The following is a 288,358-nucleotide window of genomic DNA, read 5'->3' on the forward strand; positions in this document are numbered from 1 at the left end:
ATGCCTGTATCCAGTTATCTTGGGTTCGAATTCCATTCTCGATGATTATGGTCCTTGCCGTGCAGCACCATATACGTGCTGATGGCTCTCACCAAAACGGTAAACGTCTGATATATGCAACACTCTACACTTTCCTGGCCCACCATGGTATCCACTAGTTTCAGAGGGGTGTTACTCCCTCTGATACATGTTACTTAGCATTGTAATCAATTATGTTAGCAGCCCATGTACTGTGAAATTGTAAATTGAATGGCTTGACGTGAACATCGTTATATGGCATAAATCATGATAAATACACACGGTAAATTCACTCGCCCATGAAATTTCCATTATACAATCAAGATACCCGGCATAAAATACTGGTGACTGAAGTAAATATACCCTGTTGGCAATATTCCCGATAGCGACTTTACCTGGTATCAATGTCTGGCCTGTATCTAGTCTTTCTAGTTATACCAGCGCAAATGACACATATACTAGAAACTTATCCATCTCTTACTATCTGATGCAAGTAACATGTGTGGATGTTAACCCCAATGAAGTATGTCAAGTCCATACACTTTGTACAAAATCATAGACATCATATACGAAAAATACACAATAAAATGAGAGCAATTGCCCAGAGGTATTTTTCACTACTCAAAGATAAAACAATCACGTTGTAATGTAGCATATTTAAAGATGTTCCATCATCGAGTGTCGGTGATATATATGTTTTCACTAACAAATATTCGAATGCTGATACCGTCCCTAATGACTTAGACAAACGTTACTCGCGAACAAGACCGCCTCCGTGGTCTAATGGTAGAGCGTCCGCCCGGAGAGCGGAAGGTCCGGGGTTCGATCCCTGACCGCGTCATACCAAAAGACGTTAAAAGATGGTACTTGTTGTTACCCTGTCTGGCGCTCGGCATTAAGGGGCTAAAACAAGGACTGGTCGGCTCGGAGTCAGTATACTGTGTCTGAGTGGGGTATACGTGTTAAACTGCGGCATGGTATCTCAGTGAGCTAGCACTATAAATCGGCGTCCGGACTAGTACAAGCAGCCATACAAACACACACACGTACAGGCACGTCGCTATATAAGTGCAATAATCTTGGACGCGACGTTAAACCCAATTTCACCTCACCTCACCTCACCTCACCTCACCTCACCCTCGAACAGCTAACATACCGATGCATGTACATGCATCTGTTACGTTCAGTACTATCACTTCATCCGAAACTATATGACGATAGTGTATCCAATATATCGTCCTTCCGAATACTATTGGACGGACCAGCATGTCGACAATTCTGGTTGTGCAGAGCTATATTACCATGCACCTCACTGTCGCAGTAGCATATCCACAAGACACTATGTTAAGTGAACCGAACACCTGTTCTTATTTTTAAAAATGCGTTTAGTTTTAAACAAGATAATAATCAGGTCACGTGATAAGCCTACACCCGCCATGTGGCCACTTGTGCAGAAAGTTCTCTTGCGGAATAAGGCGACCAGAGAAGAGAAGGTTCGAGAGTTATTGACTATTGTTTGCAAACAATGCTTCAGAACGGTCGAGGTACTATCCCTTTAACATAGTAAGACAAAACAAATCTTTTCAACTATAATACAATTACAAAAACATTGCCGTACGTACAACCACGAACAATACGTGTCTACCCTGTCCATAAGATAAGTCAATGATGTATAGAGACAATGTCAAAGAAATCTTCCGAAATTGATGGAGTCGAGCTCCCTGTCCTATTCTCCTAAACCGACACCACACCAAAACTGCACATTCACCTAGGCATCTACCCACCGACACAGAAACATGCAAGGCTCAACAAAACGAGTATACGTTAATGTGTTCAAGGTTCAAGTGATGGACACGGTGAGCGCTTGTAAGGTGAACGAAGTTCTGAAGTCAGGTCAGTGGAGAGCAGGTACGTTTTTCACAGCACACCTAAATGAACATCCCTTTAAGAAACACAAGTAAAGCAACAAGAAACTTCACAATACACCGCAATTCGTCTTCCTGCGATTACCCAAAACTTAAAAATCGCCTACGTGCGAAGATACCACTCCAGGTCCGTAGTTCGTGTGCCCTACTCAGCGTTCATAACCTTGTAAAGGATGAGCCGCCGCCTTCCAAACGCACATATGTAGTCCCGGGTAGACAGGGGCGTTCTCCAGGTTGAGCTTACTGCTTTGTCATCTTGCTCTAAATAAACACGCTTCTGTTTAGTGGCCTGTGACTTTGAAGGCACAGCAGAAGAATAATGTGTTTAGCTTATGAAAAGCGCATCAGTAGAAACATTCAGGTTTTATACATAAACGGGTGTTGTAAAACATATCCTTCCTCCCAGCTAAGTTTACAACAGGGATGACAAGCAAACTGTTAAATATGCCGAGCGTGACGCCAGGGTATGTGAACAAGTTTGACGACTCAAAGTGCTTCTCCTTGTGTTGTCTGAAAGCTGGATGGTCGACATTTAGATTATGTGTCTAAGACATATTTTATTCACTGACAGAGTGAATTGTGTGATATACTGCAGGTTTAGTAAACTACGTCTTGTGATAACTGGTTTGACTGGTTCTTACCGCATGGCAGCCATTGTTGACACATACAATGACAACCTCCATGATTTCGCGAAAGAAAATTAGCAGAATCAGTCTAGATTAGACCCCACATGCCGTCCATCAACAGATCGTGGCTATTCTATCTCATCCGTCAACTGTGAACTCATGAGACAATAGTTCTTTCCAATCTTAGGTCTCTCTTTGGCTTCCTGTCTACATGTGTTCTCCGCCCATTACAATATTAACCGTCTGTTATTCGTCAGGTGGGCACAGGTGGCTCAGTCGTCTAAGGCGCCACGATTCGCTGTGCACAGTTGAGTCCCTTGGGCACGCCAGAAACCTATGATTGTGGGTTCGAATCCCGGTTTGCCCCGATTATGTTTCTAGGTTTGTCAGTACCATACCCATGCTCGTGGGTTTCACCGAAGTGATAAACGTCTGAGACTGCATCACTTACGGCTTTCCTCCCACATTACGCTGACACGCCGTGATATAACTGTAATACTGTTAAAAGCGGCGTTAAACCCAACTCACTGACACTTATTCGTCAGCTTCCTATGTTAATCTTTCTAATGTATGCAAACTATTGTTAGTGTTTATCCTCTACCTGCCATGTATATTCTGTACCATTTTCATAATTCAGTCTGGATTGACAAAGGTATAAGTATCTATACCGACACATCGCTATCACAGTGTGATACAGACGTTGCGTCCTCTCTATATATCCCGTTGGTGTCAGCTTTTTAAATGTAGTATGGAGTAACTTACTTTTTTCGAGTAAGTTGTTGGGTGGACAGATTTGTTTATGAGGTTGGTACTCACACTCTCCTGTGCCTCATCAGTACTGCTGCCTTGGGAGAAAAAAACATTCACGTTTTGTGACTGGTTTAAGTTTGGAAACATCATGGTATTTAGTAAAGCAAGGTTGTCCCTCGAACTATAATCCATCCCCATGTAGGGGAGCCTAAAGAACAACCATGATGATTAATGGATGTCGCGGAAATAAACCCACTTAATTATTAAACTGTTTTTCCTTATCCATTTAAAATTTATCCATATACTGTTAAATATTTTGAAAAGTTAATAAGTGAGTCGAGCGCAATAAAATGGACATATGATATCCTAATTATGAACACTCAACGATAAAAGCAGTGTTGATGTTTATGAGCATGTGATGCTTTGACGACAGTGCCAGACATGCCACACTGAATGACACGCCAAAACCTGGCTATTTTTTTAAAATAGATATTGTTCCAGAAACAAAAATTGAACAAATACTATGTCCCCAGACTTTCCCTTCAGGCATACATGGTTCGCTGGACATGATGTACGTCCTGAAGATTCATGTCACTAAAGTAATCCCAGCTCCCTTCGGACCCTCCTACCTACAGAATGGTACACGGTTCAACATGGCTCCAGGTAATTACACGCATGAAGATATACGCCGTTGTAATGATGTGAGGTGAAATTGGGTTCAACGTCGCGTCCAAGATTATTGCACTCATGGGCCAAAAACATGGACCAATAGAGAAGAGGAACCTGTTGAATGTTTTTTCAGAGTGGTGTCATTGCGTGATGTTGTCTTTGGTAGAATACACAAACTTGAAAAAAAGAAACAGAATTGGAATAAATCCATTCTGTCCAAGATAAATGTCATCCAAAGTCTGGCTACCCTCCATGACTTGTTTTGACTTTGCCAATGCGAGCAGAAATCCAAATTCATATGCATAAAGAAGCAGATCCATAAGAAGGGGAACACAATTAGTGCCCATGGGGATGCCTACTTCTTGCCTAAATGTCTTACCCCCAAATTAAACGTAGATGTTATCAAAGAGGAAGTCTAACATTCCACATATTGTTTTCTCAGTAAACTTCAGATGGCATTTGCTTTCATTTTTCACAAATTGTCCTGAACCTCTGAATATAGATATGTAACTGTATCTGTGTTCACCACGTTTTGAGTGAGTTTGGTTTCACGACGCTTTTAGCAATATTCCAGCAATATCACGGTGGGGGACACCAGAAATTGGCTTCACACATTGTACCCATGTCGGGAATCGAACCCGGGTCTTCGGCGTGACAAGCTAACATGTTATACATCTTTAAGTAAATGGTTGCATTACAATCTTTTCCATGTAAACGGACCTGTGTCTTCCCATACATTCTCAAATAACCGTGTTGAAAGAGGATGAAGGACAGCGTGTGATACAATGTTGATCCGTCTGTATGACTGGGGCATCAATGCGTCAGTTACACTGCCTACATACCCGCTTCATACCCTACTCACAGTGTGATGATGGTCACATGCAGACAGTACACACACCGAAACTGCCTGATGTTGAAAAGTCATGGCGTTTAGTCACTCGTTTTTCACGCATTTCATTGCAAAGTGTATGCGCTCATAGGCATTTAGCTGTATGTGTGCAGCAAGGCGAGGTATACGAGGAGATTATGTTGGTGTTTTAAGTGTTTGTGCAGTTTTCCAAGACGAATTGTATCTTCGTGTTACCTGTGCGCTGGTTATATTGCAACTTCTAGAGCGCGTAGAGCGCGAGGGCACGTTCCTAACTTTCTGTGGGCGTTTCAGGGACAAGTCACTGAACCACTTCATATGCTAAATTGAGATCAGGCGAGAGGTGAGGTGAAATGCGGTGTAACGTAGCTTTAAAGATATATTTTATTCGACGTAATAAGCGCCCAGGGCGCTCTCAAAATTTGAAATAGGGGGCGCTTATTAGAATATTATTTTGTCGAAAAATAACAGAGTTGAAAGATAAATTTCGTGGTTTACGCTGACAGCCTGAAATGTTTATATACGAGAGATATATTTATCCAGAATTTAATTGCCCATAATTAAGGGTTCATATAACACACGAGTGCATATTATACGCGAAGAAATAAAGTATTGTGTACATTGATCAATCGGAAAGGGTGCGAATTGGGATTGTTCACGAGCCAATATATCAGCAAATATCGCCGTGGGCGCTTATTAGAGCGGGGTGCTTATTACGTCGAATACGGTATATAGTGCTAGTCCACTGCGATACCATGCCGGAGTTTCTATCATGAATACCCTACTTATATTAGACACATTATATTGACTCCGAGCCAACCAGTCCTTGTTTTATCCCCTCAATGCCGAGCGCCAGACAGGGTGACAACAAGTACCATTATTTAGCGTCTTTTGGTATGACGCGGTCGGGGATCGAACCCCCGACATTCCACACCATGGGCAGACGCTGTAGATAATATACGGAGGCGGTTCTTTAGGCGAGGAATATAGCTTGCGGTTAGCCGACACGAGATATTCTGTAGCAATAAGGGAGATAACTCAATAGTAACCATACACGTCGCTGAAGACCTGTGGCTAGTCGACCTCCCTATTTGCCTCATATGAGGCTAGATATTGTTAATTTTTTTATCTTTCGGAATTAAATGGAGTTAATAGTAAAACCAAGTTTAGATAACGGCCAGCTTTAAATATTGGCTCATTTATAAAATATTGAGCCATGTTTCTCTTTCTTTTATGAAGTGCTGTTGCACGGACTTCTCATCCCACGTGGCTTGTCTCAGTTTTTGCGGTATTTTTTGGCGAACTCGTCGTTATAGAAAGTGATATTGACGGGCATGGGGTTGATGATATCTTGAATGCATTTGAGGAGACATCTACAAATGCAGAATTTGCCAAAAATACATTACAATTGTCTCCAAAAAGGTCAACACTGTGCGTGACCTATCACAGAACGATGTGATATTTTCAACAGTTGACCCCAGACAGGGCCTTAAAAACTTGAGTGCTCTTTCTTTGGCCCATGGCATTAAAAAAATATTGGTGATGCTGAATTAGTGAAAGAAACTTGAGAAAAGTGACTTGATGTTTGTGACTTCCGTGTCATGGGAAGTGTCCAAAAGACTCAAAGCAAGGGAGTCATTTACAATGTTGACTAGGATGAACATGTTAACATAGAGGAAATATTCCATCAACTTAAGGGTCAAAAGGTTATTGAGGCTTCACCTATCCTGCGAGTGAGTGAATAATTATTGCTTGACGCCCCATCAACAATCTTGCAGCTCCTCTCGGCGAGACAGTGTCTTATCTGTCATATGTAAACAATCCTAATAAAAGTGATGTGAAAATCACTAAAACCTCAGTAAAATATCAACTCTGACTGTTCAGATAATAATCTATATTTTATCACAGTGTTTGATTTCTTTTAAATATGCTAAAAATCAACTTTTTAAAAAATCCAAACAAGGTTTGAACGATCTCATTAAAGCGTTGTCTGATAAGTGTGTAATCAACACATTCAAGCAAAATGTGCTTCATAGTAATTGCATTATTGCAAGGGATTCAAGAAGGTGGCACTTCACCCTTCAACTAATAGGAATGTGTACAGTAACTCCGGCCAATGCTGCACGGCTGTAACACAACTTCATGATGGCGGTATAGACCAGAATGGGTGTGACCTACAATCAGTGGCTTGATGGCATGGGGCTTAGTCAAAACCTTGGTATTTCAACTTTGTTGCCAATGATCATTCGATATTGTCTGATGGAAGTTTTTACATCAGTTGAATTATTAGAGCAGCTTTTACCGAAGTATCTGCTTTACAGTTGTCAATGATGCCAACATGACTGGGTTATCAACAAAACGAAGCTTCTTTTTCAACTACAGCCAAATTAAAGTGACACTGTAAAATTCAGCTAAAAATGGATGATTGGATTTTCGATTTTTGATTGCCTGTAAACAGGAGACTATCAGAAATATTATAAGCTGATTTTGGAAAACTTTTCAATATATTGCAAAGCTAATAGTATAGCCTGAGCTTCTACCGTAAAAATCGAGCTTCCATCAGTTAGTCGTATGGACACAGTACAATGTTAGTAACAGCTGCAGCTGATACCTTCTCATCATCTTTTGATCTGTTTCTGTACATATTGGTATCAGAGGGATATTAGTTATTCAGTGCATAAAACTCCTGTTGATAAAATAATTAATTAGTTTCAGGTTTCTGTAGTTTCGCCAGTTCTTAATTAACATCAGGTTGTATAGATTGTCATGTGGGCATTCCTGGTACATTATTTACGGCAATAGCAGAAAGATGTAAATGTGCATCTGATGTGTGACTGCAGGCGAATACCAAGTGATACAGGGGTCGTCATACAAATGCTGATATGGAGGAGAGAACAAGTTCTTTAATGTTGGTTTTGAGGGATTGGAACGAAGAAAAAATTCATTCCATAGGGCTTTTGTTACAAATCGCGGTGAACACAGATACAGTTAGATATCTATATTCAGAGGTTCAGGACAATTCGTGAAAAATGAAAGCAAATGCCATCTGAAGTTTACTGAGAAAACAATATGTGAAACGCTGGACTTGCTCATTGATAACATCTATGTGATATTTTGAGGGAAGAGATTTAGGCAAAAAGAAGGCTTCCCCATGGGCTTGAATGGCGCTCCACTTCTTGCTGATCTACTTATTTATGAATATGAATCAGAATTTCTGCTCGGATTGGCAATGTCAAAACAAGGTATTTCGCCAAGAGGTTGAACTTGAGCTTCAGGTATATTGTTCAATGACCATAAAATAGCCCATTCCCACTGAATTGCCCATATGAACTAGAAATACAGGAAAACAGTAAGACCGCCTCATATATACTGAACAACAAAAGTTAATGCAAAGTTATGTTTTTTACCAAATCTGAAACAATTTCGGTTTGCAACAGATAAAAGACTCCTGTAATTTACAAATCAATAGCGTGTGTGTGTGATGCAAGCAACACATCTTCGTCTCATGGAATGGACCAGGCGTCACACAAAGTCCTGTGGGATATCTGTCCATAACTGCTGGAGCATGTTTCGAAGTTCCTGGAGTGTCTGTGGAACACGTGGTAGAACAACGGGGCCGATGATTTCGTCGCGGTAGCGCTGTCCATTCAGATTTCCCTCTACCACTATCAAACGGGTCCTCTGTCTTGTTGTTATCCCACCCCATACCATAACACTGCCGCCCCCGAACCGATCTTCTTCCATGACACAATGATTGACGTAACGTTCACCTCAACGTCGGTACACCCGAATCCGTCCATCGCTGTGGCTGAGGTGAAACGAGACTCGTCAGTGAATAGAACTTGTCCCCAATGCATGGCCGTCCAGCGTAGACGCTGTCTGCACCACTGTAGACGTGCTTGGCGGTGGTTTCCTGTCAAAATGGGACGTCTGGCGGGTCTTCTGGCGACAATCCCTGCACATCTGAGGCTGCGACGTACGGTTTGTGAAGATATTCGTCGAAGGCAAGGGCTGCTTCTTGCAGTCACTGTTGCTGGCTGTGTCCCACGCCGTGATATTGCTGGAATATTGCTAAAAGCGGCGTAAAACCATACTCACTCATTCATTAAGGGATTGTGGCCATTTCAGTCTCGCATAATTATGAATGGTTTGGGAAACTGGTCGAACAGATTATACAGGTCCCTGATTAGGGGAGCATGATGATTGAGGCATGTATAAGGTGAACAGAGTTATTGCAATATGTAAAGTTTTAAGCACTGCAACAGCTTGTAAAAGCTAGTACTTAGGGCAATATAGCGTATTAATCTGTGAGGGTTTTGGTATGGGGGCGGAATGGAGTATCAGTAAGTGGGCCTCTGTATTGTATTCTGAAAGGGGTACTTGGCCTCAGTTTCTGGTCCTTGAAGCAAAGGATAACATTTTTTATTCATGACCGAAAATTGGGCAAGATTTGGACGATCATCTGCATAAATAACCCATCTAAAATGTATTGCAGCTATGGACAAACACTTGACTTCGGGCAGGAGGATTTTGATCCTCGACCAATAAATGACCGATCAGAGCCCTCTGGAACATATGGCTAATTATGCAGCGCATGGTGGGAATGTCCTAAATATCTATACAACATGAAGCAGTAACTGGTCAATAGCATTACAAAGTTATGACATGATCAATGTTAGGTATTGATATACAATGTTTTGAAAATGATCTTGATATAGATTGTTCCACTTCCATGAAATCTATGAATATATACCAGTAAGATAATACACTCTGTATCAACATACATTCATTTTGGAATCATGATAATAATAGGCAACTTTCGACCTCCATAACCAGTCATAATACCAAATAAAAAAAAATTCAGAGAACTTATAAATAACTTTCGTAATTGCAGATAAATCACAATGCCTGTGTCTTTGAAACCCAAATTAAACTAGAGGCGCTTAACTTGCATTAAACTAGAGGTGCTTAACTTGCATTAAACTATAGGCGCTTAATTTGCCTTTAACTAGAGGCGCTTAACTTGCCTGAAACTAAACGCGCTTAACTTCTCTAAGATAGTGAAATATCTCAGGAGGTCTTTTAATGATGACATTATTTACATTGAATATGAAACCACATGAGTGAGAATCCTACATGGTCAGTGTAGTCCACACGAGAAAAGGCATGGGAACAACTTCCAATTTTAATCTTGTTTGCACCAGGGCAGACGCTTTTGAGAAAAAAAAGTAATATTGATTTAGTTAATACAATGTTTGCTCAATGACAGTATTAGCTTGTCGTAAGAGGTGACAATAGGATCGGATGGTCAGGCTCGCTGACTTGATTGATGCATGTCATCGTATCCTAATTGCGTGGATCGATGCTCATGTTGTCAATCAGTGGATTGTCTGGTCCAGACACGATTATTTACAGACTGACTTCATATAGCTAGAATATTACTGAGTGCGGCGTTAAACAACAAACACACACACAAAAAGAAATAGAGTTAACAATATCAATGTGCCTTCTTCACTTGTGTGAAGGCGTGTCTATCTAAAGTTGTCTTGCATAGTAGCTGCACTTCTTACTTTATTGCTTCTGTTATGTGTGAGTAAATCATAACACTTTAACAAATTAAAAGCAATGTTTGAACTGACATCGTATCATAATTTGGTAAATATTATTGTCGGGTCGTTTCCTGAATTCCTACTGACTACCCACTCCTAACACTGGATTCAATAGATCCGGGGTAGAATAGTTCTTCAGCAACCCATGCTTGTCGTAAAAGGCGACTATGCTTGCCGTAAAAGGCCACTAACGGGATCGGGTGGTCCGGCTCGCTGACTTGGTTGATGCATGTCATCGATCCCAATTGCGTGGATCGATGCTCATGATACCAATCACTGGATTGTCTGGTCTAGACTCGATTATTTACAGACTGCCGTCATATAGCTGGAAAATTGCTGGAAACAAACAAACAAACAAACTGGATTCAATATGAGTTCAAGTTTAATTTTTGATATTTGTATTTTGACAATTGCTTTAAGATTCTTATTTAAACTAATGAATGTACTTTTTCTATCAATAGGTTTGGCCATTTTGAAACAGACTGTACTTATAAGGACATAGACGGTTTCACAGTTGGTCGATTATTAGCTCTATAGGTAGTTTCATTCTAATATAATTAAGGGTAGATAGGTAGGGCTACCACATTATTACCTGGCCTGATTTAATCAACACCGATTGGATCATTCAAACTCTTGCCCTCTTTCTTATTTCAAATCTGTACTTCACATTCCCCCTTTGCACCAGCAGGTCTGGTGATTGGAGTACCTCAAGGGTAAGTGCCCTGTCATACTACAACGTTTTAGAATAACTTGCACCTAGCGTGTAAAAAACAGATAGTACGCTGTCACACGTCGAGCTTTTATCGGAAAAAAACATGATTTTGGCGTATCCCTAGCGTATACTTAACGAGTTCACCGTATAGTATCCGTAGAGCATCACTGACTTATACATAACTTAAAAGTATAAAAGCGTATTGCCAGCTTATGTCAAGCGTATGAGTGACGTATGACCAGGGGAAAGGTGCCGAAAACGGGCCCCGCGGTAGTATAACTAGTGGTGTACACCCATTCATAAAATTACCACGAAAAAGGAGAGCAGTCTAGATAAGTAACAGGTGAGAAACGAAACCGTATTTTTGCTCTTTGTGTTACTATTTTTCATATCATATAATTGCCCGCAGAGGGGTAGAAATCCTGGCTATTTCAGGAACTAATTTCGGTAAAATATGTATTGTTAGTGGTATAGGACAGAGCCCTGGTAGTCTAGCTAGCAGGAGTTATCTCCCCTACTGAAAGTGCCGCCATCTTGGATGCGCGAAGAGGGACATGCTGGGTAATGCGTGCGCATCCAAGATGACGTCACGTCCGTTTTCGGGAGGCGTGCGCCTCAAAAGATGGCGGCACGTCCGGTTCCGGGAGGCGTGCGCTTCAAAGAGGGCGAGGAGGAGAAACGCACGTAAAATCCTCACCTTCAAGCGCACGTAACATCCTCCACTGACGGTGAGGTGAGGTGAAATTGGGTTTAACGTCGCGTCCAAGATTATTGCACTTAAGTAGCGACGTGAATGTACGTTTGTGTGTTTGTGTGGCTGCTTGTACTAGTCCGGACTGATGCCGATTTATAGTGCTCACTGAGATACCATGCCGCAGTTTAACATGAATACCACACTCAGACACAGTATACTGACTCCGAGCCGACCAGTCCTTGCTTAAGCCCCTTAATGCCGAGCGCCAGACAGGGTAACAACAAGTACCATCTTTTAACGTCTTTTGGTATGACGCGGCCGGGGATCGAACCCCGGACCTTCCGCTCTCCTGGCGGACGCTCTACCACAAGACCACGGAGGCGGTCTCCTCCACTGAAGCAAGTAAGGCTATCATGAACATCAGGGTTGGCGGGCAGAGTGAGGAGGAGGTTGAGGAGAGAGGAGGAGGAGGAGTTTTTTTTCTGTGTTTGTTGATGAAACTGTTCTTTCGTTTGAACGTTTGTTTGACTGATTTCATAAATGATAGGAAGAATATTGTATATGTGAATGTAAGTACGAATGTGGTTTTAGCCTAAGCTGTTTTGATGCGTTCCATGCGTTTGTAATGATAGTAGCTATTTGATTTGTAGTTACTCCAGAAAATTGTTTACACAGATTTTAGTTACGCTTGGTTGTTCTGGTTTGGCGGAGCTAACGTCGTGTGCACCCTAGTGTCATACACCGGGTCGGAATAATGTTATTTTGTATTCTGGTATATGTTTATGTGATACTGGGTATCATATCTATTTAATCTGACATGCGTATTGCATGAAAACGTCTATGTCTGTACCATATCTATTTTGATTTGAATGTATGCGTTAATCAAGGAGTTATCGACCCTTGTTGTTAATTGTCATATAATCTGTCATTTTCATTTCACCCAATTTTTGTAATGGACTGTTTTGTGTAAGTGAGTTTGGTTTTACGCCGCTTTGAGCAATATTCCAGCAATATCACGGCGGGGGACACCAGAAATGGGCTTCACACATTGTATCCACGTCGGGATTCGAACCAGGGTCTTTTGCGTGACGAGCGAACGCTTTAACCACTAGGCTACCCGACCACCCCTGACCCTTGAAGCTTCAAGTTATGACTGTATTTATTGAATGATGTATTGTTTCAGAGAGTGTATCAGACACTGGGAATAAAACCTTATCACCCCGTAACCAGTGTATTGGACCTTTGTTCACACTAACACTAAAACACAATTTTGTCCTGGTTGAATGGAGAAAAGCATTCTGTGTTTATAACTATGTGAGTAAATGAGAGAGAGTCTCTGCCTCAGTTCTTGGCATAACATTTTTACTTGATAACGTCCTGTCACTCGTCCTCTATCTGATACTGAGCAGTACAGACCTTCACTGAATATAATTTCAGGAGGTCAATGATGTCCTTGTGTCCCTTGGCACAACTGATATATTCATCACAACCATCTTCTCCTCTGCCAAATGTGTTCAGGGATAAGAGGTGTTTCACTATGGATGGGTTACCTCCCTTACACGCCCAGATCACACAGTCCCTGTTGGATCCATCAGTGATTGAGAGGTCAGCCCCCGCTGATACAAGAAGATTGTAAATGTCATAGCGTCCTTCTTCAGCTGCCACCATGACTGGGGTTTGGTCTGAGCAGCCTCCTCTTCTGTTGATGTCAAATGTTCCCAAAGATAAAATGTCTTGCACAATAGCTAGGCTACAGCCCATGCATGCCAACATCAGACAGTCTCTGTTGTGAACGTCAGAAAGAGACAGATCAGCTCCCTGTGACACAAAAAGCTTATAAACATCCAAGTGTCCTCCTCCTGCTGCCATCATAACAGCAGTATGTTGCCTCCACCCGCCTCTTCTGTTGATGTCAAAGATGTTCAAGGATAAGAGATGTTTCACTGTGGATATGTTTCCTTGCATACTTGCAGCCATGAGACAATCTGTGCTGAATTTGTCAGCGAGTGACACATCAGCTCCCTCTGAAGCAAGAAGATGATAAACATCATAGTGTTCTTCTTCAATTGAAACCATCACTGGTGTTTGGTCTGAACATCCTCCTCTCTTGTTGATGTCAAATGTGTTCAGAGATAAGAGGTGTTTCGCAATAGAAAGATTGCCTCCCTTACATGCCAACATCAGACAGTTTCTGTTGTATCTGTCAACACGTGATAAGTCAGCTCCTCTCGATACAAGAAGATTAAAGACTTCAGAGTGACCCCATTCAGCTGCCATCAAAACTGGTGTTGTTTCTTGCCATCCCCCTCTTCTGTTTACATCAACTGTTTTCAAAGAGAGGAGATGTTTCACAATTGATATGTCCCCTCCTTCACAAGCCAACATCAAACAATCTCTGTTGTCATTGTCGATGAGCGACAGATCAGCACCCTTTGACACAAGAAGGTTATAAACACTACTCTGTCCCCCTGCAGCTGCCAACATAACCGACGTTTGTCCATTGTGTCCTTTTCTGTTGATGTCGGAGGTATTCAAAGATAAGAGATGTTTGACAATAGGGAGATTACCTCCACCACAGGCCAGCATCAGGCAGTCCCTGTTGTAGTCATCAGTATGAGACAGATCGGCTCCTTCTGATACAAGAAGATCGTAAACAGCATAGTGTCCTCCTTCAGCTGCCATCATCACAGGTGTTGTGGTCAAGAAACCTCCTTTCATATTCATGTCGGTTTGTGGAAATGAGATCAAATATTTCACAACTGATACATGACCATTTGCACATGCAATATGAAGACAGTTACAGTTACAATAATTGGTGACAGTGAGATCTGCCTTATGGGACACAAGACACTTCAGGATCTCACATTGCCCTGACTTCGCACTCATCATTGCTGGGGTGTTTTGCATTTTATCAGGCACTTCAATCATTTGTTGGAACTGCTCAATAACAACTCTGACGATATCATGGCTTCCATATTTACATGAAATATGAAGACAATTGTGGCCATGCCAGTCTCTCAGAGAGACGTCAGCTCCCTCTTTGAGTAGATAGTTGAACACATCCAACTGTCCTGTCTCAGCAGCAGCCATAAGCATGGTCCTTCCTCTCTTTGTCCTCCAGTTAACATCATATTTCCCATGTTGTTTGAGTACAGCAGTAATATGTTGAAGATGTTTTAGGTAACCATTTTGTATACTGCCTGTGATACTGTCATAGAAGTCAGTGAGTGCAGAATGTGAAATATTCCCATCCTTACTCATCAGTGATACCGAGCGTTCAAACAGTGAATGGTTAGTTGACAATGAAACCCAGTATAGAAAACATTCGCCTGAGTTCCTATCTTTTCTGTGAACAACACCTGGTAAGTCAGCCATGATCTGTGTCAAGAAGGAGGATGCTATTTGAGCACTTCTGAATACAGGGTGGCCTACTGTCCATCTGAAGCATCCTTCTCGGACACCCTCCACCAACCTGCTGATCACTAACGGGTGGAGACTGGAAGTGATGTAGATCATGTTTGTGACATCATCGGTGTGGGTTGTCTGTTGCCGGCTGTCCCTGCTCAGTCTAACTCTTTCATATAAGAACTGCAGCGAACAATGCTTCAGTAACAACACATCATTTAGATTTCCCAGGGCGCATGCTGCAGCATCGTGGATGGATGGATGAAAGAAGGAGGCTACATGATTCTCTACTGTACAGTAAGTGCCAGTAAAGTTGCAGATCTCCTTCGCAATGCCGGTACGAGTACAAAGTGATATTTCTTCCTTTACAACCTGAAGTAAATCTGTATATTTCATGTCTATCCCCAGTTTGAAGGCGACAAGGTCCAACTTCCCACCACACAGAACAAGGAGAACAAGAGCTGCCGATCTGCTGCTGCCTTCACGAACAATGGTGTCAAGGTCACCTCTCAGGTATGTCACAGGGTTCTGGAAGAAGTCAATACGACTGTGCATCTGGAAGACTGGGTTAGTGTAGTACAATTTGCAGATCAAAGGATATCCAAATATGCTGTCTTGTAACTCAGTAATGGTTTGCATGTCCTTGCTTGAGGCTTCGCACATCCGACTCCTGGAGCTGAATGATTGAATCATAGCCTTTTTTTCTTCTGTGGTCAGAAATGATCTTGTCAGATCAACAATGGCTTCAGGTTTGAAGATGTTTACTTTGAACTGATGCAGTCTTGCACTGCCCTCGTTCCAGTTGTAGCTTCTTGAGGTGAATATCAGAAGTATTTTTTGTCCTCTTGGTATCTTTTCATCAGTCGTCTTCTTGGCAACAGTTTCATTGTCCCTTGTTGAGCTCAATAAGGCGTCATTCAAGGTATTGAAAACGTTATGTAGTTTGTCCATATTGGCTGAAAATGTTACAGATCCAAAAATGTCATCAAATACAACTATCATGTGATTTTGTCTTTTGATAATTGTTTCAACAGCCAGCTTCTCAATATTTTCCACAAATAATATTTCATATTTCTTCTTGCGATATTTTTCACAGAGCATGAGGGCTGTGGTGGTTTTCCCATCTCCAGGAGCTCCACAGATTGCCACGTGGTGGTGCCTTTTCAGAAGTTCTTGGGCTTTGCTTAGAGCATGAGTCGCAATAAAACCATCCCTCAGTTCCTTGATCCTCATGCAAAGGCTTTCTGGCAACAAAAAGCACAATGTACTGATTCTTTTAACTCTTTAATAATTCATTGGTAAAGGTTTATATATGCAAACATAAATATATGTAGGTCTTAGATATCAGCAAATTGACGACACTATGTTGTAGACATTAAATTTCAAAGAGCTGAATGTTTGTGAAAGTAATCTACCTTGTGATAGACAACCATTTTGTCCATTGTGTCCAACAGCGATGTTAGAGGAGTTGGACAGGTCATACTGGGATACTGAACAGCCTGGAGCAGGAAAACAATGTTAGGGTAGTTGGACAGGTCATACTGGGATATTGCGCAGCCTGGAGCAGGGAAACAACGTTAGGGGAGTTGGAAATGTCATACTGGGGTACTGAACAACCTGGAGCAGGAGAACAACGTTAGAGGAGTTGTACAGGTCATACTGGGATACTGAACAACCTGGAGCAGGGAAACAACGTTAGATGAGTTGGACAGGTCATACTGGGATACTGAACAACCTGGAGGAGGAAAACAACGTCACAGGACTTGGACAGTTCATACTGGGATCTGAACAACGTAGAGCAGGAACACAATGTCAGAGGAGTTGGACAGGTCATACTGGGATACTGAACAACCTCAAACATGAAAGCAACGTTAGAGGAGTTGGACAGGTCATACTGGGATACTGAACAACCTGAAGCAGGGAAACAACGTTAGAGGAGGTGGACAGGTCATACTGGGATACTGAACAACCTGAAGCAGGGAAACAACGTTAGGGGAGTTGGACAGGTCATACTGGGATACTGAACAACCTGAAGCAGGAAAGCAACGTTAGAGGAGTTGGACAGGTCATACTGGGATACTGAACAACCTGAAGCAGGAAAGCAACGTTAGAGGAGTTGGACAGGTCATACTGGGATACTGAACAACCTGAAGCAGGGAAACAACGTTAGAGAAGTTGGACAGGTCATACTGGGATACTGAACAACCTGGAGTAGGGAAACAACGTTAGAGGAGTTGGACAGGTCATACTGGGATACTGAACAACCTGAAGCAGGAAAGCAACGTTAGAGGAGTTGGACAGGTCATACTGGGATACTGAACAACCTGGAGCAGGGAAACAACGTTAGATGAGTTGGACAGGTCATACTGGGATACTGAACAACCTGGAGGAGGAAAACAACGTCACAGGACTTGGACAGTTCATACTGGGATCTGAACAACGTAGAGCAGGAACACAATGTCAGAGGAGTTGGACAGGTCATACTGGGATACTGAACAACCTCAAACATGAAAGCAACGTTAGAGGAGTTGGACAGGTCATACTGGGATACTGAACAACCTGAAGCAGGGAAACAACGTTAGAGGAGGTGGACAGGTCATACTGGGATACTGAACAACCTGAAGCAGGGAAACAACGTTAGGGGAGTTGGACAGGTCATACTGGGATACTGAACAACCTGAAGCAGGGAAACAACGTTAGAGAAGCTGGACAGGTCATACTAGGGTATGGAACAACCTGGAGAAGGGAAACAACGTTAGAGGAGTTGGACAGGTCATATAGGGATACTGAACAACCTGGAGCAGTAAAAAAACGTTAGAGAAGGTGGACAGGTCATACTGAGATACTGAACAACCTGGAGGAGGAAAACAACGTCACAGGACTTGGACAGTTCATACTGGGATCTAAACAACGTAGAGCAGGAACACAATGTCAGAGGAGTTGGACAGGTCATACTGGGATACTGAACAACATGAAGCAGGGAAACAACGTTAGGGGAGTTGGATAGGTCATACTGGGATACTGAACAACCTGAAGCAGGAAAGCAACGTTAGAGGAGTTGGACAGGTCATACTGGGATACTGAACACCCTGAAGCAGGAAAGCAACGTTAGAGAAGTTGGACAGGTCATACTGGGATACTGAACAACCTGAAGCAGGGAAACAACGTTAGAGAAGCTGGACAGGTCATACTGGGATACTGAACAACCTGGAGAAGGGAAACAACGTTAGAGGAGTTGGACAGGTCATATAGGGATACTGAACAACCTGGAGCAGTAAAAAAACGTTAGAGAAGGTGGACAGGTCATACTGAGATACTGAACAACCTGGAGGAGGAAAACAACGTCACAGGACTTGGACAGTTCATACTGGGATCTAAACAACGTAGAGCAGGAACACAATGTCAGAGGAGTTGGACAGGTCATACTGGGGTATTCAACTACCTGGAGCAGAAAACAACGTTAGAGGAGTTGAACAGGTCATACAGGGATACTGAACAACCTCAAACAGGGAACAACGTTAGAGGAGTTGGACAGGTCATACTGGGATACTTAACAGCCTGGAGCAGGAAAACAATGTTAGGGTAGTTGGACACGTCATACTGGGATACTGCGCAGCCTGGAGAAGAAAAACAACGTTAGGGGAGTTGGACGGGTCATACTAGGGTATCGACCAACCTGGAGCAGGAAAACAACGTGAGAGGAGTTGGACAGGTCATACTGGGATACTGCACAGCCTGGAGCAGGAAAACAATGTTAGAGGAGTTGGACAAGTCATACTGGGATACTGAACAACCTGAAGCAGGAAACAACGTTAGAGGAGTTGGACAGGTCATACTGTGATACTGAACAACATGAAGCAGGGAAACAACGTTAGATGAGTTGGACAGGTCATACTGGGATACTGAACAACCTGGAGCAGGGAAACAACGTTAGAGGAGTTGGACAGGTCATACTGGGGTATTGAACAACCTGGAGGAGGAAAACAACGTTAGAGGAGTTGGACAGTTCATACTGGGATACTGAACAACCTGGAGCAGAGAAACAACGTTAGAGAAGGTGGACGGGTCATACTGGGATACTGAACAACCTGGATCAGGAAAACAACATCAGAGGAGTTGGACAGGTCACACTGGGTTATTGAACAACCTGGAGCAGAGAAACAACGTTAGAGGAGGTGGACAGGTCATACTGGGATACTGAACAACCTGGAGCAGGAAAACAACATCAGTGGAGTTTGACAGGTCACACTGGGTTACTGAACAACCTGGAGCAGAGAAACAACGTTAGAGGAGTTGGACAGGTCATACTGGGATACTGAACAACCTGGATCAGGAAAACAACATCAGAGGAGTTGGACAGGTCACACTGGGTTACTGAACAACCTGGAGCAGAGAAACAACGTTAGAGGAGGTGGACAGGTCATACTGGGATACTGAACAAACTGGAGGAGGAAAACAACGTCAGAGGAGTTGGACAGGTCACACTGGGTTACTGAACAACCTCGAGCAGGGAAACAACCTTAGGGGAGTTGGACAAGTCATACTGGGATACTGAACAACCTGGATCAGGGAAACAACGTGCGAGGAGTTGGACAGGTCATACTGGGATACTGAACAATCTGAAACAGGGAAACAACGTTAGAGGAGTTGGACATGTCATACTGGGATACTGAACAACCTGGAGCAGGAAACAACGTTAGAGGAGTTGGACAGGTCATACAGGGATACTGAACAACCTGGACCTGGAAAACAGTGTTAGAGCAGTTGGACAAGTCATACTGGGATACTGAACAACCTGGAGCAGAGAAACAACGTTAGAGGAGGTGGACAGGTCATACTGGGATACTGAACAAGCTGGATCAGGAAAACAACGTTAGATGAGTTGGACAAGTCATACTGGGATACTGAACAACCTGGAGCAGGAAACAACGTTAGAGGAGTTGGACAGGTCTTACTGGGATACTGAACAACCTGGAGCAGGAAAACAACGTTAGATGAGTTGGACAAGTCATACTGGGATACTGAACAACCTGGAGCAGGAAACAACGTTAGAGGAGTTGGACAGGTCATACAGGGATACTGAACAACCTGTACCTGGAAAACAGCGTTAGAGCAGTTGGACAAGTCATACTGGGATACTGAACAACCTGGAGCAGAGAAACAACGTTAGAGGAGGTGGACAGGTCATACTGGGATACTGAACAACCTGGATCAGGAAAACAACATCAGAGGAGTTGGACAGGTCACACTGGGTTACTGAACAACCTGGAGCAGAGAAACAACGTTAGAGGAGGTGGACAGGTCATACTGGGATACTGAACAACCTGGAGCAGGAAAACAACATCAGAGGAGTTGGACAGGTCACACTGGGTTACTGAACAACCTGGAGCAGAGAAACAACGTTAGAGGAGGTGGACAGGTCATACTGGGATACTGAACAACCTGGAGCAGGAAACAACGTTAGAGGGGGTAGACAGGTCATACTGGGATACTGAACAACCTGGAGCAGGAAACAACGTTAAAGGACATGTCGTATTAAACAAATTGGAAAAAAGGAAAACATGTATCTTTTATGTATATATAAAGTAATTGTGCGGTTTGGGGTCTTTTTGTCTTGAGGGTAATCTTACCTATGTACTGGTGGGTTGTTATTGAGACGGATTGTCCCTGCTTACTTCCCTCTGTTGGTAGTTTAAGGGGAGGCCAAGTTAGAGACTCGTGGGTTGTTTTTGCTGCAGAGATATCCATTCTTCAAGCAATCATTCTGTGAAAGAACACAAGCGAAAAGAAATCAAACATTGCCGCGTTTATCCTTATCAACACTGATTAAGTAAGGTCAAGCTGTGATAGCAGGGGCTCTACTACTCTAAATCAGAACAGTGCAGATCGAGAGATATCTGCAGGATGTGAATGGATAATATTTTGTAAGGTTTTTATGTCTTTTAAATGTACATCCATCCAGTTATTAAAACTGACCATATTTTTCTATATTTAGCACTGTCTCTTTCAACATGATGATTTATGCTGAATGTGACCACAGCTATTTCCAAGTAGGTGACATTTGGTGCGGAACTGGGGTTTGATGTGTTTAGCTTCCTGTACTCAAAAAGGAGTGGCTAAGCTAGTCATTTTTTTTATTTTTTTATTGCTGCTCTACGGCCAAACTATGCACACCTGTACAGGTAAGAGCTGTTGAATGCTTAATTATTTGAAAACATTGAATTGATAACGCAACTAGGATATTACTTATGTGCAGCCGCACTTTTGAATGCTATAGTATGTACGGTATATTATGTTATACTTTATGATTGTGATTGATTGAGGGATTGATTGCTAAATATGTAACAAATGTCACCTCAACACACAACCGCAGCTTTTCATTTTTCATAATGATCTGCCCCTGCAACATTACTATGCATTTTATCATTTAAAAGATATAACTACTGTGTTTTGAAATTTGCTGTAGTCCCATTGAGGAGTAGAAACCTTATTTGACCTTATGTCAAATCTTTACTGTGGTTGACGGAGATGGCAATGAATATGGACCACAAGAAGGTTTGTAAACAACATGTTGTCATGAATAAAGATTTTCACACAATTTTTATAATGTTATATGTTACATTCATTGTCGGTTGTTTCAATGAGGAAAGTGTTTGTTCCGAGTCTGTTCGCCTTCGAACATGTCCCTAACAGTTTCATAAACATGATTTGTGTGCACAGTTTATGCCTTCGTGAAGTCTTGTAATCTCATGATCGAAGCAGTCAGAATAATGGCCTAGACGATCACATTGTCGCTAAAATCATCCGATATCAAACGACCATATTTCCGCTATTAGACACAAGGCCCTGGCCGTCTATTAATTTGGCGAGAGCCGCATTCGTCACCACTCGACTCTTTCCGTAACCTGCAAGAAGACTCGTCCCCCCTATCGAGTTGGTCACGAATGCGAGAGCAGCTGACTCGGCGTGTATCAGAGACATGCCCTGTATAAGAGACCGAGCGTCTAATAGAGGAAATATCAACACGCCATTCGTGACCAACTCGTGTTATTCCTGGACAAGCCGAATAGCGACTCGTGCCCCTCTCGTGGCCATTTTTGCAACCGGGTTCCGTCTTAGCGCAAACGGGCATACCTAAAACAATTGTCAGCTCGTTGCGCAATGGTTCACATATATTTCCCCATATATTATTTATATTTCAGATGCAATTAAAAGCACATCAGGACATGCGAAATTATACAGTATGATTGAACACATGTAACTGTGTCTTGGGTATACTTTTAGATGCAAGACATATGTAAAATCAAAAATTATTTCTGAGGGATTCTTTGACGAAGAACCTGAAATCATGCGCGCATTCTGATTGGTTTGTCGTATTTTCGCACATAACATTCATCGATAGGGGGACGAGTCTTCTTGCAGGTTACGGAAAGGGGCGAGTGGTGACGAATGATCAACACGCTTGACAGTTCCTGTGAGTGATCGATCGGCAGCCATTTTATAATTAATCAATATGTAGGCTATTGGTGTATTCATACGCACCTTTTTGTGTGAAAAGGCTTAATAAAAATAAAAAGGGTTTCCGAAGCAAAAGGAAACCTCTTTTTAACAGATCAGAATCAAGAATTCTTCAATGTCACGGCAAGATTTTATTTCAGGTTTACAATCACAAGCAATGCGGTAAAACACAATAAACACAATAAAGAAAATATCTTCTGCTGATAATTATTATTTTGTGGTGTGTACTAACTACTAATTCGGGGCGGTCAGGTAGCCTAGTGGTTAAAGCGTTCGCTCGTCACGCCGAAGACCCGGGTTCGAATCCCGACATGGGTACAATGTGTGAAGCCCATTTCTGGTGTCCCTCGCCGTTATATTGCTGGAATATTGCTAAAAGCGGCGTAAAACCGCACTCACTCACTCACTCACTCACTCACTCCAGTGTTTGTTCGGCTTAAAAACAGTCTGTTTCATACTGAGTAACAGTTGCTGTGAATTGTAATAAAAAATCACTGGTCGACATAATATTGAAGTATATATCACGTCTATGTAAGCCATCAGCTATTAATTTACCCTAGAAGTTACATTTCGCCGCAGTGTCTAATAAATCACAATCATCACAAAGCATTAATAAACACGATTATTGACATCTCCCCGTTGTAAATGACATACAGGAAGATTTTGAACAATATAATTCGCAGTCATTGGCAGTTTTCCAAGAAACCTCTCCCGGCTGATCGAATGCCAAGTTTGAAAGAGAGATGAAAGCTGAACCAGGAAACGGTATCTCTGAACGTTGCATTGTTATAGAATGACCCACAACTTACTTCCGTGAGGAAATTACAAGTCATTAATCATGTGTTATCTGGAGAGGTTAGGGAAATGTTTTATTTACATTTCTACTTACGGCATGATGCCCACAAGCTATCATGCGTAGTTCTTGTAACTTGAACTATATTACTCAAAATGTGCGTCAAATTATGTGCTTTTGTTGCAATAGCCAAAGCCAATGTAGCGTGAAGACATGCTTTTTGAACAAAACTCCATTACCGTGAATGCCTTACAATGACATAAGGGGGCACGGGTGGCCCAGTCGTCTAAGGCGCCGCGATTCGCTGTGCAGAGTTGCGTCCCTTGGGCACGCCAGGAACCTATGACTGTGGGTTCGTATCCCGGTTTGCCCCGATTATGTTTCTAGGTTTGTCAGCACCATACCCGTGCTCGTGGGTTTCACCGAAGTGGTAAACGTCTGAGACCTGCACCACTTCGGGCTTTCCTCCCACATTAAGCTGACACTTTTAACAGTATTCCAGTTATATCGCGGCGTGTCAGCTTAATGTGGGAGGAAAGCCCGAAGTGATGCAGGTCTCAGATGTTTACCCCTTCGATGAAACCCACGAGCACGGGTATGGTGCTGACAAACTTAGAAACATAATCGGGATTCGAACCCACAATCATAGGTTTCTGGCGTGCCCAAGGGACGCAACTTTGCATAGTGAATCGCGGCGCTTTGGACGACTGGGCCACCCGTGCCCCCGTCTTTATTGAAGGGTCGACTGGGAACGTGGGGTGTCAAATATGAACATATGCCAACAAGCGTCAATAGGTCTGCGTATGTTGACAATGTGGTTAACAGTTGAAAAACATGCTGTTCCTGCCTTTGTAGCATATATTGGATGCTTTCCTGAAACTGGAAAAAGGACGAGGACTTAAGAACAATGAAAAGTGCAGAGTTTAAGATGATGGAAAAAGCTACCAAAGGCTCACGCCTGAACACAACCAATGGTTCAGCTCATGCACGTGCAATACATGACATGTAACAGTCAATGTGGGTATAAACTTGTTCATTCCAACTGAATTGCACTCTTGGAAGTTGAAAATGCGACCATCTATCGCTCAGTATCTGCGCCGACATGGGTACAATGTGTGAAGCCCATTTCTGGTGTCCCCCGCCGTGATATTGCTGGAATATTGCTAAAAGCGGCGTAAAATCATACTCACTCACTCACTCACTCACTCAGTATCTGCGTGACCCCTCAATAATGAGAGCCTGGGAGGTCTCTCAGATCAAGCAAGCTGCCAGTCCCTACTCTCTGTGCCTAGTGTTAGAACGGCGACTTTTTAAGGTCAGAGTTTCGCCAAAGTTGCCCCTGAGCTATGGAATAGGCTGCCATTGGATATCAGGAACATTGACAGTCCTACTTTGTTCCGATCAAAACTCAAAACCTATCTTTTCACCAAATCTTTCTTGGAGTATTGAGGCTTTGTGTTTTCCTAGCAGTGTAATGTCTCTTTTTTGTGTAGACTCAAATGAAGCGCTTTTGAGCAGTTCTTCGAACTGGATACCAGCGCTATAAAAATCTGTAGTTATTAATGACAGGGGGCATACATAAGGAAAACAGCGAAATAGAAATATCTTACCTAATACGGGCCTCATCTGCTCCAATACAAACTCCATGTGACGCTGGCGCAAGATTAAAGCTGTATCAGTGAGCAGGATGTGTGTAACGGGGAAAGCGAAGTGTGGGCGGGGCTTGTGATCATGTGATCGTCAGAACAGCCTCTCTTTCATGTGGAGTCGCACGATTAAAGCGAAATCACAGCAGTTGCACTTGCATGAACTAGATTAAGGAAATTATACAATGTAGAATCACTGCACTGTTTGTATGTAGGTTGAACTAGTTTTAAAATAACGGTATATATATATCTTCCCTTACAACAGCAACATAGAACGGCTAATAATAACACGTCCCATTTTAATTCTGGAAACCCAATAGTCCAGAAACTCTACGGTCTTTGCCCAGTCTCGGTCAAAGGTATTTACAAAATGAAACATGCTGTTTTCATGGGAACATACCAAGGAAGAAAAAATGAAAAAATAATTGTTCAAAAACTCAATATTTACACTATGGGTAGGCCCATGGGCAGCCCCATCGGCGATAATTTGTTCCTTTACTCAAAACTCATGTTTTTGGTCACTAATGGTACACCCTACTGCGACAGAGTGAAGCTTTCGTTTATCAATTCAAAATGGCCGCTGTAATAGCAAGTTTAATACAGGTCACAAATCGTCTTGAACTACTTGTTAGAACAGCTCAAAGCATGTTTACCTGATCCTTCCTTTCGATCATTAGGCTTGATGAAATACAGAAATAACCTAATTGATGACCCTTAAATGTAATGCCACACAACTCCCCAAATGTTGTAACCTCCAGGGACACGACGCTGCTAGACAACAGTTGCGCGAGATAATAAGGACCAATAAGGAAATGAAAAAGTGACATACAAGACCATGACACAAGGGAAATACTTGCGCGAGATTACAATTAGATAAAAAAGCGATCATCACATTTGAGATCAATATATTATATTTTATCATATAATGGGAAGATTTCTCGGCAGGATAAAGCCAACGGATAAAAATGATATCCGTTGGGGTAATATGCGGATAGAGATGCAAATATCAAAGGTCAAGTACGGACTACTTTCAGTGCAGTGCAAACATGGCGTCGCCCTCGTCATTCGGAGATCGAGAGAATTAACCATCGGGAATCTGGATAAACTACAAGGATAATTGCTATCATTATCAAAAGGACAGTCTAACATGCGGAATTTATCATATAATGGGTAGGTTTCTCGGCAGGATAAAGCCAACGGATAAAAACGATGTCCGTTGGGGTCATATGCGGATAGAGATGCAAATATCAAAGGTCAATTAGGGACTACTTTCATTGTTTATAAACAAACATGGCGTCGCCCTTGTCATTCGGCGATCGAGCCAGAATTAACCATCGGGAATCTGGATAAACTACAGAGATAATTGCTATCATTATCAAAAGAACAGTCTAATATACTGCAAATCAGTGTCTAACTGTGACGTAGCGAAGGCATTTTATAAGTTTTGGCAACTTTGGAGAAACAATTTTGCGAGGGCACGAGGCCTGGCCAAGCGGGATCAGCAGCCACATCTGTGCTTGTGACTTGCGCCTTGAAACCTTTTCCACAAATATAAATAGTTTGATTTGGCCGAAATATGTTTGAATTGTTTCCTTGTTTCGTTTTGTCGCTGTGTATACATCTGACTGCACTTCTTAACGTTATGACAGGACAGGCCGACTGTCAACAGCGTCTGAACGTGGCCGTGACGTCTCATAGACTTGGGTTAGACAAAGGGCAGTTATTCTTGCGGACAGACCGATGGATTGCCGCGAAAGGCAAGTAAAAACAATTGTAGCTTTGCGTATATGTTGCTTCGCCACTGTATAAGAAACAAATTTCAGTTGGAACTAAATTAGTCACTGTCCGACTGACACCATTCGTGACCAACTCGTGTTGTTCCGGGACAAGCCGAATAGCGACTCGTGCCCCTCTCGTGGCCATTTTTGCGACCGGGTTCCGTCTTAGCGCAAACGGGCAAACCAAAAATAAATTGTCAACTCGTTGCGTAATGGTTCACATATATTTCCCCATATATTATATATATTTCAGAAGCAATTTAAAGCACATCTCAACATGCGGAATTATACAGTATGATTGAACACATTAAACTGTGCCTTGGGTATATTTTTAGATGCAAGACACATGCATCAAAAATTATTTCTGAGGGATTCATTGACGAAGAACCTGAAATCATATGCGCATTCTGATTGGTTTGTCGTATTTTCGCACATAACATTCCATTCGTGACCAACTCGTGTTATTCCGGGACAAGCCGAATAGCGACTCGTGCCCCTCTCATGGCCATTTTTGCGATCGGGTTCCGTCTTAGCGCAAACGGGCAAACCAAAAATCATTGTCAACTCGTTGCTAATGGTTCACATATATTTCCCCATATATTATATATATTTCAGGTGCAATTTAAAGCACATCTTGACATGCGGAATTATACAGTATGATTGAACACATTTAACTGTGCCTTGGGTATATTTTTAGATGCAAGACATATGTAAAATCAAAAATTACTTCTGAGGGATTCTTTGACGAAGAACCTGAAATCATGCGCGCATTCTGATTGGTTTGTTGTATTTTCGCACATAACATTCATCGATAGGGGGACGAGTCTTCTTGCAGGTTACGGAAAGAGGCGAGTGGTGACGAATGGGCTGGCACTATGAAATCGGACTCACACACACGTATGCATGTCGCTATTTAAGTGCAATAATCTGCGACGTGACGTTAAGTTCCATTTCACCTGGCACAGTGTTTCCCAGGAATATTTGTATTGGCATTAGCCGGACTAGGACACGTGCATGCACGTCGCTATAAAAGTGTAATAATCTTGGACGCGACGTTAAAACCTTTTTCACCTCACCTATTCCAAAAGTGCAATTTTTTTAAGCGACTGGAGTGAGTACTGTTTTACGCCGCTTTTAGCAATATTCCAGCAATATCACGGCGGTTGACACCAGAAATGGGCCTCACACATTGAACCCATGTCGGGAATCGAACCCGGGTCTTCGGCGTGACGAGCGAACGCTTTAACCACTAGGCTACCCGACCACTCCGTAAGCGACTGGAGCGTGTACGCGTCGGAAGTCATGTTCGCCTAAAAATCTGTCGCTTAGCACATGCGAACCAAGGGCAGATAAGTATTTTCTAATAGTCCCTATTGTCACGAACTACATACATATAAAACATACATCTGTACGATCTTCACAATGCTGCAGCGCCTGTGTTACACACGTGTCAGCTTGCATGGGTTTATAAAGTACATGGCATCACTACACTGTTGGTGGATTCCCGGAGAATCCGTATTTCTTCCTTAGCGTTCTCCCACATGGCTGTGGATTATGACAACACAAGCTGGAACATTTGATTGACAATGAAAGACAGAGCTCCAGGGTCAACTGACATCGACTGACATTGTGTACATTAAGCGGTGAAATCCATCGCTGAATGTGGTAAGAGTGAGTGAGTGAGTATTTTTTTACGCCGCTTTTAGCAATATTCCAGCAATATCACGGCGGTTGACACCAGAAATGGGCGTCACACATTGTACCCATGTCGGGAATCGAACCCGGGTCTTCGGCGTGACGAGCGAACGCTTTAACCACCAGGCTCCCCGCCCGCCCCTATCCCTTAAAACATGAATACTCCGGTAAACAACCCAATCTGCCCTAGGTGGCGGTATAAGGTAGCAATCAGATTTCCATCTCATCCTACCGGGTACCCATTCACTGCTGGGTAAACTGAGGCATATTTTGATCAAAGTCACTTGCCCACGGAGACACCACATGTTTGTTTGTTTGTTGTTTAACGCCGCACTCAGCAATATTCCAGCTAAACTGACGTCCAAAAGAAACTTTACCAGAGTTTAAAATCACTCTTGCTCAAAAACAACAAAACATACATGCATGAAGTAAAGTGTATTGAGAAGATCAATATATCAACATAATCAACACTGAAAATAACAATCATACCGCGACCGAGAATGACGTCAGAGTCCCCCAAAGTTTGGTGTGGTACAAAACTCGAGCTTTCATGGACAATAGGCAGAGTACATAAACAATCGCTCACGTTCAATAACAAGTCATTAGTAGCGTGTGTGACCACCAAATGCCTAAATACACGCACGCAAAAACTCTTCGACGCACCGAAAAAGTCAGTCGTCTGATGAGGTCACGTGGGATTTGACGCCATTCTTCTTGGAGGGCCAAGATCAGTTCTTGCCGGTTGGCTGGAGAGTGTGGTCGCTGTCGAACACGACGATCCATCAAGTCACAGATGTGTTCTATGGGGGACATTTCGGGTGAGGGTGCAGGCCACGGCAGGACGTTGACGTTGTTGGCTGCGAGGAAGTTAGTGACAATTCTGGCTGTATGGGCTCTAGCGTTGTCATGCTGATAAATGACACCACGTGACTGCTGTTGGAGAAATGGTAGGACAACTGGACGTAGAATGTTATCCATGTAACGCTGAGCTGTCAAGTTTCCGTCAACGATGTCTTCCATCAGCCCTAAACATACAGAATCGACTTTCGTCAATGAAGACAACCCTCTGCCAGTCACGTCGTTGCCAACGTCGTACAGTCCGGGCCCACTCAATCGCAGACGACGATGTTTCGCTGTCAACAGCTGTCCTCTGTATGGTCTAAAAGCCCTGATTCCATGAGCTCTGAGTCTCCCGGCCACTGTCTGTCGACTAACCCTGTGACCTAAGGCATTTGTCGCCGATGACGTCACTGTCAGGAAGCGATTTCGGAGGTGCCAGGTACGCAAGTACCGGTCATCATGGGGCGTGGTCACCCTGGGTCTGGCTGTTCTTGGCCTGTCAGCGGTCCGCCCTGTCTGTCTGTAACGTTGCATCAAGTTGGTAACGGCAACACGGGAGCAACCGAAGGTTCGTGCAATATGGGCGTGGGTGGCTCCCATCTGCACCATACCCAAGGCTCGTTCACGTTGTTGGACTGTGAGTCGTGGCATTTCTTTTGTGGGTTTTTTTTAACACTGTGGATGTCTGACTTGCCGTTGCAATCGTTTTATACCCTTACCCGCACGTGCATTTGCAGTTGTCTGTGGTGCACGTGTTTTTCACTTTTTCGCGTGTTATCTCGCAAACATGTAACAGACGATTAACATTTTCTGCATACACTATTGTTGTATTTAGGTTATGTGTTTTAGATAGACTTCATCGGAAAAAAAATTATACTTTGTCTGAAATTTATATTTTCAGTTGGTAAAGTTTCTTTTGGACGTCAGTTTATATGACGGCGGTCTCTAAATAATCGAGTCTGGACCAGGCAGACGAGTGATTGACATCATGAGCATCGATCATTCATGAGCATTGTATTACGTTTATTCAAGCTGGATATCTATATTAACTACCAATATATACACAAAGAAAAATGTTAAGCACACCATATCATATTTCATTATTGTTGAGTCCCAATATTTGTAACAGAAATCCCATGTCATGATTTTTGCCATTTGTCATGGTTCAGAAATAGGGGTGTGCTTAATTTTTTTCTTTGTGTATATGAACATTGATGTATCACCAGGGGACAATATCATTCCCGCGGTTGTCTGAATAAAGGCCTTCCAACTCTATCGTGATGCTTGTGTTATAGTGCACACCATTTCAATACTTTTATTTAAAATTGTGCAAACCATTTTAATACTATTATTTAACATTTCATTTATCTAAATACCTAACTGGTTCAATATGTTTCCATGTGCACCGAAAATCTATGCCCTTTGTCTGTTAAATATATTCAGCAAGATATTAACAAAGGTTCCTGTGACATTGAAAACGTTTTTCTCACTTGTTGGTATCTATAAACACCATGTTTACTGATACGCTTCATGTTTACCCGGACGACGGATTTATGAATACAAACTATTTTTAGAAGTTTAACAAGTGATATCGTGAGTTTCTGAACACAACTATACTGAACAACAAAGGTTCCTATGACATTGAATAAGATATAATGTAAAGTTACGTTTTTTACCAAATCTGAAACAATTTCGGTTTGCAACAGATAAAAGACTCCTGTAAGTTTTCAAATGGTTTCATTTGCCATACTGACTCCAGAAAATGCGGGATTTCATAAAAAAAACATGAACATGCCAAAATGTAAATTTACAAATCAATGGCGTGTGTGCCCACCTCTGGTTGCGATGCAAGCAACACATCTTCGCATCATGGAATGGAAAGGCGTCGCACAAAGTCCTGTGGGATATCTGTCCATATCTCATATCGGCGTGTCCCCTCTTATCATAAGCCCCTCCGGGCAGGACCCTTAATCTCCAGCGCTCTTTATAAATTTCAATTAACACCCCCTAACGTCGCCGGATCTTACGTCTATACATGCACGTGGGACAATGACCTTGCCACACGTTACGTTATACCTCGCTCTACAAAACCCGACTGACATGGTCAGTCAGGGAGACAGCCAGAAGGTAAGTGACAGAACGGTTCTCCCGACCCGGGAACATTGGCCACTTGGTCCGGTGTGCGTTTTGTCACGTTCTTATCAACATGTACCCTTTTCGACTTATTCCAAACCATCAACAATAAACATGGCTGCTGTCGTCTTAAACTTCACCCCTGAGTTTTGTCCTCCGTCATCACCCTGAGCTACCATCCAAGGGCCGAAACATACGCCCTTGGACAGATGTGATATGTTTCTGAATACCCGTAATTGATCCGTAGGCGTCTAACAATCAATCGCTTGTCTAATGTATTCCCAAGGAATGGTTAGAATAATTGCAATGGCATGCTTTAGCAAATGGTGCTAATAGTCAATATGTGAAGTGAAGTATCGACTGACATTGTGTACATTAAGCGGTGAGATCCATCGCTGAATGTGTTAAGAGTGAGTGAGTGAGTATTGTTTTACGCCACTTTTTGCAATATTCCAGCAATATCACGGCGGGTGACACCAGAAATGGGTTTCACACATTGTACCCATGTCGGGAATCGAACCCGGGTCTTCGGCGTGACGAGCGAACGTTTTAACAACTGGGCCACCCGACCGCCCCTATGTGTTCAGAGTAACTTCTCATATAAGCTGTGACACCATTGTTGTGTAGAATAAAACAATCCACCTTTTGATAGAATGTTTCTCCCACCATACTTCTGTCGAGCATCATTGTATTCATGTAGTTCTTTTGGTATTGTTTATTTTCTTCTTTTAAGTGAAGTAACTCCATCTGTAGTTATTAATGAGCTCATGGGCGGTCGGGTAGCCTAGTGGTTAAAGCGTTCGCTCGTCACGCTGAAGACCCGGGTTCGATTCCCGACAAGGGTACAATGTGTGAAGCTCATTTCTGGTGTCCCCCGGCGTGATATTGCTGGAATATTGCTAAAAGCGGCGTAAAACCATACTCAGTCAGTCAGTCAGTCAGTAATGAGCTTATTATAACGCTATATCGTCCATTTAAAAAAAATACTTCCACACTTGACCTCCAAATGGAAACCGGAAACCTAACAAGGAAATAGCAGTAATACTGTTTCTTGAAATTACACACTTGCGTGAAAACATCCAGCTGTAAAACCCAGCTATCTCCATCTTCCTGAGGCAAGAGAGTTAACTGATCATGACTCTTTCCTTGGGAAGATGAGTTATCTCACACATATACAGGTTCTTGGGAACACGTTCACGGTCGGGAAGATGAGCTATCTCACACATATACAGATTCTTGGAAACACGTTAACGGCGTGGTGAAAAATGTCAAGGGAATGGTTATGACCGGCTTAAAGTCTTGTTCAGTGTAACATCGTGTTCTGTTTGTTTGTTTGTTTGTTTGTTTGTTTTATGTTTGTTTATTTGCTTGTGTGATTGTTCTATATGACGTCGGTTTGTAACTCATCGGATCTGGATTAGACAATCCAGTGATTGACATCAAGAGCATCGATCGACGGAATGTCTGATACGAAGACATGCATCAACCACGTCAGCGAGCCTGACCACCCAATCCCGTTAGTCGCCTCTTACGACAAGCATGGGTTGCTGATGATCGTGTTCGACAATGACAGAAATAATTCTTTGGTATTAAATAAAATATAAGTGTACAAATCAGTATAGAATATACAGTAGAGAAGGGGACTTGAGATCTGAGAGGACAACTCGACTATACACAATACGTGAGTGAGTGAGTGATTGTGGTTTTACGCCGCTTTTAGCAATATTCCAGCAATATCACGTCGGGGGACACCAGAAATGGGCTTCACACATTGTGCCCACGTAGGGCATCGAACCCGGGTGTTCAGCTAGACGAGCGAACGCTTTAACCACTAGGCTACCCCACCGCCCCATACACAATTAGGATAGGATAGTGCATAGATAAAACGGACTGATTTGCATTGCAGACCTTTGGCAAATTATTTTCAACTAATTTGTATGTTAATGTGCTACAGATTCAAATATGCTCAGACCGCCTCCGTGGTCTAGTGGTAGAGCGTCTGCCCGGAGAGCGGAAGGTCCGGGGTTCGATCCCCGACCGCGTCATTCCAAAAGACGTTAAAAGATGGTACTTGTTGTTACCCTGTCGTGCGCTCGGCATTAAAGGGCTAAAACAAGGACTGGTCGGATCGGAATCACACACATACATACACGTACATGCACGTCGCTATATAAGTGCAATAATCTTGGACGCGACGTTAAAACCAATTTCACCTCACCTCACCTCAAATATTCTCGACTAGAATAAGAGTTATTGAGTCTGATTCTAATCAATATTCCAGCAATATCACGGCGGGGGACACCAAAGAAATGGGCTTCACATATACCCAAATGGGGGTTAAAACCGGGGCATCGGCGTCACCAGCGAACTCTTTTAACTACTAAAATACGCTGCCGCCCAAACTAGAAAATAAGGTGAGGTGAAATCTAACAATATTTTTATTGTGTATAATTCTAAGAACACTACCTCTATTACACCATCGCCATAAATTCCTGATAAATAAGTTTTCAACATTCCTGATTAGTAAATTGTCAACAGACGCCCTCTTCACTGCCAATATACCTAATAGTTGTGAGGAAAACCTATCCCTCGCAGGAAACGCAACTGCACATGCGCAGGGCGGGAACGCTTCACTTCTTTCAACACATAACCTAATCAGAGATTGACCAATCAGAGAGCAGAAATACTAACCCCACATGGTCCGTACACCGTCAGTAAAAATCCAAGATGGCCTCACATATTTCACATGAAAACTCTGGTACTGAAATTCGTTATTTGACACTGTTTTGTGTTTTACTATCATTAGTTGTGATGTGAAAGGACATTAATCTGTGTTTTAGATCACGTTCGTGACTTTATTGATAAAGATCATAGTTACAATTGTCAACAAGTTTTGCCCTGAAAGGTTGAAGAGTAGTCTCCCTTTGACCCTTAACGTCAACGAACGGTTGTAAGTGTCAAGTTTAGATAGATACCACAGAGTGCTAACTTTTCGGCATAATAAATTCGAGGCGTGAGCCGGGCCCAATATTTTTCTGCTAACCTAATAAGACACCGTATACGGCAACTAAAGACACAATAACTATTAATATCTGATCTCTCAACTGTTTTTAGTGTTGCCACTTGCCACTTTTACTTAACGCTGGCGGTGGTCGGGTAGCCTAGTTGTTAAAGAGTTCGCTTGTCACGCCGAAGACCCGGGTTCGATTCCCGATATGGGTACAATGTGTAAAGCCCATTTCTGGTGTCCCCCGCCGTGATATTGCTGGAATATTGCTAAAAGCAGTGTAAAACCATACTCACTCTCTCACTTAAGGCTTGTATCGTGTACTTCCTATGACCAAGTGGGCCGAATGGGGATGAGTGGTTTTGGGCCGTAAAATCCGGAAAGGATCTGAACGATTCTTATTTCCATTCTTGAATAATTTCGTGGAAATGTCAATAGCGTGTAATTTTGATACACGAGCCGCAGTGGCCATGGCTAGGAGAAAATCAGTTTTCCTGGAAACTAATAGTAATGTCGCACTACTCATGGGCTCATAAGGTGGTTTCATCAATGCTGTCAATACTATAGATAGATTCTGTTTTTGAAATATACGTGGTGTTTTAATGTCTTCCAGTGCAAAGGACTTCCTGAGTCGATTCAGTACTGGGAGCGTACCCATAGACAGGTCGTCGTGTTGTATCACTGCATTCGTGACCAACTCGTGTTATTCCGGGACAAGCCGAATAGCGACTCGTGCCCCATTCGTCACCACTCGCCCCTTTCCGTAACCTGCAAGAAGACTCGTCCCCCTATCGATGAATGTTATGTGCGAAAATACGACAAACCAATCAGAATGTGCGCATGATTTCAGGTTCTTCGTCAAAGAAACCCTCAGAAATAATTTTTGATTTTACATTATGTCTTGCATCTAAAAATATACCCAAGGCACAGTTAAATGTGTTCAATCATACTGTATAATTCCGCATGTCAAGATGTGCTTTAAATTGCATCTGAAATATATATAATATATGGGGAAATATATGTGAACCATTACGCGACGAGTTGACAATTATTTTTGGTTTGCCCGTTTGCGCTAAGACGGAACCCGGTCGCAAAAATGGCCACGAGAGGGGCACGAGTCGCTATTCGGCTTGTCCCGGAATAACACGAGTTGGTCACGAATGCTCGTGCCCCTCTCGTGGCCATTTTGGCGACCGTCGCGTAATGGTTCACATATATTTCCTCATATATTATATATATTTCAGATGCATTTCAAAGCACATCTGGACATGCTGAATTATACAGTATGATTGAACACATTTAACTGTCCCTTGGGTATATTTTTAGATGCAAGACGTATGTAAAATCAAAAATTATTTCTGAGGGATTCTTTGACGAAGAACCTGAAATCATGCGCGCATTCTGATTGTTTTGTCGTATTTTCGCATATAACATTCATCGACAGGAGAAAGAGTCTTCTTGCAGGTTACGGAAAGAGGCGAGTGGTGACGAATGGTATCACTGATGCCAGGGCAGATCTGTAGCCTTCGGGAGTGCCATGTCTGAATTCCTTGTCGTTTCTGAGGTATAGCAAGAATTCGGCAACTACAGGTATCGTCATCTCCAGGTCTAATAAATCTCTTCTCCTTCTCCACTCGACGAACTTGCCCCATCTATTGGTGTTTAGGACAGAAGATGCTGGTCTCCGTGAGCGTGCCACTCTTTGTGCAGCCTATTTAGATAAACCGGCGGCTTGCATCTAAGTGGAAATAAATTCAAAGAGGGAAGGCTGTCGAAGCGGACGTAAAATATGTCTGATTACAATGTCTCAGCAGATCGTGACGAACCGTGAGTATCAGAGGTTCTTCCAGAAGGAGGAGTAGTAACCTTGGAAACCAAGCTCTGTTTGGCTAGCCGGGGCTATTAGAATTATGACGCAGTCTGTCTCTTCCATTTACCTCAGAATTCTGTTAAGGAGAGTACAAGGGGAGTATGCATAAGCGAACATTCCCTCCCAGTCCATGGGTAGGGCGTCAAACGGAAGAGCCAGCGGGTCTGTACTGGGCTGTCGTAGACAGGCAGTTTGTTGTTGAGGCAGGTGGCGAAGGGATGTAGGTTTGGGCATTCGTCACCACTCGCCTCTTTCCGTAACCTGCAAGACGACTCGTCCCCCTATCGATGAATGTTATGTGCGAAAATACGACAAACATATCAGAATGCGCGTATGATTTCAAGTTCTTCGTCAAAGAATCCCTCACGAATAATTTTTGAATTCACATATATCTTGCATCTAAAAATATACCAAAGACACAGTTAAATGTGTTTTATCATACTGTATAATTCCGCATGTCCAGATGTGCTTTAAATTGCATCTGAAATATATATAATATATGGGGAAAATGTGTGAACCATTACGCAACGAGTTGACAATTGTTTTAGGTATGCCCGTTTGCGCTAAGACCGAACCCGGTCGCTAAAATGGCCACGATAGAGGCACGAGTCGCTTTTCGGCTTGTCCCGGAATAACACGAGTTGGTCACGAATGAGGTTTGGGGTGTCCAATAGTGAGGCTATCCACAAGAATATTTCGGGATGTAGTGACCATTCCGTGGGTACGATCTTGCTCTTCCGGGATAGGTGATCTTCACGGATATTCAACTTGCCCGGCCAGGGATTCGTCTTGGTTCGATCCTTCAACTCAATGAGTCTAAGGCAGATATATACGTGTAGCCTCCTTCAACAAAGGCTGAGACTTTGTGCCTCCCTGTGCTGTATGTAAGCAATCTTTATTGAAGAGTAGTACAGATAATTTAGCCATGCTTCTAGAGCTAGATATATCGCTCTCATTTCTAGGCAGTTGATGTGCAACTCCTTTCCTTGGGTGGACTATTTTCCCTGTGCGGTAATGTCGTCCATGTGAGATCCCCCTTCCCTCTCCTGATGCGTCCGTGTGGAGTTAATGGAGTGAGTGAGTGAGTTGGGTTTAACGCCGCTTTTAACAGTATTCCAGTTATATCACGGCGGGTCAGCTTAATGTGGGAGGAAAGCCCGAAGTGATGCAGGTGAAGTTTACCACTTCGGTGAAACCCACGAGCACAGGTATAGTGCTGACAAACCTAGAAACATAATCGGGGCGAACCGGGATTCGAACCCACAATCATCCGTTTCTGGCGTGCCCAAGGGACCCCAACTCTGCACAGCGAATCGCGGCACCTTAGACGACTGGACCACCCGTGCCCCCCACAGGTAGTATGTAGTTCAATGAACCTGACTACACGAATATTCCGGTATTTTAATTGGATATATGTTATTGGAAAATGTTGGTGGCCTGATATTCGACAAACGGTGTGTCAAAACGCAGCCATTGTCGATTTACAATGTCCTAAACGGCATTGTTTTCACACTTGTTCAAAAATGTCATGGAGGAAAACAGTAAAGCAAAATGCACGTGCAAGTTATGACATTCGTAACTACTGGTAGTTGCTATAAAAAGGCAAGCATAAGCCAATAATTTGTCATTCATTTGTCAACATTTTTCAAGTTCGAAAATGCCGAGACTCCGCGCTGCCAATCGAAACATCGCCCTAGGACGTATCCAAAGAGGGGAATCGCAGTCTTCTATTGCACGCAACTTCAACGTCCACCACAGCGCCACTTGCCGACTTTGTTACCCATACACACAGTTCAATTCCGCTGCAGACCGTCCGAGAACCGGCCGACTAAGAGTTACCACCCCTGCACAGGATCGCTACATTGGACTGTTCCACCGACGTCATCGCAATGCTACAGCTACGGAGACTGCAGGACGCATCCCAGGTTTGAGGAGGATATCGGACCAGACTGTCAGGAACCATCTTCGCGAGGCTAGAATCCGTCCAAGAAGACCAGTTATAGTCCCTGTTTTGCAACAGATCCATCGACAGCTACGCTTGCGTTGGTGCAATACCTTACAGCCTTGGAATTTGAGACACTGGAGACAAGTGTGGTTTAGCGATGAATCACGATTTCTTCTTCACCGGCAAGATGGAAGACTTTCAAGACAACGTGTTTATCGTCGTCGAAATGAGCGTTTTTCCCCACATTGTGTACGTAAATTCGACAGTGTCGGCGTCGGTAGCGTCATGGTGTGTGGGCCCATATCCTACATCACGAGATCTGACTTGGTTGTGGTTCAGGGACATTTGACAGCAAATCGCTACATGAATCAAATTCTTCAACCTCACCTTCTTCCAACCATTGACCGCCAGAGGGAGCTGTTTCAACAGGACAACGCTCCACCGCACACAGCTCGTGTCACGGTAGACTACCTTCATAATGCCAACATCAACGCCTTGCCCTGGCCGTCGAGATCTCCAGATCTCAACCCAATCGAACATCTCTGGGATGAACTCGATCGACGTATACGTCAACGTCAGCACACGCCGCAGACACTCCCACAACTGGCCAAAGCGTTACAAGCAGAATGGCGCAGAATTCCGCAGGACAGAATTCGAGCACTTATCCAGTCAGTGCCGAGGAGATGCAGAGCCGTGATTGCTGCCCGGGGCGGTCACACGAGATACTGAGTTTAGCGCCACCTTGTGGCCTCATGTGACATGACAATGAACAGTTTTCAATGCCTTTGTACAACGACAACATGTGACTATCGGGCTCCAAAATTTCATATTTTTACCTATGACATTAAATTATACATATCGACTTTATAAGGTACAATAAATTTACTAAAAATCTACCTGTGCGTTTCGTTTTTGGAGAGTGTATGTTCCAACCAGCTGTGAATAAAGCCGACCTCCCTGATGGCATCTCTATGGGGGAATCTCAGGGAAGACTGAGTCTGATGTTATGTGCCGATGAAGAATTCAGAGATGTTTCGATTTTCTTGATGGCGTCATCAATGTACGACGAAAAGAGAAGGGGTATGACATTCTGCAGATTTTCTGACAGGTATCTAGCATGTTCTAACAAAGGTTTGGTAGGCCGTCTTTCCTTATCAACTGGTCTTAAAGTCTGAATATATTCTTGATACTGTGATACATGCCTCCCCAACAAAGGTACTTACAGACACAAGTGCATACTTATAATTGGTTTCAAAATGATTTTATATGCAATCAAAATTAGGTAGGTCTATTCACAAAGCATAGTAAAGCTTATTCAATAACAGAAGTGTAAGACATTTCCTCACACAATTCTCAACACCAGCTTTTGAACTAACATATACTGATGATTACAATGAGTTAAAGTCAATGTCGGACTATTATTCTGGGAAAGGGGGGTAGATTTGTGACTTCCCAGAATCTACCCAGGTATACTTTGAAGGGGGAGGGGGGGGGGGGGGGGGGGGGGGGGTGCGTAATCTCGGTCATCTGAACTGTGGCTCGAGGAGCGGGAAACACATGATAAGTGACACATGTCACATCCACTTCGCTGTCCCCGCCCGTATAACTGAACTATGTAACGGTATGCAATAGAGCACGCTTAGGAGAACAATCATGATGTGCACGAGATTTCTTGTCAACTCGTCCATGATCACATTGGTGACTAGATGGAGATTGGTGTGTATTCCTGTGCTCACTGCGTTGCGATGTCCGTGATTCACGATCAACCTTATGATGTGTGTGGTAGGGAGCGGATCTATCAGACTCTCGATCTTTTTATAACTCCCCCACTGTCCCCATAATATGCTGATTCAGCCTGACTGCTCGAGTGTTCCTGTGAGACGATGCCCTGTCATGTTCAGCCTTAGATCTATTTTGAATCTCGTGTTGTGAGACAGATTCTGTTAGATGCGAAATTTCATGAGACATTGATTGCATGCGTTTATCAATCATCGGAGTTGTTATCATTTCCGTGAACTCAGTTAAGTTGAAGAGGAAACATGTCATAGGAAGATCAGTTGCTTCTTCCAAGCCTAGATAGTCTGCCTTACCAGATGTTCCCGGATGCACGTGACTGGCTACGTTAAAACCGGATGTGTACATCCGTCCCTTAACTATATTGGGAGAGTGAGGTGAGCAGCCTGATCTCTCCTCAGATGAGACGGCCTCCCCCGTGACACTCGCTTGTCACCCGAGTGATTCTGAATGATGGATGTCACAACGAACTGAATCACTTTCCCTTTCTCAGGAGCAGATAATGTAAGTGAGTGAGTATGGTTTTATGCCGCTTTTAGCAATATTCCAGCAATATCACGGTGGGGGACACCACAAAAGGGCTTCACACATTGTACCCATGTTGGGAATCAAACTCGGGTCTTCGACGTGACGAGCGAACGCTTTAACCACTAGGCTACCCGACCGCCCCAGATAATATAAAGTCTTATATTACATGCATATGTGCTACATGGGAGTGCGTCATTATAAGCCGCTTTTTGCAATATTCCAGCAATATCACGGCATGGGACACCAGAAATGGGCATCACACATTGTACCCATGTGTGGAATCGAACCCAGATCTTTGGTGTGACAAGTGAACGCTTCAACCACAAGGCTACCCCACCACCCCTGCTACATGCATTTGTTCAGTGTGCACTATGGGTTTGTGCAGACATCCTGTACCTTGTGGATATTTTTAGGTCTCTGTTATTCATTGCCTTTTTTCACATAGAAATAACACAACTCCTCATGAAAATACTGATATCTTTATTTAGACAAACCTCATACACTCCTGTAGGTTGTGTTGACAAGCCGATCTAATAGCAACAAATTATGCAGGTCATTTGACTAACAAGAACATGATCCATCTATTCATAGAAGAGAGAGCAGGATTTGCAGATCACAGTGATAACAGCTGTTTGATAAGACCAAGCTTGGATGATGAAGGATACCATATCAATGGTACATAATGGATGTTGTACCACCCTTGTACCACTGCAGGTAAATAATGTACCATCCGTGGTACAAGAAGGGTATACATCTGCAGTAAAGGATGTAAAACCATCCCTGATAGAAAGAGGATGAGGGTTCATCGTCTTCAGTCCTGCAACAGCCGTCAACTACTCAATTATAGTACAGGCATGCACTACATTATAAGAGGAGTAGCCTATAGTCTCAGTGCCTGGACACATTGTGTAGGCTAACCAGTAACCCATTCTACCATCCACTACTGTGATGCACACTGATCTACAGCCCCATCTAATGCTTGACATGAGTACACTCAGGAAGCTATTCGCACCTTGAGACAATGAATACATCTACATACTGGCTTACTCTGTAATCAACAATGGCTAGCATTCCTAAGCACACATCACGATATGTATTCATAGACACAATTTAAGATGAAGTCCTGGTAAATAAACATGTCTCACAAAATATCTCATTTTTCTCAGTAACATCAAGTGAATGTACAGAAATCTACCCTTCAGAATCAACGGGGAAGCATGCAAGTCTGGTTACCTACATAGTCTTTAATCAGTTGGAGCAAAATAGGGATTTATATAGGATCACAGACAGGACGACTACAGTGAGTTTGTCACTGTGAACTATACATGTATAACACTTGGTTGATGCAGTAGTGGTAGCTCCTGTACTGTTTCTAGACAAGAGAAGACACTTCATGTACCTGTAACAGACATGGCTTTCAAGCTGTCAGGGTTACAAGAAACAAAGTCGAGGTCTGCCTACTCTTACAGATATCAATTATCCTTTGGGTTCACAAACCTCTCCGACCTTTGTGCTATGTATTCCCATTGTGGGACTGAATAAGAAGGTAAACTATCATGGTCTACTATGATATTAACCAGGGCTGGGTCGATACACCAACTGTGCGATCCAGTACCTATCACGGTACTTGAATGTGCTCCTATCCGTGGTGTGTTAGCCATTTTTTTGGACAGTATGTTCTAGGACCTGGCACAATAATGATTTACAGTTGTCAGTGTCAAGTATGGAGCAATGGATGAAAATATTTATCAGAGTATCAAACCATTACTAATAATTACTGAAAACAAATAACAGATCCAACTACTCCATCCTTTCAAACATAGGAAACTGGACTTTTGTTTTCCAGCTAACTTATTACCTAAGAAGAATTGGTCTGAATACTGACAGTCATCTTAGTTTGTGCATCATGTCCAGTTGAGCAAATAAAACAAAAAGGCTAATTTCTTCACTTCGATGATGCTCATATTATTTCATCCACCAATGACACCGTCCCATCCAATAAAGACCATGATTGACATTATAAAAATCTTCAAATCAGTTATGCTAAAGATTTAGGCAAAAAGGTAAATTCTGAAAAGACAAAGGAATATGTAAAACCACATACATATAATAGCAACAAAAACAAACATGATATATTCCGTTAGAAAAGCAACAATTCAAATCACTGAAAAAAGAAACAAAACCACATGATAACATACCTAAGTTCAACCCTGAGTGGGCTGATATGGTTACTGTCATATATACAGAGGATTATAACAAAGTTCAAAGAAAACAAAACCCAACAGAAAACAAGGGCAATAGTCATTCTGTACCAGACTTCAGGTGAGACAAAAGAACACCTCAACCAAAAGACCAACCCTCTTGTTCAATCCACTTAAAGATCTCACTGTGAACTTTGAATTATTAAATTTCTTAGAGTGTGTGTATTTGTTGTTTAATGCCCCTTTCTCAGCAATATTTGGACTGAAATTAATTGAGGCTGGACGAGATGATCCAGTGATTGATACTGTGTGCATGATCCATGCCGTTGGGGTCTGTTGACATGCCATCAAACCAAGTCACCGAGCCTGATCACCTGATCCATTTGGTCGTCTCTTACAACCAGTTTATGCTTGTCGTAAAAGGCAACTCACAGGATCGGGTGGTCAGGCTCGCTGGCTTGGTTGATACATGTCATCGATCCCAATTGCGTGGATCGGTGTTCATGATATTAATCACTGGATTGTCTGGTCCAGTGTCGATTATTTACAGACCGCCGTCATATAGCTGGAATATTGCTGAGTGCAGCGTTAAACAACCAACCAACCAACTACAACCAGGTTGCTGGGTATCAATTCCAACCCGGAATCCCCTGTTTGGTTTAACGCAGATTTAAACAGTACTTCAGTCATATCACGACTGTCATATCAGAGATCACTCTGCCAGGCAAGCCTGAGGGGACAAGGGCAGATCCAGCATTCTTCAAAGGGAGGAGTCCAAACTATCAAAATCTTCTCTCAGACAATTTTACTCCCTACATCATACTACATTTGTTTTTTAAAGGGGGTTAGGTGCGGGACTCTGCATACGAGGGAGACAGGATTTTTTTCACTGTAGCGACACCCATAAAAACAGATATATGCTGACTAAACCATAGATCATATTTGACGTGAATCTTGTATTCAAACCCTCAACCACAAAATGCTGGCAACAAAGGGAGATAACTCAGCACAGCAACTTTTGGTGTCTTATTCAACTCTGCCTCCTATGCAGATACAGGTCATCTCTGACACAGGTCATGCCTGCCAATGAGAACGACCAAGCCTCCTGAAGCACCAGACATTATGTAGTGCTCGCTTCATAAAAATAATGCTCTACATTTGCATTTGCCCCAGACTGTAACATTCATCACAATACATTTTGCAATTTCATGGACACAAATCTGTATCACAAACGCATGCTCCTTGCAGATATCAGAATAAACTGACATTGGTTGAAGCAGACAGAAATTATTTGTTTCATTGATGATACTTTTAGCCTTCACATTGCAACCAGCAAACCTTGTTTGCATCAAGTTCTTGTTTGTATCAAGTTCTCGCTTGTGAAAAGTTCTCAACTGTTCATCTATCGTAGCCAATGCATAGCCATCATAACAGATAAAAAAAAGTTTTACTCTAATTATTGAACTTGAAAGATTACCCTACATTAAAGTCCCGTGCCATTTACCAGATAAAAGTAATAAATACCATTCACCATCTCCATATGATGTTAAAGTTACACCTCAAACAAACCCCAGCAAACGGAGCAAGACCATCATTGACTTGAAAGTAATTTATACATGAAGTACCCCATGGATTTAACAAGGTGAGTGAGTGAGTGAGTGAGTGATTGAGTGAGTGTTTAACGCCATACTCAGCAATATTCCAGCTATATGATGGAGGCCTGTAAATAATCCAGTCTGGACCAAACAATCCAGTGATGGACATCATGAGCATCGATCCAACAACCCTGACCATCTGATCCCATTAGTTGCCTCTTACAACAAGCATAGTCACCTAGTGAGTGAGTGAGTGAGTGAGTGAGTGAGTGAGTGAGTTGGGTTTAACGCCACTTTGAACAGTATTCCAGTCATATCACGGCGTGTCAGCTTAATGTGGGAGGAAAGACCCAAGTGATGCAGGTCTCAGACGTTTACCACTTCGGTGAAACCCACGCGCACAGGTATGGTGCTGACAAACCTAGAAACATAATCGGGACGAACCGGGATTCGAACCCACAATCATAGGTTTCTGGCGTGCCAAGGGACGCAACTCTGCACAGCGAATCGCGGCGCCTTAAACCGGTGCCCCCTAGTGAGTGGGTGAGTGAGTTGGGCTCAACACCTCTTTGAACAGTATTCCAGTTATATCACTCACTTCACCTCAAAGTGATGCAGGTCTCGGACGTTAAGCTCGAGTGTGGTGCTGAAAACATAATCGGGTGAACCAGGATTTGAACCCACAATTATAGGGTTCTGGTGCACCAAAGGGATGTAACTCAGCACAGCAAATTGCAGTGCCTTGCATGACTGGTAAGTCAGGCCTCTTACAACAAGCAAAGGTTGATTAAGGCCACTTCTAATATAGGTAATACCACACCATCATCTCCTTAAGCTTAACAAAAACATTCTTGTACAGACAAGCCTCGCTAAAAGCAAAGCAAATGCCTGTATTTGAGTGAAAGTATGTTTGTTTCATACCAATGCTTGCAGATACTTTTCATTTATCCTTAACACAAAATACTTTTTACCCTGGATATCAAAAGGCATTACTTAACATAATGCCCATATTTGTTATGGTATCAACAGATGTCTTCAAAGAATCCTGTCAGTCCCCAAAAAACTAATAAGAACGTCTTTCATCTATTTTTCATGTACTTGTAACAAGTAATGTCATTGGTCTTGAATTAAAGGAAAACAAAGTACATTAATAAGCAATAAATAATCCATCCAAACAACACAGTCAGTACAAGCTTGTCAACCTGGAGGTCTCTTAACTTCAGAATATGTACTCACCAACAAAGAAACGCGAATAACATATATGTTGGTTAATATATGTAGACTTACTCATATTCAAGAGATAGTAGATTGGTTTGATGCACAAACGAACATACTGGTATGTTGTGTGAACCGACGCTCATGAACGCATCACATGTGACGTCATGGATCCATGACTCGAGATGCAGCTTTTGGATTAGCATGTTAAGTTCGGAAATCACGGGCAGCATATCATGATAAGAATAAAGACACTTTGGTAACACTTGACTGATTGTTAGTTCTGTCATTAAGTGGTACACATTGGAAACATTTCTTTGTATTTGTAACATACATACTTCTCTATATGTTTTGTGTTTCTTTTGGCGGTGAGTATATTAAAAAAGCATTTTGGATAAAATAGTAAAATAATTTATTACAAATTCACTTCACACTAGGGACTCACTCCATCTGACCAAGGTTGCAATATATTGCCATTAGTTTGCTTTAAATATATTCATTATTTGGGCTGCCCTCTAACAATGTGATACACTACATTCGATAAGTGTTACCTATACCAGTGGAAAGAAAACAGGGACCTACAAGAAGGGTGAGAGATTTGGGTTCAAACTGCATCAAAGATGCTAAAACATGGTATTTGTTGTTACCCTGCCTGACACTCGACATTACAGGGACAGGCAAGGACTGCATTCGTGACCAACTTGTGTTATTCCGGGACAAGCCGAAAAGCGACTCATGCCCCTCTCATGGACATTTTGCGACCGGGTTCCGTCTTAGCACAAATGGGCATACCTAAAACAATTGTCAACTTATTGCGTAATGGTTCACATATATATTCCCCATATATTATATATATACTTCAGATGCAATTTAAAGCACATCTGGACATGCAGAATTATACAGTATGATTGAACACATGTAACTGTGTCTTGTGTATATTTTTAAATGCAAGACATGAGTAAAATCAAACATTATTTCTGAGGGATTCTTTGACAAAAAACTTGAAATCTGTTTGGTTTGTCGTATTTTCGCACATAACATTCATCGATAGGGGGACAAGTCTTCTTGGGGCTAGTGGTAATAAATGGCAAGGACTGGTCGACTTGGTGACAGTTTACTGTGTCTCGGTGGGTATTCATTTTAACTCAGGGATGGTCCGGATTAGTCCAAGCACACAATCACAGACAGACACATACACATCTCTATAAAAGTGAATTATATTGAATGCAACATTGAATCCCCATTTCACCCCACCCCGTGTGTGTACCCTTATTTCTCCCAGCAGTACATTCATGAGATGTATTATTGTACTCCCCACGTCACATGTTAATAACAAGGGGCAGGCAGGTAGCCTGGTGGTTAAAGCGTTCACTCCTCACGCCGAAGACCTGGGTTCGATTCCCGACATGGGTACAATGTGTGATGCCCATTTCTGGTGTCCTCCGCTGTGATATTGCTGGAATATTGCTAAAAGCGGCGTAAAACCGAACTCACTCATTCACTCACTCATGTTAATAACAAAAGGCCTACTCTACAATACACATATCACACCCGACAGATGGCTGCCCTACACTACAAACAAACCCTGTCATATATAGCAGTTAGATGACAGAGTTGCCTCCCTTGGTACTGGTCCCACAATTTGTCCATGCCAACGTCACTGTCTTCACAGCACTGGAAACATGGGCACTGATATGCACATATATCTTTACAGACAAAACATGAGAAAATGAATGGTGATGAAAGCACTTAAGCATGTTACTACGAAATCATTGATGCATATCAAAAGTACATAATTGTTTGGCATATATCATCGGTCAGATTTGTTACATGAAATTCATTGACAGCATGTGAGACTTGAACACAACAAAACTTTCAAACAAACATAAACATTAATGTCTTGACAAATTCATTACATCATAACTTCATCAATGCTAAATACGCTAATGAAAATTGTTTTTGTTAAAAAGTCATTTTTAAACTCCCATGTAACAAAACCCTCATACTGAGAGAAAAATATCTTAATGCAGGAGACATAGCTATAACTTGGTATAATTATTGCTGTTGACTGATTAACACACATGTAGAATTGACACGGACAGGTTCACGGACCTGTGAATGAAATTGTCCAGCGTCCAGAGAAATCCTGGAACATGGGTTCACCGCATGCAGCTCGTGTGTGAAGCTCAAACCAGTGTGTTGTTTCACGAAAGCCTCTGAGCACTACGTCCTCGCAACCTCGTAACCGCTACAACACAGTTTTCGACCCTCATAAGGATCTCCTTATGACAGTTTCATGAAAGCAACTTAACTACGTTGTAAAGTCAAATCTTAAACTAGGACTTTGGGCTGTCGTAGATTGAGGGTGATTTTATGACATTCTGTAAACTAAGAGGACTTTGTAAAACGGGCTTAAAATTTATGACGTGGTTTACGACGTGGTTTAGGAGGTCAAAGTGTTAAGAGGCTTTCATGAAATGGCACCCAGGTTTTCCCACACTCGTCCATTGTACAGGTACAAGAAGCTAGTCAGGTTTTCAAGGAAACACTACTCAGGTTTTCACATGGTCTATTGTACAGGTACAAGGAAACACTACTCAGGTTTTCACATGGTCTATCATAGAGGTACAAGGAAACATTAGTCAGGTCTTCACATGGTCTATTGTACAGATACAATGAAATACTAGTCAGGTTTTCACATGGTCTATCGTACAGGTACAATGAAACACTACTCAGGTTTTCACATGGTCTATCATACAGATACAAGGAAACACTAGTCAGGTTTTCAAAAAGGTCTATTGTACAGATACAAGGAAACACTACTCAGGTTTTCACATGGTCTATTGTACAGATACAAGGAAACACTACTCAGGTTTTCACATGGTCTATCATACAGATACAAGGAAACATTAGTCAGGTTTTCACATGGTCTATTGTACAGATACAATGAAATACTAGTCAGGTTTTCACTTGGGCTATCGTACAGGTACAAGGAAACACTACTCAGTTTTCACATGGTCTATCATAGAGGTACAGGCAAACACTAGTTAGGTTTTCACATGGTCTATTGTACAGGTACAAGGAAACACTACTCAGTTTTCACATGGTCTATCATAGAGGTACAGGCAAACACTAGTTAGGTTTTCACATGGTCTATTGTACAGGTACAAGGAAACACTACTCAGGTTTTCACATGGTCTATCGTACAGATACAAGGAAACACTACTCAGGTTTTCACATGGTCTATTGTACAGATACAATGAAATACTAGTCAGGTTTTCACATGGTCTATCGTACAGGTACAAGGAAACACTAGTCAGGTTTTCACATGGTCTATCGTACAGGTACAAGGAAACACTAGTCAGGTTTTGACATGGTCTATTGTACAGGTACAAGAAAAAAATAGTCGGGTCCAATGTATATGAAAACAAGTGAGTATGAAAAGCTAATATAAATATGAACAACTTTACTCTTTCACAAATTTTCTATTCAGAGAGTGAGTGAGAGAGCACTTTCCTAAAGGTAAAGTTAATCCGATTGTGCATCAGATTAGATTCATACTTGATGTTCTATGACAGCAGCTAGCTGCGTCCATGGGAAAGCAAGGGGCTGCTACACCATACAGGAAACGTACAAAATAAATTTATCAACATCTCAGATATATTATGCAAATAAATCTTCATTTTTGGATGACTTTAACTGTCACAGTTCTAATTTCCATCCAAGGGAGATCATGTGTCACATGTACTGTATACCTCTCAACTATCTGTCTTGTCCGCCAGGAACCAGGAAACAGCAGCACGTTATTCATTCCACGCTTCACGCTAACACCTGGTGTCTGAACAGATTTTCAGTGATCCATTCGTATAATTTCACCTGTTTTGGCCAGTGAAATCTGTTTTGTCAGAGAATCAAGACATTATTCACTGGTGTTGATGTTTTACATTCAGAAATGCTAACAACATACCTCTACTGTCTCAGTTCAACAAATTGCCAGGGTTAGAGTGTTTGAGTCCAGAAGAACCATCTGCCCTTCCATGTCAGCCAATATGGTCCCTGTGATCTCCACAACCTGGCCAATATTTTCACAGTCAATTCCTGGGTCCGAATCCCGGTTCGCCCCGATTATGTTTCTAGGTTTGTCAGCACCATACCCGTGCTCGTGGGTTTCACCGAAGTGGTAAACGTCTGAGACCTGCATCACTTCGGGCTTTCCTCCCACATTAAGCTGACACGCCGTGATATAACTGGAATACTGTTAAAAGCGGCGTTAAACCCAACTCACTCACTCACTCACAGTCAATTCCCATGAGCTCAATTTACCATCCACACTCTGGTCTAGAACACATATCACTAATTACCGTAAATCATGAAATTAATGTGAGCATGAAATTATTAAAAAATATGCAATTTTTTCCATGACAAGATACTCTCAACTCTCAATTATTGGAGTTCATAGTCGTGTCAGGTTCGCTGTACACAGATACAAAAAGGTAAAAAACATTCCAATCTCCCAATCAAAAATGTTCTTGATTTAGTGTTTCCACTAAGTACCGTGTCAAGTGTGGTTGGTTTGTTTACACATGTTGCAAATCTATCACGCTGTTCTGACCAACCGTGTATAATGGGATCTTAGTTCGAGGCAACTTTGTTAAATAATCTTATACTTACAAACAAAACAGTGTGCAACTTTATCCACTAAAAGTTCATAACACTGAACAGTACCAAACTTGATGCCAACAGTCAAGTTCTGGTTGTTTTTTCACAGACTGCTGTTCCCAGGGCCCCGTTCCACAAAGTGATCTTAGCTCCACAACTGTCGTAAGTCAGTGTTAAAGAATGGGAGTTACGATAGTCTTAGCGCTAAGATCACTTTGAGGAACTGGGCCCTATACAGTAACAGCAGTTATGATGAATACACCCTGCACTAACACGTGGAGCCTTCTACAGTCTTTGACATGACCTATCTCATTTGGAATACCCTGTCTTGATCACTATTGAAGAGGGTGAAGTTGAGTTTGTGAAGAGCATGAGGTATAGGAAACTGCTCAACACTGTACCATATCACAGCCGCCTTGGTGTTGTTGCTTGCTGACTAAGGTCTAAATTTCAAAGGTAGGGAAACACAATAGGCTAAATAAAAAAAAGAACTGGTTCTCTGGCAATAGTTTTTGAAAATATAGTGCAGGTGGGCGGTGTCTTTTTTTTTCTTTTTTTTGGGGGGTGTTGGGATGTTGTTCAAACTAGTATGTAACCAAATGAACAGTTGTGTAACCAAATAAAAAGTTGTGTACAATAAATCTTGGAAGGGCCTCCCTACCTTAATGTATTCCTTGATGAGTAAAATACTGGAGTACAGTATTTGACTACTGTTTGATTTGGAATATTTAAGGAATCATGGTTTTTTTAAAATGGAAATAAAAACGATTTTGTGATGTTGCGGGCTGTGCCTGAGAACCAAGATTATAATATTTTTAGCCTTAATTTCATCATGCATACTACACAAAAGAAGTCAAGCACCACCTGATCCTTTCAAGATACCAGAGTTAAAATCCCCCTGTGTCATTTCATAACAGACTATAGTTACATGAAAGAATCGGGTGGTCCTTTATAACTTCTTTTGATTATTTTTTAGGTTTGAGATCAGCAGTTACTAATTTGGTGATGCAATAATTTCATGATTTACGGTATCTGATCTACATACAAGACAGTGTACTCACAACAAACATCTCACCTATACCACACAATTAAGTACCATGATGTTTATTTCTACAAATGTGGTATACAAGTACTCTATACTGTGTTCAATTTCATAAACTTTTACACATTTTACTTATACTACCGTAAATACCATGGCAAACCAGAAGCCTCTTCAACAATAACGAAGACACTTATAAGGTAGTACACACATTACACTGATATATCATGTATGGCACTAAAACCTTCACTCCCACTTCAATAAAAAAGATACAATTACATCAGTGTTCCTTAAGGGAAGACATGCATCATATAGCTACAGACAAAAAGTAAAGACTATACAAAAAGTAAATATATAAATCATAATTTAAACTTCAACAAAAAAGAGGCGTGGCACTGGGATATGAATCTGAGCATGAGGATCCGATCAGTTTGACAATACTGACGGCTGTAAATAAAGGGACGCAACTGTGCAGGACGTGAACACTTCTAGATGGGAAAAAAACACAAGCGTTGCAGAATTGAAAAACTCTTTCAAAACATTTATAGGAAATTGAGCAACCTTTTACACAGAGGCGAGATTAATGTGGTTTAATGTCGCGTTTAAAATCATTGCACTTACATAGCGACATGCATGTAGGTGTGTGTGTGGCTGCTTGTACTAGTCTGGACTTACGCCGATGCTTATATAGTGCTAGCCCACTGAGACACCATGCTGCAGTTGAAAATGAATTTCCCACTCAGACACAGTATACTGCCTCTGCGCCGACCTGTCCTTGTTGTAGACCCTTAACGCAGGGTACCAAACAACAAGTACCATCTTTTAAAGTCTTTTGTAGGACGCGCCCGGGGATCAAACTCCCACTTGCACTCTCCTGGCAGAAGCTCTACTACTAGACCACAGAGGCGGACTTTAATGCAGAAAAATAAAGTGAATTCTGTTGCTCATCATGTGAGTAGCTGCACCACATCACCCCTTAATGCTGAACATCTGCCATGAGTCAAACCCAGGCCCTCGAGACAATGCCCTGAGCACTAGGCTATCCCATCGCCCTCGTGTGGAACAAGTGATGAGGGTGTTGAACATGTCACATTCCAGAAGAAGCCATGAGTCGCACCTAGGCCCTCGAGACAATGCCCTGAGCACTAGGCTATCCAGTCGCCCTCGTGTGGAACAAGTGATGAGGGTGTTGAACATGTCACACTCCAGAAGAAGCCATGAGTCGCACCTAGGCCCTCGAGACAATGCCCTGAGCACTAGGCTATCCCATCGCCCTCATGTGGAACAAGTGATGAGGGTGTTGAACATGTCACATTCCAGAAGAAGCCATGAGTCGCACCTAGGCCCTCGAGACAATGCCCTGAGCACTAGGCTATCCCATCGCCCTCGTGTGGAACAAGTGATGAGGGTGTTGAACATGTCACACTCCAGAAGAAGCCATGAGTCGCACCTAGGTCCTCGAGACAATGCCCTGAGCACTAGGCTATTTAGTCGCCCTCGTGTGGAACAAGTGATGAGGGTGTTGAACATGTCACACTCCAGAAAAAGCCATGAGTCGCACCTAGGCCCTTGAGACAATGCCCTGAGCACTAGGCTATCCAGTCGCCCTCGAGTGGAACAAGTGATGAGGGTGTTGAACATGTCACACTCCAGAAGAAGCCATGAGTCGAACCCTGGCCCTCGAGACAATGCCCTGAGCACTAGGCTATCCCATCGCCCTCGTGTGGAACAAGTGATGAGGGTGTTGAACATGTCACACTCCGGGAGAAGCCATGAGCTGGGTCTGGTGCTGACGAAACCAGGAACCATAATCAAGGTGAATCAGGGTTCAAACCCAACATGCCGAGGGCTGGAAATGCAGAGCTTTAACCATTGGACCATGACGATGAGCACCAAACAGTAGGATCTTCACGGAAACATCGCCATTACAGTAAGATAAAGCTGTCGTTATCCATACCTTGTGTCTACTTCGTCATCCGAAAACTTCTAAAAAATGCCTATCAAACAGTTCAAACTCTTCACCTTGCTTGAAAACGGTAGGATCCTCACCGAAACATCGCCATTACAGTAAAATAAAGCTGTCGTTATCCATACCTTGTGTCTACTTCGACATCCGAAAACTTCTAAAAAATGCCTATGAAACACTTCAAACTCTTCACCTTGCCGGACAACGATCTCTACCAAAACGTTGCCATACAGTAAAATAAAGAAGTCGTTATCCATAAACTGTCTCTACTTTGTCATCTGTCAACGTCTAAGTTATGCCTATCTAACACTTCAAACTCTTTTCCGTTAATAACAAAAGGACACAAGTGACAAAAGTTGCTCAATTCTCCTAACAAAATTTTGATAGTTTTCAATTCTGCAGTCACAAAATATTTCCAGGTTACTAAAACATGTTACACTACCTGACTGCCTACGTCTTCTACTGAGACTTGCATAGCTGTGAAGTGGAACATCCATTTGTCTCGTGGTTTGGACAATCTACCGGTGTATTAATCACAAGGGACAGGTCAAACAGCTACACTCATTACCACACACTAGCTAGTACTGATAACAAAGGTCACTAAGGCTAAAAAAATATATAATAGTCTTGCTTCTCAGGCACTGCCCACATCATCATAAAATCTGCTGCAAGGTTCGTTTTTATTTTCATTTTAAAAAACCCAACCCAAAACATTAAATATTCCGCGCCTCAAACACACGACCCCGAATATATGATACAATGCTTAAAAACAACATGATTTCCCCGAAATTATTGTAAACAAAATTTGGTGCCAAACTAGCTTGAACAACCTCCCAAAAAACACCACTGCCCGCCTGCAAAATAACTTCAAAAGCCATTGCCTGAGAACCAATTCTAGCCTATCGATGAAATGACATCACTACTGAAACAAGGATGTCATCAGACGATGAATGATGACATCCGGGTCATCACTCTGAACACTGAGAATACATCAACAGTGTATTGTTAGATATTAAACAGAATTGATCATAAATAGAATATATACAGTAAAGGCTAAATAGTATGCTCATCTCACATTGTAAATAGAAAACTTAAATATATTCTTATATTTTTCACCTCAAGAAGAAAAACATAGTATTTAGCCACGAATGAACTTTTACATTTTAATTTAATCCAATGGAATTAAAACATGACTTGTAAATGGGTCAGTGGAAATGTTTTCTAGCACATTTTTTTAAACAAGACTGGCCATTATAATAAAAATACAGTTTTCAATGCTTAATAACAATCAAATATCTCCTGATGGAGCAAAGTGTCGTGTCGACAGGCCCTTTGAAGATAACCAACATAGTCCAATAAGTCAGGCCTCCTATATACAGTTCCCACCTAACTATACCTTATTAGAGCGGGACGCTTATTACGTCGAATACGGTAAGCCAGTTTTTGAGGAAAGGCCAAGGAGGGCTTCAGTGGAACTGTTGCCAAACCAGGTACTGGATAAAGTGTCAAGGTAGTTCATGGTTCACAGATTACATGACTGATACTCCTGATAGGATATCTTACAGTCTCATTGTTGATATTCTGTACTAAAACCTACACAGGCAACTCTTCCACAAACCCATCTGCTGAGTGGGAGATAGACTATGGAATTGCTGCTTGAAGTAAAAAAACTAAAATATCTCAGTTGGGCTTCACAAATTGTTCATTGGCTGATGAAGCAGTGTCCTTGATGTGATGACAGACCACCCATGTGAATCGTATCTGTCGCAAAGATTTTGTTATTTCATTGCACTGTTAAATCAGCTATGCTACTCCCATTACAGATGCTGCGAATACCTGCAAACCATCTGATGCTGATGTTGAAAGATAAACCTGAATCATAGCAATCGTCCTCCACTACTGACTTCGGAATCTTCGGAACATTTTGGATGTCTCTCCTGAGTTCAGGAAAGCAGATATCAGGTGATCTATGACAGCTCGGATGAACAAATTCTGGACAAATCTTCTACATGGATACTTGACTACTTTAATGATACAGTGTTGTAATGTATTGTGATATGTACCTACCGATATGATACCAATATTTTATGTATGTAGCTAACGATGGGATACACTGGTAAGTATTGTACGTATCGTGATACGTACCTACTGATTACTGAATATGTGATTTCTATTATAACATACAGTAGTCTAAATCTCAAAACAGTCTGTGCCCCAAATCTTAACACTACTGACCCACAGTTCTGCCATTACGTCACATATATTTTATTATTTCAGAAAAACAAGGCCGGGCCCGAATCAGCCTTTTGATTAAAGGCACAGACTATTTCATATTTAATATACAGTGAAGCATCATCTTCTCGTACACATTGGTTAGTGTAATAACTATATCGCTTTAAATCGCTTTGAATATTTTGACATGACAATATGAGATGACAGTTTCAACAAGAATTTTCGCTGGGATTGACGAGCGGGGAAGTTTCACTGTTCTCTAAGCTGTAGATTGTAATGTTATCATAATGTAACCCTTATGGCAAATATCTGATATCTTCAGATTTTATCTTACAACTTCAGGTGTAATATCCACATGATCATAATCAGACACGCTGTGTAATCCCAGCTCAGACTCACAAGTTCAACCATCATCTAGACCTCATTCATACAAGACACACATAACTATGACGCTGTCGTGTGGCTTCGATGTCGTTTCTCGGAGGCCATGAGATCATCTTGTAGCAGTTTGAGAGTGGCAAACAGCGAATCCCGCTCACACGCCATGTTGACGATCTCCTCTTCCAGACGCGTCACCTTCTGCTGCAGCTGCAAGTTCTCCATCTCGTACGTATTCGATGGTTCCTCTCCCTTGCTGAGATCACGTTCAGATAGTTTCTGTTTCAATGCTTCATTTTCACTGGTGAGTTTCTCCATGAACTCCATGCCTGCTCTCAACTGGGCGAGGTGTTTGTCCGTTGTCTTCTGCAGCGCCTGGTACTCCTGTATTTGTCGACGCAGCTCCATGTTGTCCATCTGCACCTGTCGAAATTGTTCCAGGTGTAACACAGGAGTGGACGTTTCTTCTGATTCTCTGCCTGGCGATGTATCGGATATGTGAGATGGAGAGTTGCTTCCCTTGAGTGCTGATATTGGCTGAAGGGACTGCATTCCCAGGGGTGCTGACTCTATTGACCCTCCTGAAACACATTCGGACATAAGTCATGGAAATCATAAAACCGGAGAAAACATTTTTGCACCTTTTGATGTGCACAATTCGACAATCATACAACACAAAAGAGCTCTTTCACTTCTTTCCACGTGAATTATTCCCCAATTTTATTATGAGTGAGTGCGTTTGGTTTTACGCCGCTTTGAGCAATATTCAAGCAATATCACGGCGGGGGACACCAGAAATGGGCTTCACATATTGTACCAATGTCGGGATTCGACCCGTATCTTTGGCGTGACGAGCGAACGCTTTAACCACTAGGATACCCGACCGCCTCAATTATATTATGAAAGAGATTCATAAAACGGAATCGTACAATCGACTCTGCTTTATGCAAGGATTTCTATTGGATATGGAAAGGGTTTTGTCCCTTTATTCAAATAAACCTGGTTATATGCAGGGCACAGATCTGAAGACAATATTCTAGCTATAAGACGGCGGTTTGTAAATATTCGAGTCCGGACAGACAATCCAGTGATTGACAGCATGAACATCGATCCATGCAACTGTGATACGATGACATGCATCAACCAGTGAGTCTGACCACCCGATCCCGTTGGTCGCCTCTTACGACAAGCATAGTCGCCTTTTACGGAAAGCATGGGTTGCTGAAGGTTCTGCGCCAGATCTTCACAGGTCTGAGGGTTGGGTAATGGTGACAGTCACCTGATAAGTGGAAGACGCCATCTGACCCCCTCCTGATCGTCAGCTTGTGTATCTGCATGTCGATGGGCATCGCTCCTGGTGACACAGGGTTGCTGGATGGCCGGTCCTCCTGAGGAATGGATACGTAGCACACGTTACAAACATGGAACATCAGGAATACACAGGGCCACTGCTCTGCTATTCTGGGACCAGTGAAGATTTCTGACTAGTTGTCTTCTCCCCAGATCTACTTGTCTGAAATGAGTCGTTGACCAGCTGGATGACCAGTGGTGTTTACTAGGTGTGAAACGAAACATCAGTGCACTGGTGCATCATGAGCTTTCATGTGACGATACGATACACGATACCATTTTTTCTGTATCGATAAAAGACGATATACTTGCTGAAAAAAACTACTTACTAATCGTTTAATGATCTCTGACATTTTTGTCAGTCAGATAGAGCAAAATATGTTGTAGTTAGCATTTCAAAATCACTACAAAAAATAGCTGCTACAGTCAGGTTTTCCTTTTGAACCTGCTCTGAAATATTTGTTGTCCAGAAGTTTCCATGTGATTTGATGTAAATATGTGTAGCACGATACACATCGTATTGTGACCCATATATCGTAACCTTGCTGAATCGTTTCAACCCTAGTCTTTACACCTACTTAAGTTACTGTAAATCTTGAAATAAATAAGAGCTTGAATTAAATGCGAAAAATGTGAGTGGTCTTTGCTTGCATTACTTAACTTCGAATGGATGTCTCCAAAATGACAATCAATAATAACACTGCCTCACTGGATACTTATTCGGAAATACCAACTTGAATATAAACACAAACACGGTTTATTGAGCAGCAGTTGTAACAAGTATATAACAATGTCATCCAAAGAATAGGACTCACACAATGGGCAGTCACATTAATATTAAGTCGCATTTTTGGCTAGTGGTCAGCAATCACATTAATTTGGAAACACATTATTTTCAAGATTTACAGTATATAACATAAATCAGGGCTCAGGTTAAGAAACTTGATTTACCTGAGAGGTACTGAATGTGTTCAAAGATGGATGTTGTGTGAAAAGTGAGGGTTAGGCAGACACAATTTTTTTTAAAAATTACCCTCACTTGGTGTTTGTTTGTTTGTTTGTTTGTTTGTTTGTTGCGCATCAACCATGTCAGTGAGCATGACCACCCAATCCCGTTATTCACCTCTTACAACAAACATAGTCGTCTCTTACGGCAATCAGGGCTGCTGAAGATCTATTCTAACTCGGATCTTTAAGGGTCCTGAAAAACATAATGGCTATGGCTGACCTAAAGACGGGATGAGTTCCTAGTTGAATGACTGTTCAATCACAGACTATACACTCACCTCAAGAATGATGAGGAGGTTGTCGACGTCCACCAGCATCGGTATCGGCTCAGACGTCTTCTCATCCTCGATGAACTCTGATAGTGACATGAGACTGGACATTTTGAAACTGAGGCTGGAGTCATGGCTCCTCACAGTGAGAAGAGCTTTGTTTGGAGTTGTCGTTGTGTCGGCTCGATACTGCACGGTGTATGGAAACGTCTTCGGGTGACTCGGAGACAGGGTGTTGTCTTGAAAGAATCCTGCAGAAAAATAGATTTTGGTAGTTATCTAAAACTTATTCTTTAGAAATTATTGTTACCCAGTATAAAGCAACAACTTGGAGAATGGTAAGAGTCAGGGTTTCCTTTCACTAGTAAGAGCTAAGGAAAGATACAGGTGAGAGCCAAGGAAAGTTACAAGTAACGGCTAAGGTAAGGTACAAGTAATAGCCAAGGAAAGCTACAGGTAAAAGCCAAGGAAAGCTACAAGTAAGGGCCAAGGAAAGCTACAGGTAAGAGCCAAGAAAAGTACAGGTAAGAGCCAAGAAAAGTACAGGTAAGAGCCAAGAAAAGTACAGGTAAGAGCCAAAGAAAGTACAGGTAAGAGCCAAGAAAAGCTACAGGTAAGAGCCAAGAAAAGATACAAGTAAGAGCCAAGGAAAGCTACAGGTGAGAGCCAAGGAAAGCTACAGGTAAGAGCCAAAGAAAGTACAGATAAGAGCCAAGAAAAGCTACAGGTAAGAGCCAAGAAAAGCTACAAGTAAGAGCCAAGGAAAGCTACAGGTGAGAGCCAAGAAAAGCTACAGGTAAGAGCCAAGGAAAGCTACAGGTAAGAGCCAAGGAAAGCTACAGGTAAGAGCCAAAGAAAGTACAGGTAAGAGCCAAGAAAAGCTACAGGTAAGAGCCAAGAAAAGATACAAGTAAGAGCCAAGGAAAGCTACAGGTGAGAGCCAAGGAAAGTTACAAGTAACGGCTAAGGTAATTTACAAGTAATAGCCAAGGAAAGCTACAGGTAAAAGCCAAGGAAAGCTACAAGTAAAGGCCACGGAAAGCTAAGGTAAGAGCTAAGAAAACATGTAAGTATTAGCCAAGAAAAGCTACAGGTAAGAGCTATGAAAAGCCACAAGTAAGAACCAAGAAAACCTATAAGTAAGGGAAGTTCAAAACTCAACAAAATCTAAATCACCAAATGTGATTTACGGACAGCAAGAACAGAAATCAGCTAATAAACAGTTACATCTAATGTTTACCACTTCAGTGAAACCCATGAGCACGGGTATGGTGCTGACAAGCCTAGAAACATAATTGGGGCTCAACCGGTAAAACTTAAGGTGAGCTATGACTAGTGAGCTACAACATCAATAGCCTTGTGATAACAACTGTAATGTTAGCTGCAGATAGTAAGATCAATAGTGAGTTACAACATCAATAGCCTTGTGATAACAGATGTAAGGTGGGTTGCAGATAGTAAGATCAATAGTGAGTTACAACATCAATAGCCTTGTGATAACAACTGTAAGGTGAGCTGCAGATAGTAAGCTCAATACTCAGCTACAACATCAATAGCCTTGTGATAACAACTGTAAGGTGAGCTGCAGATAGTAAGATCAATAGTGAGTTACAACATCAATAGCCTTGTGATAACAACTGTAAGGTGAGCTGCAGATAGTAAGCTCAATACTCAGCTACAACATCAATAGCCTTGTGATAACAACTGTAAGGTGAGCTGCAGATAGTAAGATCAATAGTGAGCTACAACATCAATAGCCTTGTGATAACTGTAAGGTGAACTACAGGTGGCAAAAGACCACCGCCATCAGTACATACCTTTCTGACTGGAGAACTTTGTGTGAAAGTCCTCAGCGCTGATGTTGCCTGGTTGGCAGGTGAGGAGTTTCGACACCTGTGCCGCCACTGTCATCCCCTTGTCACTACTGGTCATCAACGCCTCCACCGTGTCCAGCTTGAACAGCACTATAGATATCTGTAAACAATGGAAAACAAAACAACCTTTAAGAGAATCTTGACTGACTGACTGACTGACTGACTGACTGACTGATTGATGTCACACTCAGCAATATTCCAACTATATGTTGGCTTTATATAAATAATCGAGTCTGGACCAGACAATCAAGTGATTGACATCATGAGCATCGATTCACGAAATTGGGATACGATGAAATGCATCAACCAAATCAGCGAGAATCTTAGAAACATAATGCAATGCACAGAGTGAATAAAGTTTCAGCTCAAACTTCGACATCCATAAACTCCTAAGAAATGCCTATCAAACAGTTCGAAGGTAATTTTGACGTAATAACTGATGTAATAAGAAAAGAAACTAATACATAAACATCCAGTGCTATCCAGTGCTAAAATAACTAACAGAGCCTCTTGTCACCAATGTAGCCAGAAGATAACCAACTCACAATCTCCTTTCCCCGTGTAGATGAGCTCTCTGCGTAGACGCTGGAGGAGTCATCAGCCACGTCGCTGTAGGTGTCAGTAGTGGATGCAGTGTCCGAGGGGGGATCATGACAGAATGCCGGCACCTCTGAATCCTCAAACGTCAGATGTTCAAACTCATCATCAGATGACATGTCTGTTTTTATTGACATTGTCTCAAGGTCATCCGAAACCGACAACATGTCATCGTCAGACTTTAGTTTCAGCTTGTCCGTGAAACTCGAAAAAGCAGATGAAACAGAAGAAAGTGCCTTCTTCATCTGTGGCTGTGTCTTTGTGTAACGTACTCCCGTGCTGCGTCGGCTGTCCATGCTAATGCCGGAATCCACGCCGTAGGAGCGAGAGGAGACGGTGGAGTCCTCATCATCATTGTTGGTGCCGGAGATGGCGAGGGCGGAGATGGCTGTCCGCTGCAGAGGTGGGGGCTGGGGGTTGCCTGAGGAAGACTTCCTCTCAAAGTCAGAGGTGCTTTCGGAGTGACTCAGCATCCCATTGGAGTGAGATTGGATGGTGGAGTCGCTCATGGACTTGGTGATCATCATGTTGGGACTGCTTGGGACGTCACTCGGCAGGTTCATGTCAGACTCTGGAATGTCAAAAAACAATTTGGAGGGATGAACACAATCAGAGCTGAAGCTTGATCTGAATAACAATAGGTCAGAAACCCAATAAAAGTGGGTTCCCACAATGAGTGTTCACTGCCTGTACTATTTTCAGGAAGTCTACACGAATCAAGAAACATTCCTAACTCACATTCCAGAAGAAAACATTTCATACATATCAAATTTGTGAACCCTATGCAAGCCAACACATATTCCATTAGATTGTCAAAGGTCCCACAAAGATATTTCCAGACCTCAAGCATTTCTGAGCAAGAAGGATGACCTAGCAACACATTTCTGATACCAAGTTTATCATTAATAAGTTACTTGACCTATAAGTATTCATCTGAAGCTGTGACTCCTGCGTCATATTTTTCGAACTTCAAATAAATATGAGTATGAGCAAATCCATAACAGAAGATGAATTTTTACAATATGTTAGTATTGTTTTTACGTACATCTATGAAAATCAGCTTGGGAAAAATACTTGCTCCTGGTCAAATATTAGAAAACCATTTCCTGTAAAACTCTAAATTTAGCTTTTTGACACATTTTATCCTAAAATATGCATATAGTGTTGTTATGAGTCGCAAACATTCAAATTGTTAAAATGAACAAAATAAAGTTCTCATTCATATGAACACATCAGATAACTTTCAAAACAATTTCTAAAAGTTTTGCTCAATTTTTAAATAATACAGATCCTGCATGCCAGAAAGGGCCCTGACTCTACCTCCTCCTTTCCAGAAATGGCACTGTACCTGTAAACTCAATGCGAGGGTAGTCTCCATAAGGATACTCTTTGCTGGCAGGCATGGTCAGATGGGACAGCTTGTCTAATGGAGAAACCGGGCTGGAGAAGTCGTCCGGGAAACACCGCTGGTTGATCAGACAGGGACACACAGCAGCAAACTCAATCTGGGGCAACACCAGGGGGACACACACACTCATAGAATCCCTGGATCCCAGACTTGAGAGGTCAGTGCTCATCTGGGTTTGGAATTTGGTAAAAGACTCGTTGAGACGCATAAGAAGAACATACTGAAGGTGATTCAGCTGAATTCGTAATTTGGCTCCGACAGATGCCACGACATGGCAGTCAGAATATTGCACATCTTCTTTTAAGTTATTGGCATTCACTTCTGGTTTTTCTTTGTCATTATCACAGATAGGTTGATCCTTAGTTGTCTCCCCTTCGTCACCTTTAGCTTGACCTTCATCATCAGAATCACAGCTGTAGTATTGTTTCAGGAGAAGCCTCTGAGGACGTTTGTCTCGATCTCCTTCATCAGGCCTGATTTCATTTACGTCTTTGTGACCACGATTGTTGGATTTGAAATCTTTAAAGGAGTCTTTGGCACAGTTGGATTTCTCTAGACTGTGTGGCTGACATATCCACAGGGCGAGAGGGAATGCTTCAACGAAGGGTTGTGGTCGACTCTTGGAGCTGAGGGACAAGAGGAACTCCAGCCACACCTGATCAATGAGGACACACCACATATCACATCCTGCATCACGCTTCAGAGTATTGGTGGACAACTCATGGACCGGAACAGATCCACCGAGTAACTCCGGGTTTGTCCATTCCATCAGCTTCTGTTTCACACCCTTATCAAAGTACTGGTTGTCTCTGCCATCAGCATGGGCACGGAAATGAGGTGGGATGGCAGTTGTGGAATTGTCCTTCGGGAACCCTTTGGACTGAAGGAGTTGCTCCTTCTGGTAGACGTCCAATATCTTAGCCAGGTCGGATCTCTCGGCCTTCAACTCAACACGGGTATTTGTGGCACATATCTTGGACATCTGGAGCTGGAGAAACTCGGGGCGCTCTGACTGACCTTCACCTCGGAACTCATTTGGAATGATGACCTGTAAACCAGGGCAGGGGTCACATTAGCTGGATGGGATTAGTGTGGGTGGAAATGTAACACAGTAATCTAATTATTCCCACAAAGTTTCAGTAGATTCCACTTATTACATATGGGCTTTCATGGACTAAATAATCCTGAAGAACAGTTTGCTAGACAAAGGGTAAGTGGTTAATGTAATGAGACACTAAGACTGTGACAGCAATAGTAAACATGAATTGACATCAACATTTCTCATAATCATAAACAGTGATACTTACAGGTGAGTGAGTGAGTGAGTATGGTTTTACGCCGCTTTCAGCAATATTTCAGCATTATCATGAAGGGGGACACCGGAAAAAGGGCTCTACACATTGTACCCAAGTCGGGAATCGAATCCGGGTCTTCGGTGTGACGAGTCAACACTATAACCACTAGGCTACCCCACTGTCCCTCCTTACAGGAGCATGGACGAACTGATTTAAGCAAACGGGTGTTAGGTTTGTCACATTTGTACACTAGTTTTCCATACAGACATTCTACAGAACAGCAAGGATTGGCTTCCTAGCATGAAGCAGTCAGTACTAGCAGTTGGATGGGTGGACAGATAGATGACTGACCCAGGACTCAAGCTCAATGGCAGCTGAAAAGTTTTCAGCGAAGAAAGTAAAGAACTAACGATCTTATCGAACCTTTGTTTTCCCTGACCCACATAATTCATAAATTACAAAGCTTTGATAGATTGTTTGTTTGTTGTTTAACGCCGCACTCAGCAATATTCCAGCTATATGACGGCGGTCTGTAAAATAATCGAGTCTGGACCAGACGATCCAGTGATTGACATCACGAGCATCAATCCATGCAATTGGGATCGATGACATGCATCAACCAAGTCAGTGAGCCTGACCACCCGATCCCGTTAGTCGCCTTTTACGACATGCATAGTCGCCTTTTGCAGCAAGCATAGGTTGCTTAGGACCTATTCTACCCCGGATCTTCACAGGTCAACTTTGATAGAGTACAGTTATAACTGCCTGACTGAAACAAGGGCTGCACATACCCGGGGCATGACGGCCTCCACCTTGATGTCCACATGTTCTTTCTTGGCAGAAGTCTGATCATCCAGTTCCTGCAAGTACCAGTACACCAGGCTAGAGGGAGGAGCATATGCTTCGGCCATGTCTTGCAACATTGCACCAATATTAGGCAAACCCAAAAAGGTCCTGTTTTATTATCAATTTTTAAGAAGAGCATGCACACCAAACACTATATATAACATGCTAACAGTGAAAGTGAATAGATTGTATTAACTTCATTTTCCCTCAACGACATCTTTTCAACATGTCAAGAACAAAATACAGGATCAATTGGGTTTTATATTTCTTGTTTGTTGTTCTGTTTCCCAAGATGTGGCTTGGCTCCATCCTTGTTGTGAGGAGTTGCCACTTGGTTATCCTTGATAGTAAGCTGACAGCTCATCAGTGGATGTTTTGATCTGGAACAGTGTACTTTGACCAGATGACCAATGAGGTTATCCCTATCATTAGCTATCAGGTTAGGGATGTGATCCATTGGACTTCTGATCAGGAAGAGGACAACTTGTCCATGTCATCAAAGAGGTCATCCCTATCATAAGCTATCAAGGTAAGGATGTCATACATTTAATTTCTGATCAGGAAGAGGACAACTTGTCCATGTCATCAAAGAGGTCATCCCTATCATAAGCTATCAAGGTAAGGATGTCATACATTTAATTTCTGATCAGGAAGAGGACAACTTGTCCATGTCATCAAAGAGGTCATCCCTATCATAAGCTATCAAGGTAAGGATGTCATACATTTAATTTCTGATCAGGAAGAGGACAACTTGTCCATGTCATCAAAGAGGCCATCCCTATCATAAGCTATCAAGGCAAGGATGTCATACATTTAATTTCTGATCAGGAAGAGGACACCTTGTCCATGTCATCAAAGAGGTCATCCCTATCATAAGTGAACAAGGAAAGAATGCCATCCAATGATCCTCTGGTCAGAAGAGGACCCTATGTTCAATAAGACTATCACTGACAGTTAATTGACAATGTAAATGATGTTCAATTCTTAATGTGAGCACATGCAGTCTCCTGAAACTAAAGTTGTGGCTGGGTGTCTTGGATTACACACAGGGCACTCCAATACTTTACAAGAATGGGTCCTAGAGGACCAGCTTACCAGATTCTGTGAGAGACTGAGCATGAAGTAGTTGGTCCAGAGCAGGGTTAGAAAGTCCAGGGTGAGCCTCACTGGGTTCAGCAGAATATACAGGTTGGCATGCGGAACTGAAACAGAAGGAGAACACATTACCTACAATTCATACATCATGCAATCCTATTTCACCCATTAATCCTGGAGGGGCGGTCGGGTAGCCTAGTGGTTAAAGCGTTGGATCGTCACGCCGAAGACCCGGGTTCGATTCCCGACATGGGTACAATGTGTGAAGCCCATTTCTGGTGTCCCCCGCCATGATATTGCTGGAATATTGCTAAAAGCGGCGTAAAACCATACTCATTCACTCACTCATTAATCCTGGAAATAACAAATCATGTGTAGTGTTATTAGGGCCAGGTTAGCTAACAATACTGTAGCTCATGCATGATTTTGTTAATTATGACGAATTGATGTATTGATGGCCAAATCAAGGACTGATGCCTTTCCTGGAAGATAAGGAGCGCTTGTACCCGGTCAATACTGCTGGATGTTTATTAATGGATGTAACACAACACAGTGAAGCAGCTTTGTTTGATTGTCCTTCACAGCTCCCAGTACACAGATTGTTATGGCAATTGTGGAGAGCTAGATCACTCCAGTAATTGTTTCGGAAAGTCATACTGAATGATGTACTTACACAATTGCCCTGAACTAATGGGCAGACGGACATGGGAAAACATTGACCCAAGTCTTGGAATTGTTCTGTAAACATCATGACCCAGGACAATATAACTTTGAATACCAACCAGGTCTCAATCTGTGACTAAAACGGCTGCCAATGTGACCTAAGTTTCAATTTGTGTACTGTCTATATTTCAGAGGTAGCCAAATGACTACCTTGAAAAATATCTTGTGGCTATCTTCTATTGCTACACATATGTAGACACAATTGTCTGTTACTAATTGTACTCGCAAACAACTCCTCATAAAGTCAACAATGAACCAAAATACATAAATATTAATTAAATAAGTATTTTATTTTAGTTGATAATTTATTGGATAAGCAGGGATATACCTTTATAATCTAGTAACATAAATTGCATCATTGTTAGAGTCACAAATAACAAAACTCAAGTAGTTTCCACAAATATACGATTCCAAGACTAGTGCTATGACTTGTACATATAATAGTTATTTGATAAACATAATTGCTTTTGGCTACCTACAATATTAGCTTGACATCTTGATTTTACCACTGGCTACCTGGAAAAAAATACTTGTAGCCATATGGCTACTTGGTAAATATTTAAACTTGGAGGCTTGCCAACTTGCCTGACTTAGGTGTTACTCTATTTGTAAATTAGGAAAAGACCAGTGAAGAACACCGAAACATATGTCACAGGACATTGTCTGAGACAGCTTGTGACAAGCCTCCATCATATTCTGAATCGACATGAAGTTCTTATTCACTGAGTATTCTAAAGATTGATTGAGTATGGTTTTACGCCACTTTTAGCAATTTTCCAGCAATATCACAGTGGGGGACACCAGAAATGGGCTTCACACATTGTACCCATGTCGGAAATCAAACCTGGGTCTGCGGTGTGACGAGCCAACGCCTTAACCACTAGGCTACCCACTGCACGTATTCTGAAGAATACTGCAATATGGAAGAAATCGAAGATATTTTCATATATTTCTCGGTCAAGGAGATATAGATATAACAATATAAAAGAATCCAGATTCATCAATACGAATGATCCACCTCTAATTGCTAATGGGTTCTCAAAGAGACATCAATGAAAAAAGTTTATTCTGGTCTGGGCGAGTGGGTCAAGGGGACATTCAACACGGAGTCCGCGGAGGAAATGACCAGAAACATGTTCCTGACACAACTGAATCAAAGGATGAGTATGGAAAGATGAAAGATTTTGTTGACGTCAGTGACAACGCTTGTGATGGAAGCCCTGTGCAGCAGGGCAAGACTTTCAGTTGCAGAACATCTACTGACACGGCCAGAAGCCAAGGTGAGACAATTTGTGTTGCTGTATTTGTTTGTTTGTTTTGTTTGTTGATTACTGCTGCACTCAGACAATAGTCCAGCTGGCAGTCTCTAAATAATCCAGTCTGGACCAGACAATCCAGTGATTGACATCATGAGCATCGATCCACGCAATTGGAATACATCAACCAAGTCAGTGAGCCTGACCATCCGATCCCGTTAGTTGCCTCTTTTGACAAGCATAGTCGCCTTTTACGGCAAGCATGGGATGCTTCTACCCATTATCTTCACGGGTTCCAAAATGCATTTGCATCATTATTGCACTGTTTTTGTAATCATCTGTATTGGTGCAGTCATATATCTGAACAGTTTTAAATTTAGAAAAAAAACTTTAAAGGTAACATCAAACCCATTTTCATGATGACCACACATGCTAACATTGTACCGTTTTTGTCCCATCAGTTACAACTGTTTTGATGTCAAGCATTGATACATCATAAAGTTTCAGTGATGTAACCCATCATCATATTCCATCCAGAAACAACATGAACTCTAACCCTCATATGAAACATTACTTATCATCTAAACATTTCAGTGAAATAGCTGAACCCTTCATTGAAATCCCTTCTGAAACAACTGGCCACCACTGTGAGGTGAGGTGAAACGGGGTTTAACGTCGCGTCCAAGATTATTGCACTTATATAGCGACGTGTGTGTGTGTGGCTGCTTGTACTAGTCCGGACTGATGCCGATTTATAGTGCTAGCCCACTGAGATACCATGTTGCAGTTTAACATGAATACCCCACTCAGACTCCAAGCCAACCTGTGCTTGTTTTAGCCCCTTAATGCTGAGCGCCAGACAGGGTAACAACAAGTACCATCTTTTAACGTCTTTTGGTATGACACGGCCGGGGATCGAACCCCGGACCTTCCACTCTCTGGGCGGACGCTCTACCACTAGACCACGGAGGTGGTGCCACCACTGTGAACTCATGACCAAACAACATGCAGTCATCTAAACATATCAGTGATGTTGCCTGACTCTTCATCATAAACCTACTGTCACTTTTGCCTTTTGTGTTGTCTATATCTTACTATCTCAGAATAACCTCTTGGGAGGTTTTACTTTTTCTAAGTAAGACCTCATCTCGGGGATGAGGTTTTACTTTTTCCTAGTAAGACCTTGTATGAGGTCCTCCTTTTTGTTTGTAAGACCTGCTGATTTGATTAGCAGATGGATTTGGATTTCAAACATGTTCTAAAATGGAAGAGAAGAATTGGAACTTTTCAATTATGACTTCTTTCAGTGGCATTTAGAAGTTGGTGTGATGAAGTAAGACAAGTTCTATGGATGAACAACTTCTTTATTACAATTATCTTAATCAGCTCTCTGTGTCCATCAATATTAGCTCTCTGTGTCCATCAATCAATTGACTGTATAAACATTGATGTTAATAAGTATATATACCTATGTTGTTTAGCACTATCCATCACTTGCTTGATAAAGGTGTTAGGATCTACACTGAAACGTCGCACTAATTGTAATAAAGAAGATGTTCATCCATAGAACTTGTCTTACTTTTTAATTATGTTTGACCGGAACTGAACCTGCAACCCCACCTATCATGTTCAGTTTTGTAACCCACTGTGTTCCACTGAGGCACCAGGGCAGGAGGAGAAAGAATGTTCTGTTTTAGATGTCATGACTTAGTTTTGTCTATGCTGCACGTGTTTCTTCTCTCACACACTTTGATTGCATTTCTTTTACACTGCGACACACTGTATTGTTTCACAACAAGACATTTCGATGTTTTCTTATTTTGTCTGTTATTTCTTGCATTTAGATGGTTTATAAGTGAGGTAAAGCACTCCTCCTCGGTTATGGTTGTGGAAGTAAGACATCCGCAATCTGGTATTGGTAATGTAAGTCCTCAGAGCTTTATGATTCCCTTCCAGTTCTAAACAAGATGGTCACCACAGCGAACTCGACCCTGACACAGGACACACTGTCAACTGGTCTTCGAGTGACACACTCAGTCTGCTCTCTCACCATTGCTGTCAGCGGGATCATAGGAAACAGTTTCACCATCTACAAACTGACGCGGAAGCGCGCGAAGCAGTTGACCTGTAACCTTTACCTCCTGAACCTCTGTATCAACAACCTTCTCAGCTCCTCCATCCTGCTGCCACTCCTCGCCGTCAACTCCTTCTTCAATGGATGGATATATGGCAACACCTTCTGTAAAGTCTTTGCCTATCTCATGTATGCCAACGTCTGTGCGGAGATCAACGCCCTCATCCTTCTGACCCTCAACCGCTACTTCAAGGTCGTGCACCCAGTGACCTACATGACCATCTATGACAACCGCCTAAACAATTCAGTGATGATAATTTTCAGCTGGACATTTTACTCCTTGCTCCTCATCCTCCCACTGGCTGAAATCTGGGGGCAGTTTGGTTACAACTTGGAAAAAAAATACTGTGCCGTTATCCGCAACGACAATTACGTTCTGTTCATGTGTGGAATCCTTCTGGTGACATCTGTTCCAATTATTTTCTGGAGTTATGCGTCAATATTTTACACCTACAAGAAATCCAAGCAGAAGATAGCTAATTTCAAGGAAGAGGCAGACGCCAAGTCGAAGGAGCAGACGCCAAGTGCAGCATTCTCCTCACAGGAAGTGAGGTTGTTGCGGATGATTGTGTTGATCCTTGGTTGCTTCATGTTGACATACATGCCTTATATGGTAATGACTGTCGCTGACCCTGCAATGACTGTGGCAGGTAGATGGGTTCATACGATTGCTACCTACTTGTCCTGGCTACATGTGGCACTTAACCCTTGTATATATACTCTGAGGAACCCAAGACAACCTTAAATTAAACCTAGTCCTTGGTGAACCTAGTGTCATAGCGACTGATTTACGACACCCAAGAACATTTAATTGCAAAGGCTCATTACCCTGGAGCTATGACATCTATATGCCTTGAAACACTTAATTGCTGTTATTTATATGATGCTAATCCTATTTGTTAATCCCCATTTTTGTGTATATCGACCCTCTGCCATCCTGCTGATGAATTACTGTTTACATTTATATTTATTACTTACAAAATGTCAGGTGACCTTGGCTATATAAGCCTTGGTCCAAAGAGAAAGGAGAAAAGAAAGGTCTTACCCTTAGCCTAGCTAGGGTTAGGCTGGGTGCTCCGGGGCACCTAGACAACAACCACTACCACTATGTGCTGACCTGGCACATAGTGTCTTTTGTATGTATATATCTACATGTATAAAGTAAAACTTGATATACCGCAAGCCATCGTCTCCAAGTTGTCACTTCTTACTGAGAACCGTATGTCGGCCCCTTGCATATTCGAGTATACAAATTATTCATTAATCAACGTCAGACCACAAGTGTTGTTACTAGTTTGAGACCAACTTGTTTGTTTGTTGTGTAATGCCGCACTCCGCAATATTCCATCCATATGACGGCGGTCGGTAACATAATTAATTCTGGACCAGACTTTCCAGTGATTGACATCATGAGCATTGATCCACGCAACTGGGATATGATGACATGCATCAACCAAGTTAGTAAGTCTAACCACCCGATCCTGTTAGTCGGCTCTTAGCTCAAGCATAGTCGCCTGTTATGGCAAGCATAGGTTGCTGAAGACCTATTCTACCCCAGATCTTCACGGTAGAGACACTTAGTATATTATTTGAGTCATATCAAGGTGTGCCACATTAATGTGCAAGAAAACCTGAAGTGACGTTTAATGCTTTGGTAACTCCACACACAGTCAAACAGACCAATAATCAGAGAATATGTGATTTTGTAAACCCAAACCAGCAGATCCTGGCACGGCAAAGGAAGGCAACTATGAAACTTGTACCCTAAGTCAAATAGTTATAATTATTCAAGCAAGTGGGATAAAGATCATTTGTGAAACAAATCTAGAAGGAATTGACTGTCTACTTAAATACACTTCTGGACATGAACATTAAGATCGTTTCAGAATTTGAATACTTACAGTAGAGACATAACTTGAAACATGACTTTATAAACCATGTGATTATAGCTGCTAAAAAAAGGTATATGTGTATCTCGAGCATCCAAGGAAAACACTTGTCTCTCAAAACGTTACTAAAATTATCAAGGATGTATCGATAAATTACATTGAAAATTTATTGCAATTAATATTGTAGTATTTGAAAGTTTGAATCAAAATGTCCCGCACAGTTATAACCAACAAAAAGCCTCCTGTTGTTACTTTGAATACCCTGTGTATACATTGTTTATACAAATGCCTATTACAATGAATTAAAAAAAAAAAAAAAAAAAAAAAGTCAGAAAAAGATTGAGTAGCTTCCCTCTCATTTCAGTAACTATTTCAACAATTGCGAAAATTCAATAAACAGAGAATTACTGAAATTTGGATTAGTTGATGAAGCTTTGTATTTTTAATTATATCTGTCAGAACCATCTCCATTTATGCAGCACAGCCCCCACAGTGTTCAGCAGCACATGGAATACATCCCAATATCCATGTGGACCAGCCATGGAACACATCTCAATAACCATGTGGACCAACCATGGAATACATCCCAATAACCATGTGGACCAGCCATGGAACACATCCCAATAACCATGTGGACCAGCCATGGAACACATCCCAATAATCATGTGGACCAGCCATGGAACACATCCCAATAACCATGTGGACCAGCCATGGAACACATCCCAATAATCATGTGGACCAGCCATGGAACACATCCCAATAACCATGTGGACCAACCAGGACTCACACAACCAATGATAGAACACTTGTCTGGTGTATGTTTAATCACCCTGTCCTCTGCAGCACTTGCTTCGTGGTGAGCAAGTTTTAAGTATTCGCTGTTTCCAAAATAAACTTAAAAAACGATACAATAAATCTGGGGGGTAATTTATTCCTTGACTTTGGTGTGTTCTGAATGCATTAAAATATATCTGAAAACCTTTTTAAAAGGTGAGACATTATTTGCATTTTTTACAATAAAATGGCAACATCTCCTGTCGAATGTTTTTTTTGTGGTGGCGATTAGTTCTAATTTCTAACCAATTATTCAGACAATATGCAACATCACAAAGACATAAAACATTTATGGGTAACTAGTTTATTGTTGCAACATTTCAGGGCTTGAGTCAATATGTACTTGCTGATATGTTGACAAAAGGCAGGATTAATGTAAAACAAATCAATATTACAAGGAAACCAACATGATTTATATAAACAGGATGGATGCCAATTAAGTACAATGAATTTTTTTTTGATGGGCTGGGTGTTACACATAACAACACAACAGAGTGTGTTTAAGTGCTTGTACATCATCCATGCTCGTTTCGTTTCTTAATAAGTGATTCACGTTTAGTTGATTAGTTTTAATTATAACTTGCATTTAGACCAAATTGTAAGTTTCATTGCTGAACACTGGGTGGGATGACAAAGAGCTGACTTAAGGAAAACAATAAGACAATCAACTTGACCATGAGTGGGAAATCATAGGTGATAGAACTGTTACAGTAGAGTTCATACTGGCTAGGTAGTGCCTTGGTCTATGGTAATGATTGGTTATACAACAGTAGAGTACATACTGGGTAGGTAAATGCCTTGGTCTCTGGTAACGATTGGTTATAGAACAGTAGAGTACACGCTTGGTAGATAAATGCCTTGGTCTCTGGTAATGATTGGTTATAGAACAGTAGAGTACATACTGGGTAGGTAGTGCCTTGGTCTCTGGTAATGATTGGTTATAGAACAGTAGAGTACACACTGGGTGGGTAAATGCCTTGGTCTCTGGTAACGATTGGTTATAGAACAGTAGAGCACACACTTGGTGGGGAAAAGCCTTGGTCTCTGGTAATGATTGGTTATAGAACAGTAGAGTACATACTGGGTTGGTAAATGCCTTGGTCTCTGGTAACGATTGGTTATAGAACAGTAGAGTACACACTGGGTAGGTGTAAATGCCTTGGTCTCTGGTAACGATTGGTTATTGAGCAGTAGATTACACACTGGGTAGGCAGTGCCTTGGTCTCTGGTAACGATTGGTTATAGAACAGTAGAGTACATACTGGGTAGGTAAATGCCTTGGTCTCTGGTAACGATTGGTTATAGAACAGTAGAGTACCCACTGGGTAGGTAAATGCTTTGGTCTCTGGTAATGATTGGTTATAGAACAGCAGAGTACACACTGGGTAGGTAAATGCCTTGGTCTCTGGTAATGATTGGTTATTGAACAGTAGAGTACCCACTGGGTAGGTAAATGCCTTGGTCTCTGGTAATGATTGGTTATAGAACAGCAGAGTACACACTGGGTAGGTAAATGCCTTGGTCTCTGGTAATGATTGGTTATTGAACAGTAGAGTACACACTGGGTAGGTAGTGCCTTGGTCTCTGGTAATGATTGGTTATAGAACAGTAGAGTACACACTGGGTGGGTAAATGCCTTGGTCTCTTGTAACGATTGGTTATAGAACAGTAGAGTACACACTGGGTAGGTAAATGCCTTGGTCTCTGGTAACGATTGGTTATAGAACAGTAGAGTACACACTGGGTAGGTAAATGCCTTGGTCTCTGGTAACGGCTCCATCAACCCAGACAACATGATGCAGGGTTCATAAACATCCCTCCAATTCCCATCTGCCATCAACAAGTCTCGCTAATGTTACAATAATGACACTTATTCTTCCAAGGAGCTACTCCTTCCACTGATGTGTCATATCTGAAGTGTATGATGAGGAACAGGTCTCTCTACTTGACAGACAAGCAACATTTACCTAATATGCCTGGAACTAAGAACCAACCTCACAGTGATAGAAACTAGCATTTCTGGTCTACTCATCTAAGTCCTTATCATGATGACATATAGCAATACCCTTAAAAATGGCAAATTTCTACCAGTCCTTATGATACCTCAACTATTTTGTCAGTTATATGGCTAGTGCCATTTTCTAACGCTGGGCACGTGTACCTGGCCATTAATAGCATTGATATGTCATAAATGTGGCTACCCATTATACATTTTATGAGGTTCAAGGTCACAGTCTAGATTATTTCACCTATATAGCACATGTATGCGGTTACTTGCACTAGTCCAAGCTTGAGGGTTTTACAGTGCTATCCAACTGAGATACCATGGCTGAGTTTCACATGGATATCTCAATCAGACAAAGTATACTGACTCCGAGACAACCATCCTTGTTTTATCCCTTTAATGCTGAAATTGGGAAACAACACGTACCATCAATTAAGTCTTAACGTGACTGAGTGTATTTATGTGTGCATGAGTGAGTGAGTGAGTTGGGTTTTCGCATGACATGCATCAACCAAGTCAGCGAGCCTGACAAACCGATCCTATTAGTCGCCTCTTATGACAAGCATAGTTGCCTTTTACGGCAAGCATGGGTTGCTGAAGACCTATTCTACCCAAGATCTTCATGGGTCTGAACAATAATTAAGTGGGTGAATGTTGCTTAAGGCCACAGTCAGTAATTATGTACAGCTCCATCACAATGGCCTCCGATTCAAAGATTCATGCCTTGATGATCTAGATAAAACACTGCAACCACTGTTCTCAATGAAGTTGACTTCTGTGACAAGCAAGAGGCTTATTCAACAAAGGAATCTCCAGCAGTGGCACAGATCATGCAGGATTCAGAACAAAAAACAACCCTTTGATCACAATGCCTTGGTTTCTGACAATCCAATTTCCCATGTCAAAAATTGTTTGTGTTGGAATACTGTAATTTGATGAAAGGTCCAAAGAAATTCCATCAAAACAATGCTCAGTTGGGAAACAGAGAAGCGACAAAGACTCTTCCATAATCATAATCATCATGTGTACATACATCACATTTTAAACTGAAAATCATATGCTCCTAACCAAAGCTTCTTTGGCTCACCTAGTTCAGGTGATAATCATTATCATTATATGAAATAATTTGATATGGAGATTAAAACATCCACCTTCTATGCTTGAAAAGCAGTGTCATATTTGTAGCTCAGAGTGAGTGAGTGAGTAAATATGGTTTTACGCCACTTTTAGCAATTATTCCAGCAATATCACGGCGGGGGACACCAGAAATGGGCTTCACACATTGTATCCATGTCGGGAATCGAACCCGGGTCTTCGGCGTGACGAGCGAACGCTTTAACCACTAGGCTACCCGACCGCCCCTGTAGCTCAGAAGTTGATACCCATTTAAGAGTGAGTGAATAATGTGATGATAGTTATTGAAATGAAACTGTATCAGGCCTGGAAGTGCAACCCAGTGGTTGACAGTGGAGCATGAAACTGAATATTTTGGGAACAATGAACACATTTAACCACACATCAAAACTTTGATCTTCATATGTAGTCAGGTACTATGTATGCATCCAAATACTATGTATATGCAGTAACTGAAGTTATCCACATAACTCACCAAAGATAAGGAAGTACTCTGCCATAGCACTGATAGAATGCACTCAGTAATGATCAAGTTGTGTGTCAGGGTATGGATGTGCTGGACGTAGTACACACATTCATTTTGTTTTCACATTTACACATTTCTGAGCAGAGAAGAATTGATCCCCTGTATCTGATGCAAAGCTGGGGGACCAGTAAGGGTTGCTGAAGACTATTTCTAAACTGGATCTTCACAGTGGACAAGCATGGGTTGCTGAAGGCCATTTCTAAACTGAATCTTCATGGGGAACAAGCATGGGTTGCTGAAGACCATTTCTCAACTGGATCTTAACTGAGAACAAGCATGGGTTGCTGAAGACCATTTCTAAACTGGATCTTCACGGTGGACAAGCATGGGTTGCTGAAGACCATTTCTAAACTGGATCTTCACGGTGGACAAGCATGGGTTGCTGAAGACCAATTCTAAACTGGATCTTCACGGTGGACAAGCATGGGTTGCTGAAGGTGATTTCTAACCTGGATCTTCACGGTGGACAAGCATGGGTTGCTGAAGACCATTTTCTCAACTGGATCTTAACGGGGAACAAGCATGGGTTGCTGAAGACCAATTCTAAACTGGATCTTCACGGGGGACAAGCATGGGTTGCTGAAGACCATTTCTAAACTGGATCTTCACGGGGGACAAGCATGGGTTGCTGAAGACCAATTCTAAACTGGATCTTCACGGGAGACAAGCATGGGTTGCTGAAGACCATTTCTAAACTGGATCTTCACGGGGGACAAGCATGGGTTGCTGAAGACCAATTCTAAACTGGATCTTCACGGTGGACAAGCATGGGTTGCTGAAGACCATTTCTAAACTGGATCTTCACGGTGGACAAGCATGGGTTGCTGAAGGTGATTTCTAACCTGGATCTTCACGGTGGACAAGCATGGGTTGCTGAAGACCATTTTCTCAACTGGATCTTAACGGGGAACAAGCATGGGTTGCTGAAGACCATTTTCTCAACTGGATCTTCATGGTGAACAAGCATGGGTTGCTGAAGACCATTTCTAAACTGGATCTTTACGGGAGACAAGCATGGGTTACTGAAGACCATTTCTAAATTGGATCTTCACGGAGGACAAGCATGGGTTGCTGAAGACCAATTCTAAACTGGATCTTCACAGTTGACAAGCATGGGTTGCTGAAGACCAATTCTAAACTGTATCTTCATGGAGGACAAGCATGGGTTGCTGACGACCAATTCTAACCTGGATCTTCATGGAGGACAAGCATGGGTTGCTGAAGACCATTTCTAACCTGGATCTTCACGGTGGACAAGCATGGGTTGCTGAAGACCATTTTCTCAACTGGATCTTAACGGGGAACAAGCATGGGTTGCTGAAGACCATTTTCTCAACTGGATCTTCATGGGGAACAAGCATGGGTTGCTGAAGACCAATTCTTACCCAGATCTTCACGGTGGACAAGCATGGGTTGCTGAAGACCATTTCTAAATTGGATCTTCATGGTGAACATTCATGGGTTGCTGAAGACCATTTCTAAACTGGATCTTCATTGAGGACAAGCATGGGTTGCTGAAGACCAATTCTAAACTGTATCTTCACGGTGGACAAGCATGGGTTGCTGAAGACCAATTCTAACCTGGATCTTCACGGTTGGCAAGCATGGGTTGCTGAAGGCCAATTCTAAACTGTATCTTCACGGTGGACAAGCATGGGTTGCTGAAGACCAATTCTAACCTGGATCTTCACGGTGGACAAGCATGGGTTGCTGAAGACCATTTCTAAACTGGATTTTCACGGGGGACAAGCATGGGTTGCTGAAGACCAATTCTTACCCTGATCTTCACGGTGGACAAGCATTGGTTGCTGAAGACCATTTCTAAACTGGATCTTAACGGGGAACAAGCATGGGTTGCTGAAGACTAATTCTTATGCGGATCTTCATGGGATGAAAAAAAAACAATGCTAAAGAGTAAAATCAGGGATGGATATTTTGACAACCATTTCTGCTTCATCTCAAGTCTTGACATGATGTAGCCACAGGGGGGACATTGTGACAAATTGATGTCAAGTGAAATATTTCCAGACAGACATTTTATTCGGTAGTAAAGGCCAAAAGGCCGTCAGAACAATTGAAGAGACAGAATAATTTGGGACAAAGTTGCAAGACATATTAAACTGATATAAAGCTGGTAATCAGTCAGTCTCTTGTGAACAACATTCGTGATCAATAATTGGAAACAATACTTGCCTACGTGACCACACTGCAGGGAGCATTATTACTTGAACGACTTTTCTCGATTGGTATTAAATAATGATAAATTGCAGTGGGGGAATGTTTCCTGATTGAGTTTCCCAAGCTAACACCTCATAAACACAAACAAAACCATCCACTAAGTTTTACCATTGTATTTTTTCTTGTTCTCTGATAATGACAATCTTAACACAAGTTAACATTTGAGATATGTTCCATGTCCCACACCAAAAAATCCATGAGGCATGTTGCATGAAAGAATTGTTAGACAGACAGCATATTAATTCAACAAACCTTTCAAACTTTCTAACTTTCCGTTAAAGTAAAATAATTTCCATCAAAAGTCATAGACACATTTAAAGGTGCATTAGCTATCATCTGTCCACATTAGAATCACAGAGTCTATAATGCCAACCGTTACAAATGTTTTCCTGAGGCTAAACACCCTATTTGAGGTGTAATTTGTGATTTTCAGTCTGCTATTAGCTATTACACCATATCAGTGATACTCTTTTGTAGAAATCCCATTAATTCAGTTGTATTACATTGATGTTGATGGAGTGTGTGCGAAAGGTATTATCACTCATCCTCTACCGTCTCTCTAATCACGATGTATGCCAGCAATTAAGAGGACACAAAATACTGTGCAGTTTTAAACACAGCGCCAATTTGATTGCCATTTCTGTATTTCAAGGTTTCAAGTTTCAGATTAATTTGATTATCAAAGAGCTCATATATATTTCATGTAAATCATCAATACATTTTTCCATCATTGACTGAAGAAGTCGGAGGATTAAATAATATTTTTTTTTTTAAAAATGACATCAGCTTAAAAGAATTTATCGCCATTGTCAGCTGGAGTTGAGAGTTTTTGCTTTCTCTCAGAAGACAAAGGGAGTTAATTCATCAAAGTCTGGGTATCAAGAAAAGGGACCGATTTATTTTGCAAGGATTTCCTCTTTGGCTTGTCAACTGGAAAATTTGGCAAAAAACTAATGAAATTACCAAAAATAACAATTGTGTGTCGTGAGTCGGCAGAAAAAAATATGTATATTTGGATTAAGATTTCTTCTAATTTTGAAGAAAATAAGGTCAGTGGATCCGTGATCCAACAAACATAAAAAGTGGTTTGATGTTCACCTACTTCGGATGTCACGTTATGAAGTCTCCCAAGTTGACAAGGCACACAATGTGAAACCATATTCTTAAATAAAAAAGAGTGAGTGAGTGAGTGAGTGAGTTGGGTTTAACGCCGCTTTTAACAGTATTCCAGTTATATTAAGGCATGTTAGCTTAATGTGGGAGGAAAGCCAGAAGTGATACAGGTTTCAGACGTTTACCACTTCGGTGAAACCCACGAGCACGGGTATGGTCCTGACAAACCTAGAAACATAATCGGGGCTAACCGGGATTCGAACCCACAATCATAGGTTTCTGGCGTGGCTAAGGGACGCAACTCTGCACAGCGAATCGCGGCGCCTTAGACAACTGCGCCCCCCGTGCCCCCCTCACCTCTTACAACATGAATAGGTTGCTGGGAAATGATATTCTAACGGCGGGGACCAAAGCTTGTATTTGGGTGTGACGAGTTGACGTATTGACCAACTAGGCTACCCAAACGCCAACAGATTAATCAGCACATGCTGTATATTTGTTTTGTTTGTTTGTTGTTTAACGCCACCCTCAGCTATATGACGGCGGTCTTTTGATAGTCGAATCCGAACCAGACAATCGAATCGGGGCGCCTAAGATGACTGGGCCACCAGTGCCCTCTAAATAAATAAGACCAATAAGTATTAAACCCTAACTCTGAAACACAAAACATCAACAGGGCTTATTATTTTCCAATAATTGAACCAACACAAACAGTTCCTTTGCTGAGGTAGTAGAGATATCATTGATCCTAACTAGATATCAAAACCATTTCACTATTGTCAGCCAAATAGCAACTGCCAGCAGTAGGAACCTATTACCGGTGGATAGTACCAGTTGTAGCAGGATCACTCGAGGTACATGGGGTTTTATGCGTCCCGCGTTATGTTTTATAAAACTTATAAACTTAGCATAAAACACCATGTACACCGAGTTATTCCGCTTCAACGAATTAATCTTACCGACATGCTTTAATATGACATTGTAAAAGAATTCAAACAAATTTAAAATTGATAGAAAACAGCTGAGGTTATCTTGCGCTATGTTACATGATTTTCATTGACTCGGAAAAAGCATGCAGCTTTTTGCTTGGAAGTGGGGTTAAAGGGATTTATTCTGTCTCTCAGTAATCCTTGTGCAGCCTGTATTGCTCCTGGCGGGGTATAAGAGATTTATTTATAGAGAGTTAGTGAGTATGGTTTTACGCCCCTTTTAGCAATATTCTATCAATATCACGTTGGGGGACACCAGAAATGGGCTTCACACATTGTATCCATGTCGGGAATCAAACCCGGGTCTATGGCGTGACGAGCGAACGCTTTAACCACTAGGCTACCAGACTGCCCAGATTTATTTATAACCTTCCAAGGCAGGTTACACTGTATTTTATCAAGATCACATGGACCAATCAGATCTCATCATTTTGACATGGAGGTATGATAACACCCATATCTTCCTCCTAATATAGAAGTGAAGTGGCAAGAAACGCCAGGTAAACATCTTATCCAGCAACACTGTTACATCAATAGCTACATTTATCAAGACAGGAGAAAGGAAGTGACACCAGCACTTTCCATGCACTAGGTGTGGTTTGCTGGGGTCACCATAGCCTTGCTCCAAGGCTGTACTGTATTTTGGTTTGGTTTGTTGTTTAACGCCGCACTCAGCAATGTTCCAGCTATATGACGGGGGTCTGTAAATAATCGAGTCGGGACCAGACAATCCAGTGATTGATAGCATGAGCATCGATCCACGAAATTGGGATTGATGACATGCATCAACCAAGTCAGCGAGCCTGACCACCCGATCCCGTTAGTTGCCTTTTACGGCAAGCATAGGTTGCTGAAGACCTATTCAACCCCGGAATCTTCACAGGTCGCTGCACTGTAAGATAAGTCCATAAGTGTGTAGTAATCCTAATTACGGATTTTCCCTATTTAAGTAGAGTAACATTTTATTCAAATTTAAACCCAGGGCTTAAAAAACGAAAATGATAGGAAGAATGAATATCCCATGTTGAAACAATACTCACAAATGGAATGAGACAGCAACACTTTAACATAAGACATGATTTTCTTTTTCAACTATGAAAATTGATACCTGTCAAAAAATTAACAACAAACCAATATCGTAGTAATGTGTGTCTGCCCTATGCATTTAAAATGTCTCACTGAATATCCAGAATATATATAGAAGCATGCTAAAATACATGTTAAAGAATATCCAGTATGGGAGATTGATCAAATTTTTCAATTTAATTAATCCCACTTGCTTAAAACCCTTTTTTTCATTTTTAGGCCCATAGGCTGAATAACAAGGGGGCTTAAAAATGTTTTGTTTGTTTGTTGCACTTAGCAATATTCCAGCTATACGACGGCAGTCTGTTAAAAAGATCGAGGGTGACCCATGCTTGCTGAAAAAGGCACTAAGCTTGTTGAATGAGGCCACTAACATAATCGGGTGGTCAGGCTTGCTGACTTGGTCGATGCATGTCATCGATCCCTATTGCGTGGATCGATGCTCATGATGTCAATCACTGGATTGTCGGGTCCAGACTTGATTATTTACAGACTGCTATCATAAAGCTGGAATATTGTTGAGTGCGGTGTTAAACAACAAACAAACAAACAAACAAACAAAGCCAATACAGATTCCTGTAGCGCACAACACAGCCCTAATGTCCAGCACTATGGCTTGTCCTGAAACACTGGTACATGATGACAGGGTCCAACAGTACAAAAGTCCACTTGTCAGTGATATGTACAATTGCGTAAGAACATTACATTTAGTTGTGGACCATGCGAAAATACATAAATTGCATGTGATTCTGTGACATTTGATTGGCTGACCAGGCAATATTTTATTTTAGGTTTCTGCAAGCCAAAAAAATATTTGGGCACGCCCACTAATGGAAGGGGCGGAGCTTCTGTTACATGATATGTGCTGAACGATGCCACAAATTTCTTACTTGCTACATTTTTTGGGGTGTTAATTATCAAATATGCAGCCTGTGAAGTTATGTGACATATTTATTTATAAGAATTGCCTTCAATTTGTTTTATGCATTTATTGAGTTATAAACATAAAAACCGACAAGCAGACTTTGCGTATGCCGATTTTTGCAGTGTGCACATTTGTTTTTTATGTAGATATCTCCATTAATGTAAAGAAAATTGGTGTCATTTCTTACATAAACATTAATTCACTGACCCTGCTGACGATGAATAAAATCATAAAACACAATATATGAATTTATCATTGCAAACCTCTCACATCTTCCATCTTGTTAGTTCAAAGCACAGGACCGTTTGGCAACATGCATACCTCATGGACCAAACCACCCTTAGAGGCTATGAACATGCATGAATTTTACGAAAAAGTTCAAAACAAATCAATTGAAACCCAAATAATGTGAAATAGACTAGGCGGCACAGTGAGATAATGAATGAGGTAAATGGACAGAAATGAGAAAGAGGGAGTGCACTTAATCATTTCTCTTTGAAATATTTCCACAATATCATTGGACGGAAGTGGTACATGAAGTGGGGGAATTTTGACTGGCGAGAAGGAAAAGTTACATTATTACCTTGTCAAAACACCAAAGAAATTTCATCTTCCAATTTCAAATTCCGGAACCCCAAAACTATTTTTGTTTGCTTGTTGTTTAACACCCCACACATGACTGACATCATGAGCATCAATCTCCCCAATTGGGATAAGATGACATGCATCAACCAAGTCACCGACACTGACCACCCGATCCCCGATCACCTCTTACGACAAGCATCGGTTGCTGAAGACCAATTCTAACCCAGATGTTCATGTTACAAAAACCCAATACTAACTAGTAAAAACTGGGATGGATATTTAGATCCTAACCGGGTACTCACTGTAGGTCTCAAGAGTTGGGAACAAGATGTCTGATTGGGAATTGTTTCACCGCAGCCCAGGCAGTAACTATTAATACATGTATCAAACAATCTGATCATGCGTACACGGAGGCGTTATCTTTACTCAGGCATATGCAGCAAGTCAAAAGGAATGGATATATCATCAGAAAGAAAGGCGAACATTAGTGACATGTAGTGTAACCGCTGAGCTATAGTGAGATTTTGTCACTAAACAATATATCACATGACCAACCACAGGTTCGGGTAGTCCTGTGGGTACCCGGGTCCTACTCAGGACCCACCCGACCCGAGTACCTGATTTACCCGCCCCAGCCCTAGGTTCTCATTCATCTCATGTCTTGACATGACAAAGCCACAAGGGACATTGGGATAAATAAATGGCAAGTGAAATATTTCCACAGACTGACATTTTATTCAGTAGTAAAGGCCAAATAGCCCTCAGAACAATTGAAGTGACAGAATAATTTGGGAAAAAGTTGCAAGACACATTAAACTGGGTTTTGTATAAAAAGAACATGATTCAAAAAGAAAACTAAAGAGTGAATATGATTAAAATTCTTCAAATGTGCTACAATGATCACATTGGGAGCTGTGTGACCTTTGACCTAACCTTATCAAAAACATATTTTGATTGTTATTGAATACGACCTGTCTCTAAAAATGACTGTCTGTAATCAAATTTGTTTCAATACTTAGTCGAAGCGTCACCCGAAAACATAAAACATCAACATTCATGAATAAAAACCACTGACGTCACATCATCCTAATGACAAGCATCACAGTCCCCTGTGAGTTGACCTATAGTCTACAGAGCGCTGATGAGTCATGTAATCCACACTGAAGGTGACTGTAGACCCCTCTCAGATATCACATCAGTTTTACAGTAGATTCCAGGAATTTTCATACTTCATGTACTGGTGAGTGAGTGAGTGAGTATGGTTTTACGCCACTTTTAGCACTATTCCAGCAATATCACGGCGGCGAACACCAGAAATGGACTTCACACATTGTACCCATGTTGGGAATCGAAACTGGGTCTTCGGCGTGACGAGTGAACGCTTTCACCACTAGGCTACCCGCCCGTCCCTACATATACTGGTGCGTGAGACCAAAGAACAAATAACATATTAATATCACCAGATATCTGAGGAAACGAGACAATCTGTTGGTGATGTGAAATGGGGTTTAATTCACATTCAATATTATTGCAAATATACTAGTCCAACCATATGCTTGTTTTATAGAACTAGCCCACAACATACCATGTCCCAGTTGAACATGAATACCCCACTCAGACACAGAAAACTGACTCCGAGCTGACCAATACTTGTTTTATCCCCTTAATGCCGAGCATCAGGCAGGGTAACAACAAGTACCATCTTTCAGCACCTTTTGGCATGATGTGGCTGGGGATCAAACCACAGACTTTTGGCTCTCAGGGAGAGGGTATTCAGAACATAGCAGACGGTCAATTCACTGGACCATGGAGGCGGTCACAAAATTTGAAATGTTGTCAGTTTCAATTCATCTCAGCCATTCGTCTCATACTAATATCCTTAAAAAAATCTTACAATTAAATTACTCAGAAACTCAAAGAGCTTCTGATGGCTTATACGTCACCCAATACTGCAGCTTCTTTGCAAATATTGTCAATTACGTGAATTCATAAATCACACCTAAGTCAATCCTAGTCTCTGGGGGGAGCTTAACAACTCTGCACATCACCAGACCATATAACATCATATCAACTCATCAGACACATCTAGCTACCTCAGAGATAATATGATTAAGTCCCAGTCTTTTCAGCACAAAGTCGTACCAGTAGATGTCAGTAAACTTTGATGGTCCACAAACACACCAATCATACAGCTTGTGACTATACAAAACCTACAATCAATAGACTGATCAAGAAAGATGAAACAACACTATAGTGACTGCCAATGTATCACGGAGGCCCCACCTAATGAAACCCTGGAATAATCAGGCTAGGAATGATGTTCCTCCTGCAAGTCCGGCTTGGAGTCTTTGAGTCCCCCTCCATCAGCACTCTGTGACACACTGCCCCAGGGAGCTTTGTAATTGCCGCATGATAAGAACCATACTACAGTATTGAATTCCACGAGAAAATTGAGTGAGTGACAGAGAGTCCATGTGGACTATCTCCACTGTCAGATATCAACACCAACCCCTTCAACATGACATATTGTTGCTCTCTTGTGGAAAGGAGGAAGAAAGGTTTTAATTTCTTTCCCTATTCATGGCATGATATTTAATCCCGGTTGATTGCTACATTCTGGCTTGTAATTCATGTCAGAATTTTTACATGAAACATCAGCCTTTTCCATTTCTTGAAGACATATGGAACTGGATAAAAACTGAACCTATATGTAATAAATTTAGTGATGTGACAGTCTCCAAAAAGATTTTTAAAGTTTGGAATTAGTCGGATGGTTTTGTGTTTCTATTAGCACTGTTCCAAGAATATTATGCTTCGGAAATAATTAATGAGAGTGGTTTTACACCTCTTTTAGCAATATTCCAGTAATATCACGGCAGGGGACACGAGAAATGGGCTTCACACTTTGAACCGTGTATGGAATCGAACCCGTGTTACTGAGCTACCCTTCAGCCCCTATTACACATGGGACAAAAACAAGACTTGACAGTCAGCTTAATCACATAGAAAGTGGACACCAAGTGATAGTTTTATGAGCCAACACTTTAAACATCAGGTGAGCTAAATGTCTTTTCAGAGCATGCTGTGTGTGTGTGTGTGTGTGTGTGTGTGTGTGTGTGTGTGTGTGTGTGTGTGTGTGTGTGTGTGTGTGTGTGTGTGTGTGTGAGTGTGTGTGCAAGGCGACTATGCTTTTTGTAAGAGGCGACTAACAGGATTGGGTGGTCAGGCTCGCTGGCTTTGTTGATGCATGTCACCGTATCCTCCCAATTGCGTGGATCGATGCTCATGATGTCGATCACTGGATTGTCTGGTCCAGCCTCGATTATTTACAGACCGCCGTCATATAGCTGGAATATAGTGCGGCGTTAAACAACAAACAAATACTTTCACGCATGCGTGCGTGTTGTAGGGTGGTGGCCTGTATGTAATAGACTCTGAACCACACTGTTCAGTGTTTGATATTGTGAGCAACAATCCATAACATCGGGACACACAATCAATTAAGTCACCCAGCTTGTACACCCAATCCATCAAAGATACAGATACCCACAACCAGCATAGGTTGCTGGGGACCTATTCTAACCCAGAATACCCCCGTCAGCATAGGTTGCTGGGGACCTATTCTAACCCAGAATACCCAAGACCAGCATAAGTTGCTGGGGACCTATTCTAACCCAGATACCCACAGGGAGACAAGCATACATCATTGGGGACCTGTTCTAACCCGGAATCCCCACAGGGAGACAAGCATACATCATTGGGGACCTGTTCTAACCCGGAATCCCCACAGGGAGACCAGCATACATCATTGGGGACCTGTTCTAACCCGGAATCCCCACAGGGAGACCAGCATACATCATTGGGGACCTGTTCTAACCCAGAATCCCCACAGGGAGACAAGCATACATCATCAGGGACCTATTTTAACCCGTAATCCCCACAGGGAGACAAGCATACATCATTGGGGACCTGTTCTAACCCAGAATCCCCACAGGGAGACAAGCATATATCATCGGGGACCTATTCTAACCCGTAATCCCCACAGGGAGACAAGCATACATCATTGGGGACGTATTTTAACCCGTAATCCCCACAGTGAGACCAGCACTGAGTGGGAACAGGCTGACTGGTCACCTGAAAGGACATGAGTCACATCTTACATTGTTTACCTATACTCTCTCTCATACTGCAAAGGAAACCAGAAAACTGCCCATGAGAAGACATCAGGCACTGAACAGAAGGGAAAACTTAAAATACTGTATCAAGTATCAAGCATACCAGGCTTGTTGGTATCCATAAAATAGGACTACAAATGCAACATCTCTAGATATCAAAGAACGCCATACAATTCCTGTTAAAGTTGTCAGATCTGGGTTAAAACATTAAAAGCCCTATTAAAGGTTTCAAAAAGTTCTGGAGGGCATTGATGCCATCCCTTGTGTTGACTTATACAGTATGTTCCTGTGTATTTTCAGATAAACTGACATGCCTTTGCATGTGTTTGTGACTGGTGGGGAAGGATATGCTCTTTTCAGAAAATCTGGCCTCTGACAGTAATTCATAAACATGTGTGTCTGATATAGTGAGACACATACTTTTAGCAGAGATCTATAATTATGGAAAGGGATGTTGCTTCTATTTAACCAAATAATCTCAAGAATAACATTGGAATAAACTTTTCTATGCTTCGATCACCAAATCTCCAGTGCCTTCAATTCTACCGCGACATTTGTCACCCCCCTCCCAATACTTCCACTACCCCCCCCCCGGGGAATGCTTCTTCCATCAATCACACGTTCACTAACAGGTGCTTCTGTGTTGCCAAGTAGCCCCAGATCAAATGCAGGGACCACTGTGTGGAGCTTCTCCATACATAACTCATCAGTTGAAAGACAGCACTGCGAGGAGCATGCAATGCTACAGAAAAACCATAAGCTTGTGGCGCCAGGCAGTTTGCAGATGCTGCACTAAAAGAATTGTTATGCAAATTTAATGACCAGAGTTGCAGCTAGTGAGAAAGTTGGAACAGTTGGATGACACTGAGGACAATACTGTGATACTGTGAGGATGTACTGTGACGCCGTATTACTGGGAGTAGAATGAATGTCCGCTGGACAGAACACAGGTAAGGTGGACCCAGTGGGGGGACATAACTGCCATATATATATATATATATATATATATATATATATATATATATATATATATATATATATATATATATATATATATGTATATGTATATATAAAAGAAAGTTATTTTATTAATACTTTCAAACCAAAATTAAATGGCCTGAAAAGATTGAATTATTTTATACAATTACATTGTACTGCCACTACAATACTTATTTCTGTCCTATCATCTTACGCCTGTCTTACTGTGACATCACAAAGTTATACTATGTTAGAGTGCACTGTGATGTCAAATCAGTGTAACGGTATAACTGTACTCTTGAAAATCACATGAGTGAAACCGGTTGAGTAAATTATCTTTGGACTTTTATATTTTATCTATATATATATATATATATATATATATATATATATATATATATATATATATATATGCCATTTGTCTCCATACCATGCGGTACAGATTAGTTATATTGCACAAACATAATATTTTTGTTTTATATACTCAGCAGTAGTAGAAATTGCCAATAGTCCTGTGGTCCTTGCCAAACTGCCCAATAGTTAAGGTATCACATGGACTAGTAGAAATGTGACATTATTAATGGTTTGGCTATATGTTATCATTATAAGGGCTAATGGACTAAAAATGTTAGTTTCTAATGTTCTAATGCAGATACAATGTATTACTTAGATATTTGATAGTGATCGCTAGTTTCATGGTGTTTACATATCATGCACATGTGTTTGTGATATAGCATGATATTTTCATTGACATACATGTCATTCAAATTGTCTTTGTTAACATGGATTTAATTTAGATCAGTGTTCCATTATGTCTTCTTTATTATAATTCATTATTGGGGCTGGCTGTTGATATAGATCATAGACACCGATAATCGCTAACTAAATATCGATCAATTATTGATAAATAGCAGGGTAGTAATTTTACACAAATATGTAAGAAAATCCCAAAAGAAATCAATATATTTCATGCTTATGGTGAGCAGTGACACATTAATGCATGGATTACTTTGTGAACTTTTGAAATAGAACAAAAACAGTGGCTTTCATTCTTCGACAAGTCTAGACCATTCTGGACCAGACAATCCAGTGATTGACATCATGAGCATCAATCCAAGCAATTGGGTTGGTTGGTTGGTTGTTTAATGCCGCACTTAGCAATATTCCAGCTATATGACGGCAGTCTGTAAATAATCGAGTCTGGACTAGACAATCCAGTGATTGACATCATTAGCATCGATCAAGGTGACAATTGGGATACGATGACATGGATCAACCAAGTCAGTGAGCCTGACCACCCGTTCTCCTTAGTCACCTCTCACAACAAGCACAGCCGCCTTTTACGGCAAGCATGGGTTGCTGAAGACCAATTCTACCCCGGATCTTCACAAGTCGTCTTCCTTAATTTCAATTCTTTGTCAGTTGACATGGTTGAATCACATGCTTCATTCTTTTTCATTTATTGCATGATTCCTTCATTCTTTCTATCTTTCAAAAAGAAATCATAGTCAAGTGACTTCATTTAGTCATATACTTCAACTAGTTTCATTTCTTTCATAATGACTCCTTCTTTCTTTAGTAACACATTTAGGAATATACTTCCTTGACAGAACATGCATGTCCATCAATAGGGAAATTGTTGCATTTCAATCTGACCTAGTGTACACTTGAAGCATCAACAAACGGCCCCCTCAAACTCAAACCTCATGTACACTTGTAGTGTCAGTGAACAACTGGCCACCTCAGACATACTGGGATCTACCATCCTCTGAGGTAAGCGTCACTGTAGCTTGTGTCCTTAACTCATGGTATATAACACAAGGGCCTGCTGTCCTCTGAGGTAAGCGTCACTGTAGCTTGTGTCCTTAACTCATGGTATATAACACCAGGAACTGCTGACTTCTGAGGTAAGCGTCACTGTAGCTTGTGTCATTAACTCATGGTATATAACACAAGAACCTGCTGTCCTTTGAGGTAAGCATCACTGTAGCTTGTGTCCTTAACTCATGGTATATAACACAAGGGCCTGCTGTCCTCTGAGGTAAGCGTCACTGTAGCTTGTGTCCTTAACTCATGGTATATAACACAAGGACCTGCTGTCCTCTGAGGTAAGCGTCACTGCAGCTTGTGTCTTTAACTCATGGTATATAACACAAGTACCTGCTGTCCTCTGAGGTAAGCTTCACTGTAGCTTGTGTCTTTAACTCATGGTATATAACACAAGGGCCTGCTGTCCTCTGAGGTAAGCGTCGCTGTAGCTTGTGTCTTTAACTCATGGTATATAACACAAGGGCCTGCTGTCCTCTGAGGTAAGCGTCACTGCAGCTTGTGTCTTTAACTCATGGTATATAACACAAGTACCTGCTGTCCTCTGAGGTAAGCTTCACTGTAGCTTGTGTCTTTAACTCATGGTACATAACACAAGGGCCTGCTGTCCTCTGAGGTAAGCGTCGCTGTAGCTTGTGTCTTTAACTCATGGTATATAACACAAGGACCTGCTGTCCTCTGAGGTAAGCGTCACTGTAGCTTGTGTCCTAAACTCATGGTATATAACACAAGGACCTGCTGTCCTCTGACGTAAGCGTCACTGTAGCTTGTGTCCTAAACTCATGGTATATAACACAAGGACCTGCTGACCACTGAGGTAAGAATCACTGTAGCTTGTATCCTAAACTCATGGTATATAACACAAGGACCTGCTGACCACTGAGGTAAGCGTCACTGTAGCTTGTGTCCTAAACTCATGGTATATAACACAAGGACCTTCTTTCCTCTGAGGTAAGCGTCACCGTAGCTTGTGTCCTAAACTAATGGTATATAACACAAGGACCTGCTGTCCTCTGAGGTAAGCGTCACTGTAGCTTGTGTCCTAAACTAATGGTATAATTACTTAAACCATTTTAATTTCAAGTTATAGTGAATGCTTGATACAATATGTGATCTGTAACATGTACAGCGTGGAACTTTTAGTCAAACTGAAACACAAAACATGCCAGAACTGGATATATCAGTCACAAAAACTACACACATCATGAGGATGACAGAACAAGTGATTTCTGAATAATTCAACTGGGGGCATCAATCACAATATCATCTGCAAAATACAAAGATTATCAACAAGTAAAGCCAACCTAAATCCAACCTAAACACAAAAGTTCCACAAGCATAACCAAAAGACATCCCCAACACTACACCTTGGTATAAACTTCTCCTTACCAACGGACATTGACACTTAGTATCATAATGGGCTATAACTAGGATTTCCTCCACCATTTCCTGTAAATCTATTGGGACATGGGGGGTCGAGTTGTCCAAGGCACCACAAGTCATTGTGCTGAATTGCATCTCTTGGGCAATCTATACTGAAACACTTTGAAAATGCATAAGTATTTGAAAAAATTGCCACGAAAACATATGAATTTGTTCTGTGTATGAGACATGAGAAGATAATCAGACAAGAATTTCATGTTGTCACTGTCAGCAAATATTTGCTGCCAAAATTATTTTCTTGTCCTTCAATTTAAAGTTGATTATGCGTTTTCAAAGCGTTTCGGTATATGCTTCAAATATATGGGTTCAAATGTAAGATCAGCCCTAATTGTGATTGATCATTTCTCAGCACCAAACCCAACTAATGGTTTTCACAAAAAAAGTAAACATCTACTGCCTCCATCACTGAAGGCTATCCTCCCACATCAAGCTGACACAGGCTGTAACTGAAATACTCCCACATCAAGCTGACACACGATATAACTGAAATACTCCCACATCAAGCTGACACATGATATAACTGAAATACTCACACATCAAGCTGACACAAGACATAACTGAAATACTCCCACATCAAACTGACATAAGATATACCGGTAATTGAAATACTCCCACATCAAGCTGACACAAGATATAACTGAAATACTCCCACATCAAACTGACACAAGATATAACTGAAATACTCCCATATCAAGCTGACACATGATATAACTGAAATACTCCCACATCAAGCTGACACAAGACATAACTGAAATACTCCCACATCAAACTGACATAAGATATACCGGTAATTGAAATACTCCCACATCAAGCTGACACAAGACATAACTGAAATACTCCCACATCAAACTGACACAAGATATAACTGAAATACACCCACACCAAACTGACACATGATATAACTGAAATACTCCCACATCAAGCTGACACATGATATAACCGAAATACTCCCACACTAAACTCACACAAGATATAACTGAAATACTCCCACATCAAGCTGACACAAGACATAACTGAAATACTCCCACATCAAACTGACACAAGATATACCGGTAACTGAAATACTCCCACATCAAGCTGACACAAGACATAACTGAAATACTCCCACATCAAGCTGACACGGGACATAACTGAAATACTCCCACATCAAACTGACACAAGATATACCGGTAACTGAAATACTCCCACATCAAGCTGACACGAGACATAACTGAAATACTCCCACATCAAACTGACACAAGATATAACTGAAATACTCCCACATCAAGCTGACACATGATATAACTGAAATACTCCCACATCAAACTGACACAAGATATACCGGTAACTGAAATACTCCCACATCAAGCTGACACATGATATAACTGAAATACTCCCACATCAAGCTGACACAAGACATAACTGAAATACTCCCACATCAAACTGACACAAGATATATCAGTAACTGAAATACTCCCACATCAAACTGATACAAGATATACCGGTAACTGAAATACTCCCACATCAAGCTGACACAAGACATAACTGAAATACTCCCACATCAAACTGACACAAGATATAACTGAAATACTCCCACATCAAGCTGACACATGATATAACTGAAATACTCCCACACCAAACTGACACATGATATAACTGAAATACTCCCACATCAAGCTGACACAAGACATAACTGAAATACTCCCACATCAAACTGACACAAGATATACCGGTAACTGAAATACTCCCACATCAAACTGATACAAGATATACCGGTAACTGAAATACTTCGACATCAAGCTGACACAAGACATAACTGAAATACTCCCACATCAAACTGACACAAGATATAACTGAAATACTCCCACATTAAGCTGACACATGATATAACTGAAATACTCCCACATCAAACTGACACAAGATATACCGGTAACTGAAATACTCCCACATCAAGCTGACACATGATATAACTGAAATACTCCCACATCAAGCTGACACAAGACATAACTGAAATACTCCCACATCAAACTGACACAAGATATACCAGTAACTGAAATACTCCCACATCAAACTGATACAAGATATACCGGTAACTGAAATACTCCCACATCAAGCTGACACAAGACATAACTGAAATACTCCCACATCAAACTGACACAAGATATAACTGAAATACTCCCACATCAAGCTGACACATGATATAACTGAAATACTCCCACACCAAACTGACACATGATATAACTGAAATACTCCCACATCAAGCTGACACAAGACATAACTGAAATACTCCCACATCAAACTGACACAAGATATACCGGTAACTGAAATACTCCCACATCAAACTGATACAAGATATACCGGTAACTGAAATACTTCGACATCAAGCTGACACAAGACATAACTGAAATACTCCCACATCAAACTGACACAAGATATAACTGAAATACTCCCACATCAAGCTGACACATGATATAACTGAAATACTCCCACACCAAACTGACACATGATATAACTGAAATACTCCCACATCAAGCTGACACATGATATAACTGAAATACTCCCACATCAAGCTCACACATGATATAACTGAAATACTCCCACATCAAACTGACACAAGACATAACTGAAATACTCCCACATCAAGCTGACACATGATTTATCTGAATACTGTTCACAGCAGTATTCAACCCAACCTATTCACTCCTAAAACACATCACACAAACACTAAAGGTTAAGGTAAAATGCTTTTACTGTTATTGTATACGTAAAGAGATTCTTTTGACAGCCGACACTTAGTATGTCCAACCTGAACCATGTGATCTATAATCTCCCATGGACCGAGCCACCATACCTGCTGAGAAGGAGACGTTGTTGTCATGCTGAACAACACAAGTCCATTAACTGGGGAATAACCCTTTGAATCTGTACTTGAGCAACTTATTAAAGTGATTTTCCAGTCTCCATCCCACTAGCACTAATTTCAGGAAAGTAACGTTTGATGGGACATTTTTGCCAGTTTAAAGTTTAAATGCAGGACACACTGACAGTTTCCTATACAAAGATCACATTCCATCACATAAAGTGCAGGGTTTCACATTATGAAGACATAAGCATCCATTACAAATACCGTATTCGACGTAATAAGCGCCCGGCTCTAATAAGCGCCCACGGCGATATTTGCTAATATATTGGCTAGTGAACAATCCCAATTGGCACCCTTCCCATTGATCAATGTACACAAGACTTATTTTTTCGCGTATAATATGCACTCGTGTGTTATATGCACCCTTAATTATGGGTAATTAAATTCTGGTAAAACATATCTGTCGTACATAAACATTTCAGGCTGTCAGCATAAACCATGAAATTTATCTTTCAACTCATTTTTTTTCACCAAAATAATATTCTAATAAGAGCCCCCTGTTTCTAATTTTGAGAGTGCCCTGGGCGCTTATTATGTCGAATACAGTAATGTACAGAATGGACACAGACAAAGGGATTTGGGAGTAGAACGGGTGGGGGAGGGGATCCTGGACTAGAAAGGATGAGGAGGGGGATCTTGGGGTAGAGTGGGGGGAATCTAGAATTTTCAAACCTCACCACACCTAAGGCCTCCTGTTTCCCTTAAAACATATATATACAGATGTCATTAATTGGCCTAGCCATGATCACTTTTTGACACAACAAACTCACCCATCGAACAGACAAATGTTAGACACTGAACTGATACTAACATGCCTTATACGAACATGCCTGCCATGTGGGTCCGTTTCCTGTTGGAGTTTGGAGTTTAAGCTGGACAAACTTCAGAGTGTAACTGATCACAGTTTGTCTGGGAGTTGGTTTCCCCTTCTGTAAAGCATCTAGTTATGTAGCTGGTATATACACAACATTCAAAAGAGTCTTTACATCCCCATGGTTACAACCATGGCAACACATTTCTGGATCCAGCTTGCATATGGGGGAAGTTTAGTTTTGAAGGGTAGTGTCTTCATGGTTTCATAATAGACGCAGGCTTATCAACGACAGTCCAGAAATGTTTTGGAACCTGTAGTTCTACCAAGACAACAGGCACACATTAAGGCAGCAGTGATTACATGATGCAAGGTAAGAGTGGCTAGTTTACGGTGTACATATGAGTTCTCAAAACACAATTGTGATCAACTAAAGTCCAATCAACTTGTGACAGTCAGGTGACAGGTTAGAAAGACAGATGGACAAACTGATGGAAAGACAGATGGATAGACCGAAGGTCAGACAGATGAACAAACTGATGGATAGACTGATGGACAGGCCAAAGGACAGAGAAATGAACACAGATGGATGGACAGACTGATGGATAGACAAATGTACAGACCAATGGATAGACAAATGTACAGACCAATGGATAGACAAATGTACAGACCAATGGATAGACAAATGTACAGACCAATGGATAGACAAATGGACAGACCAATGGATAGACAAATGGACAGACAAATGGATAGACAAATGGACAGACCAATGGATAGACAAATGTACAGACCAATGGATAGACAAATGGACAGACCAATGGATAGACAAATGGACAGACCAATGGGTAGACAAATGTACAGACCAATGGATAAACAAATGGACAGACCAATGGGTAGACAAATGTACAGACCAATGGATAGACAAATGGACAGACTCTTAGACAGAAAGATGGACAAACTGGTGGACCGACCAATGAACAGACAGATGGACAAACTGGTGGACCGACCAATGAACAGACAGATGGACAAACTGGTGGACAGACAGATGGACACAGATGGACAGACCCATGGACAGAAAGAACGATAGACCTATGAACAGACAGATGGGTAAGTTCGACCAAAGACATCAGCACACTTAGAAAACAGCTAAGATCAAGTAACAAGATGAGACAATTTTCATGTATACTTTTATCCCAGCAGCTTCTCATTCTAGCCATTCCCGCTGTCTCGGGAGACAACCGTCGAGCGTTTGGTCATCACAGGAAGTTAGGATTACCATAATGCTGAAAGTCCCACAGCTTGGGCAGTTCGGTCATACACCCTAGATGGTTTCCCTCTATCTCTCTGTATACATTTCCTAGTAGACTCCATGTCGTGTACCATGGCTATGGCTATGCAAGTGTAATGTAAGATGCGTCATGGGAGCAGTGTTGGCAAGACAAGAGCAGAGTCAGTTTGTTATTTCATAAGATGCACATCAAGAATTTTCTCCAAATGATTTTCGTGTGTGGATTAGATCTGTTATGAAGACTACATTCTTATCATTATAACATAGTCATGTGCACATTTATCTATATTTTAGACTTCCATCATTTGGATAAATCTTAATTTGCTGTTTTCATTCAAAACTTTCTCCTGTAAAATTGTCGCTAGGATTCCTTGTGACTGAAATACTTCAAACCACAGGTAAGTCGATCAGTAGTTACTCGATGTTTCGATAACAACAGTCTGTGAAAAATTCTACAGTTTTTAGCAGGCAAAAAGCATTTTTCTAGCATTTTATGACATTACATAGAAACACCACTTTGTTTCAAACCATTCTCATTGCTTCAGCGTGTTTTTTCCCCTAAATTAGTTCCTTAGCACAGCATGTGACAGAGCAGTGGCCAGGGACAACATAACACTTGCAATCACTGCTGGCAGTTTCATATCCCCTGGATGACTTTAGTCTCTACACTGACTGAATGTGCAGCCACTTCCATGGCATCTGCTGACTGAAGCGCTGCCTGGCCAAAACATCTGAAATCAGTATCCTGTGGGCAACCATAATGGCAGCACGATTTTGTCACATGGCAAACACAATATTTATCCAAAACCATAATCCCACACCGGCATACATGCCCAGAAAAAACACAATTTTTGCAAGTTTGTATTAGAAGCCAAATTGCCATTATAACTGAGAGTGCATGATATTTTCATTGCAAAATCAATTTCCTTTGGTTTCCATGTAATAACATGGAAAGAGAAAGTATTAAATATTTATGAAGGTAAATGCCTGTTCTTAGAGTGTTCTGACACTGTAATGTTCTCTGACTGGGTCGGCACGATTAAAGCTCTCAAACATTCCCCCACATGACGATACTTCATAGTGTCTAGTATACAAGTACCGTATATGACGTAATAAGCGCCCACAGTGATATTTGCTGACATATTGGCTAGTGAACAATCCCAGTTAGCACCCTTTCCGATTGATCAATGTACACAAGACTTATAACGTATAATACACACTCGTGTGTTATATGCACATAATATGGGCAATTAAATTCTGGAAAAATATATCTGTCTTTCATAAAAATTTCAGGCAGTCAGCATAAACCACAAAATTTATTTGCTGATATATTGGCTAGTGAACAATCCCAGTTAGCACCCTTTCCGATTGATCACTATACACAAGACTTATTTTTTCGCGTATAGAATGCACTTGTGTGTTATATGCACCCTTAATTATGGGTAATCAAATTCTGAAAAAATATATCTGTCGTACATAAACATTTCAGGCTGTCAGCATAAACCATGAAATTTATCCTTCAACTCAGTTTTTTTCACCAAAATAATATTCTAATAAGAGCCCCCTATTTCTAATTTTGAGAGCGCCCTGGGCACTTATTACGTCAAATACGGTATTTCATATTATAGTCTCGATCAAAGAGATCCCAAACCTACTGACTGAAGCAAGTGGTTGCCAGGGGGGGAAGTCGGACTGATTCATACACATCGTTTACTTTCATGTTGTTGTTACATGAGTGTTGTGTGATCGAGTGAAGTTATCGTATTACCTTCAATAAATGGGAATCTATTGTATGTTTGGGCATAATATACATGGTTGGATAGAACTTGTGATGTCAATGTTCATAAACAAAAACAGTTGAAAACTGTCATATCATGTACAAGGTGGGACAATTAGCATCTGTCAAGCCTCAGTGAGTGAGTGAGTGAGTGAGTAAGTGAGTGAGTGAGTGAGAGCGAGCGAGCGAGCGAGCATGGTTTTACGCCGCTTTTAGCAATATTTCAGCAATATCATTGCAGGGGTCACCAGAAATGGGCTCCACACATTGTACCCATGTCGGAAAACAAACCCTGTCTTCGGCGTGACAAGCCTCAGGAAATAAGTACTTGTTGAACCCAATTTCACATCCTTTCTCCTTTAATAACAGCTTTTTAAATTTTCTTAATTTTTAAGTTTATTTTTGTATTTTTTATTATTTTATTTTGTATTGATATTTTATTTTATTCTATTATTTTTGATATTATTATTTATAATTTTATAATTATATAATATATAATTTTATAATTATATAATATATAATTTTATAACATATAATTTATTTATTTATTTATTTATTTATTTATTTATTTATTTATTTATTTATTTATTTATTTATTTATTTATTTATTTATTTATTTATTTATTTATTTATTTATTTATTTATTCAATTCTAAATTGTTTTTGTGGGGGAGGGTTGATGTATGTTGGTGCATATGTCCAAAGAAACTAACGAGAGTGAAAAAGACATAAAGCCATAAGTACAAAGAAGATGATAAACATTCCTTCCTGTCACACTTCAACAGAGACGCTGTCCTACTATTGCACAATATTTGTTTCAGTGATTATGGAACAAATGATGACCAGATGACCTTATAAATGTACCAAACCCTCAAGTACCTTTCTCGTTCAAAATATCCATCACAGCCACCGCCATTATTCAATATCCACAGCTTCTCCATGGCAACACAGGCACACTGATTCTGATGGTCTACAATTTAAACATGAGGAATCTGCATGATAACAATGCCACAATGGAACCTGACTGCAGTTGCATACAGAACAGTGAAGTTGGCTCCATCCCTGTTATTGCCCACCTGGGATATACGACTCGTTATCTAGTAATATCTACCTTAGTCTCTATCACGCTGGGTATTAAACATCACATTCACAGGCAGTATATGACATATCAAATACTTCTGCATATAAAGCAAATTTCTCAGTAATCTCATCGGTGATGTTGACATAGTCCCATGGGACAGAATAACAGAAGCCATCAGTGGTATGCAACCATTTTCTTAATAACTGTCAGCGGCCTGGGTGGTTGTGTTAGTCTGTATGTTAGATTAATACACACAATAGATAGATCCAATTAGACAAGGAACTGATATGCTATTCTATATTATCACACAGTTGGGTGAATGTTCTCATGGATTGCTAAAAACTAGTACTACAGAAGGTAGGACGTTCATGCTTACATGAACTGATTGAAATCAGTACTACAGAAGGTAGGATGTTCTTGCTTACATAGACTGATTGAAATCAGTATTACAGAAGGTAGGACGTTCTTGCTTACATGAACTGATTGAAATCAAAATCAGTATTACAGAAGGTAGGACGTTCTTGCTTACATGAACTGATTGAAATCAGTATAACAGAAGGTAGGACAGTCATGCTTACATGGACTGAATGAAATCAGTATTACAGAAGGTAGCTAGGACGTTCTTGCTTACATGAACTGATTGAAATCAGTATAACAGAAGGTAGGACATTCTTGCTTACATGGACTGATTGAAGTCAGTATTACAGAAGGTAGGATGTTCTTGCTTACACGGACTGATTGAAATCAGTATAACAGAAGGTAGGACGTTCATGCTTACATGAACTGATTGAAATCAGTATTACAGAAGGTAGGACGTTCTTGCTTACATGGACTGATTGAAATGAGTATTAAAGAAGATAGTACGTTCTTGCTTACACAGACTGATTGAAATCTCTATTACAGAAGGTAGGACGTTCTTGCTTACATGGACTGATTGTAGTCAGTATTACAGAAGGTAGGACATTCTTGTTTACATGAACTGATTGAAATGAGTATGATAGAAGGTAGGACGTTCTTGCTTACATGAACTGATTGAAATGAGTATGACAGAAGGTAGGACGTTCTTGCTTACACTGACTGATTGAAATCAGTATTACAGAAGGTAGGACGTTCTTGCTTACATGGACTGATTGAAGTCAGTATTACAGAAGGTAGGACGTTCTTGCTTACACTGACTGATTGAAGTCATTATTTCAGAAGGTAGGACGTTCTTGCTTACATGGACTGATTGAAGTCAGTATTACAAAAGGTAGGACGTTCTTGCTTACACTGACTGATTGAAGTCAGTATTACAGAAGGTAGGACGTTCTTGCTTACACTGACTGATTGAAGTCAGTATTACCGAAGGTAGGACGTTCTTGCTTACACTGACTGATTGAAGTCAGTATTACAGAAGGTAGGACATTCTTGCTTACACTGACTGATTGAAGTCAGTATTACCGAAGGTAGGACGTTCTTGCTTACACTGACTGATTGAAGTCATTAATACAGAAGGTAGGACGTTCTTGCTTACATGGACTGATTGAAATCAGTATTACAGAAGGTAGGACGTTCTTGCTTACACTGACTGATTGAAGTCGGGATTACAGAAGGTAGGACGTTCTTGCTTACATGGACTGATTGAAGTCAGTATTACAGAAGGTAGGATGTTCTTGCTTACACTGACTGATTGAAGTCATTATTACAGAAGGTAGGACATTCTTGCTTACACTGACTGATTGAAGTCAGTATTACAGAAGGTAGGACATTCTTGCTTACATGGACTGATTGTAGTCAGTATTACAGAAGGTAGGACGTTCTTGCTTACACTGACTGATTGAAGTCATTATTACAGAAGGTAGGACGTTCTTGCTTACACTGACTGATTGAAGTCAGTATTACAGAAGGTAGGACGTTCTTGCTTACACTGACTGATTGAAATCAGTATTACAGAAGGTAGGACGTTCTTGCTTACACTGACTGATTGAAATCAGTATTACAGAAGGTAGGACATTCTTGCTTACATGGACTGATTGAAGTCAGTATTACAGAAGGTAGGACGTTCTTGCTTACACTGACTGATTGAAATCAGTATTACAGAAGGTAGGACGTTCTTGCTTACACTGAATGATTGAAATCAGTATTACAGAAGGTAGGACGTTCTTGCTTACATGGACTGATTGAAATCAGTATTACAGAAGGTAGGACGTTCTTGCTTACATGAACTGATTGAAATCAAAATCAGTATTACAGAAGGTAGGACGTTCTTGCTTACACTGACTGATTGAAGTCAGTATTACAGAAGGTAGGACGTTCTTGCTTACACTGACTGATTGAAATCAGTATTACAGAAGGTAGGACGTTCTTGCTTACACTGACTGATTGAAATCAGTATTACAGAAGGTAGGACGTTCTTGCTTACATGAACTGATTGAAATCAAAATCAGTATTACAGAAGGTAGGATGTTCTTGCTTACACTGACTGATTGAAGTCAGTATTACAGAAGGTAGGACGTTCTTGCTTACATGGACTGATTGAAGTCAGTATAACAGAAGGTAGGACGTTCTTGCTTACATGGACTGATTGAAATCAGTATTACAGAAGGTAGGTTGTTCTTGCTTACATGAACTGATTGAAATCAGTATTACAGAAGGTAGGACATTCTTGCTTACATGGACTGATTGAAATCAGTATTCTCCAATTATGCTAATGGAAGCTTCATAGAATGCGTTTTTCAGACATTTGACCTGACAAAGCCTGCTTGTGTCAACTTTCACCAACATGCTGTGTTTGTCATGCAGAGGTTGTCAATTAATGATGACAAATCCCAGGAAGATATTCTACAAGAAAGGCTAATTTCCATGCTAAACTGCATAGAATAAATTACCTTTGAGAGGCCCAGTGTGAGGCTGTCGCAGTGCATTCCCTGTTTACATCAGCTGAAGTAACCATGGGATATTCCAATATTCGTAGGCCCTACAGATGGTTGACATGTGAGATTAACATGCAAAGTGGATATTGTTTCCCCTGATGGAGGAGACATCAAGTCCGGGAAAATCTTGACAATAATATGACCCTTTTTTTGTTTCAGCTTCCACAAACTTTTGAGAAAAAATGGAAAAGGACACTGCCAGGAATTGGAGTTTAACAATGAAGGCTAACATGGTGAAGAGGATCCATCGTGCCATGACAGTCTGAACAGGCAGATCTAGGACTTGAGTTCTGGAGTTTAGCATTGGGCGTCATCAGTCGTTGGTACTTGGTTGTCTTTTGACCATGACCACTTCTTTCTAACAAGACATGATATGACAGAAAAAACTGTCTATAGCTCACCCATGAAGAGATCACCTGTTTAATGGCAATACACCTTTACTCAACAGATGTAATAACATCATATGAGGGGACTATTTTTTACATCAGCTGGTCATTCGAATGGATGTGTTGGAAGCACTGTGTTGTAGACAGGTAATCAACTCTTGAAACTTCATCCCTCCCTCTCAGTGGATATGTTTGAGATACACTTGTAATAATAAGTGGTATCTAACAGGGACTTTTTTGTAATCAATATTGATTATGTATGACAGAATTGAGTTAACCAATGATCTGAGTCAACAATGAAATGATGCTGCTTCTTCGTGGATCACGACTCTTCATCTGATTGTGACAGGACTGACAGACAAGGAGAATCCAACTTTCATCAACTGGATCTGCACCATGGATGAGGCCAACACGACAGACACTCAGGATGAAGTTCGCATGATCCAAAGTGTCTGCTCCTTTACCATCTCCATCCTAGGAATGCTGGGTAATTGTGTGGCCATCTACCAGATCGTGTCCCGCGGGCTGTACCAGCAAACCTGCAACGTGTACATACTCAACCTCAGCATCAACAACCTCCTGACGTGCGTCATCGTCCTCCCAGTCCTCGGCGCCAACAGCTTCTCTGATGGCTGGGTCATGGGCAGCTTCTTCTGCAGCTTCTTCCCCTACATCATGCACTCCCTAACCTGCATCGAGACCAGCGCTCTCATCCTCATCACCGTCAACCGCTACGTGTTGGTCGTGCATCCTGTGACGTACCGAATATATTACTCCAGCCGTCGCTTCAACGCCATGTTGCTGTCATTTCCGGTGATGTTCTTCCTGCTGCTGCAGCTCCTTCCCTTCACCGGGACGTGGGGCCACTTCACGTACCACAAGGACAAGCTGTACTGCACCTTCAGCCAAACTGATCGCGGCACTCGGACGTACATCGTGTTCCTATGCAGTCTCATCCTCGTCACCACCATTCCTGTCCTTGCCTACTGCTACTGTCGAATTCTATGGACATACGTCAAATCGAAGAAACGTTTGAACCACTCAAGTGGAACCCCGAAATCAGAAAATGACCAATCTTCAAAATGGCTGAGCTCGAAACAGGACATCCAGCTGATTCGCACTGTGGTAATAATCATGGTCTGCTATAGCGTCACTCATATACCCTTTCTCGTGGTCAACGTTGTAGATTCAGACTTCAAACAGATTGGTGTTGTGGCCTACACGTTTCTGACATACCTAGCTCTGTCACACACAGCTATTAACCCTGTTGTGTATGCCCTGCTCAACACACAGATCAACAGCAACCTGCGCTGTTGTCAGAGTCTCTGCCAGAAGCGTAACGAAATATCAGTACATTTACGGCAAACTGCTATATCCCCAAGCTAGTTACCAGTCAGCCAAACAGGTGACTGTCAAAGACGCTAATTCATTGGAACATCGACTGGCAATATCTAAATGTAAATTTAGAACATTAACTTCACTAACATTGCCCTTGTGCTATGTATGCAGGCTTGAGCAAGTGTTTACTACTTAAAACGCTGTGTCAGCAATCTTGCAGCTATTCAAGGTGACATGTATGCAGGCTTGAGCAAGTGTTTACTTCTTAAAACACTGTGTCAGCAATCTTGCAGCTATTCAAGGTGACATGTATGCAGGCTTGAGCGAGTGTTTACTTCTTAAAACACTGTGTCAGCAATCTTGCAGCTATTCAAGGTGACGTATGCAGGCTTGAGCAAGTGTTTACTTCTTAAAACACTGCGTCAGCAATCTTGCAGCTATTCAAGGTGACATGCATGCACGCTTGAGCAGGTGATCGTCAAAGAGGCTAATTCATTGGAACATCGACTAGCAATATCTACATATTTATGCTATTAAATGTGAATTTAGAACATTAACTTCACTCACATTGCCCTTGTGTTATGCATGCAGGCTTGAGCGAGTGTTTACTTCTTAAAACACTGTGTCAGGAATCTTGCAGCTATTCAAGGCGACATGCATGCAGGCTTATGCAAAAGTGATGCAAAAGAAGTGTTGTGATAGTGAATTCAGAGGATACAAGTGAGAGTGAATTGATTTTACCATTGTTTGAACATCATTCTAGTTATATTGCATTGTGTCAGCTTATTTCGGGAGGAAAGCCTAAACTGATGCTTGATGTAGACATTTGACAATTATGGTTATGGAACCCAAAAGCAAGGAAATGGTGCGGATGGACCAAGGATGATATTTGGGTGAACATGTGACACTCGGAAGGGGTCATAACTCTCATATTGGTCAGATGTGCTACAGATTAAACTACAGAGACTGGTGGAAGAGTGTCACTTGGAAGACTGGGATCCTGTCTATTGATACCGGTTCTCTGAAGATGAGGCAGAGTTCAGAATGTTGCGGCAAGTCAAAACATGTTTCCATGTTACTGATCTCTGAAATAACAGCCAAATTAGTTTGAGACATGTCATAATACATCCTGTGTCGGCAGTATCGGAATGTCTGAGTGAGTGTGTGAGTGAGTGAGTGAGTGAGTGAGTGAGTCATTGAGTGAGTGAGTGAGTGAGTGAGTGAGTGAGTGAGTGAGAGACACTGCCTTGTACAGCATTTCACTGCTGAAGCCTCATCCAGGAGGTGCGAGGTCATAATCTGGAATTCAAACCCACAAGAAGCAAGTCATGCCATGGCTAAGGGACTCAACTCTGCTGCTCCTTCGGCCACTGGGCCCCCTCTGCATACTGTTGCATGATGTAGTTCTTGTGATGTAATTTCGCATTTGCTCAAAAATAAAGTCTCAAAAATGTAATTGTTTGTAATGCATTATCTAGAACTGTTGATGAGTTATTTCACTTATAGGATTTTGTTTGCAATCATGTTTTCAACGCTACATGTCTGGTGTAAATGCTGACCACTAACTAAGTAAGTTAATGTGTTGCTGCAATGTGTCTTCAATATTCAAACATCATAGCAGCCCCAAAGAACTGAAGTTGGGCCAGCAGACTAGGGGTTGACAGCATGAGAAACAATCCAAGCCAATCACACATTGCAACCAGCTGACTCACAATGTACATGCTCCTACAAGGACCATTTGAAAGTAGGGACTTGTTCTCCCCTAGCATAACCACAGCAGATTTTAGCCTTATAAACTTCACGCTAGTCTGTTAGTCTGAGACAACTTAACTTAGTTGAGGACACAAAAAATCCAATGATGGCAGTTCTCTATGATATACTCCTCAATGACAAGTAGCATTTGAGGATTGTAATTCTGAACCAGTTTTCACTGTTTCAATTTTGCTGCAAATTCGAACTGAATAAAACTGACAGAAAATGTAAACATATCGAACATATTTGTCCGTTCAAGCAGGAGTAGAAATCAAATTTCCACCAGTCTTCTGGACTAATCTATGACTGGTATTTGTACATGACATCAGGTGAGGTGAAAGGTGAGGTGAAATGGGGTTTAACGTCGCGTCAGAGATTATTGCACTTATATAGCGACGTGGATGCACGTGTATGTGTGCGTATGTGTGGCTGCTTGTACTAGTCCGGACTGATGTCGATTTATAGTGCTAGCTCACTGAGATGCCATGCCTCAGTTTAACATGAATGCTCAACTCAGACACAGTATACTGACTCCGAGCCGACCAGTCCTTGTTTTAGCCCCTTAATGCCGAGTGCCAGTCAGGGTAAAAACAAGTACCATCTTTTAACGTCTTTTAGTACGACGCGGCTGGGGATCGAACCCCCGACCTTCCGCTCTCCGGGCAGACGCTCTTCCATTAGACCACGGAGGCGGTCACATGACATCAGGAGTGCTGTGGTCTTGAGTGAGTGAGTTGGGTTTAATACCCTTTGAACAGTATTCCTTTTATATCATGAGTGTCAACTTAATGTGGGAGGAGAGACTGAAGTGATGCACGTTTACCCCACAAGCAGGCGTATGGTGTTGACAAACATAGAAACATAACTGTGGCAAACCGGGATTTGAACCATGATCACAGAATTCTGTTGTTCCAAGTGACGCAACTCTGCACAGCAAATTGTGGCGTCTAAGATGACTGGGCCACCCCTGCTATGACCTTGACCAAACATAGAGCAGCACTCACCTGGAGACTCCAGCCCTTCAGGGAAGAAGTAGTCTGTGTACTCCAGATGAAGAACAGACATGTCTGCTGGCAGATGGAGAAGCTTCTTGTCCGACGCAAAGAACTTCGGGTGTCCTGTTCTCTTGTTGTCCGGTGTGGACACCATGTAGATTGTGAAATCCTCCAGCTTGACAACAACACAGCTCTCCAACAGACGGGTACTCTTCTTCGGACGATGGCTTGGGGACACTTGGGGCGACCTTGACCCTGCAACTTGAGGTGACCTTGACCCTGGAGCTGTAGGGCTGGGCATGGGTTTGGCTGGGGAGGGGAGTGGGGAGGGGTGTGGGGATGAGGATACATGTTGAGGGGAGGGAAAGGGGTGCTGGGGGGAGGGCTTCTGGGAATGAGTAGGGGACTGAATGTTGAAGGCTTTCCGAGCCTGCATCACCTCGTCGCGGAAGGAACTAAACAGCTGTAGTACCCAAGGGTTACGAGAGCCGACGTTGTCCATGTAGCGATGCCAATGCTTCCTTTCCCCACCTGGAACAAATAACAAACCATATATTACAAAACCATGGAATTAATCTTCAAAATATTCATCAGCAACTTATTTTGAATAAATATTGAAACATGTCTAAATAGGTTCATGCATAAATCAGAAACATCAAATAACTCCCCCCAAAAAACCTGCATTTCCCTGACCAAACAATTTTTTTTATAAAAGTGGAATTAAGAACAATTCTGAGTTGGATATTAGTATCAATGTTCACACATGTGAGTGGTTCACCTAGGTTTGTTTGTAAGTTCTTCAATGCCACACTCAGCGATATTCCAGCTATATGACGGCGGTCTGTAAAACCAGAAAATCGGGTCTGGACCAGACAATCCTGAAAGGGATGTCGCTGAGGCACCCCGTGGGGCAGAGAGGATCATAGCAAAGTTCAACGATCTAGTGCCATCATCAGTCCAGGTCTAGACACTAGAATCAGTGGCTTATGATTAATTATATTACATTAATTCTCGGAGCAGCACTGGGACATCTTTTCCCATAGTGAACATACCACTGACCTTTACGTCTCACTGTCATATCTTACAGTAATTTACATGCAATACAAAATGTCAGGACCATTTCCGAAAAAAATGAATATGAGAGGCAGAAGATAATATAAAGATGGCAATTCAAAGACAATATGTTGTGACTGCATGCTTCGACTGACAGGAAACCCTGATGTATATGACATTCAGACAAAGATGTAAGACGGTATGGTGATGGTGTACATGCAGTGCTTATTGCTGTGTACCCAACCTCCAGCTGGCCACAGAAGAGAGAGAGATAGAGAAAATGCAGTTTTGAGTGAGTGAGGGAGTTGGGTTTAACGCCGCTTTTAACATTATTCCAGTTATATCACGGCGTGTCAGCTTAATGTGGGAGGAAACCCTGAAGTGATGCAGGTCTCAGACGTTTACCACTTCGGTGAAACCCACGGGCACGGGTATGGTGCTGACAAACCTTGAAACATAATCAGGGCGAACCGGGATTCGAACCCACAATCATAGGTTTCTGGCTCGGCCAAGGGACGCAACTCTGCACTGCAAATCGCGGCGCCTTAGACGACCGTGCTCAGAAATGCAGTTTTGAAATATACTGAACAATTTGTTTTAGATATTTTGGGGATTATTATCATGAACTTGTGCGCTCAATCTTCATGACTACAAAATATCCCCCAAAATAACCCCTCACATTTTTGTTCAGTATCTATAACAATATGAAACAGCCTGAAAACAAGATCTTGAGGCCTGGAGCACACAAACCAGGTGCTGATGGGTCGAGAATCAAACCAGGTCACTTGGGATAAAGGTTCCAGCTGGGTTTTTCTGTTCCTGTGGTGCAGTCGGGTAGCCCAGTGGTTAAAGCGTTCGCTCGTCACACTGAAAACACAGGTTCGATTCCCAACATAGGTACAATGAGTGAAGCCCATTTCTGGTGTCCCCTGCTGTGATATTGCTGGAATATTGCTAAAAGTGGCGTAAAACCATACTCACTCACTCACTTCTGTTCCTGTCAATTACCAGTCGTTCTAGACAGCCATTGTGGCCAGCCGATACCCATTTGTACCATATCTATACCATGTGGTTCTAACGACCTGTTGGGACTGCACTGAGAGAAGCTTTCGTATAGCTGAACAATATACTACTCAAAACAAGGTAAGGTCCACCCTAATATTTCATATTATACCTGGGGGTCCAGGTGACCCTGTCATCTCAGGCTTTCCAGATTGCTGTGCAGAGTTGCATCCCTTGGTCATACCAGAAACCTATGATTGTGAGTTCGAACCCAGGTTCGCCCCGATTATGTTTCTAGGTTTGTCAGCATCACTTCAGGTTTTTGTTACAGGTGTGTCAGAGAGTGAAACCTGAAGTGAAACTGATACCATTCATTTGATGGTTTGTTTGTTTGTTTGTTTGTTTGTTTGTTTGTTGTTTTCACACTGCACTCAGCAATATTCAAGTTATATGATGGCAGTCTGTAGATAATCGAGTCAATCAGACATTCCATTCATGAGCATCAATCCATGCATTTAGGATATGATGACATACATCAACCAAATCAGTGAGTCTGACCATCTGATCCTGTAAGTTGCCTCTCACGACAAGCATAGCCACCTTTTACATCAAGCATGATTTGCTGAAGACCTGTTCTACCCTGAGTCTTCACGGGTCGATACTACACTAAGACATGCTCAATTTCTTCTTAAAAAATCGCAAATTTTAAAGTGATATAACCATGTTAACAGTGATATCACAATCTCCGATTTCTTATGTTTTAGAAAATAAAATATTTTACATCTCTTCACTGACTAGAGGATAAGTAAAATCCTTAATACATTACACAAATGCATCCAGTGTTCTTCAAACAGTAACAAGGTAAGAAAATCAGATAAGAAAAAGGAAGCTCCCTGTTTTTCCTCACAACACCAACAGATGTACATCTGGATTCTGTGAGTGTTGAGGTCCAAACCCAGACTGCATTATCTCAGCTGAGAAATTGCTTACAATTGTAGTCAAACTTGGACCAGGTAAACCCGTGTTAGCATGATATCAGGTTCAAACACAGCCTGTTTACACCGGCTAATAGCTGCAGCCTTGCCTTACAGCTCACTCTGGGCAGGTTGGGATAGCCTAGTGGTTAAAGCGTTCGCTTGTCACCTCAAAGGACTGGGTTCGATTCCCGACATGGGTGCAATTTGTGAAGCCCATTTCTGTGTATCTTGCCAACACCAAATTCACTCACACCATGTCAACTACTCTCAGCAGCCATGTTGCCACAAGAACCCCTTCTCTACAAGCATGGGGACCTATCTCACCAGTAGCCCAGGCTCAAAAAGAAGCAAAAAGAAATAAAAGAGATGGAAGCACCGGCAGCAGTGTTAGACTGGTGTGTGACAAAACCAGACAAACCAAGTCAGAGATCTAGACCAGGCATTTAGCAATACCATCACAGCAGAAGCAGAAAAAGGGACATAACTCTTCATGTCTTGCACAGCACACACACCCCAAGCTCTGAAGCAGAGTCCTTTTATGGCCTACAACCCTGCTGCATGGACTCTCTGTGACTCTTTCTACCAATAGCCATGAAACAGATAACTTTAGCAGAACCCCTCAGTTCTAGCCTCCTGTCTAAATCCCCCCACCACCATCTTTTTATTATTTTTCATTAAAAGTGATTTTTTCAGTAGTTGCTATAATCACAGAGAAAGCCAGTTAAACAAGACTAGACCAACAATTAGTCTATGAAATTTGTGACTACAAATTAATTCCTTGTTTTAAAAACTATAGTTTTCCACTAATGCTGATTGATATAGCAAGGTCGACTATCTATGTTTATAATCTAGACTCGTCTAGGAATCGAAAATTAAATAAAATGAAGATATTATAAGTCCTTAAGTATGAATGATTTCAATACTATGAAAACTCCGCCTTCGACGCGATTACACTTGTTAACCTTCGTGCAGAGAGCCATTAACCCTTCTACATGTGTAGTGAACCATTAACAATTGTACAGTAGCCGTTAGTCCTTGTATAGTGAGCCATTAACCCTAGTATAGTGATCTGTTAAACATTGTACAATAGCTGTTAACTCTTGTGGAGTGAGCCACTAATCCTTGTATAGAGAGTCATTAACCCGAGCATAGTCGTCTGTTAAACATTGTACAGTGAGCCGTTAACCCTTGCATATATTGAGCTATTAACTCTTGCAATGCCAACTCACCCCGAGTCATGATCAAATCACAGTCTGTAAAAACAAAACAACTCAAACATTTGAGAAGGTGGATCGTGAAAATGTGCAAGGTATCAAGTGACAAAGCAGTTTGTGATTGAGTAATGTCGTGATGAAGTAATGTGTTGAAAAAATGTGAACGCCATGTGACAAAACATGAACATGCATGATACAAAAGGAACACACTTCATGGTCAAGAATCAAACAATCAAAGTACATTTGATGATGTTCCACGCCCAATTCCCGCCCTCAATCATCTTCCACAGTCAAGGGCGTTAACTGACTATATGAGTCCAGTTTCCACCCTTGCTGAACTAGGCTTGACATGTTGGGGTTACACTTTGGCTGGACTAACGAGTCTATGCATAGTCCAATCTTTACATGCTTTTAATCAAGGTGCTTACGTGATTTGATGCACACGTAAGACCTGTTTTATTACAATAAAGATCTTTATTGTTGATCAGATCGTCTTGACTGGGTGCTGCCATTTTGTGTGAAGCAAATGCAAGTGATATCAGAGATGGAATCGTATTGGTCAATAGGAGGGACATAGAAGGGACGTAACAAGTAATAGCATATCATATACATGAATATCACCGATGTTTTGTTCAACAACAAAGATTAATGAGATACACAGGGACTGGCAGTCACATGAATTACTGGTCCAAAACTAGTACTGTCAAGTCTCGTTAATCGGACACTTGTTAATCCGACAATCGGCTTTATCCGAAACTAATGATGGGAACCGATTAAATCAGTGCTATTTAGACCTGTTAATCCTACAGTCTTGCACTCTGACTCCGACACACCTAATTTGCAACGAATTACCGAAATCACTCATTAATCAGTCTCGTTAATCCGACACAGTATTCAGCTTTATTACATGTTTGTATCGTTATCTATAGTGTAGTTGTCCGATTTTTTATCACGAACGTTGATACTGCTTAATTTCATTTATCCGACATACTCGTTAATCCGACATAATCATATGCAACCAACCATGTCGGACTTGACTTGTTACTACCGGTAAACGGGAACACTACATGCATGAGTTTGAATCATCAGGACAGAAATCATTGAGAGGACTATTCTTAAATCAGTTATCAACAATGAATCAAGCAAACATAAATGTGAACTGTGATAAAAGACTGCTGTGCCACTGAGTAAATGTGCAGCACATAGTATCAGAATATTTTCCTGTATTCCCGGTCATCCCAGGGCAGGTTGGGGTAGCCTAGTGGTAAAAGCGTTCGCTTGTCATGCCAAAGGACTGGGTTCGATTCCCCACATTGGTACAATGTGTGAAGCCGATTTCTTTTTAATCCGCTGTGATATTGCTGGAATATTGTTAAAAGCCACACAAATACAATGCAATGTTCCTGCCATATTCACTGGCCTGCATTAGCCCCTTAATGCCGAGCGCCAAACAGGGAAACAACAAGTACCATCTTTTAACGTCTTTTGGTATGACGCAGCCGGGGATCGAACCCCGGACCTTCTGCTCTCCGGGCTGACACTCTACCACTCTTCTGTTGGTTGGAAACGTAAGACTTCGTCCTTGGTCACTATTGATTTTTTCAGGTTAGTTAAAACAGGTATGGAGCTTATAGAAAGGTCTAAAATCGTATGTCATAATGATCATACAGAATTGAACTTATATACTCAGGGTTTATCTGGACATGTGGAGGCGGGGGCGTGGCCTAGTGGTCACTCACTCACTCACTCACACTTTGGACATGACAGTCATTCAAGTGAACATGACATTTTTTAGGCGCCATTGTTGATGGTCAAAACAAATTTACCAAAAGGGGATATTTGAAACATCGGGGGAAAATTTTGGTTTGGCTTTAAATTTAATCAAAGCCCTGTATTGTCCCAAGTGAATATCAATCATATATGGATGTATGGAGGAGCAGGGCAACTTGACACAGCAATAGCATCTGTTTGACTTGTTCAACTTTCTAAATGCACTTGTATGGTGACAATGATGAATAGATTTCAGTGACAGATGTACATGATCTGTCATTCAAACATGCATCCAGGTGGCAACTGCAGAAGTTGGTGTAGATTTTCAGTAAAAAATATGACAAATGAGCAATTAAGGTTCCGTATTAAAGGGCTTCTTATCCATGGATTGAACTGAACTGTCATGTCACAAAGTTAGATCACACAGCTGTACAACACACTAACATCACACAGCTGTATCTCACAGGTACATCACACAGCTGTACCACAGTAACATCACACAGCTGTACCACAGTAACATCACACAGCTGTACCACACAGTAACATCACACAGCTGTACCACACAGTAACATCACACAGCTGTACCACACAGGTACATCACACAGCTGTACCACACAGTAACATCACACAGCTGCACCACACAGTAACATCACACAGCTGTACCACACAGTAACATCACACAGCTGTACTACACAGTAACATCACACAGCTGTACCACACAGTAACATCACAAAGCTGTACCACACAGTAACATCACACAGCTGTACAACACAGTAACATCACAGCTGCACCACACAGTAAAATCACACAGCTGTACAACACAGTAACATCACAGCTGCACCACACAGTAACATCACACAGCTGTACCACACAGTAACATCACAGCTGCACCACACAGTAACATCACACAGTGGTACAACACAGTAACATCAAAGCTGCACCACACAGTAACATCACACAGCTGTACCACACAGTAACATCACAGCTGCACCACACAGTAACATCACACAGCTGTACCACACAGTAACATCACACAGCTGCACCACACAGTAACATCACACAGCTGTACCACACAGGTACATCACACAGCTGTACCACACAGTAACATCACACAGCTGCACCACACAGTAACATCACACAGCTGTACCACACAGTTACATCACACAGCTGTACCACACAGTAACATCACACAGCTGCACCACACAGTAACATCACACAGCTGTACCACACAGTAACATCACACAGCTGCACCACACAGTAGCATCACACAGCTGCACCACACAGTAGCATCACACAGCTGCACCACACAGTAGCATCACACAGCTGCACCACACAGTAACATCACACAGCTGTACCACACAGTAGCATCACACAGCTGCACCACACAGTAGCATCACACAGCTGCACCACACAGAAACATCACACAGCTGTACCACACAGTAACATCACACAGCTGTACCACACAGTAGCATCACACAGCTGCACCACACAGTAGCATCACACAGCTGCATCACACAGTAGCATCACACAGCTGCACCACACAGTAACATCACACAGCTGTACCACACAGTAACATCAGACAGCTGTCATATCCTTAAGTCATGTCACACAGCTGTAACATGGAGTCATCACCATGACATACAGCCATATCACACAGTCATATAGCACAGCTATAGAAGTCATATAGGACAGCTATAGGAGTCATATCACACAGCTGTAGAAGTCATACCACACAGCTGTAGAAGTCATACCACAGTGATATTGAAATGTTCTTTAAAACACAAAACAAAGAAATCATGAAGCAATAAAATGATAATTAGTGGAGGCCATTCTGTGATTGCCACATAAAACTTTGTCAGTGAATGAATAAAATAAGACTTTTCTATTCAGAGCTAAAAACAGATGAGAAAATTGCAAAAGGAATCATAATATTCCTGTACACGAGCCAGTCATGTGATGGCAGTAGGGACTTCAAAAAGGAAATCTACACTTTCATTATATAAAAATAGAAAAAGAAGAAGGATAAAGATAGCTGAGTTTAATGAGTGGGTGAACATTCAATATTCAAGCTGATATGACTGTAGCCTGTTAATAGTCCAGTCAGGGACAAGCAAACACAGTGAGAATAATAACTATCTGGTCTGGCCTCACACTCTGATTTTATCCAAAATGTTGTACACATTAAGTTTTATAAATAGTTAACTTTCACCAGAAATTCAGAAAAAAAGCAAAACACAAATGAATGAGAATTTAAGTAAAGGTTTAAGTAAAATGACACATTCTAAAAATTATCTATGCAGTTGGGCCTTCAGTCAAACTCCATAATCTCAATAGTGTTGTAGATGATACTTCGACCTGGACCCCGGTGAATATCAACATTCCTAGTGTCATAAAATATTAATTACCTGGTGTATAAGGCGAAACTAAACCTTTGCCAGTTCTTCTCCAGGGAAGGTTTTGACCTTCGACAGTACTTCCACAGGGGCAAAATAGCTTAAGCTAAACCTGGGAAAGAACTGCCCTGTGTGTGTGTGTGTGTGTGTGTGTGTGTGTGTGTGTGTGTGTGTGTGTGTGTGTGTGTGTGTGTGTGTGTGTGTGTGTGTGTGTGGGTGTTTGTGTGTGTGTGTGTGTGGGGGGGGGGGGGGGGGGGGGGGGGGTGTTTCTGACTGTAACCCCGCTTATATCTGACTGCCCTTCAGACTTCGACAAGCCTTCGCTGAACTATACCTTATTTTTCGACAGAGGGAAATGTTTTACCTGAACATGACATGATACTTGTATCTCAATACTAAAGCACCACTTTCACACCTCAAAATCCAAAGTGCATGGTGATCTCTGTGAACATGCTTAAAATAAACCGGCCAGACATCTGCAACACTGACCCAGCAGCTACGAAATCAAGCCATCAGTGTACAATATCGTAGAAGCTCAACGTGGATCTTGCAAACAAGGATGACTGAATCTAAGGAAAATATCCTTTTGGGAAAAACCTCAAAATCTGAAACTGATAAACCCGAGGGACATCTTTATGTCAACTTAAATACCTGTATCTCCTTAATTCTACCATGACAATTTAGAATCCTGCAGTGTATTCAGCTATATGACGGCGGTCTGTAAATAATCAAGTCTGGACCAGACAATCCAGTGATTGACATCATGAGCATCGCATTTGGGATCGATGACATGCATCAACCAAGTCAGCGAGCCTGATCACCGCCTCTTACACCAAGCATAGTCGCCTTTTACGGCAAACAGGGGTTGCCAAAGACCCCGAATCTTCACGGGTCTCCTGCATTGTAACTGGTCCACTAGGGATATTAACCGAAGACCCGGTAGCCTAGTGGTTAAAGCGTTCGCTCGTCACGCCGAAGACCCGGGTTCGATTCCTGACATGGGTACAATTGTGAAGCCCATTTGTGGCGTCCCCTGCCGTGATATTGCTGTAATATTGCTTAAAGCGGCTAAAGCCATACTCACTCACTCACTCTAACCAAAGACTTCACGTTTGTTGTCACTGTGCATGGTAGAAAGGAGATAAACAAAATGTGTTTTCAATGTGGAGATTTCAAACTTCAATTCTACACCTGTAAATTTGTCAAATTCAAAACCTCACACTATAGTGTTCGTCTTCAAATATATTTTACAGGTTTAGAAACTATTTTTGAAACCAATACAATAAAAACACAGTAGATTTATCATATGAACATGAAAATTTAAAAGATAATCCATGTTTGAGATAATTATTCAAACTCAAGGAAGCAGCATCTGTTTCTAAAACTCTTAGCTAAAAACAACAAGCAGAAAAATATATTCTTGATATAAAATTTAAAGTTAGTAAAAAAAATTAAAAAAAACAGGTAAAAAAACAGAGATGTAAGAAAACCCTTAATAACCGGTGTCTTACATTCATCGTCAGTGGGGTTCACTACAGGGAAGAACAATGCATACAGTTTAGAAAACCTGGCCAATCACATATCAACATGTTCATACTATCCATCAGTATACATATACACACACACTTCAATGATGAATATTATTGTTTAACAAAGTCCTCAGTAGGATATAACACTGTGTAATGATGATGATGATGATGATGATGATGATAATCTGTAATAATCTGCTGTGTACACAACCATGAAGAGTGGTCGACAGTGTGAACATCACTCTGACACACTGCAAAGTCTCATACTTATGGCGAAATTGCAAAGCGTGCACTTTCCACTGCCTCTATTCACTGTGATCTATGACTGTCGTTAGTTATAACATTCCTTAACACAGGCATTCAGTGGAGGTGCACGTGCTATGATCACTTTGTTAAAATACATCTTGGAAGGCAAAAAATGCTCATGAAATTACCAGGTTTGTTACTCACTGTAAGTCACTAACACTTGCAAGTTAAATTTCAGTTCAAATATTACCTCAATTCACACCATTGGCGTATTCAACGTAATAAACACCCCGCTCTAATAAGCGCCTACGGCTATATTTGCTAATATATTGGCTAGTAAACAATCCCAGTTAGCACCCTTCCAATCGATCAATGTACACAAAACATTTATCATTTATTCGTGTATAATACGCACTTGTGTGTTATATGCACCCTTAATTAAGGGCAATAAAATTCTAGAAAAATATATCTGTCATGTATCATATGCACAGACATTTCTTTTGTATCATTTCACGCTATCAGCATAAACCACGAAATTACGATCTTTCAACTCTTTCACCAAATTATATTCTAATAAGATCCCCCTGTTTCTAATTTTGATAGCGTCCTGGGCAGTCATTACGTTGAATATGGTATTTGGAAACATGTATAAGAATGTACACTCAGATCAAGGATGCATACATGTTTATGACATTCGGGAGATAAATCAGCTGTGTTCACTACACCTAGTAGACTAGTGATCTCTGACAATTTCATATGTTGATGATTAACATTGGGTGATTATTTGGCATAGAAATGACCTGAGATATTAACAGTACTTCTCTACTGTAACAGCAGTAGAATCTAACATTTTTAGTCCAAGAGTCCTAAAAGCAAAACTCTTAAAAATGGCAAATTTCTACTAGTCCTTACTAGTCCTTATGATACCCACTGGGCAGTTTGGCAAGGACTGCAGGACTAGTGTCAATTTTTAACGCTGTGGAATGTGACTACCAACAGCTTGTACATTAACTCTTTCAACACCAGTCAACCAGAAGTGTTTACTGCTGGGACACCGAGTTCCCAGAGACTCTTGTGTGATAGATGAAGCCAACATTTATCAAAGAAAATATCTGCTTGTAAAATATATTTGCTACTACATGTTATACACCATTTGAAAGGTCTGATCCTATGGTTTATAAATATCAAAGTTATGTTTTTCACATTATTTAAAATAATGCATTTACAACTTAATTAAGTTTGTTGGAAATGTAAAAAAAAAAATGTAAGCTAACACGTTGTTAACATCCGGATTAAGGACCAAGGAAGCGAAAACTTGACGAATTTCGGCAAATACAAGATTTCATAAAAGCCACTTACCTCTTTCTGTTTTATTGTTTACGTAATTGGAAAATCATTTTAAAAAGAATTATAAATAGTTTCTGTCATCACCCATTTCCCGATAACAGCGGCGCGAAGAAATACCCCCGTTTTCGAGGCTTCGTATGAATACCACGTTCGTCGAAGAATGGCATATGACACATAGCTGTAAAGCTTATTCCTTCATCCACACGCTCGTAACATCACCTGGTTTTTTTTCGTAGTTAAAACAAGCGATTTTTCTTTGGATTAAAATTGGTTTCTAATGACGCTTTCTTGCCGAAATCTGCTACACGTTTCATGATTGGTCAATTTTGAGCACGTGATCTAAGGCAGCCAATCAAATTACAGCTGTGATACCAAGCTCGTGTTTGATAAATTTCAGAAGTTGGTGAAAGATTTTTGTTAAATCGTGTTATTCTGAACGTTTTAAGCAGGAAATCACGACATATATAAAAAATATGGAACTTCGTGAATGTATCGTGCTAGGTTACGAGCTGTGACAAAGATTTTTCATGCATATATTTTTGCATTAAACATCGTGTCTGGCGTGTTCAAGGCGACGAAAGCCGAGATGTCATTTGACTTACATTACACGCGATCGCACGAAAAGATGGAAATAATAACTTAGATGTAAGTTTGATTACTTTTAGATATATTTTTGTTGATTTTATTTATTACTTTGTATAATATATTTAAAGATTTGTTTAAAACGTCTTTATTTTGCTCTTTGACATGTTCCATGTGGACTCGTTGTCGAAACGTGTGTCCGAGAATTTTATTTTCAATAACATTGCGGGAGTGAATAATTTTTTAATTTATCGATAAAAAATGATCAATTGAAATGGAATACGTATTTCAGACATTGTGAAATGTGATAGATTTAATAAATGAATGATATTACAGGTAGGTCCATAAAAATATATACTATTTTGACGTGACTACGGCTTGGCCGGAAAACCGGCCTACGGTGTCTGGGGACTCAATGCTTCTTGGCCGGAAAACCGGACTACTGTGTTGAAAGAGTTAACACTACTTCTATAGTTGAGTGGAATGTGTCTACCTGCAGGATGGAAGGGGTAGACGTCTACCGACAGCTTGTACATTAACAGTACTTCTATAGTTGAGTGGAATGTGTCTACCTGCAAGATGGAAGGGGTAGACATCTACCGACAGCTTGTACATTAACAGTACTTCTATAGTTGAGTGGAATGTGTCTACCTGCAGGATGGAAGGGGTAGACGTCTACCGACAGCTTGTACATTAACAGTACTTCTATAGTTGAGTGGAATGTGTCTACCTGCAGGATGGAAGGGGTAGACATCTACCGACAGCTTGTACATTAACAGTACTTCTATAGTTGAGTGGAATGTGTCTACCTGCAGGATGGAAGGGGTAGACATCTACCGACAGCTTGTACATTAACAGTATTTCTATAGTTGAGTGGAATGTGTCTACCTGCAGGATGGAAGGGGTAGACGTCTACCGACAGCTTGTACATTAACAGTACTTCTATAGTTGAGTGGAATGTGTCTACCTGCAGGATGGAAGGGGTAGACGTCTACCTACAGCTTGTACATTAACAGTACTTCTATAGTTGAGTGGAATGTGTCTACCTGCAGGATGGAAGGGGTAGACATCTACCGACAGCTTGTACACTAACAGTACTTCTATAGTTGAGTGGAATGTGTCTACCTGCAGGATGGAAGGGGTAGACGTCTACCTACAGCTTGTACATTAACAGTACTTCTATAGTTGAGTGGAATGTGTCTACCTGCAGGATGGAAGGGGTAGACATCTACCGACAGCTTGTACATTAACAGTACTTCTATAGTTGAGTGGAATGTGTCTACCTGCAGGATGGAAGGGGTAGACATCTACCGACAGCTTGTACATTAACAGTACTTCTATAGTTAAGTGGAATGTGTCTACCTGCAGGATGGAAGGGGTAGACATCTACCGACAGCTTGTACATTAACAGTACTTCTATAGTTAAGTGGAATGTGTCTACCTGCAGGATGGAAGGGGTAGACGTCTAAAGACAGCTTGTACATTAACAGTACTTCTATAGTTAAGTGGAATGTGTCTACCTGCAGGATGGAAGGGGTAGACGTCTACCGACAGCTTGTACATTGTGACCTGCATGGAGCCGCCCTCTGTCTTCCAGGTCTTCTCTCCCTCGAACCCTGAAACACATGACAGCAACCTTTGATAGCAACCTTAGACATCAACCTTAGACAGCAACCTTAGACATGTCCTCAGACAGCAATCTCAGACAGCAACCTTAGATAGAAACCTGAGACAGCAACCTAAGACAGCAACCTCAGACAGCAACCTTAGACATGTCCTCAGACAGCAATCTCAGACAGCAACCTCAGACAGCAACCTCAGACAGCAACCTTAGACACGACCTCAGACAGCATTCTCAGACAGCAATCTCAGACAACAACCTCAAACAGCAACCTTAGACAGCAACATCAGACGGCAGCTTCAAACAGCAACCTCAGACACTCAGACAGCAACCTAAGACAGCAACCTTAGACAGCAACCTCAGACAGCAACCTTAGACAGCAACCTCAGACAAAAATCTTAGACAACCTCAGACAGCAACCTCAGACAGCAACCTTACACAGCAACCTTAGCAACCTCAGACAGCAACCTTAGACAACCTCAGACAGCAACCATAGACAGCAACCTTAGCAATCTCAGACAGCAACCTTAGCAACCTCAAACAGCAACCTTAAAGAGCAACCTCAGACAGCAACCTTAGACAACAACCTCAGACAGCAACCAGACAGCAACCTTAGCAATCTCAGACATCAACCTTAGCAACCTCAGACAGCAACCTTAGACAGCAACCTCACAGCAACCTCATACACTCAGACAGCAACCTTAGACAGCAACCTCAGACAGCAACCTCAAACAGCAACCTTAGACAGCACCCTTAGACAGCAACCTTAGCAACCTCAGACAGCAACCTTAACAACCTCAGACAGCAACCTTAAACGTCAACCTTAGACAGCAACCTTAGACAGCAACCTCAGACAGCAACCTTAAACTGCAACCTTAGACAGCAACCTTAGACAGCATCCTCAGACAGCAACCTTAGACAACAACCTTAGCAACCTTAGACAGCAACCTTGGCAACCTTAGACAGCAACCTTAGACAGCAACCTCAGACAGCAACCTTAGCAACCTCAGACAGCAACCTCAGACAGCAACCTCAAACAGCAACCTTAGACAGCAGCCTCAGACAGCAACCTCAGACAGCAACCTTAGCAACCTCAAACAGCAACCTTAGCAACCTCAGACAGCAACCTCAGACAGCAACCTCAAACAGCAACCTTAGACAGCATCCTCAGACAGCAACCTTAAGCAACCTCAGACAGCAACCTTAGACAGAAACCTCAGACAGCAACTTTAGACAACAACCTTAGACAGCATTACAACAGTTCAAATATTGATTCGGTTGTAGGGCAGGTTCTTTCAGTCTGGTTTGACCATAGCATGTAACCACCTGGTCATTGTAACCACCTGCTCATTGTAGCCACCTGGTCAATGTAACCACCTCGTCAATGTCAATGCCTGGCCAATGTAAGTTCAGACTTTGCACAATGAATCCTCTTGCAAATGATGTGCACTTGAAAATAGCTTTCATGTAGTTCGAACAAAAATAAAATTTGGCAGACTCTTTTTAATGATTTCGTGAAATGACAAAAACAAAAGATCTTATCACTGCTTTTCGTGAGACATGGTGAAGAATATGTGTAAAAAAAGGCTTGCTGACTTGGTTGATCATCGTATTCCAATAGCATGGATTGATGTTCATGATGTCAAACACAGGATTGTCTGATCCAGACTTGATTATTTACAGATCGCCAGCATATAGCTAGAATATTGCTGAGTGCAGCGTTATACAACAAACAAACAAAACACAAAACAAACCTGATAACTTGCGGGCTGTTTCCAAATAAATATAGTCATTTTAGTCATAATACATTACATAGCAAGATATAAGTGTGATGTATATTACCTGTATCTACTGGTCTATCATCACAGAGATGCAGGTCGATACGGCTTGTTATCAAATGGTATGATGTCGATGCAACATCATACTTGGCAAATGCTGATCCCCTGGTTAGAGCTGTGGGCTGTTGTTGCTGCTGTTGTTGCTGTCGATATTGATCAGACTGAGTTCGGCTATGTCCTTGTTTCTACAGTGGAAAGAAACACATGTCAAGTCTCTTACACAATGTCAGAATAACACATGTCAAGTGCCTCGTATAACTAATAAAATTAAATATGTACAACATTGTTACTTAGAAAATCAAATATGCACTGCTCTAATCAAGTTCATTGATTTTGAGCATACATGCATCCATGTAGGCTCCTGGTTCATAGTGAGTGAGTGAGTTGGGTTTAACGCCGCTTTAAACAGTATTCCAGTTATATCATGGCGTGTCAGTTTAATGTGAGAGGAAAGCCCGAAGTGATGCAGTCTATGACGTTTAAACCCACGAGCATGGGTACGGTGCTGACAAACCTAGAAACATAATTGGGGTGAACCGGGATTCAAACCCACAATCTTAGGTTTATGGTGTGCCCAAGGGACGCAACTCTGCACAGCGAATCGTGGCGCCTTAGACGACTGGGCCACCCGTGCCCCCTGATTCCATAGACTTATTTAGGAAAGAAATACTACGCTAGAAGTCTTTAGCTGCTGATTATTTTAATCGGGTCCAGCATTCCAAGAGACAGTGTGATAACAAGCTGATGGGATATCACAGATAACGGTCAGTAGAGAGGGGTAGCCATTGTCTACAAACTTGTGGTCGGCCTTTAAAACAGGAGCTCAAAATGAGTAAGTGAGTATGGTTTTACGCCGCTTTTAGCAATATTCCAGCAATATCACAGCGAGGACACCAGGAATGGGCTTCACACCTTGTACCCATGTCGTGAATCGAACCCGTGTTTTCGGCGTGACGAGCGAACACTTTAACCGTGGGGCTACCCTACCGCCCAATCAAAATGACTCAAAGGTGTGGACAAAGTCCAAACCAATGGACACGTTACAAGAACAAGGTCTACTTTCCCCAGTGTCCCAGTAACCAGTACTTGTCACAATGGCTTGACACCTGTAACAAGAACAAGGTCTACTTTTCCCAGTGTCCCAGTAACCAGTACTTGTTACAATGGCTTGACACCTGTAACAAGAACAAGGTCTACTTTTCCCAGTGTCCCAGTAACCAGTACTTGTTACAATGGCTTGACACCTGTAACAAGAACAAGGTCTACTTTTCCCAGTGTCCCAGCAACCAGTACTTGTTACAATGGCTTGACACCTGTAACAAGAACAAGGTCTACTTTTCCCAGTGTCCCAGCAACCAGTACTTGTTACAATGGCTTGACACCTGTAACAAGAACAAGGTCTACTTTTCCCAGTGTCCCAGTAACCAGTACTTGTTACAATGGCTTGACACCTGTAACAAGAACAAGGTCTACTTTTCCCAGTGTCCCAGCAACCAGTACTTGTTACAATGGCTTGACACCTGTAACAAGAACAAGGTCTACTTTTCCCCGTGTCCCAGTAACCAGCACTTGTTACAATGGCTTGACACCTGTAACAAGAACAAGGTCTACTTTTCCCAGTGTCCCAGCAACCAGTACTTGTTACAATGGCTTGACACCTGTAACAAGAACAAGGTCTACTTTTCCCAGTGTCCCAGCAACCAGTACTTGTTACAATGGCTTGACACCTGTAACAAGAACAAGGTCTACTCTTCCCCGTGTCCCAGTAACCCGCACTTGTTACACTGGCTTGACACCTGTAACAAGAACAAGGTCTACTTTTCCCCGTGTCCCAGTAACCAGTACTTGTTACAATGGCTTGACACCTGTAACAAGAACAAGGTCTACTTTTCCCCGTGTCCCAGCAACCAGTACTTGTTACAATGGCTTGACACCTGTAACAAGAACAAGGTCTACTTTTCCCAGTGTCCCAGCAACCAGTACTTGTTACAATGGCTTGACACCTGTAACAAGAACAAGGTCTACTTTTCCCGGTGTCCCAGTAACCAGTACTTGTTACAATGGCTTGACACCTGTAACAAGAACAAGGTCTACTTTTCCCCGTGTCCCAGCAACCAGTACTTGGTACAATGGCTTGACACCTGTAACAAGAACAAGGTCTACTTTTCCCAGTGTCCCAGTAACCATCACTTGTTACAATGGCTTGACACCTGTAACAAGAACAAGGTCTATTTTTCCCAGTGTCCCAGTAACCAGTACTTGTCACAATGGCTTGACACCTGTAACAAGAACAAGGTCTATTTTTCCCAGTGTCCCAGTAACCAGTACTTGTCACAATGGCTTGACACCTGTAACATATGTAAGTGAGTGAATGATGTTTAACATCAAATCATCAATACTCCAGCTACATCACAGCTACCAGCAACATCTGTGGTGATTCCGGGTAAGTACCATATTTAACGCAATTAGCGCCGAGGGCGCTCGCAAAATTAGAAATAGAGGGCTCTTATTAGAATATAATTTTGGTGAGAAAAAAATCAGAGTTGAAAGATTGTTAATTTTGTGGTTGATGCTGACAGCCCGAAATTATACAAAAGAAAAGTCTGTGCGTATTGTACACGACAGATATATTTTCCAGAATTTAATCGCCCATAATTAAGGGTGCATATAACACACGAGTGCGTATTATACACGAATAAATAAGTCTTGTGTACATTGATCAATTGAAAGGGATGCTAATTGGGATTGTTCACTAGCCAATATAATAGCAAATATCACCGTAGGCGCTTGTTAGAGCTGGGCGCTTATATATAGGTATATAGGTGCCAGCAACTTGTCACAAGAGGCAACAAAATGGTCAGACAAGGTGGCTTGGTTGGATTTTGCAACAACTGTAGCCAGCAACACCATTGGGTCACATAGACTAACAATCAACCAAATAAACGAGTCTGACCACACAATGTCCATTTTAGTCAGCTCTTACAACAAACATGAGGTGCCAGAACCCTTCTGACCCCAAATCCCCACAAGGGCAAACACCAAAGATTGGTTCATGATACCCATAGACATCTAACCACCAGTCCCACATTTACCTGTAACTTCTCAGCAGCCAACTTTTTGCTCTGCTGAGCAGATCTCTCGATGACCTCTTTCAAGGAGTTGGAATACAAGATTGCGGCCTTCAGCTGCGACGCCGTCAACACCCACAGTATGTCATCCAGCAGCAACATCACCCGCGTTGATATGATGCTACAATCTGAGGACAGAGACGGAAGCGTTGACCAAACTACCAGATGTAGCTTTCAAATGGGCACCTAAAACCCATGGCCCGTTACACAAAGCCAACTTTGGTCAGTGGTGGAGTATGAGAGGCAAGGGAGATAACTGAACAAAGTCCTGTTTCCACCCTTGCCGAACTAGGCTGGAATTACGCAGTTATAATTTGGCTGGGCTAACAAGTCTGTGGATAGTACAGTCAAAATCACTTTCCGAACTCAACATCCTGTTCATCAACTGCCGTTCAGATTTCGGTCAAATGCCGGATTTGTAAAGCATGTGTACCTCCAACTCGGCGTCAACATTTATATTTTCCAAATCCTTTGCGAAAATAGACCTGTTTTATTACAATATAGATCTTGATTAACGATTTGGATAAAAGCAAATCCAAGAGATATGAGAGGTGGAATCTGATTGGTCAATAGGAGGACATAGAAGAGGTATAACCCGTAATAGCCACTGGTGGCGAAACGATCAAGCCCAGAAATTGCAGTCTAGTTCGGCAATGGTGGCAACTGGACTTTCACAGTCAGTTAACACTCTTGCCTTGGGAATATGAGTCATGTCAGCATAGTTCTAATTATTCGGTATCTTAGGCCCTGCATTTTATCAATTCCATACACAGAAAATAATTCAGTTTCTCAATCCTTTGCCAGAATCATCCTAAATTAAAGGCGACTAACGGAGATCGGGTGGTCAGGCTTGCTGATTTGGTTGATGCATGTCATTGATCCCAATTGCGTGGATCGATGCTCATGATATTAATCACTGGATTGTCTGGTCCCGACTCGATTATTTACAGACCGCAGTCATATAGCTGGAATATTGCTGAGTGCGGCGTTAAACAACAAACCAACCAACCTAAATTAGAGTTACACTGTATAAAATATGAGAGGAAAAGGTAGGTCTAGGGACCTGTTTGGCCGACAGAATCTGCATCACTTAAGAACTGAGCAAATAGTGAAAGAGAAAGAGACTTCCACTCAATAATTGTACATTTGGGACTAAAGACATGGGTCAAGATAGAATGTGTCACATAGCTGTCAACCCCTGGATGTCTTAATGAGTGAGAAGCCCGGGTGCTGGGGCTGCAAGCCCCGCTGGGTCCAGGGCTAAGCCCTGGTGGTGGTGGTGGTGGGAGGGGGCTAAGCCCTGGTGGTGGTGGTGGGAGGGGGCTAAGCCCTGGTGGTGGTGGTGGGAGGGGGCTAAGCCCTGGTGGTGGTGGTGGTGGGAGGGGGCTAAGCCCTGGTGGTGGGGTGGGAGGGGGCTAAGCCCTGGTGGTGGTGGTGGTGGGAGGGGGCTAAGCCCTGGTGGTGGTGGTGGGAGGGGGCTAAGCCCTGGTGGTGGTGGTGGGAGGGGGCTAAGTCCAGGTGGTGGTGGTGGGAGGGGGCTAAGCCCAGGTGGTGGTGGTGGGAGGGGGCTAAGCCCTGGTGGTGGTGGTGGGAGGGGGCTAAGCCCTGGTGGTGGTGGTGGGAGGGGGCTAAGCCCAGGTGGTGGTGGTGGGAGGGGGCTAAGCCCAGGTGGTGGTGGTGGGAGGGGGCTAAGCCCTGGTGGTGGTGGTGGGAGGGGGCTAAGCCCTGGTGGTGGTGGTGGGAGGGGGCTAAGCCCAGGTGGTGGTGGTGGGAGGGGGCTAAGCCCTGGTGGTGGTGGTGGGAGGGGGCTAAGCCCAGGTGGTGGTGGTGGGAGGGGGCTAAGCCCTGGTGGTGGTGGTGGGAGGGGGCTAAGCCCTGGTGGTGGTGGTGGGAGGGGGCTCAGCCCTGGTGGTGGTGGTGGGAGGGGGCTCAGCCCTGGTGGTGGTGGTGGTGGTGGGAGGGGGCTAAGCCCTGGTGGTGGTGGTGGGAGGGGGCTAAGCCCTGGTGGTGGTGGTGGGAGGGGGCTAAGCCCTGGTGGTGGTGGTGGGAGGGGGCTCAGCCCTGGTGGTGGTGGTGGTGGTGGGAGGGGGCTAAGCCCTGGTGGTGGTGGTGGGAGGGGGCTAAGCCCTGGTGGTGGTGGGGGGGAAGGCGAAAACCTCTCCCCTTGCGAAAACTGGTTTTGAATGATTTTAAGACCATTTTAATAGCCTTAGAGAGCATTTATTCTGAAAAATGATATTTTGATCTACATTTTATATGAATGCGTGAATTTCCCAACCTTGTGTGTGAGCGTCACATAAGTGATAAATGCGTGAGACTCACGCGAGATGCATGAGAGTTGACAGGTATGGTGTTAAAAGTACTGTTTCAGTAGGTTTTCAGGAGCCAGGGCACTGTAGCTCACACTGACATGTAGCCAACACTTGTTTATAAAGACAGAACAATAGTTACTGTCAGCCTTGCTATTTAAATATTTCCTGTATAAAAACCCAAACAAAAAGTATTACCGGTAACAAAGATGAGTGAGTAGCTAAATGTTCCATCATGTTTCCTAATCTGCAAGAGTGGATGTACTATTCCAGAACAGTGTTGCAATGAACAAATTTACTTTATACAAAGTTTCCACTCTGATCCTAAAATATTCTACCTTCTAACTAGAACACAGCATTTTCTAATGCCCTACATTGTATTTCAACTGTTTCACAAACACTTCAGTAAAATCCAAATGATTTGAACTAAATATGAGAAGAAGTTTAGAGACAAATATTCCTATTGAGATCATTTTAGAGGATAATAGTACATTTTGAGCAGAAATGGCTGAGCAGAACCCTGGTGAGTCAAGCCGTTTACAGAAATCCAAGCAGAAAGTAAGAATGCCAAAAGGTCCTAAATATTTCCTACTTGGGTCAAACCAACAAGTACGGACATGGTGCAGTCATTCCCATACCAAGGAACACAATCAGAGTGAATCTGGACTATAACTCCACAATCACTGCTGCATCCTGGCCGTAACTCTGTAACTCTACATCCAAACTAAAGGACAAAAGAAATTCTATTTCTGCCTGTACCACTTAGTTTCTTCTTCATGGTGATCCTGATCTTCGCCTGGTTGGCAAGGAGACGGAGCGGCGTGGATGCGAAGTCCTGTGGTATTTCAGACTCCATCGCGTTGGCCTCGACCTTCATGTTCTGCCACTCTATTTCCTTGAAGAGCAGGATTTCCCCGCCTTCAGCATCTCGGATGCGTGTCTGGCGCAGGTCCGATGATGGCTGCCAGTTGGGAGTCGTGCTCTGAACCCGGAGTCTCAGGAGCTGAAATGAGTGAAGATGTTTACGGTACAATAAAACTCCTTTCAATCCTTCATTTATGGACCCACAATAACTTAAATTTCAAAATATAAAAGAACAGGAGTAAAACTGATGCAAACCTAATCCTGAACATTGTCAGGCCAAAAAAAATCAAGTCGACTGTTCGGCAACACGACAGTCGTCACTTGTTTGTAAACATAACGGTCATTCGGTTGCGAGTTCAACTCCTAGCATGGTTGTGGTCATCTATCACTGTGGGGAGTTTTGATTGGTGGCAGGGATAGTATAGAGGCTCTGGGAACGGGATATCGCTGTGAGGAGTTTGTCAACTGCTATGTGAAGGGATCTTAAAATAGATCAAGTCGGCTTCTCAAGTTCCTTCCCAGCGTGTGACACCTTCGTTACACTCTCGGTAACATCGCTGTCACCAGTGTGGGCACGGCAATTACAAGAATCTTGAAATTTGCCCTCTAACCCCAAGATGACGCAAGATGATTCAAATCTTTCATATTGCCATTCACAAGATGTGCATTTCTGTGATATGATTTGACTGATCATTCAGTGCCAAAAACTAAAATGATAGATGAATAACAAAAGACTATGACATTGTTATCTATTTTCATTCATTTCCAAGACTGCCTACACTTTGGTCAATGGACAAGTTCATTTATAAGGAGCAAATTAGGGTCAAAGTTTTATACTACATCCTGACGGCAGAATGTCTCTAAAACAATGTCTTCTGAGAAAGGAGAGAGATATTAAGTCGTAAATAGGACATGTCCAGATGAACGACCCAAGGTGGAAGTACCATGTAGCTAGGGGTTGTTGGCCGGTTTCTTAAGACAGAAAGACCGAATATAATCACTCCAAAATGATATTTAATAAAAACAAACAACTTCAACATGAATGTGATTTCCTGAAGTTTGTACAAGGAAAAATCATGACTAAATTTGCAAGCTTAATGTAACGATTGAGAGAACCAGAATATATTTGTTTTTTACAAGTCATTAAGTTCAAATTACGGATGAACACAGTAATGTTGTTTCCTGTGATCCTTCACACGAGGGAGACTGACTATTGATCAACCCAGGAAGTCTTGCTAATTCAGTCCATATCTTACACAAGGTCCCTAGTAGCGGTACATAGCCATGGTGGGGGTCAATGGCCTCATCGACACAGCAGCCATACAGTGTGTATCTGTTGTATAGCCCCAGTGGAGCCTAATGAGGAAATAAACGATGAGTGGGAATTGTTTATCGTACAATAAAATACTGTCGGGAGAATAAACCATGAGGGGTGCATTGTACAATAAACAACAACCATGAGTCATTTATTTCTCACATAAGATATGAATATCATGTACAGCCTCTTTTAGGATGTTGAAAAAATTTACATGCTTTAAAAATATTTACCCAAATTTTTAATGATGACTCTCTAAATAGAATCTGACCTCAGAAATGTCGAAAAGTCCATTTTATGAACAGGAGGGTTATGTTTGGTATTTCCCACATATTCTCACGTCAATTATTTGTAGCTCTTCTCCTAATACAGATTGTCATATGTCTCCCACTTTTGGATGTGATTGCTCGGCCACTGTGTTTATCTGCGTACCCCAGCTACATCTATGGGGAACAACTTACTAGACACATCTCTCTCAAAAATTAAATGTCGTCCAATATATGTCATCAAGTTGCGGCGCATATTCAAATCACAGGAAATGACGTCAAGATAGAACAATGTTTTATCGTGAAATAAACCATGATTCGTTCTTCATTGCTCTATATGATTTATCGTATAACTATCTTATATATGATGACAACAGCAGATAAAGTTTGTTGTATATACACGATAGGGGTTGATGATAGACATAGGATAATTCACCAAATAACTGCAGAAAAGTCAGTGGAGTGCTTCATAAAAAAACTTGCTCACGTGCTCACTTCTTTATCAGCTGAACAAATACAACTTCAATCCTTATACTGACACATACATAAATCATAACAAAACAATCTATTTAAGCACCAAACTTTAACTATTTAAAGCAAATTTAAATTAACATGGAGAGTTGCTTTTCTCATAACGTCATTGGGAGTTATGTCCCTTGGACTTACAAATGTCATAAAATGTCTGCTATGGCAATGTCGATCACTTGAAATAAAACTAAAAGTAGCACCCAGTATTCCAGTTATATCGTGGCGTGTCAGTGATGCAGGTCTCTACCACTTCGGTGAAACCCACGAGCACGGGTATGGTGCTGACACACCTAGAAACATAATAGGGGCGAACCCGAATTTGAACCCAAAATCATAGATTCCTGGCGTGACCAAGGGACGCAACTCTGCACCGCTAATCGCAGCGCCTTAGACGACTGGGCCACCTGTGCCCCCCTTGAGACACACTAAGTTGAGACACACTAAGTTGAGACACACTAAGTTGAGAAGCACTAAGTTGAGACACACTCAGTTGAGACACACAAAGTTGAGACGCACTAAGTTGAGACGCACTAAGTTGAGACGCACTAAGTTGAGACACACTAAGTTGAGACGCACTAAGTTGAGACACACTAAGTTGAGACACACTAAGTTGAGACGCACTAAGTTGAGACGCACTAAGTTGAGACACATTAAGTTGAGACACACTAAGTTGAGAAGCACTATGTCAGGAGGAGCAGCTGATGGAGAGATTGCTGCTTGAGATGCGCGGTTGGATCTCCCGGTGTGTGGGGCTTAGTGATTTCTTTTGGAGATTAGAGCATTCTATATTTTTGACAACATTATCTTAAAAGGATCCAAGTGTGTTATAAGGTTCAAAACTTACATAATGGCTTGGTTTTGGGGGAATGTGCACAATCTGAGAGAAATTGTCATTTGATGATACGTCCCTATTTGACATTATTTTTAGACATTGAGGAATTCCCCTTAAGTAATTCTGTCAGACTATCTCTCCGCCCGATGGATGACATACTGACGTTCATCAGGAAATGAATGACAGTCAGCTTAGTTATATGTTCATCTTGGTGAGGTCTCCTGCTACTGTCACTACAACAGAATGTGGTCTGAAGGGAAAAACAAGAGTCTTCAAACACAGCCAAGTTACTGATAAAACAACAAAAGGGAAAACAAGAGATCAGTATTTTCATTTCAATACAAATGCTGAAACTATCAGTATAGTGTCACATGTGCAGATGTTAACTATTGATAGTCTAACTCGTCATCAATATATTGTCCTTGGTCCTGGAGAATTACAGTATTTAGAGAATTCAACCAATCATTACGCAAGTCATAACTGAATAGATTCATGACTGTCACTTATGTCAACACAATGCAGGTCATTAGAAACTCGCTAATGACATCCAGGATCAACAACTGGCTACAGTAGTGTCCCATTGATCAACACATCTCTTTGATAATCTATATTACTGGATGCCCTTCCAAACTCATCTGTTACAGCCTGAATGGCCATGTGGCTAGAAGCTAGGTGGTGTGAAGGTAAGCACACCTCTATCACACACACCAAGGATCTGATTCCTGGTTCAACACATCTGTTTGTTAATCCATCCTACTGGATACCCTTCCACCCTCATACATTAAGTCTTGTATATTTAACAGTGACCATGTCATTTAAAACTAGGGTGGTGTGATGGTAAGTGCACACCTCTGTCACACACACCATGGACCTGATTCCAGATTCAACACATCTGTGTGATAATTCATCCTACTGGATGGCCTAACACCCTCTTCCATTAAGTCTTGTATATTTAACAGTGACCATCTCACTGGAAACTAGGGTGGTGTGATGGTAAGTGCACGCCTGTCACACACACCGTGGGTTTAATTCCTGATTCAACACATCTGTGTGATAATCAGAACAGAACAGAATTTATTTCATGGCCATGAGGTCAATAGTACATATGATTGGATAATATTTGGAAAATTATGACAGCGCTTCAAGTTAGTTTGGTTTTGGAATTTCTAAGTTTAAATATTTTTTCAAGATAAGGAGCTGGCTGGAATAAACTGCTGTTGTCAGTTGTTGTGAGTAGAGATACAAACTTGTGCATGGTAGGGTATTCATAATAATACTGGGTCCACTATGTCGACCTTAACTTACTGAGGTGAGGTGAAATTGGGTTTAACGTCACGTCCAAGATTATTGCACTTATATAGCGACGTGCATGTACGTGTGTGTGTTTGTGTGGCTGCTTGTACTAGCCTGGACTGATGCTGATTTATAGTGCTAGCTCACTGAGATACCATGCCGCAGTTTAACATGAATACCCCACTCAGACACAGTATACTGACTCCAAGCTGACCAGTCCTTGTTTAAGCCCCTTAATGCTGAGCGCCAGACAGGGTAACAACAAGTACCATCTTTTAACGTCTTTTGGTATGACGCTGCCGGGGATAGAACCCCGGACCTTCCGCTCTCCGGGCGGACGCTCTACCACTAGACCACGGAGGCAGTCCTTAACTTAGTATAAGCTGGACATATAAATAGTGCAGGGTTGTTCATCATCAAAGTCTTCTTCACAGAAATTACATAGACTGTCAGCAAAGTCATGGTCACTAGACCTTCTATAGTTGCGTAGTTTAAAATCATTCAAATAACATCTAAATACTGTAAGAGCTCTTCTTAAAATTACGTTTCAATTGATGGCAGATATTTTTCAGGTTGTAGTAAGGATTTGTAGGTACAATATGATTCCTGCCTTTGGTGAATTAGATATACAATCTGGCCATTTTTTCTTAAACAAATCTCTTGTTCTTTGCTCAAGTGTGTAAACAAAAGCATCACAGTGTCTGACATCTTGCATCGACAACACATTACCAAAACCATAACTAAACAATGAATATCTCACAAATGCTACCCAAGTTTTATAACCTAATCCATCATATGTACACAGCAGGAATTAAGTGCTTTGGATATTTGCCTAGAGGCATAATAGCTTAATCCCATAATTGATTCCTCTCACAACACCATGTTCCTACATTCTTGCTCTTGCTCCAGTTCGCCTAATACTGCAGTGTTTGAAGATTTGCATCCTATTTTGAAAGTACATTTACAATATTTAGTATGCACAATTTTAACGTGTTTTCTTACTTCTATACACCATATTCCTCACCATATAGCAAAATAGGTAAATTGTTACAATCAGATATCTTAAAATACATACCAGCGTTTATGTCCAAATATGTCAACATCATCCTTTTAATAGGTACTTAGGCTTGTTTGCCTGTTTAGCTAAAGTAATACATGCTGGAGTAAATATATTTCTACATAAAATCAAAACACCAAGATATTGATAGTATGACACCACTTCAATCTGTTCACCATTAATTAAGCATTTTCATGGTATGATAAAGGTCCCACATATATAAATACCTTAACTTTACTCTTATTAATGTTTACTTTTTGTCCCCATCTACAGCAGTTTCCATGGAAACTAGTGGGTTTTTTTTGTATATTCATAAACGAATCAGCAAGTATTGACACATCTGACCAGCAGAAAAGAGTAAAAACATTTCATCATTATCACAATCAATGGAGATACCATGTGTGTCGTCACTCTTCATAACATGTCAATGGAAACTAGGCTGGTGAGATGGTAAGTGCATGCCTCTGTCACACACACCATGGGTTTGATTCCAGATTTCAACACATCTGTTTGTTAATCCATCCTACTGGATGCCCTAAGACCCTTATCCATTAAGTCTTGTATATTTAACACACCGTGGGTTTGATTTCTGACATAACCCAATTACAACAGTCATGAATATGTGCATTTAGACACTTCCTTGCATGGAGACTGATATAATGTTGCACAAATATATGGAAATCCTACATCATATACATAATCATCATAGACTAAACCTTTGCTGATACAGCACTTTTTTACGAAGGCCATACAGTTTTGGTCTTGATACACAACAGCAGCGAAAACACAGGGCTTCCTGCCCTGCCTACAGCAGCCAGTTAGCTATTACAACACAACTTTTACATAATTTGTTTTTTTGTTTATATATTTGTTGTTAAACGCTGCACTCAGCAATATTCTAGCTATGATGCTGGTCTGTAAATAATCGAGTCTGGATCAGACAATCCAGTGATTGACATCATGAGCATCCCCCACAATTGGGATATGATGACATGCATCAACCAAGTCAGCGAGTCTGACCACCCGATCCCATTAAGCGCCTTTTACGACAAGCATAGCCACCTTTAACGTCAAGCATGGGTTGCTGAAGACCTATCCTAACCCGGATCTTCACGGGTAACCTCTGCATAAGAATCTGATGCATCATAAAGTGTTTCAGCAAGCTAATTGATTTAGTTTTTAGCAATGTACCAGCAGTACAATGGCACAGGAAACCAGAAATGACCTTCACACATTGTGCCATGTTGGGAATCAAACCCAGACCTTAGGCATGATAAGTGAACACCTTAACCTCTGGGCTACGCCACCACCCCTTGGTTTGTTAGTGACTGTTCACCTAGATGTTAGTAGTCAGGCCAAATGTGTGCTGTGTCCTGCTTTCCCTCTCACACATCCACAGTCATGTATTAGTATTGATTAATCAATAAATTGGATGAAATCAATTTAGGCGAGTTGGCCATGGGAATTAATCCTGCGCATACAGCATTTAATCCTATTTTTCACCAATATTCACAAGCGAGTTGCTTTCATCTGTGTACATTTGCTAAATAATTACAAGGTAAAGCAGAGTGCTATTGTCGTTCTTCTCATCACAAGTCTTGGGCACAAAGTGAGTGAGTTTGGTTTTACGCCGCTTTTAGCAATATTCCAGCAATATAACGGCGGGGACCACAGAAATGGGCTTCACACATTGTACCCATGTCGGGATTCGAACCCGGGTCTTCCGCGTGACGAGCGAACGCTTTAACCACTAGGCTACCCGACCGCCCCCTTGGGCACAAAGTCTGCAACTGGTAACAGTGTAACACAGTGTTCTTCCAACTTTCTCAGATGCTATCATAGCCTGAATGGTGTTGGTTGGTTTGTTGTTTAATGCCACACTCAGCAATATTCCTGCTATATGACGGCAGTCTGTAAATAATCAAGTCTGGACCAGACAATCCAGTGATTGATATCATGAGCATCGATCCACGCAATTGGCATCGATGACATGCATCAACCAAGCCTGACCAACCGATCCTGGCTGTCGCCTTTTACAACAAGCATAGTCGCCTTTTACAGAATGCATGGGTTGCTGAAGACCTATTCTATCCCGGAATCGTCACAGGTACCAAAATGGTGTAACTTGGAAGGGTTCTCAGCCCCTTAAAGAAGTGAAAGTTTGTGGGTTTTTTTGCTTGCTTGTTGTTTAACATTGCACTCAGCAGTTTTCTAGCTTCCAAAAGATTATAATCGGATCTGTACCAGACAATCCAGTGATCGATATTGTGAACAACAATGAACCACCCGATACGGGTATGAGGACACACTGTCAACCCCATCCATTTGGTCACCTCTCAAGACCAGCATACGTTGCTTAGAGTCTAATCTAACCTCGATTCCCCACGGTGATGAAGCAATATTTAGCTATTAACAGAGTCTGGGACAAGCAAACCAATGGTTGACAGCATGAACAACTATCCCAAACAACAGGCATTGACACTGGGGAACAATTTTAGGGCCCGTATAATACTGAAATATAATCTGGCTGACCACAATTGCACCCATTTGTGGAACCCAATGTTCATCTGTATGCACTCCAATGCCTCACACCGATGGAAACTCTGATAACCCCCGAGCTTCCTCTGCTCGGGACCCGTGAAGATCCCGGGTAGAATAGGTCTTCAGCAACCCATTCTTGCCATAAAAGGTAACTATGCTTGTCTTAAGAGGCGACTAATGGGATCAGGTGGTCATGCTCGCTGACTTGGTTGATGCATGTCATCGCTCCCAATTGCGTGGAACGATGCTCATGACATCAATAATTGGACTGTTGTCCAAACATGATTATTTATAGACGACAATCATATAGCTGGAATATTGCTGAGTGTGGTGTTAAAACAAACATGATACTAAGCTTTTGGAACATAAGAGCAAGAGGCAACTAAACGGATTGGGTGGTGAGGCTCCTTGACTTGGTGGACTCCCTGTCATATGACCCTTATGGTGCAATGTTCCGAATATCTATGGAAGCTCAACACTGCCACCACTAAATCTTTGCCAACATCTTCCCAGAGGTCTTCAGAAAACTCAATCAAACTCAAACCAGGGTGATCTTAGCACTAAGGTGATCATAACTCCCATACCGTAATAGACTTATGAGTCGCAGCACTAAGGGTTTTTTGTACAACGGTACCCTGGCCATGTTCCAAACAGCAATCTTAGCACTAAGATCAACACCAATACTTCAGCATAGGGTTACAATAATCCTGCTAAGATCGCTTTATGCAATGGGGCTTGGGCTACCGACTCACACTCCAGCTTCCACCAGTCCTCAATCACATCAACTGCAAAATTCTTTCAAAATGCATGACCATTACAAAGCAATCAGAATTCACCGGCGCAGTTGCGCCTCTCTAATCTACACCTCTGTAGGGAAACTGAGGCAATGAAGACCCTTTCTTATCGCATGTTGGCTGTGGGATTCCTGAAAGTCTTCAATAACCTGTAATTGAATTGCATTGCTGCCGGGTCAATTACGTCTCATTGATTCAGCCTTACCTTGCTGAAAGACACTTCGGTGACGAGCTAGCTCAACGTATTGATCGGACTGACTTCAGAACAACTTTCTTGGCCAAAATTCCAATACAGGGTTCTACACATCCTAATTCCCTTTGCTTAGAGGCCATGTGAGCAATCAGATTTTGATTTGGTGGCCGATGCAAAACAATGGCTTACTATCAGTCCAGAGGACAAAGGGCTGCTTCTACAACACACTGCCAATATTTCAGCTCCAGAACTCCGTGCACAGATTCATTTGATAAGCTCCTCTCAGTAAACATTGGGCTAAAAATATCAAAGCAATTTGTTATCAGGAATGTGACCTTTGAAAATTTTGCTCATGTTGGAGTCAGGATTTAATTTTTCCTGTGCCCAAAAAAGCAGTTTCTCATTTTCAATATTGCCAATCCTAAAATTAGCAAGACTACAAAACAGTTAATACAATAAGTGAAAATATTCTATCTTGAACATTCTATCTATTTCCTTTCAACTCATATTTCAAATTGTTTTTTATTAAGGTACGAAACTTAAAAACTTTTGTTCAATTATTTTCCTGTGCTTCGAGAAGATAAATGGATCTGGCCTCATTACAGAGAAAAAACACTGCCTTGTGGTAGAGTCCTCAGATGCCGTGGTGCCTAAAAATATAGACTGATGGTTTGAGCCCCATACAGCATGTACAAAGGAAGCTGGGCTAGATCTGCAATCAATCTTCTTCTCTATATCACAACTGAGAACTAAATTTGGATAAATAGTCTTGTTAGCATGAAAATTGTGAAACACAAGTCAGAAAAAAAGTCCTCCTTATTCCATGACTGAAGCCAGAGAAGTGAAATCAATCTAACCGACTATTAGGATTTGTGCAGCTTGGAAGAACCGTACAGCATCTCCGTCCTCTAGGAAGCTAATTGGATGCCCTTCTAATGACAGGTTCACTTTGTACACGCTTCCTCTCACACTTGAAGGAAAATATCGGACATTTTTTTTCCATGAAAGTCTGTTTGACTATGATGCAAACTCTGATAAACAGTGAACCTGGTTAACACAAACATTATGTAGGATGATGTTAGTTGGTTGGTTGTTTAACGCCGCACTCAGCATTATTCCAGCTATATGACGGCGGTCTGTAAATAATAGAGTCTTGACTAGACAATCCAGTGATTAATATCATGAGCATCGATCCACGCAATTGGGATTAATGACATGCATCAACCATGTCAGCGAGCCTGACCACCCGATCCCGTTAGTCGCCTTTTACGACAAGCATAGTTGCCTTTTACGGCAAGCATGGGTTGCTGAAGACCTGTTCTACCCTGGATCTTCACGGGTTGACGATGTAAGTATATGATCTAGTCTTAGCAGGAGCTTCACTGAGAGTGCATGTTGTCTCACGACGCACTTAGCAACATTAAACATCGAGTCTCGATCAGACGTTCCAGGGATTGATAGTGTGTGCAATGTCATAGGGGTTTGATCACACGCTATCAACCCACTCATCTAACCTGACAACCTGATCAATTTGCTTGAGGCCTATTCTAACCTGGAGTGAGTGAGTATGGTTTTACGCCGCTTTTAGCAATATTCCAGCAATATCATGGCAGGGGACACCAGAAATGGGTTTGACACATTGTACCCATTTCGGGAATCGAACCCGGGTCTTCGGCGTGACGAGCGAACGCTTTAACCACTAGGCTACCCTTCTGTCCCTTCTAACCTGGAATCCCAACAGGTTCTTCATCTAGGGAGTGAAGGGATGAGTTTTATGCAAATTTTTGCAATATTCCAGCAATATCAAGGGGGGGGCAGAGAAGAAGGGAAGGGAGAGGGGACACCAGAAAAGTGCCTCACAGGGTGGGAATGGAACCCATGCCTTCAGCATGGCAAGCAGACACTTTATGCACAAGGCAATTCCTGAAGCTACACTTACAATTTGATCTCATATTGCCTTGAACTGTGGATAACTTCAGCCATATGTTGAAACCACAGACTGTCACCTGACATGGACCTTGCAGAAGTCCCGACACTATCATCTCCTACAGGCAGGCTCTCCACTTGTCTTTATCATTGGATATATCAATATATTCTTGATGGTCCTGACATCTTCGAGTTTACACGGTCTTACTGTATCAGCACTCCTATGGATTGAGTCTGGGATGTGATGAATGTTGAACTCAGTAAACATATAGGCATGATGCTGTGGAGGTCAGCATGACAGCAACAAGCTGGGAATGCTACTGTGTATGCATTCAAACAGAATATTGAATAGAGTGTGATGAAAGTGGAACCGAGCTTAAAATGAACTAGGTAACTACAGCAGGGGCTGGCTCATCCGCTGTAATATCGGCCAGGATGGCAAAATCAATAAATTAGAGAATGAATGAATTACTGCTGATTATCTGTCCTGAGATAATGAATTTGATAAAGCGAATAAAAGCAAACAGTAAAGCAGTGATTCTGAAGTGTTACGATAAATTACCCACTCCACTCTAATGAGGGGGCACCGATGGCCCAGTCATCTAAGGCACCGGTGGACCAATCATCTGGTGGAGCAGTCATCTAAGGCACCGGTGGACCAGTCGTCTAAGGCACTGGTGGACCTTATAGACCCAGCTGTCATGGAGACCACATAGACCCAGCTGTCATGGAGACCACATAGACCCAGCTGTCATGGTGACCACATAGACCCAGCTGTCATGGAGACCACATAGACCCAGCTGTCATGGAGACCACATAGACCCAGCTGTCATGGTGACCACATAGACCCAACTGTCATGGTGACCACATAGACCCAGCTGTCAGGGAGACCACATAGACCCAGCTGTCAGGGAGACCACATAGACCCATTTGGCATGGAGACCACATAGACCCGGCAGTCAAGGAGACCACACAGACCCATCTGTCAGGGAGACCACATAGATTTACAAAGCTGTCAAGGAGACCACATAGACCCAGCTGTCAGGGAGACCACATAGACCCAGCTGTCATGGTGACCACATAGACCCATTTGGCATGGAGACCACATAGACCCGGCAGTCAAGGAGACCACATAGACCCATCTGTCAGAGAGACCACATAGATCGACAAAGCTGTAAAGGAGACCATATAGACCCAGCTGTCAAGGAGACCACATAGACATAGCTGTCAGGGAGACCACATAGACCCAGCTGTAATGGAGACCTAATAGACCCAGCTGTCAAACACAAAAGAAGCTACAGATAAAGACTGTTTCCAGAACCACTCATCTTGTACAAATCTCTCCAATAAAGATGGAGAGCCTCACTAATGAGATCAAGTTGTCAGTGCAGCAAGATTAACCTAGAGGCCCAACTTGATGGTTACTCTACCACCGTGTTGCATCCAGGGGCAAGATGCGATACCCTGCCGGACACAACATAAGCTTCTCAAGGAAATATTGCACCAATTTAGTGGCAATAACGTTTCAGCTTGAGTGTCTCCTTTATCATAGTCTATTGATTTCTGCATCCACTGGGGTCAACTGACCTGTAGGTATCTGTCCTTGTGGCCTCTCCATCAACCTACATCATCAGCTCAACAAGGACGGGGCTTGCAGGAAATGGATAACATCAATGGTCATCAAATGGAAATAGAAGTACTTTGCTTTGGCAGATACCTAATCTGATTGCCAGTATCTATTTGACCACATCACAATCACATTCTGATACAGTAAGTCCAGGCTTTCAAACAATTGCATTCGCCTGGCATAGAAATTGAGAATGGACACAAATAATATGTACTTGTCCAATGGGACACAAACCTACGCCATTTTTTAATAATTAAAACTAGTTCCATTGTGGCATTTCTATTCTATAAAAATACAATTTAAGTATTATCTCAAATGTTCATTCTACCATTATCTCAATCCCTGACTCAAACGGTATCTCAAATAATGGTTCCCACATTATATCGATCGTCTGCTCTCCCATTATCTCGATCATTGGCTCTCCCATTATCTCAATCATTGGCTCTCACATTATCTCAATCATTGGCTCTCACATTATCTCAATCATTGGCTCTCACATTATCTCAATCATTGGCTCTCACATTATCTCAATCACTCGCTCTCACATTATCGCAACCATTGGCTCTCACATTATCTCAATCACTCGCTCTCACATTATCTCAATCACTCGCTCTCACATTATCTCAACCATTGGCTCTCACATTATCTCAATCACTTGCTCTCACATTATCTCAATCATTGGCTCTCACATTATCTCAATCATTGGCTCTCACATTATCTCAATCATTGGCTCTCACATTATATCAATCATTGGCTCTCACATTATCTCAATCATTGGCTCTCACATTATCTCAATCATTGGCTCTCACATTATATCAATCACTGGCTCTCTCATTATCTCAATCATTGGCTTTCACATTATGTCAATCATTGGCTCTCACATTATCTCAATCATTGGCTCTCACATTATCTCAATCATTGGCTCTCACATTATCTCAATCACTCGCTCTCACATTATCTCAACCATTGGCTCTCACATTATCTCAATCATTGGCTTTCACATTATCTCAATCATTGGCTCTCACATTATCTCAATCATTGGCTCTCACATTATCTCAATCACTCGCTCTCACATTATCTCAACCATTGGCTCTCACATTATCTCAATCATTGGCTCTCACATTATCTCAACCATTGGCTTTCACATTATCTCAATCATTGGCTCTCACATTATCTCAATCATTGGCTCTCACATTATCTCAATCATTGGCTCTCACATTATCTCAATCATTGGCTCTCACATTATCTCAATCATTGGCTCTCACATTATCTCAATCATTGGCTCTCTCATTATCTCAATCACTGGCTCTCACATTATCTCAATCATTGGCTCTCACATTATATCGATCACTGGCTCTCACATTATCTCAATCATTGGCTTTCACATTATCTCAATCATTGGCTCTCTCATTATCTCAATCACTGGCTCTCACATTATCTCAATCATTGGCTCTCACATTATATCGATCACTGGCTCTCACATTATCTCAATCATTGGCTCTCACATTATCTCAATCACTCGCTCTCACATTATCTCAACCATTGGCTCTCACATTATCTCAATCATTGGCTTTCACATTATCTCAACCATTGGCTTTCACATTATCTCAATCATTGGCTCTCACATTATCTCAATCATTGGCTCTCACATTATCTCAATCATTGGCTCTCACATTATCTCAATCATTGGCTCTCACATTATCTCAATCATTGGCTCTCTCATTATCTCAATCACTGGCTCTCACATTATCTCAATCATTGGCTCTCACATTATATCAATCACTTGCTCTCACACTATATCAATCACTTGCTCTCACATTACATCGATCACTTGCTCTCACATTATGTCAATCACTGGCTCTCACATTATGTCGATCACTTGCTCTCACATTATGTCAATCACTTGCTCTCACATTATCTCAATCATTGGCTCTCACATTATATCAATCACTGGCTCTCACATTATGTCAATCATTGGCTCTCACATTATATCAATCATTGGCTCTCACATTATCTCAATCATTGGCTCTCACATTATCTCAATCATTGGCTCTCACATTATATCAATCACTGGCTCTCACATTATGTCAATCATTGGCTCTCACATTATATCAATCATTGGCTCTCTCATTATCTCAATCATTGGCTCTCACAGTATCTCAATCGTTCCCACTTCCCATCCCTCAATCATTCCCTCTCTCATGACGTTACTGCAATCCCTCTCCTTTGCCGTCTTTCATTCACTCTTCCCATCACTAACTCATTCCTTAATTCACGGGAAAATGTAGTGTGTTCAATGGAAACCTTCCAACATAAGTGCTCCACTCTAGCCAGAACTGCTATCATTAACATGATTAAGATAAAGAGACATAATAATTCTTCCAAGCAAGGTCCTTAGCTCCCAGTCTCTCTAAGACTTCCTTATAAAGACACTGAAGGGCTACCTTTAATGCAAGTCCTTCATTTCCAAACCAATTGGCGCCAATGTGTACAGTGGAGATATTCTCCACAAAACCAATTTCATCATAAAAATTTAAGTCAGATCATGTGCTTATTGATTCAAAGTGAAAAGAAGAGGTTAACTTTGAACAGTTTCTGTTAAAGCACAGCACGACATTAATCTACAACGTAGTATTTGCCCGCAATAAACTCGTCATAAACCAGAAATAGAACACACCATGTAAATACCGTGCCAATACATATTGAAATGGCATGGTAATTATAATTCATATTTCCCAGGCCACTTCATGCTCACCAACAATCATAGTTTAAGCAGCTGTTCATGTCAATGTCTGCATATCTAACAGATTTTAATAGGACTGAAAACTGATGGAGTTTCAGAGGTTAAGTAAATACATAAGAACCATCTCTTCAGTCAAGATCTAACAGATCTCTGCAGAGACTCAGAACATGTCTCAAGGAAATTCACCTTGTTTCCATACATCCATCTCAAATAGCAGCATCTGTTAACCTGTTCCAAGTTATGTCTAACTGTCATGTCAGCCTGACTTGGCAAGGGAAGAAATGGCTGATTCTTTGATGTTTTCCTCTAAATTTCCTGTTTCCGTTTACTTCAATGGAATAATTGTTTAAAAGCTGACCCTTGATGGGAAGCCATATAAACTGATTATTGGAATTCTAATTATTTCCTTTGCTCTTGGTTACTGTGACGTTTAAGTCTTTCCCTGTTGTGGTATGGTGGCAGCAAACTATCCTGCCTTGTCTACCATTGTCATGAGAGAGGTGCAACTGTTATAAGTCTTTGTTAAAGGCAGGGTCAGACTTGGCTGTGTGGGGTGAGTGAGTGTGTTGGGATTAAACACAACAATCAGCATTATTTACTTTAATTTCCTTATTCATTTTCAATTTTCTCTGCACAATTCAGTCTTCTTACCTTTCTTACACTTTACACTTTTCTCTCAATCATTCACTCTTACATTCTCTCAATCATTCACTCTTACATTCTCTCAATCATTCACTCTTACATTTTCTCAATCATTCACTCTTACATTCTCTCAATCATTCACTCTTACATTCTCTCAACCATTCATTCTTACATTCTCTCAATCATTCACTCTTACATTTTCTCAATCATTCACTCTTACATTCTCTCAATCATTCACTCTTACATTCTCTCAACCATTCATTCTTACATTCTCTCATTCACTCTTACATTCTCTTATTCATTCACTATTCACTTACATTCTCTCAATCATTCACTATTCACTCTTACAATCTCTCATTCATTCACTCTTACATTCTCTTATTCATTCACTATTCACTTACAATCTCTCATTCATTCACTATTACATTCTCTCAAACATTTATTCTCTCAATCATTCTCTTACATTCTCTCAATCATTCACTCTTACATTTTCTCATTCACTCTTACATTCTCTCAATTATTCATTCCTACATTCTATCAATAATTCAGTTCCATTAGTCATTCACTCTTCCTCTCCTCAATCATTTTACTAATCTAGTCCTTCCTTTTTCTTTCCTCACTTTTCAGTTCTTAATTTATACACTTCTCTCTTCTCTCAATCATTCCCTATTTACCAAACTATGAGTGATGTCCCTTGTACCTCCAACATCACTGCATGGAGCGAGTTGGGTTCAAAGTACAAGTTTCAGTCATTCCACAGAGTTGAGGAGACCCAGCAGTGATGCCGGTCGTGGAATGTTCACCACTTTGGTCATTCCTTACATTCACAAATTCATCGCCTGGGACAACACTTTGAAACAGAGCTGTTATCCTTCTGATAATCAATCGGTCTAACAACCCAGGAGACCGACCTCAAGTGGCACAAAGGTCGTTTATTACCAGATCATAGTCATTGTTTCCTTGTGCTGTAACAATGTCATGTACATATTGGAAAACAAATATTATATCTAAACCTAACTTTAATTGTCAAGGGGTTTCTCATCCAAGGTTCATACAGATATGGAAAACTAAAATTCAAGGCCTTTTCTAGGCTTTTCAAGGCTTTTTAGGTGGGTTATTAGCCTCAGTCTGTCATTATTATTTTTCTAAATCCAGCATATTACATAACTTCTTTCAGAGGCATTTAGAGTGAGTGAGTGAGTGAGTATGGTTTTACGCCGCTTTTAGCAATATTCCAGCCATATCACGGCGGGGCACACCAGAAATGGGCTTCAGACATTGTTCCCATATCGGGAATCGAACCCAGGTCTTCGGCGTGACGAGCCAACACTTTAACCACTAGGCTACCCGACCGCCCCTAGAGGCATTTAGAAGTTGTTGTGATGAAGAAAAACACCTAACACCTTTTCATCACTATAAAGGTGTTAGGATCTACACCGAAACGTTGCACTAATTGTAATAAAGAAGTTGTTCATCCATAGAACTTGTCTTTCTTCAGCATATTACATAGTAGTCATAAGACCTAAAAAGCAGCATGCACATCACAAATTTTCAACAAGATTGATATTCACAAACAATAAATATAGTAAATTAATTCTGTCATCAGTACTTCCAGGGTACAGTGACACACAATCAACCAGGTCACTGAGCCTGCAACTTTATCTAATTTTGTGGCCTTTTATGACAAGCCATACAGTGACAGCATCTGTGTGTGGACTTACCTGTAACGAGGCGTGGAAGGCGCGGGACATCAGCTTCACCTCCACGGACTCCACATGGACAAATATCCCGTCTATCACCCGGTCCACAAAGCCGTACTTCCCGCCCGACCTGCACAAACACATCTGAGATACACACCCAGCTGGGCTACATGACCAGTATATACATTTGTTTTGTTTGTTTGTTGCTTAATGCCGCACTCAGCAATATTCTAGCTATATGACGGCAGTCTGTAAATAATCAAGTCTGGACCAGAAAATCCAGTGATTGATACCATTGATCCACGCAATTGGGACATGATGACATGTATCCATCAAGTCATTGATTCTGACCACCCGATCCTGTTAGTCGGCTGTTATGACAAGCATAGTCGCCTGTTGTTTGTTTGTTTGTTGTTTAACATCGCACTCAGCATTATTCAAGCTATATGACGGCGATTTGTAAATAATCAAGTCTGGACCAGACAATCCAGTGATTCACATCATGAGCATCGACCCACATAATTGGGACACGATGACATGCATCAACCATATCAGCGAGCCTGACCAACCGATCCCGTTAGTCGCCTTTTACGACAAGAATAGCTGCCTTTTACGGCAAGCATCGGTTGCTGAAGACCTATTCTATCCCGGATCTTCACGGGGCTAGTTGCCTGTTACTGTTACTCTAACAATAATGAACATAACTATCCACATGACTCTTAGACAGTGCTAGAAACTAACAGTTTTAGTCCACTAGTCCTTATAATGATAAAATAAACCTAAACCCTTCAAAAGGACAAAATAGAACTCGTACTTATTGGGCAGTTTGGGCAGTTTTGCAAGGACTTTAGGACTGGTGCCAACTTCTAAAGCTGTTACTAGCATGCTGGACTTCTCATAAAGTCAGTTCTAATGAACATGCTCAGAATCCAATCGATATACAACTCATGATAACTATCTGGATAGTGGGAATCATCCGTCAATCGTTGTGTTGATCGGTCTCAATGAGCATGACAACTCACCTATAGCTGGCCAGGTGGGCGGGGTTATTGGGTGGGCGTGGCGTCTCACATGTCTCTGCCTCCAGCTGCACCTTATCCAGCATCTAAAGCAAACAGTACATCAACAGTGAGTGAGTGAGTGAGTGAGTGAGTGTCACAGCTTAATATTACCTGGATTCTTGTCATAGCTTAATATTACCTGGAATTCTTGTTATAGCCAAATGTTACCTGGATTCTTGTTATAGCCAAATATTACCTGGATTCTTGTCATAGCTTAATATTCCCTGGATTCTTGTCATAGCTTAATATTCCCTGGAATTCTTGTTATAGCCAAATGTTACCTGGGTTCTTGTTATAGCCAAATATTACCTGGATTCTTGTCATAGCTGAATATTACCTGGATTCTTGTCATAGCTTAATATTACCTGGATTCTTGTTATAGCTTAATATTACCTGGAATTCTTGTTATAGCCAAATGTTACCTGGGTTCTTGTTATAGCCAAATATTACCTGGATTCTTGTCATAGCTGAATATTACCTGGATTCTTGTCACAGCTTAATATTACCTGGATTCTTGTTATAGCCAAATGTTACCTGCATTCTTGTTATAGCCAAATATTACCTGGATTTTCGTTACATCCAAATATTACCTGGATTCTTGTTAATAGCCAAATATTACCTGGATTCTTGTTATAGCTTAATATTATCTGGATTCTCGTTATATCCAAATATTACCTGGATTCTTGTTATATCCAAATATTACCTGGATTCTTGTCATTGCTTAAAATTACCTGGATTCTAATCATAGCCAAATATTACCTGGATTCTTGTCAGTGCTTAATATTACCTGGATTCTAATCATAGGAAAATATTACCTGGATTTTTGTCATGGCCAAATATAACCTGGATTCTAGTCATGGCCAAATATAACCTGGATTCTAGTCATAGCCAAATATTACCTGGATTCTAATCATAGCCAAATATTACCTGGATTCTTGTCAGTGCTTAATATTACCAGGATTCTAATCATAGCCAAATATTACCTGGATTTTTGTCATGGCCAAATATAACCTGGATTCTAGTCATGGCCAAATATAACCTGGATTCTAGTCATAGCCAAATATTACCTGGATTCTAATCATAGGAAAATATTACCTGGATTTTTGTCATGGCCAAATATAACCTGGATTCTAGTCATGGCCAAATATAACCTGGATTCTAGTCACAGCCAAATATTTCCTGGATTCTAATCATAGCCAAATATTACCTGGATTTTTGTCATGGCCAAATATAACCTGGATTCTAGTCATGGCCAAATATAACCTGGATTCTTAGTCATAGCCAAATATTACCTGGATTCTAGTCATGGACAAATATAACCTAGATTCTAGTCATGGCCAAATATTACCTGGATTCTAATCATAGCCAAATATTACCTGGATTCTAGTCATGGCCAAATATGCCTCAGTAGGCTTTGTACTACCCTCATAAGACAGACTGTACCAAACATAACTACATCTGGTTCTATCTTGACTCAAGACCCCCAAGAGGCTGGAAACGGTATCACAAACTTACCAAATAGATGGGCTGGGATTTCAACTTTGTCCATTGTATCTGCAACAGAGGAGACAACAGATGCACTGACACATACAGTGACAAACACACTGATTCTATACACTGACACAGCTCCAGAATTGTTTTTGAGCTACTGGAGAGGTGAGGTGAGGTGAGGTGAAATGGGGTTAAACATCGCGTCCAAGATTATTGCACTTAAATAGCGACGTGCATGTATGTGTGTGTGTTTGTGTGGCTGCTTGTACTATTCCGGACTGATGACGATTTATAGTGCTAGCTCACTGAGACACCATGCTGCAGTTTAACATGAATACCCCACTCAGACAAAGTATACTGACTCCGAGCCGACCAGTCCTTGTTTTAGTCCCTTCATGCCGAGCGCCAGACAGGGTAAAAAACAAGTACCATCTTTTAACATCTTTTGGTATGACGTGGCCGGGGATCGAACCCTGAGACCTTCCGCTCTTCGGCAGACTCTCTACCTCTAGACCACGGAGGCTGTCTTTTGAGCTACTGAGTATTTACACGTCATCATTCACATAGGGTACTTGATAGTTTTCTTTGGGTATTCAATATAAACTCCTGGGCTAAAAAATCAAGTGAGCTGGGTTTTGAACAGTATTCCCGTTACATCGCAGCGTGTCAGCTTGATGTGGGAGGAAAGCCCGAAGTGATGCAGGTCTCAGACGTTTACCACTTTGGTGAAACCCACGAGCACGGGTATGGTGCTGACAAACCTAGAAACATAATCGGGGCGAACCGGGATTCGAACCCACAATCATAGGTTTCTGGCTGTCCCAAATCTGTACAGCAAATTGTGGCACCTTAAAGGACTGGGCCACCCTTGACCCCTCCGGGCAAAAGAAAGTATACACCCATGTTTGATGATGGTTAAAAATGAACAAGAAAAGACTATTCAATGGTGATGTATTTGATACAGGTATTATAGTTCTCTGTTCGACCTAAGGCTGCACTGTTTCAACAACAGTTTTCAGCCAAGTAATGTTTTGACAACGTTCATAGATCTTATTTTCTTTTGCCCGGCTGTTTACTTCACTCCCAGGAATCCAGTCTACTGGGTATTTCTAAAATAATGAGGATACATTTTTTATAATAATTCCACTTAAAAACTGCTTCAGGTAGCATCTGATACTCTTCTGTCCGTTCCTATGCTGCCCTAAGTGTGTCACTGGCATAAGCTGACAACAGCAATACATGTCTGCTACAGTAAGCCAGATGTAGCACTCTTGTGCATTATTCATTGCAGTGGAGTTCATCTATATATAATGCCTGTATTCAATCAGTAAATAAGGATGTGTAGAGACATATAAGTAGGGTTTTACACAATGCAGAAATGTGCGTCCAGTACCACAAACATATAGAATGGACACAGAACATAACACATTTTGCATCCCAAGGGACGCATAATATCCATTGTACCAAATTCTTCACAAGAAATATAGGGTTCCTGTAATTCAAGTAATTATTTAATCTTACAGTACATTACACTACGCCATTTCGTTACTTTATAGGACCCTCATATTTCCTGTTAGAACCCTTGAAATTAGCAATTTGGGGTCTTCTGGATGCCAAGGTGTTGTAGGTCAAGGTAAAACCTTGATACAGGTATGCAAGCTGAAAAGGCTACACTGGGTAATTGTGCACAACTATCATTGGAAGAGGGGAGGTTGATGAGTGGTGGTGGTGGCGGGGATGGGGGGTGGGGTCTTGGAAGTGGGGGTGAGGGGGGTGGTTCAATCGAAGGTGGGAGGTGGGTGGTTCACTTGAAGGGGAGTAGGGTGGTTTACTGGAAGAGGGGAGGTGGGTGGTTCACTGCAAGGGGGCAGGTGGGTGGTTCTTTGGAAGGGGGGAGGTGGGCGGTTCACTGCAAGGGGGGAGGTGGGTGGTTCACTACAAGGGGGGAGGTGGGTGGTTCATTGGAAGGGGGGAGGTGGGTGGTTCACTGCAAGGGGGGAGGTGGGTGGTTCATTGGAAGGGGGGAGGTGGGTGGTTCACTGGAAGAGGGGAGGTTGATGAGTGGTGGTGGTTGGGGGGAGGTTGGTGGTTTATTGGAAGGGGAGTAGGGTGGTTCACTGGAAGGATTATAGAACTATAGGGTGTGTGACTATAGGACTATTGCCACTTTCTAACGCTGGTTTGGGTGAGCTAACAGGCTGACCTTGATGGAGACCTTGTTGCATGACGCGCGTGAGATCTTGAGCCAGGTGGGGAGGTCGAGCAGCTCGGTGATAATGTTCTCATCCAGTTCCAGGTTACACAGCTCACCTTCTCCCTTCAGCGTGCTCAGACTGATCTTGTCTGTTGACAGGTTCTTACAGAATCTGAAAAAAATCCATGAGTGAGTGAGTGAGGGAGAGAGGTTTAAACCCACCTTTATCATTATTCCAGTAATATCATGGCGGAGGTCTCCAGAGTGAGTGAGTGGGTATGGTTTTATGCCGCTTTTAGCAATATTAAAGCAATATCACAGCAGGGACACTGGAAAATGGGCTTCACACATTGTACTCATGTGGGAATTCAACCCGGGTCTTCCACACGACGAGCAAATGCTTTAACCACGATTGGCTGACAGGGTTAACCTCTTTGGTCATGTGGACAAGGCGTCCAACCTCTGATCAGAGGACTCGGACTCGGAAATTTTATGGCCACTACAATTGCACATAGTGTTTGTATTAATTCCAATTTATTAAAACATGTAAAGTATTCCGGTACTGAACACCCACAATGACAGTGTGTAGGCAATAATCATACACGATGTGATGTTCATGAATGCTGTCTGGCAACTGCACCAAAACATTATATCAAGCTCGGTGATTGGTCCATATTCCCTGTAGTATTTCAAGATGCATATATTCCATGACATTGGCAAAGGAGGACGGTCATGATGGACGAGGCATCGTTGGTCAAACGACAGGCTAGGATATTTTCATTCTTGTCTGGGTTAAAATTAGAATGGGTCCCCTGCAACATATGCTGGTCTTCAGAGGCAACCAATGGATCAGGCTCGGTGATAGTCATATAGCGGGAATATTGCCGAGTGCAGTATTAAGCAATACACAAACACAAGATAAATAAAAACAAGACTCCCTCTCGATATTGACTCAGACTACGAGACAACTGGCTGTGTCTATCCCTGTGTCACAAATGTCGTGAAAGACAAACACCATCCATTTTTTGTTCCAATCTCAAGCAAAAATATACGGTAATAATTATCAAATGGACAATGATACAAGATGGTGCGACACATTAATGGCAGCCACTGTATCACGTACCACTACCCCAAGGTACCACAGCTTCAATGAAGGTGGCATAGATCTCGCACAAATCAATGTCGAAGACAGTCCACAAACAGAAAATCATAAATAAGTCATAAAATAAATAACTGATTACATCTCTATGCTGGGGGTGAGATGTTAGTTCAGGGAGCTGAACTTTTGTAATGGGATTCTTACAAGTTTCTCGTGGAATGAAAACATCTCTCTGATCAGGGATAGAAGACTGGTTAGTGGACCCACAGTAAGATGTCGTGTCTGGATGAGAGTCTGGGAAGGTGGGAGAACTGCTTACAAGGAAAGACAGAGCTCCAGATAAGCTGTGTATCTGCGTAAAATACGCATCAGAAATGCAGAAATACGCAGTAAAATAAAATCCAACATTACAGATACGCTCCAAAAATAAAACTTGTGGGTATCATCAAAATATTGTGAAGAAACCCTGCGTATTCGTTTAGCAAATCAGCAACTTATTTTGAAATTAAAAACGGGCATTCCGTCAACCTTGCCAAACTCCACAATGACAGTTACATCATGATCATTTGCCATCACACTTTCTTGTGGAAGTATAGCGGTATTTTTTAGTCCCATAAAGCTCTCGAACCCACACGACACCAGTTTGCAGGGGCTAGATGAATAGTGTTTTTAAATATTGAACTTAAATACCCACATGTGTAAAAACTAGTGGATAACAGAAATGTGAATACCCAGATAGAATTACTGAAACCCAATGATTTTAAAATGCATGGGTAAAACACCCACAACACAAAAAGCTTATCTGGAGCTCTGAAAGAGGATCTTAATTTTTGTATACTGAGATGGGATACAGACCTAACACACAAACTCATAGAACAGGAACTGAAGAAGTCCTCAAAGTTACCGTAGGTCAAGATAAAATAAAGAAAGTGATTCCGTGGTATTTGACTGGCTAACCAAACAAAAAAAATTCTGCATTTATGTTTTCAGATCATTAGTGCATCAAGACCTCTGATCCCCCCACCTCTGTAACAAATGACTGGTCCCTATATGCTTTACAATGTCGGGACCCTTGAAGAACAGGACAACCCATGCTTGCCGTAAAAGCGACTATGCTTGTCGTAAGAGGCGACTAACGGGATCGGGTGGTCAGGCTCGCTGACTTGGTTGATGCATGTCATTGTATCCCAATTGCGGCGATCGATGCTCATGATGTCAATCACTGGATTGTCTTGTCAAGATTTGATTATTTAAAGACCGTTGTCATAAAGCTGTAATATAGCTGTAATATTGCTGCATGTTGTATCTAACAACAAAACAAAGAAAAAAACATAACTGCTTAGAAAAATCTGCGTAAGTTATCAATGATACTGAAACATGACATTCTCCACACTTGTTTAATGGTAAGGTACCAGGAGTTTGTTGAAACGTCAAAATCAAATGCACAAGCTGAAAAGGTGACACTGGTTAATACATTACATACTGGGTTGTTATCAAGGTTATACTGTTGGCTTATTAAATATTTCATGCATATTTGTATACAAGCCATCTAATTTAATTAGATCATGTGAGTTTTATGCAAACTTGCAGCTTCTCTGGAGGTCTGGCAGTGCAACATTCTGGGCATAAGGGCACCCAATCACTCATACTTTCGAACCACTTATTCAAGTTGCTCATTACAGTGAGTGAATATGATTTTACGCCTTTTTTAGCAATATTCCAACAATATCATGGCAGGGGTCACACCAATGCTTCATGCATTGTCAGGTCTTCAGTGTGACGAGCGAACGCTTTAATCACTAGGCTACCCAACTGCCGCTGGCCATTACAAGAGCTGAGAGCAGGCAAGAGTCCAAATGTCCTACCCGTGTACCCGACCCCTACTGCCTGACCTGGGTACCCGCTTTAGGTGTCCAGTGCTGGGTTCTACGAAATGTTTCTTTCAACTCTGTTTTTTTCACCAAAATAATATTCTAGTAAGATCCCCCTATTTCTTGTTTTGAGAGCACCCTGGGTGCTTATTACATTAAGTACGGTATATTTCTGGGACTACATGTTAGTCTTAGTGGAGGAGCCTGCGTAAGTTACCAGTTTACCCTGATCTGTATTTGTAACGTGACATACTTCACCAGTTTACCCTGATCTGTATTTGTAACATGACATACTTCACCAGTTTACCCTGATCTGTATTTGTAACATGACATACTTCACCAGTTTACCCTGATCTGTATTTGTAACATGACATACTTCACCAGTTTACCCTGATCTGTATTTGTAACCTGACATACTTTACCACTTTACCCTGATCTGTATTTGTAACATGACATACTTCACCAGTTTACCCTGATCTGTATTTGTAACATGACATACTTCACCAGTTTACCCTGATCTGTATTTGTAACATGACATACTTCACCACTTTACCCTGATCTGTATTTGTAACATGACATACTTCACCAGTTTACCCTGATCTGTATTTGAAACATGACATACTTTACCAGTTTACCCTGATCTGTATTTGTAACGTGACATACTTCACCAGTTTACCCTGATCTGTAGTTGTAACATGACATACTTCACCAGTTTACCCTGATCTGTATTTGTAACATGACATACTTCACCAGTTTACCCTGATCTGTATTTGTAACCTGACATACTTTACCACTTTACCCTGATCTGTATTTGTAACATGACATACTTCACCAGTTTACCCTGATCTGTATTTGTAACATGACATACTTCACCAGTTTACCCTGATCTGTATTTGAAACATGACATACTTTACCAGTTTACCCTGATCTGTATTTGTAACATGACATACTTCACCAGTTTACCCTGATCTGTATTTGTAACATGACATACTTCACCAGTTTACCCTGATCTGTATTTGTAACCTGACATACTTCACCAGTTTACCCTGATCTGTATTTGTAACATGACATACTTCACCAGTTTACCCTGATCTGTATTTGTAACATGACATACTTCACCAGTTTACCCTGATCTGTATTTGTAACATGACATACTTCACCACTTTACCCTGATCTGTATTTGTAACATGACATACTTCACCAGTTTACCCTGATCTGTATTTGAAACATGACATACTTTACCAGTTTACCCTGATCTGTATTTGTAACGTGACATACTTCACCAGTTTACCCTGATCTGTAGTTGTAACATGACATACTTCACCAGTTTACCCTGATCTGTATTTGTAACATGACATACTTCACCAGTTTACCCTGATCTGTATTTGTAACCTGACATACTTTACCACTTTACCCTGATCTGTATTTGTAACATGACATACTTCACCAGTTTACCCTGATCTGTATTTGTAACATGACATACTTCACCAGTTTACCCTGATCTGTATTTGAAACATGACATACTTTACCAGTTTACCCTGATCTGTATTTGTAACATGACATACTTCACCAGTTTACCCTGATCTGTATTTGTAACATGACATACTTCACCAGTTTACCCTGATCTGTATTTGAAACATGACATACTTTACCAGTTTACCCTGATCTGTATTTGTAACATGACATACTTCACTACTTTACCCCGATCTGTAGTTTTAACATGACATGCTTCACCACTTTACCCTGATCTGTATTTGTAACATGACATACTTCATCAGTTTACCCTGACCTGTATTTGTAACATGACATACTTCACCAGTTTACCCTGACCTGTATTTGTAACATGACATACTTCACCAGTTTACCCTGATCTGTATTTGTAACATGACATACTTCACCACTTTACCCTGATCTGTATTTGTAACATGACATACTTCACCAGTTTACCCTGATCTGTATTTGTAACATGACATACTTCACCAGTTTACCCTGATCTGTATTTGTAACCTGACATACTTTACCAGTTTACCCTGACCTGTAGTTTTAACATGACATACTTCACCAGTTTACCCTGATCTGTATTTGTAACATGACATACTTCACCAGTTTACCCTGATCTGTATTTGTAACCTGACATACTTCACCAGTTTACCCTGATCTGTATTTGTAACCTGACATACTTTACCAGTTTACCCTGACCTGTAGTTTTAACATGACATACTTCACCAGTTTACCCTGATCTGTATTTGTAACATGACATACTTCACCAGTTTACCCTGATCTGTAGTTGTAACATGACATACTTCACCAGTTTACCCTGACCTGTATTTGTAACATGACATACTTCACCTTTTTTACCCTGATTTGTATTTGTAACATGACATACTTCACCAGTTTACCCTGATCTGTATTTGTAACATGACATACTTTACCAGTTTACCCTGATCTGTATTTGTAACATGACATACTTTACCACTTTACCCTGATCTGTAGTTTTAACATGACATACTTCACCAGTTTACCCTGATTTGTATTTGTAACATGACATACTTCACCAGTTTACCCTGACCTGTATTTGTAACATGACATACTTCACCAGTTTACCCTGATCTGTATTTGTAACATGACATACTTCACCAGTTTACCCTGACCTGTATTTGTAACATGACATACTTCACCAGTTTACCCTGATCTGTATTTGTAACATGACATACTTCACCCCGATCTGTAGTTTTAACATGACATACTTCACCAGTTTACCCTGATCTGTATTTGTAACATGACATACTTCACCAGTTTACCCTGATCTGTATTTGTAACATGACATACTTCACCAGTTTACCCTGATCTGTATTTGTAACATGACATACTTCACCAGTTTACCCTGATCTGTATTTGTAACATGACATACTTCACCAGCTTTCATCTCTAACTATAGTCTGGAAGGTAATTTAAGGTACCGACGTTAACTACAATATCTGAAAAATTATCGGACCTACTCCGTGTCAAAGTTGGTATGAGATTATTTAACAGTCACACATAACTGGATATCACATTTAAAGACAATCGGTGCATGAATAAAAAATCTGTCTATTTAGCTGGTCAACTCGAAAGTTTGCACGGGAATCACGCACGCACGAATACGGTGTTAGCGTTGGGCGTCACAACGTGCGTGATTCCCGTGCACCCTTCAACTGTGTCATATGGCCCTGTGACGCAGGGGTAGCATTATGCAGATGGCTGTTTCAATGAATGCTCGTTCCACCCGTGACGAACAGGTCTAGTTGTTGATGAAATATAGTGATAGCTAAATAGACAGATTTTTTATTCATGCATTGTCTTTAAATGTAATATCCAGTTATGTATGACTGTTTAATAATCTCATACCAACTTTGACTGGAGTAGGTCTGATAGTTTTTCAGATATTGTAGTAAACGTGGGTACCTTAAATTGACTTCCAGACTATACATGTAGGTTTATGTGACAATATTTTTCACTTGGTATCATTCTTGACCATTTTTGAAAATTTGACTCTTTACGGTTTAACCTCATGAGAAAAATGTCAGAATTCATGCTCACAACATATGAGTTAACCACAACGTGTTTAGTCAAGCTCATCCTCTATGACTTCATTTGGAACTATTTCTTTAATAAATTTTGAACAACGGAATAAATTTTGTGTCCTTCACCTTTTCACCAGTCTCCTAAGTGCAACAATCTCCAACGCTTTGTTAAACCCCATTACACACCTGCTTTCCTGCCATACAAACAGCCTCAAGGTTTTCAGCTATAGCATTAGGACCCCCGCACATTTAATGTGTTATAGTAGGGCCGTGGACCTTGACTTCAGTTCTCATTTTCAAATACAACCTATCTCTTTGTTAAGATCTGTAAACCTGTAAAGTTTTGCACTTTGAAATATTTCAATAGGTTCAAGCTGTGTGCAGTCGCTGGTTGAATGATAACACACGGCTGGCTATTGAGACAGGAGCTGTGGTTGTTCTTGGTTATCATTGTGTAACTGTAGATCCACTGTCAGGTCATAAACATCCCATCTCACACCGATAGACGAGAGTGGATGGGTGAGGTGAGGTGAGGTGAGGTGAGGTGAAATGGGGTTTAACGTCACGTCTAAGATTATTGCACTTAGATAGCGACGTGCATGCACATGTATGTGGCTGCTTGTACTAGTCCGGACTGATGCCGATTTATAGTACTAGCTCACTGAGATACCATGCTGCAGTTTAACATGAATATCCCACTCAAACAAAGTACACTGACTCCGAGCTGACCAGTCCTTGTTTAGCCCCTTAATGCCAAGCGCCAGACAGGGTAACAACAAGAACCATTTTTTAACGTCTTTTGGTATGACGCGCCTGGGGATCGAACCCCGGACCTTCCGCTCTCCGGGTGGACGCTCTACCACGGAGTCAGTCGAGAGTGAAAAGAAAATTAAACTGTTTCTAATTGTCTATGCATTGGCTTCCAGGTAAGTGAGTGAGTGAGTGAGTGAGTGAGTATGGCTTAACACCGCTTTTAGCAATATTCCAGCAATATCACGACGGGGGACACCAGAAATGGGCATCACACATTGTACCCATGTCGGGAATCGAACCTGGGTCCTCAGCGTAACGAGCAAACACTTTAACCACTAGACTACCCAACCGCCCCCCCCCAAAACAGGATTCCTTTTAGAATGACGATTTCAGCGACTTTGACCTTGAACAAAACCTTACCACTTCAATGCCCCACCTTAGGAAGATATGTTGTCAATGGGTTTTTTGACTACAGTAAACACTTTTTGAGTTGTCATGAGGATATTTCATTTAGGAGCGTTATGACCTTGGAGCTAATTTGACCCTTGATCATGTTGATATCACTGGCATAAACGTCAGAAAATATATCACGTTCTACACATTGAAAGTAGGTCACTGTGACCTATTGTTATAAGATTGTCACTTGCAATACATATATATTTGAATTGGATAACCACATGCTTCAGATTAAAAATAAGCCAAAAGAATATTGGAAACATGATGTTATTTTCTTAATGCATAGCTCATTCATGACGTTTTCAAATCACAGCAAAACCCTATGGGTGATAAGTTCCAAGTTTTACTGACCAACAGTAAAGAATCAAATCTTCAGGGCACGACATTGAGGATGACCTTGATCCTTGACATGATGGACCAATGTCTCAAAAACTATTTTTATGGCAATAAAGGAGAGATATTTGATGTTATCCCTGAGGAGCCATCTGCCTGCGAAACATTGTACAAGTGTTTTGTGTTGTGAAATTAACTTAATTAACACCTCTGAGATGTCTACCTAATTAACACTGCAAGGTTACCAAGCAATCAGCTCAGAGACAGTAAATCTAACCTCTGACCTCTGGGAATGTAAATAATGAAAAGGAGTTACTACTAATTAGACAAGTGCCACTAATTAATGATATTTGACATTAATTACCAACTGTACCTGACACTGATTCCAGGGCTGAAAGTTGATCCGACCTTAGCATGTAATAATAATGATAATAATAATAATAAGAAGAAGAAGAAGAAGAAGAAGAAGAAGAAGAAGAAGAAGAAGAAGAAGAAGAAATGTATTTGTGTAGCGCAGCATTCACTGTGCATAAGTTCTCTGTGCGCTGCAACTTAAGAGTCAGTGAGAATATTTTTTTATATCAAAACTTCCCTTGACCTTGACCTTGAGAAATCTGCATGACCAATTAAGGACCACGCATTGCCTAACAAATCATCTGTTTCTACAGGGTGAAAGAATCGTAAACTGTATCAAAACAAGCCCTTCGATAAATATCCCTCACATGGTAGCAATACAAGTATTCCTTATCTTGGGCTACATCACGAGCTAGGATTAGCGAGACTTGGCTTGTACACGATCCCTGGAGAAAAACATCTTTCCATTTGAAGAGGTTCAAAATTAGAAGAAAGTCTTACTGCCCTGGGTACTTAGTGCAAATCAGCTGTCACCGAGTTGGAGCGTTCAGGTCAACAGGAAATCAATAGACGAGTGTGTGGACCTCCACCTGATACAGACTACAAGGCAAGGGAGGGTTCCAGGGAGACGGGGGTGGGGTTGTGTGATGTGGGTGGGGTTGTGTGACGCGGATGGGATTGTGTGATGCGGATGGGGTTGTGTGATGTGGGTGGGGTTGTGTGATGTGGGTGGGGTTGTATGATGTGGGTGGGGTTGTGTGAAGTGGGTGGGGTTGTGTGATGTGGGTGGGGTTGTGTGACGCGGATGGGGTTGTGTGATGTGGTGGGGTTGTATGATGTGGGTGGGGTTGTGTGAAGTGGGTGGGGTTGTATGATGTGGGTGGGGTTGTGTGAAGTGGGTGGGGTTGTATGATGTGGGTGGGGTTGTGTGACGTGGGTGGGGTTGTGTGACGCGGATGGGGTTGTGTGATGTGGGTGGGGTTGTATGATGTGGGTGGGGTTGTGTGAAGTGGGTGGGGTTGTATGATGTGGGTGGGGTTGTGTGAAGTGGGTGGGGTTGTGTGATGTGGGTGGGGTTGTGTGATGTGGGTGGGGTTGTGTGACGCGGATGGGGTTGTGTGATGTGGGTGGGGTTGTATGATGTGGGTGGGGTTGTGTGACGTGGGTGGGGTTGTATGACGTGGGTGGGGTTGTGTGACGTGGGTGGGGTTGTGTGATGTGGGTGGGGTTGTGTGATGTGGGTGGGGTTGTGTGACGCGGATGGGGTTGTGTGATGTCGGTGGGGTTGTGTGGCGTGGGTGGGGATGTGTGACGTGGGTGGGGATGTGTGACGTGGGTGGGGATGTGAGACGTGGGTGGAGCTGTGAGACGTGGGTGGGGATGTGAGACGTGGGTGGGGTTGTGTGACGTGGGTGGGGATGTGAGACGTGGGTGGAGCTGTGAGACGTGGGTGGGGATGTGAGACGTGGGTGGGGCTGTGAGATGTGGGTGGGGATGTGAGACGTGGGTGGGGGATGTGGATGTGGGTGAGGCTTTGAGACGTGGGTGGAGCTGTGAGACATGGGTGGGGCTGTGAGACATGGATGGGGCTTTGAGACATGAGTGGAGCTGTGAGACATGGGTGGAGCTGTGAGACATGGGTGGGGCTGTGAGACATGGGTGGGGCTGTGAGACATGGGTGGGGCTGTGAGACATGGGTGGGGCTGTGAGACATGGGTGTGGCTGTGAGACATGGGTGGAGCTGTGAGACGTGGGTGGGGTTTTGTGACCTGGGTAGGGTTGTGTGACGTGGGTGGAGATGTCAGACGTGGCCGGAGCTGTGAGACATGGGTAGAGTAGTGAGACATGGGTGGGGCTGTGAGACATGGGTAGAGTAGTGAGACATGGGTAGAGTAGTGAGACATGGGTAAAGTAGTGAGACATGGGTAGGGTAGTGAGACATGGGTGGGGCTGTGAGACATGGGTAGAGTAGTGAGACATGGGTGGGGCTGTGAGACCTGGGTGGGGCTGTGAGACATTGGTAGGGTAGTGAGACATGGGTAGAGTAGTGAGACATGGGTAGAGTAGTGAGACATGGGTGGGGCTGTGAGACCTGGGTGGGGCTGTGAGACATTGGTAGGGTAGTGAGACATGGGTAGAGTAGTGAGACATGGGTAGAGTAGTGAGACATGGGTGGGGCTGTGACACCTGGGTGGGGCTGTAAGACATGGGTAGGGCAGTGAGACATGGGTAGAGTAGTGAGACATGGGTGGGGCTGTGAGACATGGGTGGGGCTTTGAGACATGGGTAGGGCTGTGAGACATGGGTAGAGTAGTGAGACATGGGTAGAGTAGTGAGACATGGGTGGTACTGTGAGACATGGGTGGGGCTGTGAGACATTGGTAGGGTAGTGAGACATGGGTGGGGCTGTGAGACATGGGTGGGGCTGTGAGACCTGGGTGGGGCTGTGAGACCTGGGTGGGGCTGTGTGACATGGCTGGGGTTGTGAGACATGTTAGGAGATGGGAAGATAGATAGAGGTGTAGAAATGAGGAGGGCAAGGATTAAAGGGGTAGGTATAGGAAGATAAGGTAGGGTGTGGAGCTATATGTAGGGTTGGGAAACACAGGTTGGGTGATGAGTCTGATGACACATCTGAGCTGCAATGTTTCCAATTCTCTGAAGCTTGTTTGGCTAATAAAAATATTGAACACCAAGCACAAACTTCTTCAATGCTTCTGCAGTATGGATTGTGCCCAATCACTCCACACATCTCAATCACCTTTTCTGTGGAACCGCATGGCAGCCTCCTGTAACAACTTAACAAATCAACATTACTTAAAATCCTCAAAGCAAGTCGAGTTTTTAATAATTTGTCCCACATGATCAATTTGAGGATCAATGTCTTGAAGAAAACGTCCAGAAATCAATGGATGAAGCGACACCAGCTCAACATCCTGTCTGACGGAATAACAGATCATAGACTCGTAGGGTAATTGATGGAAAACAAACTACCTTCCGCTGACTTAGTCATATTGATGGATTGATTAACTGCAGTCTGTTGCAATCCATACTTTTGAAAATATTCAATGAATATTCTGCTCAATGAACAGAACATGAAGGATGGGGGACAAAGGCTTGCAGCTGACAACAGCGGAGCTGCAGCAATAACCCTTTGTCACACCTGATCAATGGAGGCAGCACCAGCAGATTACCACTATGTCTGGAGCAATTACTAGTGATTACAACTTACAGGAGAACTTAGTTTCCACCTCCAGCTACTTGCAAATGACTGCAGTAATTGTTTTTTCTTCTCTACAACTGCAGACTCCCTCCCCATGGTGATTCTTGAGAATAGGCCCCCAGTATCTCACTCTTTGATAGGTCCCCAACTTCTGCAGCTGCCAATGTTGGTCTTTAGAGGCGAGTAAAGGATCGGATGGTCAGGTTCGATGACTTGTTTGATTGCATGTCACCCTAACACAAGGGAGCTCATAACATCAATCACTGATTTGTCTGGGCCAGACTTGATTATTTCAGGCCGGCATCAAATTGCTGGGATATCTCCCAAACTGATGCCTGGCAGACTTTGTTTACATCTTGATCTGACTCATCAGCAGTAAAAACAGTGAATGAGGGGATGAGTTGGACAGTGTTCCAGTTATATCGCAGCGTGTCAGCTTAATGTGGGAGGAAAGCCCGAATTGATGCAGGTCTTAGACGTCTACAACATTGGTGAAACCCACGAGCACGGGTTTGGTGCTGACAAAACCAAGAAACATGATCGTGGCGAACCGGCACCCCAACCCACAACCATAGATCCTGTTGTGCCCAAGGGACGCAACTCTTCCTGAATTGCTGAACCTTAACAGCGTAAGAAATTGGCACTAGTCCTAAAGTCCATGCCAAACTGCCCAATAGTTAAGGTATCATAAATGCTAGTAGATATTTGCCATTTTTAAGGGGTTTGCTATATGTTATCATAATAAAGACTAGTGGATGAAACATGTCCCCCACCTGTGCCCCCAGCAGCCCAAACAAGATGAGGACTGTTACAATACTGATAACCATACAAGACATGTCTATCACGGCGTGTCAGCTTGTGAGAGAAAAGCCTGAAGTGATGCAGGTCTCAGACGTTTACCACTGGGGTGAAACCCACAAGCACGGGTATAGAGCTGACAAACCTAGAAACATAATCGGGGCAAACAAGGACCTGAGCCCACATGAACAGGTTCCTGGCCTGCCCAAGGTACACACCTCTGCACAGCTAATTGTGGAACCTCAGGTGACTGTGCCACCCGTGCCCCCAGCAGCCAAGACAGGATGAGGACTGTAACAATACAGATAACCATACAAGACATGTCTATCATGGCGTGTCAGCTTAATGTGGGAGAAAAGCCCGAAGTGATGTAGCTCTTAGACGTTTACCACTTCGGTGAAACCCACAAGCACGACTATAGAGCTGACAAACCAAGACAGGATGAGGACAGGGACAAGACACATACAAGACATGTCTCCACTCAGCAGCAGGTCAAGTACGTCCCGGGCAGGTGCAGATCACATTACGACCCAATGTAATACTGATACAATTCTGTTAACTCATCCTGGAGATGTGGAGGAGGAGTTAAATGCCCACAATGATCCCTGCCCGATCAGCATGCCAGCTTAAGACTCCTTTATTCCAGTCACATCCTCGGCCTTGGAAGGTGGCTCAGGAAGACTTGGATCAGACAATCTTGTCCCTAACCTTAACACTTCAGAATATTTATTAACTAACAAACCATAACACTTGTGTTGCTGTGACAATGACAAGGAGGACAGGCATATTTTTAGATCACTGCAACAATATCCAAGATTGAATATCTAAAGGTTCTTTTTGGACACTGACAGTAAAATTTCATTGTCAATCTGTATAAAATACTCAAAATAAGTGAGGTGAGGTGAAATTGGGTTTAAAGTCGCTTCCAAGATTATTGCACTTATAAAGCGACGTGCATGCACGTATATGTGTGTGGCTGCTTGTACTAGTCTGGACTGATGCCGATTTATAATGCTAGCTCACTGGGATACCATGCCGCAGTTTAACATGAATACCCCACTCAGACACAGTATACTGACTCCGAGCCGACCAGTCCTTGTTTTAGCTCCTTGATGCCGAGCGCCAGACAGGGTAACAACAAGTACAATCTTTTAACGTCTTTTTGTATGACGCGGCCAGGGATTGAACCCCGGACCTTTCCGCTCTCCGGGCGGACGCTCTATCACAAGACCACGGAGGCGGTCCTCATAATAGGTAAAAGGCCACCCGATTCTTTCACATGGCATGACAGATTCACTATAGTAATGTGAAAGAAATGTGTGTTGTTTAACTTGTTGTGAGTATGTAGCTGGCTCTTGTCAAGGCAAAACCAGTGGTTGATAGCATGAGCAGCAACCCTGCTTCAGGCAGACAACACACAAGTTACAGATCTTCCTTAGCAAGCTCAGGCGGTGGTGTAGCTTAGTGGTTAAGACGTTCGCTCGTCACGCCGAAGACCCAGGTTCGATTTCCAACATGGGTACAATGTGTGAAGCCCATTTCTGGTGTTCCCCGTCGTGATGTTGCTGGAATATTGCTAACAGTGGCGTAAAACCTTTCACTCTAATCAAGACAACTTGTTTATATGCAACAATTGCCCAAGTCTTTGGAGGTAATGTAGTAAGGTGAAATCGGGTTTAACGTTGCGTCCAAGATTATTGCTCTTATATATAGCGACGTGCATGCACGTGTGTGTGGCTGCTTGTACTAGTCCGGACTGATGCAAATTTATAGTGCTAGCTCACTGAAATACCTTGCCGCAGTTTAACATGAATACCCCACTCAGACAAAGTATATAGACTCCAGGCCGACAAGTCCTTGTTTTAGCCCTTTAATGCCAAGCGCCAGACAGGGTAACAACAAGTACCACCTTTTAACGTCATTTGGTATGACACGGCTGGGGATCGAAACCCGGACCTTCCGCTCTCCAGGCAGACACTCTACCACTAGACCACGGAGGCTGTCCAAGTCTTTGGATTGTACAAGTGCAGGTGCAGCAGTAACTGACAATAAATGAATCAACCATGCTCAACAATAGCATAGCACTAACAACAGATGAGAAAGGATTATTTGGATACATGTCTATTGAGAGGTAACCCTGCCTCAGCCATTGCCTGACAATGACAGCACCATGTTTATGCGTTTGCTACAGGACGATTGCCAGTTTCTATAACACTGCAACACCCCTGTCAAATTTCAACAAAAGTCTGAAGCATTCTAAAATGCTAACAAATAAACACATGAGTATCGTGGCAACAGATTCATATCATCACGGATCCATCATCAAATAGATTGGACATGATCATATATTCAATGATATTTATGCCATATATTGGTGTTTCATAGAATTTTAGTAATAAGTTGGTAGAATTCAATCATTTGTGAACATTACTGAATAAATATATCTTATTAGTATAATATCGTTCATTATGTTCATCATGTTTATTTACCATCCTGCAGAGAAATATCGGCAAAATGACATCCATGTGTGAAAAGCACAATGCAGCATCCATCATGTTCCCACCCAGAATACGATACTAGGGCTGGCTATCTATATGGATTATAGAGATCGATAATCGCTTACTAAATATCGATCAATTTTCGATAAATATTGGAGAGGTAACTTTAAGAAAATTTGTGAGAAAGTCTTGCTAGTGTGGACAATGCATTCCAGAGTTTGCGTTTGCAGCATCCCATATACAAAAATTATAACGCATTGAAAAAACCTGGGATGCAATAAAACAAACATAAACGCTTACCCCTATGTGTTTTTCATTTCGTAAAAGGTTTACTTTAAGACATAACTTATTGTTGTTCTGTTTTGAATTTCTCTGGCCTCCCAAAATCCCTGTGATACACACATGTAAAACAGACACTTAAAGATTTCAACCAGACACTTTATTTGTGATCAGAATGGCCTAAATACACCATTTCAGGTCCACATTTCAAAAATATCTTTGGGGGGGGGGACCCCATTATTGTGGAGACCAATGCAAACACTGCTGTTCATCGTGTTCATTATGTTCATCATGTTTATTATGTTCATCATGTTCATGAGGTGCATCATGTTCATCATGTTTATTATGTTCATCATGTTTATTATGTTCATCATGTTCATGAGGTGCATCATGTTCATAAGGTGCATCATGTTCATCATGTTTATTATGTTCATCATGTTTATTATGTTCATCATGTTCATGAGGTGCATCATGTTCATCATGTTTATTATGTTGATCATGTTTATTATGTTCATCATGTTCATGAGGTGCATCATGTTCATCATGTTTATTATGTTCATCATGTTCATGAGGTGCATCATGTTCATCATGTTTATTATGTTCATCATGTTTATTATGTTCATCATGTTTATTATGTTCATGTGCATCATGTTCATCATGTTTATTTACCATCCTGCAGGGAAATATCTGCAATACGACATCCATGTGAGAAACACACACTTCAGCATTCACCCACAGCGACATACATCAACAAAGACCACAGAGGCCTCCCATCTGTACATGACTACAATGGCTGCCCAGTGTGCACAACTGTTACTGTTGGTAAGTCCCGTGTTCCCGAGTGTTGCATGTTTATCTCCATCCCCAATAACCATGCATGAGCACCTATGTATGACTGGAACACCACGCTGGCGGAATATCATAAATCCATACATGAAATATATTAACTATAACCAAGTAATGTACACAATTCACCACACAAGAATTACTGTCACAAGCAATCAGGTTCATATCTGGCATTTAATGGAGGTAATTGTTTATCAATTTAGTGTCCCATGAAGATATTGGAGATATTCACAGTTACGGTATTGTTACATTTCATTGAATAAGAAATAATAAAATGAATAAAATGGATAAAATGAAAACATCCTGAGATGTATGGCTTTGCCTACCTATGAGAACTATTGTATAGTCATACCGTTCTAGTTATTGACAGCATAAAGTAGATCATTTGAGGGCCACATTGTACCAAGTTAACATGCTTGATACACAATAAGTTACCAAGCTGAAAAGAGCATGTTTGTGTAACACCACACTCAGCAGTATTCCAGCTATATGATGGCAGTCTGGACCCATCAAACCAGTGGTTGGTCCACACAATCTCATTGAACAAAGATTTTAGTTCTCACTGTCGCTAAACAATGATCTGAGGACGTCAGAATGACCTTTCATCCAACCAATCAAAGCGTCGCTTACCACATCATGAAAGTGACAGTTGGAATGTGTTTTCCAATCATGCATCCTCGAAAACGTTAATACGAGGTATTCCGTAAATTTTAATCTAGAACTGTGTCAACATATTTTTCAAGCGTAATCTGAAATGGAAGTCGCCAGGTTGAAACAAGTGCCTTAAAGCTCAAGAAAGCTGCTTTCTACATTGGCTGATGTCGACATCTTGTTAGTCATTTTAGTGGTCGGTCAAAGTTCGCCCAAGGTCGGTTTGAAACTATGGGCCCGACACAAAATATACCTGCCACGGGCCTATGGGCAGGTGCTTATTTTGAACACTGCTTCAGAGAAGTAGCTTCAGACCTCCACTAATACTGATTACACATAAATAACATCTACCGTATTCAACATAATAAGCGCCCAGGGCGCTCTCAAACTTAGAAATAGGGGGCTCTTATTAAAATAAAATTTTGTTGAAAAAAAAAAGAGTTAAAAGATCGTAAATTTCGTGGTTTATGCTGATACAAAAGAAAAGTCTGTGCATATTAGACACGACAGATATATTTTTCCAGAATGTAATTGTCCATGATATGGGGTGCATATAACACACGAGTGAGTATTATACACGGATAAATAAGTCTTGTGTACATTGATCACTTGGAAGAGGTGCTAATTGGGATTGTTCACTGGCCAATATATTAGCAAATAGCTGTGGACGCTAATTAGAGCTGAGCGCTTATTATGTCAAATACGGTATTATCAGACTCTGATATTGGCACTGAAGATGGAGTTTCAGGAAATGTTGGACACAAACAGGCCTCATGTTTCAGGGTTCAGTAATGATCCAGCTATCTGCTTACAAAACTTGCCAGGGGCCCGTCTGATATTATTTTTTATCCTTTGATAAATGCATGATAAAGAGCCTCTTAGGACAGAAGCCGTTGGCTATAGACACATTATCTCATAATAACAGCCACACAAAGATAGAAGTCATACACTCTCAAGCTGTTAACTAAACACATCGTGAAATGGGTATACATGGCGATTGAGTGAGGGGCTGGCTGACGAAACATTGTAACATTAGTTGTCAGACAACTATTACCAATAGCATCACCACAACTTGGGTCGCAGATTGTTTTCACTTGCTTTATGGATACGCCGATTGTAAATTTGTTGAAATGGAAATATTAAATTCAGAATTTGTTGGGGTTTTTTTTATCCTGCCGAAAAGGTGAAAGCACATTGCACAAACACATATTTTCTAAATAAGGACCCAATGAAGTTGACATATATAAATCATTGGAGTCAAAATAGAGTTTGTTGTTCTTGAAATTGATAGGATGCATAGATACACAACAGTACTGCTTGATTCGTCAGGTTTGCATTGCTTGTATATGGAAAGGGTTTTGTCGCTTTGTTTAAACCAACAGCTGTGTAAAACCATTTCTATTTTTTTATATCAGTTGACCTGTAGTGGAGGACAAAAAAAACAATTAGAATTAGGTAAGAATCAATATTTTTTACTTATCATGTGACTGTGATCGATACTTGTATCAAGAAGTAAAAAATCACAATCCACCAATGCACCAGTGTATTGTTCCACCACTAGCTGCACAGAGCAAGTACTAGTACTTTGAGCTAATCCCCTACCCCGTACCCCTGCCTCAAACCAAACCAAACCAAACCAAACGACAGCCTACACAAAACAGATCACACAACATTCATTTCAAGGAAAAGTAATATTCTTCAGTTTAAATTGATATTTCAGATTTTAATCAATAATTTTGTAAAAAGCTTTTATAACACTATGAGGATGAGCTGTAACAATGTCTCATTTACATTTTTCTCATATTCGATAGTTGAAAAAAGGGCTTAATAAATTCCCCATCACATCCCTGATCCTGCCTGGATCACAGTCACCCTGTCATCAGATGTCGGTTGTTAGTTTCAATAATAATGTCATTCTTTCTTATGTTAATTGTAGGATATTTGCCATTATTTTACTGACAAAAACATTTCCAGTAATTTGATAACTACAAAATTGGAGAGTTTATCTTATTTTCTCAAAAACATTTAAGCTTTTGTTCATCTGTCATCATTCTAATCATGCTAATATGACAAAACACACACAAGCATCAAATGACCAAGCCATTTGTAATTATTTTCTAAATTACATCATGAATTCTGCATTGAACTTGGTGATAGTGTATCAATGGCTGATATTGTAATATCATATCTATTTGTAAGTGTTTCATGTTTGGGATGTTGAGTAATATTCCAGCAACTGTTTTCGGCAGATTACACTAAGACTGGGATTGATCCAAATTGTCCATGTGGGATTCAAACCATGGCTGCCTGTAGAAGAAGCAAACGCTTTATCCACAACACTACACTCTGTCCTTTCAACTAACATGTATCAAACATGACATTATCATACTGAGTCTTCTGCAGATGCTTCAACTTCAAACAGGGTGGCCATTGATGAATAACAATGGAACATTAGAATAGTTCAACAGAACCAAAGAACAATGAAGAACAATGGAACAATAGAATAATTCAACAGAACCAAAGAACAATGAAGAACAATGGAGCAATAGAATATTTCAACAGAACCAAAGAACAACGAAGAACAATGGAACAACAGAATAATTCAACAGAACCAAAGAACAATGAAGAACAATGGAACAATAGAATAATTCAACAGAACCAAAGAACAATGAAGAACAATGGAACAATAGAATAATTCAACAGAACCAAAGAACAACAAAACAATGTAACAACAGAATAATTCAATAGAACCAAAGAACAATAGAACAACAGAATAATTCAACAGAACCAAAGAACTATGAAGAACAATTGAACAACAGAATAATTCAACAGAACCAAAGAACAATAGAATAATTCAACAGAACCAAAGAACAATGAAGAACAATGTAACAATAGAATAATTCAACAAAACCAAAGAACAATGAAGAACAATGGAACAAAAGAATAATTCAACAGAACCAAAGAACAATGTAACAATAGAATACTTCAACAGAACTAAACATTGCTAAAGAACTGAGACAATAGAATAAATTTATGGAACTTCAGAGAAGAGGGAAAATAGAATAATTCAACTGAACAAAACATTTCCAAAGAATAGTGAAACAATAGAATAAATAACAATAGAATAATTCAAAAGAAAAAAATATTAGAATAACTAAATGGAACTAAAGAAAAATCAGAGCTAACTACCCCGAGCCTCCCATTTGCCCTTCGTGCATTGCCTAGTGCCAGTCAGCGATAATTTGCTTCCAGTTGTCCATCAGTGCCAATTTGCTTAATCAGTGTTGGCCTCCATTTGTACATTGCTAATCACCCATCAGCGCCAATTAACTGGTGGCTTCCCTTGTTAATTGTCCACCTTTGTTATCTTGTCACTTTTGTTGTCCTTACAGGTACACATATATGTTGTCTCCCTCATAGCATTCATTCACCTGATGAAGAAGTAAGCATAAACTCTGAAACGTTGTGTTCCTCATTATAAAGAAGTTGACATCCATAAACTCTGTCCCTTATGTGTATCACATCTAAATGCCTTTCAAAGGCCTAAAGAACAGGGGAACAATAGAATAATTCAACGGAACAAACACACAAAGGAACAATACAACACAGGAACAGGGGGACTGTGGGACAATGAAACATGGAGACAGAGTTGCACGTCAGATATTTCTTATTGAGACGAGCCATTCTCAGCAGACTTAAAGGCTATTTATTATCTATTAACTACATTGGGTGCCATCGAGTAGGAGGCGGTCGGGTAGCCTAGTGGTTAAAGCGTTCGCTCGTCACCCCGGGTTTGATTCCTGACATGGGTACAATGTGCGAAGCCAATTTCTGGTGTCCCCCGCCGTGATATTGCTGGAATATTGCTAAAAGCGCCGAAAACCAAACTCACTCACTCCATCGAGTAGCAGGTTCTTATGAAAGTTGGCACTGTGATACACGATCTTCAATTAAACCGTTGCTATTGCACAGCAATAGAAACTAGTCGTTTTAGTCCACTAGTCCTTATAATGAAAACACAGCAAAATCCTTAAAAAGGGCAAATTTCTGCTCGTCTTTAGGATACCTTAACTATTTGGCAATCTGACAAGGACTAAAGGAATATAGGACCAGTGCCAATTTCTAGCACTGTTGCAGTATAATATAGAATTTGTTATCCACAAACTTTTTGTTGACTTTGTCACCCATCTACTTCTCAGAAATGCCTATCAATCAAAACTAAAACATCCTGATACTGATTGTCAAAATCATCTAGACATTATATTAACACAAACAAGCATTGTCACAGACATGATTGATGACATAGTCCAGATATATCTGCAGGAAATGTCCTTGAGTTTAACTGTGTACATCTCACGCATTTCGGGCTAAACAGTTATCACGCCAAGGGCACAGCCAAAATCATTGTGGTACTGTGACTTTAACAAGCTCCCGGTGGCTGAGGGACATACTCAAAATAGATATTTTTTAAACCCCAATGCCTTGTGGTGGTGTTCATTATAAGATGATAAATGTATTTTCAAAAAAACGACTAAACACATGACAAATTATGACATAACGAACAGAGTGATGAACAAATATTTCGAGGGTTTGAAAAATGAAAAGGGAATCGCTATTTCAATGAATAGGATTTGGTTTGCTTGTTGTTTAAAGCCACACTCCAGCAAGATTCCAGCTACGTGACGGTGGACTGTAATATCAAGTCTGGACCAGACAATCCTGTGATTGACATCATTGCATCGATCAACACAATTGGGATACGAGCAAGCCTGACCACCCGACCCTGTTAGTCGCCTCTTACGACAAGCTTGTGTTGCTGAAGACCAATTCCAACCCGGATCTTCACGGGTGGAAAGAATTGGAAGGATGAAGAATTATCTGAGTTTGAACATGGATCAATAGTTTCCTTCTTAATTCTAAAGGTGCACATAAACATCTTTGTGGGTGCACTGTGACACACGTGAAATATACCACTCAAAAGAACTTAAAGAACACACAATTTTTTCACATTACGACAATTAGTCTGTCATGTCATGCCATTAACCAGATGACAAAAAAACGAAAAACATGGTTTGATTTTAGGCTAATGTCCTAAATATAACCTCTCAGTCTTGAATAAAAACCCTCAACAAAATAAATAAAACAATATAAGAAAAGCATATTTTCGATCCTATTTACTGTCTACCTCAGGACAGTGTCTGAAATAATTTTATAACCCAACAAGAAAGTTGAATTTAAATGTATCCTTGCATACTGTGTTTTTGAAACTCCAAGAAGTGTTTCTGATTAAGCATCTTAACATCAATCCCAATACACTAAAATTAAGACTAGATTGACTAATTAAAGCGTAGTTACTTCCTTTCATCCACTGTTAATAATGGATAGCTGAAGACAGTGTGAGAAAAATTACGTCTTGATTCAGTTGAAATAATGCAAACAATTTCTTGCCAATCAACGTGGAGTAAGGATAAAACTGAATACATAAGTAATCAGCGTTCAGTAATTACCTGTTTTTTACCGGCAAAATTAGGCTTGGACCGGTAATTCATGTGACTGCCAGTCCCTATGGACCGGCAAATAAAGTACTTTTAAATCTTTGTTGTTGAACAAAACATTGGCAATAATCTTATAAGTACATTTTTAGAACAAAGTCAGCTTGTCTGTTACCATCAGGGTTTCCCCTTGTCTACTTCTAGGTTAAATATCCATTTGAAGCGACCTCGTCTGGAAATATTAAAAAAAAGAGAGAAAATTGTGACTGAAGTTTGTGTGAATGACGTACAGATCTAACAAAGTCACTTCAGAGATGACATCTTTGCACTGAACATGATGTTGAATGAATTAAAACCAAATAATTTTCATACATTTTTTTTATTTGTTGAAAGTTGGGACTGGCAAAAATTTGGGGGGACTGGTAATTTTTAGAGTTTTAAAAGCCAGCGGGAATACTGAAGTAGTCTTAAAATTATCTGCTAGACAAGTGGGCGGGTGGAGGAATATTTCATGCAGCCTGAGAGAAAAGTCACCAGCCACAGGCAGGCAGTTATTTTGGACAGTGCTTCAGGAATATCAAGGTTAATCTGTTTCACAAGGAAATAAATGGGTCTTTACCAACAATTTAGCTTAAGACATTGTTGTTCAGGATGAAATAAAATAAATTTCTTATCACATTATTTAAAATAAAACAAAATGCTATCTAAAAATCTCATGTATTAGGCTAAAAAAAATAATAGTCTTGGTTCTGAGGCACCACCCACATCTTCATAAACATGATAAAGTCTGCCAAACATTTTGTTTTTATTTCCATTTAAATTTTTTTAATTAATCCTAATACTTCAAAACAATGCGATCCAATATAGCACACAGTTACTTCCCTTTTCATGCAAATTGCTATACTGCACATCTCGTGTTATGGTCATGGCGGCAATAGGAGTTTGTATGCTTGTTTATGTAGGGAGGCCCTTTCCCAGGTTGATGGAACACAACTGTGTATTTGGTTACATACTAGTTTGAACAAGCAAAATAAAACAACAAACCACTGCCCGCCCCATTATATTTTCAAAAGTCATTACTTGAGAACCAATTCTTTCTTTTTTTTAAGCCTTATAAATAAACTTGTCAGTGCAGGTATGATCATCAATATTCCAACAATGATCTTTATCATCCAAAACTGGCTCCCACAGGAGATATTGCTTGGATTAGATCAAGCGATATCTACACTGTAGATATCGCTGCAATGAAAATACATCACAATGCTTTGCAGACCATTGTGATGTCACTGGTTACCGTGACGGCACAATCAAATGACATCACTAATGGCTCTGCTACTGAAGCTGTTAGCAGTACTTTTTACACTGAAGACACTGCTAATTACTGTCTACAAATTGAAAAAGTTGGAAGAATGATGTTGGATCATAAATAAAATCTCACCCTCGTGTCTTTTGATATCAAATATATCAACACACATTGATAAAAGTGGCAAAAATCCTCGGCAAGCCTCGGAATTTTTTCACTTTTGTCAACTCGTGTTGATATATTTGATATCAAAAGACACTCGGGTGAGATTCTCTATGTCTACAAATTGAAAAAGGTGGAAGAATGATGTTGAATGATAAATAAAATCTCACCCTCGTGTCTTCACTCGGGTGAGATTCTCTATTTACCAGCTTACTGTTGGAGTTCGAAAAAATGATAGGTTGTTGTCCAAGTAAAACACAGTTTTATGGTGTCTGACGCATATTTGTGGCCAAGTTGTCACAAGCACCTGCGGCCTATGATGGAAATCTCTCCCACTGTATATGTGCCGTAATAAGTTGATACAGATGCAAGCTCTTTATATTCAGTTCCAGAAACCATCACATTAACTCACATGGATACAGTTACACACAGGATCCAGAAGCACATACACCATGATACACAGCATTCAAAAACTACTTTTTCAACCTAGTGCCATTTCACAAAAATACAGCTAACAACATTTTTGGGGACTTTCTGGCAATTTTGAGTACCTAATGATAACAACAAATCTCTTGCTCTCGGGAATTTTCAACTTAGTTTTTTTCACATCCTTCGACAGAAATTGTCCTTAGAGGCAGATCAGTTGACATTCTCGCCTACATCGATGCATGGTTTCAGTCTCAAATTATCGAAGTCAGGGCTGTATTATTTAGTTACCAGTCCTACTACAAGAGAGTTTTGTTTGTTTGTTGTTTAACACCACACTAAGCAATATTTCAGCTATATGATGGTGGTCTGTAAATAGTCGAGTATGTACCAGACAATCCAGTGACTGACGTCATGAGCATTGATCCATGCAATTGGGATACGATGACATGTATCAATCAAATCAGCAAGCCCGACCACCCGATCCCGTTAGTCGCCTCTTACAACAAGTATAGTCGCCTTTTACGGCAAGCATGGGGAAGACCATTCCTACCCCGGATCTTCACGGGTTTCTAGCAAGTCTACAATTACAAAGATATTGACCAATACAAAAGATACCTACAAAACATTTATTTCCCCAGACATTTTCCCCTTATATACACTGACACATTTTGAACAATTCTGATAACATGTAGTAAGCCATTCTGGAAACCATAAACCATATTAAACTTAAGGCTACAAACGAATATCACACAAGGACCACACAACAGTGGTGCTGAAAGCAGCAATCCTGACAATAGATATCAAGCATTGTTGGATCATAGGTTTTCTGTCTTCCCGAGGCAAGAGAGTTAACTGACTATAAAAGTCCGGTTTAACACCCTTGCCGAACTAGGATGGTATTATGGAGTTACATTTTGGCTGGACTAACGAGTACAAACTACTAAGTTTTTATGTAAAAAGCTGGTTTTCACAGGTGTATAAAATAAATGAATACCAGAAGAACAAAAAAGTCAGTTGAAAATATTGACCATTTGTTGAAGAATAGCTCATTCCTTTTGACTGTGCAACTGATTTTGCATTTTCCCAGTCAAAGAAACAAAAATGATAATCTCATAGCACTCTGTGAACGTTTCATGTTTGCTCTACCTTACAGTCCTGATGAAGTAATTGGTAAGTTGCATCTTCTGTGTAATCCGCCTCAGTAGCAGTACTAACAGGATGACTTTAGACTCTTAGCATGCATTCATAAATGGTAGTTATTGAGGAAATATTATCTGTGATTAATGATTATCCAGTGTATTATTAATTAAAATCTCCCTTCCATTATGCTTGTTTGTTGTTTAACGCCTCACTCAGAAATATTCCAGCTATATGACGGCGATCTGTAAATAATCGAGTCTGGACCAGACAATCCAGAGATTGACATCATGAGTATCTATCAACGCAATTGGGATAGGATAATATGCATCAACCAAGTCTGCGAGCCTAACCACCAGATCCCGTTAGTCGCCTCTTACGACTAGCATAGTCCCCTTTTACAGCAAGCATCTGTTGCTGAAGACCTGTTCTACCCCGGATTTTCACAGTAAGAAAGATGTTTAACAAATTACTTCCTTAAAAATCGCCATGTGTGCGGAGTGTACAAAACTATCTTATTTTGCACCCGTTAGTTCATAATATAATAAAAGCATTATTTAAAACATATCAGCAAACAGTCTAGTTTCAATAAATCAGATAATATATCTAAAACCTGCAATCAATACATAATAGTTAAAAGTCTGAAAATGAACTTCGCGGAAAATGAGTGCGAATGTTTGATGCCATAGGGAGATTAACGTCATGGAGTGGAGAGATGATTATCAAGGATGACGTAATATATCCTTCTGGGATAAACAAACTTGTTGATGTTGGTCATCTGTCAGTCTAATATGCGCTAAAAAAACACATAGCTGCAGGTCTATTATCCAGGAGCAAAACATATTTTAATGTGGTATTATTGCGACTTAATTGTTTGTATATATAAAAGTATAATGGTATCACTCATTTTGCCCATTTTTGAACATAAAAACATAATGTTCCATTTTCAAAATTTGAAGGGCTATCATAACCTGTGTTGTACAGTTTATTGACCCACACCGACACTCATCAAACACTGGCATGGGACCTGGTACTTGGGAAACAAGCAATTTGGGGACAACGTTTTCACATGTTTCTGTTTTGGAAATTATAGTTTCCTTCCTGATGATAAGAGTGAGTGAGTGAGTGTGGTTTTACGCCGCGTTTAGCAATATTTCAGCAATATCAAGGCGGGGGACACCAGAAATGGGCTTCACACATTGTACCCATGTCGGGAATCGAACCCGGGTCTTCGGCATGGCGAGCGAATGCTTTAACCACTAGGCTACCCGACCGCCCCCCTGATGATAAGACCTATCTTTACAACAGACAAACAGCCACACTTGACAACCATGTCCCTGTAGACATCGGACACGCCCACACCTTTCTGACTCCTATTGCATTATGAGTCATATTAAATTACTTAATATTCTACACAACAATTGACCCATGTCTCCCCTGTTTCTTTTCAAATAATCACCATGTACGGTCCTCTTTACCCCATATCCCCCATATGGAGTTGATTTTTTAAATTCATGATTTTGTTTGAAATCACAATCAGATGTAGAGATGTCTGCTAATTCTAGTTTCGAATGACAACTTGTTTGACATATATCTGAGCACTTGTCACTGTGTTTCGGTCATGACTTCCGGGACACAGTCGCATTGTGGTGATTTTAAATGACTATCAAATGTAAATACTTACTTAGATAGATGTTTCAAAATTTGATTTTTCAATAAGGACGCCATCCCGAGTCATCTGCGACTTGCTACGTGTTCACACTCATTTTCGCTCGAAAGTCTCAGTTGCTATCGCCATGTCGTCTTCTAGCTGTCGCTGATAACACGCAAAACAAATTATATATTCCTTTTGAATAAATATATGTTCGTGTTACTTTTTAGTCATTTGTCAATCAATTTAGATTAAACAATACAAAACAAGACACACGGTGCATTGTTTGTCATATTAGCAAGCCTAGTTACGAATGTTAATGATGTATGCGGGCACCAAAGGGACGTAACTCTGATAAATGTCAATGACATTGGAAGTGCACATCTCAACAATAGGATCGATTCCATATGATCTCAGCTTTGACTTTCCGCGCAGTCTGTCAAAGACATTCTTGAAACCCACTTGCATGTGTTCCAGTAGGTTTGGAGCGAGAAGGGGAACATGTACTCCCGAGTTTCAGGATGTCTAAAAGATAGCATTCAATATGTATCAATTTTATTAAAAAATTAAAGATCCATCCAAATGTTTCAAAAATGTTTTATTCTGTTTATAACAAAATCCCCAAACCACCTATGTACATTAAGTGTCAAAAGATGTTACCATGGTATCAGTCCATCTGCGTTAAATATTACCAGGGTGCCAGCTAACTAGTCCGGCAATATGAAATGTTACCAGGGTGTCGGTCTCGTTCTACATGAAATGTTACCAGGGTGTCGGTCCGTCTACAGGAAATGTTTCAACGGTGTCAGTCCGTCTACATGAAATGTTACCAGGGTGTCGGTCTCGTTCTACATGAAATGTTTCAACGGTGTCAGTCCGTCAACATGAAATGTTACCAGGGTGTCGGTATCGTTCTACATGAAATGTTCCAACGGTGTCAGTCCGTCAACATGAAATGTTACCAGGGTGTCGGTCTCGTTCTACATGAAATGTTTCAACGGTGTCAGTCCGTCTACATGAAATGTTTCAACGGTGTCAGTCTGTCTACAGGAAATGTTACCATGCAGGGTGTCAGTCCTTACAGGAAATGTTACCAGTTTAAATTGCCAGTCCGTCTACAGGAAATGTTACCAGGGTGTCAGTCCTTCTACAGGAAATGTAACCAGTTTAAATGGCCAGTCCGTGTACATGAAATGTTACCAGGGTGTCGGTCTTGATCTACATGAAATGTTTCAACGGTGTCAGTCTGTCAACATGAAATGTTACCAGGGTGTCGGTCTCGTTCTACATGAAATGTTTCAACGGTGTCAGTCCGTCAACATGAAATGTTACCAGGGTGTCGGTCTCGTTCTACATGAAATGTTTCAACGGTGTCAGTCCGTCAACATGAAATTTTACCAGGGTGTCGGTCTTGTTCTACATGAAATGTTTCAACGGTGTAAGTCCGTCAACATGAAATGTTACCAGGGTGTCGGTCTCGTTCTACATGAAATGTTTCAACGGTGTCAGTCCGTCAACATGAAATGTTACCAGGGTGTCGGTCTTGATCTACATGAAATGTTTCAACGGTGTCAGTCTGTCTACAGGAAATGTTACCATGCAGGGTGTCAGTCCTTACAGGAAATGTTACCAGTTTAAATTGCCAGTCCGTCTACAGGAAATGTTACCAGGGTGTCAGTCCTTCTACAGGAAATGTAACCAGTTTAAATGGCCAGTCCGCCTACAGTAAATGTTACCAGTTTGCCAGTCCGTCTAAAGGAAATGTTACCAGTTTGCCAGTCCGTCTACAGGAAATGTTACCAGTTTGCCAGTCCGTCTACAGGAAATGTTACCAGGGTGTCAGTCCTTCTACAGGAAATGTAACCAGTTTAAATGGCCAGTCCGCCTACAGTAAATGTTACCAGTTTGCCAGTCCGTCTAAAGGAAATGTTACCAGTTTGCCAGTCCGTCTACAGGAAATGTTACCAGTTTGCCAGTCCGTCTACAGGAAATGTTACCAGTTTGCCAGTCCGTCTATAGGAAATGTTACCAGGGTGACAGAATAAGAGAATAGTTCAATAATTTACCTCACACAAGTTTGATTTAACTACGCAAGTTCATTCAAATACTGAAAAGCAAAATGAAACATTGGGATTTTACTGCCGCTTCATACATTCTAAGTTTGCTTTCGATTTCAAAGCCAAAGACGACCCTGGTGACCGCGTGTTGACCAAGGTACAGCCAAAGTAAGCATGGTTGACCAATATAAGCACGTGTTAACTGATTTACGTCATACTTCGGTTGACCTTGGTTGCCCACACCTACTGAGCCCCCGGGGTGCGGTACTCTGTTTTGTGACCTCCAAGTGACGTCATCTATCGTTAATCCTAATTCGTTTAACGCTGCTTTTAACAGTATTCCAGTTATATCACGGCGTGTCAGCTTAATGTGTGAGGAAAGCCCGAAGTGATGCAGGTCGCAGACGTTTACCACTTCGGTGAAACCCACGAGCACGGGTATGGAGCTGACAAACCCTAGAAACATAATCAGGGCGAACTGGAATTCGAACCCACAATCATAGGTTTCTGGCGTGTCCAAGGGACGCAACTCTGCATAGCAAATCGCGGCGCCTCAGACGACTGGGCCACTCGTGCCCCTTCATTTAGGGGTTCAACCATGAAGAATGACAATAATTGACTATGTATTGATAGTGTATATGTATTCTGATATGTGTCAGTGTAGTTCAACTTTCGATTACTGACACATTGTACATACGTTAGAATAAATTATGAGACTTTGCTAATGAATTTGTATATCTGTTTTACCTGTTAATTTGAATGTTCTTGTTTTAAATGCATTTAATGGAAAAGGTACAATGTACAAAAAATGTAATACTCATTAACCTCTCGTAGTTGTGTATCATAGCGGTACACATGGCTGCTGTGTTTCTCCGTCCCCTGAAAACCATCATTATATCTAACGTTGCAATTTATGCGTTTTATTTCGGATACTGCCCTTGGTTATGTAGGATAAAGCACGGCAAACGTACTTTAAGTTTAAAACCCGTATTCGCGGGAGAAAACCGAGTGTAATGGTTTTAAATATCCTAAAAAAAACGAGGACAAGTATTTTATCAAACTAATAAACCGAAAAAAAGAAACTAAAAACATTTATCAACATTTTTACTTTCCACGAACTTTAGGAAACGGACGTAAAATATCTGTTGCTAGCCTACAGTTCTGGAAAAAGACATTCTTTAAAGTATTGTGATTTATCAGCGCCTCTGTGGCCCAGTGGTACACTCACGGATACGAAAGTTGCGTGTTCGATCCTCGGGAATATAAAGAAAATATTTGTGAGTTCCGTGCAAATTGAAATACACACGCGTTCCCCCATTTCTTGCCCTTTTAAAATCCACCCAGATCGGATAACATTCATTCCTTGTTGAATTGCTACCACATGCCAAGATTGACAATAAATCAGCGACATCAAGCCCTTGGACGATTGCAAGCTGGATAACTGCCCGGCAAGTAGCCAATGCATTTCAAGTCCACCTAAGGACCATATACAGGCTCCAGCAACGATACCAGACCACCAACACTACCGATGATCGACCACGTAGTTGAAGACCAAGGGTCACCACCCGACGTCAGAATCGTCAGATTGTGCGACAGCATCTTCAAGATCGCTTTGTTTCTGCTGCAGAAACTGCGCGACGGACCATGTGGACACACCAGCGACACATTAGTACAGACACCGTGCATCGACAATTGACGAGCAGACACCTGTCACAGGCCACACCGAGGATCCATTATGACACCACGTCATCGCCGGGACCGTCTTCAGTGGGCAACACAGCACCAGCATTGGCGCCACCAGCAGTGGGGAAGAGTTCTCTTTTCAGACGAGAGCCGTTACTGTATCTCAACAGCAGATGGCAGAGAGTCTTGCGACGCCATGGGGAACGTTATTCGGATGCTTGAGTTGTTGACAGAGACTCGTGGGCTTGTCCGAGCATCATGGTGAGGGTTGGAATTAGTCTTGCGCAGAGGGTCGTCCCTTTGGTCTTCCAGAACATCGGTCCAGAGAGAGGCAATGGTGTCACAGCAGTTCGGTAAATTGATCAAGTCTTGAGACCACACGCCATACCTCATTTGGCACGTCGCCGCAACCACGAGTTTCAGCATGATAACGCCCGTGCCCACTCTGCGAGAGCAACAAGAGACTTCCTCCAGCAGAATAGCATCAGAACCATGCAGTTGACTGTCCTCAGTCCCGTTTTAAATCCCATTGAGCACCTGTGGGATGAGATTCAATGACGGCTGAATGACGCCCGACCAAGACCGACAACTGCAGCTGAACTGCATCAGGCGTTCCTCAGAGTGTTGGCTCAAGTGCCTATACCTTCATCAACCGCCTCATCCATTCCATGTATCGACGTTGCACGACGATCATCAATGTACATGGCGGACACACGAGATACTGACTTGTGATGCCATTTTCTGAGAGACTAGTGTTGTGTTTCACTTTAAGAACATTTGTCACTTTAATTTCAACCTTGATGATCAGTTTTGCCAACTTTCATCTTTTTATTATGTCTCAAAGTATGTTTACAGTGTTTGGACAAATAAGGTTTCTCATATATCTATCAATGTGACGTTTCTTTTGCGGTTCAGTATATATTTCGCTCGGCAATGTAAGTTACAAATAATATCAGTCTTCGGAAAGTTAATAGAACGAGAAATACAATGTATTTCATTTCAGTAGCCTGACATGTTTAAATAGCATCTCTGTGACAGCTGTGAAGCAAACGATTCTTATAAACGCAAAAGACATTTAACACACGTGATCATATATATGTTTCCCATTAGGAATTTGCATATTTGCGTATTTATGCGCATGCGTGTACATTTACTACTGTTCGCAAATGGCTACAGCCAGCTGCTTCTCATGATGTCTCTAAACATACAGAATACATTAATAGAGGTTGTCAAACAACTTTAGCTCCTTCCCCTCATGTCAAAGGTCACGTGGTTTGACAGACATATTGGATTTAAGGAGATTATCGCTTCCAAAGCTTTTAACATGAATTCCCCAATCAGACACAGTTTACTGACTCCGAGCCAAGCTATCATTGTTTTAAACCCTTAATGCCGACTGCCAGGCAGGGCAACAACAAAGTAGCATCTTTTAACGTATTTTGGTTTGATGTGGCCGGGTATCGAACCCCGGACCTTCCGTCCTCAAGGCGGACGTTCTACCACTAGACCATGGAGGAGATCTCGTTTCCTAAGCGTTAATCATGTGAATATCAATATTCATTCACCACCTCATCCATTACTTATTAGACTGTTGAAGACAGTCTCAAAATAATATTCAGTGGCAAACTCTACCTGTTCAGTCGGAAAATGTTTTGTTTCTATTTTACGTTTCACAAGAGCGTGGGCTTCAAGTAGCTAGGTGTGGTTTACGAGTTTTATAGCTATCTATTAGGATATGGTTCATGCTTAATTAAGTAGACATACATATATTAACATCACATTAACATATACTGAGGTGAGGTGAGGTGAGGTGAAATTGGGTTTAACGTCGCGTCCAAGATTATTGCACTTATATGGCGACGTGCATGTGTGTGGCTGCTTGTACTAGTCCGGACTGATGCCGATTTATTGTGCTAGCCCACTGAGATACCATGCCGCAGTTTAACATGAACACCCCACTCAGACACAGTATACTGACTCCGAGCCGACCAGTCCTTGTTTTAGCCCCTTAATGCCGAGCGCCAGACACGGTAACAACAAGTACCATCTTTTAAAGCGGTATGACGCGGCCGGGGATCGAACCCCGGACCTTCCGCTCTCCGGGCGGACGCTCTACCACTAGACCACGGAGGCGGTCTAACATATATCGGAAAATTATGGGAATGCGTAGCAACTGGGACGAATTGAGTGCGGTTTTCAAGAAATATTAAAATCTGATTCAGCAAAGTTAAAACATTGTGTAACCCAGGTACCTATATATGTGTTTGTTTAATTGTTTGTTTGTTGTTTAAAGCCGCACTCAGCAATAATCCAGCTATATGACGGCAGTCTGTAAATAATCGAGTCTGGGCCAGGCAATCCAGTCATTGACATCAGCCAAGTCAGCGACCCTGACCATCCGATCCCGTTAGTCGCGTCTTACGACAAGCATGGGTTGCTGAAGACCTCTTGAAAAGTCTGGCTACCTTGCCATCAGGAACGACGTCTCATCTTCCCGAGGCAAGGGAGCTAACTGACTATAAAAGTCGAGTTTACATCCTTGCCACACTAGGCTGGAATTATGGAGTTATATTTTGGCTGGACTAACGAGTCTAGGCATAGTCCATACAAAATCGCGTTACGAAATCAACATCCGGTTAGTAAACTGCCGTGCAGATTTCGGTCGATTGCAGGATTTGCAAAGCATGCGCACAGTCAAATTTGCGTCAACAGGTATTTTTCAAATCTTTTCATGTTTTGTGATCAACATACACTTGATGCACTTTTCGAAGTGAGACCCGTTTTGTTACAATATATATCTTGACTATCGACCCTATCGTCTTCAATGGGCGCTTCCATTTTGTTTGAAGCAACTGCAAGTGATATGAGAGGTGGAATCTGACTGGTCAATAGTAAGGACAAAGAAGGGACATAACTCTGATCGAACCCAGAAATTCCAGACAAGTTCGGCAAGGGTTGAAACTGGACTTTTAGTCAGTTGACTCCCTTGCATCGGGAAGATGCAACGTTTCGTCAGGGAGGCTGGTTGTGGCTTAACCTCGATAACGATCCTCGGCCCAGCACAATACAAGGGTTAGTGGTTTTCATCAAAAGATCGAGTAAAAGTCTCTGGGCACAAGAGTGTGGCAAAGCCCAGATTTCAAACGCTTTAACGCTTTAACGCTTTAACGCTTTAACCACTAGGCTTCCCCACCGCCCCTGTGAATATTATGTATTACTCAATTGAATTTATTTGTATTATTTTTATAAGATATACAAACGACTTAACGGAACACGGTATTACGCCATTATCTGCAAAGTCCAAGACAATGTTCCCTGTGCCAGGAACCGCTTCTTGCTGATTCGAATCCCGAATTCATCCTGAAAATGATCCTTGTTTTGTCAGCACCTTCGTCGTGGGCTTCACAAAAGTGGTACACGTCAGCGTACGATGTCCCTCGTGGTTCTCTACCACACTAGGCCTGCGGTCCACGCTTCCATACGACGCTAAACCCGACTCACTCACTCTTGAAGTCATCACTCATGTACACTATACAATACCAATGTCACCGACACAAATATGTTTTTCTTTGTGTCCCTAAAGGGTTTCCGTAGCTAAGAGTCGCAATATAAAAGTCCAGATGGTCATGATGGATTGGCATACCGTTCAATAGAAGACTGTATCTGCCACATCGGTATGCACTCGTAGGCTCCGGCACATTTGCAAACGAATCACCCAAACCAACAGACGACATTTGTGAAAAACGCATTAAGCAGATCGATACCTAAGCAGACGACACTGGTGGAATACACGAAATCAGCAGACGACACAGGTGGAATACACGAAATCAGCAGACGACACTTGTGGAATACACGAAATCAGCAGACGACACTGGTGGAGTCCGCCATGTCTGGTTCCGGGAGAGTAGCTGTTGTGACGGGAGGCAACAGAGGCATCGGACTCAGTCTGGTTCGTAATCTGTGTCAAACATTTGACGGGACTGTGTATCTCACAGCCAGGAATGTGGAACGGGGCAAGAAGGCTGTTCAAGATCTGAAGACACAAGGTTTCAATCCTCGCTTCCATCAATTGGATATCGACTCGAGAGACAGTATTTGTGATTTCGCCAAACATCTGAAGGAGATCCACGATGGAGTTGATGTAGTCATTGCCAACGGTGCCGTAAGTTACGAGAAGAACAGTCCCATCCCTTTAGCAGAGCAGTCGGAAGCCAACATCCGCATCAACAACATCGGCAACGCAAACCTGTACCAAGCCCTAGATCCACTTCTCAGACAAGATGGCCGCTATGTCATCGTGTCGAGTCGTTTCGGGCAATTGACCAACATCTCTGAGAAGCTTCGACCAAAGTTCCAAACTGACAATATGTCGATTGACCAACTAAACTGTGTCCTCAACGAATATGTGACATCAACCAAGGACGGGAGCTACAAGGACAAAGGGTGGCCTGATTGGCCAAACGTCATGTCCCAGGTGGGTCGTGTAGCTCTGACCAGAATCATTGTGCAGAACTTGAAGGATAACCCTCGTCGTCTGCTCGTGAACGCCTCCTGTCCCGGATGGACAGTCACTGACGCCGCAAGGTCATATCTGGACGAAAGAGGAATGTTTGGTGACGTGAAGGCAAAGAACCCAGATGAAGCAGCCGTCGACGTCGTTTGGTTGGCCACGTTGCCAGCTGGAACGACGTCGCCACATGGAGAGTTGGTCCAGTACAGAAAGAGTGTGTCCTATGAAGGGTAACATGCCACTTCCATAACCCAATGTCCTACACAAACTGTACAGCTAGCAGCGTGATGCTTGGAGTGAGTGAGTGAGTGAGTGAGTTGGGTTTAACGCCGCTTTTAACAGTATTCCAGTTATATCGCGGCGTGTCAGCTTAATGTGGGAGGAAAGCCCGAAGTGATGCAGGTCTCAGACGTTTACCACTTCGGTAAAACCCACGAGCACGGGTATGGTGCTGACAAACCTAGAAACATAATCAGGGCGAACCGGGATTCGAACCCACAAACATAGGTTTCTGGCGTGTCCAGGGGACGCAACTCTGCACAGCGAATCGCGGCGCCTTAGACGACTGGGCCACCCGTGCCCCCGTGATGCTTGGACATAAATATACCTTTACTATATATTTCCTTATCAGACACTCAGAACAGATGTGTATAACCTGGCTGTTTGCGAAACAATTTCATTCCAGCGACGGATGCAAAAAACAAATGGCCCGAAAAGGCTTCCGTACATTTCATTGATTTTTTAGGTATGTTTTAAAAACGCTGCTGGTGTTTCAATTGAAATAAATGAAACGGTATCGTGTTACGAGTATGCTTTTGTATTATAATGATTATTATGCTATCACCTGTTTTCGACAGGCTGTTAGCCATATGTCATAATCGGTAAAGGGTATGTTTGTTACGAGTTCCTACGTGTTTTCTGAAGTCTGTTGTTCGTGTTCTGATGGTTTTGTTGTTAGGCATGATACAGGAGCGGTCGGGTAGCCTAGTGGTTCAAGCGTTCGCTTGTCACGCCGAAGACCAGGGTTCGATTCCCGACATGGGTACAATGTGTGAAGCCCATTTGTGGTGTCCCCCGCCGTGATATTGCTGGAATATTGCAAAAAGCGGCGTAAAACCATACTCACTCACTCATGATACAGTTCGCACAAACTGCCGAATCGTTTTATTCAACCTGACGCCTGCTTTCCGCCATCTTACCTGTCGTAGATCCTGAGACAGGCCCTGCTTTGTCTTAATATAATTTTTGTCTTAAATTTTAAGATATCTTAGCGCTAAAAACACTTTGAGAATACGCTTAGCTAAGATATATTCTTTCGCTACAACGTAACGACAATCGCTAAGCTTTCTTTTGCTGCAACAGCTTTACGACAATCGTAGCATTAAGATAGCTTTGACAATACACTTAGCTCAGCTTTCTTTCCCTGCGACAGCTTTACGACAATCGTAACGCAGAGGTAGCTTCGAGAATGAATTCACTTAGTTACGTTTTCTTTCGCTGTGATAGCTTTACGACAATCGTAACGCAGAGATGACTTTGAGAATGAATTCACTCAGTTACGTTTTCTTACACTGCGACAGCTTTACGAAAATCGTAGCGCTAACATGACTGTGAGAAGCACTTAGCTGAGCTTTTTTTAGCTGCAACAGCTTTACAATCGTAGCGCTAACATAGCCTGGAGAATCCACTTAGCAAAGCTATCTTTTGCTGTGACAGCTTTACGGTAATCGTAGCGCGAAGATCGACAGGTGGTTAGCCTTGTACTCACAATTGAATGCCTGTAGTCCACGTTAACATACCTCCTGTACGCTACAAGCTACAATACAGGACCGTGCTATCAGTTGTACCTTCTACTAATACTAACAGTACACCTGGCTACACTCTGGGATCAGAAAGGGTGGCCCAGTCGTCTAAGGCGGCGCGATTCGCTGTGCAGAGGTGCCTCCCTTGGGCACGCCAGAAACCTATGATCGTGATTTCGAATCCCGGTTCGCCCCGATTATGTTCTCAGGTTTGTCAGCACCTAACCCGTGCTCGTGGGTTTTACCGAAGTGGTAAACGTCTGAGATCAACATCACCTCAGGCTTTCCTCCCACATTAAGCTGACACGCCGTGATATAACTGGAATACTATCAAAAGTGGCGTTAAACCCAACTCACTCACTCTTCAATTGTCCAGGCAAGAGTATGTGGAAGGGCAAGTTTTGTGACCTTTATAAAGCCACGCTCTGGTACCAGGTGAAGATCTGTGAAGTAAAACAAAAACACCAAATCCATGCATAATAATTTACAAACAAGGTATTTTTTTCATATTTGAAATATAAATTGTTTGATAGGCATTTCTAAGAAGTTGACGGATGACAAAGTAGACACAATTCATAGATATCATTAAAAGCATAATAAACAAGTTGTACTATACACCCTCGTGTGGTCATCTTCATGGACATCCTCTTGAGGACGCTGCGTCCTTTTCAAACGAAACACCGTGAAAACACGTAATTGCACATTGGATGGAATTATGTTCATCATTGATATTGTTGGTTTGTTGTTTAACGCTGCACTAAGCAATATTTCAGCTATATGACGGTGGTCTGTACATAATCGAGTCTGAATCAGACAATGCAGTAATTGATATCATGAGCATCGATCTACACAATTGGGATACGATGACATGCATCAGCCAAGTCAGCGAGCCTGACCACCCGATCCCGTTAGTCGCCTTTTACGACAAGCATAGTCGCCATTTCCGGCAAGCATGGGTTGCTGAAGACCTATTCTACCCCGGAATCTCCACTGGTCCCACATTGATATTATTGACACACATGCCCAGTACTATTACTCTGGAGGATTCGATATACGTTTTCAAATACAAACTGTCATTTCTATTTATTACTCTTCAATTAAATGAATAATTATGAGTTTCCTCACACAAATGTAGATGGAATGTGTTTTAACAAAACCACAAGCCCGAGTACAAAAGCCTGGTATTCATTTTGTTTTTACCTTTCCTTATTTTCAGTAAGGCAGTATTCGGTATAAATCGATTTACGAAAAGCGTCATTCAGTATTCGTAGGCTTCGCGTGCCCGCAGGAGTTCGCTGTCACTGTGACTCAGCAGTATTTATCTGAGATAACATTCCTTCAAGTGGATGGCGTTGTCGTTTAATTTGCTGTCGAGAATTCCATATCAGGACAACGCTGTATAAGGGGTCGTTTGCAACATAGCAATTGTGAAGATCGGCACTACTCACCAGAAGCAGACGACACTCGGAATACCTTATTTTGGCAGAAGAAACTTGTAGAATCCTCTAAACTACTCCAAATTGGCAGACGAGTCCTACACTGAACAGACGACACTGGTGAAATCCACGAAATCAGCAGACGACACTTGTGGCATCCACGAAAGCAGCAGACGACACTTGTAGCATCCACGAAATCAGCAGACGACACTTGTGGCATCCACGAAATCAGCAGACGACACTGGTGGAGTCCGCCATGTCTGGTTCCGGGAGAGTAGCTGTTGTGACGGGAGGCAACAGAGGCATCGGACTCGGTCTGGTTCGTAATCTGTGTCAAACATTTGACGGGACTGTGTATCTCACAGCCAGGAATGAGGAACGGGGCAAGAAGGCTGTTCAAGATCTGAAGACACAAGGTTTCAATCCTCGCTTCCATCAACTGGATATCGACTCGAGAGACAGTATTTCTGAATTCGCCAAATATCTGAAGGAGACCCACGGTGGAGTTGATGTAGTCATTGCCAACGGTGCCGTAAGTTACGAGAAGAACAGTCCCATCCCTTTAGCAGAGCAGTCGGAAGCCTACATCCGCATCAACAACATCGGCAACGCAAACCTGTACCAAGCCCTAGATCCACTTCTCAGACAAGATGGCCGCTACGTTATCGTGTCGAGTGGGTTCGGGCAATTGACCAACATCTCTGAGAAGCTTCGACCAAAGTTCCAAACTGACAATATGTCGATTGACCAACTAAACTGTGTCCTCAACGAATATGTGACATCTACCAAGGACGGGAGCTACAAGGACAAAGGGTGGCCAGTTTGGCCAAACGTCATTTCCAAGCTGGGTCTTGTTGCTCTAACCAGAATCATTGTGCAGAACTTGAAGGATAACCCTCGTCGTCTGCTCGTGAACGCCTCCTGTCCCGGATGGACAGTCACTGAGGCTACCAAGACGTATCTTGATGATAAGGGGATGGTTGGTGACGCGAAGGCAAAGAACCCAGATGAAGCTGCTGTCGACGTCGTTTGGTTGGCCACGTTGCCAGCTGGAACGACGTCACCAATGGGAGTGTTGGTCCAGTATAGAAAGGTCATGTCCTATGAAGGGTAGCCAGCCATGACGCACCTAGTTTGTAGACTGTTAGCTTCGGGCAATATCGCCTATAGGACGGATACTCTAGAAATTGAAATTTTCAGTGTCGTCACGTATATCAGGGACAATATAAGTCTCTTATACAGAGCCTCTGCTTGTATAATTCAGATCAGGCAGCCAGTACACGTGTGAAGAGCTCTGCTGACGTGTGCATGGCCGTGCGACTGCAGGTTTAGCCTTTATCTTCCATGAGTTTACTGTTCAGTGCTGTGTCTTATTTTTGTCACTGTTATTGCTGTACTGTGAAATACCATAAATTCAGACGGTTACCAAAGATGGTCCGGGTGGCGAAACCGAATAATCGTGTTTTGGTTCCTGTTTTCGAACTTTCTCCGTCGTTTTTTTATAATGGTTCGAGGAAAGCATGACATTTGTACAGACGCTCCATCAGGAACCACCCAGGAGGAAAGTGTTTGGAATAACGGTGTCCGAGCGGGGTTTCACTGTGTTCAGGAATGTGAATGTCCAACATATGCTTAGGTTTAAATTGAAAAGAAACTAGTGAGGTTGTTTCTCTCGTTTTCTATGTATTGTACTGTGTGCCTGATTCTGACTATGTCCTCGTCGGCGTGCACGTCGATGTACGAGGGGCACCTGGCCGGTCTGTATGTCGACGTACGAAGGGCACCTGATCGGTCAGTATGTCGATGTACGAAGGGCACCTGATCGGTCAGTATGTCGATGTACGAAGGGCACCTGGTCGGTCTGTATGTCGATGTACGAAGGGCACCTGATCGGTCAGTATGTCGATGTACGAAGGGCACCTGATCGGTCAGTATGTCGATGTACGAAGGGCACCTGATCGGTCAGTATGTCGATGTGCTAAGGGCACCTGGTCGTTTAACGTCGCGATCAAGATTATTGCACTTATATAGCGATGTGCATGCCCAGCTGAGATAACATGCGGCTGTTTAACTGGGACACCCCACTCAAACCCATATCCTGCCAACCAGTCCTTGGTTTATGCCCTTAATACCGAGCATCAGGTGCAGTAGCAACACATACCATGTATTAACGTCTTTAGTATGACGCGGACGGGGATCGAACCACGACCTTCTGCTCTCCGGGCAGATGCTCTATCCACTGGACCACGGAGGCAGTCCCCAGTATGCAAACACGGACAGCGAAAATACATCGTACTATGACTACCAATGGTTTATTGTCGTAAGACATATACAGTAAAGTACGGTTATAACGAACTCAAAGGGACCACTAATTTTAGTTCGTTATAACCGTAGTTCGTAATAAGCATATATACAGCATAACTACAGCAAATAGTCGGGACCAAAAGAGTAAGTTCGTTATATCCGTAAGTTCGTTATAAGCGTGTTCGTTATAACCGTAGTTTACAGTACTCTGTTATGTGATGATAGTTATACATGCAGTGATACACAGGTAAAGACAATGGCACACATTGATACATAACGGTACACAGTGGTACACAGTGGTACACAAGGGTACACAAGGGTACACAATGCGAACATCTTCGGATCACTTACAAATGGGCGACATGGACTTCAAAACACGAACAAACCGCCTCGTAATTTCTCAGACCGAATGTTGCACAGTTACCATGACAACTATACATATTAAAGACACTCGACACTCAGAATCTCAGCGTTTGCATACATTTTGTTTGATTGATTGTTTGTTGTTTAACGCCGCACTCAGCAAGTTCCAGCTATATGAAGGCGGTCTGTAAAAATATCGAGTCTGGACCAAACAATCTAGTGATTGATATGAGCATCGATCCACGCAATTGGGATACGATGACACGCATCAACCACGTCAGCGAGCCTGACCACCCGATCTCGTCAGTTGCCTCTTACGACAAGCGTGGTCGTGTTTTACGGCAAGCATGGGTTGCTGAAGACCTATTCTACCCCGGATCTTCACGAGTGGTTTCTATATCAAGTACCTTGAATTTCGGTACAGGCCATGTGACAACATTGTGTGATGGAGGCTCACTGCACAACGGGAATTCATTGCATAACGCGAATTCGCTATATTAAGGGAATCATGTGTGTATAGCAGGGGGATGACGGTAGTTCGCTGTATAACGGAAATTCGCTGTATTACGGGGGTTCCCTGCATAGCAGGAGAATGCTGTACAACGGGGATCCGTTTTATAACGGAACTTAATCTAAAACCGAATCTGCTGTACAAAACAACAAATCACCATAAAACGAGAGTCCAACACTATGTTACTGATAAAACAGTACCCCAAAAACTAAATACTGATCCTGAATTTGGTAAAAACAAGGATGACATTTCGAAATATGTAAAACAACGAACACATTTCTAAACAAAACATGAATGATACGATATCATCGAACAAACGTGCTGCAATGACATGGAAATAAATATTAACAACCATCAAAGGATGGAGTGTCACATGATCAGAGGATAAAATGGCTCATTAACCAGATGAATATTTGCCACAAAAACGTTGAAAGGGAGCACAAAAATGTTCTGACACACAAACCTATCCCAGTATATGACAGAAAAGATCCACAACTATAAATGAAAGTAGGAAACAAATGACCTTCCCACTCAGGGTTACTTCGAGACACTGGTGTACAATGTGACGACAGGAGCTACTAGAACTGTTACGTCACTAAAGAGGCTACGTAGCTCACCTGGTTACTTGAATATTTTTATCAATCTCATTAAAATCAGATTCCCTCGCATCCGCTAAACAAAGATCTGAGGACATCCCATTACAGGTCACGTCAGAACGACCTCTCGCGAATTTTGACCGTGCAATACATTTGCCTTAAAATGGCGATTTGCATTACAAACTGCGCTTTTTTAAATGCTTTGACAAAGTTCTCGAGTCAAAATTTGAAAACTGATCAAAAATATATTCTTGAAGATCTAATAGAATGGCTTATATTGTATGGCAGTACTTCCCACGGGCCTTTAATATTTCTTTCGTTCAAATGTTTGTCCCATTGAAGCAAGAGATAGACGATGATTTTGACGGAATCAGTCGTTCAGGCCGCACCTGTCGTTCGGAATACCCCGTGTTAACGTTTCCGAGGTTGCATGATTGGAAAACTCATTCCGACTGTCACCTTCCTCATCCGAAAAGAGACGCTCTGATTGGTCGAATGAAAGGTCGTTCTGACGTGACCCGTAATGGGGTGTCCGCTGATCTTTGTTTAAGGGTATCGACAACTAAGATCTGATTTTAATGAGATTGGTGAAATATGGAAGTTACGTCCAGTACATGAGACACTGCCTGTGACGTGTACAATATGCTTAACTACCAGTGAGTGGTTTCATGGTGCAATATCTATAAACGTTACAATGAAACATTATGCCCCGCTCGAAAAACCTTCACAACTGGTCAAAATATTTGCAAAATGAACATGCGCAACATTTACGTATGAACGGCATCGCTGATACGATTATCTCGCTCTCAACTTTATTCATCCAGTTTCAGAGGAGACGGAAACCAAATATGTGATTGCAAAATGTGACGTGTTTAACTGGATACAGATGTAGCCACGTTAGAAACTGGAGAGGAATTTTGTCAGCACCTTCAGTTTCCATTCCTTTGCTCATGAAGGCCCCACCACCGCTTCATGAAAACTGGGTTTTTCAACAAAGCGGAATCACAACAATAAATTGTTTTTCTAATAGGATCAGCCACGAAACAAGGGGAGGTAATACATACTTGTCATCATGCCATGTACTGATTTCGCGATGACACAATACATTTCCTATCAAAATCGGACCGGAAGTAAACGACCTTTTGGCTGGCATCACATTTCCCTCGCAATTCAGAATCATCAACCTTGTGCTCAAAATACCATACTCATGTGCTTAGAACCTAATAATAATAATATGCATGGAGGTATTTGTATCTATGAAAATATGTCTTTTGCAGTGTGCTTTTTTGCATCATTTTCTACACGTAGAACAAAGCAACAGTGTTAAAAAAAACGTGCACATATGAGAGCTAACGCTACTACATAGCAAATACATTGCCTTTCTCTCAATGTATCGCAATATGGCTGCAATATTGCCGATGCGATGTAAAATTGTAACTAAAGCACTCACTCATTCTTTCAAAGCACGCATAAACCAAATGTACGTGAAAACTACAGAACTGGAAAGTTATTACAAATCATAACAAATTTGAATAAAAATGAATAACTTATAGGATCAGTAGATCCAACAGTGAAAGAAGCAGTAACCCGAGGTCCATCTACATATTCCCCACATATCTCTCTACTGATGGGGACGTTTATATTTCCATGGTACACAAAACTGATTCTCTAGTATGTGAATTGTATATCTAAATAGAATCATATATCCCTATCAAATTTAAATAGAATGTAATCAGTAGATATTGGTGATCAGACAGTTATGGTTATGATAACCATAGCAACCGGATAAATAAAGCAACATAATTATTCAAGAAAAAACAACAACAACCGTTACAACAACCGTTACAACAACAGTTACAACAACCGTTACAACAACCGTTACAACAACCGTTACAACAACCGTTACAACAACAGTTACAACAACCGTTACAACAACAGTTACAACAACCGTTACAACAACAGTTACAACAACCGTTACAACAACCGTTACAACAAGTTACAACATCCGTTACAACAACAGTTACAACAACAGTTACAACAACCGTTACAACAAGTTACAACATCCGTTACAACAACCGTTACAACAACCGTTACAACAACAGTTACAACAACCGTTACAACAACAGTTACAACAACCGTTACAACAACAGTTACAACAACCGTTACAACAACCGTTACAACAAGTTACAACAACCGTTACAACAACAGTTACAACAACCGTTACAACAACCGTTACAACAAGTTACAACATCCGTTACAACAACAGTTACAACAACCGTTACAACAACAGTTACAACAACCGTTACAACAACCGTTACAACAACCGTTACAACAACAGTTACAACAACCGTTACAACAACCGTTACAACAACCGTTACAACAACCGTTACAACAAGTTACAACAACCGTTACAACAACAGTTACAACAACCGTTACAACAACCGTTACAACAACCGTTACAACAACAGTTACAACAACAGTTACAACAACCGTTACAACAACAGTTACAACAACAGTTACAACAACAGTTACAACAATCGTTACAACAACAGTTACAACAACAGTTACAACAACCGTAACAACAACCTATTAGAACAGATGTGTAAAGTATACGCAATGTTTCCCTAACCTGATGTAAATAAAAGCCTCCATAATCTCCTTAAGTGAAAATACTCTTTAACCGTTATCATTTCGTGGTGTGACATGGGGCATAACACCACATTCCAATATCAAACATGAGCGATTGTTCCGAAATGTGACTGAATGATGACAGCAATGTTCATGTTCAGGGTTGTGACACTATCGTTCTGTTCACATTGGCAATTTTACAACTCATTGTTTCACAAAAGGCTTTGAAAATGGGTAAGATGGATAACTACTCGTACACACAAACAGCATCCATTAACTCCTTGAACAATGTAAACTTTGAAAGAACTTCTAGTAAAACTGTAACAATTATGTTTGCATTGTACTTTACCTACAAAAGGGCCACCTAACTACGAGCAAAGAGCTACCTTCTACAATCCACACACAAGGCATAAGCGTCCCATCACACTAGATCCACATGGGACTACAAGGAAATGCTGTCGGGAATAAATCCGTGCAGAATGCATTAATATGACCTGTCTTATCAGTACCAATTTATCCCTCACATTATTTACAAATATCCACAAATAAATCGACAGGCAATTCCAAATACAACAGTAACTGCAATTGTATCCATACGCTGAAAAACCAGCTCAACAAACGTTTCTGTTGCCAGAAGGGCTAATGTCAGAAGGTGCAATTGTCCGGTTTTCGTTCAATACATTGTCTTCATGATGCAGTTACACCAAGAAAGGCAGCGGCTTCACATTGCGATCCCTTCCTTCCGGTTCCTTCGTCTCGTGCTGGTCGTACCGATGGACTTTCTTGCGATACAAGGGGAGCAACTCCACCATGCCGGCAGGATAATAGCCATAGCGTTTTGGCGCCAACTTGTGCGATCTCGTCCAGCCAAAGGAGAAGCCTTGATCATCCACTCCGTGTTTCTGTTTCACGATCTGACCTGGAATACATTGAGCATATGGTAATAACGCTCCATATGGCTAAACATTACCAAGTTTGTGTAGGTGTTTTGGGGATTGGGCATGTTGCTTTTGCGTCACTTCCGGGAAGGCAAAGCCAGGACAGTGTAATTGGAACTTTGCGACATACAAAACAATAAGCAGAAATTAAACTGTGGTCTTTGCCATTAAGGTTGGCATGTGTCTTATAACATCCTATTTTAAATATTTCTATGATAGAGTTATATAATAGAGTTAAAATGATATGTAAAATAGCTAAGTACAATTCCACAATCAAGGGTGATTTTGTATTATAGTTCAACAAGATGTCAGCGCCGAACACGTCCGAATTTTGTGGGGTTGCTATGGAGTTGGGCACCGTTCCACGAAGCGATCATAGCGCTACGAGTATCGTAAGCCAGTGTTAAAGTATGGGAGTTACGATCACCTTAGTGGTAAGATGGCTTTGTGGAACGAGGCCCTGCATCGGATTATTATCTTGAGCATTTCGGATAAATAAATAATTATCATTATTATTTTCAATCTCATTATGTCCATCGAAACACTTGACAGTGGAGTGCAGTTAAACGCAAGTATATCTTAACCCATTGATGTATTGAGTGGGTGAGTGAGTTGGGTTTAACGCCTCTTTGAACAGTATTCCAGTTATATTGCGGCGTGTCAGCTTAATGTGGGAGGAAAGCCCGAAGTGATGCAGGTCTCAGACGTTTATCACTTCGGTGAAACCCACGAGCACGGGTATGGTGCTGACAAACCTAGAAACATAATCGGGGCGAACCGGGATTCGAACCCACAGTCATAGGTTTCTGGCGTGCCCAGGGGACGCAACTCTGCACAGCGAATCGCGGCGCCTTAGACGACTGGGCCACCCGTGCCCCCCATTGATGTATTGCCATCGAGGAATTGCAAATCAAACGTACGATCAATTGGCACACACTCAGTTCTGATAGCGCAGAAAAGGATGTCCGCATTTGTTTGTTGTTTAACATCGCACGCAGCAAAACTCCTGGTATATGAGGTCAGACTGCAAATACTACAGTCTGGACCAGAAAATCCAGTGATCGACATAATGACCATCGATATACGCAATTGGGATACGATGAGATGCATCAACGAAGTCTGACCACTTAATCCCGTTAGTTGCCTCTTACGACAAGCATAGTCCCTTTTTACGGCAAGCATGGGTTGCTGAAGACCTATTCTACCTGGGATCTTCACGGGTCCCCTTTCATTATCATATACATGCCCTGGCTGCATACACAACCAAAGCTTCATTACGGAAGTGACATCATGGGCATTGGTTGCTGAACACCAATTAGAACCCGGATCCTCCCGGGGGTTCGGAAACTAACCTTGATCCAGACTGATCTCCTTGGCGTTTCTGGCCTGGTAAGCATGCAGGGCTCGAACACGGACATTCGACATGAGGCTGACCTCGTCGCTTTCACTGCTGCTGTCACAGCTGCTGGAGCTCTGACTGCCATTGCTGCAGCCGCTGCTGTTGAGGCTGTGGTCGTCCAGGTCGTCGGGGACGTCTTCGAGGTCATTCAAGCTTCTGAGGAGGTCACCGGGCGCCAGGGCAATGACTTGGGTCAGGGTGACCTCTTCGTCCTTCCTGAAGATCCTGCGGCGGAGCCCTGCTAAGATAGGTAGTACTACTCATTTAGAAGCCTGTACACTGGTTTATGTCAAAACTGGACTTCTCCTAATCCGAATTAGTCCTACGATAATAGGTGAGGAGTATGGGGTTTAACGTCGCGTCCAAGATTATTGCACTTATATAGCGACGTGCATGTACGTGTGTGTGTTGGTGGCTGTTTGTACTAGTCCGGACTGATGCCGATTTATAGTGCTCGCCCACTGAGATACCATGTTGCAGTTTAACATGAATACCCCACTCATACACAGTATACTGACTCCGAGCCGACTAGTCCTTGTTTTAGCCCCTTAATGGCGAGCGCCAGACAGGATAACAACAAGTAACATCTTTTAACGTCTATTGGTATGACGCGGCCGGGGATCGAACCCCGGACCTTACGCTCTCCCGGCTGACGCTCTACCACTAGGCCACGGAGGCGGTCCTCCTCCGATAATAAGTCAAAACAAAACGTTTTACACAGAACACTAAGAAGTTTTTCTAGATTAACATCTCTGTCAGCATAATGCTTATTGCAGGGATAAATGAAATCCAAATTCAGATTGATTTAGTTTATATTATCGATTGCTATAGATTGTATGTCCAAATGCGTTGAGTGAGTGAGGGTGCTAGTGAATGAATGAGTGGTGCATGTCGTATCCAGTAGTTACACAGCAACTGTAGCAGGCATGACAACTAGTGGTCGATAGTGTGAGCACCGCTGTTTAGGCCTACACGTCATAGGCTTGGTTTGTTTGTTGTTGATAGCCGCACTCGGCAATGGTCCTGCTATATGAAGGCGGTCTGCAAATAATCTAGTTTGGACCAGACAATCCAGAGATTGACATTATGAGCATCAATCTACGTAATTAGGATACGATGACATGCATCAGTCAAGTCAGCGATCCTGACCACCCGAACCCGTTAGTCGCCTCTTACGACAAGCATGAGATGCTGAAGACCATTTCTAACTGGGATCTTCAGGGGTCGATATAGGCCATCACACTGAAACACTGAAGGCCATTATTAGAAATACAATCACGGTAAAGACCATCAATTGATAGTAACAGCCACCAGTGAAACTATCTACCTTTCAGGTCATGAGAGTTTTGTTTTTTTATATTTTCATCTTACTCTGAAAACAATTGCCTTTAAAGCAGACTTAAAGTGTTGGTTCACTGGAATGAGATAAAAATAATATTATTTTCTCAGCTATTACAGCAGTCATCGCTAAATACATAATATAAACAATAATCCACTTTACCTTTCGCAATTGACGTCAGGCGGCGTTCTGGAACATAAACGTTAATACTTTTATGGTATATAATACTATATAGAAGTAGTATTCGGATCTTTACTAACATCACCTGAGTGAATGAGTGAGTGAGTATGGTTTGACGCCGCTTTTAGCAATATTCCAGCAATATTACGGCGGGGGACACCAGAAATAGGCTTCACACATTGTACCCATGTCGGGAATCGAACCCGGGTCTTCGGCGTGACAAGCGAACGCTTTAGCCACTAGGCTACCCGACCGCCCTAACATCACCTGAAGCCCAAGCAGGGATTATATATGCGTGCGTGCGTGCGTGCGTGCGTGCGTGCGTGCGTGTGAAATATAACGACAATTGTAATAGAGTAATATACTGAAAAGCAAAAGAAAGTATACACCCGAAAATTGGATTTGACCAAAATACTAAAAGGGTATAAAATCGTTACTTGGATGGAAACAGTCGCAGAAACAGTGCAAACTTAAGCTCCAAAACAATACCATTTTTCCCGTTTCAAATACATCACCATCCTATTTCGTATTTGTTGCATTTTAACCACCATAAAAAATATCCGGTTGTTTACATTTCACAAGTAACACTGTGATTAATTACTGAAAAGATCGGATGGTTTTTTGTTTGTTTGTTTGTTTGTTTGTTGTTTAATACCGCATAATGATCCTGCTCTTTGACGGCGGTCTGGAAATAGTCTGGTCCAGACAATCTAGTGATTGATATCATGAACATCGATCTACGCAATTAGGATGACAACTCGATACCATTAGTCGCCTCTGAAGGCACGCATTGGTTGCTGAAGAGCTATTCTAACACGGATCTTCACAGGACCTCCTCCGTGGTCTAGTGGTAGAGCGTCCGCCCGGAGAGCGGAAGTTCCGGGGTTCGATCCCCGGCCGCGTCATACCAAAAGACGTTAAAAGATGGTACTTGTTGTTACCCTGTCTGGCGCTCGGCATTAAGGGACTAAAGCAAGGACTGGTCGGCTCGGAGTCAGTATACTGTGTCTGAGTGGGGTATTCATGTTAAACTGCAACATGGTATCTCAGTGAGCTAGCACTATAAATCGGCATCAGTCCGGACTAGTACAAGCAGCCACACACACACACAAACAATACATGCACGTCGCTATATAAGTGCAATAATCTTGGACGCGACGTTAAACCCCATTTCACCTCACCTCACCGGATCTTCACAGATGTAAAGGCTGAGATAAATAGCTCCGTGTAATAGCTTGACTTTTCGTCTTTCTAGGCTTGGGTAAAACCGCTATCCCGTTAACTCTTACCTGCTGACGACATTGCGTCGTCTTCATCGTCGTCACTCTCGGCGCAGAAGTTGCGCACGTGGAAGGGTAGATGATGACGTGGTAGCTTTATCTTCTCCGGGGGCAGCACAAGTGACTCCACTGATTGTGAGCTTCCTGTTGGGCAATCATCGGTAAATTCAAACCATTTACGATTCTGAATGTCAGATCAATACATATACTATTGTTGACCAGGAATAGAGATTGCGGAGGTCACAGAGACGCGGTAGTCTACGATGGATACACAAAAGTACTCACGGAATTGGAAAAAACCTGTTTTTCTAAATTTAAAAATCGACACAAAGTGTTACGTCGCTGTTAATACGAAATAACAAAACAACTCGAAAAGTACTAGTCTGGATTTGCTAGTTTGATCTCAGTGAACAATACAAAATGTACTTTACACGAGGTAATTTGTCGTCACTTTCAACATTCAAAAATAAAACTAAGTCCAAATTGACATAGCAGAAACAGACTATAGGCATTATGCACCTGTTCTCACCTGTCGTCAAGGTGTCATAGGTCATGGACATTCACCTTGATCTACTTACACCTGGTTATGCCCTGTTTCACAATAGTCTGATTTATTCACATTTTTACACACTTTTACTTGTAAAAAGGCATAAACACCTTTGATACGCTGTATTTGTGCCAAGGCCCAGTTAGTACTAATTGAGTTGTTTGAATATTTACATATTTTGTATATTAACTGCATTTATTTAAATTCTGAGGTCGAAAAAACAGGGGTTTTTTTCAATTCCGTGAGTACTTTAGTATACAAAAGTGAGTGGATGATAAGGTTTTAACTCTGTCGCTATGCTACTGACAAGGCCAAGGTTCCTTATAGACACACCCACGGCCAAGGGACATAACTTTTCACAGCGAATTGCGGTGCCTTGGACCTATGTCCCTATACTTATGTGCATTTAAGATACGTCAAATACACACGTTTACGAAGAAATAAAGCCATTTTACTCTTGCAGAAACTGCTACATATCTTCATACCAAGAGTTCAAAGTTGGGTGTAACGTGACATTTCCAGGGCGCCAAAGTGTGCCGATGCCATACCATACCATACCTTACCGTGTCATACCTGACCGTGCCATACCTCAGCGTGTCATACCTGCCCATACAATACCTGACTGTGCCATACCTGACCGTGCCATACCTGTCCGTGTCATACCTGTCCGTGCCATACCTGTCCGTGTCATACCTGTCCGTGTCATACCTGCCCATACAATACCTGACTGTGTCATAGCTGACCGTGCCATACCTGTCCGTGTCATACCTGTCCGTGCCATACCTGTCCGTGCCATACCTGTCCCTGTCATACCTGTCCGTGTTATACCTGCCCGTGCCATACCTGTCCGTGTCATACCTGTCCGTGTCATACCTGACCGTACTATACCTGTCCGTGTCATACCTGTCCGTGTCATACCTTCCCATGCCATACCTTCCCTTTCATAAACATATAATCTTAAAAAAAATTAAAAATACATGTACTATATTTGAAAACTGACCGAAGCTCTTTGACACTGTTGGGATGGGGCTTCCAGCCTTGGCGAGCACGGAGTCGTTGGAGGAGGAGATGAATACGTTCATGGTGTCGATGCTAGGGCTAGGCTTCACCACTTGGTCCGGGGCCCCAGTTGTCTGTGTGGCGTATTTGCTGGCCCGGCCATGACCACCCGTCTCTCTGACGTATTCGCTGGCCCGGTCATGAACACCCGTCTCTGTGACGTATTCGCTGGCCCGGTCATGAACACCCGTCTCTGTGACGTATTCGCTGGCCCGGTCATTCCAAGCGGGATGGGTGGCGGTCAGGTCGTCCTGATTCGCAGCCCCAGCGGGATGTGTGCTTGTCAAGTCGTCCTTGCTCGCACCCCCAGCCGGGCGAGTGCTGGTCAAGTCGTCCCTGCTCGCACCCCTAGCCGGACGAGTGCTGGTCAAGTCGTCTTGACAAGCACCCCCAGTTGGACGTGTGAGGTACTCGCTGACCAGGTCTTCCGGACTCGCACACCTAGTCGACTGTGAAAGGTAATCATTGACTAGGTCTTCCTGTAGAGACTGGATCTTCAACAGGTGGGTCACACGTGCTATCTGGGAACCGCCACACCGAGACGTCTCCGGTATAGGCCTGAAATAATTTCGTCACCTCCATTATAAGAGGTTAGGTGAAATGGGCTTTAACGTACGCGTCCAAGATTATTGCACTTATATAGCGACGAACATGCACGTGTGGGTGTGTGGCTGCTTGTACTAGTCCGGACTGATGCCGATTTATAGTGCTGGCATACTGAGATACCATGCCGCAGTTTAACATGAATACTCCACTCAGACACAGAGCCGACCAGACCTTGTTTTAGCCCCTTAATGCCAAGCACCAGACAGGGTAACAACAAGTACCATATTTTAACGACTTTTGGTATGACGTGGCCGGGGATCGAACTCCGGACGCTCTACCACAAGACCACGGAGGCGGTCTTTTAATCAAGGTGCTCACTTGATTTGATGCATCTTGCAATGTAAGACCCGTTTTATCACAATATAGATCTTGATTATCGATCAGAACGTCCTGACTCGGCGCCACCATTTTGTGTGAAGCAAGCTCAAGCGATACGAGAGGTGGAATCTGCATGGTCCAGAGGCGAGGCGTAGAAGGGACATAACTGGTAATAGCCACTGGTGGCGCTACGATCGAGCCCAGTAATTCCAGCCTACTTCGGCAAGGGTGGAAAGTGGACTTTTAAAGTCAGTTAACTCCCTTGCCTCGGGAAGATGGGGTGACACCAGAAAATGGTACTACTGGCAAGCCATGATAAGTTGAGTTGTGACCGGACTATTAACCCCGCATGACTATGTATGAGGTCTGCCCACTGGCGCCTACCAATATGAAGGAAGGGGTAGCGGGTGGTCCCCGAAAAGTAGTACGACGGATATGTGTGTGTTCTGTCTCGGCTAACAAGGAGTTCTAAAGCGACTTCAACAGCACATAATAGGTCGTGCTGATGTGAGGTACCCGATGACTGTGAAAAGGTTGAAAACAACTGACCAGTATGTTTTTACTGAAGGGAATATATTTGTTGCAAATATATCATGTACGTGTGGTTGCAAATATCTTGTCGTGGGAAGGACAACCCTCTCACCCCACAATCGAGTCCTCCCGGACCGTGTTGATATTCTGCGGACAAACTGGAGACGGGGAGCTCGGCCGGAAGCGGCTGGTATCAGGATCGGGTGCGCGCGGACGAGTCCGAGGACCTTCACTTCCGGTCGATTGTTTTCCCTCTCTGTCCGTCAATCCATACACCAGGTCCTTCATGGAAAAGACGGAATGCTTGTAAGTTTTAACATTGTTGTCACAGTGTCGCTGAACCAAGTTTTCAAATGTAATTTTAACACAGTAATATCAATATATATGTAATTTTACGAGCGTGGATTTCTCTCAATCATTCGCCATGGGTGAGTCCCCCAGTCTGCCAATTCATAACTAACTCACCCTAGGTGAGTCTCACAATAACTGACTCCCCGTAGGTGAGTTTCTCAATCAATCTCCAACTCGGACCGTGAAGATCCGGGTAGGAATAGGTCTTCAGCAACCCATGCTTGTCGTAAGAGGCGACTATGCTTCAGTTGATGGTCTTTACCGTGATGGTATTTCTAATAATGGCCTTCAGTGAGATTGCCTTTTTCGACCCGTGAAGATCCAGGTCAGAATTGATCTTCAGATGCCCATGCTGTGGTAAGAGTAGACTAACGAAATCGGGTGGTCAGGCTCGCTGACTTGGTTGATGCATGTCATCGTATCCTAATTGCTTGGATCGATGCTCATGGTGTCACTCTCTGGATTGTCTGGTCCAGACTCGTCATATAGCTGGAATATTGCTGAGTGCGGCGTTAAACAATAAATAAAAAAACAAAACAAACGAACTCGGACAAGGTAAGTCTAGCAATCAATCAATAACTCGCCTTAGGCAGGCTTTCAATCACTAACTCACCCAAGCTGAGTTTCGTGATCATTGACTGGATCAACTGTCTCCAGTAGCGTGTCTCACCTGCAAGGTGAAGCGAGCAGCGCCATCCGCCATCACCACCTGCAGCACCTTTTCCCTCAGCACCGACAGCATCTTTTCCGACAGCGTTGTCTCGGGGACGGTCGACAACATAGCTCTACAGTCATCCAACGTCAGCTTCTTAGCTACCCTAATATAACATGTTAACATAATTCTACATCTAGACAACTAATAATTGTGATTATTTCGATGGATTAAAACATAAAAGACATCGGTTGACTTAGAAGCCGCGGAGGTTAGTATTTGAATAAAGTCCTTAAGATTCTGTTCGGTTACCGATTACGTCAAGAATCACGTTGAGCCATTTCTCGCACCTGCTTTCGGAAGTCTCGTGTTCAGCGAGAGTGAGTATGAACATCCGGGTTAGCTCCACGGTATCACACAGCCGGCGATGGGAGAACAGGTTCAAATCCGACTGGATGGTCTCAAGGGGCTAAAAAGACAGAAATGTCATGATCGACAGGGTGTTTGGGACATTTGCGAGAAACAGCTTCAACCATGTGCGCAATTACATTTCTAACGATAAATAATATGATTATATACATTCACACATTTTACAATAAGTCGACGCAGGTGTTATAAATAGTCCGACCAACCTATTCCAACGCAGGTCTTCATGGGTCGGAAAGAATGAGTCGATTCAGTTGATTCGATTATTTACAGACCGCCGTCATAAAGCTGGAAGTGCGGCGTTAAACATCAAAAAAACTTTCCGATTAACAACTAATTTAGTGTAGCCCAGTCGTCTAAGGCGCCGCGATTCGCTGTGCAGAGATGCGTTCCTTGGGCACGCCAGAAACCTATGATTGTGGGTTCGAATCCCGGTTCGCTCCGATTATGTTCCTTGGTTTGTCAGCACCAAACCCGTGCTCGTGGGTTTCACCGAAGTGGTAAACGTCTGAGACCTGCATCGCTTCGGGCTTTCCTCCCACATTAAGCTGACACGCCGTGACATAACTGGAATATTGTTAAAAACGGCGTTAAACCAAGCTCACTCACTCACTCACTCACTCACATACTTGTGTACGACGTCATCAGTCGCGTCTGTTCACTCACTCACTAATTATAAGCGAGTGAATGCATGTTGTTTTAGGCCAGCAGTATTCCTGCTACAACATGGGGGTCTGTACATTATCGTGTCTCTGACTGAACACCTACCTCCCTCTGAGCTTTGACAAAAGCTCGTAACTCGTTCTCTTGTTCTTTCAGCTGTGACTGTTGCACGTCCGAGTACCTCTGTAGATGGTACTGCCGGGATTCCAGCGTCTCCATCTTCCTCGCCGACAGGGGGCGTGGTGTGTTGCGGCGCCGCCTACCGTCCAACTTCTCATTCATATCACGTGACGCGGATAATGCATATTCATATTGCTGTGGAAAATAAAGCTCAGTTGAGACCAACACGATTCATTTTCTCGGTTTACCATTTTCTCGGTTTATAAGCCTTAAATTCACTCTCGTAACAAGGTATATTTTGAATGCAAATTTTGCCCCTTGGCACATTGTCCGTGAAAAGTCACGTGGAAAGTAGTCAAACCTAAAAAGAATAGATTTCATGTCTTCACATTCACATGTCTCTCAATCAGTGTGTGAAATATGCATTTGGACTTACAGACTTTAAAAACTGCAGGCCCTGACTAAACTCTTCAGGTCCTCATTAAAAAACTGCAGCTTATTGTGACAAATAAACAGACACGTGAAATATCTGCAGACCGTAAGGACCCATACACATTTTAAACTACGGTCCCGACGCGAGATCTACCTGTCACGAGCCATCGGGCAAGCGCTTATTTCAAACACTGCTCTCAATAACTCTCTTACAGTATGACACTTTTAACTGTCTGTGATACCATCACAACATGCATCAGATATTCGTAATTAGTCACGTAAGACAGTCCCGGTCGTGGTGCATAGAGCAAAGTTAAGAAGGCGAGTCACGGGGGGGGGGATTGGGGGGGGGGGGGGGGGAGGGGGGGTGGGGGGTGTTCAAAATTATTGAAGCGAACGTAAAATATTCCGAAAATCACACGTCATTGCTGCACGCTGGGCCATGTGTGAGATGTATTATTTCGGCAATAGCACATGGCAGTTAAACGTTTTTTCTCTTAATTTAAAAAAGATATATATATATATCTTACAGAGTAACCCCATGAGTCCAATGAGAACGTCTACACAGGGACAGCTCTCCAGTTCAATCTCCACTAAGTTTGCAAACTTAACAAATTTCAAATTCCAAGCTTCTGTGCATACTGTTAATTATGAAAGAGCGAATAAGCACTCACCGAATAAGCCGAAATAACTTTTTTTCCGCAACAACAGCGAGCCTGACCACCCGATCCCGTTAGTCGCCTCTTACGACAAGCTTAGTCGCCTTTTACGGCAAGCATGGGTTGCTGAAGACCTATTCTACACCGGATCTTCACGGGTCCCAACTGGACTGTTTCCTGTTTCAATGAGTTTGTTTATTGTTTATAATTTCTTATAGCTCCTGATTTAGAACAGAAACAAAGCCTTTCGGTTCTACTTCAGTTTCTTTTACCTCTCTAGCACAGACACCTTACCTTTTGTTATTTCATCAAATACCCTGAAACCTGTGATACCTGTACTGTATTTTCAAAACTACGACGTTGATGTTTAAGAAACCTGCTTGAGAAATGTATGTTTGCTGAAGACCAATTCTAACTCGGATATTCACGCAAAAGTCCAGTTCCAACTCTTGCCGAACTACGCTGGAATGTCTGGGCTCGATCGAAGCGCCAACAGTGGATATTACAAGTTATGTCCCCATTCGTCACCACTCGCCTCTTTCCGTAACCTGCAAGAAGACTCGTCCCCCTATCGATGAATGTTATGTGCGAAAATACGACAAACCAATCAGAATGCGCGCATGATTTCAGGTTCTTCGTCAAAGAATCCCTCAGAAATAATTTTTGATTTTACATATGTCTTGCATCTAAAAATATACCCAATGTGTTCTATCATACTGTATAATTCCGCATGTCAAGATGTGCTTTAAATTGCATCTGAAATATATATAATATATGGGGAAATATATGTGAACCATTACGCGACGAGTTGACAATTATTTTTGGTTTGCCCGTTTGCGCTAAGACGGAACCCGGTCGCAAAAATTGGCCACGAGAGGGGCACGAGTCGCTATTCGGCTTGTCCCGGAATAACACGAGTTGGTCACGAATGGTTATGTCCCTTCTATGTTCCCCCTGTTGACCAATCAGATCCCTCCTCTCATATCACTTGCATTTGCTTCAAACATAATGGCGGCGCCCAGTGAAAGACGTCCTGATCGATTTCGTTTGTTGTATATTCCGATTATGTCATATACACACTTAATGGAAAATGAAGCTTTTACCATGTATTTGTTTGTTTGTTGTTTAACGCCGCACTCAGCAGACAATCAAGTGATTGACATCATGAGCACCGATCCACGCAATTGGGATCGATGGCATGCATCAAACAAGTCAGCGAGCTTTTACCATGGTTCGTTAAACTGGACATTTGCTAGTCCGACAGGTAGATATCAAAGAGTATCAGGTCCTGTAGTGAAATTGTTCCGTGGACTATTTTCTCTACGATAATTTGACTCCAGTACATTTACACTGGCAATATGTATACTTGGCGGAAATACTTCCACGTGAGACAGATCATCGTTGCCATAGATTGCAGCGGATTAACTAGATTTTACTATATGAAGATGAACTAGATTTTACTATATGAAGATGAAATATCCAAGCAAAACTTTTAAAATGATACAAAATGGCCTAATCGTAAAACTGGTAATAACTGTTAATTTATTTGATTAACATCAAACCTGTTTCTTCCGTTGGACCTCCCTCTCAAGCTCCTGACGCCGGTTCACTTTCGCCTGGAACTGTAGCACTGCTGCCGAGTACACCCGGTTTGTGTCGGAGACCATGGTCCGCTCCTCCAAATCCCTGGGGATTGAGGCAGTTTATGCTGGTCATCAATGTGTCCATGTATGTCAATATGTCATCAATATGTCTTAGATTTATTATGAAAGTCTGGTATTTGTTGGGATATGCAAGTGTGCGAGTGAGTGGGATCTTTATATATTTTCTTACGAATAACTTCAATATTTTGCCTTTATTTGAACGAAGCGGATATACGCAGTGTTCACAAAGGGTTTTTTCAGTTATTAATTGTTTATCGTACAATAAAACACTGCGGGAGAATGAACCATGTGGGCGCAGTCCCGAGTGGTTTATTCTTCCTGCAGCGTTTTATTGTATTGGGAGTTGCGTCCCTTGGGCACGCCAGAAACCTATGATTGTGGGTTCGAATCCCGGTTCGCCCCGATTATGTTTCTAGGTTGGTCAGCACTATACCCGTACTCGTGGGTTTCACCGAAGTGGTAAACGTCTGAGACCTGCATCGCTTCGGGCTTTCCTCCCACATTAAGCTGACCCGCCGTGATATAACTGGAATGCTGTTAAAAGCGGCGTTAAACCCAACTCACTCACTATTGTACGATAAACAACGACCACGAGTCGTTTATTTCTTACATGAGCTATCAACATTACGTACAGCCTCTTTAAGGATGTTGATAAAATGTAGAAGCTTAAAGAGTATTTACTTAAACTTTGATAATAATGACTCCCTGAATATGATCCGACCTCGGAAATGTCGGACACGTCCATTTTACGAACAAGTGGTACAATTTTGTATTTCTGGCATACTCTCATAATCCGCACATCTGTACCTTTTCTCCTAATACCGATTGACAATATCATATCTCTCCCACTTTTGGATGCGAGTCATTCGCCCACCGCGATTATCTGCGTGGACCTCTCTGATAAAAAGAACTCCATTTCAACTTTCCAAAAAGTTTACATTGCCAAACAATGTTTTATCAGTTCTAGTTAAATCCGCTTTTTAAAAATTCAGAAATTATTTGAAACGGAATTTGGTATACCTGGGGCATTCAAGAAAACAATGAAAAGAATTTCAACTTTCTGAAGCACAAGACCAGATGTTTTAGATGTTCAAGATGCCTTGAGTCCCTTGGTGGGACTGTTCTTTTCTCTCGGCCCGGCAATAGTCGTCGTCGAGACCACACTTACTGCACTCGCTTCCGCAACTGGAGACAGGGCCCGTCTGCACGAAGGATGTCGTTGTACAACTTCTGATGAAGGCTCGCCTGCGCCTGCGCCTCACGTGCTGGAGTAACCAACAGGTTTTGCACTTCCGGTTGGAACGGAGATCCTGGATGGACGAGACATCACTCTTGATACATGTTGTACAGGGGTTCAAACATTTGGCGATGACAATACATTTGTAACGATGTCTACCAACTAGTTCTGTAGTTGGCTGGTTTGTTGTTTAACGCCGCACTCAGCAATGGATCGATGACATGCATCAACCAAGTCAGCGAGCCTGACCACCCGTTCCCGTTAGTCACCTTTTACGACAAGCATAGTCGCCTTTTACAGCAAACATGGGTTGCTGAAGACCTATTTTACCTCGGATCTTCACGGCTCTAGTTCTGTAGTATTTGTAATACAACGACGCATTTCTTGTGCGTATATTCATGATATAGTACCATGCATTCACCTGGCAGGGTACCCGGTAGGGTCCGAGTTAGAATTGGTCTTTAGCATAACATACTTGTCGTAAGAGGCGACTAACGGGATCGGGTGGTCAAGCTCGCTGATTTGGTTGATGCATGTCATCTTATCCCAATTGCGTGGGTCGATGCTCGTGATGTCTCCCACTGGTTGTTTGGTACAGACTCGATTATTTACAGACCGCTGTAATATAGCTGGAATATTGCTGAGTGCGGCGTTAAACAACAAACAAACACACAGAGACACCTGGCAGGGAACAAGGCCTGTCGTTTTCGCCACAAGCAGCAATGTTTCAGTTATAGACTCCGTCGTAGTGTTAACCTTACGGTACATTATTCACATAATTATACACATTAATTATCCGCCATCTGCACCTCGTCCCTCTTGCCATTGAAGGCTCCACTGCGAGTGTGTGTGCGTGCATGCGTGCGTGCGTGCGTGCGTGCGTGTGTGCGTGTGTTAAGTATGTGGCGCCACCTACCATCCTTGCTGACCCCCTGGACGAGCGCCCCCGCCCACTTCTCCAGACTGTTGATGTACGCCAGCTCCACCCTGCCCCTCTCCCACATCATCTCCTGCACGAACTGCTGGCATCTGGGGGAAGAGATGTAGACACTCAGTGGGGTGCGACGTCCGCAAACACCCTGATCAATTACCTTTATCTGGTCTTTTGTTATTGTAATGTATTCTTTGTTGCATATATACCGAAATGAAGAGCAGAAGTACTTAGATATAATGTCAAGTAACGAATTTAGACACTTCAACATGATAGAGATGCATCAGTCTCCACGGCCGAGGAAGTTCAATTGAGGCTTACCAACAGTTAGCCTATAGGGTTGCACCTGTTTGCCATATCACCTTGTTTGGGAACCAAGTAAAAGTGGAAGCTACTCCAGAGAAATATTATGACCCTTTTGGGCGTTTCATTTATTAACATTTATGAAACGCATTTAAAAACATTTAACACCAATGCAGAACTACAGATAATTAAGCAGCGTATTTGCGTAAAACACACCCACCCACCCACCCAAAAAAATAAAATAAAAATAAAAATTATAATAATGATAAATAAAAATAAAATAAATAATAAAATAAATAGATAAATAATAATAAGTAAATTAAAAAAACTAAAAATACTCAAAACCCAATTAATATCAATTAACTTGCGTACAGAAACGCATGCCTAAAATGAAAAACTCAAATGTATAAAAACAACACACGTAAATACCCAATGAAGCTTTTTCAGCATGCGTACAAAGGAGCTAATTTCCGGAGCACAATTACGAGCTAATTTATTTTCCGAGTCAACGCTATATGTACAGTATTTCCCTTTGTTTAAATCTTAAAATGTTCGCTAATTTTGGGAAAAACCCAATAGAGTGATGAATAGAGGAGTGAAACTTATTGCTTACGCAATAGAATAGAAGCCCTAGAGTAAAAACTCAATTACTTAAAAAGTTATCTGGAGCTCTGTCCATGCCCCCCCATAATACATAATACTTGTTTTGGGCTTAGAAATAGATATTGTTTCTACGAAACTTACGTCACAACACATTTATTCACTTGGTAAATTGTTGTTACAGATAATGCCTTGTCCTTGAGCATTGCAACAGATAATGGCCACAGATACCCCAACAGAACAAATGATAGCGAGAGGCATGACGTAGATCCATAGATGAAGCTTACAAATTTACACTTAGCACAAAGACAAAGAGGCACGTGATTCAATTCACATTTGTATGACTACAATTAATATGGGGCCATGGCCTTCTGGGAAGTATGCGATCGGCCAGCACGGGCAGCAGAAAGTGAGTGAGTGAGTTTGATTTTACGCCGCTTTTAGAATATATTCCAGCAATGTCACGGCGGGTTACACCAGAAATGGGCTACCCATTTCAGGAATCGAACCTGGGTTCTCGGCCTGACGAGCGAACGCTTTAACCACCAGGCTACCCGACCGCCCCAGGCAGCATTAAGCCTTTCATTACGTATGTTCGCGATGAGACGGTGCAATTATTCCAATGGAGAGATTTGGTAAACACTGGGAAAAGTTATGAATACACAATGCCATTTAGAAAGTGGTCAAATGTAACTGGGGGCACGGGTGGCCCAGTCGTCTATACCTATGGCGCCGCGATTCGCTGTTCAGAGTTGCGTCCCTTGGGCACGCCCGAAACCTATCATTGTTGGTTCGAATCCCGGTTCGCCCCGATTATGTTTTTAGGTTTGTCAGCACCATACCCGTTACTGAAGTGATAAACGTCTGAGACCTGCATCACTTCAGGCTTTCATCCCACATCAAGCTGACACGCCGTGATATAACTGGAATACTGTTAAGAGCGGCGTTAAACCCAACTCACTCACTCACTCAAATGGAACTAATGTTATACTTGGGATACCACTTTCGTAGTAAAGTACAGATTCTAGTACCATATGTGTTTGAGCCCCATCCGGGATTTGAACCCACACTGAAAGAGTCAGGCACTTAATCGTCAGCACACAAAGTCAGCGATCTGACGAATTAATGTATCTCAGCCTAAACACCGCCTAAACTCTCCATATCCATTGGTGTCTAAACATGTTTAGGATCGTGTTTAAAATCTAAACATGTTGATGAGACAATTAACATTTAGGTTCGTGTTTCGGATCTAAAAAAATGTATCGTTCACGTGAAATTGTATTCTATCCTGTGATGGTCTTTTCTCATGATATTAATACATTTGTCATCCTGAGGATTTATATATATTTGCTGTAGGGACATGCTTTATGAATTAGACTGCAACACTTCTTGTCAGTATTTGTCTGAATCGACACAAATTTGACTATAGAAAAAATAAATCAACATTGAATTGATACATTCCCCTTACTTTTTGGCGCTTTCGTGATGACGTATTGTTTCTTGGACCAGGAGCCAGATGAACTTGTCCGTCTCCTCCGCCATGGCGCCGCGGTGTCTGTGACGTCACTCTGACGTCACGTCATTGTTTACGTCAGAATTGACTCACTGTCGCAACACTTGTCACAGCCACGTTCGTGGTTATGATAAATCATCAATATTTATCAATCTAAATATTTAAACACATTGAGATTAAATAATGTTGCGCCGAGACTTTAGGGTAAGCAGAAAAGTTCATTAGGTTAAAACTCTATATCTAGATGAAAACTCATTTGGCACATCAAATATCATTACCAATAACGGAAAGAACCGAATATTCCCGAGCGGTTGTTGATTAGAGTGACCTCCCTTCGTGGTCACATGTTGATCAAAAGCTGTCTGCTTGCAGGAAATAATTTGCTAATTATCATGCAACCTTTATTGTCGACTGATTTGACCGCCAACTGCACGATATGAAGTGAAGTATACTTTTGATTGTTACTCTTGCATCTGAAAATGACAATCATTTCTTGATTTCTACGACGTGACGGAAGTTATCAACTTGTTATTTCGACATTTTTGACAAGCCGATCAGGCCAGCTGATTAGTGACCTCCGTTCTAAGATTGCGGGTCACAGGATAAGAATCGTGTCAATGTCACGTACGGTTCATCTCCAACTTTAGACCGATTTGCTGCCTGGCCTTGCCCAAAATGCAACAAATGAGAAACTGGGTAAGTTTTATTTCAATACATTATTCAGTGTATTCACAAATTTTAAAAATCGATATTGGTATTGTTGTTTTGATTACGTTAAACGGACATTAATTTCTTTGTTGATTCTTTAACGCCACACACAGCAATATTACAGTTATATGATGGCGGTCTTTAAATAATCAAGTCTGGATCAGACAATCCAGTGATTGACATCATGAGCATCGATCCAGACAGTTGGGACATGAACCATTCAAGTCAGTGACCAGTCTGACCACCCGATCCCATTAGTCGCCTCTTACGACAAGCGTAGTTGCATGGGTTGCTAAAGACCCATTCTGACCCGGATCTTCACAAGTAACTGACATTAATTATTATTGATGATAGTAATATTGTTGATGACATTTTATAAATCGTCATGAGTATTATAATTTCATATATTTCTGTGTTTATTAAACTGATAATAGGCATATCTGCGGCAAGTATTCAGCATGGTTGTTTTTGATGACTATGGGGCCATGTATTGTGGGATTCTGCATTTCTGGGTTAGAATAGGCCCCTAGAAACTAGGGCTGGGACGGGATACTTGTGATGGGTGTGTCCTGATGGAGAAGGACCATGTACCCACAGGACTACCCCCATGTACCCACAGGACTACCCCCATGTACCCACAGGACTACCCCCATGTACCCAAAGGACTACCCCCATGTACCCACAGGACTACTCCCATGTACCCACAGGACTACCCCCATGTACCCAAAGGACTACCCCCATGTACCCACAGGACTACTCCCATGTACCCACAGGACTACCCCCATGTACCCAAAAGACTACCCCCATGTACCCACAGGACTACCCCCATGTACCCACAGGACTACCCCCATGTACCCAAAGGACTACCCCCATGTACCCACAGGACTACCCCCATGTACCCAAAGGACTACCCCCATGTACCCAAAGGACTACCCCCATGTACACACAGGACTACTCCCATGTACCCACAGGACTACTCCCATGTACACACAGGACTACTCCCATGTACCCACAGGACTACTCCCATGTACACACAGGACTACCCCCATGTACACACAGGACTACCCCCATGTACACACAGGACTACCCCCATGTACACACAGGACTACCTCCATGTACCCACAGGACTACCCCCATGTACCCACAGGACTACCCCCATGTACCCACAGGAATACCCCCATGTACACACAGGACTACCCCCATGTACCCACAGGACTACCCCCATGTACACACAGGACTACCCCCATGTACACACAGGACTACCCCCAGGACTACCCCCATGTACACACAGGACTACCCCCAGGACTACCCCCATGTACACACAGGACTACCCCCATGTACACACAGGACTACCCCCATGTACCCCCAGGACTACCCCCATGTACACACAGGACAACCCCCAGGACTACCCCCATGTACACACAGGACTACCTCCTTGTACACACAGGACTACCTCCTTGTACACACAGGACTACCCCCATGTACACACAGGACTACCCCCATGTACACACAGGACTACCCCCATGTACACACAGGACTACCTCCTTGTACACACAGGACTACCCCCATGTACACACAGGACTACCCCCATGTACACACAGGACTACCTCCTTGTACACACAGGACTACCCCCATGTACCCCCAGGACTACCCCCATGTACACACAGGACTACCCCCATGTACACACAGGACTACCCCCAGGACTACCCCCATGTACACACAGGACTACCCCCATGTACCCACAGGACTACCCCCATGTACCCACAGGACTACCCCCATGTACACACAGGACTACCTCCTTGTACACACAGGACTACCCCCATGTACACACAGGACTACCTCCTTGTACACACAGGACTACCCCCATGTACCCACAGGACTACCCCCATGTACACACAGGACTACCTCCTTGTACACACAGGACTACCCCCATGTACACACAGGACTACCTCTTTGTACACACAGGACTACCCCCATGTACACACAGGACTACCTCCTTGTACACACAGGACTACCCCCATGTACACACAGGACTACCCCCATGTACACACAGGACTACCCCCATGTACACACAGGACTACCTCCTTGTACACACAGGACTATTCCCATGTACACACAGGACTACCCCCATGTACACTCAGGACTACCCCTATGTACCAACAGGACTACCTGGACCTGTAGTTTGTCTCAGATGTCATACATTGTTTAATAACAATAACAATAAAACTCCATGGTTACACTACAAGTCGCTAATGGTCAAAATTTCTTCAGACTTTTTATATTTTTGAGTGAAGATAAATCTTCACTCAACTTCAGTGTATTTAGGGTCAGATGGTTTTATATAAATATCTAAATAGTTTCTGCCAGCCCTTGGATTGTTTGACATTTTCTACCCAACTCTTGAGACCTACAGTGTGTATGCAGGTAGGGTTGGGTAATAGGGGGTCGGGTTCCCGGGTAGTAAATTTGGATGCATCCCAGCCCTACTAGTACTAGAAACCCATGCAAGACATATGCAAGAAACCTATGCTCTGTGACTTGGTTGATTGTTTAATCAGAGCTATAGATAAGCAGCGTATTTGCGTAAAATATCCCCCCAAAATATTCAAAACCCAATTACTTTCAATAAACTTACGTACAGAAACACATGCATTAAATGACAAACTCCAATGTAAAAAAGGAGCACATGTGAATACCGAATGAAATGTTTTCAGCATGCGTACAAAGAAGCTAATTTCCAATACTCATTTACTTTCCGAGTCAATCCTATGTATTTAGAACCGTTATATACCGGTACATATAAAACATTATTTCATTTTTTGTAAAATCTTAAAATGTTCACTCATTTTTGGAAAAACCCAATATAGGTATGAATTAATGAGTGGATAAATATTGGTTACCCAATGAAAAATGTACTAACCCAATTAAAATACAAACCTTGAGTAAAAACTCAATTGCTCCGGAGCACTGTTTAATCTAGGCCTGATAATTAACAGGTCGCCACGAAGTAGTGCATGGTGTAAAACAACAAACAAACTTTATGCGTGTCCATCTGGTGTCACACCAGTTCTCACAGATCTTATGTAATTTTACAATTTGTTTTTTCCACATTTTGATAGTCATTCTACTAAAATTGTAGTAATTACTGTGTTTTTCAATCTCATTAAAATCAGATCTTAGTTCTTGCCATTGCTAAACAAAGATCTGAGGATATCCCATTACGGGTCACGTCAGAACGACCTTTCATCCGACCAATCAAAGCGTCACTTACGAGATCATGAAAGTGACAGTCGGAATGCAACCTCGAACCGTAAACACGGTGTATCCCGAACGACAGTTACGTCCCGTAGGACTGATTCCGTCAAGTGTCTCTCGCTTCCATGGGATAAAGATTTGAACGGAGGAGGCATTGCACAGTGCGTGGGAAGCACTGCCATAAAATCGCAACCATATATTAATCATTCCGGAATGTTGGTTTGTTCAGTTTTCAAAATTTTAATTGAGAACTGTGTCAACATATTTTTCAAGCGTGGTCTGAAATGGAAGTCGCCAGGTTGAAATAAGTCCTGTAAAGTTCGAGAAAGCTGCTTTCTTATTGGCTGATATTGATGTCTTGTTATTCGTTTTAGTGGTCGGTCAAAGTTCGCGAAAGGTCGTTCTGACGTGACCCGTAAGGGGATGTCCTCAGATCTTTGTTTAGTGGCAGCGACAACTCAGATCTGATTTTAATGAGATTGTGTGTTTTTTAGTCATGGAGAATATATATGAATATTCAGATAGACTCGTAAAAATCTGTTTTACTGTTAGAAATTGCAATAATGTTACAAGTTGCAAGGAAACCTGGATGAGTCATATGGGATAGAATGTGTGTGTCTCTGTGTGTGTGTGTGTGTGTGTGTGTGTGAGTGTCTGTGTGTGGGTGTGTGGGTGTCTGTGTGTGGGTGTGTGGGTGTCTGTGTGTGGGTGTGTGGGTGTCTGTGTGTGTGTGTGTGAGTGTCTGTGTGTGGGTGTGTGGGTGTCAGAGGGAGTAGGAGGTGTACAAACATATTTAATAAATTTCATCAGTTCCCCACCGTGAAGAAAGTTGATCGTCTTATTGGTGTATCTTAATGACAAGATGTAGGCAACATTTCTACTTTGCAGATAGGATTGTTTCTCCTTGGGACAATCAACAATCTGCCGTATGTCATCGTCAACTCCGCCGCAAGTACCATTGCAGACAGGTAAGTTGGTAGCGATCACGTATGTCATCTGCGATTTCTGGGGTCCTGGGATAGAATAGGTCCCCAGCACTCTATTGAATGTCACACCATAGAGACCTGGGTTAGAATAGGTCCCCAGCACTCTATTGATTGTCACACTATAGGGACCCGGGTTAGAATAGGTCCCCAACACTCTATTGATTGTCACACCATAGAGACCTGGGTTAGAATAGGTCCCCAGCACTCTATTGATTGTCACACCATAGAGACCTGGGTTAGAGTAGGTCCCCAACACTCTATTGATTGTCACACCATAGAGACCCGGGTTAGAATAGGTCCCCAGCACTCTATTGATTATCACACCATAGAGACCCAGGTTAGAATAGGTCCTCAGGACTCTATTGATTGTCACACCATGGAGACCTGGGTTAGAATAGGTCCCCAGCACTCTTGATTGTCACACCATAGAGACCTGGGTTAGAATAGGTCCCCAACACTCTATTGATTGATTGTCACACCATAGAGACCAGGGTTAGAATAGATCTCCAGCACTCTATTAATTGTCACACCATAGAGACCTGGGTTAGAATAGGTCCTCAGCACTCTATTGACTGTCACACCATAGAGACACGGGTTAGAATAGGTCCCAGCACTCTTATTGAGCAGGACCCACGAGCACGTCTTAACAGCACCACTACAATGTAAATCACCCAGAGAGCGGAATGTCCGGGGTTCAATCCTCGGCCACATCATACCATAATAAGACAATAAAAGATGGTACTTATTGTTACCCTGTCTGGCGCTCGGCATTAAGGGGCTAAAACAAGGACTGGTCGGCTCGGAGTCCGTATACTGTGTCTAAGTGGGGTATTCATGTTAAACTGTGGCATGATATCTCAGTGGGCTAGCACTATAAATCGGCATCAGTCCAGACTAGCAGACACACACACACATACATGCACTTCGTTATAAGTGCAATAATCTTGGACACGACGTTAAACCACATTTCACCTCACCTATTCCTTTATATATACTGAGTGAGTGAGTGGGTATGGTTTTATGACGCTTTTAGCAATATTCCAGCAATAAACGGCAGGGGACACCAGAAATGGGCTTCACACATTGTGCCGATGTCGGGAATCGAACCCTGGTCTTTGGCGAGATGAGCGAACGCTTTAACCACTCGGCTACCCGACTGCCCCTTATATATACCGAGGGGCATGGGGTAGCCTAGTGGTTAAAGCAGTTGCTCGTCATACTAAAGATCCAGGTTTGAGTTCCACATGGGTACAATGTGTGAAGCCCATTCCTTGTGTCCCCTGCAGTGATATTGCTGGAATATTGCTAAAAGTGGCGTAAAACTATACTCACTCACATGTACTGAATTGACTCGGTTTCAGTTTTAATGAGACCAACTTTGTGGGCCTGGTGTTCGGAGCTAATGTGGCGCTGTCAGCGTTTGTCAAAGGTGTGTACATGTAGATTTGGACCCAAGAAAACCCGGGGTAGAATAGGGCTTCAGCAACCCATGCTTGCCGTAAAAGGCGTCGATGCTTGTTGTAAGAGGCGACTAACAGGATTTGGTGGTCAGGCTTGCTGACTTGGTTGATTCATGTCATTGTATCCCAATTGCGTAGATCGATGCTCATGATGTCAATCAATGGATTGTCTGGTCCGGACTCCATTATTTACAGACTGGCGTCATATAGCTGGAATATTGCTGAGTGCGGCGTTAAACAACAAACAAACAAACATGTAGATTGAAGGAGTGTATCTTGTGTGCCTTATGTTTGTCTGGAAAACCTAGCCCCTCAATGATCTTGTTGGGTTAGGCACCACTATACATTACAACAAACATGTAACTTGTAGAGGTGTCATTCATTGGAAATTCTACCATGAATTTGGAATTTACTCGATTCTGATTGGTCAATCAGAGGCTATTAAATCACAATAAACCCCCTCTGATTGAAACAGCTGGTTTGACGGCCGCATCACCGCGGAAGCTAATATTCATAGAATAGTACTATTTTCAGTCATTGTCGGTAGGCATATTTGAATAACTATATCTACAATTACCGGTTACAAAATGCACAGATGCGGTTACTACAATATTCAAAGGATGTGTGACAATACATTTCGTGCAGAAAAACACGACAGAAATCAACAAAGGGAATGTATTTACGTTTTGGAGACAGCAGAGAGCTTGAAATTTTGGCGCATTGCTATATACGACTGTGACGTCATATCTTTTGCTTCACAATGAGCGATATGACGTCATAATGGTGACGCGCGATGTAGAGCGAAAGCCTTACAAAGCTTGCTTTGTTTTCTTTAGGGATGCCCACCTCATGTTAGCTTACCAAGTTGCCGTGCTTATATGCTTTTAATGCCTGTCATATGTTCGAGTGAAGTATTACGGTGTAAACAAACTGCTTGAGTATATACAACACCATATTTTGTTCGGTGATTCTGTAATGCAGATTGATAACCCACTCAAAACACTGAACTCAACCCATGCCGCTTCACTCAGTATATTTGCTCACACCAAAGAGTTCGCATTTTTTTCAGTCATGGTAGAATGGAGATAAACATACTGTGTTTTCAATGTAGAGCTAGGTTACCTGTAGATTTAACCCCGCTAAATTTAACATTTGAAACCTCACGCTGCGCGTTCGGTTCCAAATTCAATTTAGCGGGGTTAAATCTACAGGTAACCTAGCTCTACATTGAAAACACAGTATGTTTATCTCCTAATTTTAGTATCGATATATCGACTCTATATATCGATATACTGATTAATGATAAAAAATAATCACTTTTTGTTTTTGTGTTTTGAGAAAAATTACATACAGGGTATGTAGCCGTACAATTCATCAAAAAGGCAACTATGCTTGTTGTAAGAGGCGACTAACGGGATTGGGTGGTCAGGTCGCTGACTTGGTTGATGCATATCATCGAATCCCAAATGTGTGTAAAGATGCTCATGATATCAATCACTTGATCTGGTCCAGACTCGATTATTTACAGACTGCCGTCATATAGCTGGAATATTGCTGAGTGCGGCGTTAAACAACAAACAAACAATCAATCAAATTACTGCTAAATAAGAACAAGGCTGATCCAAGGCATGTCTAATACATATGTATATGTTTCTGTGACAGTTGATTATTATTTAAGCATCGATTATCATAAATATGTTTAATTATGTATCGATATGATATCGATATTAAAATTTTATCGATAACTGTACATGGATATCACAATCTGGTGAGGTGAGGTGAAATGACACTTGTACAGCGACGTGTGTCCGTGTGTCCATGCGATGGTTTTAAAGTGCTTGTTTCATGGTGGTAGTCACAAGTCCCATCTCTCAATGCAGACGCTCCATCCACTCGACCCCACAGGCGCTTGTTAATCTGGAAATGTGTTAATCCTTACGATTTAGTAATCCTAGAGATTTATCTAGACGTTCTCAGAGGTTGATATTCAACCCCAAGTATGCAGCAGATGTCATTAAAAACTAATAAGGGACCAGTTCAAAAGTTTGATGTCTGTTAAAGAACTTAATTCCTTGATTTTAGGGGTGGGGGTAGGGTTGGGAGGAGTCCAAATTTACTACCCTACTAGGACCCGACCCTACTCGGGTCTCAAGAAATAGGTACAAATATCTAATTGGGAATAGTTTGAAGGTAGCCCAGGCAAAATGTATATAGATACACGTATAAAATTATCGGGCCATGCCTACGCTGAAGTTGACTGAAGTTTTATCTCTATTCATACATATAAAGTCAGAAGGAATGAGTTCATAGTCAGAAATAGGCGAAATACCAGATGTCATGGAAATTCAACATTTTCAGAATTATGTAAGTTTTATCGGGGGAAGGGGGTAGGTCTCAAAACTTAAGGAATTACATATTTTATCCGACATCAAACTTTTGAACTGGTCCCTAATTTGATAACCAGTATTTCACTGACAACATGACCATTAAAGAAAATGAGTTTTAATGCTTCGTTCTAAGTTTTGTATTATATAATGCAATATCAAAATACAATGTTAAAATACCTCCAAATTTTTGAATTAAACTTTTAAAAAATCCTGATTTTTAAACAAAATAACGATTTCTTCCCAATTTGCGTGCCAGGGGTACTTAGTTTAGAATCCTAGATAACTTGCTGACCACATACAGGCTAATAGGGCTTCAATGTACATGTCGTCCCCATCATTACTGTCAAACACTGGCAGCCATGATGGAGTGCTGCTCTGTTTTGCACCAAGTAATTGATCAGGAAATGTGGGGTTGATGATTTTCAATTTTTAAATACTTTTTTTTTTAAAATAAGGCAAGAATAATTACAATTTGTAGCAAAAGAAATTGAATATTGTCATTGCATGAAGTCACTACTGCTATTGCCGTTGTCAAAGTTGATGCATCTGTGTTGGCGGGTTTGAGAAATGATTAGAAATCTGTACTTTTGTTACTTTTTCGTATTAAGGATGTTGAAACAGAATGCTTTTAATATAAGAAATATCTGTGCTTTTTCCTGATCGACCTTTAACCATTTATAATTGAGCATTGATTTCTTTCTCAAACCGGTGATCGATCTTAGATTTCTAAAGGTCCTCAACACAAAATTTGAGTTAAGTTTCTTTAATTCGTTTACTTTCTTACCACCTGGCATACTATGCATGTTGTAACAGGTGACTATGCTTGTCGTAAGAGGCGATTAACGGGATGGGGTGTTCAGGCTTGCTGACTTGGTTGATGCATGTCATCATATCCCAATTGCATGGATCGATGCTCATGATATCAATCACTGGATTGTCTGGTCCAGACTCGATTATTTACAGACCGCCATCATTTAGCTGGAATATTGCTGAGTGCGGAGTTAAACAACAAACCAACCAACCTGGCATTCATAAGGATGGGTTTGAATCTGAAAATGGTTTGTGTGCACCAGACTCAAACTTTTTTTTCTGGAAGTTTCACATTCAGTCATGTCAGCCTTGGTTATTAATTATAATATATTTGAAATATTCTTTCAGTCTTTGATGTTATTTAGTTTTTCAGAATGAAATAAAAAAATGTGTGATATTTTAAATAATTTTATTTATCAATTGCAGGCCTCAACACATTTTTTCTTCTGAAGGTGCCGTTTAAGTACAGGTTTATGGTGAATGGATGCCTCATGCTGATTGGTAAGGCAACATTGTTGACATATTAAACCACTGATGTGAGTGAGGCGTGGAATCAGCTGATCATTTCTTCAAGGCATTTACCATTTTCATGCATTTTAGTACAGCGGCCAATTTCCCGAGGAGGGGAGTGAACTGACTGTAAAAGTCCAGTTTCCACCCTTGCCAAACTAGGCTGGAATTTCCAGGCTCGATCATAGTGCCACCAGTGGCTGTTACGAGAGTTATGTCCCTTCTATGTCCCTCCTATCGACCAATCAGATTCCACCTCTCATATCATTTGCATTTACATTGGCCCTCATACACCTTGTACACTTCATTCCATAACTTGCCTGAGATCACAGACCTTAGAATGATGGTCAAGCTCTGCTGAGATTCAAGTGCTTTATGTAATCATGGTATGTTTTGTAATCATGGTGTGTTTTGTAATCATGGTGTGTTTTGTAATCATGGTGTGTTTTGTAATCATGGTGTGTTTTGTTATCATGGTATGTTTTGTAATCATGGTGTGTTTTGTTATCATGGTATGTTTTGTAATCATTGTATGTTTTGTTATCATGGTGTGTTTTGTAATCATGGTACGTTTCTTAATCATGGTATGTTTTGTAATCATGGTATGTTTCGTAATCATGGTATGTTTTGTTATCATGGTATGTTTTGTAATCATGGTATGTTATGTAATCATGGTATGTTTTGTAATCATGGTATGTTTCGTAATCATGGTATGTTTTGTAATCATGGTATGTTTTGTAATCATGGTATGTTTCGTAATCATGGTATGTTTTGTAATCATGGTATGTTTTGTTATCATGGTATGTTTTGTAATCATGATGTTTTGTTACCAGGTTTGATTGGAGTGGCGTACTCCTTCAGCTTTGGATTTGCCCTAGCCTGCATCATGGTGTGTTTTGTAATCATGGTGTGTTTTGTAATCATGGTGTGTTTTGTTATCATGGTATGTTTTGTAATCATGGTGTGTTTTGTTATCATGGTATGTTTTGTAATCATGGTATGTTTTGTTATCATGGTGTGTTTTGTAATCATGGTACGTTTCTTAATCATGGTATGTTTTGTAATCATGGTATGTTTCGTAATCATGGTATGTTTCGTAATCATGGTATGTTTTGTTATCATGGTATGTTTTGTAATCATGGTATGTTATGTAATCATGGTATGTTTTGTAATCATGGTATGTTTCGTAATCATGGTATGTTTTGTAATCATGGTATGTTTTGTAATCATGGTATGTTTCGTAATCATGGTATGTTTTGTAATCATGGTATGTTTTGTTATCATGGTATGTTTTGTAATCATGATGTTTTGTTACCAGGTTTGATTGGAGTGGCGTACTCCTTCAGCTTTGGATTTGCCCTAGCCTGCATTGTGAGCATGCTTTGTTTGTTTGTTTGTTTGTTTGTTTGTTTGTTTGTTTGTTTGTTTAATGCATCACTCCGCAGTATTCCAGCTACTGTAAATCTGGAAAGTTTTGTGCCATGAAATTATTGTGAGTGGCTAACACTAGCCTTTACTGGGTTTGGAAAGTTTTGCCAGACCTTGTTGATGAAATTACAAAAGATAAAACAATTTTGGTACTGTATTTGAGTAGGAAGTGGTGTGTTGATAAGGTAACTCAGTAACACTGTAGTGTTAAACTATAGATGCATGTGTTTGTAGCAGGGCGGGGAGTCATCCCACAGATGACATCCTTACCTTGTCAGCTTGCTGACCGGGTTAATCTCTTTGGTCATGTGGACGAGGCGTCCGACCTCTGATCAGAAGGTCTGTGGTTCGAATCCCATCACGGAACCCGGAAATTTTATAGCTGCTACATGTTGTTGTTGACAAGGGAGGTAGGAGTATAACTAATGTTATATTTGGGATAACACTTTCTTAGTAAAGTACAGATTCTAGTACTTTTTTGGGTTGAGTCCCGTCCGGGATTCGAACCCACACCTGCCAGGGTGAGGCACCTAATCGCCAGCACACAAAGTCAGCGATCTAACCCTCTCAGCCACCGAGGCTTCCACAAAAATGGAAGTCCGACAACTGGTAGTCTAGATCACGCACTTTGAGTACCCCCCTGACAAGTGTAAATTGGCACGGCTCCCATGGCCGAGAGCTATGAATACACAATGCCATTTAGAAAGTGGTCAAATGTAACTAATGTTATATTTGGGATAACACTTTCTTAGTAAAGTACAGATTCTAGTACTTTTTTGGGTAGGAGTAGCTTGTTTATCTAACAGTAACTTTATGGGGAAAGTGTACGGTTGCGGAAGTCAGTTGCAGCTCAAGATGTTGATGGGGACATTGACATGTGGACACAGGAATTAGTTTTCTGAAACCAGTAGATTGTGGGACTCTGGCCACCTTTGATCAGGTGTTGAATGACAAGGAAACTGACTTGCATGGCTGGCAATGTCAGGACTAATCAGTGTCATGTAAATAACTTGTCCAGATGTGGCGGGATAGCGTACGTTCCTGATCAGCCTATTGACACTGAGTGACATCGTGTAGCAAAGGAAACAGGATATCTATTTGATCAATAGGGAAAGAAAAGAAAATAATTAGGCCTCCTTATGATTTTTATTTGTTGTTTGGCTGCAAAAACGATTGCAAGTGTGTGTCACTTGCACTTTTTGCAGTACTTTCCTGCTCACAGAACTTTCCAGATTTGTAGTACAATATGTTTTATATGATCCTGTAAAGAATTGATAATGCTGTATTCGACGTAAAAAGCGCCCTGCTCTAATAAGCGCCCACAGCGATATTTGCTAATATATTGGCTCGTGAACAATCCTAATTAGCACCCTTTCCGATTGATCAATGTACACAATACTTATTTATTCGCGTATAATATGCACTCGTGTGGTATGTGCACTCTTAATTAAGGGCAATTGAATTCTGGAAAAATATATCTCTCGTATATAAACATTTCAGGCTGTCAGCATAAACCATGAAATATATCTTTCAAATCTGTTTTCTTTTTGACAAAATAATATTCTAATAAGAGCCCCCTATTTCTAATTTTGAGAGCGCCCTGGGCGCTTATTACGATGAATACGGTATGTGAAAATTCTGCCAACACCGACAACTGTGTCACTCTTCATCTTGCAGGTAGTGGTGGGATCCAGTGCCGCCTTTGGGGAGAAGTACGTCATTCATCAGTACTCAATCATTTCTAGTGTGAAGTATACAGCTCCATTGGATTAACCCGGTCACATGACCGCAACACTGATGTTCTTAAGTGTATGAATGACACAATTTGACGTTCCTATGTTTTATTCTCAGGCCTGTATTCTTGAAATGACATAAATACGGACGGTCGATTTCCATATTTCTTGGGAAACTTCTGGAATTCCCTGGCGTGTATCAATACAGAAGCGTTGTTTCTGATTAGTCAGACTATTTTAGCATACAACGGATTAGTCAGAGAGTGTGATTGCATGCCTGTTCAAGGATATCTTCAGTTCAACCCATCCTAGTGAAAAAAAACAAAAATATTCACATCCAACCTAGTGCAGTGTCGGCTCAAGCAGTGTCGAGACTGACAGAGACAGTCTTTCTATTTATGAATTTACCTTAGTATGTATTTGACACATTTTTGCAGTCACCTTTCAATGATTGGCCAACAAAGATGACTAATAATCACCACAACTTCGGAAATCTCTCCCATCACATTTATTGTGTCGGCCATTTTGGCTTCGTGTGCTTGATGTAAATGTATTAAGACGCGCTGTCATTGCGACCGACTTACCGTGGTAGTTCTTAACAGTTATTTCTTATCTCATGATGATATTAATTGAATATATTTCTTGTAAACAAACTACAAAAGATGTCACTGTGAGTATATACACGCTCACGTCACCTCTGCTTACGCTCATGTCACCTCTGCTTTTGAGGAACTACGTCATTCTGCGATACAGCTGGTTGTTGTATGGCTGTCAGTGTAAACAAGAAATCACACATACTAGAGAAAACTGTGTATAGATCTTCATCCTTTGAGGTAAAAAAATAGTGATATAAAAAATGATATGAATTGGTTTTCTCTTTGTGTGAGTTTATTGGAATGAACCTTCATAGACTGAGGGCCAAACATTGTATGAACATCATCGCAAGCTCCCTTGTTCATTGTATGAACAGCATCGCAAGCTCCCTTGTTCATTGTATGAACATCATCGCTAGCTCCCATGTTCATTGTATGAACAGCATCGCAAGCTCCCTTGTTCATTGTATGAACATCATCGCAAGCTCCCATGTTCATTGTATGAACATCATCGCAAGCTCCCTTGTTCATTGTATGAACATCATCGCTAGCTCCCATGTTCATTGTATGAACATCATCGCAAGCTCCCTTGTTCATTGTATGAACATCATCGCAAGCTCCCTTGTTCATTGTATGAACATCATCGAAAGCTCCCTTGTTCATTGTATGAACATCATCGCTAGCTCCCATGTTCATTGTATGAACATCATCGCAAGCTCCCTTGTTCATTGTATGAACATCATCGCAAGCTCCCTTGTTCATTGTATGAACAGCATCGCAAGCTCCCTTGTTCATTGTATGAACATCATCGCAAGCTCCCTTGTTCATTGTATGAACATCATCGCAAGCTCCCATGTTCATTGTATGAACATCATCGCTAGCTCCCTTGTTCATTGTATGAACATCATCGCAAGCTCCCTTGTTCATTGTATGAACATCATCGCAAGCTCCCTTGTTCATTGTATGAACATCATCGCAAGCTCCCATGTTCATTGTATGAACATCATCGCTAGCTCCCATGTTCATTGTATGAACATCATCGCTAGCTCCCATGTTCATTGTATGAACATCATCGCAAGCTCCCTTGTTCATTGTATGAACATCATCGCAAGCTCCCATGTTCATTGTATGAACATCATCGCAAGCTCCCTTGTTCATTGTATGAACATCATCGCAAGCTCCCTTGTTCATTGTATGAACATCATCGCAAGCTCCCTTGTTCATTGTATGAACAGCATCGCAAGCTCCCTTGTTCATTGTATGAACATCATCGCAAGCTCCCTTGTTCATTGTATGAACATCATCGCAAGCTCCCTTGTTCATTGTATGAACATCATCGCAAGCTCCCTTGTTCATTGTATGAACATCATCGCAAGCTCCCTTGTTCATTGTATGAACATCATCGCAAGCTCCCTTGTTCATTGTATGAACATCATCGCAAGCTCCCTTGTTCATTGTATGAACATCATCGCTAGCTCCCTTGTTCATTGTATGAACATCATCGCAAGCTCCCTTGTTCATTGTATGAACATCATCGCAAGCTCCCTTGTTCATTGTATGAACATCATCGCAAGCTCCCATGTTCATTGTATGAACATCATCGCTAGCTCCCATGTTCATTGTATGAACATCATCGCAAGCTCCCTTGTTCATTGTATGAACATCATCGCAAGCTCCCTTGTTCATTGTATGAACATCATCGCAAGCTCCCTTGTTCATTGTATGAACATCATCGCAAGCTCCCATGTTCATTGTATGAACATCATCGCTAGCTCCCATGTTCATTGTATGAACATCATCGCTAGCTCCCATGTTCATTGTATGAACATCATCGCACGCTCCCTTGTTCATTGTATGAACATCATCGCTAGCTCCCATGTTCATTGTATGAACATCATCGCAAGCTCCCTTGTTCATTGTATGAACATCATCGCAAGCTCCCTTGTTCATTGTATGAACATCATCGCAAGCTCCCATGTTCATTGTATGAACATCATCGCTAGCTCCCTTGTTCATTGTATGAACATCATCGCAAGCTCCCATGTTCATTGTATGAACATCATCGCACGCTCCCTTGTTCATTGTATGAACATCATCGCACGCTCCCTTGTTCATTGTATGAACATCATCGCAAGCTCCCATGTTCATTGTATGAACATCATCGCTAGCTCCCATGTTCATTGTATGAACATCATTGCAAGCTCCCATGTTCATACAGTTAGGTCCTCACTCTATGAAGGTTCATACTCCAATGAACTCACACAAAGTGAAAGTCACTTAATGAAAAGAGTTAAAAGAGTTGATATTAAGAAAGCTTGTTGAGTTGGACATTAAATAGGAAAAGGTATAGAGTGCTCCCATGTCATGGTCGACTCTCACTGTTTGGATTCCCGGTGAAATTTGGACCCCAGCAACCTGTTCTGGTTGTAAGAGGTGACCACATGGATGGGGTGGTCACACGCAGTGACTCGCTCGTACCAAGACAGTGTGGCTCACTGACATCATCAGTCACTGGTTTGTCTGGCCCAGACGTGACTACCTACAGACTGGGGATCGGGTGGTCAGGCTCGCTGACTTGGTTGATGCATGTCATCGTATCTCAATTGCGTGGATTGATGCTCATGATATTCATCACTGGATTGTCTGATCCAGACTCGATTATTTACAGACTGCCGTCATACAGCTGGAATATTGCTGAGTGTGGCGTTAAACAACAAACCAACAACCAACCTATAGACTGCTGTCATGTCGCTTGAATAATGCTGATGCCAGCGCGAAGCACCAAACAAGCATTGCATTACCTCTATCCGTAGAACCAGAATGTCTGAAGGTTTGTATTAATGTGAAAATATTTTTGTTGTGTGGTGTGTGTTGCAGTGTGACCCTGGGCTTCCTGTCTCAGTTTCCCAGCAAACTCATCAACGCCTGGTCCAGCGGCACAGGCATGGCTGGTCTCCTGGGGTCTTCTGTGTACATCATATTTGGTGAGTGTGGAAGTCGTATTTGGTAAGTATGGGGAAACATATTTGGTTAGTGTTGGGAGTCGTATTTGGTAAGTGTGGGAGTCATATTTGGTTAGTGTGGGAGTCATATTTGGTTGGTATGGGAGTCATATTTGGTTAGTGTGGGAGTCATATTTGGTTAGTGTGGGAGTCATATTTGGTAAGTGTGGGAGTCATATTTGGTTGGTGTGGGGAGTCATATTTGGTAAATGTGGGAGTCATATTTGGTAAGTGTGGGAGTCATATTTGGTAAGTGTGGGAGTCATATTTGGTTAGCGTGGGAGTCATATTTGGTTAGTGTGGGGAGTCATATTTGGTTAGTGTGGGGAGGAGTCATATTTGGTTAGTGTGGGGAGTCATATTTGGTTGGTGTGGGAGTCATATTTGGTAAGTGTGGGAGTCATATTTGGTTGGTGTGGGAGTCATATTTGGTTGGTGTGGGAGTCATATTTGGTTGGTGTGGGAGACATATTTGGTTAGTGTGGGGAGTCATATTTGGTTAGTGTGGGGAGTCATATTTGGTTGGTATGGGAGTCATATTTGGTTAGTGTGGGAGTCATATTTGGTTAGTGTGGGAGTCATATTTGGTAAGTGTGGGAGTCATATTTGGTTGGTGTGGGGAGTCATATTTGGTAAATGTGGGAGTCATATTTGGTAAGTGTGGGAGTCATATTTGGTAAGTGTGGGAGTCATATTTGGTTAGCGTGGGAGTCATATTTGGTTAGTGTGGGGAGTCATATTTGGTTAGTGTGGGGAGGAGTCATATTTGGTTAGTGTGGGGAGTCATATTTGGTTGGTGTGGGAGTCATATTTGGTAAGTGTGGGAGTCATATTTGGTTGGTGTGGGAGTCATATTTGGTTGGTGTGGGAGTCATATTTGGTTGGTGTGGGAGACATATTTGGTTAGTGTGGGGAGTCATATTTGGTTAGTGTGGGGAGTCATATTTGGTTAGTGTGGGAGTCATATTTGGTAAGGGTGGGAGTCATATTTGGTTAGTGTGGGGAGTCACATTTGGTTAGTGTGGGGAGGAGTCATATTTGGTTAGTGTGGGAGTCATATTTGGTTGGTGTGGGAGTCATATTTGGTTGGTGTGGGAGTCATATTTGGTTGGTGTGGGAGACATATTTGGTTAGTGTGGGGAGTCATATTTGGTTAGTGTGGGGAGTCATATTTGGTTAGTGTGGGGAGTCATATTTGGTAAGTGTGGGAGTCATATTTGGTTAGTGTGGGGAGTCATATTTGGTTAGTGTGGGAGTCATATTTGGTTGGTGTGGGAGTCATATTTGGTTGGTGTGGGAGACATATTTGGTTAGTGTGGGGAGTCATATTTAGTTAGTGTGGGGAGTCATATTTGGTTAGTGTGGGAGTCATATTTGGTAAGTGTGGGAGTCATATTTGGTTAGTGTGGGGAGTCATATTTGGTTAGTGTGGAAGTCGTATTTGGTAAGTATGGGGAAACATATTTGGTTACTGTTGGGAGTCGTATTTGGTAAGTGTGGGAGTCATATTTGGTTAGTGTGGGAGTCATATTTGGTTGGTATGGGAGTCATATTTGGTTAGTGTGGGAGTCATATTTGGTTAGTGTGGGAGTCATATTTGGTAAGTTTGGGAGTCATATTTGGTTGGTGTGGGAGTCATATTTGGTTGGTGTGGGAGACATATTTGGTTAGTGTGGGGAGTCATATTTGGTTAGTGTGGGGAGTCATATTTGGTTAGTGTGGGAGTCATATTTGGTAAGGGTGGGAGTCATATTTGGTTAGTGTGGGGAGTCACATTTGGTTAGTGTGGGGAGGAGTCATATTTGGTTAGTGTGGGAGTCATATTTGGTTGGTGTGGGAGTCATATTTGGTTGGTGTTGGAGTCATATTTGGTTGGTGTGGGAGACATATTTGGTTAGTGTGGGGAGTCATATTTGGTTAGTGTGGGGAGTCATATTTGGTTAGTGTGGGAGTCATATTTGGTAAGTGTGGGAGTCATATTTGGTTAGTGTGGGGAGTCATATTTGGTTAGTGTGGGAGTCATATTTGGTTGGTGTGGGAGTCATATTTGGTTGGTGTGGGAGACATATTTGGTTAGTGTGGGGAGTCATATTTGGTTAGTGTGGGGAGTCATATTTGGTTAGTGTGGGAGTCATATTTGGTAAGTGTGGGAGTCATATTTGGTTAGTGTGGGAGTCATATTTGGTTAGTGTGGAAGTCGTTTTTGGTAAGTATGGGGAAACATATTTGGTTAGTGTTGGGAGTCGTATTTGGTTGGTGTGGGAGTCATATTTGGTTAGTGTGGGAGTCATATTTGGTTGGTATGGGAGTCATATTTGGTTAGTGTGGGAGTCATATTTGGTTAGTGTGGGAGTCATATTTGGTAAGTTTGGGAGTCATATTTGGTTGGTGTGGGGAGTCATATTTGGTAAATGTGGGAGTCATATTTGATAAGTGTGGGAGTCATATTTGGTAAGTGTGGGAGTCATATTTGGTTAGTGTGGGAGTCATATTTGGTTAGTGTGGGGAGTCATATTTGGTTAGTGTTTGAGTCATATTTGGTTAGTGTGGGGAGTCATATTTGGTTAGTGTGGGGAGGAGTCATATTTGGTTAGTGTGGGGAGTCATATTTGGTTAGTGTGGGAGTCATATTTGGTAAGTGTGGGAGTCATATTTGGTTGGTGTGGGAGTCATATTTGGTTGGTGTGGGAGTCATATTTGGTTGGTGTGGGAGACATATTTGGTTAGTGTGGGGAGTCATATTTGGTTAGTGTGGGGAGTCATATTTGGTTAGTGTGGGAGTCATATTTGGTAAGTGTGGGAGTCATATTTGGTAAGGGTGGGAGTCATATTTGGTTAGTGTGGGGAGTCATATTTGGTTAGTGTGGGGAGGAGTCATATTTGGTTAGTGTGGGAGTCATATTTGGTTGGTGTGGGAGTCATATTTGGTTGGTGTGGGAGACATATTTGGTTAGTGTGGGGAGTCATATTTGGTTAGTGTGGGGAGTCATATTTGGTTAGTGTGGGAGTCATATTTGGTTGGTGTGGGAGTCATATTTGGTTGGTGTGGGAGACATATTTGGTTAGTGTGGGGAGTCATATTTGGTTAGTGTGGGGAGTCATATTTGGTTAGTGTGGGAGTCATATTTGGTAAGTGTGGGAGTCATATTTGGTAAGTGTGGGAGTCATATTTGGTTAGTGTGGGAGTCATATTTGGTTAGTGTGGGGAGAGTGAGTGAATGCTTATTACCGGTAACAACAGTTTACAAGGAATTTGATGATTATTGAACAGCACGGCTAGACACATAATGTAATGTTACCCTGCTGTCCTGTTATTGTAGGCTGTACTGTGGGCAATGGCAGCGACAAGACCAGCAAGCTGCACACTCTCACAAAGTAAGTAGCTCTCACATCCCTTCTTGTATAACAGAGGCCAGTCAACAGATAGAGTCAAGTTGTTCATACTCCACTTCTGAACTCAAAAGTTATAAAGTTCAGTCAAACTGTTTTCTTGGATATATTGATTTCCCGGTTGTCTCAAACTCATTCCCATCAATAAAAAACAAGTTAAAACTTTCCCTGATTGAGTGCAACAATACGTCGAGAGTCACATGATGACTTGGTAATCATGTGATATGAACAAAATGTGCATGAATGTAGATGTGAAAATACTCTTTTTTGGGACGTGTGGTTATAGTGTTCTGTGACTGTTATGTTCCAGGTATGCGTTCCTCCTGACGACACAGGTCGTGTTGATCTACTGGGTGGCCTACTTCGTCATTGTCCGAGTTCCGACAAGCCCGGCATCAACTCTGTCTGTCAGTGAACCGGAACACGAGACAGTAGATGAGAAGACTCCAATAATACAACACTCTGAGACAGGTAACATGAGTTAACTCCGATAATACAACACTCTCAGACAGGTAACATGAGAAGACTCCGATAATACAACACTCTAAGACAGGTAACATGAGTTAACTCCGATAATACAACACTCTCAGACAGGTAACATGAGAAGACTCCGATAATACAACACTCTAAGACAGGTAACATGAGTTAACTCCGATAATACAACACTCTGAGACAGGTAACATGAGAAGACTCCGATAATACAACACTCTGAGACAGGTAACATGAGTTAACTCCTATAATACAACACCCTCAGACAGATAACATGAGTTAACTCCTATAATACAACACTCTCAGACAGGTAACATGAGTTAACTCTGATAATACAACACTCTCAGACAGGTAACATGAGTTAACTCCGATAATATACTGGTCAAATCTAATAAGGGAACAGTGAAAACTGCAGGGAAAGAAGGTTTACTGTCGGTACATTTGAAATGGCGCACATGCAAATTCATCTTTTCAGAATCAAATGTTGAGATGTCTTTTTGTGCATTGTTTCCAACGGGTATTTGGTAGACAAGGCTTTTTACTGAGTCTAAAACTAAGTGTTTCCTTATTCATTTCCATCAGTATACAGCACCCTCAGACAAAGAGACCAGCATAGGCTCGTGGGGCCCTATTCTAATCCAGAATTCCGATGGGGAGACCAGCATAGGTTGGTGGGGCCCTATCCTAACCCAGAATCCCCATTGGAAGACCAGCATAGTGTGCTAGGGCCCTATCCTAACCCAGAATCCCCATTGGAAGACCAGCACAGGGTGCTGGGGCCCTATCCTAACCCAGAATTCCCATGGGGAGACCAGCATAGGCTGCTGGTCCCCTGTTCTGACCCAGAATCCCTCTCACTCACTCACTCACTCACTTACTCAAATTACTCCTACAGAATGGAAGATGAATATATATTTGTACTTCATGAGAATAGGTATACATATTTGATGTTCTTGTAATGTTGGATATGAAAGACCAGAGTCATTTCTTGCCTCAGGGATGTTTTTAGCCATAACATCAAGATACAGGAGACAACAAGTTGGTCAGGGTTACTTTCACATATGGAAAAGATGAAGAAATGAAAAAATATACAGGATTCAGTTGTACAAAACAACCTTAGCACTACGACTGTTGTAAGTCTATGTTAAGGTATGGGAGTTACGATCACCTTAGCGCTAAGATCGCAACACGGATGCAATGCAGTGATCAATCTCATTATAATAAGATCTTAGTTTTGCTACCGCTCAACAAAGATCTGAGGACATCCCATTACGGGTCACGTCAGAACGACCTTTCGCAAATTTTGACCAAACATTGAAATTACCGACAAGAAATCGATATTAGCCAATCAGAAGGCAGCTTTCTCGAGCTTTACGACACTAGTTTCAAACTGGCGACTACGCTTCGAAACATATTTTGACGTATTCTCGATTAAAAAAATTAAAACTGATAAGAAGAATATTCTGGAATGGCTTATAGATGGCCTAGATTGTATGGATATAATCATAAAACCCGTAAATTTCGTTCGGTATACCCTCTGTTAAATATTTCGAGGCTGCATGATTAGAAAACACTCTCCGACTGTCACTTTCATGATCTGGTAAGCGACGCTTTGATTGGTTGGATGAAAGGTCGTTTTGACATGACCCTTAATGGGATGTCCTCAGATCTTTGTTTAGCGATAGCGAGAACTAAGATCTGATTTTAATGAGATTGCAACAGTAACCTGATTTAAAGTGTTTATGTATGACAGAATCTGAGGGGGAGACTGAGAGGTGTGACCCTCCCGTCCTGGAGGAGACTCCCCTGAGACGTATCTGGAGATGCTTGAAGCTGGTCAGCTGGATGGCAGGCAATGTAAGCTCTCGGGAAACAGGTGCCATAATTAAGTGAGAGCACGGGGACATTGTATCGGCTCGGCATGTAAAGCACCGACAACCTTTTCTTAACGACACTTCGCAGTTGGAAGTGCTGTAGGATGAAGTGACTGAGAGAAGGTGCTTTGCACTGCTGTGTGAGAAAATCAAAATGGCTTGTTCATCAGGGACCATTGATTTTCATTACTGATTTCGCTGGAGAAAGTTTCCATGGTTTAGACAGACGAGGTTTGAGTTATATTTGCAAATCATTCATTGATGATGACTTTGCCTGTATCATTAAGTGGTTTATCATGGTCCCAAAGGTGGGACATTTAGCATGGTGCTGCAACCATGGTGTACGGTACGTTCCACTGGAAGCTCTCAGTGTGGTTGTAGCTATCTTTCTGAAACGCAACATGCTACCTACTGCATTTAGAAACCTCCAGGAACGTCAACCTATTGTTCTCCAGTCGGGTTAAATCTCGTAAACAGGGACGTTGTAATGTCCCCGGTATTTTATATAATGTCCCGTGGATGTTATTGATACAACTTCTGATTAGGTTGTGACATAGCAATTTTTCTTTCTGAAATTTATTTTGCATTTGAAACAAAATGTAATGAAATGTAAAATCTGATGACAAATGTTTTCTTTATATTCCCGAGGATCGAACACACATCCTTCATAGTGAGTGTACCACTAGGCTACAGAGGCGCTGATAAATTACAGTGCTTTTAAGTATGTCTTTTTCAAGTACTGTACGCCAGCAACAGATATTTTACGCCTGTTTCCTAAGGTTCATGGAAAGTATGTTTGAAACAAAAAAATGTTGATACCCCGGTAAATGTTGTTTTAAGTTTCTTGTTTCGGTTAATAAGTTAGATAAAACACTTCCCCTTGTTTTTTTGTGATACTTATCCGCAGATGTTGGTTTTCAGTATCATTAAAACCCTCGGACGTGCTTTATCCCACATGTAGCATGGAGACAGAACACTGTCCTCAGTGTTTAATGTATGCACTGTGCGGGACAATGCTCACATATGATAGCTATAGGCATCCTCTGGAGAATACATGTCCTTAGTGCAAGGTATTTGTCACTAAGTTACAGAACATTTTTGAACTGAAGGAATTTTGTTATGTAGCTTGACAAAATGGGCTTAGAAAAATAAAAGAATTGGTTCTCAGGAAATGACTTTTGAAATATAGTGTGGGTGGGCAATGTTGTTTTGGGGTGTTTTTTTTGCCTGTTCAATCTAGAAATTAACTAAATAAACAGTTGTGTGCCATCAACCTGGGAAAGGTTCTCCCTACATAAACAAGCATACAGACTCCTGTTGCTGCCATGGCCATAAGATGAGAAGCGCAGTAAAGCAATGTGCATGTAAAGGGAAGTAACTGGATCACATTCTTTTTAAGTATAAAGATTTTTATTTTTTTGCAAAGGAAAATAAAAATGAAATGTGCGACGGATTTATTATCATGTGGGCGGTGCCTGAGAACCAAAAATATTATTTTTATTAGCCTTGCATATTTGAGTTTATGATTACAATTTTCTTCCCACAAAGAAATGTAATTTCAATATACGATTTTGTTAAGGATATTAATTTGGAGAATTGGGAAATACTTTATTTAGTTGGAATGAAGTTTTGAGTTCATGGTGAGCTTCTCTGTCCATCTCTACTTCAGTTGGCAGCTGTGTATGTGTTCGAGTACGTCGCCAGGGGATGCGCCGCCAAGGTCCGGCCCAAGTCCGAATACCACGTGGGTTGTCCTGAGCTGTATGCTGCGCTCCAGCTCTGTTATCAGGTGGGGATCCCCCAGACTTCCACCTACCCATAATCTGCAGTGGCACAGCAAGGATGTTATGATAAGGAGCTCAAACTGTGAGCTCTGGGTTGTTGTGGGGCGGGATGTTGCTACATTTTGATAACCCCGTGTATTGACCTCACTTTGTGTGAGGAGCATAGATGCAGGCTTGTATGTTTGTGTGGAGGTAGACCTTGCTTTGTGCTAGAAGCAATAATAATGTTGTGTTGAAGGCTGATGTGTTTGTGTCGAGGTCGACCTTGCTTTGTGCTAGAAGCAATAATAATGTTGTGTTGAAGGCCGATGTGTTTGTGTCGAGATCGACCTTGCTTTGTGTTGAAAGCAATAATAATGTTGTGTTGAAGGCCGATGTGTTTGTGTCGAGGTCGACCTTGCTTTTTGCTAGAAGCAATAATAATGTTGTGTTGAAGGCCGATGTGTTTGTGTCGAGGTCGACCTTGTTTTGTGTTGGAAGCAACAATAATGTTGTGTCGAAGGCCGATGTGTTTGTGTCGAGGTCGACCTTGCTTTGTGCTAGAAGCAATAATAATGTTGTGTTGAAGGCCAGTGTGTTTGTGTCAAGGTCGACCTTGCTTTGTGTTGGAAGAAATAATAATGTTGTGTTTAAGGCCGATGTGTTTGTGTCGAGGTAGACCTTGCTTTGTGCTAGAAGCAATAATAATGTTGTGTTGAAGGCCAGTGTGTTTGTGTCAAGGTCGACCTTGCTTTGTGTTGGAAGAAATGATAATGTTGTGTTGAAGGCCGTTGTGCTTGTGTCAAGGTAGACCTTGCTTTGTGCTAGAAGCAATAATAATGTGTTGAAGGCCGGGGTCGAATTTGCTGATGAGGAGAGATAATAAAAAAAACAAAAAAACATTGTTTCGGTTCATGTTACATGAACAATTCGTATAAACTCCACATGCTTCGCAGAAATCAGATCGTGCAATGAATTTCACATGCAGAAAATGGATCGTCAGTGTAGGCTAGGAGGGTTGTGTTGAAGGCTGATGTGTTTGTGTCCAGCTCAACCTTACTTTATGTACTCACCGCCAAAAGAAACGCAAATACCATATTAATATGGTTAATATATGAAGAACTGCTTATAATCAAGAGACATTAGATTGGTTCAATGCACAAATGAGCATACTGCTATGTTATGTGAAACGATGCTCATGAACGCATCACATGTGACGTCATAGATCCATGACACAACATGCACCATTTGTCTTGTGCAGGATTAGTGAGTGAGTGAGTGAGTTTGGTTTAGCGCTGCTTTTAACAGTATTCCAGGTGATTCCAGAATCGCGGCGCCTTAGACGACTGGGCCACCCATTCCCCCTGCAGGATTAGTGTGTAAAGTTAGGAAACCATATTGTGATAAGAAAAAAAGTCACTCTGTGGTGACACTTGACTGTTTGTTTTGTCATTAAGTGGTACACATTGGAACCATCTCTTCTTGACGTACACACTTCTCTATATGTTTCCATGGTTCTCGTTTCTTTTGGCGGTGAGTATATAAGAAGCAGCGATAATGTTGTGTTTGCAGGCCGGTGTGTTTGTGCCGAGGTCGACCTTGCTTTGTGCTATAAGCAGCGATAATGTTGTGTTTGCAGGCCGGTGTGTTTGTGCCGAGGTCGACCTTGCTTTGTGCTATAAGCAGCGATAATGTTGTGTTTGCAGGCCGGTGTGTTTGTGCCGAGGTCGACCTTGCTTTGTGCTATAAGCAGCGATAATGTTGTGTTTGCAGGCCGGTGTGTTTGTGCCGAGGTCGACGTTGCTTTGTGCTATAAGCAGCGATAATGTTGTGTTTGCAGGCCGGTGTGTTTGTGCCGAGGTCGACCTTGCTTTGTGCTATAAGCAGCGATAATGTTGTGTTTGCAGGCCGGTGTGTTTGTGCCGAGGTCGACCTTGCTTTGTGCTATAAGCAGCGATAATGTTGTGTTTGCAGGCCGGTGTGTTTGTGCCAAGGTCGACCTTGCTTTGTGCTATAAGCAGCGATAATGTTGTGTTTGCAGGCCGGTGTGTTTGTGCCGAGGTCGACCTTGCTTTGTGCTAGAAGCAATAATAATGTTGTGTTTGCAGGCCGGTGTGTTTGTGTCGAGGTCGTCCGTACAGCTGGTGCAGATACAAAGGGTGGAAGTACTATCAGGCTTACAATTCATCAACATGATCATCTGGATATTTGATGTGCACGTAAGTCTGTCTCATGATCCAACTGTATAACCATAATACATAAACTGTTTCCAGGCGTTTTTAGAACATGTGTTCCCCTTAACAGAAGTCATATCGCGGCACACTGTCTTTTGTCTGTCTGTCAAACAATTACATTTTTTACATACTTTGTGAAACAAGTGGAAACTTTGTATGGATGATCCAAGCAGTTCAGACTCTAAAGGTTTTAGACATGGCTGATTTGGCAGCCATTTTGGAATTTTTATTTTTGCCATCATGTCTCTGTTAGAATTTTCCATGAAGAATGTTGTATGGATAATAAGGGGGGACTAACGGGATCGGGTGGTCAGTCTCTTTGACTTGGTTGATGCATGTCATCGTATCCCAATTGCGTAGATCGATGCTCATGATGTCAATCACAGTATTGTCTGGTCCAGACTCGATTATTTACAGATCGCCGTCATATAACTGGAATATTGCTGAATGCGGCATTAAACAACAAACAACAAACAAAGAAACAAATGAACATCTACATGGTGAAAGTAGACACTCACGACACAAATCCCGTAGACTGCAGCAATGGTACACTTATTTGTTCACTTTAACAGTACAAGTTCCTGCCAGTGGCGGTGTTGCCAGCGTTCATGGTGTATGTTGGGTTGTTGGGCGGGGCCTCCTACGTCAACATCTTCTACATCCTGCTCCACAGCGACCGCTTCCCTGCCAAAGACAAGGAGCTGTGCATCAACCTCACGGCTCTGTTCATCACAATCGGTCTGTACAGCAAGGACTGAACTCTCCACCCCCACCCCCTTCACTGTGCCCTCATTGTTGTATTCGTTGCCCTCATATTTCCCCCCCCAGAACACATTTTGCAGGGAGTATTAACAAGGCCACTGTCAGGTCTATATCATCTTCCCGAGGCAAGAGAGTTAATTGACTATAAAGTCCAGTTTCCAACCTTGCCTAACTAGGCGGGTATTATGGAGTTACATTTTGGCTGGACTAACGAGTCTATGCATAGTCAAATCAAAATCGAACAACGAAAACGAAATCTGGTTTGTAAACTAATGTGCAGATTTCAGTCAATTGCAGTATTTGCAAAGCATGTGCACCAGCAACTCGTCAACAGATATTTTCTAAACCTTTTCATGTTTTTAATCAAGGCGCTCGCTTGATTTGATGTACCTTGCGATGTAAAACCCGTTTTATCACAATATAGATCTTGATGATCGATCAGATCGTCTTGACTGGGCGCCGCCATTTTTTGCAAACAAATGCATGTGATGGAATCGGATTGGTCCATAGGAGAGGCTCAGAAGAACATAACCCTTAATAGCCACTTTTCGGGCTACTGATCGAGCCCAGGAATTCCAGCCTAGTTCGGCAAGGGTGGAAACTGGACTTTTAAAAGTCAGTTGAGTTTTTTGCCTCGGGAAGATGGGTCTATACAGGTCCAGCAGAGAACTGGTGTCTTTTGATGGTTTGGGATTTTTCAAACGAATATTTGTTTGAGTTTCCATGGCAACAAGATTAATATATTGATTCACGACAAGTATTTACTGTTGCAGGGGTATAATGGCTGTCCTCTTGTGGTTGTATCTGTTGTCTTCATTGTTGTCGCGACAATGCTGATTGTTGTATTTGTAACCTTGAATCCTACAGCACATAGTGACGAGTTTCTGATAAAACTATTCATGCCCCTTTTTGTAAAATATTCCAGTTTGTAAATCTTTTTTTTAATTTTTTTTTTTTTCAATCTGAACACACAGTTCACTTATAAAAGTTACCCAATGGTTAATATAAAAACTTCACTTTCATGTTTCAGGAATATGCATCGGAACTGGCGTGGAGACAGCACTGTTCACAACACTGCTAAAGAACGACTAATGTTCACTGTTGGTCCCCGGATTTTTAACTGCGACATTTCTGACATCCTGTTTGGGGCGGGGCCAGTGTGGACCAGGTTGGTGCACTCACCGAGTCTGTACCACTCAGGGAGAAGTCAACATCCTCAGGAAGCCGTCCCTGTGTACATCATCCCCGTGTCATCACTGTCGTCATAGAAACGATGTGCATTACATTTTCTTGTTGGTGATATTTTCTAGAGTAAAGGCAATGTGCAATATATCATACAAGATTTATCACCGAGTTTAGTTCATTCTTTTAGCTCTTTATTTTGAGTACTTTTTAATTCATAAATGTTTCAAAAATATATATTTTGTAATAACACCAAAATGATGAAATATTTGTTGCTCTGTAACTTAATTTTACACTGTAACAGTTCATTATACACTTGTAACAAAATAAGTATTATCAGAACGGTGAATTTCCATATGTGCGTATTTAATGTATTTACAATATTTTTACAGCAAGAAATATACTTTCATTCCCACAAGACCAAAAAGGGACCATGCAACAAAATATAAGTGCAATAATCTTAGACACGACGTTGAACCCCATTTCACCTCGCCTCAATCTCATTAAAATCAGATCTTAGTTCTCACTACAGCTAAACAAAGATCTGAGGACATCCCATTACGGGTCACGTCAGACCGACCTTGCGGGAACTTTGACCGACCCATCAGAAGGCAACTCTCTCGTGCTTTACGGCGCTAATTTCAAATTGACGACTACGCTTCGAAACATATTTTGACAAATTCTCGATTACAAATTTGAAACCTGAACCAAAAAACAAACCATTCTGGAATGGCTAATAGACATAGGATTCGTCGTTAAACGGTTCGGAATACCCCATGTTCAAGTTTTCGAGGTTGCATGATTAGAAATCACATTCCGACCGTCATTTTCATAATCTGGTAAGCGACGCTCTGATTGGTCGGATGAAAGGCCGTTCTGACGTGACTCCTAATGGGATGTCTTCAGATCTTTGTTTAGCGGTAGCGAGAACTAAGGTCTGATTTTAATGAGATTGACCTCTACTCACCCATTTTGAGCGCAAATATTTGAAGCGGTCGTAAAATATGTCTGATCCCTGTGTATTGTAAACTGCAACACCGACGATGGAAGTGTTCCTTCTGAACGTTAAAATGATCAGTACCCAAGCACGGATACGGCTTGTGATCTGCATCCGCGGATGCCACTTCATGTAACATCATCACGTCCATGACACTGCATAACTCAAACAATTGAATGAACATGACACATGCAGATAACTGTAAGGTGAGCTAATAGTTCGTTTGACCCGTGAAGATCCAGGGTAGAACAGGTCTTCAGCAACCCATGCTTGCCGTGAAAGGCGACTATGCTTGTCGTAAGAGGCGACTAACGGGATCGGGTCGTAAGGCTCACTGACTTGGTTGATGTATGTTATTGTATCCGAATTGCATGGATCGATGCTTATGATGCCAATCACTGGATTGTCTGGTTCAGACTCGATTATTTACAGACCGCCGTCATATAGCTGGAATATTGCTGAGTGCGGCGTTAAACAACAAACAAACCAAACTAAAAGTTCGTTTAAATCACGAACGTCTGAATGTATGCAGTCTTGTGTTGAAAACAGGTCAGCGCTCAATTCACAGTGTTACCATGCCATTAACTCGGGGAGGCTCACGTTTTTATAGACTGAAATGTTTTTTACACGTTTCGTCCTTTTTCAAGAAACATTTAGAAGCACAAATGTCTTGATCAAAGGGAATCAACAGACCTTTGTCTTAGTCTTGAGGAATTAACCAAATCAATTTACATTACTGTTCTGTTTCCATCGACCTCATGAGACAGACATGAAATGGAAGCTGGTAGATATTTTCGTTTTCAATAAAGAATTTCTGTGTAATAACGTGCAATAATTATAAGAATGAGAATGAAATGATTGTTAGTTTTGTATTTTGAAATGGCTTGTTTATATCATAAAACTACTATAAAAATTGAAGCAAAGATGTCCTTGTATGTCTCGACGCCTAGATGTCATGCTGCTGGCACAATATTAACGCGAACATACCGACATCCAGCAAGTATCTACCTGTTCTACACGTGAAGGTCAGGGTTAGAGATGGTTGTCAGCAACCCATGCTTGTCGTCAGAGGCGACTCACGGGATCGGGTGGTCAGGCTCGCGGACTTGGTTGCCTTAAACTGTGACTGCTTGTCGTAAGAGGCGACTCACGGGATCGGGTGGTCAGGCTCGCTGACTTGGTTGATGCATGTCATCGTATCCCAATTGCATAGATCGAGGCTCATGATGTCAATCACTGGAATGTGTTGTCCAGATTAGATTATTTACAGACCGCCGTCATATAGCTGGAATATTGCTGAGTGCGTCGTTAAACAACAAAGAAACAAATTAATGAGAGCGTTACACAATGTGCGTAACCTGGCGACGAGGATATCTGTCAAAACACTATACTCTGTTTCATGTCGCTGGGTCGTAGCTTGTTCCCAACATGTTATTTTTTAATAGATGTTTGGATGGCAAATTCGTAACAAAGTTGTTATTTTGTTATGACCTACTGGAGGGCACCGATGGCTCAGTCGCCTAATGCGTGCAATTCACTGTGCAGAGTTGCGTCCCTTGACCAGAAACCTATGGTTGTGGGTTCGAATCCCGGTTCCTCCCGATTATGTTTTTAGATTTGTCAGCACCTTACCCGTGCTCGTGTTACACCAAAGTAGTAAACGTATCTGCATCACGTCAGGCTTTTCTCCCACATTAAGCTGACACGCCGTGATGAAACTGGAATACTGTTCAAAACGGCGTTAAACCCAAGTCACTCACTCACTCACTTATAAACTGCTAATTGTCTTCAAATGTTCACAAGTGAGCAGGGGGGACGGGTGGCCCAGTCGTCTAAGGCGCTGTGTAGAGTTGCGTCCCTTGCGCAGGCCAGGAACCTCTGATTGTGGGTTCGAATCCCGGTTCGCCCCGATTATGTTTCTATGTTTGTCAGCACCATACCCGTCCTCTTGGCTTTGACCGAAGTGGTAAAGGTCTGAGACCTGCATCACTTCTGACTTTCCTCCCACATTAAGTTGACACGCCGTGATATAACTTGAATACTGTTAAAAGCGGCGTTAAACCCAACTCACTCACTCACTCACAAGTGAGCAACAATAATCTACCGATTTCTATCTTCAGCAGTACATTTTGTGACACAATGAGACTACCCCCGCCCCAGAATCGTGACAACAACAAATATATGGCTGAGGTAGAGCCTGTACAAAGTACCCCAACCGATTATACGTTAATATAAATAACCTTTAATTAATTTTAGATTAAAACAGGTCATCGCACAATAATTAGAAGTCCTGTAGATTGATCAAATTAAAAACACAACCACAGCAATTTAAACCGTCACAAGACCATCTTTTCTTTGCATCAAAGAAAATACGAATCGATTTTTCGATATGCAATAGACGCCTCTTCATCTTGTACGATTGATGCTATTGTATGGATCAGCTGGGATTTCCGCAGCACGCGATCAACATCATCTGACAGTTGTAGGATGGTCTGCAACGAATGCCAGGCACCTACAAATCCCCGCCAGGGCAGAGTTATCTCCCGTACATGAGGGTCGGGTGGTGGCGGTGTGTGTGACCCGGCTGGTGGCGTGCCCTCGCCCTCGCACTTGACGGCGTGGATCGTTGCCAACTGTCAATAACTGATTTGGCTGGATCAGACTCAATAGTTTAGAGGTTTATTCCTGTCCTAGGCTATTAACACTTTCATACATTGACGAAATGTTTGTACCCACTCGCGACCGCCTCCGTGGTCTAGTGTTAGAACATCCCCCCCCCCCCCCCCCCCCCCCCCCCCCCCCCCCAACCCCTTCCGAGAGCGCAAGGTCCGGGGTTCGATCCTCGGCCGCGTCACACCAAAAGACGTTAAAAGATGGTACTTGTTGTTACCCTGTCTGGCGCTAGGCATTAAGGGGCTAAAACAAGGACTGGTCGGCTCGGAGTCAGTATTCTGTGTCTGATTGGGGTATTCATGTTAAACTGCGGCATGGTATTTCAGTGGGGTTGTACTATAAATCGGCATCAGTCCTGACTAGTACAAGCAACCACACAAACACACACACGTACATGCACGTCGCTATATAAGTGCAATAATCTTGGACGCGACGTTAAACCCCATTTCACCTCACCTCACCTTGTACCCACACGTGCGCATCAATGAACCCACGAACAGGTGCGCGGACACATATACATATATCACCTCCAGTGTTCGAAATAGACCACAGCCCGTAGGCCCGAGGCGGACAGATTTCTTCTCGGGCTGATAGTTTTAAATTTCAGCACGCCCTTACGGTCTGCAGTTTATTTATGTAATTATTTATTAAGCATTATTTACGAAATGTGATAAACAATTTTGATATTACGAAAATGTAGTATTAGACCTTTCAAATGATGTATGACTTGTAATCGCAAAGATGTTTCACAAGCTCATAATTTCTGATAAATGTAGGCTTCATCTATCACCACAGAGTCTCTGGGAACTCGGCGTGATAGCAGTAATAGCTTCTAGTTGATTTGTGTTTTGTAATATATTTTGCTAGAGTATGTCTCCCTGCTTCGGCGAAAATGTTTAGGCTTACAGTTTTCCAATGGGCCTACATTTTTTCCATTGGGCCTACAGTTTTTCCAATGGGCCTACAGTTTTTCCAATGGGCCTACAGTTTTTTAAAGGTGCTGTCCCTTAAGGCTCTCAGTTCACTGTGCTGAGTTCAAGACACTGATCCCTTCCATATGCACGCACGCACGCAGGCATACACGCACGCACGCACACACGCACGCACACGGCATATCGGCACTAGTACAGTGGCATTTCAGTATTTCATTTTGATGCAATCCCGCCATAACCCGCCACACGAAGTTTCAATAACACGATGGCGATTTTGAAACCGGTTATTGACCAGAAATTAAGTATACACTTTGATTTGAAGAAACGAGCAAACAGAAACACTTTGCACAAACATAAATGGTAATACCTGCCGCCAGCTTGTGTCGTGCCATGCGATATTCTCGTGCACGCAAATAACCCCCGCTGGATTCTATCCGAGACAATCTGGGATTGCCATGAGCCGAGTTGGTCCCTAGTGCAACTCGGCCGTCATCCTATAACTGTACGACTCCATACAATGACATCGTACTTCTCTAATCTCCCTGGTCTGAACACATAGTGGATATGACAAGATATGCCATTCTTATTATATATACTACACACTCATCGAGCTTAATGGTGCATGCTGATTTGAAACTACTGTTTCTTGTCTTGACGATTTATTTCTGAAAATGTAAAGTGACGTTGAATATTAAGGTATAGAGGGTTTCTTTTCAACGGTGCTCGCGACCAGATTGTGTCTATTTCGTGGATATGTAACATGAATGATGCTTTGAATTGAGTTTCCAACGTCATAACTGTTTGTTGAAGATTTCATATCAGACCCACTCATGCTTTTACTGTTTGTTGTTTAACGACGAACAGCAATATTCCAGCTATATGACGGTGGTCTGTAAATAATCGAGTCTGGACCAGGCAATCCAGTGATTGATATCTTTTTTTTCTTCTTTTTTTTTCTTTTTGTTGAAAATATCATGAATATTGATTGATATCATGATCATCTATCCACGCAATTGGGATACGATGACATGCTTCAATCAGGTCAGAGAGCCTGACCACACGATCCTGTTAGTCGCTTTTTACGACAAGCTAGGTCGCCTTTTACAGCCAGCATGGGTTGCTGGAGAATAATCATGCTTTCAAAACCATTCAAACCAGTGCTAAACACAAAGATAGTCATGCTTATTATTCCAAGGACCATGTCCGTGGTCTAGTTGATGAAGCGGCTGCCTGGAATGCAGAAGGTCGGGGTACGACCGCCGTCGTGTCATACCAAATAACGCTAAAGGATGGTACCTGTTGTTACCCTGCCCCGCCTGTATCGGTCGGGGTGTTCATGTTAAAACTGCGGCATGGTATCTAAGTGGTCTGCCACTTTCAACCGAAGTCGGGACTAGTACAAGCAGACTCTCTCTCTCTCTCTCTCTCTCTCTCTCTCTCTCTCTCTCTCTCTCCTCTCTCTCTCTCTCTCTCTCTCTCTCTCTAGCGGGGGCACGGGTGGCCCAGTCGTCTAAGGCTCCGTGATTCGCTGTGCAGAGTTGCGTCCCTTGGTCAAGCCAGAAACCCCTGATTGTGGGTTCGAATCCCGGTTCGACCCGATTATGTTTCTAGGTTTGTCAGCACCATACCCATGCTCGTCTGAGACCTGCACCACTTCGGGCTTTCCTCCCACATTAAGCTGAGACGCCGCGATATAACTGCAATATTGTTAAAAGCAGCGTTAAACCCAACTCACTCACTCACTGTTATGCCAGGAAACCACAAGTGTTTGTCTAAATGTGTTCCGGAACACGCCCCTTGACCACAACAAAAGAATGCCGAACTTCCAACACCGTCTCAACCCTGCGCGGAATTGTATCGCCTGCGATCTCGGAACTCGAAGTTAACCCGGGTAATTCACCCCAGCGTGAATGTAATGGGAATGGAAGTTGATCACGGAAATATAATGACTCCTGACAGCGATCTGAATATCTGTAGTGTGACAGTTGCCGTATGCGGTCCCGCTCCCATGGTAGTTGCCGTGACTGTCGTCATTAAGAACGCTGGGCGGGCCGTGGCCTAGCAGATCCCTGTCATGTAGGTCGAATCATAATTTACGGTTACAATTCCTGCGGACGGGTTAGCTTCAAGGCAATACTTATTTATATTAAACGTCCCTCATACGATCTCAGTGTCGAATGTTCATAAACTACATTTACCGTTATGGTTTTGAGAGAGTTGTTTGATGTCTGACATCAAAGGAACAGGACGTTTTATTCACGTTTGTTAGAAGCCAGACCGAGGACCGTTATAATACAGTTAATATTGCAGTTTAGAAGCCACACGTTTTATGAATAACTTTAAGAGGATGTAGACTTTGACGATGAGGCGAGTAAGTGTCACGAGGAGCTTGCTTCTCTAGGTGAAAGCTACGTGCGCTTTGAGCATCTTGCTTACTTCAAGTAATAAGGGTTTTTCTTACTGCATCTAGTAGAGTCGGGGTCTGCTTCTGAGTGAGTTGAGTTTAAACGTCACTTTGAACTATATTCCAGAAATATCATTGCATGTCAGCTAACTTCGGGAGGAAGCTTAAATGACGCATGTGCTAGAGTTTGGATGTTTTTTCCTTCTTTTTTTTCTTTTTTTTTAACGCCGCATTTAAAAAAAATATCTCAGCTATATGACGTCGGTTTGCAAATAATCGCGTCTAAAACAGACAATCCAGAGATTGACATCATAAACATTTGCGTTACGATGACCACCTGATTCCGTCAGTCGCATCTTACGACAAGCATGGGTTGTTGAAGACCAATTCTAACTCGGATCTTCACGGGTACTGTGAAAGTGAGTGAGTGAGTAACTTAGGTTTAACGCCGCTTTGAACAGCATTTCAGCTATATCACGGCGTGTCTTGGAGGTAGGCCTGGTGTTTGTCACTTTAGAGGAACCAACGAGCCCGACTATGTCCTGTGAGAAACACCTGCCTGGTTTTAGTGAGTGAGTGAGTATGGTTTTAGGCCGCTTTTAGCAATATTCCAGCAATATTACGGCGGGGGACACCAGAAATGGGCTTCACACATGTACCCATGTCGGGAATCGAACCCGGGTCTTCTGCGTGACGAGCGAACGCTTTAACCACTAGGCTACCCGACCGCCCCTGTCTGGTATTAACTTGACTCTTGTGTTTGCCTATGACAATAATAACAAGGAAACGAGACACTGAAGGGCATTGGTGTGATGCTAAAGAACCAAAGATAATGGTTCCTAATCTGGGATTCGAAACCACGATCAGCGGACCCTGGCCCAGCTAAGGGAGGCAACTATACCGTATCATCCCTGTATCTGTAGATTGAGGCGTGTTAGGATTCATGGTTGTAGGTTTGGATCCCAACTTCGGATCACAAAGTGGTACACGTCTTCAGCACGTTTGGCTTTCCGCCCACGTTTAGCTGAGACGGCGTAGAATAACTGAAGTACTGTTAAACCCAACTCACTCACTCACTCACTCACTCACTCAATCACTCAATCACTCAATCACCCACCCACCCACTCACTCACTCACCCACTCACTCACTCACTCACTCACTCAACCACCCACCCACTCACTCACTCACTCACTCACTCACTCACTCACTCACTCACTCACCCACTCACTCACCCACTCACTCACCCACTCACTCACTCACTCACCCACCAGCACAGTTATTCTTCCTGTTGCCCCGTCGCTATCTTGTTTGGGTTTGCCTCAAAGATGATATGTGATGCTCACTCAGATTTTATCGCTGAATAAGGACAATACCTACGATCTGTTCCTCGTTTGTTCTTCCAAGATTCCGGTGCCCTGCAATCATGGCGGGATAGGCGGAGTCCACGTGATCCTACTCCTAACAAGTCATCCAGCTCACCTGGAAATCGATTGTATTCTACGTTAAGGACAAGAGTTGACCTTCAACCAAACTATATTAACTGCAGGGCCAAAGAAAGTATACACCTGTGTTCCAGTGTGGCTAAACATGAAAAAACATGAAATGGTTATTAGATGGTGATGTATTTGATACGGGTATCATAGTTGACGACATGCGTTGTTTGTCTGTTTGTTTGTTGTTTAACGCTGCACTCATCAATATCCCAGCTATTACAAGCCTTGTTCCGTCAACCAAACTAAATAAACTGCCAGGTCAAAGAAAGTATACACCCATGTTGGATGGTGGTGGCTAAAAAGGAAACAAACAAGAAATGTTTCTTCGAGGGTGATGTATTACATACGGGATATCATACTTGTGTTTTGGATCTGAAATTTTCAGTGTGTCGGTGACTGTTTTCAGCCTAGTAGCGTTTTGATAACGTTTGTTAACATTTGGTCAAATCCACTTTTCAAGTGTGTATTTTCCTTTGCCCGACAGCTTATTTTTATCATGAGGTCAGCTCACAAGGTCACCGAACGTCCCCGGCTACAGCACTGTGAATACGATTTGTGTTGATTAAACTTAAACGATAAGAACGACTGGCAAACTCACATATAGCTGGAACAAGCGTCCTGTTCCTTCGTACCACCCGACGGTGAAACTCTGATGTTTGCAAAATAATTTGATTTACCACAAGGCTTCAAGGAAAAAAAGGCAATTAAAGTGTTTTGTAGTATAAAAGTTCCTCGTGGCCTTTAATAAAGAACACGTGACGCGTCGCCAACCTGTTTTTAACAATGATTTACGAACTGTTTTTCAATGGGCTTCCGAATTTGTCCTTGTAATCCCAACACACAAAAGAAAACTTTCTTAAGGCAATTATATAGCAATGTATCTTACAGCGCTTTTTTCAAACGCGACAGACTGAAAAGGGTGTTTGTCTCGTAGACAGATAGGAATTTCCCTGCTTATTGGAGGGTCTCAGTTGGGTTTATTACTGTGGATGATGGTGGTGTTAAGGCCGTTGACGTCGTTGTGAGCTGTGCAGTCTAAACTGATCTAAATTACATTATTGAAAGTTGGAACGGTCCAAGGAGGTGACGGAATCCGGCGTTTACAAATTGTAGATTTGACAGCGGACACCTTTTATTCCCAGGGCGAAGATTCCATCTTTTTAACAATCATAAAGTTGCGACTTTCAATATTCCCATCCTCAAGCTGTGAAGCTTGGACACCTGAATGAATTTGTTTGTCGTTTTTGTCAGAGATTATGTATTATGTGCACCTTTTATTCCCAGGACGAAGATGCCATTTTAACAATCATAAAGATACAGCATCCAATATCACACGTCGCGCAGCTATGGAGCTTGGACACCTGAAGTAGTTTGTGGATCTGTTTTAGAGATTATATATGATGGATGTTGTATGTTGAAGATCACGAGTTACAGTAGGACATGGCAACATTTCACTGGGCATTATACAACGAGCCGTCGAATATGGGACATACATTCATTCTTCATCCGTTGGATATAACCGTCTGTGTTTGTAGAAACACCATGAAACAAAACATGGATAGATTCTTCTGGGGCTTGGTTATCAGTGGTTTAATTATAATATAAAGCGCTGCAATTCGCTATGTTGAATTGCGTCCCCTACCCATATCGGGATATGCTTATCTTAGATGTCAACACGTGCTTATGGGTTTCACCAATTGGTAAACGTCTGCGACCTCCCTCACTTTGGGATCCCTTCATTATTAAGTAGACACGCCGTCATATAACAGGAATACTGTTTAAATCGGTGTTAAACCCAACTCACTCACCCAGGTTGTCTAGTGAACTATGGCGTCGTTATTTGCTTTGAAGAGTTGCGTCCCCTAGCCGGTAAAAAAATCGCTGAAGTGGGTTTGGATCCTAACTTTGGATCCCAAAGTGGTAAACGTCTACAGCACGTTTAGTTTTCCTCCCACGTTCAGCTGACACGTCGTAAAATAACTTAAGTCCTGTTAAACATAGCGTTAACCCCAACTCACTCACTCACTCACTCACTCACTCACTCACTCAGCAGCAATATTCACATACATATTGTGGTGGAATGAAAACGACACTAAAAACGATCTGCCACACAAACACACACACGTACATGCACGTCGCTATATAATTGCAATAATCTTGGACGCGACGTTAAACCCCATTTCACCTCACCTCACCTTGTACCCACACGTGCGCATCAATGAACCCACGAACAGGTGCGCGGACACATATACATATATCACCTCCAGTGTTCGAAATAGACCACAGCCCGTAGGCCCGAGGCGGACAGATTTCTTCTCGGGCTGATAGTTTTAAATTTCAGCACGCCCTTACGGTCTGCAGTATATTTATGTAATTATTTATTAAGCATTATTTACGAAATGTGATAAACAATTTTGATATTACGAAAATGTAGTATTAGACCTTTCAAATGATGTATGACTTGTAATCGCAAAGATGTTTCACAAGCTCATAATTTCTGATAAATGGAGGCTTCATCTATCACCACAGAGTCTCTGGGAACTCGGCGTGATAGCAGTAATAGCTTCTAGTTGATTTGTGTTTTGTAATATATTTTGCTAGAGTATGGCTCCCTGCTTCGGCGAAAATGTTTAGGCCTACATTTTTTCCAATGGGCCTACATTTTTTCCAATGGGCCTACAGCTTTTTAAAGGTGCTGTCCCTTAAGGCTCTCAGTTCACTGTGCTGAGTTTAAGACACTGATCCCCTTCATATGCACGCACGCACGCAGGCATACACGCACGCACGCACGCACGCACGCACGCACACGGCATATCGGCACTAGTACAGTGGCATTTCAGTATTTCATTTTGATGCAATCCCGCCATAACACGCCACACGCAGTTTCAATAACACGATGGCGATTTTGAAACCGGTTATTGACCAGAAATTAAGTATACACTTTGATTTGAAGAAACGAGCAAACAGAAGCACTTTGCACAAACATAAATGTTAATACCTGCCGCCAGCTTGTGTCGTGCCATGCGATATTCTCGTGCACGCAAATAACTCCCGCTGGATTCTAGCCGAGACAATCTGGGATTGCCCTGAGCCGAGTTGGTCCCTAGTGCACCGGTCGTCATCCTATAACTGTACGTCTCCATACAATGACACCGTACTTCACTCTTCACTAATCTCCCTGGTCTGAACACATAGTGGATATGACAATATATGCCATTCATATTATACTACAGACTCATCGAGCTTAATGGTACATGCTGATTTGAAACTACTGTTTCTTGTCTTGACGATTTATTTCTGAAATGTAAAGTGACGTTGAATATTAAGGTATAGAGGGTTTCTTTTTAATGGTGCTGACCAGATTGTGTCTATTTCGTGGATATGTAACATGAATGATGCTTTGAATTGAGTTTCCAACGTCATAACTGTTTGTTGAAGATTTCATATCAGACCAACTCATGCTTTTACTGTTTGTTGTTTAACGGCGAACAGCAATATTCCAGCTATATGATGGTGGTCTGTAAATAATCGAGTCTGGACCAGGCAATCCAGTGATTGATATCTTTTTTTTCTTCTTTTTTTTTCTTTTTGTTGAAAATATCATGAATATTGATTGATATCATGATCATCTATCCACGCAATTGGGATACGATGACATGCTTCAATCAGGTCAGAGAGCCTGACCACACGATCCTGTTAGTCGCTTTTTACGACAAGCTAGGTCGCCTTTTACAGCCAGCATGGGTTGCTGGAGAATAATCATGCTTTCAAAACCATTCAAACCAGTGCTAAACACAAAGATAGTAATGCTTATTATTCCAAGGACCATGTCCGTGGTCTAGTTGATGAAGCGGCTGCCTGGACTGCAGAAGGTCGGGGTACGACCGCCGTCGTGTCATACCAAATGACGCTAAAGGATGGTACCTGTTGTTACCCTGCCCGCCTGTATCGGTCGGGGTGTTCATGTTAAAACTGCGGCATGGTATCTAAGTGGTCTGCCACTTTCAACCGAAGTCGGGACTAGTACAAGCAGACTCTCTCTCTCTCTCTCTCTCTCTCTCTCTCTCTCTCTCTCTCTCTCTCTCTCTCTCTCTCTCTCTCTCTCTCTAGCGGGGGCACGGGTGGCCCAGTCGTCTAAGGCTCCGTGATTCGCTGTGCAGAGTTGCGTCCCTTGGTCAAGCCAGAAACCCCTGATTGTGGGTTCGAATCCCGGTTCGACCCGATTATGTTTCTAGGTTTGTCAGCACCATACCCATGCTCGTCTGAGACCTGCACCACTTCGGGCTTTCCTCCCACATTAAGCTGAGACGCCGCGATATAACTGCAATATTGTTAAAAGCAGCGTTAAACCCAACTCACTCACTCACTGTTATGCCAGGAAACCACAAGTGTTTGTCTAAATGTGTTCCGGAACACGCCCCTTGACCACAACAAAAGAATGCCGAACTTCCAACACCGTCTCAACCCTGCGCGGAATTGTATCGCCTGCGATCTCGGAACTCGAAGTTAACCCGGGTAATTCACCCCAGCGTGAATGTAATGGGAATGGAAGTTGATCACGGAAATATAATGACTCCTGACAGCGATCTGAATATCTGTAGTGTGACAGTTGCCGTATGCGGTCCCGCTCCCATGGTAGTTGCCGTGACTGTCGTCATTAAGAACGCTGGGCGGGCCGTGGCCTAGCAGATCCCTGTCATGTAGGTCGAATCATAATTTACGGTTACAATTCCTGCGGACGGGTTAGCTTCAAGGCAATACTTATTTATATTAAACGCCCCTCATACGATCTCAGTGTCGAATGTTCATAAACTACATTTACCGTTATGGTTTTGAGAGAGTTGTTTGATGTCTGACATCAAAGGAACAGGACGTTTTATTCACGTTTGTTAGAAGCCAGACCGAGGACCGTTATAATACAGTTAATATTGCAGTTTAGAAGCCACACGTTTTATGAATAACTTTAAGAGGATGTAGACTTTGACGATGAGGCGAGTAAGTGTCACGAAGAGCTTGCTTCTCTAGGTGAAAGCTACGTGCGCTTTGAGCATCTTGCTTACTTCAAGTAATAAGGGTTTTTCTTACTGCATCTAGTAGAGTCGGGGTCTGCTTCTGAGTGAGTTGAGTTTAAACGTCACTTTGAACTATATTCCAGAAATATCATTGCATGTCAGCTAACTTCGGGAGGAAGCTTAAATGACGCATGTGCTAGAGTTTGGATGTTTTTTCCTTCTTTTTTTTCTTTTTTTTTAACGCCGCATTTAAAAAAAATATCTCAGCTATATGACGTCGGTTTGCAAATAATCGCGTCTAAAACAGACAATCCAGAGATTGACATCATAAACATTTGCGTTACGATGACCACCTGATTCCGTCAGTCGCATCTTACGACAAGCATGGGTTGTTGAAGACCAATTCTAACCCGGATCTTCACGGGTACTGTGAAAGTGAGTGAGTGAGTAACTTAGGTTTAACGCCGCTTTGAACAGCATTTCAGCTATATCACGGCGTGTCTTGGAGGTAGGCCTGGTGTTTGTCACTTTAGAGGAACCAACGAGCCCGACTATGTCCTGTGAGAAACACCTGCCTGGTTTTAGTGAGTGAGTGAGTATGGTTTTAGGCCGCTTTTAGCAATATTCCAGCAATATTACGGCGGGGGACACCAGAAATGGGCTTCACACATGTACCCATGTCGGGAATCGAACCCGGGTCTTCTGCGTGACGAGCGAACGCTTTAACCACTAGGCTACCCGACCGCCCCTGTCTGGTATTAACTTGACTCTTGTGTTTGCCTATGACAATAATAACAAGGAAACGAGACACTGAAGGGCATTGGTGTGATGCTAAAGAACCAAAGATAATGGTTCCTAATCTGGGATTCGAAACCACGATCAGCGGACCCTGGCCCAGCTAAGGGAGGCAACTATACCGTATCATCCCTGTATCTGTAGATTGAGGCGTGTTAGGATTCATGGTTGTAGGTTTGGATCCCAACTTCGGATCACAAAGTGGTACACGTCTTCAGCACGTTTGGCTTTCCGCCCACGTTTAGCTGAGACGGCGTAGAATAACTGAAGTACTGTTAAACCCAACTCACTCACTCACTCACTCACTCACTCAATCACTCAATCACTCAATCACCCACCCACCCACTCACTCACTCACCCACTCACTCACTCACTCACTCACTCACTCAACCACCCACCCACTCACTCACTCACTCACTCACTCACTCACTCACTCACTCACTCACTCACTCACTCACTCACTCACTCACCCACTCACTCACCCACTCACTCACCCACTCACTCACTCACTCACCCACCAGCACAGTTATTCTTCCTGTTGCCCCGTCGCTATCTTGTTTGGGTTTGCCTCAAAGATGATATGTGATGCTCACTCAGATTTTATCGCTGAATAAGGACAATACCTACGATCTGTTCCTCGTTTGTTCTTCCAAGATTCCGGTGCCCTGCAATCATGGCGGGATAGGCGGAGTCCACGTGATCCTACTCCTAACAAGTCATCCAGCTCACCTGGAAATCGATTGTATTCTACGTTAAGGACAAGAGTTGACCTTCAACCAAACTATATTAACTGCAGGGCCAAAGAAAGTATACACCTGTGTTCCAGTGTGGCTAAACATGAAAAAACATGAAATGGTTATTAGATGGTGATGTATTTGATACGGGTATCATAGTTGACGACATGCGTTGTTTGTCTGTTTGTTTGTTGTTTAACGCTGCACTCATCAATATCCCAGCTATTACAAGCCTTGTTCCGTCAACCAAACTAAATAAACTGCCAGGTCAAAGAAAGTATACACCCATGTTGGATGGTGGTGGCTAAAAAGGAAACAAACAAGAAATGTTTCTTCGAGGGTGATGTATTACATACGGGATATCATACTTGTGTTTTGGATCTGAAATTTTCAGTGTGTCGGTGACTGTTTTCAGCCTAGTAGCGTTTTGATAACGTTTGTTAACATTTGGTCAAATCCACTTTTCAAGTGTGTATTTTCCTTTGCCCGACAGCTTATTTTTATCATGAGGTCAGCTCACAAGGTCACCGAACGTCCCCGGCTACAGCACTGTGAATACGATTTGTGTTGATTAAACTTAAACCATAAGAACGACTGGCAAACTCACATATAGCTGGAACAAGCGTCCTGTTCCTTCGTACCACCCGACGGTGAAACTCTGATGTTTGCAAAATAATGTGATTTACCACAAGGCTTCAAGGAAAAAAAGGCAATTAAAGTGTTTTGTAGTATAAAAGTTCCTCGTGGCCTTTAATAAAGAACACGTGACGCGTCGCCAACCTGTTTTTAACAATGATTTACGAACTGTTTTTCAATGGGCTTCCGAATTTGTCCTTGTAATCCCAACACACAAAAGAAAACTTTCTTAAGGCAATTATATAGCAATGTATCTTACAGCGCTTTTTTCAAACGCGACACTGAAAAGGGTGTTTGTCTCGTAGACAGATAGGAATTTCCCTGCTTATTGGAGGGTCTCAGTTGGGTTTATTACTGTGGATGATGGTGGTGTTAAGGCCGTTGACGTCGTTGTGAGCTGTGCAGTCTAAACTGATCTAAATTACATTATTGAAAGTTGGAACGGTCCAAGGAGGTGACGGAATCCGGCGTTTACAAATTGTAGATTTGACAGCGGACACCTTTTATTCCCAGGGCGAAGATTCCATCTTTTTAACAATCATAAAGTTGCGACTTTCAATATTCCCATCCTCAAGCTGTGAAGCTTGGACACCTGAATGAATTTGTTTGTCGTTTTTGTCAGAGATTATGTATTATGTGCACCTTTTATTCCCAGGACGAAGATGCCATTTTAACAATCATAAAGATACAGCATCCAATATCACACGTCGCGCAGCTATGGAGCTTGGACACCTGAAGTAGTTTGTGGATCTGTTTTAGAGATTATATATGATGGATGTTGTATGTTGAAGATCACGAGTTACAGTAGGACATGGCAACATTTCACTGGGCATTATACAACGAGCCGTCGAATATGGGACATACATTCATTCTTCATCCGTTGGATATAACCGTCTGTGTTTGTAGAAACACCATGAAATAAAACATGGATAGATTCTTCTGGGGCTTGGTTATCAGTGGTTTAATTATAATATAAAGCGCTGCAATTCGCTATGTTGAATTGCGTCCCCTACCCATATCGGGATATGCTTATCTTAGATGTCAACACGTGCTTATGGGTTTCACCAATTGGTAAACGTCTGCGACCTCCCTCACTTTGGGATCCCTTCATTATTAAGTAGACACGCCGTCATATAACAGGAATACTGTTTAAATCGGTGTTAAACCCAACTCACTCACCCAGGTTGTCTAGTGAACTATGGCGTCGTTATTTGCTTTGAAGAGTTGCGTCCCCTAGCCGGTAAAAAAATCGCTGAAGTGGGTTTGGATCCTAACTTTGGATCCCAAAGTGGTAAACGTCTACAGCACGTTTAGTTTTCCTCCCACGTTCAGCTGACACGTCGTAAAATAACTTAAGTCCTGTTAAACATAGCGTTAACCCCAACTCACTCACTCACTCACTCACTCACTCACTCACTCAGCAGCAATATTCACATACATATTGTGGTGGAATGAAAACGACACTAAAAACGATCTGCCACACAAACACACACACGTACATGCACGTCGCTATATAATTGCAATAATCTTGGACGCGACGTTAAACCCCATTTCACCTCACCTCACCTTGTACCCACACGTGCGCATCAATGAACCCACGAACAGGTGCGCGGACACATATACATATATCACCTCCAGTGTTCGAAATAGACCACAGCCCGTAGGCCCGAGGCGGACAGATTTCTTCTCGGGCTGATAGTTTTAAATTTCAGCACGCCCTTACGGTCTGCAGTATATTTATGTAATTATTTATTAAGCATTATTTACGAAATGTGATAAACAATTTTGATATTACGAAAATGTAGTATTAGACCTTTCAAATGATGTATGACTTGTAATCGCAAAGATGTTTCACAAGCTCATAATTTCTGATAAATGGAGGCTTCATCTATCACCACAGAGTCTCTGGGAACTCGGCGTGATAGCAGTAATAGCTTCTAGTTGATTTGTGTTTTGTAATATATTTTGCTAGAGTATGTCTCCCTGCTTCGGCGAAAATGTTTAGGCCTACATTTTTTCCAATGGGCCTACATTTTTTCCAATGGGCCTACAGCTTTTTAAAGGTGCTGTCCCTTAAGGCTCTCAGTTCACTGTGCTGAGTTTAAGACACTGATCCCCTTCATATGCACGCACACACGCAGGCATACACGCACGCACGCACGCACGCACGCACGCACGCACGCACGCACGCACGCACGCACACGGCATATCGGCACTAGTACAGTGGCATTTCAGTATTTCATTTTGATGCAATCCCGCCATAACACGCCACACGCAGTTTCAATAACACGATGGCGATTTTGAAACCGGTTATTGACCAGAAATTAAGTATACACTTTGATTTGAAGAAACGAGCAAACAGAAGCACTTTGCACAAACATAAATGTTAATACCTGCCGCCAGCTTGTGTCGTGCCATGCGATATTCTCGTGCACGCAAATAACTCCCGCTGGATTCTAGCCGAGACAATCTGGGATTGCCCTGAGCCGAGTTGGTCCCTAGTGCACTGGTCGTCATCCTATAACTGTACGTCTCCATACAATGACACCGTAGTTCACTCTTCACTAATCTCCCTGGTCTGAACACATAGTGGATATGACAATATATGCCATTCATATTATACTACAGACTCATCGAGCTTAATGGTACATGCTGATTTGAAACTACTGTTTCTTGTCTTGACGATTTATTTCTGAAATGTAAAGTGACGTTGAATATTAAGGTATAGAGGGTTTCTTTTTAATGGTGCTGACCAGATTGTGTCTATTTCGTGGATATGTAACATGAATGATGCTTTGAATTGAGTTTCCAACGTCATAACTGTTTGTTGAAGATTTCATATCAGACCAACTCATGCTTTTACTGTTTGTTGTTTAACGGCGAACAGCAATATTCCAGCTATATGATGGTGGTCTGTAAATAATCGAGTCTGGACCAGGCAATCCAGTGATTGATATCTTTTTTTTCTTCTTTTTTTTTCTTTTTGTTGAAAATATCATGAATATTGATTGATATCATGATCATCTATCCACGCAATTGGGATACGATGACATGCTTCAATCAGGTCAGAGAGCCTGACCACACGATCCTGTTAGTCGCTTTTTACGACAAGCTAGGTCGCCTTTTACAGCCAGCATGGGTTGCTGGAGAATAATCATGCTTTCAAAACCATTCAAACCAGTGCTAAACACAAAGATAGTAATGCTTATTATTCCAAGGACCATGTCCGTGGTCTAGTTGATGAAGCGGCTGCCTGGACTGCAGAAGGTCGGGGTACGACCGCCGTCGTGTCATACCAAATGACGCTAAAGGATGGTACCTGTTGTTACCCTGCCCGCCTGTATCGGTCGGGGTGTTCATGTTAAAACTGCGGCATGGTATCTAAGTGGTCTGCCACTTTCAACCGAAGTCGGGACTAGTACAAGCAGACTCTCTCTCTCTCTCTCTCTCTCTCTCTCTCTCTCTCTCTCTCTCTCTCTCTCTCTCTCTCTCTCTAGCGGGGGCACCGGTGGCCCAGTCGTCTAAGGCTCCGTGATTCGCTGTGCAGAGTTGCGTCCCTTGGTCAAGCCAGAAACCCCTGATTGTGGGTTCGAATCCCGGTTTGACCCGATTATGTTTCTAGGTTTGTCAGCACCATACCCATGCTCGTCTGAGACCTGCACCACTTCGGGCTTTCCTCCCACATTAAGCTGACACGCCGCTATATAACTGCAATATTGTTAAAAGCGGCGTTAAACCCAACTCACTCACTCACTGTTATGCCAGGAAACCACAAGTGTTTGTCTAAATGTGTTCCGGAACACGCCCCTTGACCACAACAAAAGAATGCCGAACTTCCAACACCGTCTCAACCCTGCGCGGAATTGTATCGCCTGCGATCTCGGAACTCGAAGTTAACCCGGGTAATTCACCCCAGCGTGAATGTAATGGGAATGGAAGTTGATCACGGAAATATAATGACTCCTGACTTCGATCTGAATATTTGTAGTGTGACAGTTGCCGTATGCGGTCCCGCTCCCATGGTAGTTGCCGTGACTGTCGTCATTAAGAACGCTGGGCGGGCCGTGGCCTAGCAGATCCCTGTCATGTAGGTCGAATCATAATTTACGGTTACAATTCCTGCGGACGGGTTAGCTTCAAGGCAATACTTATTTATATTAAACGTCCCTCATACGATCTCAGTGTCGAATGTTCATAAACTACATTTACCGTTATGGTTTTGAGAGAGTTGTTTGATGTCTGACATCAAAGGAACAGGACGTTTTATTCACGTTTGTTAGAAGCCAGACCGAGGACCGTTATAATACAGTTAATATTGCAGTTTAGAAGCCACACGTTTTATGAATAACTTTAAGAGGATGTAGACTTTGACGATGAGGCGAGTAAGTGTCACGAGGAGCTTGCTTCTCTAGGTGAAAGCTACGTGCGCTTTGAGCATCTTGCTTACTTCAAGTAATAAGGGTTTTTCTTACTGCATCTAGTAGAGTCGGGGTCTGCTTCTGAGTGAGTTGAGTTTAAACGTCACTTTGAACTATATTCCAGAAATATCATTGCATGTCAGCTAACTTCGGGAGGAAGCTTAAATGACGCATGTGCTAGAGTTTGGATGTTTTTTCCTTCTTTTTTTTTCTTTTTTTTTTAACGCCGCATTTAAAAAAAATATCTCAGCTATATGACGTCGGTTTGCAAAAAATCGCGTCTAAAACAGACAATCCAGAGATTGACATCATAAACATTTGCGTTACGATGACCACCTGATTCCGTCAGTCGCATCTTACGACAAGCATGGGTTGTTGAAGACCAATTCTAACCCGGATCTTCACGGGTACTGTGAGAGTGAGTGAGTGAGTGACTTAGGTTTAACGCCGCTTTGAACAGCATGTCAGCTATATCACGGCGTGTCTTGGAGGTAGGCCTGGTGTTTGTCACTTTAGAGGAACCAACGATCCCGACTATGTCCTGTGAGAAACACCTGCCTGGTTTTTAGAGTGAGTGAGTGAGTATGGTTTTAGGCCGCTTTTAGCAATATTCCAGCAATATTACGGCGGGGGACACCAGAAATGGGCTTCACACATGTACCCATGTCGGGAATTGAACCCGGGTCTTCTGCGTGACGAGCGAACGCTTTAACCACTAGGCTACCCGACCGCCCCTGTCTGGTATTAACTTGACTCTTGTGTTTGCCTATGACAATAATAACAACGAAACGATACACTGAAGGGCATTGGTGTGATGCTAAAGAGCCAAAGATAATGGTTCCTAATCTGGGATTCGAAACCACGATCAGCGGACCCTGACCCGGCTAAGGGAGGCAACTATACCGTATCATCCCTGTATCTGTAGATCGAGGCGTGTTAGGATTCGTGGTTGTGGGTTTGGATCACAACTTCGGATCCCAAAGTGGTACACGTCTTCAGCACGTTTGGCTTTCCGCCCACGTTTAGCTGAGACGGCGTAGAATCACTGAAGTACTGTTAAACCCAACTCACTCACTCACTCACTCACTCACTCACCCACCCACCCACCCACCCACCCACTCACTCACTCACTCACTCACTCACTCACTTACCAGCACAGTTATTCTTCCTGTTGCCCCGTCGCTATCTTGTTTGGGTTTGCTTCAAAGATGGTATGTGATGCTCACTCAGATTTTATGGCTGAATAAGGACAATACCTACGATCTGTTCCTCGTTTGTTCTTCCAAAATTCCGGTGCCCTGCAATCATGGTGGGATAGGCGGAGTCCACGTGATCCTACTCCTAACAAGTCATCCAGCTCACCTGGAAATCGATTGTATTCTACGTTAAGGACAAGAGTTGACCTTCAACCAAACTATATTAACTGCAGGGCCAAAGAAAGTATACACCTGTGTTCCAGTGTGGCTAAACATGAAAAAACATGAAATGGTTATTAGATGGTGATGTATTTGATACGGGTATCATAGTTGACGACATGCGTTGTTTGTCTGTTTGTTTGTTGTTTAACGCTGCACTCATCAATATCCCAGCTATTACAAGCCTTGTTCCGTCAACCAAACTAAATAAACTGCCAGGTCAAAGAAAGTATACACCCATGTTGGATGGTGATGGCTAAAGAGGAAACAAACAAGAAATGTTTCTTCGAGGGTGATGTATTACATACGGGGGTATCATGCTTGTGTTTGGGATCTGAAGTTTTCAGTGTTTCTGTGACTGTTTTCAGCCTAGTAGCGTTTTGATAACGTTTGTTAACATTTGGTCAAATCCACTTTTCAAGTGTGTATTTTCCTTTGCCCGACAGCTTATTTTTATCATGAGGTCAGCTCACAAGGTCACCGAACATCCCCGGCTACAGCACTGTGAATACGATTTGTGTTGATTAAACTTAAACCATAAGAACGACTGGCAAACTCACATATAGCTGGAACAAGCGTCCTGTTCCTTCGTACCACCCGACGGTGAAACTCTGATGTTTGCAAAATAATGTGATTTACCACAAGGCTTCAAGGAAAAAAAGGCAATTAAAGTGTTTTGTAGTATAAAAGTTCCTCGTGGCCTTTAATAAAGAACACGTGACGCGTCGCCAACCTGTTTTTAACAATGATTTACAAACTGTTTTTCAATGGGCTTCCGAATTTGTCCTTGTAATCCCAACACACAAAAGAAAACTTTCTTAAAGCAATTATATAGCAATGTATCTTACAGCGCTTTTTTCAAACGCGACAGACTGAAAAGGGTGTTTGTCTCGTAGACAGATAGGAATTTCCCTGCTTATTGGAGGGTCTCAGTTGGGTTTATTACTGTGGATGATGGTGGTGTTAAGGCCGTTGACGTCGTTGTGAGCTGTGCAGTCTAAAATGATCTAAATTACATTATTGAAAGTTGGAACGGTCCAAGGAGGTGACGGAATCCGGCGTTTACAAATTGTAGATTTGACAGCGGACACCTTTTATTCCCAGGGCGAAGATTCCATCTTTTTAACAATCATAAAGTTGCGACTTTCAATATTCCCATCCTCAAGCTGTGAAGCTTGGACACCTGAATGAATTTGTTTGTCGTTTTTGTCAGAGATTATGTATTATGTGCACCTTTTATTCCCAGGACGAAGATGCCATTTTAACAATCATAAAGATACAGCATCCAATATCACACGTCGCGCAGCTATGGAGCTTGGACACCTGAAGTAGTTTGTGGATCTGTTTTAGAGATTATATATGATGGATGTTGTATGTTGAAGATCACGAGTTACAGTAGGACATGGCAACATTTCACTGGGCATTATACAACGAGCCGTCGAATATGGGACATACATTCATTCTTCATCCGTTGGATATAACCGTCTGTGTTTGTAGAAACACCATGAAATAAAACATGGATAGATTCTTCTGGGGCTTGGTTATCAGTGGTTTAATTATAATATAAAGCGCTGCAATTCGCTATGTTGAATTGCGTCCCCTACCCGTATCGGGATATGCTGATCTTAGATGTCCACCCGAGTTGTGGATTCCACCAAGTGGTAAACGTCTGCGACCTGCATCACTTTGGGATCCCTTCATCATTAAGTAGACAAGCCGTCATATGACAGGAATACTGTTTAAATCGGTGTTAAACCAACTCACTCATTCAGGTTGTCTAGTTAACTATGGAGTCGTATTTTGCTTGGAAGAGTTGCGTCCCCTCGCCGTATTAAGAACTGCTGAAGTGGGTTTGGATCCTAACTTTGGATCCCAAAGTGGTAAACGTCTACAGCACGTTTGGTTTTCCTCCCACGTTCAGCTGACACGTCGTAAAATAATTTAAGTGCTGTTAAACACAGCGTTAACCCCAACTCACTCACTCACTCACTCACTCACTCAGCAGCAATATTCACATACATATTGTGGTGGAATGAAAACGACACTAAAAACGATCTGCATCACGTTTGTTCCTCTAAGATTCCGTGATGCCCTGCAATCAAGGCAGGATATGCGGAGTCCATGTGATCCTACACCTAACAAGTCATCCAGCTCACCTGGAAATCGATCGTATTCTACATAAAGGACATGCGTTGTTTGTCTGTTTGTATGTTGTTAAACGCTGCACTCATCACTATCCCAGCTATTACAAGCCTTGTTCCGTCAACCAAACTAAATAAACTGCCAGGTCAAAGAAAGTATACACCCGTGTTGGATGGTGGTGGCTAAAAATGAAACAAACAAGAAAAGGTTCTTCGAGGGTGATGTATTACATACGGGGGTATCATACTTGTGTTTGGGATCTGAAGTGTTCACTGTTTCTGTGACTGTTTTCAGCCTAGTAGCGTTTTGATAACGTTTGTTAACATTTGGTCCAATCCACTTTTCAAGAGTGTATTTTCTTTTGCCCGACAGCTTATTTTTATCATGAGGTCAGCTCACAAGGTCACCGAACGTCCCCGGCTACAGCACTGTGAATACGATTTGTGATGATTAAACTTAAACGATAAGAACGACTGGCAAACTCACATATAGCTGGAACAAGCGTCCACTTTCTTCATACCACCCGACGGTGAAACTCTGATGTTTGCAAAATAATGTGATTTACCACAAGGCTTCAAGGAAATAAAGGCAATTAAAGTGTTTTGTAGTATAAAAGTTCCTCGTGGCCTATAATAAAGAACACGTGACGCGTCGTGAACCTGTTTTTAACAATGATTTACGAACTGTTTTTCAATGGGGCTCCGAATTTGTCCTTGTAATCCCAACACACAAAAGAAAACTTTCTTAAGGCAATTATATAGCAATGTATCTTACAGCGCTTTTTTCAAACGCGACAGACTGAAAAGGGTGTTTGTCTCGTAGACAGATAGGAATTTCCCTGCTTATTGGAAGGTCTCAATTGGGTTTATTACTGTGGATGATGGTGGTGTTAAGGCCGTTGACGTCGTTGCGAGCTGTGCAATCTAAAATGATCTAAATTACATTATTGAAAGTTGGAACGGTCCCAGGAGGTGGAGGAACCAGGCGTTTAAAAATTGTAGATTTGACAGCGGACACCTTTTATTCCCAGGGCGAAGATTCCATCTTTTTAACAATCATAAAGTTGCGACATTCAATATTCCATCCTTAAGCTGTGAGGCTTAGACACCTGAATGAATTTGTTTGTCGTTTTTGTCAGAGATTATGTATTATGTGCACCTTTTATTCCCAGGACGAAGATGCCATTTTTTTAAACAATCATAAAGATACAGCATCCAATATCACACGTCGCGCAGCTGTGAAGCTTGGACACCTGAAGTAGTTTGTGCATCTGTTTTAGAGATTATATATTATGGATGTTGTATGTTGAAGATCACGAGTTATAGTAGGACATGGCAACATTTCACTGGACATTATACAACGAGTCGTCGAGTATGGGACATACGTACATTCTTCATCCGTTGGATATAACCGTCTGTGTTTGTAGAAAAACAATAAAATAAAACATGGATAGATTCTTCTGGGGCTTGGTTACCCAGTGGTTTAATTATAATATAAAGCGCTGCAATTCGCTACGTTGAATTGCGTCCCCTACCCGTATCAGGATATGCTGATCTTAGATGTCAACACGTGCTTATGGGTTTCACCAAGTGATAAACGTCTGCGACCTGCATCACTTTGGAATCCCTTCATCGTTAAGTAGACAAGCCGTCATATAACAGGAATACTGTTTAAATTGGCGTTAAACCCAACTTACTCATCGAGGTTGTCTAGTGAAATATGGTGGTGTTATTTGCTTGGAAGAATTGCGTCCCCTAGCTGGTACAAAAATCGCTGAAGTGGGTTTGGATCCTAACTTTGGATCCCAAAGTGGTAAACGTCTACAGCACGTTTGGTTTTCCTCCCACGTTCAGCTGACACGTCGTAAAATAACTAAAGTACTGTTAAACATAGCGTTAACCCCAACTAACTCACTCACTCACTCACTCACTCACTCAGCAGCAATATTCACATACATATTGTGGTGGAATGAAAACGACACTAAAAACGATCTGCATCACGTTTGTTCCTTTAAGATTCCGTGATGCCCTGCAATCAAGGCGGGATATGCGGAGTCCATGTGATCCTACACCTAACAAGTCATCCAGCTCACCTGGAAATCGATCGTATTCTACGTTAAGGACATGCGTTGTTTGTCTGTTTGTATGTTGTTTAACGCTGCACTCATCACTATCCCAGCTATTACAAGCCTTGTTCCGTCAACCAAACTAAATAAACTGCCAGGTCAAAGAAAGTATACACCCATGTTGGATGGTGGTGGCTAAAAAGGAAACAAACAAGAAATGTTTCTTCGAGGGTGATGTATTACATACGGGGTATCATGCTTGTGTTTGGGATCTGAAGTTTTCAGTGTTTCGGTGACTGTTTTCAGCCTAGTAGCGTTTTGATAACGTTTGTTAACATTTGGTCCAATCCACTTTTCAAGAGTGTATTTTCTTTTGCCCAACAGCTTATTTTTAACATGAGGTCAGCTTACAAGGTCACCGAACGTCCCCGGCTACAGCACTGTGAATACGATTTGTGTTGATTAAACTTAAACGATAAGAACGACTGGCAAACTCACATATAGCTGGAACAAGCGTCCTGTTCCTTCGTACCACCCGACGGTGAAACTCTGATGTTTGCAAAATAATTTGATTTACCACAAGGCTTCAAGGAAAAAAAGGCAATTAAAGTGTTTTGTAGTATAAAAGTTCCTCGTGGCCTATAATAAAGAACACATGACGCGTCGGCAACCTGTTTTTAACAATGATTTACAAACTGTTTTCCCATGGTGTTCTGAATTGTAGATTTGTCTTTGTAATCCCAACACACAAAAGAAAACTTTCTTAAAGCAATTATATAGCAATGTATCTTACAGCGCTTGTTTTTCAAACGGGGCAGACTGAAAAGGGTGTTTGTCTCGTAGACAGATAGGAATTTCCCTGCTTATTGGAGGGTCTCAGTTGGGTTTATTACTGTGGATGATGGTGGTGTTAAGGCCGTTAAACGTCGTTGCGAGCTGTGCAATCTAAAATGATCTAAATTACATTATTGAAAGTTGGAACGGTCCCAGGAGGTGACGGAATCCGGCGTTTACAAATTGTAGATTTGACAGCGGACACCTTTTATTCCCAGGGCGAAGATTCCATCTTTTTAACAATCATAAAGTTGCGACATTCAATATTCCCATCCTCAAGCTGTGAAGCTTGGACACCTGAATGAATTTGTTTGTCGTTTTTGTCTGAGATTATATATTATGTGCACCTTTTATTTCCAGGACGAAGATGCCATTTTTTTAAACAATCATAAAGAATATCGGACATGCATTCATTCTTCACCCTTTGGATATAACCGTCTGTGTTTGTAGAAAAACAATGAAATAAAACATGGATAGATTCTTCTGGGGCTTGGTTACCCAGTGGTCTAATTATATGTTGAATTGCGTCCCCTACACGTATCAGGATATGCTTATCTTATGTGTCAACACGTGCTTGTGGGTTTCACCAAGTGTTAAACGTCTGTGACCTCCCTCACTTTGGGATCCTTTCGTCATTAAGTAGACACGCCGTCATATAACAGAAATACTGTTTAAATCGGCCTTAAACCAACTCACTCACTCACAAGTTAGTAAAGTGACAGGCAAATAAAATATACACGTATGATTGAGGGTGGGTAAAAATGAAACATACAAGAATTGGTTATTCGATGGTGATCAATTTGACAGGGTATCATAGTTGTGTTTTGGACCTTAAGTTTGAAGTGTTTCTGCGACTGTTTTTTTTTGTCTTGTAACGTTTTTTTTTTGTCAAATCAAGCTTTCAAATGTATAATTCTTTTCCCAGCAGTTTACTTCTGCAAGTCATACACCATGGCGTGTGTGTCTATGGATATCTGTTGACACGACAGTGTTTTACGCCGCTTTTAGCAATTGTTCCAGCAATATCACGGCTGAAGACATCACGAAAGGTCGAACCCGCGTCTTCGGCGTGACGAGCGAGCACCATGGTCTCTATAGGCTACCCCCCTTCACCGCAGACAAACAACAGTTGATTCGGCGTGACATATTGGAAAAATAGATCCGATCCGCTTAGAAAAAAAGTTGGCACGCTTTGTGGTAACCACCATTGTTATGAGGCATGAGTGTTGTGTTATTTAACTTTATCTTACCTCAAACATGAATGTCGGGGTCTGAATGTGCGAAACCCACTCTATTATTTTCAATGAAGCCGCTAGGTATGTCTTATGTTCCCCGCTGGAATTGCCGAACTGTAAAGCATTACATTTGCAACATACCAACCGACATTTTATCTCGAATTATTCGGATATTTACGATATTTTCCAATTGAAATTGATCTAAGGGGAATAACTCTAAGGTCGGTCTCAGGAACATAAACTAACATTGAAGGCACGTCAACCCATGACTCCCTTGAGACCAATGGACAAATTATTCTATAGACCGAAGTTGTATATTACCAGCGATAGTATGGTCATTACCTTGACCTGACAATGTTGACGTCCAAGCTTTAGTCGATAAGAATACACGTTAAGGGGCCAATGTGCGATAGGAATCCGCGTTCGGGGACCTGACGATCTGATCATGAAGTTAGAAAACGATTCCCATCGCGATGCTGTCAAAATGTCAGCTGTATTTTCATTCGTCTCAGAAAGATCTAACGTGACATGAAACCACTGGCTTACAACGACTGGTTTTAAAACTGGCGAGCACTGGTGAGGAAAAGAACTGTTGTCTCTAGAATATAACTAAAAATTGGGTCGAAACTACATCTTTGCTATCTATATAATATGCTTGGAGCAAAAGAAGTTGACAGCAATGTTAAAAAATGTTGAAAATGAAATTCCACTTCACCTTCAGCAAGCAAATAATACGTTGTTTTTAAAAAGTAATAAAAGAGACATAAAAACCTTTCCGTAATCATAAAATAAGAAACCATTTGCGATTGTACATTGTACAATAATGATAATGATAATAATGATGATGATGATGATGATGATGATGATGATGATAATATCCTCAACGCGCAATATTTTCCCCGCTCAACGGATCAGTGAACATTTAAATTGCATTCTCAACTCCCTGTATTTCTGATATTGTTTGGAGCAGGTCTTTCCGATCCCGTTAGTTGCCGCGCACGACGAGCAAAGTCGCCTCTTTACAAGCATGGGTTGCTGAGGACCAATTTTATACCTGATCTTCAGGGGCATAGTGGTTAATATAACAACACGCCACTGTGATAAGATTGGAAGGAAAGAAGAAGTAGAAAAAGGTTACTTGTCCCTTGAACTAGAGTGTAAGTTTCCCGCTTACATGTCATTAAAAGAGTGAGTGAGTGGATGAGTGAGTGAGTGGATGAGTGAGTGAGTTAGACCAAGCGAGAGTTTGCTTTGAAACTTATTGGAAAACATATTTCAGTTGTATTACTAAAAAGTCTACATCCATGAGCACGGGTATGGCGTTGGCAGAGAGAAAACTCAGTCTAAGAAATTCCACACATATGGTGGCCGAGAGGGGACATCGCTTTCTCGCTTTATTGCTTCCTCGCTTTATTGCTTTCTCGCTTTATCGCTTTCTCGCTCTATCGCTTTCTCCTTTTATCACTTTCTCGCTTTATCGCTTTCTCGCTCTATTGCTTTCTCGCGGTATAGCAATATTCCCTCTTGGCCACTATATGGGTCGCATGCGTTACGTGTTTCTTTACGATAAAAAGTATATACGTAAAACAAGATTAATTAATTGTCCTCAGCGTGTGTGTTGGGGTGGGGTGGGGTGGGGTGGGGTGGGGTGGGCTGATGTGGGTTTTAATCATAAAAGAGAGCTGAGATTTTTCCAGTCGCATTTCAAATTATACATATGGACGGAATGTTGAAATTTTCTCACTATCTACTTAAATATAATTTAACAGTACAGACATATGTGCTTTTATAACAATCCACGTATTTCTGCGTGGAATTTGATTGATTTATGGCCATATTTAGCTATTGGGTCCCCCGCCCCCGGGCCAAGTTATCAAAACAAATAGCAAATCACACCGCTCAATAGCGCTGAGTAGTACGTACTTCCTAAAAAGCAATAGTGTTTTCCTGAAAAGAACGCTTATATCCTTGTTTATTCTGTTTGTGGAGTAGATGTCATCAAAGTGGAAGTCCTCACCCAAGCAATGGTAATACTACCGGATGTCCATTATGTAATTTCTAGTTTTTGGATGACATATTGTTCTCAATAACCGTAATGTGGAAATATATAGTTGATTGGTTTTGTATTCAAGTTGGTATTTCCGCTATTCAACGTGTTCAGTGAGGCCGTCTTATCAACAGTCATTTCTGAGACATAAATGCAAAGTATAATTACCGTATTCAACGTAATAAGCGCCCCTCTCTAATAAAAGCCCACGTCGATATTTGCTAATATATTGGCTATTGAACAATCCCAATTAGCACCCCTTCCGATCGATTAATGTACACAAGACTTATCTATTCGCGTATAATACGCACTCGTTATATGCACACTTAATTATGGGCAATTAAATTCGGGAAAAATATATCTGTCGTACATAAACATTTCAGGCTGTCAGCATAAACCACGAAATTAATCTTTCAACTCAACTTTTTTTCACCAAAATAATATTCTAATTTTGAGAGCGCCCTGGGCGCTTATTACGTCGAATACGGTAATTAAGTCTACGCTTATTATTTTGCATTTATAATTAACTCGAACGTTAATTTCAAGATATATAGTACATGCTATTCAAAAGAAGTTAAAGAACGCCCGATTCCTTCATATGACTATGGTTAGTCATTAGAAGAAGCGATAGAGCGATAAAGCAATAGAGCGATAGAGCGATAAAGCGATAAAGCCAGAAAGCGATAGAGCGAGAAAGCGATAGAGCGAGAAAGCGAGAAAGCGAGAAAGCGATAGAGCGAGAAAGCGATAGAGCGAGAAAGCGATATTTCCCATAATGCCGTATATGAAAACGGTTTTTGCTGATATTTAGTGATCCTGTAATTCTCACCGCTATTTTGCTTCTTATGATTAGATTTTTGAAACATCTTGTAGTAGATAAATATGTTACAAAATACACACGTAATTTTTTCTCGTTTAGCTTGCATATTTTCTTGTAGTGTAATAAATAAGCAAGATTCAAAGAATACAGATAGTCACTGTTCATATTTTCATTTTGTTCATAGTATCCCCCCATTCCTCCATCAAACTTAAAACTGATAAAAAGGAGATCATATATGTCAGTTTTATTAGCCAGTTTGCATTGTTTGCAACGTCCAAAGAATTATTTTTTTCGGTAATTAGATTTGGAATTGAAGCCGAATATGTGCTCGTCCGATTTCGGGATCACAATTATGTTCATTAAGTTGCATGTACATTATGCATACATGTACACAGTTATGTTTCCCTTACAAAATACAGATGAATTAGATATATGTCTCCACCTAAGTCACATATACGACTTTCGAGACCGTCATTAACCCGTAGCCCCATTCCTTGGACAATAGAAATGAAATGCGTTGTAAATATTTTTTTAAAACAACTCGTTTCTTATAATGACTTTCGATCAAACTGTCTTCGGGAATTAAATTTAATGCTAATGTGCTTGTAAAATAAAGTTTGACTTTCCCGCCAGGAGAGACTAGATATCCAATTATAGTATGGGCTCAGGCAGGAATATACATATTTATGTAGCAATTCTCTATCCATTTAAACTGTATGATTAACAATTGTGCGTTCTGATGTGAGTTATGTTGTTATCTACTACCTTTTTACACAGACAATGAGTCGGACACACACATACACACACAAACACACACACACACACACACACACACACACACACACACACATACACATAATTTTGACAAAACTATACTTAAGATATACATAACATATCACCAGGATAGCTGATTTAATATATGTTATAGATAATCATAGTAATGCATTTCATATTGTTATCAACCTTAACTATGTGGCAACACTAATTATGTCTCTCCATATGTGTAGTTTACACAAGTACACATATCAACTGTGGTAACGCCACTGCGATGAGGAGTGGGGTAGCCGAGTGGTTAAAGTTTTCGATCGTCAAGCCGAAGACCCAGTTCGATTCCCCACATGGGTACAATGTGTGAAGCCCATTTCTGGTGTTACCCATGATATTACTGGATTATTGTTAAAAGCGACGTGAAACCATCCTCACTCACTCACTCACTCACTCACTCACTCACAGCGGTGTTTATCAAATTACTATATGCAAGTACATATATTTGTAGATTTGCACAAGACAAGAAACACAATACAAGTTAAACATACATCAAATGTCCAAAAGAACATTTACGGACAATCTTATGACACACTGTAACAACATATACTACCGAAAACAAGTTATAGAACACCCACAATTATAAGTATTTTAAAAGTATATATTTAGATTTTAACCTGATTTATTAAGAGCGTATTGCCATGATCTGCCACGCGCTTTCGGCGTGATGGTCACTTACAACTGAATAGGGCCATAAATAAATCATTTACATTTTACGCAAAAATCGGTGGATTGTTTTAAAATCACCTACGTCTGTACAGTTAAATTATCTTTTAAGTAAATAGTGAGAAAAGTTCAACGTTACCTCATAATTGCAGCAGATATCACATGCGGCCCATGTAGTGGTCAAGAGGGGATATTGCTTAACCGCGAGAAAGCGAGAAAGCGAGAAAGCGATAGAGCGAGAAAGCGATGTCCCCTCTCGGCCACCATACACACACGCATGAAAAGGGTCGGGCTTCCCCGAACCAGCCTCTAAGTAGTGAGACGTCTGGGGGGAACTGCCGTCGCTCGGTTGTCGAGGACGGCGTCAATTGAACGTGACAAAAACAAAGCATGACAATGTGTACGTGATCATGTGACCTAAGGCGTGTGGGTATGTTCAAATAACATCGGAAATAGGAGCAGATAGTATTATAACTAATGGCATAAAGTAAATCATATTAGTCGAGGTTGTATGGCCAATCTCAAGGGACGGCTCGACCGTATTTACTCTAATAAACACTGACAGTATAATCGGCATGTTTGGTTGAATCTGTTCGGGTAATACATGTGATCGATAGCCGAGTCTAATGTCTAAACGATGTCTAAACGTTCCTTGAATGGTAAGTAATACTGTATAAACAGTGGCCTTGGGTAGCGGGTCAGTGTGCCTGAGACAAAACAAGCTCCCGTTTAAAGCGAGACGCTAGTATTAGCAGAGTCATGGTGTTGAAACAGAGCAGGAGAGACTCGGAATTCAAGAGAGAAGGAAAACTCCTTTTCAGTTTTTACCTTTAGCGTCAGACAATGGATTCTCGACCACACCGTAAATATGTCGAATATACCACACCGAAAATATTACGAATACACATGTGAAGATCCGTGTTAGAATAGGTCTTCAGCAACCCGTACTTGGCCGTAAAAGGTGACTATGCTTCTCGTAAAAGGCGACTATGCTTGTCGTAAAAGACGACTATGCTTGTCATAAAAGGCGACTATACTTGCCGTAAAAGGCGACTATGCTTGTCGTAAAATGCGACTAGGCTTGTCGTAAAAGGCGACTATGCTTGCCGTAAAAGGCGACTATACTTGCCGTAAAGGCGACTATGCTTGCCGTAAAAGGCGACTATGCTTGTCATAAAAGGCGACTATACTTGCCGTAAAAGGCGACTATGCTTGTCGTAAAAGGCGACTATACTTGCCGTAAAGGCGACTATGCTTGCCGTAAAAGGCGACTATACTTGCCGTAAAGGCGACTATGCTTGCCGTAAAAGGCGACTATGCTTGCCGTAAAAGGCGACTCTACTTGCCGTAAAGGCGACTATGCTTGCCGTAAAGGCGACTATGCTCGCCGTAAAAGGCGACTATGCTTGTCGTAAAAGACGACTATGCTTGTCATAAAAGGCGACTATACTTGCCGTAAAGGCGACTATGCTTGCCGTAAAATGCGACTATGCTTGTCATAAAAGGCGACTATGCTTGCCGTAAAAGGCGACTATGCTTGTCGTAAAATGCGACTAGGCTTGTCGTAAAAGGCGACTATGCTTGCCGTAAAAGGCGACTATACTTGCCGTAAAGGCGACTATGCTTGCCGTAAAAGGCGACTATGCTTGTCGTAAAAGGCGACTCTACTTGCCGTAAAGGCGACTATGCTTGCCGTAAAGGCGACTATGCTTGCCGTAAAAGGCGACTATGCTTGTCGTAAAAGACGACTATGCTTGTCATAAAAGGCGACTATACTTGCCGTAAAAGGCGACTATGCTTGTCGTAAAATGCGACTAGGCTTGTCGTAAAAGGCGACTATGCTTGCCGTAAAAGGCGACTATACTTGCCTTAAAGGCGACTATGCTTGCCGTAAAAGGCGACTATGCTTGCCGTAAAAGGCGACTCTACTTGCCGTAAAGGCGACTATGCTTGCCGTAAAAGGCGACTCTACTTGCAGTATAAGGTGACTATGCTTGTCGTAAGAGGTGACTAACTACCATTGCCTGTCTTAAGTAAACAACAACATGGTACATTCACAAACGAGCTATACGATATTATCCCACTGATGACAACACGTGTAAGCAAATACTTTTTAAAAGCTCTCTAATATTGTTTGTTTGTTTGTTTGTTGTTTAACGCCGCTCTCAGCAATATTCCAGCTATATGACGAGTCTGGACCAGACAATCCTGCGATTGATATCATGAGCATCGATCCACACAAATGGGATATGATGAGATGCATCAACCAAGTCAGCGAGCCTGACCACCCGATCCCGTTAGTCGCTGAAGACCTTTTCTACCCCGGATCTTCACAGGTCATCTTCTAATATGTCATTGAGTTCCATAATGACCGAAGGCGTTGACGGTGTCGTCTCAGAATCCATTTCCATGCGTAGTAGGCCTTAAGTGCGCAAAAAGTATTTGGAGAGATGGCGATGACTACCTTGGCATATATGATTAGGAAAGAAAAGTTGTGGTTTAGTTGGCGCCGCAAGATAAAATTTGTCAGGCAACAATGTAATTTTGTGGCTATTATTACTTAATCAATACATCCAAACGTTGCAGGGAAACAGTTTTCGTGTCGCCTTCCTGTCGTCTGCTACAGTTTTTCTATCAATATCTTGTACCCATAACAACACATATTACAGACGTAAAATATCATATATATTTTCCCCATGAAACCATTGTAGTATTATACATTGAATGCCATAGTCATATGATGCTTATTCTTAGCTTTCCTTTCAGATCAGGTAATGAGCCAATCCGTGAAGATCCGGGGTAGAATAGGTCTTCAGAAACCCATGCTTGCCGTAAAAGGCGACTATGCTTGTCGTAGGAGGCGACTAACAGGATCGGTTGGTCAGACTCGCTGACTTGGTTGATGCATGTCATCGTATCACAATTGCGTGGATCGATGCTCATGATATCAGTCATTGGATTGTTTGGTTACCAGACTCGATTATTTACAGACCGCGGTCGTATACCTTGATTGTTGCCGAGTACGGCGTTAAACAACAAACAAAAAAACAAAACAACAAACAAACAAAGGTAATGAGCCCCTACAGCTAACATGGCATCTACAGTACCATGGTATTCAGTCAAACAGAAAATATAACAAGTCTGTGTTTTCTTTCTAAAAAAAACACACAGGACATTTGAGGATCTCAGGACAAATACAAGCTCTAACATTTACATATTTACAATTAACATTGATATATAAGTCATTGACCTTGGGGCTATTGTTCAACTGAAGCCTGTAAAGAGTGGGTGTTTTTTAACTAATGATCTAGCAGTGTGAATGTCATAATACTGTTCTTTTTGACATTTAGTTTATGATCAACTTGTATTGCATCCCTTGTCTTGTACAAATCTACATGTAAACTGAAGAAACTTTAACATTGTTTTAAATCACTCTGGTTTAAAAACACCAAAAGATAAAAGCATGAAGTAAAATGTGTTGAAAAGACCAAAATCTCAACGAAATCAATATTTAATATGACAGTCACACAGCTTCCGACATTAGCATGACAGTTGCCCGAATTGAGGTGGGGTAGCATAAACAACAAGTAACTTTCAACATAATGGAAAAGGAGCATACACATCGAATATTGGTCAAAGTCAATGACACGTATTAGCGTGCATGACCACATCCTGCTACAAGACACGCTAAAACATTCTGGTGCACTGAAAAAGTCGCCATTCTTCTTTGAAGGCCTGGATCAGTACTTGTCATGTGGCTGGAGGATGTGGTCGCTGTCGAACACAACGATCCATGACATCCCAGAGGTGTTCTGTTGGGGACATGTCTAGGGAGCGTGCAGGCCACGCAACACGTTTGTTGGCTGCAAGGAAGTTCTGTGCGATTTATCCTGTATGGGGTCTGGCTTTGCTGTAAAAGAACACCCCGTGACAGCTGTTGTAGGTATGACAGGTCAATCGGACGACGAATGTACCCATGAAACGCTGAGCTGTCAAATTTCGATAACGATGGCTAGTTGTATTCTCTCCAGCCCACAAATTCCTCCCCACACCATAACACCACATCCACCTTCCGGTACAACTTCTTTAACGCAACATGCCTCCGTTCGTTCTCCCCTTCGGCGGTAAACACGATTTCTTCCATCAGCTCTGAACAGACTGAACCGGTTTTCAACAGAGGAGACGACTCTCTGCCCATTAGGTAGCTGCCAACAACATACAGTCCGGGCCCATCTCAATCTCTGACGACGATATTGCACTGTCAAAAACTGTCCTCTGTAAGGTCTGTAAGCTCTAATTCATTGAGCCCTGAGTCGCCTGGCCACTGTCACTGCCACAAACAATATGCCCTATGGCCCTAAGAGATTACGCCACTGTCATGAATCTATTGCGGAGATTCAACGTACGCAAGTACCGGTCTTCATTGGGCGTAGTTACCCTGGGTACCGGTCTGCCTGTTCCTGGCCTGTCTGATGTCTGCCCGGTCTGTCTGTAACGTTGCATACGGTAGTTACAGCAACACAGGAGCAAAGAAAAGTTCTAGCAATGTAGGTAAGGGTGGCACTCATCTTCTGTATCATACACAGGGCCTGCTCGCGTTGTTCGAGTGCCAGTCGTGGCATTCCTCTGGTGTTTTCTTACCAGTGTCTAACATGCCGTCCGTACCATTTATATACCCTTTTTGCACGTGAAATTTCGTCTGCCCAAGCGGCACATGTTTTTCACTTTTTTCTACATAAAATACGTGCCGTGAACATTATCCCTTTCTGCATATGGCATTGTCGTGTTTGGACGACGTGTTTTGCATTGATTTAGTTTAAACTTGAGTTTTTAAATTTTTGCAATTTCATTTTTGAAGTGGTAAAATTTATTTTGGTCGTCAGTTCATATGTAGTTGCATAGAGTAATTTGTCAATGCTTCACACATTGTACCCATGAGGAGAATTGAACCTGGGTCTTTCTGATCTCGTGCTTTTTCGTCTCCTGTTATCGCTTTCTCGTCTCGCTCTATCGCTTTAACTCTTTCTCGCGGCCGTAATTGAGGTTTAGAAAGCGATGTTCTCTCTCGGCCACCATAGGAAAGACCTTAATGATGCACGGCATTATGGGAAATATATTTCTCTCGCTTTCTCGCTTTTTATTGCTATCTCGTATCTTATATCGCTTTCTCGTCTCGTGCTATCGCTTTCTCGTGTCAGGATTATCGCTTTCTCGTCTCATGTTATCACTTCCTCGTCTCGTGTTATAGCTTTCTCGTCTTGTGTTATTGCTTTACCGCTTTCTCGAGGCCGTAGTTCAAGGAGATAAATCGATGTCCCTTCACGGCCACTATCTTTTTATCGCCTTCTCGCCTCATTCTATCGTTTTTTCGCTCTATCGCTTTCTCGTTTCGTGCTATCGTTTCTCGTCTGGTGTTATCTCTTCCTCGTCTTGTGCTATCGCTTTCTTGTCTCGTGTTATCGCTTTACTGCTTTCTTGCGGCCGTAATTCAAGGCGATAAATCGATGTCCCTTCACGGCCACCATCTTTTTATCGCCTTCTCGCCTCATCCAACGCTTTTTCGCTCTGTCGCTTTCTCGTTTCGTGCAATCGCTTTCTGGTCTCGTGTTATCGCTTTACCGCTTTCTCGCGGCCGTAATTCAAGGCGATAAATCGATGTCCCTTCACGACCACCAAACGCATAAAGTATTGAAGAAGATCTAGGTAAAGGTAATTGACAATATGACATGACACGTGTGATGCGTCGGCAAAGGGAGGGAACTCTGTGTTGGGGCACAAGAGGGGAAGATGTGTTTATAAGGCGTCGGTTTCACTTGCATTTTTTGCATAAATTGCTTTTGGAAAACCATATGTGTCATTCCTATGCAACTTTGCCATGGTGTCTCACATTTAATTCAGTTGTAACTTATTGTAACCAAGACTGATTGGATTAAATTGTGTTTACATTTGATGTAGTTCTCAGTTATCAGGTTGAGAAATATATTTAACAGCATAAACGCACCCTCATAAAAATTCCAATTCGACATCAAGATTGCGCTGGAAGCAATTTACAGCTATGAATACAGAACGATTTAATTTGTTCGCTGAATTGCAATTTAGAATCAATTAATATTCAGATGTCCTGTCAATCAGTTATCGTTCATTATTGATTGTTGTTTGCAAACTGATGCTTTGAATAAATTCTTATTTTATCAGTTGATATATCAGCAATGGCATTTGCAGCAGTGTTTATTGCGATGTTTGTAATTTGTTTGTGATGCATATGTGTGGGTATGTGCAGGAAAACATACAACCGTCCCGTTAAAATCACATAGTTTAATCCCGGAATATATTATGTTTCTTGGTTTGTGAGCACCATAACCGTGTTCGTAGGTTGCACGAAAGTGGTTAACGCCTTCATGTCTGCATCACTTCGGGCTTTCCTCCCACATCAAGCTGACACGCCGTGATGTAACTGGAATATTAATAAACGCGGCGTTAAACCCCACTCACTCACTCACTCACTCACTCACTCACTCACTCACTCACTCACTCACCCACCCACTCACTCAATCACTCACTCACCCACCCACCCACCCACTCAATCACTGACTCACTCACTCACTCACTCACTCACTCACCCACTCACTCACTCACTCACCCACTCACTCACTCACTCGCCCACCCACCCACCCACCCATCCACCCACTCAATCACTCACTCACTCACTCACTCACTCACTCATCCACTCACTCAATCACTCACTCACTCACTCACTCACTCACTCACTCACTCACTCACTCACTCACTCACTCACCCAACCACTCACTCACTCACTCACTCACTCACTCACTCACCCACCCACCCACCCACCCACCCACTCACTCACTCACTCACTCACCCACCCAACCACCCACTCACTCACCCACCCACCCACCCACCCACTCACTCACTCACTCACGCCTATTACAAGCAGGGGTTGTGAGGGCAGCTCCGACATGACAGTGTGTGTTCGTCTCGCCGAAATCTGATTTGGATTCTCCCATGGGTACCACGCGCGGCCCGTTACTGATGTCCCAAAATGCGATATTATTTGAAAATCTGTAAATGCTGCAGCGACAAGAGATGGATCTGGGAAGATGACCCCGGGCGTTGTTGAGAAGTCTGGCAATATATAATATATATGAAATATGTATCTAACAACACTGCCCCAGCCTGTACCATAGGCCGCACACTGACATGGTCCAGACGGACATACATCTCCACTCAGACACTACTTTAATCGATCATTTCTGTTGTAGTATTTCCTATGCGGTATGCTTAAAAAGAATAGCATCTAAAACACATGCGTCTAAAGAATAATACATCGGCTTTTTAATCATTGACATAGTCATGTGTACGTATCAAATGATTATTATTTCACATTGTGCATATATGTTACTGTTGATACATGGACGGTGGTACTATGTAAATAAAACACGTCAACACCTGGGAATAACCATTATCCGACGAAACAGATTCCACTGGTGCAAAAGGAGAAATAGCGGTGAAAAATATGTGAATCAATCAATCATTCGGTGATGAGACCAGGTGTTCCCTAAACAACAATCCATACATCCAAAATCCAAGCCATTTTTTCTTTTCTTTGTAAAAAAACTACAGAAGATACAGTTCAAAGGAAATGATAACATTTCTTCAGCGTTAATGTCATTATAGTTACTGTAAAAAACATCTTAGGAAAAAAATGATTTTAAACTGTTACTTCTAAGTGAACATTTAATTATTTTTTGTGCCTGAGCAGGATCGTCCGTCAAGAAGATGCAATGATCTGATCCATTACACTAAATAACCTTGATTGTGTACTGCATTTTACTGTTTGTTGTTAAACGCTGCACTCAGCAATATTCCAGCTCTAGACGACGGTCTGTAAATAATCGAGTCTGGACCAGACAATCCAGTGATTGACATCATGCACATCGATCTACGCAATTGGCATACGATGACATGCATCAACCAAGTCATCGAGTCTGACCAACCGATCCCGTTAGTCGCCTCTTAACACAAGCATAGGTTACTGAAGACCAATTCTAACACGGATCTTCACAGGGTCTCTAGATTTTGATTAATCTGAAATGGTTTTTTGAGTAATATATCAAAAATACTAGTTAGGAGGATTGAATATTTGAGCTACACCATGCAGTGTTTAACAGATGTTGAACCGACACACTTGTTTCAGACAACTATGTTTGTCGTCACTGATAGCTTTCATCCTCCAACAACGGCAACAGTTTAAGGGAACGAATTTTCAACAAACAATCAATAGTCCATGCGTTCTGTCATATCGTCGGATATAAAGTCAATATCCTTTGATGGGTCTTCCTATCTGTTTGTTTAATACACCCGGGTTCCGTGCATGGGTTATAGAACTAGCTATTACCGTAATATAGCACGCATGTGAAGGAATCATTTAACTGAGTCCCTCGAGAGACCTGGCCCCAGATATTCAGATTTAGGGTTTACTGAGCTAATACACCAGCATAATGGCCCACGGAACAAATCCCTTGCCAGCCATTTATCAAACAACCGGCCTGTGGTGTGGTATCAGATAGAGTCATCAAACGGCGATCGTGTTTCGGTATAGTCGCTTGTGTTGGCGTGACCAAAGGGATCATATTGCGTGTTGTGAGACAATTGGGAGTGAAGCACAACGGGACGCAGGTCGGAACGTTTACTTTTATCCATGAGCACATGGTGCGGATTAAGTAAAGATGAGATTCGAAACAATCAGCAGATGCTGATATCTAAGGGACGTAACCCTGCACAGTTAATTTCACCACCTCGCATCACCGGGCCACCACTGTGCCCTCATTTCTATATTTGAGACCAGAGTTGTGTCCCTTGGGCACGCCAGAAACCTATGATCGTGCTGTTGTTTTGTCAAGGTTTTGAAAACTCATATTTTGCTCGACCCACTCACCAGTTGTGTGACCTAGCACCGACTCACGCCAGTTCCAGGTCGAGACACTTGACATTGTTCTAATCTAATAAACTTGCATTGGCAAGTGTTTACATCTTTGTTTTTAGACATAATTGGCTTTATTCAACACTCTGGTTTAAATAGGTTTAGTTCATTTACGAAACTTGGAAGCTAGAAACTTGACAAATTAATGTTTTTTATCTAAAATGTTTAAAACAAGATATAATTTTGGTCAAATAAATAATAGCTATACATTCAAAACTGGGCGGCAAAAGAAAGTATAGGTCGAGTTCCATGATAGATAAAAAAATAACAAGAAGAAGTTTTATTGCGAATTATATATAATTTTGGGAGGGGTAACAAATGATTGATCAACCACAGTTTGGATGAAATTGTGCAATCACAGGTAATATAACTTCAAGGTAAACAACGGCGGGGTAAGAAATTTAATTTTCAAAAGTTGTCTGAAATGTCACCAAAACATTGTCAGACACACTGCAAGTTCATTGTCGACACAGTTGCCTTCAATGCATGCTGTGATACGCCGCCTCATCGATGACGTCAGTCTTCTGATGACGTGGACTGGAATCTGTTGCCACTCGTCTCTCAGGGCCTGCTGCAATTCTTGTCTGTTGATGGGAGGCTGATGGCGTGCTCTAATCTGTCTGTCAAGATGGTCCCACAGATGTTTAATAGGATTCATATCGGGTGAGTGGGCAGGCCAGGGCAAACCGTCAACGTTCTGCTGGTTTAGAAAGTTCCGAGTCAGTCTTGCAGTATGGGGCCTGCCATTGTCGTGTTGAAACAATGTCACCTGCTGTTGGTTTTGTAAGAACGGAAGCACAACTGGCTGCAACTCTTGGTCTCTGTACTGCACAGTGTTCAGGTTTCCCTGTATAATCACCCAATCAGTCTTCTGATCTCCACAAATACCGCCCACACCATGACCCCCCCTAATTCCGGTTTTCTCCAAGAGCAGTTTCTTTTATCATAATTCAAATAAATGACCATTCTACAGACACGTTATCGCCTCTGAAAACATTGTGGAAATTGAAATAACTTTTCGAGAGTTTTTTACGCAAACACCATGGGTAGATACCAGCGCGAGTCTGACTTTGAAAGCGCTTGGCCATGAATTTGACCACAAAACTATTAACAGTCGTGAAGCTATCACTCTCGCACTTCAGCCACGTTCTCAGCTTCCTCGACAGTCATCAACGTTGTTCTCACCATCGTTGATGAAGTGGCCAATTTGGTAACTGTCCCCGCAAGATTAGGTCCCGGTGATTATCTAAACTTGATATTACTACGCTGCGGAAGGATATTTTTCCACGGTTTATAATTATAGTTAATTTACGCCAGTTAGTGACAATCATTTTGGGCCCAGAATGGGGCAGAGCGTGTCTGCGCGTTATTAACCAAGCGTTATGATGCAAACGCCGTTGTCGTTGACGGCGTTTAATGTCGTCTGTTGTAGTTGACGATCGCGTCTTATAACAAGCGCCCCCTGGAGCTTCGAGACAAGCCGCATCAGCATAAAGCCATTCAGAACATTAGCCGCGTTTACCTTGAATTAATAGACACGATCTTAACTAACCTCTCGCGTGTTTCAGTGAGAATCTCGTGGGGAATACTTATCTTTTCCGACAGAGGCCGAGTAGAATCACGTTGTTAGTCTTGACAAGATAAAGTTTTGCTGATTATATAATCTTGTCTTAGACAAATAATTTCACCGGAATTACATTCCTGGTAAATGGAATACGACCGGAGAGACGTAAGCCAATGGCGGAGTTGTAGAGCCCTTAAACGTATTTGTGGATGATTTGATTCACAGCGCCGCTCCATGACGGTGCCATGTTGGCGGTTTTCAGAGAAACACAACGGTCTACAGATCTGAAGTATCTAATTTGGTCTGATTGATACTCTAAAATAGATCAAACTATAACCCAAAGTTTACATCCAAATGGCGTCATTTTGTGTTCCTTGTAGTTCCACTTACATCCTTCGCCATCACGGAAAGATTTATTTTTCTTCATCGTAGCCTTATCTTATACTAAGAAGCTTTCGAATCTTTCAAATCAGATATTTTTGTAAATTTACTTTTCGACGATGCGTGTGTAAAAAAACCCATCATTTTAAAGTTGCATGGCCATAGTTTTGGGGAGTTATAATAAATATTTAATCTTTGCTAGTGAATAACCAGTCTCTATTATCCCCCGAAACAGATTCCATTGGCCAAAGTAACGATGTAAGGGGGGGGGGGGGGGAGATGGGGGGAGGCGAGAAGCGGTTGGAAAGGAGGAGCTCGGTTCTAAAAAAAATATATTGTTTTTTTTTTTTAAGAAAACAGAAAAAAATATGTTGTTCTTGGGTTTGTACCTTGAAAGACCTAAGGACCAAAACTACTATCTCATTTCTAACAAAAATCACACAATCTCACATGAGGTCCACTTTCCTAACCTTTCGTTAGAAGGGACATCTCTTCTATATTAGCTATAGTTTCCTAACATTTGGCAAGAAGGAACATCATTTCCATATAAAGTAGCTCCAGTTCCCTAACCTTTTATTTGCAGGAACGTCACTTCTAAATGAGGTCCGGTTCTATCTATCATTACGGCTTCACTCAGTCATAAGCACATTACCCTCAAATAACCGTACAAAACTCCAGAACAATGACAACTTTAGGCGTCTGCACGACACCAAAGACAGTCATAGATACAATATAGAAACTTTCGATAGTCTGACAACACAAAATGTTGTCTTTCGCGTGGGCGTATTAGGTTTCCAGAGCCAAGTTTCTGACGGATTTAGTCCAACAAATCTTCTGGCATCAGATGGTGACTTTCGGTGGCGCGCCCCATCTCATAGAAATCGCCTTGTCTCATCTTCTCACATCTTCTTCTCACATTTGCTTTTTGTCCACAATTATGGCACACATGAATTATGTTTACTTTAGTCCACAAAATTGATCCCGAAACTTAAGAAGTGGACTTGACTGACTATGTATACTACTTTGAAACATACTACACAAAAGAGGTTAAAAAAACCTCGATTTTTTACATATAATAACTCTTGTTAATCTGGCATGCTATGATCGTAGTATTAAACAATAGGGTGTTCTTCAACTTCATGCCATGACGGTTCATGCCATTACCTATAGTAATATGAATGAATCGGGGCTTCTTTAACTTCGTTTGAGTTGTATAAAGTAAAAGGTCATCCAAGGCTCTTTAAAAAACTACTATTAAAAATACCATTACAAGTCATACCCATTGCCCTCTAGAGAAACGTTAAACGGTACAGTCAGAACGTGTTTCTTTTCTTAGAATAGACTTTGAGATTAATTTTGTAAAATAATCCCAACAAGAAAATCTTTGAAGGCAGAATTTTTGATACTTTTTCCTTCATAATTGAAACCGGGAGTACTAACTACTACAAAGAATACTCACTTCGGAAACTGGCCAATCATTACGCTTACGTTCAGTGCTTTAACAAAAGGTGTCAAATTGGATTACTTCTCCTGAGAGTGATAAATTGGCGAGTGTACCATTTCAAGTCATATCTATTGCCCTCTATCGAAAGGTTAAACGGTACAGTCGGAACGTGTTTCATTTCTTACTCAACAAAACTTCTAACACAACCTGCATGTGTCATTGGGAAGCAAATAACGCACGTCCCACGTGCTGCAAGTCGGACTGGAGAAAACACGTACATGTACATCAGCAACCGGTAATTACTTGGCTGACATCTTATCGCCCTCAAATCTCAAAGTGACGAGATTTCATTCAACGGGCGAGATTTTCGGAAAGGGAAGTGAATTTAGCGTGCTCTTGGGATAGCTGGATTGGAAATAACGTTTACAAATGATTGCTTGGAATAATAAAATAATAGAATGACGCTTTATTTCAATCCATGTCTCCTCTTTCACCTGTTTGGCATTTGGATCACGATTCATTGTCGTTCCGTGGAGATGCTTAATGCTGTGTGTAACGAGGTTGTCGCATCATGGCTGCCTCCTTGTCTGCCTGAATCGTATCTTGGATCCTATTGGACAACGCATGATGTTATGTCTTCTCTGATTGGACAACGGGTGTTGTTAATAATATGCTTCTTCTGACTGGACAACGGATGTTGTTATGCTTTCTCTGACTGAAATACGGATATTGTGATTGGAAAAAACCAACATGCTCTTATGTTTACTTTCAGTATTTAAAAAAATGCCCCAAAGTTTTGTGATGTGTGTAAAAGCAACAAAGAAATTGGATATTTTTGATAAGTTGAATAACCAGTTTTATCTGTCCACTGTTGTTGTAATTATATAAAGGTTTACATACTCTAAATAACCCCTGGATATATTTATGTGATTCTTGTTGCATGTGATTGGTTGACTTTGAAGGCCAAGGTCACATTCCAACTGTTTCTAATCCTTAAAATTGTAGATGTTATGATATGATATTCACTTAACCAGGAGGACGATGGGGTAGTCTAGTGGCCTTGGCTCGTCATGCCGAAGACCCGGGTTCAATTCCCCACATGGGTACAATGTGAGAAGTCCATTTTCCGGTTTCCCCCGCCGGTATATTGCTGGAATATTGCTAAAAGCGACGTTTTACCATACTCACTCGCCCACTGAACCAGGGATATTCTAGACAATGTACCCATGGGAACCAGATAATAATCAAATAATTTTACATAGGAATAGTAGATGCTGAATAGTGTACCAATGTTTGTGTATCCCAGTGTATTGTATTGTGTACGTTTCACCCTCTTCCTCACACACACACACACACACACACACACACACACACACACACACACCAAATGTTCTTTCTCTGCCGACTTTTTATATTGGTGGTCGCAATCCTTTATGAAATAATCTTCTTCCTCCACGTCATGGCCGCTATCAAAAGTAGAGTCGGTGGTCACGCTTCTCACTATATCACACACCTGTGTTTACAAATCACTTTCAAATAGGGATGATATCAGTTTTCGCGAAAAGGTGAGCGTATCTTGACCCACCGGTCACAGACATAAACAAAGACAAGTCAAGATTCACGGGAACATATAGTACATGTCAAAATAAGGAATTGTATCAGCTAATCTTTACAGAGGTCTTGAATGTTGTAACC

At 41.9% G+C, this 288,358-nt stretch overlaps 4 protein-coding genes and 2 pseudogenes across 4 annotated transcripts; 4 read left to right on the plus strand and 2 right to left on the minus strand.

Annotated features, from left to right (window-relative positions):
- Positions 1 to 12,288: 12,288 nt before the first annotated feature.
- Positions 12,289 to 25,251, minus strand: LOC139467129 (uncharacterized). Its single transcript, XM_071248846.1, has 4 exons — positions 25,198 to 25,251; positions 20,907 to 21,040; positions 16,692 to 16,775; positions 12,289 to 16,520 (listed from the first exon to the last, which is right to left on the minus strand). Exons 2-4 carry the CDS (start codon positions 21,022 to 21,024, stop codon positions 13,252 to 13,254), a joined length of 3,471 nt encoding a protein of 1,156 aa, XP_071104947.1. The 5' UTR covers positions 21,025 to 21,040; positions 25,198 to 25,251; the 3' UTR covers positions 12,289 to 13,251.
- Positions 25,252 to 55,594: 30,343 nt separating this feature from the next.
- LOC139466771 (bridge-like lipid transfer protein family member 3B) lies at positions 55,595 to 178,072 on the minus strand. The gene is made up of 18 exons (XM_071248446.1): positions 177,959 to 178,072; positions 151,037 to 151,199; positions 148,858 to 148,896; positions 147,304 to 147,386; positions 146,303 to 146,411; positions 128,720 to 128,963; positions 125,616 to 125,779; positions 122,528 to 122,708; positions 120,585 to 120,680; positions 106,961 to 107,482; positions 65,851 to 65,957; positions 64,701 to 64,769; positions 62,555 to 63,662; positions 61,155 to 61,777; positions 60,553 to 60,709; positions 58,745 to 58,986; positions 57,388 to 57,496; positions 55,595 to 56,689 (listed from the first exon to the last, which is right to left on the minus strand). The coding sequence occupies exons 1-18, from the start codon at positions 178,000 to 178,002 to the stop codon at positions 56,175 to 56,177; spliced, it is 4,575 nt and encodes a 1,524-aa protein (XP_071104547.1). The 5' UTR covers positions 178,003 to 178,072; the 3' UTR covers positions 55,595 to 56,174.
- On the plus strand, positions 103,263 to 104,252 carry LOC139466772 (protein trapped in endoderm-1-like). Its single transcript, XM_071248447.1, has one exon. It carries the CDS (start codon positions 103,263 to 103,265, stop codon positions 104,250 to 104,252), a length of 990 nt encoding a protein of 329 aa, XP_071104548.1.
- Positions 178,073 to 185,551: 7,479 nt separating the features above from the next.
- LOC139466969 (carbonyl reductase [NADPH] 1 pseudogene) lies at positions 185,552 to 186,409 on the plus strand (annotated as a pseudogene).
- Positions 186,410 to 189,669: 3,260 nt separating this feature from the next.
- On the plus strand, positions 189,670 to 190,527 carry LOC139466970 (carbonyl reductase [NADPH] 1 pseudogene; annotated as a pseudogene).
- Positions 190,528 to 213,944: 23,417 nt separating this feature from the next.
- LOC139467130 (battenin-like) lies at positions 213,945 to 242,260 on the plus strand. Its single transcript, XM_071248847.1, has 14 exons — positions 213,945 to 214,259; positions 218,415 to 218,494; positions 219,874 to 219,941; positions 223,596 to 223,670; positions 224,998 to 225,050; positions 226,785 to 226,819; positions 230,311 to 230,417; positions 233,756 to 233,810; positions 234,136 to 234,296; positions 236,068 to 236,171; positions 237,858 to 237,977; positions 240,060 to 240,170; positions 240,758 to 240,923; positions 241,978 to 242,260. Exons 1-14 carry the CDS (start codon positions 214,239 to 214,241, stop codon positions 242,037 to 242,039), a joined length of 1,218 nt encoding a protein of 405 aa, XP_071104948.1. The 5' UTR covers positions 213,945 to 214,238; the 3' UTR covers positions 242,040 to 242,260.
- Positions 242,261 to 288,358: the final 46,098 nt, after the last annotated feature.

This window comes from Haliotis cracherodii, unplaced genomic scaffold (genome assembly GCF_022045235.1).
Source record: "Haliotis cracherodii isolate W230 unplaced genomic scaffold, xgHalCrac1.p SCAF_19, whole genome shotgun sequence".
Taxonomy (NCBI): domain Eukaryota; kingdom Metazoa; phylum Mollusca; class Gastropoda; order Lepetellida; family Haliotidae; genus Haliotis; species Haliotis cracherodii.

What these genes read in the sequence shown, in the direction of transcription:
- LOC139467129 (XM_071248846.1), bottom strand. Translation starts at nt 21,024, where the DNA reads ATGGATATCTCTGCAGCAAAAACAACCCACGAGTCTCTAACTTGGCCT. An exon ending in AACAACCCACCAGTACATAG is followed by an intron (nt 16,776 to 20,906) that starts GTAAGATTACCC and finishes TTCCTGCTCCAG; the next exon opens with GCTGTTCAGTATCCCAGTAT. An exon ending in AAATGGTTGTCTATCACAAG is followed by an intron (nt 16,521 to 16,691) that starts GTAGATTACTTT and finishes TTTTGTTGCCAG; the next exon opens with AAAGCCTTTGCATGAGGATC.
- LOC139466772 (XM_071248447.1), top strand. Translation starts at nt 103,263, where the DNA reads ATGGATGAGGCCAACACGACAGACACTCAGGATGAAGTTCGCATGATC.
- LOC139466771 (XM_071248446.1), bottom strand. Translation starts at nt 178,002, where the DNA reads ATGGCGTCCTTATTGAAAAATCAAATTTTGAAACATCTATCTAA. An exon ending in TGAAGGGCTGGAGTCTCCAG is followed by an intron (nt 65,958 to 106,960) that starts GTGAGTGCTGCT and finishes CTTCTGTTTCAG; the next exon opens with TTCCGCATGCCAACCTGTAT. An exon ending in TCAGTCTCTCACAGAATCTG is followed by an intron (nt 64,770 to 65,850) that starts GTAAGCTGGTCC and finishes TGGTACTTGCAG; the next exon opens with GAACTGGATGATCAGACTTC.
- LOC139467130 (XM_071248847.1), top strand. Translation starts at nt 214,239, where the DNA reads ATGCAACAAATGAGAAACTGG. An exon ending in GCTGTCAGCGTTTGTCAAAG is followed by an intron (nt 219,942 to 223,595) that starts GTGTGTACATGT and finishes TATCAATTGCAG; the next exon opens with GCCTCAACACATTTTTTCTT. An exon ending in TCTGGATATTTGATGTGCAC is followed by an intron (nt 240,171 to 240,757) that starts GTAAGTCTGTCT and finishes TCACTTTAACAG; the next exon opens with TACAAGTTCCTGCCAGTGGC.